This window comes from Pomacea canaliculata, linkage group LG6 (assembly GCF_003073045.1).
Source record: "Pomacea canaliculata isolate SZHN2017 linkage group LG6, ASM307304v1, whole genome shotgun sequence".
Taxonomy (NCBI): domain Eukaryota; kingdom Metazoa; phylum Mollusca; class Gastropoda; order Architaenioglossa; family Ampullariidae; genus Pomacea; species Pomacea canaliculata.
Genome location: NC_037595.1, coordinates 23,977,355 through 24,262,201, shown reverse-complemented (window position 1 = coordinate 24,262,201; position 284,847 = coordinate 23,977,355). Strand labels below are relative to the sequence as shown.

At 39.9% G+C, this 284,847-nt stretch overlaps 23 protein-coding genes, 6 long non-coding RNA genes and 1 pseudogene across 37 annotated transcripts in view; 15 read left to right on the top strand and 15 right to left on the bottom strand.

Moving 5' to 3' along the window:
- Positions 1-1,593: 1,593 nt before the first annotated feature.
- Positions 1,594-22,170, top strand: LOC112566380 (WAP four-disulfide core domain protein 2-like). 6 transcript variants are annotated; one of them, XM_025242544.1, is made up of 9 exons: positions 1,594-1,734; positions 3,453-3,509; positions 4,948-5,020; positions 5,246-5,431; positions 20,113-20,282; positions 20,666-20,729; positions 21,001-21,163; positions 21,465-21,549; positions 21,965-22,170. In XM_025242544.1, the coding sequence occupies exons 1-7, from the start codon at positions 1,705-1,707 to the stop codon at positions 21,111-21,113; spliced, it is 693 nt and encodes a 230-aa protein (XP_025098329.1). In that variant the 5' UTR covers positions 1,594-1,704; the 3' UTR covers positions 21,114-21,163; positions 21,465-21,549; positions 21,965-22,170. The 6 variants fall into 6 exon arrangements, with proteins under 6 accessions (XP_025098329.1, XP_025098328.1, XP_025098327.1 ...); XM_025242543.1 differs by lacking the exons at positions 20,113-20,282; positions 20,666-20,729; positions 21,001-21,163 and adding exons at positions 6,015-6,184; positions 6,546-6,609; positions 14,630-14,787 and having other exon boundaries at positions 1,601-1,734; XM_025242542.1 differs by lacking the exons at positions 20,113-20,282; positions 20,666-20,729; positions 21,001-21,163; positions 21,465-21,549; positions 21,965-22,170 and adding exons at positions 6,015-6,184; positions 6,546-6,609; positions 14,630-14,787; positions 15,099-15,183; positions 15,605-15,811 and having other exon boundaries at positions 1,602-1,734.
- Positions 17,392-19,588, top strand: LOC112566388. Its single transcript, XR_003099577.1, has 4 exons — positions 17,392-17,663; positions 18,599-18,655; positions 19,269-19,340; positions 19,577-19,588. It is a non-coding gene; the product is annotated as an uncharacterized LOC112566388 (long non-coding RNA).
- Positions 22,171-22,745: 575 nt separating the features above from the next.
- LOC112567014 lies at positions 22,746-25,804 on the top strand. The gene is made up of 5 exons (XM_025243446.1): positions 22,746-22,886; positions 24,130-24,183; positions 24,609-24,681; positions 25,078-25,269; positions 25,656-25,804. The coding sequence occupies exons 1-5, from the start codon at positions 22,857-22,859 to the stop codon at positions 25,658-25,660; spliced, it is 354 nt and encodes a 117-aa protein (XP_025099231.1). The 5' UTR covers positions 22,746-22,856; the 3' UTR covers positions 25,661-25,804.
- A 630-nt stretch (positions 25,805-26,434) lies between these two features.
- Positions 26,435-32,825, top strand: LOC112567013. Its single transcript, XR_003099722.1, has 9 exons — positions 26,435-26,477; positions 28,486-28,542; positions 28,972-29,044; positions 29,262-29,458; positions 29,815-29,982; positions 30,655-30,718; positions 30,968-31,131; positions 31,462-31,546; positions 32,365-32,825. It is a non-coding gene; the product is annotated as an uncharacterized LOC112567013 (long non-coding RNA).
- Positions 32,826-34,541: 1,716 nt separating this feature from the next.
- On the top strand, positions 34,542-41,961 carry LOC112567011 (WAP four-disulfide core domain protein 2-like). Of its 2 annotated transcripts, none has more exons than XM_025243444.1 (9): positions 34,542-34,691; positions 36,458-36,514; positions 36,980-37,052; positions 37,887-38,072; positions 38,434-38,609; positions 39,856-39,919; positions 40,163-40,331; positions 40,867-40,951; positions 41,328-41,961. In XM_025243444.1, the coding sequence occupies exons 1-8, from the start codon at positions 34,662-34,664 to the stop codon at positions 40,874-40,876; spliced, it is 765 nt and encodes a 254-aa protein (XP_025099229.1). In that variant the 5' UTR covers positions 34,542-34,661; the 3' UTR covers positions 40,877-40,951; positions 41,328-41,961. The 2 variants fall into 2 exon arrangements, with proteins under 2 accessions (XP_025099229.1, XP_025099230.1); XM_025243445.1 differs by lacking the exon at positions 34,542-34,691 and adding an exon at positions 35,723-35,821.
- Positions 41,962-55,312: 13,351 nt separating this feature from the next.
- LOC112566969 (polycystic kidney disease protein 1-like 2) lies at positions 55,313-62,113 on the top strand. Its single transcript, XM_025243401.1, is given in 14 exon segments — positions 55,313-55,607; positions 55,756-55,923; positions 56,065-56,222; positions 56,434-57,087; positions 57,345-57,606; positions 58,104-58,347; positions 58,916-59,104; positions 59,603-59,867; positions 59,869-59,905; positions 60,048-60,155; positions 60,477-60,878; positions 61,102-61,251; positions 61,446-61,508; positions 62,087-62,113. Coding segments are annotated over 14 exon segments (2,958 nt in total). The 5' UTR covers positions 55,313-55,376.
- Positions 62,114-76,536: 14,423 nt separating this feature from the next.
- On the top strand, positions 76,537-78,745 carry LOC112567199. The gene is made up of 2 exons (XM_025243801.1): positions 76,537-78,069; positions 78,540-78,745. The coding sequence occupies exons 1-2, from the start codon at positions 77,508-77,510 to the stop codon at positions 78,614-78,616; spliced, it is 639 nt and encodes a 212-aa protein (XP_025099586.1). The 5' UTR covers positions 76,537-77,507; the 3' UTR covers positions 78,617-78,745.
- A 206-nt stretch (positions 78,746-78,951) lies between these two features.
- LOC112566968 lies at positions 78,952-85,858 on the top strand. Its single transcript, XM_025243399.1, has 13 exons — positions 78,952-79,033; positions 79,271-79,455; positions 79,867-80,043; positions 80,482-80,655; positions 80,783-80,907; positions 81,990-82,130; positions 82,479-82,532; positions 83,027-83,119; positions 83,351-83,488; positions 83,972-84,074; positions 84,441-84,613; positions 84,991-85,232; positions 85,729-85,858. The coding sequence occupies exons 2-12, from the start codon at positions 79,290-79,292 to the stop codon at positions 85,135-85,137; spliced, it is 1,491 nt and encodes a 496-aa protein (XP_025099184.1). The 5' UTR covers positions 78,952-79,033; positions 79,271-79,289; the 3' UTR covers positions 85,138-85,232; positions 85,729-85,858.
- A 72-nt stretch (positions 85,859-85,930) lies between these two features.
- Positions 85,931-100,776, top strand: LOC112567198 (polycystic kidney disease protein 1-like 2). Its single transcript, XM_025243799.1, has 20 exons — positions 85,931-86,061; positions 87,141-87,199; positions 87,468-87,560; positions 87,910-88,001; positions 88,336-88,566; positions 88,844-89,011; positions 89,705-89,862; positions 90,064-90,359; positions 90,880-91,072; positions 91,474-91,735; positions 91,875-92,001; positions 93,390-93,631; positions 94,432-94,606; positions 94,874-95,141; positions 96,800-97,127; positions 97,540-97,647; positions 98,365-98,767; positions 99,288-99,437; positions 99,731-99,795; positions 100,206-100,776. The coding sequence occupies exons 1-20, from the start codon at positions 86,009-86,011 to the stop codon at positions 100,269-100,271; spliced, it is 3,537 nt and encodes a 1,178-aa protein (XP_025099584.1). The 5' UTR covers positions 85,931-86,008; the 3' UTR covers positions 100,272-100,776.
- A 1,763-nt stretch (positions 100,777-102,539) lies between these two features.
- On the top strand, positions 102,540-104,833 carry LOC112566543. The gene is made up of 4 exons (XR_003099627.1): positions 102,540-102,680; positions 103,178-103,231; positions 103,758-103,848; positions 104,648-104,833. It is a non-coding gene; the product is annotated as an uncharacterized LOC112566543 (long non-coding RNA).
- Positions 104,834-107,140: 2,307 nt separating this feature from the next.
- Positions 107,141-109,901, top strand: LOC112566967 (apolipoprotein D-like). Its single transcript, XM_025243398.1, has 6 exons — positions 107,141-107,492; positions 108,258-108,394; positions 108,587-108,600; positions 108,645-108,700; positions 109,172-109,268; positions 109,472-109,901. The coding sequence occupies exons 1-6, from the start codon at positions 107,358-107,360 to the stop codon at positions 109,600-109,602; spliced, it is 570 nt and encodes a 189-aa protein (XP_025099183.1). The 5' UTR covers positions 107,141-107,357; the 3' UTR covers positions 109,603-109,901.
- Positions 109,902-110,226: 325 nt separating this feature from the next.
- On the bottom strand, positions 110,227-117,548 carry LOC112567256 (annotated as a pseudogene).
- Positions 117,549-119,617: 2,069 nt separating this feature from the next.
- LOC112567114 lies at positions 119,618-122,217 on the top strand. Its single transcript, XR_003099749.1, has 3 exons — positions 119,618-119,741; positions 120,275-120,396; positions 121,750-122,217. It is a non-coding gene; the product is annotated as an uncharacterized LOC112567114 (long non-coding RNA).
- Positions 122,218-125,857: 3,640 nt separating this feature from the next.
- Positions 125,858-129,963, top strand: LOC112566667. 2 transcript variants are annotated; one of them, XR_003099673.1, is made up of 4 exons: positions 125,858-125,887; positions 127,476-127,612; positions 128,544-128,665; positions 129,556-129,963. It is a non-coding gene; the product is annotated as an uncharacterized LOC112566667 (long non-coding RNA). The 2 variants fall into 2 exon arrangements; XR_003099672.1 differs by lacking the exon at positions 125,858-125,887 and having other exon boundaries at positions 127,408-127,612.
- Positions 129,964-130,497: 534 nt separating this feature from the next.
- Positions 130,498-137,428, bottom strand: LOC112565884 (calponin homology domain-containing protein DDB_G0272472-like). Its single transcript, XM_025241741.1, has 4 exons — positions 137,394-137,428; positions 132,586-136,286; positions 132,313-132,411; positions 130,498-131,900 (listed from the first exon to the last, which is right to left on the bottom strand). The coding sequence occupies exon 2, from the start codon at positions 135,959-135,961 to the stop codon at positions 133,082-133,084; it is 2,880 nt and encodes a 959-aa protein (XP_025097526.1). The 5' UTR covers positions 135,962-136,286; positions 137,394-137,428; the 3' UTR covers positions 130,498-131,900; positions 132,313-132,411; positions 132,586-133,081.
- Positions 137,429-139,426: 1,998 nt separating this feature from the next.
- Positions 139,427-156,816, bottom strand: LOC112565885 (BTB/POZ domain-containing protein KCTD20-like). Of its 2 annotated transcripts, none has more exons than XM_025241742.1 (10): positions 156,749-156,816; positions 152,129-152,330; positions 147,732-148,154; positions 147,293-147,395; positions 146,993-147,113; positions 146,455-146,552; positions 146,117-146,216; positions 145,773-145,883; positions 145,335-145,388; positions 139,427-144,054 (listed from the first exon to the last, which is right to left on the bottom strand). In XM_025241742.1, the coding sequence occupies exons 2-10, from the start codon at positions 152,251-152,253 to the stop codon at positions 143,792-143,794; spliced, it is 1,398 nt and encodes a 465-aa protein (XP_025097527.1). In that variant the 5' UTR covers positions 152,254-152,330; positions 156,749-156,816; the 3' UTR covers positions 139,427-143,791. The 2 variants fall into 2 exon arrangements, with proteins under 2 accessions (XP_025097527.1, XP_025097528.1); XM_025241743.1 differs by lacking the exon at positions 156,749-156,816 and adding an exon at positions 152,752-154,111.
- Positions 156,817-157,518: 702 nt separating this feature from the next.
- On the top strand, positions 157,519-161,227 carry LOC112566260 (soma ferritin-like). Its single transcript, XM_025242316.1, has 4 exons — positions 157,519-157,793; positions 159,713-159,859; positions 160,397-160,522; positions 160,802-161,227. The coding sequence occupies exons 1-4, from the start codon at positions 157,689-157,691 to the stop codon at positions 160,940-160,942; spliced, it is 519 nt and encodes a 172-aa protein (XP_025098101.1). The 5' UTR covers positions 157,519-157,688; the 3' UTR covers positions 160,943-161,227.
- A 169-nt stretch (positions 161,228-161,396) lies between these two features.
- On the bottom strand, positions 161,397-189,198 carry LOC112566966 (polycystic kidney disease protein 1-like 2). The gene is given in 36 exon segments (XM_025243397.1): positions 161,397-163,646; positions 164,131-164,195; positions 164,467-164,617; positions 165,934-166,335; positions 166,808-166,915; positions 167,374-167,701; positions 168,225-168,337; positions 168,340-168,491; positions 169,127-169,301; positions 170,212-170,453; positions 170,672-170,798; positions 171,035-171,297; positions 171,409-171,416; positions 171,710-171,908; positions 173,122-173,417; positions 173,901-174,058; positions 174,434-174,601; positions 174,971-175,201; positions 175,578-175,669; positions 175,988-176,080; positions 176,356-176,414; positions 176,779-177,113; positions 177,244-177,489; positions 177,857-178,029; positions 179,815-179,917; positions 180,785-180,922; positions 181,095-181,187; positions 181,607-181,660; positions 182,240-182,379; positions 182,610-182,726; positions 182,930-183,103; positions 183,459-183,662; positions 184,328-184,503; positions 184,752-184,834; positions 185,049-185,305; positions 186,979-189,198. Coding segments are annotated over 36 exon segments (7,749 nt in total). The 5' UTR covers positions 188,999-189,198; the 3' UTR covers positions 161,397-163,640.
- Positions 189,199-191,507: 2,309 nt separating this feature from the next.
- LOC112566259 lies at positions 191,508-196,012 on the bottom strand. The gene is made up of 5 exons (XM_025242315.1): positions 195,745-196,012; positions 194,395-194,528; positions 193,558-193,688; positions 192,686-192,997; positions 191,508-192,340 (listed from the first exon to the last, which is right to left on the bottom strand). The coding sequence occupies exons 1-4, from the start codon at positions 195,788-195,790 to the stop codon at positions 192,727-192,729; spliced, it is 582 nt and encodes a 193-aa protein (XP_025098100.1). The 5' UTR covers positions 195,791-196,012; the 3' UTR covers positions 191,508-192,340; positions 192,686-192,726.
- A 1,900-nt stretch (positions 196,013-197,912) lies between these two features.
- On the bottom strand, positions 197,913-208,551 carry LOC112566255 (polycystic kidney disease 2-like 2 protein). The gene is made up of 12 exons (XM_025242312.1): positions 208,284-208,551; positions 207,613-207,874; positions 207,251-207,377; positions 206,733-206,974; positions 205,681-205,855; positions 204,620-204,887; positions 203,919-204,246; positions 203,465-203,572; positions 201,471-201,872; positions 200,874-201,024; positions 200,484-200,556; positions 197,913-200,023 (listed from the first exon to the last, which is right to left on the bottom strand). Exons 1-12 carry the CDS (start codon positions 208,529-208,531, stop codon positions 200,008-200,010), a joined length of 2,400 nt encoding a protein of 799 aa, XP_025098097.1. The 5' UTR covers positions 208,532-208,551; the 3' UTR covers positions 197,913-200,007.
- A 3,987-nt stretch (positions 208,552-212,538) lies between these two features.
- LOC112566262 lies at positions 212,539-213,918 on the top strand. The gene is made up of 3 exons (XR_003099543.1): positions 212,539-212,680; positions 213,247-213,314; positions 213,734-213,918. It is a non-coding gene; the product is annotated as an uncharacterized LOC112566262 (long non-coding RNA).
- Positions 213,919-214,223: 305 nt separating this feature from the next.
- On the bottom strand, positions 214,224-219,153 carry LOC112566965. The gene is made up of 8 exons (XM_025243396.1): positions 219,060-219,153; positions 217,734-217,906; positions 217,073-217,318; positions 216,086-216,420; positions 215,641-215,699; positions 215,274-215,366; positions 214,805-214,896; positions 214,224-214,457 (listed from the first exon to the last, which is right to left on the bottom strand). The coding sequence occupies exons 1-8, from the start codon at positions 219,136-219,138 to the stop codon at positions 214,224-214,226; spliced, it is 1,311 nt and encodes a 436-aa protein (XP_025099181.1). The 5' UTR covers positions 219,139-219,153.
- A 388-nt stretch (positions 219,154-219,541) lies between these two features.
- LOC112566258 lies at positions 219,542-224,284 on the bottom strand. Its single transcript, XM_025242314.1, has 9 exons — positions 223,933-224,284; positions 223,468-223,652; positions 221,976-222,152; positions 221,688-221,861; positions 221,398-221,522; positions 220,953-221,093; positions 220,676-220,729; positions 220,065-220,157; positions 219,542-219,900 (listed from the first exon to the last, which is right to left on the bottom strand). Exons 1-9 carry the CDS (start codon positions 224,001-224,003, stop codon positions 219,751-219,753), a joined length of 1,170 nt encoding a protein of 389 aa, XP_025098099.1. The 5' UTR covers positions 224,004-224,284; the 3' UTR covers positions 219,542-219,750.
- Positions 224,285-233,253: 8,969 nt separating this feature from the next.
- LOC112566964 lies at positions 233,254-241,525 on the bottom strand. Its single transcript, XM_025243395.1, has 4 exons — positions 240,949-241,525; positions 236,479-237,325; positions 234,540-235,385; positions 233,254-233,442 (listed from the first exon to the last, which is right to left on the bottom strand). Exons 2-4 carry the CDS (start codon positions 237,307-237,309, stop codon positions 233,254-233,256), a joined length of 1,866 nt encoding a protein of 621 aa, XP_025099180.1. The 5' UTR covers positions 237,310-237,325; positions 240,949-241,525.
- On the bottom strand, positions 240,922-249,166 carry LOC112566963. The gene is made up of 5 exons (XM_025243394.1): positions 249,149-249,166; positions 244,383-244,538; positions 243,003-243,133; positions 242,107-242,401; positions 240,922-241,794 (listed from the first exon to the last, which is right to left on the bottom strand). Exons 1-5 carry the CDS (start codon positions 249,164-249,166, stop codon positions 240,922-240,924), a joined length of 1,473 nt encoding a protein of 490 aa, XP_025099179.1.
- Positions 248,595-261,299, bottom strand: LOC112566261 (polycystic kidney disease protein 1-like 2). The gene is given in 15 exon segments (XM_025242317.1): positions 248,595-251,292; positions 251,798-251,862; positions 252,160-252,310; positions 253,375-253,776; positions 254,536-254,643; positions 255,111-255,227; positions 255,229-255,439; positions 256,256-256,523; positions 257,269-257,443; positions 258,027-258,268; positions 258,479-258,599; positions 258,835-259,096; positions 259,630-259,822; positions 260,241-260,535; positions 260,934-261,299. Coding segments are annotated over 14 exon segments (2,643 nt in total). The 5' UTR covers positions 260,515-260,535; positions 260,934-261,299; the 3' UTR covers positions 248,595-251,238.
- Positions 261,300-262,034: 735 nt separating this feature from the next.
- On the bottom strand, positions 262,035-267,714 carry LOC112566256. The gene is made up of 11 exons (XM_025242313.1): positions 267,670-267,714; positions 267,042-267,134; positions 266,735-266,872; positions 265,998-266,100; positions 265,467-265,639; positions 265,040-265,285; positions 264,159-264,493; positions 263,756-263,814; positions 263,381-263,473; positions 262,830-262,921; positions 262,035-262,212 (listed from the first exon to the last, which is right to left on the bottom strand). Exons 1-11 carry the CDS (start codon positions 267,688-267,690, stop codon positions 262,084-262,086), a joined length of 1,482 nt encoding a protein of 493 aa, XP_025098098.1. The 5' UTR covers positions 267,691-267,714; the 3' UTR covers positions 262,035-262,083.
- Positions 267,715-268,066: 352 nt separating this feature from the next.
- On the bottom strand, positions 268,067-272,851 carry LOC112566962. Its single transcript, XM_025243393.1, has 9 exons — positions 272,648-272,851; positions 271,734-272,460; positions 270,848-271,104; positions 270,603-270,685; positions 270,123-270,307; positions 269,460-269,636; positions 268,967-269,140; positions 268,661-268,785; positions 268,067-268,273 (listed from the first exon to the last, which is right to left on the bottom strand). The coding sequence occupies exons 1-9, from the start codon at positions 272,849-272,851 to the stop codon at positions 268,067-268,069; spliced, it is 2,139 nt and encodes a 712-aa protein (XP_025099178.1).
- Positions 272,852-273,428: 577 nt separating this feature from the next.
- On the bottom strand, positions 273,429-278,394 carry LOC112567372. Its single transcript, XM_025244071.1, has 5 exons — positions 278,273-278,394; positions 276,790-276,920; positions 275,466-275,814; positions 274,330-275,175; positions 273,429-273,966 (listed from the first exon to the last, which is right to left on the bottom strand). The coding sequence occupies exons 1-5, from the start codon at positions 278,351-278,353 to the stop codon at positions 273,442-273,444; spliced, it is 1,932 nt and encodes a 643-aa protein (XP_025099856.1). The 5' UTR covers positions 278,354-278,394; the 3' UTR covers positions 273,429-273,441.
- Positions 278,395-282,702: 4,308 nt separating this feature from the next.
- LOC112566863 (helicase with zinc finger domain 2-like) overlaps positions 282,703-284,847 on the bottom strand; it is an 11,151-nt gene continuing 9,006 nt past the window's right edge. The window contains exons 9-11 of the mRNA XM_025243268.1: positions 284,678-284,847; positions 284,239-284,406; positions 282,703-283,926 (exon numbers count right to left, since the gene is read on the bottom strand). The exon at positions 284,678-284,847 is cut by the window's right edge and continues 2 nt beyond it. Of these exons, the coding sequence (XP_025099053.1) occupies positions 283,544-283,926; positions 284,239-284,406; positions 284,678-284,847 (721 nt within the window). The 3' untranslated portion in view covers positions 282,703-283,543. The remainder of the gene's footprint in view (positions 283,927-284,238; positions 284,407-284,677) is intronic.

Here is a 284,847-nt window from a genome sequence, read left to right as displayed (position 1 = left end):
AGGCAATATAAACCACTTATCAAGTGTCTATGGTGCTCCAATGTTTTTTCTGAAAGTGTTCACCAGTGTTGCATCTGTATCTGCAAACGCTATTAATATAACAGTTATTTCCGACCAAAGCAGACTATTACAATAACACGGGTAGCTAGTCCCTTCTGTAAGACGACTTTATACTGCTACCAATACTCTACATCTAAGGCTACCTTTATTGCTAGCTACAGTACATATATGTCTACCTACACTACTACCTATACAGCTGTATACCTACGATGTATACCTATGCAACTACCTATACGACTATGTCTAGAGGAATACAATATCTAACTACATCTTTATAAAATGAGACAGACAGTGACGAAATATCTATTTTCGCAAAACTTCACATACACACACACACACAGATCACACACACACACCCCTACATATCCACACACATACACCACGCACGCAGAAGAGCACTATTTTATGGTGCATACGTTTACACAGCAATAAGTTGTCGCATTTATTATTCATAGTAAAAGACCAGACAGGTCCTGCAAGAGGCAAATATAGTTATTTAGTGTAGGAAAAAAAAAAACAAGTTAATGTCAAGACAAATTCGTGAGTGTTGGTGTGCATGTGACCGTTTGTGACAGAAACTGGCCAGTAAACTGGAGTCAAACAATACAGAACTATAATTTAGACATCGCAGCGGACAGAGGAATCCACAACAAAAAAAAAAAAAAAACCAAAACCATGGCGACAACGTCTACCCACAAACACTCACATACACACACACGAGCACATTTATGGCAGCAAGGCAAGATAAAGATCTTCTCATATAAGCCACTACTAAATAAATTACTTTCCCTGCACTGAAAAAATTAAAATGTCAACAACATCTGTGCGTACACGACGACCTTTAACCCTTTGTTGTTCATCTTTGTTGAATTCTCAGAACGCCGAACTCCACTGCTTTAATGTTTTCTGCCTTAAATATATTTTGCTTTAAATGAGATTTTTTGCAATATAAATCAAGTCTCTTTTTTACTTTCTTCATTTTGAGAAGAAAATATGTAACATTGCCAAACAGTATATCTCAGATGTTTTATCGTGGAGTAAAAAAACGTTTGCACTTCATTTCATGCTTACATCGCACGGTTCGTATTCAAGTCTGACAGCGGAAATTTATTTTTTACAAACAAAATCATGAGGGGACTTTCCGTACAATGTTTTGTACTTCTTAGAAAGTAAAGAGCACGGGGTATTCAAAGTTTTATGGCCGTACTCAAGTGAATTAACGTTCCTTAGGTTCAAACTGTGGAAGATGAAATTCACCTCTGTTCTTTTTATCTACCATTACGTAATCGGAGTCTGTAATAGCAAGTATGTTAGTCACTATTCTTCTGAGGACAGTGAAGGGTCGGGGACCATTGAAATGAAGGGTAGGGAACAAGTGACGAGACGCGGCCGATGACAACAGAAGAAAGCCTAACTTATGTGCACAAACGTCTACGCATGCGCAGCCCTTGTGATGCTTACCGCAGTCAAACCTAGTAACCTGACATAGTCTGCTTTAATGTCTACTCAAACACGTGACCTGCTGACGTAAAGACAACCGGATCCGACATCTGCTGCCCGGATCTCCCCTGCACGTAAATAAGGTCCGCCATCGGGAGTGCACACAGCAAACGTCAGACGTCACACGTTACAGGCGGCATCAGCATGAGAGTAGTCGTCCTTCTGGCTGTGGCGGTGAGTACTCGCAAGCAACGAAAACCACTACTTCTACTACTACTAGTAGTAGTAATAATAAGAAGAAGTAATGGGAATTTATCAATTTATTCATTCTCCTCAGTCTGTAAGTTTAAAGTGGGTGTAGGTTCTTTGGATGAAATCATGCGAGCAAGTGCAAGCTCCTTGTCTCCATGATTACAAAGCGCTGTCAAATACCTGGGATGTTGCTTGATGCTGGTTGGTTGGTTGGTCGGTTTTCATATAATAATTATAGTTTCAGTATATTTTCTCATTTGCTAGAGCATTTAGCCATTTATATAATCCAAGTCAGGATATCATAAGAGCGTTTGGATTCTTTCTTCGCAGGCTATAATACCCTTAGTTGCCTTGGAGGTTTTTTTGGTTGATTTTAATTATAATTGTTGTTGATTGAGTACATTTTAAAATTATTTTAGATAAACCAATACCAGAGTTTTGTTTAGTCTAACATCATATTTTCTCATTGATTTTGATTTATTAATTATAAATTATTAATGATAAGACAAACAGCCTCACTATAAAAATGTGATATACATTGTATTTGTACATTAATAACTTTATTTCCTAGTTTTATTATGTCCTTTAAGTTTATTGGTTCTGCCATCAGTTCTTTTGAAAGTATTTTATTTCTGGATGAATTCATTTTCGCAATGATTGTGGTGTAACATCGAAATTATGTACACGGGTGTACCAAGCACCTCAGAGCACAAATTGTAAGAACAGAGTACACTTTATTTGTGTTTCTACTACTTTTTAAAGGCTGCTGTAGAGATAGGACTGGTGGCTGGTAGGTACTCTGTGTTTGAGAGGATTTCATGGGATGACATGTTTTGCACTGTGCCATAGATAGGGTTGCTAGTAAAATGTCTTCATAAAAGTTTCAGCATATGGGCCGTGACCCTAGTATTATCGACCACGGCCATTATTTTATTTATTACAGCAGCAGTATTGACTATATGGATGTAGGCACCTTAAACAGCTGTTATGGTTTCATCCAGTGCAAACAGATTGTGAGTCATACGTTTCCTTCGACGCAAATGTTGACGTGAAGGACAATGAGCATGGGCCATCCAAAATGTAAAAAAATAAAAAATAAAATGTTTGAAAGCTACAAAGAGCTGTATTTAATTTTTAAACAGCTTAACTTAAAGAACGAGATGTAAATTTATTTTCAATTATTGGGTAACACTTGGTGTAAGCTATTACTTCCCCACATTTGGGTGAGTATTGCTCATCCGTTCTCGAAAGACACGCCTACAGATATAGCGAAAATAATCATAATCATGCAAATATCATGGAAAACAATCACATTCGTCAAGTCACGTTTTTGCAAAAATCAGTCTATTTAAAATATTTGACAAATGAGCCCTGCCCTGAGGTCTTCACAATGCAAACATACATCACAACGCTTACCTGTATGTTACTACTATATTACTGCTCACCCATTAATAACATGTGTTTGAATTCATGTCAGAATTGGATCAATCTATGGAAACATTTTTAGTTTTGTAACTAAAGTTGATAGATATATAAAAGTGTGAAATTGAGGAACATTTTGTCAGGGTCAATGTATGATGTCGAAATGATTACAGGTAACCACAATACACATCAGGAGGCTAGTCGGGAATCCAGAAGGTGAACACAGATTGAGTTATCCCTTTCGTTTTAATTTTAATTCTCTTTGATTTTAATTTCAGGTGACCATGACATATGCACAGGTCCCTGGGACATACAGAATCATATGTGCATCAACAGTATGTGTATCTTTGAAGAATCTTGCTCTATGTACGCTGTAGCTGTATGTGTGTAGCTGTATGTGTGTAGCTGTGTGTGTAGCTGTGTGTAGCTGTATGTGTGTAGCTGTATGTGTGTAGCTGTGTGTGTGTAGCTGTGTGTAGCTGTATGTGTGTAGCTGTATGTGTGTAGCTGTGTGTGTGTAGCTGTGTGTAGCTGTATGTGTGTAGCTGTATGTGTGTAGCTGTATGTGTGTAGATGTATGTGTGTAGATGTATGTGTGTAGCTGTATGTGTGTAGCTGTATGTGTGTAGATGTATGTGTGTAGCTGTATGTGTGTAGCTGTATGTGTGTAGATGTATGTGTGTAGCTGTATGTGTGTAGATGTATGTGGATAGATGTATGTGTGTAGCTGTATGTGTGTAGCTGTATGTGTGTAGATGTATGTGTGTAGCTGTATGTGTGTAGAGGTATGTGTGTAGATGTATGTGTGTAGATATATGTGTGTAGCTGTATGTGTGTAGCTGTATGTGTGTAGATGCATGTGTGTAGCTGTATGTGTGTAGCTGTGTGTGTAGCTGTGTAGCTGTGTGGCTATGTGTGTAGCTGTGTATGTGTGTAGCTGTGTGTGTAGCTGTGTTGTAGCTGTATGTGTGTAGCTGTGTGTGTAGCTGTGTGTGTGTAGCTGTGTGTAGCTGTATGTGTGTAGCTGTATGTGTGTAGCTGTATGTGTGTAGATGTATGTGTGTAGATGTATGTGTGTAGCTGTATGTGTGTAGCTGTATGTGTGTAGATGTATGTGTGTAGCTGTATGTGTGTAGCTGTATGTGTGTAGCTGTATGTGTGTAGATGTATGTGTGTATCTGTATGTGTGAAGGCGCACTTTGTCCCAATACTTTTTATATTGCTGCCTATCAGTTTATTGCATTAATTTTTCTGTTTAAAATTCCCCTTGAAAAAAGTGCAATACGAAGGAATTCAAATTTCTTAGAAGAATATACCTCCCTAAAATGATTAGCTTTGGAAGAGCAAACGGTATGCGATCAGAAGTAAAAAGACAAACAACAAACAAACAAACAAACAAACAAATAAACAAACAAACAAACAAACATACTATCAAGCCACGCTCGTAAGATTAGTTTTTAATTTGAGATTCATGAGATTATGTTAGCGTGGAGTCATTTAATAAATATTTTCTGTCAAAAAGTTTGATAAAAATATTTTATTGTCTTCTAAAAGCGAGTTTATTGCAATTGAAATTGCTTAGTATTCCATAGAAAGTTGATGGAGCAAGAGATAGCAAGATATACATGACAACGACTGGATGATAAGGAAGAGAATCTGAGTCTGATTTTGAAATTTTATTAATCACTGTAGCACATTAATTTCTCAATAATATAATTTAAAACAGTTTAAAATAGTAGTGAAGGCGACTGACTCCATGTTTTCTATCGACAGGATTGTTGGGGATACTCCGTATGTCGTAAAGTGCTGAACACAACTTCCGGCGAAGTCGTTCCCATATGTTTTGGTAAAGCATGACTGTAGTTTCAATTACTGTTTCAACAATTGCGAAAAAATAATTTTGAGGACTAACTCTGAATATACTGTACAGAAAGCTCTCTAGTTATGGATCTGTTTCACAAAGCTGTACTTAATGTAACAGATCATCAACAGCTCAGTTTGTTTAACTGTCTTGTTTTCTTATTTGAAAGGAAGAACATTAAATGAATTATAATTTTTTTTCTGATCGTAGACCCCATGCGCTATCCACCAACGGGCAACGAGCAAGTATGTAGCGACGGTCAGCCATTGTGGGTCATCACGGGCACGGGAGACTACTCTCAGGCGTCGTGCGGGCGAGTGGTCAACAAGACCACGTGTCCCAGCAACTACAGGTGTGTCACTTCACCTGTCGACGTATACGATGTGTGCTGCCCCAGTAAGTTCTGCTGATTAAACCTTTAACGAGTATTGAGTTATGCCCCTTTTTATAAAAAAAAATCTTACGATGATGACGACGATGACGCTGAAGATGATGATAAAAGTAGATTTTATAGAGCATTTTCCTATTTTACGGTAATATGATTTAGAAAAACGAGGTAAACTACTAAGAATAATCAGAGAAGACCTTTTGAACTCAAGAAGAGCCCTAAGTTTTGCTTCCAAAAAAGTTGCTTGGTAAAGCTCTCAGGATGCTGTCGACAATATGTCAAGAAAGGGATTTATTTTTTATTTTTTTTTTGTTAAGCTGTTTTTGAATCATAAGCTTACTTTAGAAAGAAAACTTTTACAAATTATCTTTCACCTGTATGGTAGGATTCGTAGATGAAGCAATGGAGCGGGGTACTTTCTAGTCAGCAGGCTTTGTTATACTTTAAGACGCCATCATTTTACTTTTTCTGTTGGTGTATGTTTGTAATCCTACTCAAATACGATTGTGTAAAGTATTATTCTTTATCTCTCAGAAATTCATGAAAAGAACGATATTTTTAATACATTAGAGATACTTCTTTTATCGTCAGATTCTGACAAGATTGGTGAGTGTCCAGAGACGCAACCTGGCGAGGTCGGAGTCTGCGCAGACTTGTGTCAGTCAGACACAAACTGTCCACGTGACCTCAAGTGCTGCCCAAACGCTTGTGGTGCTCACACCTGCCAGACACCTGTACACAGTCTTACCTGTGAACACACTGTAAGGCGGTTCTTGCTAGCAGAAACATACTAAGTCCCTCAATTAGAACTTGCTAAACTAAATAACAAAGAGTAAAATAGAGTATGGGATTCTAATAATTCTAAATGTAAATGGAGTTAATATTGCTGAGTGAAGTATGTATTCAAGACTTTGACAGCCTTCACTTCTGTGCTGAAACACCAGAGGCTAGAGGACAACTTCTAGCAAATCGCTTTGAATGCACGTCAATACATGTTACTGTGTTTGTATATATTTCTATTGATTTAATTGGTGAATAGACATAAATAAAAATACTACCTTTTAAATAGAGATGTTAAAAATGACAGATATATTAAAGAATAAAAACTTGTTGTCGTTGCAGGAATGCGGTTTTGGCTATGTTTGTCAAATGACCCCGAAGGGACCACAGTGTTTCTATGCAATACGTAAATAACTTTTCTGCATATACAGTTCGCATCACAAATGATAAGAATTACAGTCAAATCTCGCTACTGCGCCACCTACCAGGACCGAGCAAAAGTGGTATAGTAGCGAGATTTGACTGTTAATAAAAAATAAAGAAATGAAATGAAAGAAAAAGTCTTTAACGACTCTTCGTAAGGTCCACGCCGACCAATCATAATCTCTGTAGTCGGCACGGCTCCCACCTTGATTGACTGTAGTCGCCGTGGTTACGCCTCGCCATCTTGTCTGACGTCAAAAGCAATTGAATGACGTCAAATAATCCACGTGGAGATTGCGTCGGCATTCGCGTGAATGCTCTCCCCTGTTGTCACAGCTCAGACCTATGACCTGAGACAAGAAACAACTAGAAACAAGAAACAACATCCGCTTTGTATCGCGAATAGTTAGAAGACTATGAAGACTATCCCCCATTTCTTAGCTTAGCTTTTTTCTTGCAAAGTTAATGCTCTTCGCTGGATTATTAAAAAGGAGGGTCCTAAACCATAATGTTCTTTAAAATGGACAAGAAAACGCTTAAATGAAAAAGCTTTCTTAAACTTTTCTGTAGACGGTCTCTAGCCTTAATTAATAAATGCGCGCACAAGATGCGTAAAGATTTATGAAAACAGGTTCCATGTATCCATGGTCATGTCCACTGGATTGACAACAGGTGACGGAAAGTGTCCGGACTTGTCCGCGTCAAGGCATCGCTTTTCTTGCTCCTCCTGTCTTTCTGATCTGGACTGCCCTGACTTCCAGAAATGTTGCCCTGGGAGACACTGTAGACAGTGCGTGCCTCCAGAACCGAGCGTGACGTGCGCAAATATTGTAAGTACTCCCTGTGTGACGTCACGCTGTGACCTGCAGGGTCACTGTAGCACGTTTGTAGAACAAAGCACTTGCAGGAATAAATTTGTGAGATTAGGTCTCCTGCTGCTGATAATAATAATGAAATAATAATGACTGTTCCTGTTAATCCAGTCGTGCCCTAGGGGACAAAGGTGCGTCATGAAAAAAGTCATCTGCGCCAAAGCTCCGTGCTTCCCTGTTCCGACTTGTGTCTAGAGTAAGTCACTAACCTCTCACGTGTAGAGAAAGTAATGGATGAATGGGTTTTATTATTAGTGTGGGCAGATGATTTGCACATTAGACCTAACTTCATAGGTCTGGGAGGATGAAGTGCCTTCCACGGGAAACTTAGTCGTTGGACACACGATCGTCATGTGATGATAGAATGATGTCCATTACTGGGAAATGAATTCTTTAAAGACCTGCATGACTTTCATAAATTTTTAATCCATATCTAAATTTATTTTAATCCAGGATACCTACACCCCCAAGAGGTAAAAATAAATCTGCTTCAGAAAGTATCAATGACAAGACAATCAAAGAAGTGTCAGCTATTCTAATGGTTTTTACAGGGTTGGAATCTACATTTCCGAGACATTGGATCATTTGTAGAAACTAATACAGATAATATTCCATTGTTTCAGGATGGTGTCAAGATTACCGAATTCCTTACTATTCAGCTGCTTGTACTGACTTCATCTCACGGATGGAATGAAGAATATTTTTAGTCTCTTAAGTTTTTATTGCTGGGGATTGTGTGGCATCACAAACTTTATTACAATATAATATTGTCGTGATGTCAGCACACATATTATTTCCCTATTAAAGAAATGCATTTACCATGTGTTGATCAGTCTGTATGTTATGTGACTGCTTTCTTTTTTCAAACTTTTCTCAATATTGATATGAATGCATGGGGAAGTCTAACTGCTGACTGAATGATGGACAATAATATATTTGGGGTCCTAGTAAACAGATGAGCTAAAAGCCTTCCAATCCGTGCAAACTTACTATTTTGTATATAATGGAGTATAGGTAAGTCAAATTTTTACTTAGTTGTGCAAGTCTTTAAAGTAAGAAAGTAAATCTCGTGATATAAACACATAAGCACATATATGACAGCAAGGCAAGATAAAGATCTTCTCATATAAGCCACTGCTAAAATAAATTACTTTCTCTGCACTGAAAATACTTAAAATGTCAACAACATCTGTGCGTACACGACGACGTTTAACCCTTCGTTGTTCATCTTTGTTGAATTCGAGGAAAACGATTTTATACCATCTTCTCAGAACGCCGAACTCCACTGCTTTAATGTTTTCTGACTTAACGAGACGCGGCCAATGACAGAACAGAAGAAAGCCAACCTGATGTGGAGAAACGTCTACGCATGCGCAGCCCTTGTGCTGCTTACCGCAGGCAAACCTAGGAAGCTGACGTAGTCTGCTTTAATGTTTATACACGCACGTGACCTGCTGACGTAAAGACAACCTGATCCGACATCTGCTGCGTGGATCTCCCCTGCAAGTAGATAAGGTCCGCCATCGGGAGTGCAAACAACAAACGTCAGACAAGCGGCGAACGTCACACGTCACACGTTACCGGCGGCATCAACATGAGAATACTCGTCCTTCTGGCGTTGGCGGTGAGTACTCGCAAGCAACGAAAACTACTACTTCTACTACTACTTACTACTACTAGTAGTAATAATAAGAAGAAGCAATGGGAATTTATAAATGTATTCATTCTCCTCAGTCTGTAAGTTTAAAGCGGGTGAAGGTCCTTTGGATGAAATCATGCGAGCAAGTGCAAGCTCCTTGTCTCCATGGTTACAAAGCGCTGTCAAATACCTGGGATGTTGCTTGACGTTGGTTGGTTGGTGGTTGGTTTTCACATAATAATTATATTTTCAGTATATTTTCTTATTTGCTATTTTAGCCCTTTATATATTCCAAGTCAGGATATCATAAGAGCGTTTGGATTCTTTCTTATCAGGCTATAATACCATTAGTGGTCTTGGAGGTTTTTTTTGTTGATTTTAATTATAATTGCTGTTGATTGAGTACATTTTAAAATTGTTTTAGATAAGCCAATACATGAGTTTTATTTATTCTAATATCATATTTTCTCATAAATTTTGAGTAATTAATTATAAATTATTAATGATAAGACAAACAGCCTCACTATAAAAATGTGATATACATTGTATTTGTACATTAGTTACTTTACTTCCAAGTTTTATTCTGTCTTTTAAGTTTATTGGTTCTGCCATCAGTTGCTTTGAAACTATTTTATTTCTCGATGAATTCATTTTCGCAATAATTGTGGTGTAACATCGCAATTATGTGCACTTGTGTACCAAGCACCTCAGAGCACAAATTTCAGCCACTGTAAGAACAGAGTACACTTTATTTGTGAGTGTTTTTACTACTTCTTAAACGCTGCTGTAGAGATAGGACTGATGGCTGGTAATGTGATGACATGTTTTGCTCTGTGCAGTGGATAGGGTTGCTAGTAAATGTCTTCATAAAAGTTTCAGCACTTGACCCCGTGACCCTAGTATTATCGACCACGGCCATTATTTTATTTATTACAGCAGCAGTATTGACTATTTGCTTGTAAGCACCTTAAACAGCTGTTGTGGTTTCATCCAGTGCAAACAGATTGTGAGTCATACGTTTTCTTCGACGCAAAGGGTGACGCGAAGGACAATGAGCATGGGCCATCCAAATTACAGCAAAAAAAAAATAAAAAGCTTCAAAGCTACACAGAGCTGCATTTAATTTTTTTAGCTTAAAGAACTAGTGAGATGTAAATTTATTTTCAATTATTGGGTAAAGCTTGGTGTAAGATATTATTTCCCCACATTTGGGTGAGTATTGCTCATCCGTTCTCGAAAGACACGCCTACAAATATCACGGAAAACAATCACACTCGTCACATCACGTTTGTACAAAAATATATTTTTAACAGATATGACAAGTGGACTCTGCCCTGAGGTCTTCACAATGCAAACATACACCACAACGCTTACCTGTATGTTACTACTATTTTACTGCTAGCCCATTAATAACATGTGTTTGCATTCCTGTCAGTATTGGATCAATCTATGGAAACATTTATATTTTTTTAAATAAACTTTTTATACAAAAAAAATTAAAAAAAAAATCAAAATCAAAACAGACTTTATTGTCTGTCGAGGAGACCCAGGACAGAAATTTGTCTTCGCTCACAAGGACAGGCATACATACTCATACAGACACTTAACACACAGTTAGGAGTAAAAGTTAGGAGTAAAAAAGTGTAGACTGCACCAGTCCATCAAAGCAGTTAATGTTTATCCTAACAACAAACCTTAAATACATAAATATAAAAGCGTGAGAATAAGGAACATTTTGTCAGGGTCAATGTGTGATGTCGAAATGACTACAGGTGACCACAATACACATCAGGAGGCTAGTCAAGCATCCAGAATGTGAACACAGATTGAGTTATCCCTTCCGTTTTAATTTAAAAAAAATTCCCTTTGATTTTAATTTCAGGTGACCATGACATATGCACAGGGCCGTATGACACACATCGTCAAATGTTTTCGAGGAGTAAGTGTATCTTTAAAAAATCTTGCTATGTGCACGCTGTAGATATGTGTGTAGCTGTATGTGTGTAGCTGTGTGTGTGTAGCTGTATGTGTGTAGCTGTAAGTGTGTAGCTGTGTGTGTAGCCGTATGTGTGTAGCTGTAAGTGTGTAGCTGTATGTGTGTAGCTGTAAGTGTGTAGATGTGTGTGTAGATGTATGTGTGTAGATGTAAGTGTGTAGATGTGTGTAGCTGTAAGTGTGTAGCTGTATGTGTGTAGCTGTATGTGTGTAGATGTATGTGTGTAGCTGTATGTGTGTAGCTGTATGTGTTAAGGTGCGCTTTCTCCCAATACTTTTTATATCGCTGCCTATCAATTAATGTGATTAATTTTTCTGTTTTACATCCCCCTTGAAAAAAGCGCAATACGAAGAAATTAAATTTTTTTAGAAGAATATACCTCCCTAAAATGATTAGCTTCGGACATGCAGAGTGTAAGTGATCAGAGGTAAAAAAAAATATAAACAAGCCAATATAAGCAATAAACAAGCAAACACACAATCAAGCCACGCTCGTAAGATTGGTTTTTAAATTTAGATTCATGAGCTTATGTTAGCGTGGTGTCATTTCACAAATATTTTATGTAAAACAATTTAATAAAAGTATTTTATTGTCTTCTAAAAACGAGTATATTGGAATTTAAATTGCTTTGGATTCCATAGAAATTTGATCGAGAAAGAGATAGTAGGATAGACATGACAACGACAGGATGATAAGAGAGAATCTGAGTCTGATTTTAATTCGATTTTGAAAATTTATTAATTAAGATACCACATTAATATCTGAATAATATAATTTAAAACAGTTTAAAATAGTAGTGAAGGGACTGACTCCACGTTTTCTTTCGACAGACTTGTACGGGCTTCAACGTTTGTCGTCAAGTGCTGAACACAACTTCCGGCGAAGTCGTTCCCATTTGTCTAAGTAAAGCATGACTGAAGTTTCATTTACTGTTTCAACAATTGTGAAAAATTAATTTTGAGGACTAACTCTAAATACACTGTACAGAAAGCTCTCTAGTTATGAATCTGTTTCACAAAGCTGTATTTAATGTGACAGATCATCAACAGCTCAGTTTGCTTAACTGTCTTGTTTTGTTATTTGAAAGGAAGCACATTAAAACGAATTATAATCTCTTTTATGATCGTAGGCTACGTAAACAATCTACTAATACGCCACGAGCGAGGATGTAGCGACGGTCATCCATTGTGGGTTTTGACGGGCTGGGGAGACTACTCTCAGGCGTCCTGCGGGCAAGTGTTCAACTCAATCACGTGTCCCAGCAAGTACAAGTGTGTCACAGTAGTCCCCTCCTACGCTGTGTGCTGCCCCAGTAAGTTCTGCTGATTAAACCTTTAACGATTATTGAATTATGGCCCTTTTCAAGAAAATCTGAAGATGATGACAACGATGACGCTGAAGATGATGATAAAAGTAGATTTTATAGAGCTTTTTCCTATTTTCCGGTAATTTGATTGAGAAAAACGAGGTAAACTACTCAGAATAATCAGAGAAGACCTTTTGAACTCAAGAAGAGCCCAACGTTTTTTTTTTTTTTGCATCCCATAAAAGGATGCTTTGCAAAGCTCTCAGGATGCTGTCGACAGTATGTCAAGAAAGGGAGTAATTTTTTTGTTAAAGTGTCTTTGAATAAAATGCTAACTTTTTAACCAAAAAGCTGCTAAAAGTTATATTAGTTCTATTTCATCTGTATGGTAGGATGCGTAGATGAAGCAATGGAGCGGGGTACTTTCTAGTCAGCAGGGTTTGTTATACTTTAAGACGCCATCATTTTACTTTTTCTGTTCGTGTATTTTTTTTTTTTTTTTTGTAATCCTACTCACATACGATTGTGTAAAGCAGTGATGCCCAACCTTTTTCGGCCTGCAGGCCATAAACATTTCCGAGATGCGTGTCACGGGCCGCTTCACCGCAAAAATACAAAAAAAGAAAAAAAAAATTAGAGCAGATACCCTTTTTATTAGAAACAAGTTGTTCTTACCATTAATTATGTAGTAATTAATGGGATATTTGAAGTTGTTTTCCCGAAACCAACTTCTGAATGTCCGGCTGCATAGTAGAGACATCTAGTCGGAGAACTGAACCGAAATGTTCGTCCATCGAAAAAAAGATTGAGAGACGCCACTACGTAGGGATAAATACTTCTTCTTCCCTTTTCCACCCCCTTTTTTTAGGTCTTTTTTATTACTAACATGCCGATTTCCTGCACTGTGGGCAGAAGTTTCGCGGGCCGGATAACACCGCGTCGCGGGCGGGATATGGCCCGCGGGCCGTAGGTTGGGCATCCCTGGTGTAAAGTATTATTCTTTATCTCTCACAAATTTATGAAAAGAACGATATTTTTAATACATTAGAGCCATTTCTTTTATCGTCAGGTTTTGACAAGATTGGTGAGTGTCCAGAGCCGCAACCTGGCAACGTCGGAGTCTGCGCAGACCAGTGTCAGGATGACAAACAATGTCCAAGTGACCTCAAGTGCTGCAAAAACCCTTGTAGTGCTCACACCTGCCAGACACCTGTACACAGTGTTCACTGTGAAAACACTGTAAGGCGTTTGTTGCTAGCAGAAACATACTAAGTCCCTCAATTAGAACAAGCTAAAATAAATAACAAAGAGTAGCTAATCATTCTAAATGTAAATGAAGTATGTATTCAAGACTTTGACAGCCTTCACTTCTGTGCTGAAACACCAGAGGCTAGAGGACAACTTCTAGCAAAACACGTCAATACCTGTTAATGTGTTTGTATATATTTCTATTGATTAAATTGGTGAATAGACATAAATAAAAATACGACCTTTTAAATAGAGATGTTAGAAATGACGATATTTATAAAAGGTATTAATGAATGAAATTTGTCTTTGCAGACATGCGGTGTTTGGCTATGTTTGTCAACAGACCCCGAGGGGACAGGAGTGTGTTTATGCAATACGTAAATAACTTTTCTGCATATAGAGTGCGCATCACAAATGATAAGAATTAAATAAACAATAAAGAAATGAAATCTCATAATCATACCGTGTAGTCGGCACGGCTCCCACCTTGATTGACTGCAGTCGCCGTGGTTACGCCTCGCCATCTTGTCTGACGTCAAAACCCATTGAATGACGTCAAATAATCCACGTGGAGATTGCGTCGGCATTCGCGTGAATGCTCTCCCCTGTTGTCACAGCTCAGACCTATGGCCTGAGACAACAAACAACTAGAAACAAGAAACATTCGCTTTGTATCGCGAATAGTTACACTTTCTCCAGAAGACTATCCCCCATTTCTCAGCTTAGCTTTGTCTTGCACAGTTAATGCTCTTCGCTGGATTATTTAAAAGGAGGGTTCTTTAAAAACCACAATGTTCTTTAAAATGGACAAGAAAACGCTTAAATGAAAAGGCTTTCTTAAACTTTTCTGTAGACGGTCTCTAGCCTTAATTAATAAATGCGTAAAGAGTTATGGAAACAGTTTCCATGTATCCATGATCATGTCCGTTGGATTGACAACAGGTGACGGAAAGTGCCCGGACTTGTCCGCGTCAAAGCTTAACTTATCTTGCTCTTCCTGTCGTTCTGACCTGGACTGCCCTGAATTCCAGAAATGTTGCCCTGGGAGACACTGTAGACAGTGCGTGCCTCCAGAACCGAGCGTGACGTGCGCGAATATTGTAAGTACTCCCTGTGTGACGTCACGCTGTGACCTGCAGGGTCACTGTCGCACGTTTGTAGAACAAAGCACTTGCAGTGTACTGTCCGAACAGATAGTTACTACGTATGAGCTATATTAATATACACTTACTGCCACTTTCTAATTTAAAATTAAAGTCAAACATAGTTTTATTGTCTTGCTCCTGTTTACCATTTGTCTCTGTTTATGTATTTCAATTGTCACGGATTTTACAGGAATAAATTTGCGAGATTAAGTCTCCTGCTGCTGATAATAATAATGAAATAATAATGATTGTTCCTGTTAATCCAGTCGTGCCCTAAGGGACAAAGGTGTGTCATGAAAGAAGTCATCTGCGCCAAAGCTCCGTGCTTCCCTCTTCCGACTTGTGTCTAGAGTAAGTCACTAACCACTCACGTGTAGAGAAAGTAGTGGATGAATGGGTTTTATTATTAGTGTGGACAGATGATTTGCACATGAGGCCTAACTTCATAGGTCTGGGAGGATGAAGTGCCTTCCACGGGAAACTTAGTCCTTGTGCACACGATCGTCATATGATGATAGAATGATGTGCATTACTGGGAAATGAATTCTTTAAAGACCTGCATGACTTTCATTATTTTTTAATCCATATCTAAATTTATTTTAATCCACGATACCCACACCCCCAAGAGGTAAAAATAAATCTGCTTTAGCAAGTATCAATGTCAAGACAATCAAAGAAGTGTCAGATATTTTAATGGGTTTTACAGGGTTGGAGTCTACTTTTCCTAGACAATGAATCATTCGTATATACAGATAATATTCCATTGTTTCAGGATGGTGTCAAGATTACCGAATTCCTTACTATTCAGCTGCTGCAGTCTGCTTGTACTGACTGCATCTCACGGAAGGAATAAAGAATATTTGTAGTCTCTAAGTTTTTATTGCTGGGGATTGTGGGACATCACAAACTTTATTATAATATAATATTGCTGTGATGTCAACACACAGATTATTTCCCTAATAAAGAAATGCATTTACCATGTGTTGATGATCTGTATTTATGTGACTGCTTTCCTTTTTCAAACTTTTCTCAATATTAACATGAATGCACGGGGAAGTCTAACTGCTGACTGAATGATGGACAATAATATATTTGGGGTCTTAGTAAACAGATGAGCTAAAAGCCTTCCAATCCGTGCAAACTTACTATTTTGTATATAGTTGAGTATACAGGTAAGTCTAATTTTTATTTAGTTCTGTAAGTCTTGAAAGTAAGAAAGTAAATCTCGTGATATAAACATAAAGAAACAAGCTAAATATAAAACAAAATAAAGAAATTAAGTTTGCTTTGGGGAACCAGACATTAGTATTTGAACAGACCTGTCTGGATAGAGATATGTCAGATACGGAATGAATAGTTTATTCTTTTGCCATAAAGAGGATTTATTTCAAAACATAATGATCGTCTCTGTCTCAATCCATCATTAAACTTTAACATTAATTTTAATTATACTTTTCTTTAGCATCATAATAATGATCATCATAGCATGATAATTAACTAAATGATGTAGTAACTCTTAGTTGTATCATCTGAAACGAGTGCTTATTAAAACCAATGGTTGCACGATACATATATATATAGAGAGAGAGGGAGAGATATTAACTATTAATTGTATCATTTTAAACAAATGCTTAAAGTCATGAAACTCTGTACAGCTTAAATTTGAAAAGGATCACTTTTCCTGAAAGAACAGCCACTGATCGTCATGTTGTCTCATCAATTTAAAACAGCTTCATTACAGCAGTCAGACAAGTGGCTGGTCTCACGGCCGGTCTGGCCTGACTAATCTAGAGACAATTTAAACATGGTAAGATGCTAAGTTAATATATATATATAGTTACATAATAAGTTCTAGGTAAAAATTATGAGAAAGCAGAAAAAAATAGCAGAGTGAAGAATTGAGCAACTGAAACAATCTTTTAAATCAACAACCTCTTTACTCTCTTGTTGGTATGTGGTTTTAGCTGTAATTAATAATTACAGTTATCCATGGATGTGACTACAGGATTGACAACAGGTGACGGAAATGCCCGCGTTTGCCTGATATGTGGTTGAATTTATATATCATTTGTTGTCGTATTTATTATTCATAGTAAAAAAATCAGACAGGTCCTGCAAGAGGCAGATATAGTTATTTAGTGAAGGAAAAAAAACGAGATAAAGTCAAGACAAATGCGTGAGTGTTTGGTGTGCATGTGACCGTTTATGACAGAACTTGGCCAGTAAACTGGAGTCAAACAATACAGAACTATAATTTAGACATCGCAAAAAAACAAAACCATGGCGACAACGTCCACCCACAAACACTCACACACACACACATGAGCACATTTATAGCAGCAAGGCACGATAGAGATCTTCTCATAAAAGTCACTACTAAATAAATTACATTCCCTGCACTGAAAAAAGTAAAAATGTCAACATCTGTGCACACGACGACGTTTAACCATTTGTTGATTCATCTTTGTTGAATTCGAGGAAAACGATTTTATACCATCTTCTCAGAACTCCACTGCTTTAATGTTTTCTGCCTCAACGAGACGCGGCCAATGACAGAACAGAAGAAAGCCTTCCTGATGTGGAGAAACGTCTACGCATGCGCAGCCTTAGTGCTGCTTACCGCAGGCAAACCTAGGAAGCTGACGTAGTCTGCTTTAATGTCTATACACACACGTGACCTGCTGACGTAAAGACAACCGGATCCGACATCTGCTGCCCGGATCTTCCCCTGCAGGTAAATAAGGTCCGCCATCGGGAGTGCAAACAAACGTCAGACGTCACACGTTACCTGCGGCATCAACATGAGAGTAGTTGTCCTTCTGGCTGTGGCGGTGAGTACTCGCAAGCAACGAAAAATACCACTTCTACTACTACTTACTACTACTAGTAGTAGTAGTAATAATAATAAGAAGAAGCAATGGGAATTTATAAATGTATTCATTCTCCTCAGTCGGTAGGTGTAACGCGGGTGTAGGTTTTTGGACGAAATCATGCGAGCAAGCTATTATTTTATTTATTACAGCAGCAGTATTGACTATATGGTTGTAAGCACCTTAAACAGCTGTTATGGTTTCATCCAGTGCAAACAGATTGTGAGTCATACGTTTACTTCGACGCAAAAGTTGACGTGAAGGACAATGAACATGGGCCATCCAAACTATAACAAAATACAAATAAAAAAGTTTCCAAAGGCATCACAGAGCTGTATTTAATTTTTTAAACAGCTTCGGACTTAAAGAACTAGCGAGATGTCAATTTATTTTCAATTATTGGGTAAAGCTTGGTAAAAGAGATTACTTCCCCAAATCTTGGTGAGCATGGTTCATCCATTCTCGAAAGACACGCCTACAAATATCACGGAAAACAATCACACTCGTCACGTCACGTTTGTACAAAAATATATCTATTTAAGAGATATGACAAGTGGACCCTGCCCTGAGGTCTTTACAATGCAAACATACATCACAACGCTTACCTGTATGTTACTACTATTTTACTGCTAGTCCATTAATAACATGTGTTTGCATTCCTGTCAGTATTGGATCAATCTATGGAAACAGTTATATTTTTTAAAAAAACTTTTTATATATAAATATAAAAGCGTGAGATTGAGGAACATTTTGTCAGGGTCAATGTGTGATGTCAAAATGACTACAGGTGTGACCAAATACACATCAGGAGGCTAGTCGGGAATCCAGAAGTTGAACACAGATTAAGTTATCCCTTTCGTTTTAGTTAAAAAAATTCTCTTGGGTTTTAATTTCAGGTGACCATGACATATGCACAGGTCCCTGGGACATACAGAATCACATGTGCCTCAACTGTACGTGTGTCTTTGAAAAATCTTGCTCTATGTACGCTGTAGCTGTATGTATGTAGATATATGTGTTGATGTATGTGGATAGATGCATGTTTGAAGGCGCTTTATCCTAATACTTTTTATATCAATACCTATTACTTTATGTGATTAATTTTTCTGTTTTATATTCCCCTTGAAAAATGCGCAATACGAAGAGATTAATTTTTTTAGAAGAATATACCTCCCTAAAATGATTAGCATTTGGACAAACAAAGTGTAAGTGATCAGAGGTAAAAACACAAACAAACACAAATCAAGCCACGCTCGTAAGATTATTTTTTAAATTGAGATTCACGAGCTTATGTTAGCGTGACATTTCATAAACAATTTCTGTCAAAAAGTTTGATAAAAATATTTTATTGTCTTCTAAAAACTAGTACATTGGAATTTAAATTGCTGTGTCATAGAAAGTTGATCGAGCAAGAGATAGTACGATAGACATGACAACGACTGGACTGACTTTAATCTGATTTTGAAAATTTATTAATCAAGATAACACATTAATATCTCAATAATATAATTTAAAACAGTTTCAAATAGTAGTGAAAGCGACTGACTCCACGTTTTCTATCGACAGACTTGTCTGGTAAACTCCATTTGTCGTGAAGTGCTGAACACAACTTCGGCGAAATCGTTCCCCTGTGTTTTGGTAAAGCATGACTGAAGTTTCAATTACTGCTTGAACAATTGTGTAAAATTGAAAAATTAATTTTGAGGACTAACTCTGAATACACTGTACAGAAAACACTCTAGTTATGGATGTGTTTCACAAAGTTGTATTTAATGTAACAGATCATCAACAGCTCAGTTTGCTTAACTGTTTGTTTTGTTATTTGAAAGGAAGCACATTAAACAAATTATATACAATCTTTCTTATGATCGTAGACCCCATGCGCTATCCACCAACAGGCAACGAGCGAGTATGTAGCGACGGTCAGCCATTGTGGGTCATCACGGGCACGGGAGACTACTCTCAGGCGTCGTGCTGGCGAGTGGTCAACAGAACCACGTGTCCCAGCAACTACAGGTGTGTCACTTCACCTGTCGACTCCTACGCTGTGTGCTGCCCCAGTAAGTTCTGCTGATTAAACCTTTAACGAGTATTGAGTTATGCCCCTTTTTAAGAAAAATCTTACGATGATGACGACGATGACGCTGAAGCTGATGATAAAAGTAGATTTTATAGAGCATTTTTTTTTTAAAGTGTCTTTGAATAAAATGCTAACTTTTAACCAAAAAGCTGCTAAAAATTATATTAGTTCTATTTCATCTGTATGGTAGGATTTGTAGATGAAGCAATGGAGCGGGGTACTTTCTAGTCAGCAGAGTTTGTCATTTTACTTTTTCTGTTCGTGTATGTTTGTAATCTTATGAAAATAACCATACTTATAATACATTAGAGCCATTTCTTTTATCGTCAGGTTCTGACAAGATTGGTGAGTGTCCAGAGCCGCAACCGGGCAACGTCGGAGTCTGCGCAGACATGTGTCAGGAGGACACAAACTGTCCAGGTGACCTCAAGTGCTGCCAGAACCCTTGTGGTGCTCACACCTGCCAGACACCTGTACACAGTCTTACCTGTGAAAACACTGTAAGGTGGTTCTTGCTAACAGAAGCATACTAAGTCCCTCAATTAGAACTTGCTAAATTAGAACTTGCTAAATAAGAACTAAATAACAGGTAAAATAGAGTATGAGATACTAATCATTCTAAATGTAAATGGAGTTAATATTGTTGAGTGAAGTATGTATTCAAGACTTTGACAGCCTTCACTTCTGTGCTGAAACATTAGAGGCGAGAGGACAACTTTTAGCTTTGAACACACATCAATACATGTTAATGTGTTTGTATATATTTCTATTGACTTAACTGGTGAATAGACATAAATAAACATACGACCTTTTTCAATAGAGATGTTAGAAATGACGATATTTCAAAAAGGTATTAAAGATTAAAAACTTGTTGTCGTTGCAGGAATGCGGTTATGGCTATGTTTGTCAACTGACCCCGAAGGGACCGCAGTGTGTCTATGCAATACGTAAATAACTTTTCTGCATATAGAGTTCGCATCACAAATGATAAGAATTAAATAAAAAATAAAGAAATGAAATGAATGAGAAAGTCTTTAGAGCTGTGATTAAAATTCTTTGTTGCTGTCTGCAAGTGCGTTACCAATGTATGAGGAGTGGTGTTAGTGACCGTGTTTCACGTGCCGCTAGTACAGTGGAGTGTCTGTCCACAAACACAGACTTCCACTGAAAGCCTCTCAAATCGCACTGAATGTCTGTCGTCTCCTGGATTGACAACAGGTGACGGAAAGTGCCCGGATTGGTCCGCGTCAAAGCCTCGCTTACCTTGCTCTACCTGTCGTTCTGACTGGACTGCCCTGACTTCCAGAAATGTTGCCCTGGGAGACGGTTGAACTGTAGACAGTGCGTGCATCCAGAACCGAGCGTGACGTGCGCGAATATTGTAAGTACTCCTTGTGTGACGTCACGCTGTGACCTGCAGGGTCACTGTCGCACGTTTGTAGAACAAAGCACTTGCAGTGTACTGTCCGAACAGATAGTTACTACGTATGAACTATATTAATATACACTTACTGCCACTTTCTAATTTAAAAGTAAAGTCAAACATAGTTTTCTCCTGTTTACCATTTGTGTCTATTTATGTATTAATTTTTCACGGATTTCACAAGAAAAAATTTGTGAGATTATGTCTCCTGCTGCTGATAATAATTATAAAATAATAATGATTGTTCCTGTTAATCCAGTCGTGCCCTAAGGGACAAAGGTGCGTCATGAAAAAAGTCATCTGCGCCAAAGCTCCGTGCTTCCCTGTTCCGACTTGTGTCTAGAGTAAGTCACTAACCACTCACGTGTAGAGAAGTAATGGATGAATGGGTTTTATTATTAGTGTTGACAATGATTTGGACATCATACCTAACTTCATAGGTCTGGGAGGACGAAGTGTCTTCCACGGGAGTCTTAGCCTTTCGAAACACTATCGTCCCAGTGATGCTACAACGATGTCCATTACTGGAAATAAGTTCTTTAAAGAACTTCATAACTTTCACTATTTTTAATTAATATCTCAATTTATTTTAATACTGGATTAAAAAGAAAGTAAAAGTAAATCTGCTTAGCAAGTATCAATGTCAAGACAATCAAAGTGTCAGCTATTTTAATGGTTTTTACAGGGTTGGAGTCTACATTTCCTAGACTTTGAATCATTCGTGTAGAAACTAATACAGATAATATTCCATTGTTTCAGGATGGTGTCAAGATGACCGAATTCCTTACTATTCAGCTGCTGCAGTCTGCTTGTACTGACTTCATCTCAAGGATGGAATAAAGAATATTTTTAGTCTCTAAGATTTTATTGCTGGGGATTGTGGGACATCACAAATTTATTACAATATAATATTGTCGTGATGTCAACACAGATTATTTCCCTATTAAAGAAATGCATTTACCATGTGTTGATGAGTCTGTATGTTATGTGAATGATGTTCGTTTTTCAAACTTTTCTCAATATTAACATGAATGAATGGTGGAAGTCTAACTGCTGACTGAATGATGGACAATGATACATCTGGGGTCCTAGTAAACAGATGAGCTAAAAGCCTTCTAATCCGTGCAAACTTACTATTTTTGTATATAGTTGAGTATACAAGTAAGTCAAATTTTTATTTAGTTGTGAAAGTCTTTAAAGTAAGGAAGTAAATCTTCAAAGTTTACTTTTGAAAAGTTTTCGCTTTTCCTGAAAGAACAGTCACCGATCGTCATTTTGTCAAAAGTGTTTCAGTTCACACACACTAAATCAAGTTTAGTGTGATTTTCAGAGTAAACATAACAGACCAGAATGTCGCCCTACAGTATGCTGGATGTTTAGAGGTCAGATAATAAAGACTGACAGGAAATGAAAAACAAACACGAGATTGATAAAGCGGAAACATTCCGGGACAGACGGATACATGTACACCTTTCGCGTCATCCACATTTTCAGCTAACGGACTGCTTTTCCATAAATCAACTTCAGTCTACTGCGCATGCGTGACCTTTCCCGCGGGTCGCCACTGCCTTATAAATACAGACTGGAGCTCAGTGTTCAGTAACATCTGGCAGTGTGAACTTGTGTAACATTCAGTGTAGACGAGGTCGTCATGGGTTTGGTGTTCCTTGTCGCTGTGCTGGTGAGTACACTTCTAGTTACTTTTATGTTTGAAAGACACTACTACTTGTGAGGGACTGCACTTGTAAAATACTATATTGCTATAACTTATCATCTTGGGATTTTCATGTCGAAGATGGTGGAGACGACGGTGACAATGTCTCATCAATTTAAAGCAGCTTCATTACAGCAGTCAGACAAGTGGCTGGTCTCACGGCCGGTCCTGGCCTGACTCATCTAGAGAAAAATTTGACGAAGGCTAACAAAACTTCTGCATGACATTATTATATATATTTAATTTGTCACATCGTCGAACATTCGTTCATATTTGCATTCTTAGAGAAGACCTTAAGGCATATATGTGTGTAAGCAAAAATTTAGAAGCCGCTTTCTTTTGATGATTCTTCGAGTGGTGGTTCGCGGTAATGTAGCCTTAGAGGTAAAGTACTAGGATATTTGAGTTATTTACAACATATGTTTCAGTCTTGACTGTTTCAGATTGCTGTTTTTTTAAAACTTAACTCACCAATAAGTTTTTAAGCTTCTTACTTTAAAAGCACTGTGTAACCAATACCTCGGTAATTTTTGGCGATTGGCTTTGAATGATAACAAAGTGGGTTAGTGGGGTAGTCTGCCCCCAAACTGATATTTCTACTTCGCGTGTGTACGTGTGCGTTTGTGTGTGTGTGTGTGGGGGTACTTAAAAAGCAATAATAATGTCCTGTGTCATGAATCGAGGCCACGGTTCTGACTTTTATTGTAGGCACATGTTTTTATTAGTTCTGAGTCAATATGAACGGTATATGATTGTTAACAGAGAAATTGCGTTTTCAGCAGCTGGTGGTTGAATTTTCTCATGAACAAAACCTGTGTTGTTAGTGTCTTGCCACAGAATTATGGGGTTTGACGACAGTGGCTTATGTATTAGGGAGACTAGTAGTTAGGAGTCTTGAAATGGTCAGAGCTCTGTTTGTGACATTCAGATAACAAGATTCCTTATCTCTTATGACCCTATACCAGTAGAAACAGGACAATGTTTCACCAATGTCATTTTAAATGGATCTTTACACTCATACACGATTCCGGGACGTAGGTGATTAGATAAAAAAAATTAGTATAGTTCCTCTCTAAAAGAAATCTCAAGCGTAGTCAACCCAAATAACTGTTTGAAGTATGCTGACGAACAAAGAAAACACGTTCAGTGAATTTTGCTCTAGAAAATATCAGCTAAGCACATAATTTATTATAATTCTTTTATCTTTCAGGTGACGGTGTCATACCTGCCATCCTCTACCCGAGCAGCCACCTGTGCTGCAACAGTATGTAATATAAATTGTATTTCCCCACCTCGTGCTATGTTGGCATGTGTGGTATGCGTGTTGTATGCTATCAGGGTAAGCCATTAATTCCGAGAAGATTAATAGTTCTTTGCCCTCGCATGGACACTTCCCTTGCCTCAAGCTTCTTATAACTACTACCATCCGTCATTCCAAGACCTGCAGCAAAGCACTCGCGTGGTCCTAAAGTGTGATATACGAAAATCAAATAATTTTATACATAATACTGGATTTTCATTCAAAGATACATTGTTTAATGTCGACATAATTTTAGACAATATTAGGTACATATATCTGGTTTATTGTAAATATCATAACTAGTTGTAATATAAGTTATGATAACTTTTAATTGTTCAATGTAGACTTACGTGTATTGCGCTCCAAAGAAATATTTTCGCTGTCAACAGCTTTGTATGGCCAACTCCATTTGTCGAGAAATTCTGGATAGAAGTACAGGTGTCATTTCTGCACGCTGCCTTGGTAAAAACATTTAATATTTTGGATTTATATGCTTGTCAGACTAGAGCTGATATTTGCTATGGTTTACTATATTATAGAAAAGAAATTTCTAAAGTTGTGTTGAATTATTGTTAATTCTCTTGTATAATATACAAGGTGTCAGAAAAAAAACATTCTTTTAAGGTATAGTCGAAGAGGCTAGTCGTTATTAATAATTTATTTATTTTCATAATGACTGACCTAACTCTCGCCGAAAGACATTCTTTCCAATTGGAACTCCTTCAATATCATTGCTGAACCTCGTGATGTCTTCTTAAGGGACTGGTCACAGTTAGAGGGAGAGAGAGAGATGTAGACAATGCTATTAACCTTTATTAGTATTGAGTTTGATCATTTTCTTCTTGTTGCATTTCGTAGACCCAAAGTTCTATCCTCTGAGCGGACATGACCAGATATGCACTGATGGTCAGCCATTGTGGATTGTCACCAACAACAGAGGCTACGCGGAGGCTGCGTGTGGACGAGTGGTTGACAGAACCACGTGTCCAAGTGGATACACGTGTGTCATCGCACCCAACGACGCCTACTCCCTGTGCTGTCCGAGTTTTAGTTAGTGAATTTCACAATTACTCATATTTAACATTTCACTTTAATAAATATCAAAACACTTACAACGCTGTTTAGTATCATTATTGTCGGCTCTGTGTATGATTTTATCTCTACGTTTGCGTGGAGGTAGTCCATGACGATCAACAATATATTTTTTTAGTTTACAGTCACTCTGTGTTATAATAATAATTTAATGTGTAACAATTTCTTTGTAGCAGTGTGTTGTAACACCTTATCGCTAAAACTTACTGAACTAAGTGTGTTTTAACTATTTTAAACTGATACAAATGGATTTCGTCTACATTTTTAGGCATTTTCAGGAGGGGTTAGTATAAAATAGTATAATCTAGTAAAAAATATTTCAAGTCATGTTTGACTGTTTGCAGGATGATCTTCAGTTGATGAAGCGGCGATTAACGACACCTAGCAAGTAGTCAGTCTGCTTTGCCGATGCCTGATGATGGACAGTGTGTAATTCTTCTGTAAACTAAAGCTAACTGAAAAAATAAAATAAACAATTTTTTCAGCCGCTGAATGCATCCCTGTGTTTTTGTTTTCAGCGAATACTGTAATAACTGCTCGGAGTTTTTACATGTGTTGTTCGATTGAATGGGTGAAATATAGCTGGCAGCTGAACGAAAGATAATTTTTCTGATGTTTATTGAGAGATGAAGAGCGTGGAGTGTGTATCAGTTATGTTGAAAAACCTAAACGACCTGTGAAAAGAATCCAAAAAGGACTGTACAGAGTTTCAGTGTTTTCACATTAATTTTTTCAGTTGTTGCCCACTAGAGCAGTGTTAGTGTGTTTTAGTGTCAACAACAGACCAGAGTGTCCCCCTACAATATAGTGGATGTTCAGATGTCAGATAATGAACACTGGCAGGAAAGAAGAGAACAACTACACGATTGATACACGGGAACATCCGGGACAGACGGAGACAGTGTTTGCGTCAGTTCAATGTTTCCGTTGAAGCGCTAACTGGCTGTTTTCCATAAGTCAACCAGTCTACTACGCATGCGCGACCTTTCCCGCGGGTTGCCACGGACTAGTAAATACAGACTGGAGCTCAGTGTTCACACAAACCCAGTAACTCAGTAACATCTGGCAGTGTGAATTTGTGTAACACTCAGTGTAGAGTAACTCAGTAACATCTGGCAGTTTGAGACGAGGTCGTCATGGGCTTGGTGTTCCTTGTCGCTGTGGTGGTGAGTACACACTTCGGGTAGTTACTTTCAGCAGATATTTTAAGAGACGACATTTTGAAACGACTACACTTGAAAGAACTTTACAACCGTAAAATATTAAAGATGCTTGGCATGTTGAAGGTAATTAAGACGAACTGTCAATACCTGATTAATTTAGAGTAACTGAATGACATGGACTTTGAGTTAGCTATCAGGGAAAAATGCTAGTTCTCCAGGACCAGTATGGACAAACGCTTGACCAGGTCCTGCATAGCTTCTACAGGACAGTATCCAAAAATAATAACCAAATATATAATATATATTCTTTCATTTTTGTATTATAAAGGATGACTTTGTAGTCATACATAGTCATACATTTGTAAGCATACATAGACAAGACAGCTTTGGTGATTCTTTGAGTGGTGGTTAGCAATATTGTCAGTCTTGGAGGTACAGTACTAGGAATGTTGAACTGTTCAGAACAGCACTTCTTTCTAAATCTGTTTCAAGTCCTAGTTTCGTGTAAACCTAACTGACACATAGCTTTTATGCTGCTGACTTAGGGGAACATTGTGCAACCACACACCACACACCTGGGTATTTGTGGCTCTTGAATCTGTGTGAGGAGAAAGTGGGTTAGTCCTTAACAAAACTGGTATTTCTACTGGTGTGTCATCGCGTGTGTGTCTATGTGTGTTTGTGGTTAGTGGGTTAGTCCTTCAAAAACTGATATTTCTACTTTGTGTGTGTGTGTGTGTGTGTGTGTGCGTGCGTCTTTGTGTTTTTCTTTCTAAAAAAAAAGCTAATAATAATGCTTTTATGTCGTCAACTAAGACCTTTGCGGGACGAACAGACTTGAATACCTGAGTGTACAGACCTGTAATCACAATTCGAATTCAACCGAGGCGCATTTTTTTCAGGGTAGTCATGAGTCAATAGGATCCGTGTGTGTTTAGTGTTGACAGAGAAGTCGCTCTGCAGCAGGCGTCTGTCATTTTTATGATGATAATTAGTATTGAATATATGCTAGCTGCTGCTGGCCACAAATTAATTTTATTTGGTTGACATCAGGTTATGTAAGAACGAGACCAGTACTAGGGCTGTTAAATAGCCTACTACACCTATGTTTGCACAATTCCGGTACAATTATTTTTCAGACCAGTCCGCAGTCAGTAGAATCAGCGAAGTTTCAGCGTTGATAGAAAAATTGTTTACTTTGCACCTGGCGGTTTTTCAATGATAATTATTGTTGTTGAATACATGTGCCAGCTGTTGCTTTCCACAAAATAATGGGATTTATGAAAGTAGGATACCAAAGGTAGGGTGAGGGTGGGTTGGGGGTTAAAATAGACTCTGACAGTTAAGTTCTGCTTGCGACATTTCAATATTTCACTCATGACTCAGTAAGAAAAGAGAGAAGGGAACACTTCACCCCTGTAAATGTTAAATAGACCATTTGTACAAAAGTTCGGGGTGTCGCTGAGCACCGAAAAATAATTCTCTGCCACCGTTGTATTTCCTGTTTAATTTTGCATAGTCCCACAGATTAATGATGATGACGATGATGATAATGATGAAAAGTGTGCAGTTAAGCTCTAAATCATGGTCATATATGATATTACACTCAACGGTTGATGTGAGTAGGTTATGAAGAAACAGAAAGATAGGTAGCAATGACAATATAAACATTAAAGAAATGGAAGTTAACAGACAGTAGCGAAGAATAGCTAAATATTTGTAAGCAAGGTGATAGCAGCAAGACAGAGCAATCAAAAGATATAGAGTGAGAAAGAGAGAATGTCAGTAAAATTAAACGGACTGTGTTTGTGAGTGGTTCACCGAGCCACTGCGCATTGCGTCAGGCGGCGTTCGCTTCACTTTGACCCACATCGGGAAACTACTTGTGTGTTGACACCAGCGTTCACACAGCAACAGGAGAAATGCTTATTAGAGTAAAGAACAAGTGATCATTTTCTACCCCAGTCTCAGCCCACCACACCTTGTCAGTGAACTTTTCTTGACCTGTCAGGTGACGCTGTCCCTGTCGCCAGCATGTTCCCAGAGAGCCAGCACCTGTGTGGCAACGGTATGTAAAATAATATTATTATCTTCTCGAATCCCTTTTATGTATGTATTAGTCTTTAAATAAAAATGATAAAGTAATTAATTTATATTTAGTGGTAAACCATTAACTATTTTTCTAGGGACTTTTCCCTTCCCTCGAACTTGCTACAGGTGTTCATCCAGCATCTTAACACTGTGGTAAACCTACAATCCACACATGAGAAACATTATACTTATCACAGGTTTAGCTCATTTGATGTTCTGATACACATTGCGTATACTTGACATAGTATGTGTAGGTAATATTTTAGATCATATTATGTACAGTCAAAGGTTTTTAGTTATCGTAAAGATAACATCCATTTGGAAGATAAGTGAGAATTAATTGTAAGTATTTGTTAATTTTTTGTGTGGAATGCGACCAACAGAAATACATTTTCATTGTCAACAGCTTTGTCAAAATAACACAGTATGTCGAGAAGTACTGGACAGAGCTAAGGGCATTGTAGTAGCACGGTGTCTCAGTAAGTACATTTGTGATTACTGCATTTATATTCTTTTATATTAGAGCTGACATCGTGCTTTAGTTTAAATAAAAAAATGAATTTAAAAGTCGTGTGTGCATTACTGTAAACTCTCTCGTATGACATGCAAAGTTTTAGAAAAAGATATTTTTTTAAAAATCTTGTGGAAGGGGGAGAGAATAAAAAAAATAATTAATGAATTGTCTTCTTTTCGTAGATCCAAATGTGTACCTTTCCGACCGGAAGGGATAAAATCTGCAGTGATGGTCAGGCCACTGTGGGTTTCCAATGACAACGGAGGATACTCAGAAGCTGCCTGCGGACGAGTGGTTGACAGAGTCACGTGCCCCAACAGCTACACGTGCGTCATTGCACCCGACGACACCTACTCTCTGTGCTGTCCAAGTCCTCGTCGTTAGTGAATTTAAATCGCAATTTCAGAAATACTGTTATTAAGGAGTTATGTTAACAAAGATTATGCCATATTTTATGATTTATGTTTACAGTGAAGCAAGAAAAACTTTTGCTTCTCTTTCACGAAGCTACTCAGCAAGACTCTAATGAGAAATATGTCTCTACATTACTAATTAAAAAGAGCCTGCTTAATTTTTTTTGGCCGAGATTCTTTTAATTTTCCTTCATAATTTTTTTCGTGGCAGTTGGGTTTTCTAATTCTGAATGCTGAAGGTCTAGCATACAAATATTTGACTCCACATCCTATGGGTACCTTATTGAGAAATCTTGTAACATAATCATGGGTTTACTTGCAGCTCTTGTCAAAAGTGGCGAGTGTCCCTTGGTGATTTCTATCACCGTCTTTAAGCCTTGCCCCAGCCTGTGTAAGGTGGACAGTGACTGCAAGGACGACCTCAAGTGTTGCAAGAACTCGTGTGGAGGCTTCGTGTCAGAAACCCGAGAAGGATGCCTGCAGATTCAGTGTACGTGTTCCTTTTTCTGAAATCATTTCATCAGTTTACTTTTTTTTTGTTCTTTGCTAGCTGTGTGGATAAACACTCACTGCAAAATTCAAACAATGCACTTTTTGCCATTAAACCTACACCAGAGGTATGTTATGTTATTTCAACTCCTGCTATGTTGTTGTATAACAAACCCAGATGATACTTTTCTTTTGTATCTTCATATACTTTACAATGTTTGTAGTACTTGTGACCGCATTTGTTCACTTATCTTATCATGTGCTAACGTTCGAAAAACCTTTTTGAGTATCATTATTTTCCGGCTCTGTGTAAGATTCCACCCGAGTTTTAATAAAGTTCATACTTAATGATTTTCACTGTAGGTTTGAGGTCATTGATTATTAAATATCCTTACTTATTCTTGCTACGTATTTTCAGTATATACAAGTTTTTTATGAATAAAATACATGATGGACCACAGTTTGCAGCCAGCGAAAATGCTTCATAGACTACATTTTGTTGTTATTAAAGATATAAAATAGAAATACAGAAGTTAGTAATGATCTATCATAGTGCTAGCACAGTAAAAAATTCCGAATACTGCTTCATGAGTTTTGTAATATTTCTTCTGGACAACAAGGTTTCTGTTTAACAAAATTAATGTGTTTTACTTGTTAATGTTTATCTGTGCAGAACTGCAAGCCAGGCTTTGTTTGCAATAAACAGTTGAAAGGTCATCCATGCGTCCCTGAAACAAGTAAAAACTTTTTGTCACATAAAATTTCTCCTTGTTTGTCACACATATACACCCTATCAGTATATGTAATTAAATTCAATTTACAATCATTAGTTCTAGATTATAAAATGACTTCTTTATAATTTTTTAATTCTAAATTTATTTCGCATTTTCTGTTATTACCTGTGTATTTACCACAAGAAGAAAGATGAAATAGATGAAAGCACTGTGTAAATCATGTCTAAGGCTTTCCGTGAAAACTGTTCACAGAAGAAGGAAAGTGCCCAGCGATAAAAATCAGTGAGAAAAACACAAAATGCCAGTCAAGCTGCCAGACAGATGGGGTTGCTCTGGTCACCTAAAATGTTGCTCTGCCAATAAATTCTGCAAAAGGTGTGATGAGCCAGAAGCAAGCCAAAACCTGTGAGAATAAGGTGGGTGACCTGAAAGATGCTGTGTGATACTGTTAGGATGCCTTTCACTGTTCATGAAGCTAAATCTTTAACGAAATAGTTCGTGTTGTTTGTTTACAATGATGTTATCTACTTTGAAACAAACATGTTTTACAAAGCTTACGCTCCATAGTGATAATGTGTTATAATATTAGTGTTTAAGAAAAGATTGTAACCAGTTTAAAAACAAACATGCTGCTGCTGCTGCTGCTGCTGCTGCTGCTGCTGCTGCTGCTGCTGATGATGATGATGATGATGATGATGATGATGATGATGATGACCACAACAAATACATTGTTCGTGTCCTTCCAGAAGTGTAATCCCGGAGAGAAGTGCATCATGCAGAAAGTGCAGTGCATCAAGGCTCCATGTTTCGACATTCCCACCTGTGTATAGAGTAAGTCAAAGTTCATGTTTGTCTAGAGAAGTATGGAAAAAACTTTTTTTATTGCACTGTGAATAATGTAATAATATAAAATGATTTCATTGCAAAAAGTAAATAAATGTGCCCACTTTTATAAAAATAAAATACTCATTAGGTCAACTTGTGATTTACAAAATTGTTTATAAAATTTCCACACTGACTACTCAAGATCGCATGTAAGGGAAGGAAAGCAAAGTCAATATTCCAGGATTTAAAGGGAGTTCAACATTTATACACAATCATTCCATGTTCACGGGCTCTTATACACGTATGAACACTAAAATATTTCTTGATTCTTTCTAACCATTAGATTATTGAATTAACATTTTCCTAGGACAATAGTAGTTTAAATGTGTCTTCTCTATTTAACAATAGTATAAAAACTGTGCTTATTATATCAAGCAACAATATTGAAACTTCTATAAAGTAGAAGTAATGTACAGGATTATCTTAAAATATTAATATAAAACATTAATATAAAAATGCTATTCAGAAATCAGTTTTGATTAAGTCTGGGTTTTTGTTTACCTTTTTCGAAAAAAAACCCCACAAATTTCTGTCGTCTTTCCACTGCTGAAACTACTTTTGAAGGAAGGAGACCTGTTCTCAGTCTTGTTTCTATGTAAGAGAGATAGAGGTTGTCCAGGAAGAACACGATTATTTTAATCCTGCACTCTGCTAAAATAGTTAAAAACATTTTAGAACACTGTTTGACCGGTTATAGAAAAAGTTCCATTGATTGTATGGAGATGATTGATGCAAGTAAAATAAAAGAGTTGTTTTTGTTACAGAAATGTTTCCAGTTTTGATGCTCATCACCAGACACACAGTTCAGTGTCTGTCCTGGCTACAACTTGCAATCATTTTGCTCTCTATGGACGAAGATATGAAATCCTTCAGTAGACTACAGCTCACTTGCAAAAAATATATTTTAGAGTCTGAACTTTTCTACTTTTGTGTTTAATGGGAGAACACGGCTTTACTATGTGACTTTTAGATATAGTGCTTTATAATTTTTTGGGGGATATATATACCGATAGAGAATGTTAAAAATAGTAAGATAGACAAGTTTTCTACCAATGTAAACAGTGGTTGCCATGAAAACGCTCAAAATTTGCCGCAAAAATACAAAATGGTCATTTTTTATTGCTAGATAAGCGTGTTAGAGTCTGAATAAACAATTGAGCAACTCGATAAATCTTGTAGAGAAAATGAAATAAAGGTCTTATCAGTAAAAACTTGTCATTTTATATTGCAAACGACACGTGCAACAACTGTACAACATTATTGTTTATTCATTTTTTTAAAAATGTGATTTCTATCTACCCTTCAGTCAAAAAAACAAAAACAAAAAAACAAACAAACAAACAAACAAAAAACAAAAAAAAAAAAAAGAGAAAATACTAAATAAGGAAAAGCAAAAGGTTACCAAAAAAGAAAACAAATAAGTAAAGTCAGAAACACAAGAAAAGCAGAAGAACGAACGAACATATAAATAAATGAACAGATAAAACAGTAAAAGACAAACCTCAACAACAAGACAAAACAAAACAATGAAACATAAAAGTTTGATTCAATGAAGCAGCTAACATGAACATAAATGCTGTCGATGTGATCTGCACGACTAAGCAGGCCTCAGGGTGACGATGACATGGCAAGATCTGTATCCTGAAACAGAAAATGGTTTCCGTTAACGACCTGAAATGACCCTGGCTCGAATCGAGCTCAAAAGATCCGCTTACTCACACGGCGTTAAAGACCCACCTGAGTGCTTTGCGTTTGTTTTATTAACCTACCTGTACATTTTAGCCTCCAAAACCCATCGTTAATTAATTATCCGCTAGCAAAGTATGCGATTCGCACCTGCGCAGCTAACAGTGTACTACGTCACGCTAACAGTGTACTACGTCACGCTAACAGTGTACTACGTCACGCTAACAGTGTACTACGTCACACTACAGAGAGATAAAATGACCGACCATGAAAATCGTGTACTTTGCTAGCGGATAATTAACTAACGGATGGGTTTTGGAGGCTGCAATTTAAATATTAATTTTATATCGCCTATATCTACCGATGTCTGACAAACGCAGACAACTCAGGTGAGTCTTTAAGGACACTTACCTGCTCCACTTACACGCTGTGGCTGTGGAAGTACAGTTTCATAATGGACATCTCGTGTGTGGGAAAGTCACAGTTCCCAGCATGCAACTGTCTCACTCCCTTTCCTTGACCCGTATTTTATAATCATGAGTCACATCCCCGCCATATAGGCAAGCCCATGACGCTTTACAAACAATGAAACACAAAGAGAGGGATACAAACAATATTTTCATATCCTCCCTGAGAGGTGGCAACTTGTTGATCTATTTGCTGCACCCAATGACCCATACATATACCCATTAATACACACCGATCTCTTCATAACGAAAAAAATCTATTGTTTTCACATTAATTTAAAGAATAATTGTCTAAACTTCACCTCACTTGACATTTAAGAAATATAAGCTTATCCTTATTAACTACAGATTTTTTTAACATGTTATTTCATAGGGCTGGTTATTTGTACGAGAGATCAGTAACTTCTACACGAAGCTGTTTGTGTTATCTATGCCTAAGACAACAATATCAAAGCTTCCACAGAAACTCTCTTGCATTATGTCTCATTATTACTCACATAAAAGCAGACAAATAAGTCAGACATAAGTCAGATAATAAACATAAACACACACAAAAGCATGACAACCTCTCCTAGAAGAAGGACATTAGCCTCGGGGCAATATGGAAATCTTGTGTTTCTTTGTTTTGTAATATTTCCTTCTCGGTGCCCTTAGGCTGTATGTTGTGCAGTCAGATAATGATAACACACGAGAAAGAAAGGAAAAATTGAACCAATGGGAACATCCAGGATATGTAACGGTTTATTGCTTCGCATTTTATTGGCTGTTAGCAATTGTTACGGTCACTGCGTGCAGGAGTGACTTTCCCTTAAAGGTAGAGTTACCGCTGGATGTCGCCCACTCCTCAACTCACTGCTTGACTCTGGGAACACAAGCTTCGAGCTCTCTTGTGAACACACATAGTCGACATGATTCTGCTCTTTCTTCTCTCTGTCTTGGTGAGTATATAAATATAAATTCCCACTTATCTCAAAGTTTTCCTATTTAAAAAAAATAGAATATATACTCGCAAAATAGAACTTGTGTGAAGGTTTCTTGAGACAAATGATCAGACTTTTTATGAAAAGAACGTCGTCTACAACAACAACAACAACAACAACAACAACAACAACAGTTAGTGTCTTCACTAAACGCTTGAGTGAGAGACTTTCTGTGACCACGAACATTTAGAAGTGGACAGTGTACTTGATGGACGTCCCTCACCCCGCCGTCTGTAAACACCATCAGGAGATCACTCATCGGGAGGCTGGTCATACCTCCACGTGGTTTGGCGACGGTTCGCAAGCCCATCCCATAAAACACTGACGGTCTTTAGAAGTTGTAGCCCGTGTCCTAAATACCAGTTGAACCACAGTTTGTTTAATGTATATGCTAAAGGCGTTGAGGTTCAGCTCTGACACCTTGTCTAACACCATTGCATATTAACGACACCGGTCGGTTACAATACAGGTAACAGAGAGGTGTTGAAATGATCATTTAGTATAAATGAGGATAATCAATATCAATGTTATTAAATTAACAAAACTAACTGAAGACAGTATTTAAGTTACAACCAAGTGAACTTATTAGTTTGATTCACAACTGCGAGGGTCGAATTTTCTTTCTTAATAAGTGTATAGTTTCCACATAAGCTATCTCGTGTGCGTTTCAAGTGTGTTTTGGACGTAGACTGGACATGAATACTACTAGAAGTTTGTGTTTTAAATTGTCCTGTCCAAAGTCGTTCATCAAGTATCCTGTACATTACCACCTGGTCTACCAAAGAGACAATCGTTTTGTCGTGTTGTGGAAAGAATGGCCCCGTATTTAAAGTGTCAGGTGATAAACCAATCGTAACACTGGCTGCTAGCAATAGATCAACCTTCTCCCGCCCTACCCTCTCCCCCACATGAAAGACTTTCCCCTCAGGGCTCAAGTTACCTCCCCATAAATAGTTACCTCCCCTATAAATACCATCCCCTATCCCGCTAACTCCACCACTCTGAGTTCGCATCTGGGAGCGAAAGCACCTGGGTGACTAGTCACACACGTGATCAACATGAGGCTGCTGGTTCTCTTCACTTCCCTGGTGAGTGTACTGCTCACTGTACTTGACTATAATGACGAACTGCTTTACTGGACATCATTTTTTTAAGCATGGACACCACCACAGTTTACGACTTTGACAAGATTAATGTGTAAGTACTCATATTTAGAGGTAGAGGTACTCGTGTGTATAGGTATTTACATTTTCATATCAGTAACCATCCTTACATAAATATTCTTATTGGTATTATGTGTAAATATTTTTGTGTGCAAGGATACTTGAAGTAAAAATTCTTGCTTGTACTTATTCTTTTTGTATCTGCATTCTTAATTGTAAGTGTCCTTTTGTGTAAATATTCTTACAGACAAGCATAACCGGTAAAAACTTGATTATACTTGAGGTTAGGAAGTATCAAAACTCTCAGTACTAGATACTGATGTCTTGGTTCTAACAAATATTTCTTTATCATCACATCTAAAACTTGAAGCAGTTCAGCCTAACTTTCCTTCCATTTCCCTTTAAACATATCGTGACCATGTTCAGCCCAAGAAATCGTTCTATCACCCTGACTTTTCAGAAGGAGCATTTATTTGACAACACGACCAGACATGAATTATCAAGAAGATTAAGTGAGTGGTCACAGCTTGTGAGGTTGATTTTGTCTTCACTTACTTTCAGGTGACAGTGACATATGTACAAGCTTCTTCACAATCTTTCAGCACCTGCGCTGTAACAGTATGCATACACAATTTATATATATATATAATCTCTTTCTTGTCTTTATTCTCTTTTATTATGTTCCCACTTGCATGTGTCTAAAGGTATGATACAAATATGAATTTTATCTGCAACATATCGGAACATTATTAAAATAATTCTGTTTAAAGTATTTAATTTAGCATTTAATACATTTGCTAACATTGAAGAGACAATTCAAATAGCAAATACCTATTTGTTTTACTTATTATAAAAATTAAGCACATTATTTTCAATGTATCCCAGCGCCTGGTCTGCAGTCTTCATAAACATGTATTGACATAAACTGTTTATAACATCAGCAGAAGTCAGATATTATAATATGCATTATGTCTACAATAGGTATTGAAGGTCTATAACGAGAAAACTGAGATCCTACCCAAATATATATAAATAAGTTAATTATAGAAAGTACTAAAGAAACCATATTTTCATTGCCGACAGCTCTGTGTGACGAACTCTGTCTGTCGTGAAGTACTGAACACAACTTCTGGTGTGATTTCTGCAGTATGTCTCGGTAAGAATGCATTGAGCAGGTGAAAAAAAAAACCACCTGTTAGAAATACACTTAGGTTTGTGCTCATTGTTTACTAAATTTTAGACGCTCATTAGAGAAAAACTTCGGTGCTTTTGTGCAAGTTGCTTAGTCACAATTAGTAGACTCTAGAAATGGGCTTACTAACGGTGTCTTTGATCGCCGAGAAAACGGAATATATACACACACACTCGCCTACACATATATGAAGCAAGTCTGCCTCAACAAATGACAAATGACCAACTTTATCAATAGCAATGGGCCATTCCATTATAAGTAGTGATTCTGGCCACTTTCAAAAAAGATACAGAAACAAGTGATACATAAAAGGGATGCCAAGTGGTGTATCACAGCAAAACACAAAAACATAATTTCACAACTAAAATCATCCACATTTTTAAGACACACCTACATCATACATCCATAGGCCCACACAGCTAAAGGAAATCAGTATTATTAAAAAAAATCAATCCACGCAATACTCACATAGAAATTATTCAAAACGTTTGGCAGGTCCTGGTTATTCCTGTCAGTAAATCCTGTTTTGTTTTAGTACAGTCCACTTTCTGCTTACAAGAGGTCATAAACTTTATTATCTGCCGGACATAGGAAGTTCACCGGCAGAGCAATTTTGTTTTCATAGTTTCTTTATTTTTCTTCTTATCGCTTTCCTCCCGTCCCTATTCACCGATATTTTTTTTAATGCCTCCAAGGAGAAGAGCAGAGACACTTTATATTCTGTCGTACAATTGTGAAATCTCTTACTACCAAGTTTTGTTATATATTACAACGGATTTCAATTTGTTTACTTCTTAGATCCTACTTTGTATCCGGTGTCGACACACGATAAGGTGTGCACTGATGGTCAGCCTCTATGGGTGGTCAGTCCCACGGGAGGTTACTCTCAGGCGGCGTGTGGGCGAGTGGTTGACAGAACCACGTGTCCTAACGGCTACAGGTGTGTCATCGCACCCAACGACGCCTACTCCCTGTGCTGCCCTGGTCAGTCCTGCCAATTAATTTAATCACTATTAACATTTCTGCATTAATATGGTAAAAAGTTTACTTTTAAAATGTTCTCTTGTATAACAAGCGGGTCTGTAACTTTGTAGATGTTTTCATCAGAGCACAGAGTAACTTTCAGCTGATACCTAATTATTCGTCAGAAGAAGTTACACAAGACACACATGAAATATCTGACACAAGACTAAATATAAAATACTTAATATAATGCAGTATACATTACAAATATCTATTATTTACCTGATACTTCTAGAGATGATGCGCAAATGTTTTGCCGAAAAAAAATTAAACAGCAAATTAATACCAACAGTTCTTTATAGGATGCTTGGTCTGTCTACAGCACCTGTAAAGAGTGGGCAGTGTCCAGTGCTGCCACCTGACAGCAGTGGAATCTGTGCCAGCAACTGTCAGTCAGACAGCGACTGTGATGATGACCTCAAGTGCTGCAGGAACCCTTGTGGCGCCCTCACCTGTCAGTCACCTGATGTCACCACTGCCGTCACCTGCGAGCTTGTTGTATGTTTCCTGTATTTAAACATCATCCATGTTAGTGAAGCGTATACTAAAATATTTATCTGATATTTTTTAAAGTACACACCCGCAATTTCGATAATTATTTACATGGTGTAAGTAGTAATAAATATAGGTTTTGCTATTTTGAAGTAAAATCAAATACAACATTGTAACTGTATGGTACACAGAATTCACAAATCAGGAAGTAAGTAAAAAGAAATTAAGAAAAAAATATTTATACAAAACATACAAACATACAGTGGCGGACAAAGACATATTTTATTACAATATACACTAGAATTTTCTCATTTTCGGTTCAGTCGAATCCATGTTGAATTTAGTAACCGGCAACCGACTTCAACATGGAGCTTGATCAACTGAACCCTTGCCTACTTTTGATCATAACGAAATAATTGATTGACTTTTTTCAGCTGTTGAAGGGAAGTAGTCCATGATTCCTGAAGGTTTTAGTAGTTACCCCCTTATATATTCATTTACTCACAGAGCGATGTGTTTTATGATGCTACCCCTACTTGCGAGCGTGTAGTAATCAGCGTTACTACCCGTTTGAGACGCGGTTTTTAACCGGTGGTAATCGTACCCCCGGGGTTATGCAGGGCTAAGCAGCGACATGAAAAAGCACGCGCTATTATGAAAATAGGAACTTTTATGCTCAAGATAGGGGTACCCGCGGATATACTTTCACCCTTTGAGGGTACAGTAACAAAACAGTGATAATCTGTCCATATGTTAGCTTCGAAGAACTATGCACAAATAAATACCATCCGTAGACTTCAAGACCATTATTGACATCCCATGCTCTGCTAACTTGTGAAAATTAAACTATTTTTTTTAACTGCAGACATCAGGGCCCTGCGATCAAACAAAGCACCATGGGAACAAAATAATATTTTTCTCCCCATAAAATATTCTCCCTAAAAATAGCAAATATTCACCTTACAGAAGAACGTAGTATAGGAATCAGCTATTTACCAAATAATTCTACGTTTAAAAGAAAGGGATCTTCTATACAACTTCAGACTTGTTTAAAGGTGAAGATAGTCTTTCTTCCTAAAAACAACAAAGATTAAAACATAATTATTGCTTAGTGACGCACTGTTCTAATCTGTTGGTACTTGATAAAATATTTAATTAAACCCATATAGAAAATGTTTTTATATGTGTCTTTTGGTTATAATGTTTAATATTACAAAACTTACAGTTTTGTCTATCATTTTTTTTTCCTCAGGACTGTCAACCTGACAAAATTTGCATAGACACTCCCACCGGACCGGAATGCGTATTTCCCAAAAGTAACTAACTTTTTCAACGATAGTGTACATGATGAGTGAAAGTCTAGTCGTAATTGAGTCAAAGTTCAAACAACTTTACACTGTATATAACTCATTTTTAAAACTCATTTTAAAATGATCAAGACATAATTCGATCTTGCATGTTTTAGGATTTAATAAGGTCTATGTCTTTAGCCAAGAGCTTGATAATTAAGGCTTGAGGAAAGTATCCACGTAATAATTTCTGGTTTTTCGTTGTAATAGGAGAAGGGAAATGTCCAGCTCCTCGTATCTCTGGAGGTTACCCAGGATGCCAGTCCAGATGTCACAAAGATGCGGACTGTCCTTTTTCCAGAAATGCTGCCCCGTCGGTCCATTTGCGTGCGGGAGAGAATGCAGGGACCCAGAACCAAGCAAAACCTGCAAAAATACTGTAAGTTAGCCAGTGATGTGTGACGATGATAATTTAGTAACTGACAGTGAAACACAATATTAAATAATCTTATATTATGTACTAAGTCGTGGGATCTTCCAGTGCATCCTGATTGTAGCTCTCTTTAGGACTGAAGGTGGCGTAGCCTGGACGTAGTCTAATGGTTGAGGTTAAGATCGGTTGGTTGGACTGCTGGCAGTTTTCTTTAAATTGAAAATTGCTTCTAACTAGCGATTATTTTAATGGAAGAGTGATTTAAAGTAACCCTAAAGTAATCAGTAATCATATGATAGCCCTGACCTACAGTTTACATCCAGAGAAAGGTACGTGTACTTCAACGCAAAATCCGAACCCAGGGTCTCATGATAACGGTAAAGGTTTTATTTCTTGTCTTTCAGACCCCTCTTCTATTTTAGGTTCAAACTTTAATATGGATGAAGGAAAGGTATCTGAGGCAACACATTGCTTTTTAATGTTCTGTGATGTAATTTTTATGTGGTTGATGTATTTATCATATTTTAACTTCACATTCCAGAAATGTCTAGCGGGACAGACGTGCATCATGGTTCAGCCCCAGTGCATCCGGGCTCCTTGTTTTCCTCAGCCCTTCTGCACTGACAGTAAGTCTAAGGAGAAAACTTGTAAACCCTTTTCATTTTTAGACAGTGGTAGAGGCTGCTTGGACAAGTCTGTCACTCGAGTTTTCTAAATGCTGCTCTGTAAATATGTAGAGCTGAAGTAAGATGCTCAGTATCTTATGTGAAGAACGAATTACATGTTTCTCTTGGACATGTCAAAAATGTCTTCTAGATGTTTACTATATTTATTTACAGCAATGGGTTTGCATTTGGTGGTAGGTCCAACAATGAGAAGACTTTTATTGTGATTCACAATATTTCTATGCTAGTTGTTACTCGCCCTCGACAAAGATCATCTAATCTGTAGTTTCTACTAACAGCTCGTGTAAAGTATTTCAGACCCATGGATCTCTTTCAGGAGAACTGACGTGTCCCATCTTTCCTGCTTACATCGATCCGAACTGTGTTTATCGTGACCAGTGCCGCAGCAACACCCAGTGTCCCAAGGGACAACTTTGCTGCTCAACGCCCTGCGGCCAGAGATGCTTGACCCCTCGCTAGGGGTCAGCAGATGACCAGCAGCATGAGGACGAGCATATGTCGGGCAAATGACACGAGCTACCAATGGTGTTTAGTTTTGACCGACGATGACAGTCAGCGTCAACACAGTCATCCGCTTTTTCATAAACAACCAAGGAAAAAAAAACAATTTACTGTATACATAAAAACCTGAAACAAACATAGGAGATGATGAACAAGACTTCAAAGTCTTTACCGTGCATAAAACTAACAGACACATTAACGGTTTAACATTAACATTTTCTTCATCAAATGCGTGTCGGACGGTAATATAAGATGCTGTCATTTATCATATAATGAAATAAATGTCCAGAAAGAAAGAAATCTTTTGTAGGGCTTTAGATATGTCTAAATGAGACAGCATTTGGTTTCCGGATGATGACCACAGGAACAAAAAACAAACTGTTTAGCTCCGCTTTATTCCTGTACTTTGTGTGTCTAGTACTAAAAGATTAAAACAGTCGTAAATGTTTTGATATGCCTCTTGGTTTCTGTTTCATCGAGTGCGGGACTGTTTTATCATTTTCTTTACATTAATGTTTGCCGGACATGGTTTGCATAGACACTCCAAACGGACCAACATGTGCGCCTCCAAGAAGTAAATGAAAGTGACTATACTTGACAAGATACTAAGAGAAAACTTTCGTTAATATTATTATGCTGGACTAATTACAATCTTTAGATAATGACTAAAGGACACTAACTTTACTGTAGAGTTATTCTTCTAGGGAAATATTCTCATACAGAAGTAGCTCCATTCAGTCACTTTACTTAAAAGTGGGGGAAATAACTCAGATAATAAGAGAAAAACGTCTCTAAACATAAAATTTTAATAAGAAGCCTGTCATATGAAACTATAAAATATAACATATCTTTCATGAATTGATTCTTCTCGTCCTTGGTAAACCTTTACCTAAAATAATAAACTGTTTTAAACAGGAATCTCTTTCTAAACGTGTTTCAGGTTGTCGCCTTGTGTTCAATAGAACCACAGTTAATTAATTTTTGATGTTTCTTCGAGTTCTTTTCAGCCATGCATGAGTGATTTTCAAGACTCGTTTGTTGTGTAAAGGTAATCAGGGATTTAGCAACCACATCTCAAAAAAACAAAACAGCAGGTCAGCTTCTGTGTCTCCTGACTGAGAGATATTAATAATGGATCATGTAGTTCACTGGAAGTGTGTCAGCTTTTAATGTAGAAAACGACAGAGGGTTACATTTTTAATTAAGCTCTTTTCGGAAACTTTGTTGCCCCAATACAAATGGTGTCCCCTGATGGCCTCAGTTGTGGACGACTTGTCTGTCTTTGCGTGTGTCACCTGCTGGATGAATAAACCTCACTGGTATTTCAGTCCTTTGTGATGCCAGTAACAGGTGTTCAGAATATAATGCTACAGCGTCTGCTCTTTAAACAAAAAAATCCTTTTTATTAGTTATTTTAGAAAGGGGGATGGAACGAAAGTCTTTGCTCATGAAATTGTGCCTAGACATTCAAATTATTGAAAACTAATTGAGAAAGTTCGCTTACTATTAGGCTAAAATTTCTTGGAGCTGTTCTATTTGCATTGTGTTTTCGATAAAGATTACTTTTAAAAAATAAGAAACTTAAAAACGATTGTTTTGTTTTAACAATCCAGCTCATAATTTCTCGCTTATAGAGAGTTCAAAACAATGCAACCAAACTAGTTTACATTTTCTGGGGCAAAAAAATGAAATAGCTGATTTTGCAATATAGCACTCCATATTTAAACTTTATTTAGACGCTTCGACTGAAGTTTAAAACAAATAAAAGTTATATACCGAATTCACTGGACAGAAAAAGGAAAGAGAGACGAAAAAAAGTTAAAAATCCTCGTAAAGCTGCTACTTCTTGGTGGGTGCCCATATCACATCATTGTTATTGACTCTGTTCAGTTTTGCCTCATGAAGACAAGGAAACAATCAAGAAAATAAACAGACTAGACGAAATATAAAGCTTAGACAAATTGAACTAGTATAGTAGATATTGAACAAAAGTCTTTAGCATACTTGAAACCAAAAATATGAACTGGAAAAAAAAAACCAACTGAAGTTGAAAACAATACTTGTTTTAACCTGTCAACAAGCTATTAAAATTTGATGTTGTGGTTATGTGCCAAACATGGTCCACTGCGCATCAATAGCTTTAGGAACACGAATAGGTCAGCAACTTAAAAGGCAATTACAACGACATCTACCGCCCTTGTAGGTCCTTTAAAACACTGTTAATAATGCATCCTTCCAGCTTAGTGAAAGTCCATAGCAAACTGGTACCTAAAGCCCCAAACACACAGACAATGGAGTCTGTAAATACAATGGAGTGTCCTACCTCTGCTTAACAACACCAGAGAGGTCAAAGAGGAAGACCTCACTAGTTGCGACAAACGTGGCACTCTAAAAATGTGGATGTCAATGTTTTGAAATACGGGTACATGACAAAGGGCAGCTGACAAAGGTTGGCAGTAGCTACACCTTCTGAAGTGGCAACAACCTAGAGGAACCATGGGGCATCACGAAGTCTGTCTCAGTAAACAAATAAAAAGCAAGCAGCCTTAAATACAACTTTAAACAGTTCATTCTTATTAGGCTCTCTACCACTGAATGCTGATGTCTTGAGTAAGACCAACATCTATTGATTGAGGATACGGTGCGTCTGCGCATGTGTGGAAGTGTCTGTTGGAATCTAGCCAATCAGAGGCCGGTATGGCGTCCGACACGCAATAGTCTCCCTGTCCTCTGGAGCAGGTGAAGATTGCAAGTCTGGCATTGCTTGGACTGTCTAGCCCTAAGCCAGACTGTTAGAGTAGAGAACCGTGTCTCCTGCTGGACTCCTACACAGAGGGCAAGAAAGTTTGATTGTTGGTTGATGTCATGCAGGACGCCAGAGTCTGCCACTGTGTCTGAAAGAACAGCAAGCTTGAAGACGAGCTGACGATGAGGACGATAATACTCTGCACGCTGCACTTACTTGGTACTTCGTCTTCGTGTTTTGTTTTAGTTCGTTTGTTTGTTTGTTTGTTTGTGTTTGATTTTTCATTTAATATTTAACAATTTTAGAAAGTAGCGAAACTTTATTTCAGATCGCAGTCCTTTTATTTCATTCTCTCTGTCTGTCTAGATATGAAACTTAATTTTTGACTAAATGTCTGTGTGTATGTGTGTGTGTGTTTGTGGAGCAGGGTTAAGAAAGTGTGTATCAGGTATTGAGGTGCTATTAAGTTTCAATGTCACCGTGGACAATGTTCGCCCTAATAAACCCCAAATATAAAACTTTTTCAGAGAACCGCGGACTCAAAATGATTAACATTCATCAATCTGTGGCCTTTACAGAGAAAAAAGTTTATTTAAATAATCAGATCATCATTTAGCTTTGTTAAAATATGTCTTTTTATTTATAAATTCAACAGTTTCTTTTTAATCTCCGTGTAATCATACACAGTTCTTTGGGGTCTAAGTCCGCGGGTCACTCGAGGTCAGGGGTCTATAGGGCTCACTGTGGACCCAGCTGAAGGCGATATGAGAGTCATCACTCCCACCACAAAACTGTCCATCACCTGTTTCTGGGATGCGCAGGTAAGACTGCCACAGCTTACTATCTTTACTGTAAGAATGCGTGTCAGTAATGCGCACACATGAAAAAAATTGAATGGCACCCTTGAGTTCCCAACACTAGCTGTGATACACGTGGAGAGGTAGACTTGACAACACACCGTTTGTTACCCGTTACAACTGATGCCATTCAGGAAAATTGTTTCCACAGGAAACCTCGAATGTCAGCGGGATGTTGGACACGAAGACTGCGCTGACACCAACTAGTCTGTCATTGGCGAGTGCAGCGTCTCAGGGAAAAGCCGTCTTCGACATCACAGGATCCACTCTGTCGCTTGGACAGTGCGTTGGCTTCCTTTTGCTCCTAGCGATCTTTCTTCCCACAGGTTTGATGATGATGATGATGATGATGATGATGATGATGATGATGATGATGAGATGATGATGATGATGATGATGATGATGATGAAAGTTCAAGAATGTTCTCTGCTGGTTGGAGATAGGTTACTACACATACAAGCTGAAAGTAAGAGAAACATTTTGATCTTGCTCCATACAGACACACAGTGATTTTGAGAGCATGGTACCTCACGCCGGCAGGAGGAACCCCAAAAAATCCTGTCTACGACACTGTGGAGGAGACCGTCTCTGTCATAGTATACAACGAAGAGCCAATCACAGATCTCCGTCTTGTCCACGCCAACGGATTTTACGACATGGTCGGCGACACCACAAAACTCACGGCCAACGCGACTACAGGGACCGCTATCACCGCAGACTGGCTCTTTGACAGCGACAGCTATATACAACAGGTTGTCTACTCTTTTAAAATAGAAAAAAAATTGTAAAAACTAATGAAAGCCAGAGAAAGCCATTTCTTGGTACACTTCTTTCTAAAGATATACAGAGCACATACTCAGACAGACGTTCATTTCCGTACACATGTAGCTCAGGTTAACCTTAATAAATATGAAAAAACAGACTGTCCAATAGTTTTTACAGATATGTCAAACACTAATAGTAATGTTTTCTGGTTCTTACGTTTATCCTCAGGTGAATAACGATGCCAGTCCCACGACCTTCACTTACCCACACGTCTGGAGAGATGCAGGTAATTTCCCCGTGTACCTCAACGTCTCCAACCGAGTCAGCGCCAGCAACACACAAACAAACGTCACAGTACTTCACCCCTCAACGGTTTTAGCTTTTCCACCGCCACCACCATCTTGCAGACCCTTGAGGAGCTGGTCCTGACGCTAGAAATGGCCTCTGACCTGAAGATCCCCATGGGTGATGTGACCTTTAACTTAACCTGGGGAGATGGTGCAGGACAGCTTGACGTTTTGAACATCACTGCTGGTCAGAGCCTCGTCTTCAGACACAACTACACTGTACAAGGTGACTGGAGCGGCAGCCTGGAGCTGGAATCAACGGTGCAAACCAAAGTCTTCTCATTCCCAGTAAGAGTCTGGGACAAGTTGAACGTTACCCTGAACATGTCGGCAAGAGCAGGTAAGCCAGGCGACAACTTCACCTTGTCCTTCCTCGATCCGCCAAGATCAGGCTTTCAGTTCGTCATCACCTGCAACGGTGATCACATGTTCAGCAACAACCAGTCGGAGTTGTATGCAAATTTCTCACCTCCCACCCCTCCCTACAGCGTTTCCTTCGAGAAGGTGGGAGTATACACCATCGACCTTTATGCCTTCAACCCTCTGTACACCTACAACACAAGTTATCTTCTCATCGTAGAAAACCCTATCGAACCTCAGCATCTCTCGATCCTTCCTGCGGAAATAATCATTCCGGTACCCGATGGCAGCATTAATCTTACAGCCGAAGCCGTAAACAAAACCTATGTGACGACCGCATTCTGCACCTGGGACTCGGGTCAAAACGATTCAACAGATGTGGTCTATCTGAAGCTCCCAGCAGACTTCCCTATAGGCAAGATGTACACCTTTGACTCTGCACGAACGTACACGGTATCTCTCCACTGCTGGAACAACATCTCAGATGCTTCCGTGAACTCCAATGTGACAACGAAGGCCTGGAACATGACTGACTTTAAACTGTCATACGAGAATATTCAGATTATGGACGGAATGATTCCTAAACAAGGGGTCCTGTTTACACTGTCCCTGCTCGACACGCACCGTCCTCCCTTAGGGCTCAACGCCGTCTTCATTTACGGTGACGGGACGAACCTCAGTCGAGAAATGCGAAACTGGACTCAAATTCACACTTATCCTTCGAGAAATGTCTACAACGGCACTTTGAACCTTAGACACCCAGTCAAAGGCAACATCAGTCTCAACTTACCCATGCGGGTGGGAGCCTTCCAGATCGCCGTGGAATCGTCTGGAGGCCTGGTGATGACCCACATCTTTCGCTTTAACGTTTCTGTTCCGAGAAACTTCACTGGAAATGCGACTGTGGATTTCGGAGACGGAAGCTCCACATGGACTTACCAGAAGGTAGGCACAGTGTGGATATTCTCCCACATCTATCAACGCGTAGGGTACTACCAGGCTTCCTTGACAGGTTATGGCCCAATAGTGTCCATTTACAACACTTCCACTCCATCATTCTCAGAGAAGGTCGAGTTTCCAGGAATACTGGAAGTGGAGGGATCGGTCGAAGACATGAATCTGCTGGTTGTACCAACAGAAATAACTCACCCACCAGCGAATGCTACCGCTTATATTTGGCTTGACCGCCCCCAGCATCGAGTAATGAACATGAACTGCTCGTTGGACTGGAATGAGATCATGGACGAGTATGTCAGGACCTGGACAGAGTCAATGGAGCCGTCTACTAACTTCATGCTCGGAAAAAGTTTTCAATACAACTACATCACACTGGGCTCCAAAGATGTGACACTGTCGTGTATGAACGCCTACTCCAGTAAAACTGTGACAAGAGAGGTTTTCGTGAACAACCAATGTTTCTCGCCAGACCCAATCTTCGACAGACAGTACAGCAAGCTGGCGAAGCCCATGACAGTTCTGAACTCTGTGAAGGTGAAGCTGATCACGCGCACGGTCATCAAGTGCACGGACATCAAACCCAGATTTACCTGGGCCATCAAGATCGTCAGAAACAGCTCGGTCATGGCCTTTGAGTACCCGGATCTGGACTACCTGACGTGGGAGCGTGGGCAGCTGGATCCCGACTTGTACCGGTTCAGTCTCAACATCTCCTTCGGGCGCGAGCATGACTTCTGTTGGCTGTCGGAGATGATATACGTCAGGGTGGAGAGGGCACCGCTAGTTGTTGACATCCAGGGCGGCAAGGTCAGGAAGACAGGTAAGTGGGCCTCACTAAAACATGTTTTCATCGGTCTTTTAGTGTGACAGAGATAACTGCGATGTTTTTCACCTGCCAGGAGATCCTCGCGTGATAGTGGACGCTAGGACAGGCTCCTATGACCCCATGAGAGGTTACGGCAACAACGAGGGGTTAGAGTTCACCTGGACCTGCAGGACCTACAACTCCACCAGCGTGCAAGAGCTACTCGCCCTGGACGTTACAGCTCTCTCTCTCTCCTCTGTTCCCTGCGACAGTATCTCCACTGAAATCGAGGCTGGAAGAAGACAACTTAACATCCCCGGCAGTGTGAAAACTTTGGGATTTATGTTTCAGGTAGAAATTTGGATTTATTTTGTATAAACTTAAGGCTTCTGCTTGTTTTATTTAACTGTCAGATTTTTGTCGTTTTTAATTTTGAAGGGGAAAATCGTCATAAACTATCAGGATATTGTGTGTCTTCATTAAGGTTGCTGTATCCTATGAGAGCTTGACATCCAACACCAGTGCGTATGTACAGTTCATCAAAGGCTCTCTCAGTATTGAAATCAAGTAAGAAGCAGTTTGTATTTATTGTCATTCTTGTTAGATGCACACTGTGAAGAGAAGTATTTCATACTAGTCCAGATTTTATAAGTACATGATTGCCCTCGTCCTTTTCTCACTGCTAATATAGTTGTGTGCTTGTGTGTGTGTTTATTCCTACACGCATACATACGTTCCTTTGTCATTATTTTATTATTAGTGATGACTAAAAAACTTGTATTAAAATTGTCCACTCGAAAATATGATAAACATGGGCAAAACTAAAACTTCATCTCGTTTCCAGCTGCATATTGAACTGTGGAATGAAAGCTGCAGTATCATCGAAGCTGGTTCTGTCTGTGACTTGCGATAGCTGCACACAAGAACAGATGGTGGATGCTGCATACGTGTGGAAGATGTTCAAAGTGAACACCACGACCAACGACAGCAAAGTCCGAAATCTTAGACACCAGCATTTTTGAAGCGAAAGGTAGGTTGAAAAAAAACAAGATGATGTGGCTGCTTTGTCCCGAGTGGTCAAGACCAGTGGATAGGAACAGAGAGGCCATATGCCATTTTGGAAGTATACATCGGTAGTTTAATGAGATATCATTTCACTGATGTGACTGACCCTGTGTCTGCAGACAGGTACAGTGGACGAGGGGCGATGATCACGGAGAATACGTTGGAAGGTTGTCAGACATACCGAGTGGAGGTTACCATGACACTGCCTGCTGATGGTTCAAACGGCTTTGCGGCATGGCAGTTCAGGACCAACTGTCCGCCATGGGGTGGCACCTGCACGGTAACACCTCTACAAGGTAAACGAACTTACAAGATTGTAAATAAATAATGAATATGTATTGTATTTAAATATCGTGCTCATACCCGAATAAGGGACCTTCTATAGAAATATTTCGCATTGTAAGCCCTCTTCTTCTGCTGTGCGATTAAATGTCCAAGTTCAAAGTGAACTTTACTGAAAGATTTATCCTTCTTTTGCTGTTAGGCCAGGTAATGACGGACTACTTCTCGATGTTTTGCGTGGGTTGGAAAGACGAGGGCGTGTCTGATGCCATCAACAGCACCCGGGATGTGAACCTACTCTTGGCGCCTCTCGTTTACAAGTTTCTGCTGAGAAGAAATGTCACGGTGTTCCCTATAGCTGAAGGAGGTGTGGAGAGGAAACTCTTATTTGCTTGTTTTCTTTATTGTTTTCGCTGATCAATCGCAGACAACAGAGAAATGCACTAATTGAAATGTCTGAATACAAGAAACATCTCCGGAAAACAAATTGATAAAGAACGGAATGTTTACTTGTTGCCAGGGGAGAGCAAAATGCCTCGAGTTATGCTACCGCTCATACCAGGGGGAGATGACTCTGAGTACGAGCTGGTGGCTCGAATATTTGATCCATGGAATGACTTCGTTGAGGTCTCCCAGCCAATCAACGTGAGTACCTTTGAACTGTGCAGTATATGTAATCCTCTACAAGTGTAACTAAGTAACAAGCATGATAGTGTAGCTTTGCCAGGTCCTGTTCAGTCTGGCCATTGCAGCTGATGAACATTTCTGTCCTGCCACCAACACTTCATGTTCTTCCAGGTACATGATGTTAAATCTCTTTGAAATGTTCCAGAAAATAGGATGGCCTTCGGATAGACCGAGAGAGAACAGAAGGATGACAGGAAATGGAGAATAGCAGGAAAAGGGACGATTAAATTAAAATGATGCATTAATGTGATTGTTTTCAGCTTTACTTCGACGACAACAATACAGATTTACAAGCCACTTTGACATTTTGGGATGGTCAAGCTTTCTACACGAATTCGTCATCTACCTTGACAAAGCAGATGAGAGGACTAACCATTGCCAGCTCTCTCATCTCTACATTCGTGAGTAACAGACGATAAACATTCTTAAAGAGCTTCCAATATCTTCCAACAAAATCACTGGAACGAGAGAAATTAAGACACATAGGTTACTTCTTAAGTTAAGCTGCAGATAAATATACATAATGAAGGCAAAAAAGGTTCTAAAACTAGGAACTTTCATCATGAAGGGGAGAGAAAGCAAAAAGATTTGTAGTATCACTATTATAAACTTACTTATAATGAAGCTTTTTGTAGAATGTTTCAGACAATCAGACGGAACTGGAGATCGCCCAGGAGAGTAGCTCGGGGGTAAGGTTGTTAATCCATTAATAATGATCTTCATTTCTGATCCCTGTTTTTACTGAACGTCCAACAGTCTATCATGCTTCAGATATTCTCAGTATTCTTGCAACATTAGGCAATGAATTTAATTACATATTCAATTAACTTTATGGAATTATTTTTATAAAATAAGTTGTATAGAAATTATATTGAAGATCATGTTTTTATAACCTCCCTAATAAAAGTGTGTACTTTTTCAGATTTTCGTGTAAAATGACATTTAATTCAACAGAGAGACTGAAAGAGAGAGCGTGTGAGTGTGAGAGTGAGATGCCATTCCACCCAAATCGGTCTTCTTTGTCTCCTTATATTGGTCTTATCTCTGTCTCCGGATTAGATGGTGGATGTTTGGCAGGCGCTCTTTTATATTATTACATCAAATGATTTTCTTTTCGGTAGACCAGCGAGAATGTGTTGAGCGCAGACTGGAAAGATGTTTGGTACGAACTCCAGAATCCTCCAAGCACTCCGAATAAAGACAATCTGACTTTGGTAAGATTGATGTTTTGTCAACAGATTTTCAACAACATATCACCTTTGTGTGTTTATAAGTGAATATGAGCTTGACTGAGTAAGGCATTACTTACATTCACACACGCATACGCACTCATAAAAGATTCTGGACTAACTGCCACTGCTACAGGTCAAGGACAAGTTCATTAACATGGTGTGGGTCCGCGGGGAGGATGCCAGGAACCTCTCTGGTCACGGACTGACGGCTCTGGCGGAGGGTCTGAGCATGATCCTCCTCAACCCCACCACAACCAGCCCCGACTCCGTGGTGAGTGTTTGAGATAAAGGTAGCACAATAAAATGCGTAGCGGTAGCAGTAGAAGCCAGCAAACTCTGAGTTCTCTAACTGATCATTTTTATCTATTCTACTTCGCCATTTTGCTTATTTTGACTATGTGCGTCAGCAGTGTCTTAACAGGATTCTTTTTTCTGCATTTGACCCGAAGAGTTTCGATACAATGAAAGTGGTTGTCCTGGGTTCAGATCTGGTCTCGAGCATGTTGTTCTTTCTCTCCATGTGGCATCGGTTTACAAGGCTGGCTGCTTTTTTTTTTTTATAAAGTTTGCCTCATCATTATCAGGCAGGTTAAAGGAGTAAAGTAAGCTTTGCTTTTTCATATCATATCCTAGACACTATAAGGTACCTATACTTCATTGACCCTGAAGCCTCTAGAGTCTAGATCATGATATCCTTTACATTTACATTTGTTCTCATTAACCCTCACTAACCCTCAGTTGTGGCCACTGCGAGTTTTATTTTGCCTTTTTTCCACAGGAAGCCACCGTAGAGCTGATAGAGATGGCTACGGAATCACTACAGACTTTGTATACCACCAAGCCTTACCCAATATTCGAGAACCTGAAAGAGTCTGTGTCCGGTAAGAGATTGAGGTTCAGTTATCTTTTTTTTCCAACAATTCTTCTAACTGAAACTGTCACTTGTAGTGCTAGAATGATATTAGAAAACGTTGAACTGTTTTCATTTATCTATTTCTGATTATTCTTCCCGATTCCACAATGATGCAAAATAAGTGTTTGTCTTGATATAAATCTTACAAAATTTAGCGGAGTTCAAAGGTCACAATTATTGAAATTTGAGTTGTCACACGGTATATATGTACACATTATAATGTAATGTCAGGTGATTATCAGAATCAAATATATGTATTGTAAATAGAGATAAGTCAATAAGTAATTCAGTGATCACTACTTAGCCAGTTACATTATTTCGTATTCTCCATCTTTGCTGAAAGGCTGGTGTGTATTATTCGTCAAGTTCCAAATATTTCAAGTTCAAAATGTTCATATAGACCATGGATGATGGATCATGAACACTTTTCCCGATTTAATGACTTGTTTATTGTTGTTGCTGTTGGAGACAGCCTTACTCCAGGATCTTTCTCATGTCCACAGCAATGGCGGCGCTACTGGATCGCCTCATCGCCGCCAGCGTCCCGTCATACAACATCGCAGATGGTCGTGGAATCGTCTTCAACTCCTCCGACATCAGCGAAGATGACACAAAATTTATCCAAGAGAGTTTGGGTATCGCCTCAGCTGAGAAAGATCACCAAAAGATAGAACTGGTAAGATTAGTAAGAGCTCCTAGTTCATAAAAGATGTTTAACAAAAGGTGTAGAATAATTCCGGCAAGATGGACATCGCAATGTAAACTACTAAGACTAGCTCGGCTTTGCCAAACGATGCAATCTGTGAATTGCTTGGAACTTAATGTAAAACTAGAAATTAAGACATTATCTGCCCCTTTAGATTAGGAGGGTCGTGCCGAGGTTGGAGGAGACACTACAAGTCATGCACAACTGCCTGCTGGCTGGAATGGTGGTCGGACAGAGCCCGGAGATGGTCGAGCGAGGCGGAGTGTCTTTGATGGCCACCAAGATGACAGGGAAATCTTTGAACTCCAGCACCGTTGTCGCTGACCCCAACACAGTCCACCTGGCCATCGGCAGCGGGGCTGGAACAGACAGCGACCCCAACGCGGAAGTCGAAGTCAAGGTAACCAATAACGAATAAAAAAAAATATTTTTAGACATTTATTTCATATCAGGAGAGTTTGTCTTTCAGTGAAACTGATACCCTTTCCCACATCATAATAATAGACGATCTTGTTACTCAAGCTAGATATTCGGGTTGTGTCCCTTTGCAGGCCACGGTGTACACCCAGAACCCGTATGCCTGGTCCAGCGATTCCTCTTCCTACAACATCACGTCGCCGGTCGTACGGGTGGATCTGCGAGACAACAACGGCACCCGAGCGCTGAGCACACTCAGCATGACGATCAAGAGAGGTGCCAAGGTCCCGCTACCTTCTCTCGGCTCCTTTCTCTCCAACGACACCCGCGGCGGCTTCGACAACTTGCTGTACCATCGCCTGTCAGTGCCCTCCCTTTACTCCACAGTGGTGACGTACATACAACTTCCACTTGAGATGGGGAACGTCGTAGCCTACTTCCGGTCTGGTAAAGCGCCCTCGCTGGACAGGTTTGAAGATCAGATACGAATTTTCTTGATGCAAGAATGCGTGGCTTTCATAAAGATGATGTAGACAACAGTTTTACACGTGATCGTTCAAGGTGTGAAAGTCGTCTATGATGGCAAGTAAACAAGTCATTTTCGTAAATCAAACAGTCAATAAACTGAAATTTCATTCTCTGCTTTTGCTCGTGTTCTCAGGTATGACTTTAAAATAAAAGGAAACCTCGTTCTCTCACCTGAAATTGAACTGGCGCAGTGTAAGTAGTCGACACGCTTTCTATTTATATACTTACTAACATATTTATTTATCAGTTAATTGTTCACATCTTTATTCATTTATTCATTTCTTCAATCATCTTTATATTTTTCCTTTCTTTTTTATATTTTTTATTGTAACATTTCTGGCAAAAGAGATCGATGTTGTAATTAGAAAAGTGTAAACAGCAAGACGCCATTGAAGAAAGAGATCTTGCAACTTCTTGTTTTTCCACAGCTGCCGACATAAATACAACAACTTTTAAGTTTGTTGTGCCCGCTAGCATCCTTAATGTTGGGGCAGCAGTGGTTGGTTTCTACGTATCTGAAAGTAAGTTGATTAGTACTGCAAATAATTCAATTTTGTACACACGCGCACACCTACACACAAACACACAAAAACTTACACATTTAGTAACTTAATTTACATTTCTACATTCTTATCAAATATAAAAAAGACAGGAAACTTCCACAAGTAACAATAAATTAATAAATTAATATTATTATTATTATTATATGAATAAATTAATATGCAAAAGTTCTAAGATAATGACAACAAATAATAATTCAGAAAATGTGAAAATACCTTTGTTTGTTTATTTCAGAGCATGATCTCTCCTTTTAATCAGATTTACTTCCGTGTTTTCAGGTAACACGACCTTTGCTTTACAAATACCTGTCTTTCACTGACAGCTGCTTTGTCTGGGACGAGACCAACGTGAAGTGGGTTCCAGCCTGCAAGGTGATCAATGCTCACGAGTTAGATAGGGCGAGTTGCAGGTGTGAACAGACTTAAAACTATTATAGACATTCTATTGTCCGTGCAGTCTAGCTCTAACAGTCACTCGGTTTAAATATGACTGCAAGCCACTGAGACTGGAAATACTGGGTTAGAAAAACAACGCATCGGGTTGCAGCAGTTCTACCCATCCGCTAGTATAAATAAATTCTTTACATAACGATAATAATTCATTGTAGATAATAAGTATGGGGTCGTGTGTCTGTAGATGTCCTCCGCTCCCACTGCTACCGAGACAGTGTGCACCTGTGATAATCCACCAGGTGTGGCCTTTGCCAGCGCTTTCATGGTGCCGCCCAACACTATCGACTTCAAGCTTGTTTTCTCCAAGTTTGACCCCAACAACGCCTCTGTGTACGGCACACTGATTGGTCTTCTGCTTGTCTGGGTGCTGGGCGTTGTGTGGGCCCGACGTCAGGATAAGAAAGACAAGGAAAAGGTAAATGTCTTGTAAATGTAGAAATTTCACGTCTTTCGTACGGTACATAGTGTGTGTGTGTGAGAGAGAGAGAGTCATTTGTTGTAAAACAAAAAATTATACTTATGTGGCGATTTATCTGTCATTTTTAAACATCCTCTCATGGCAGTGGTTAGTAAGTTTCCTAAAGGACAATGCAGTGGAAGAAGGTTACCTGTACCTGCTGACAGTCCACACAGGGTTAAAACGAGGCTCTGGCACTAAATCCAACGTTAGTTTCGTCCTCGGCGGCTCTCATGCGGACTCCGGCATCCGGGTCTTGTCGGATGGCAAACGGGTTAGAAGAGTTATTTCCTATACCAGTAACTTTTAGTTAATAGGAGCTCACTAGAGACTGCTTTTGTTTTTGCCTGCGATTCCTTCCCCTTTATTATTATTATTGTTGTTGTACTGCAATGGTCTACTCGTACCGTGACAGGCACTAGCAACTGGGAGTGTGATGAGGTACATCATGGCCACGGGGTCGTGTCTGGGACATCTAGACTACGTACGCATCTGGCACGACAACAGCGGCGGGTCTTGTGCCGGCTGGTTCCTGAGAAGAATGGATGTTGAAGACCTGCAGACGGGACAGAGGTCAGAGACAATCTTTTAACACAATAAAGATAGGGAGTAAAAGAATCTACTTAATTCTGTATCTTTCGAAGTCATTCAGAGAATGCAATTTTGTTCTGGTGAAAAGTTTCTATTTCTATTATTCGATTTAAAAAAGAATTTTTTCCTACTTCATCACCTTTGTTTCATACCTCTGTAAATTCATGAATATTCCCGCCATCTTGTTCTGTAGTATGCTGGATGAATATTTGTATGAGAGAACTCCGCTTGATCCTCATTCCATCAGCATAGTCTCCGTTATCCAGGTATTTGTTTGTATGCGAGCGATGGCTGGCCGTGGACAAGGACAACGGTGTTGTAGACCGTCTCGTTCCATTGGCTCAGCAGGACGAGATCATGTCCTTCGACAGGCTGTTCTCGGAGTACACCAAATCGGCATCACCGACACCCACCTGTGGCTCTCCTGCTTCATGCGTCCCGCGCCCAGCACCTTCACGCGCGTGCAGCGGGTGTCGTGTTGTCTAGTCCTGCTGCTGCTGACCATGATCACCAGCGCCATGTTCTACAAGGCTGAGGACAGTGAGACTGGAGCCAGCGCAAGTGAAAAACTTTTCTATTCTGTTTGTCCACATATAGACTTCCTTAATTTTCCTTCTTTAAAAAAACTGTTTTTCTCTCATCTTCACAGACTCAGAGGGCATGGAAGTGAAACTTGCTTTCCTGCGCTTCTCCGTGACAACCTTGTGGACGTCGTCAGTCTCCATCATCATCACCTCCATTCCTATCTTGATTTTTGTTCTTATCTTCCGCAATTACCGGCCCCTATCAGGGCCCAGGGCTCAAACCAAAAATGCCTAAAGGGGGAAGTCACTAAAGCAGCAGACATGTGAGTTACTTTCAATTTTATGCAAAAACACTTTAACAAATTGTTTTTCCTATAATTGCTTGAAAAAGGTGTAATTTTACAGGATGTGTTTTCTACTGATGAAAGAAAAAAGAAAAAAAGATGGAGTGATTTCTATCTTTACACAAAAAAAGCGCTAGGAAAGTAGAAGACATGAAAAACGAAAGAACAAAAGAATCATTGTATAACAACATTTTATACAAAACATTTTTATTCAGTGTTTGTATTTAATCTTCTAGGCGTGACACGCCTGACCTCAAAGAGAACACAGGCAAGTCGGAAGAGAGCCCGAAGGACTCTATGGGAATCAATCTGCAGACTAACCTGCTGCCCCACTACTGGTGCTACATCGGCTGGCTGCTCCTGATGGCGACTGCAGCGACCTGCGCCTTCTTCCTGGTGCTGTACAGCATGCAGTGGGGCATCACTACCTCCGAGGAATGGCTTGCCTCCTTCGTGTTTCTCTTCTTTGAGAGCATCTTTGTCATGGACCCTATCAAGGTAGACAGGCTTTTGAGCATGCGAAATCCCTCAGTCAATAAAATCTTTGTACAAAAAGGCAGAACAAAAGAATTTTTAATGGATTATTGATGAAAAATTCAGATGGCATTTTATTGTCCTTTGTATCAGGTGATGATTGTGGCTTGCCTGCTTGCCTTCTGCGCACAAAACCCATATAGTGCACAGTCGCAAGATGAAGATGCGAGGCTTTGAGCGTATGCAGGTGGAGACCACTACATTTAGCTCAAGGGAAACAAGTCAGTGAACGATTGTTTTTGCCTTATGGTCATTGTCATCTGATCTAGTCTTGCCGGCTACACCCTCTTACTTTGATCTTCTACCTAGAACATAATGAAACATTCACTGTACTTCTCACGATCTGGTTGTCTTGGCAACCAACACATACAGCTATACGGCTTTCTTCCACTGATGCACTCTTAATATTTTCTGATGAACTAGAACTTGATGTAATGCTGACTATTCGGTCTTACCCACAGATCGCATGGCTGCTCCCCCAGACCCGGTGCCAGCCAATGTTTTGGCAGAAGTCTCGCAAGCGGCGGTTACTGGAGCAAGAGTCTCAGCGGGTCTTCTACGACCTCCTCCTCCACAGCTTCTTCGTCTTCTGTGTCTTCTCTCTGTCGTACGGCAGCCGAGACTTACAATCTTTTTCCCAGAACAACCATCTAGACTACCTGTTGTACAACTCGCTTGGGTGGTGCCCCATTTCCCTTCGAAAGTGTAAGCTCCTTTTTGTTTTCGTGCCTTGACCTCGGTAAATGACAAAGGTCAGTCTCTCTGTTACAAAAATTGGTAGAGGATAGTAAATTGACCTCCCGATTCTTTCTATTGTCCAGATGCAGAGTGTGTAATATAAAATCCATAACAACAATTGAAAGCTACTTGTAAACAAATTAAACTCAGAATAGTGGAAGTAAAATCATTTGTCATCAGTGTAACCAGGTTCAGTTCCTCTGTAGATCACCAGGCGAGAAGAGGTGATGAGGTGGATGAAGGAGACGATGCTGCCCGTGTTGTTTCCTCGGAGAGACAGTCTGGGTAACAGCCTGCAACTACGTGAACGAGTCTTCACCTCTGACCCCAGCAGCTTCAGGGTTGGTCCCGTCCGGTCCGTCAGCTCAGGATGCCTTTGAGTGAGAGAACCGTCATCGAAATTCGATAAAAATTGTTTACAATTCTTGGCCACAATTTTGTTGTGCTGGAAAGAAAGAGAGGATGTAGCTAAGAAATATACACATATCTTTTTTTAAAGAAGCAAACAGTGCTTACTGATTGTCTATTGTAAAAGGGGAAAGAACCCGTATGGTCAAGGGCTACTCGTCCCTGCTCGGAAGGCGCCAGTATTGCCCCCCTTACAGCATGGGGCAGGAGGAGACGGAGATGTACTGTGTAGGGTGGAAACCACTGGCTTCTTGCTCCTACGAAGAAAGAAATACCAAGCTGAGCCGGGTCGCCTGGATGTACCAGAGCTTTGAAGGCATCTCCTCCCTGCCTGTATGGGGAACTTACTCCGTCTACAGCAGTGGCGGCTACGTTATGGACTTTTCCGTCAACTGGTAGGACATGTTCCTTTTCAAGTACAGCGACATATTTTTTGCTACTATTTTTTTTATATTTTTACTTTGACCATAAGCCATTCACTTCAACGGTTTTTTTGGTTACTACAGACAAGAAAATCAAGGATAGGTTAATAACAATAACAATATTAGTGAGGATGAAGATGATGATTGCCAAGGTTATTGTCTTGGCTGCTATTGTGATTGTTTTTACAAATCCTGATCAATGAATCTCTCATCGTGCCATCTTAGACAAAAGGCCATGCACATTTAATTTTTGAATGTGTTTACCTAAGATACACTGTTTTACATTTTTTAAATAAATTTATTAACAGTGACTGTTTTATTCGTCAATTTTTGGATAGGTGGTTTTATTTATTTATTTACCTCAGGGACGTGATATCGCTAACACTTACAAGAACTAGAAGAGAATATTTGGCTGGATGAACAGACGCGCGCCGTCTTCGTAGAGTTTTCGCTCTACAACCCCGACAGCAACCTGTTCTCCTACCTGCGACTCTCTGCTGAGTTCCCTGAGACTGGGGCATCATTCATAGGAAGGGAATTGAAAACATTCCACATCTACCAACACCTGCAAGCTAATGGGCTACTACATGTATATTGTCGAGATCATCACTGCTCTCGGTGTCCTCGTCTTCACCATCAGGATGGCAATCAAGATCAAACAACAAAAATTACTTTACTTCAGTAATTCCTGGCAGGTGGGAACTCCTGTACCTTTATTTAAGTTCACCTTAAAATATTAATAATAAGATTAACGTAAGAAACTGGCATACAGCCTTTTGTACAGATAGTAGCCTTTAGATTGCATGATAGAACTGACATATGTTATGCCATCCACAGATGCTGGACCTGTTCATCGTATTAATTTCCTACGGCGCCGTTGCCTTCTACGCCATCAAGACAGTAAGGTCCAACGACTCCATGGCTGCTTGGCGCGATAACCCTAAGGTAAACCCTAGGTACTTATCATGTACAATAACTTCTTACAATATCTGATCTCCGACATCACAAAAAGAGTTGTCACTGAAATATTGGACATTTTAAAATATAACAGTCATATTAATAGGTTTGATTTTTTCTTTTGAGACCAGAGTTGTCTTTCTAGTCTCAAGATTGTCAGTTATAAATTATTTTGTGTTTACGACTCGTTGACATATGAAAGAGACGCATTTGAAATGATGTGTCATCATTAAATTGTAGAATAAAGTAAGACACATACTTGGTTTTTATCAAGCTTTCCTTTGTCTCATTCCTTCTACTTCCACTCAGCAATACGTGGACTTCTACCAGACGGCCTTCTGGGACAACATGTACGGGTATTGGCTGGGCGCCGTCGTCTTCCTCACCACCATCCGCCTGCTGCGCATCCTGGGCTACAACCGACGACTGACGATGATCGCCGCTGTGCTGGCCAACTCCGGCCGGGACCTGTTCGGCTTTTCACTCGTCTTCGCCGTCGTCTTCACGGCCTACCTGACAGCAGGCTACATCGTCTTCGCCAGCACCTTGTCCGAGTTCCGCACTCCACTCGACTCGGCCTACGCCTTGTGCCAGATGCTGCTGGGCAGGAACGTGCTGGCCGCCTTCTCCGAGGACCTGGAGATGTTCGCCTGGATCTTCTTCATTTCCTATGTCATCCTGGTCTTCATGATCCTCATGACAATGTTCCAGGTGAGTCCTTTAGGCTATTCCTCTCTATTCTGGCTTTAAAACTCGGTGTAGCTCAAGGCAGAGAAAGATTCGTTGTGTACGCTCGCTAAATTTAACAATACTTCGTGTACAGCTACCTAAATTCTGTTTTAGTGGGAGTTAGGTTCGATGATCGGAGGCCGGAGGACATGAAAAAACTGTTTCAGAAATTTTTTCGTGGTATAAGACGGTGACCTGTGTGCAGGCGATCCTGTGTGGGACCAGCACGACTGTCCGTACAGATATAAGCACCATACCGGCTCCGTACGGACTGACCAACATGTTCGTCAAGGTCTCCCACATCATCGCAGATTTGCTCCCTGCCTGGCTTGTACAGGGAGACAGGTACTCTTCTGTTTATTGTTTACTTTTGCTCCAGTATGACGTGACATGTGTGTGTGTGTAAATTAGTAAGTTCATATCTGTGACCAAACTGTAAGAAAAACAATTTTAAACTATTTTACCCTTAAAATATGCCGCAAAAGTGTATTTGAAACAGATAGAACACACTTAAATCTAAAGGCATATACCACGGTCACGTGTCTGCAGGTGCGGTCGAAGGACATGCGCAGTCAGGAGGGAACACAACAGCAGGTTGATATGCAGCGTCAGGTGAGTCACTTTAATGACACTATTCTTTATCTGGTCTTCTTGTTCATATACATGAGCTCTCAAGCAAGTTTCATGTAGATTGAGCTATCATTATCAGTTTAAATTATTCTTCTACTCATTTAGTTATTTTTGTTAATTTGTGGAAAAGAGAAAAAAATCACACGTGGGTCAAACTGCCTCTAGCCTAGACATCTTCAAAGAGTTAATAAACTCTCTGTCAGTATCCGAAAACATACAAATGTGAACATGTAAGTCTCGAAATTCGACTGTTAGAAATGTTCCTCTTTCTTAACCCTTTGCTTTACATTTGTAAATGTTCTTACACTTTCCTTCTCTTTCTTATCTGACTAGACCCAAGAGCAACAGACCGCATAAAATGGACTTCCTTCAGTTCACAACCACACGATTAAGTTGAGGATTCAGACAAATCGGAGAGAAACTCAAATTAGATGTGAGATAATTTATTTCAAGAAAGCAAAAGTCTTCAAAAAAGGACACAAAACATTACTTCAACCTTTTATGACAGAATCTTGAGTTTTTGTACAACTTAATTGCGTGTCTTTTTAATTACTTTGCAGGCATTGTATATCTCGAAGGAACAATAAAGCAAATGTATTTCAGACCGTCGACTATTCCTTAACAACGGATTTTTATTAAAATTGTTTCCTTCACTATCTTGTACGTTTCTTGATAGTTTTCATGTTGTTGGACTCATTTTTTTTCTTAAACAAATTTGCGAATAAACGTGCGTGCACATCTCTTTTCGTCTCTATCTTCATCTCAAGATGATCATCAGCGTCAAAGCAGCTGATAGTTAGTTTTTTTGTGTCGAAGCTGATGCACAATCAGCTCGGTCCGGGTGGAGGGTAAAAACGCCGAAGTGGACAACAGTGCTCCCCACTTTCTGCAATAAATGTGATTGGAGTCTCTGTTTGCTGAGCAAAACAAACATTTGAAAGAAAAAATTGATACCAACCTGGTGTTGCTGGACAGAATAAACAGACTGAGGGGAGGGGTAAAATTTGAATGAGTTGTTAACATTTGATTCTCAAATCGTTCTTTCTAATGCTCCAGAAGGTACCCATCTTTCATTTTCTTTTAGACAAAGTGTACAAAAATGTTCAAGAATCTGCTAGCATTTGAACACACATCACTGACAACAAGAATGGAAAAAACAGAGAGAAATTGATTCGAGTATTGATTTGTATAAAGATTTTCAATAACATTAGAAGTACCTTCATCATGTATGACGACCGGACCTACCAAGTAGACACTGCTTTGCAGACAATCATCAAAACTAATATTGCAAGACATATTACATGTTATAGATTATTTTAAACAAATTAAACCTGAAACATCATAGAAAGCGAGAGTAGAAAACATTTGAAAGAAAATGTTTAGAATTACATTTTTATTTCCTAACTTTTTTCCCGAAACATTGCTATTTAAAGACCATTGCTGAACAGTTCCCTCTGTGTATCACTAACACGAGCAATCAAGTGGCTGAAGTGAGAGAAGGACACACGTAGCCATTGTCTGTCCTCTGAATGACACGTCATCAATAATACATTGTTCCAAGTTCACGAAGAGCCCGGAATACTGTTGCACCAAAGGACTGGGGTAACTCTACAGAACGGCCTGTAAAGATTATTAGAATTGTTCCTGTACGGATATTTGTTCAGGTTAGTTCTGTGTCAATAACCACATCCTTGCCTGCTTCCAGCAGCTTTTTTGTTTCCTTACAATTGAACGCTCGCGTGTTTCCTCTCCTCGCCACGGTCTCTGAGGGTGGGAGGCAATGAAATTAGTCAATGGTCCAGTAAAGGAATGTCAGGAAAGCGTGACTATGAAACGGAGCACCTCCTAATCGCCTGGAAAACAATCTTCAAAGGGTTCAGAACAATGCTGGTCTTAGTTTCCTCTGTAGAATGAGAGTAGACCGCGCTCCCCGCCCCCACCTATTTCTCCTCCTCCTTGAGCTTTACTGGGTGGAAGATGGATCACGCATTGATTACAAGGTTTGATCACCACACTGAGCCATCGATGTCTTCACGGCTTGCATCTTTATACATGTCCGAGTTACAAAGGTCTTACCTGCAGAATCGGATTCTTTGGTGCAACTCTCCTCTTATTGCCATGGATGAGACAGGAGAAAATTAACAGTCACATCCCACGCCTCACTGTTTGAAATTGTCTTTCTCTTTAGTTTATTTCTATACAGCAACATCAGTAACAGTAGGCACATTGCACTTCGGGTAACATCACGGCCAGATGTCACGAGGGTTACTGCATTGTTTGCGAAAATGTGGGCTTAAACCGTGTGCAAATATTTTACAATTCTGTTATATTCATAACTATAAACTTCAATTTATTGTGCTCAAAGGGTAACAGGGACATCGCAAACAAAACAGACACAATAAAAACATTAAAACAGCAGGAGAGTTAGTTGGAAGAGGACAGAGTGATAAAGAGACAATGGATGACAAAGTGACGATCAACAATTTTAGCCAACGACACAATTAAACGAGAATTCGATGTTGGACGCATAAACAAAATGTTCTGTATTTGTATTTGAACAAAGAATAAAATTATTTGACCAAGTCAGACACATCTGCACATTTGTAAAGAAACTACGGTCTCCTTTCAGTCAAGAAAGTTTCATTAGTTGTCTCATCGAAGAGAACTACAAAATACAATAAATATAATGTGTGTTTGCTGTGCCTGTGAATAGCAGTGTATGAACTACGTATAAGCTTACACAGTCTTGTGTAATATGGTTTTAATTAAAAATATTCCTCGGCAAATTCTATGCTATGAAGCTCGCTCCACAGAATATTTCTTCACGCGATACCGCAGGTCAGTGCGTTTGCTCGATCGTCTACCCAACCGCTGGTGGACAGTGGTTGTGTCTTTTGATAGACTTTTCCCTTGTTGTGTCATAAAGAGCAGTAAAGGGACTTAATTAAAGAACAGTAAATTATGAATTTCCGGCTTGCAAAAGTGAGGGGATGGAGCGATACTATTTTGAGTACAAAAGCATTATAGTTTCATGATGTCTTGATACAGATTGTATGCCCTTGACTGGCAATATACGATCCGTCCAGTATTTTGCCAGACAAGGGCATACAATCTGTCCATTCCATTAGCATGACATCCTAGCTGTCAGTGAGATTGTGTCGCATCCTGGAAGAGGAACAAAGTGTTTGCTGTGCTGGTTTAACCATTGTTGAGAACGCGGATGGTCTGTTGACCACACAACTGTATTTCATCATTTCATTATAGTCTACTTTCCTTGGTTTTAGCGTCTGAGACAGATCAGAATTGGAAGAAAATAAATTTTACATTTATAGAGACGATTAAAAAGAACAGAACATGATACCTTTCTCTTTTTTCCTCAGGGCTGTATAAGTGACGAGACAGAAGACAAATTCCTCTCCATCACTCAGTGTGCCCCAGCGGATCTCTCATTCTACGAAGCCAGAAAGAAAAAAGAAGAGAGAAAAATAATAAATAATTAAATTGACGTAACTTGTCATATCTGTGGTATGTTTTTTGCATACCAAAACATTCGCAAAAGGTAGAACAGACAACAGAAAAATTAAGTCACTCCCATGGTTCACATAGACTACATCAAAAGCCTTTCAACATACCCAAGCTGTATCAGACAGAGCTTAATTTTCACGCTAGATGTTATAACGAGACTTCAGGTTATCTTGAGTTTTGATGATAAACCTTAATGAATCATTGTAAGCATGCAGGTATGAATTTTTGGTGATTCTTCGGCCGATGCTTGATATATATATATATTCGATGTAACAGTCTAGATGAAGCAGTATCAAGATTTCTACATATTATTCTGCTGTGTGCACCATACATTAGCTGTTGATAAATTAAAAACAGACACAATTAATTTTGCTGGTTGGCTGTCTTTGATAGCATCACTCACTTGAAAAAAAAGCCATGGAGAACTTTCTTTCATTGAATTCAAAGAGAAATGAAAAATAAAATCAAATTGTTTCAGTAAAAGAAGCAGTTATTTAAAAATAAGATCGATGGTTTCTGTGGTAAAGGTCGTTTCGTTTGTTTCCAGTTAGTTTAGGTTGTATTGATTTGATGCCATGGTGCTTCGGAGCTTGTATGGAAGTGTTTGCTGGACATCCAGCCAATAGGACGCCAGCTGTGACGTCAGATCGCGATAGTCTACCGAGGACTGCCCGAAGGTTCTAGTCGTGAGCCAACTTCCTGAGGTACCGAGGTTCATCCCTTTGTCAAGTCTTATATAGGAAGGCGACGAGGTGGTGCACAACGGAAGAAATACTCTAAAGACGAGTTGACGATGCCGTCAACGACGATCTATAACACGCTTCACTTGCTTCGGTACTTTATCTTTTCATTTCACAGTTTCAAAGAATTTCCCTTTATATTTCCCATTTTTTATTCTCTGTTTTATATCTTTGTGTTGTAACAGTATTTTATCTTTGTATCTCCCTTCTGTGAAATCTTTCTGCTTTATCATTTTATTTTAAGGTATTTTTTATCCTAATATTTCATCGATTTGTTTTATCTTTGTATTTCAAATTTTTTTTATCTTTGTAATGTAAAACATTTTTTTATCTTTGTTTTTCAAATACCATGTGTTGTATTGAATTTTATCGTTGAGTTTCATAATATTTTATCTCTGTAGCTTACGAAATCAGAGCCTCATTAATGTATAGGTGCTGAAAAAATGCAAATTTTATTGTACAGAACGTGGTTACTCTTAACTCAATTCTCCTGCTCTTGTCATGCATATTAAATGTATTTATATCCTAAGAAGTCATGAGGTGTAAATAAACAAATGGCTGAGTGACTTGTCAGAAATGATTTTATCTCTGGTCTACAATGTGAGCTGGACACAGATGATGATTGCACACGGCCTGTCGCAGCCACTAGTTCTGCTCACATCACACGCCACCCGGATGAGACTGAATTTTGACTTCTGGATGTTGATGCCATGACTGTGAATGTCAATACTAGGTTACTGTCAGTAGACCACTACAATTCTCTTTAGAGTGGTTGCTTTGCCTTCTTTATGAGAGGTTACACACTGTTTATTTTCATCTGTTGTTTGAGATGAAGGTTCCTAAGAATTGGAAGTGGTTCACCTGCTCTATGAGCTCACCATTGATAACAAGAGGTTCTACTGGGCTTCCCTTCCTGTGGGTCAACCACTGTCTCCTTAGTCTTTGAGATATTTAACTGAACACTGTTGTTAATTGCCATTGGTCTTAAATCCACTTGTCCTTTGCTGCAACGGAACTCAGTTGAAACACTGTTGTAAATAAAGTCCCCCACCAACAGTACAAGGCATTCTGTAAGCTTTTACTAGATGTCAAAGTCCGTTGTGCTTCGATTGCTACTTGTCATACGTACCTTCGGGTGGATGTGCGTGCAATTATCACAAAGAGGACAAAGTCTCTCGGAAATGGAATGGTCACAATCGGCTGTTAGGAACAGGGGGTTGTTGCCCCTGTCTGTTGTTAGTCAGGGATTATTGTCCTTACCAGTATGAGAGTGTTTTTGTTGCGTCGTGGTTTCGCGTCAGAACCCGACGTCATTTTATGACGTATTTTAGAGGGACGTAGCGTGAAAATTATTTGGAAGAGGGCAGACGGCTGTGAGAAGTGAAGAGAGGCGGACTGAAAGTGTGGAGTGTCCGCTTTGGATCTTGTGTGTCGATCCCAGAGAATTTATTTGTAGTGTTCCCTTTGGATATTGTGTGTTGATCCCAGGGAATATATTCGTGGTGTTCGCTTTGGATCTTGTGTTTTGATCCCAGAGAATATATTCTTAGTCGTCGACTAGGTGTCTGCCAAGTCAGCACTTACTCCTATTAAGAACGGGAACGTGTGTGTGGTTTCCCCTAAAAGTTTTGTTTGTGGATATCATCCAAGTGTTGCCAAGACTGCGCAATTTCTGGACCAGGGAAAGGGAGGAATTTACCAGGACGTTTTATTTTTGGGTTGCACAGACGTTCTCTTCAGGCAGTGTGGAGTGAGTAACTAAGACTTTCACGAAATATTTAAAATATACGTCAACTTTGATTTACAGGCCGTGGCGTGAAGACCTACAGACTTTATATATATATAGTTCTCAGTATCGTGTGTGTGTGTGTGTGTGTTAAATGTTGACTGATATAAAAGTTTTGTTGCCCACGACAAATCTATGTGATTTATGAATGAAAGAACACGTAAGGGGACGTGTGCGTACAGTGAGTGCGAGTAGTGTGAAAGTGTGAATTGAACGCGTCCCTGACATCGGCAAGTCATAAATTTTGAAGTTACCTGACAATACGCGGACAAAACATTAAAGTCCATCACACTTGTTCTTGAAAGAAAGCTTGTGGAAACGATCGACACGATCCAGAGAAGCAAGGGGGTCGACGATCCGAATCGAATAGGTTGATATTTAGCCGTAACAAACAGAACACTTGACAGTTTCAAGTAGAAGGTATAGACTTTTTTTCATAACTGAAGACCGCACATTCAACATAAACATGGCAGGGAGTGGAGGTCGGCTAAGCAAGCCATCGAGCTTTTCTTTAGTACGATTGGTCATGCTCGGTGCTCACAAGGTGTGAATTGCATTCTGAGAGCTTTGTCAGGAGAAAAGACAAGATCTGACTGTTTTTGATTTTTTGCTACATGAATAGTTATTAAATATAACTTGCATAACAAGTAGCTAAAAGTGCTAGGTCAGTTTGCTTCAATCAAATTATATTTTATGTGATTTAAAAAACATGACAAGGCTCGAGACCTAGTTCTGGGCTAAAGTTTTATCAACTTTGTTTTAAAAAGCCTCATTTTGTGATAAATAGTAACTTACTAATGCAGATGATTTGTTTTGTAGAACATCGTTATCTAATTGTTTTATCCTGTACAGTACTAATATGCATGACAATTCCATAATTTTATTCTATAATTTTATTATCCCTCCAATTGATTATGTCTGATCTTTCAGTGCTTCTGGCTCTGAGGCAGAGGTCACTGGAGGTCAGTCTTCTATCGGGTTTATGGTGGACTCAAGTGAAGGCAGTCTGCGAGCAGTCACTCCCAACACCAACCTGTCAATCACCTGCTTTTGGGATACACAGGTAAGAATTTTTTAGCTGATTAAAAGAATCTTTGCTCCAAAAAAACATAGTTATACTTTGAAATGTTTCCGTAAACACATCAATCAGCCACAACATCCATACTTCTAGTATACACAGAGGAAGCTGCTAAGGATTTTTGTTTTAGAAAACCAGATTGTTTTAATTTTTTTGTTTTTCATTTTTGTTCTTAAAGATATGTCTCTCGATTTCGAAAAGCACCTTATTTGAAGAAAAATCGAGGTGAAAAGAAAACTGCGTGGGATAGACTTTATTGATATCACACAGTCACTGGCTCTTGATTTTCAGTCTTAAATGCGGTCTGCCAATCAGAAAGGAGAGGAAGATCTGTCGGCTGTACCCAAATGACTAAAAACGTTTTTACATTTTGTTAGAAATAGCTAGTGTCGTGCTGTTATAGGGAGTGCGAAAGGAGATAATTTATCTTCCTTTTCAAACTTTAAAGTTCAGTGGTTACGTCCCTTAGACTTTATGCTCGCGAGGTACGGGTAAACCCACAGTCATTGAACTTTTTACTGCAGGCTGTTTCACCGATACACAAACAGAAATGCAGACGGGAAATAGCATTCAGCTGTCCCTACTCACTTGCATCCACAGAAGCTTGCGTGCAAAATTCATAAATAAATAAATAAAATAAGCATAACATTATGTTTTGGGAGCTACACATCATTGCTGCCAAATAATGCACGGAATAAAACTTCTTTCCCACAGGAATTCGTGAATGTTAGCGGTGTGATGGATACCAGTACCACCCTGGTCCCACAGGCTGTGTCACAGGCCAACGGATCTGTTCGCGGATCAGCTGTCTTCATCATACAAGGCTTCAGTCTGCCGCTGGGAGAGTGTGTTGACATCTGAGTTTCTTCACCATACTGTTACTCACTACATCAGTTTATTTTTATTTACCTCATTTATTTATCAACCAGTTTGAGATTTGATAGAATCTTAATTTATGGCCTCAACAAATGCAATCAAGTTATTGCAGGATTGAGTTAATAAGGACGTGCTATATTCAATTTCTTCAATGTTTTCCCCTTCCAAGTTTATCCGATATTCAAATATTATCATGGTTTAGCTTGGTATGTGATTGTAAAACAGGTTGAGCTGTTTACCGGGAATCTGAAAAGTAATACACTTTGTTTATTTCTTTTTCAATATTTGTTTTTGTTTTACCAACTTAGGCACACAGTGAATTTGACGGCAAGATCGCTCACACCCGTTACAGTCACAAAGATTATCAACATTACAGTGCCAGCGATAACAGGTGAAAACTCGGTGGTGACGACTGCGATGAGCCTTAGTGAAACTGAAGAAACAAGTGAGTCAGCTACTGTGACAACTGTTGGTGCATCAGACGTATCAACATCGGAACCGTCTCTAACAACCGACACAGACCAAGCGGGGATAACTCTGTCGACAGTCATTTTGACAGACGAATCTCCAGCAGAAATGGCTGCCACGACCATCAGAGTGTCTACCAGAAAGTCGGTATTAACCACTTCAACAAAGAACCCATCAACGGAAATTGCAGTCACAGTAGAGAATGTCACTGAGACTGTCATGTATCCAATCGAAGAACCATATGCGTCACATTATACAACGAAGAGCCAATCACAGGACTCCGTCTGGACCACAGCAACAACTTTTACGACATCGTTAATGACACAACAAAATTAACGGCCAGCGTTGCTACAGGGACGGCGCTGACTGCGCAGTGGGTCTTTGAAGACAAAGTCTACATACAACAGGTTTTATTCTTTCGTTTCAAAATAAGGTTTCCTAAAGTAATTCCAACAAGTGGTATGTGTCGCTGTACATTATCATCTGAAAAGGCACACATACAAGAGGCACACACCCTCAAACATACATACGTGCACACACACAATCACTTCTCTGCTGTATATAGTAGGACATGACACAACATCAATCATGATCAGTGTATAACTAAGATCGGCTCAATTACAAATCTGAAATAAAGTGTATACCTAAGTACAAATATCAAACAAACGTCATCTACAAACAATAGCGAACGTGTTTTCTTTGTAATTATTGTCCTCAGGTACAAGAAATCAGTACCCTGGGCTTCACCTACCCTCACGTGGGAAATATCCAGGTACTTTCAATGTGTACCTCAACGTGTCCAACCGCGTCAGCGCCAGCTACGCACAAGCAAACGTAACCGTGATTCGTCCACTTAACGGTTTAAAATTTTCCGCCTCCGACACCATCTTGGAAACCCTTCAAGAGTTGGTCTTGACGCTGAACATGTCCCTGGACACGGAGGCGCCCATGGTTAAAGCGACCTTCAATCTAACCTGGGGAGATGGCGCAGAAGAGTGTGACCTCTTGAACTTAACTACAGGTCAGAACCTCACTTTCAGACACAGCTACAGTGTGCAGGGTGACAGGACAGGCAGCCTGGTGCTGGCCTCGCCGCTAGGACACAACATCTTTACATTTGCAGTAAAGGTCTGGGACAAGCTGAACGTAACACTGAACATATCGCCACCAGCCGCTCAACCAGGGGACAACTTCACCTTGACCTTTGTTAACCCGCCTAAAGCAGGCTTTCAGTACTTGATCACCTGGACCGGGAGATCTTTGTTCAGCAACGACCAGTCGGCGTTGTATGCACAGTTCTCGCCTCCTGACCCTCCCTACACTCTTTCTTTCCAGCAGGAGGGCGTATACGTCATCAACCTTCACGCCTTCAACCCTCTGTACTCGTACAACACAAGCTACACTGTCATCGTTGAGATTCCAGTCACCGGGCTTACTATTGCCCATGGCAACAATTTTTACGAAAGTGTGAACGACACCACCAAGTGTACGGCCAGAGTAGCTACAGGGACCTCGCTGACTGCACAGTGGGCTTTGGCAGCGAAGTCTACGTACAGCAGGTTAGCACCTTTGCTTCCACATTTTAAGTACAGTTAGTTTTTAGACGGAATTTTAACCATGTCACCATGAGGGAGGATTGCTAAAGAAATAAAAAAGTTCGACTGCAGAAACGAGAAAACAATGTTAAAATAAACATCGGCGTCCTAGCGACAACGAACTGCTTGGTGTTCGATTTTGTTTTATTGTAATTTCCCCTGCCCCTAGCGACAACACAGGAAATGTTTTGTTTTGTTGGGTGGACATTTGGATGTTCCCCGCGACGTCTTACTATCTATTGTATATTCGTAAGCGAGAGTTTTCTGTCTTCAACGACAGATAATGTTACACTTTTGTTTAGTACGACTGTCCCTAGCGATGACGAACTGACGGGGGATCAACCACTGAAAAGGAAAATATGTGTCCGCTTGTTTGATATTTTTCAGGAAAGTCAGCGAACTAAAATGTATGGACCTGCCAGACCAGTGATTATCTTTTTGTTGCATAAAATAGCAAATAAATTTCTCTCTCTCTCTCTCTCTCTCTCTCTCTCTCTCTCTCTCTCTCCTCTCCCTCTCCCTCTGTATGGAAAATACAAGTAAAAACTTCAACTTTTGCTTTTTAACTTGTATCTTCAGGTACCCGACGACATCAGTACCTTAGGCTTCACCTATCCTCATGTCTGGAAATATCCAGGTACTTTCGTGGTGTACCTCAACGTGTCTAACAGAGTCAGCGCCATCTACGCACAAGCAAACGTAACCGTGCTTCATCCGCTAAACCTCTTTAATTTTTCCACCTCCAACACCATCTTGGAGACCCTGGAGGAGCTGGTCCTGACACTGAGCATGACCTCGGACACAAAGGATCCATTGGGTAATGTGACCTCTTACTTGACCTGGGGAGATGGCGCAGCCGAGTTTAACGTCTTGAACGTCACTGCAGGTCAGACCACCGTTTACAGACACGTCTACGACATTCAAGGTGACAAGAGTGGATACCTGGAGCTGGTCTCACCAGTAGAAATAAAGATCTTTACATTCGCAGTGAAGGTCTGGGACAAGCTGAACGTAACACTGAACATATCGCCATCAGCCGCTAAGCCAGGGGACAGCTTCACCTTGACCTTTGTTAACCCGCCTAAAGCAGGCTTTCAGTACTTGATCACCTGGACCGGGGGTTCTCTGTTGAGCAACGACCAGTCGGCGTTATATGGTCAGTTCTCACCTCCTGACCCTCCTTACACTGTTTCCTTCCAGCAAGGAGGAGTGTACCAGATGTACCTTCACGCCTTTAACCCTATGTATTCGTTCAACACAAGCTACACTATTCACGTGGAAATTCCAGTCACAGGACTTACCATTGCCCATGACAACAGATTTTACGACATCGTGAACGACACCACCAAATTAACGGCTAGTGTTGCTACAGGGAGCGCGCTTATTGCCCAATGGGCCTTTGGCAGCGAAGTCTACGTACACCAGGTTATCTTCCTGATTTGTTCTCTTAAAATATATGATAAATATTATACGTAACTCCAACCTGTGGAAGATCTTTTGTATATTCCCGCCTTAATCATCCAAGAAGAAAAGAAGTCATACACGCTCTCAAATACACAGATACCCGTTTGCTCACGCGCTCACTCACACATATCCCCTTACACACATATATGCAAAGCTGCACATAAAGACAGCTGTATAATAAATAAATCTCAAAAGTCGTAATCCACATCAATATTAAACAGAGCTACGAAACAATAATCTGAAAAGATGTCGTATATAACCTGAAAATTTATAAACACGCTTTATTCAGATATAGTAGAAGATCTGTCTTTTTCACATTTATCCTCAGGTACCTGGCAATGTCAGTACTCTGGGCTTCGCCTATCCTCACGTTGGAAATATCCGGGTACTTTCATTGTGTACCTCAGCGTGTCCAACAGACTCAGCGCCAACATCGCTCAAGCAAATGTCACCGTCATTCATCCGCTAAACGGCTTTACCTTTTTCACTTCTAACACCATCTTGCAGAGCCAGGAGGAGCTGCTCCTAGCCCTGAGTATGGCTTCGACACGAAGGTGCCCATGGGTAATGTGACCTTTAACTTGACCTGGGGAGATGGTGCAGGTGAGTTTAATGTCTTACAAGTTACTCCTGGTCAGAATCTCAGCTTCAGACACAGCTACAGTGAACAGGGAGACATGAGCGGAAGCCTGCAGTTGGCCTCCCCGGTAGGACTCAAAGTCTTCACCTTCTCAGCAAAAATTTGGGACAAGTTGGGTGTAACATTGAACATATCGCCACTAGCCGGTAAACCAAATGACATCTTCACCTTGACCTTTGTTAATCCACCAAAAGAAGGCTTTCAGTACATTATAATCTGTGCTGGTGGTCCTGTATTCAGCAACGACCAGTCAGCACTATATGAAAACTTTTCTCCTCCCAACCCTCCCTACACCTTGTCCTTCAGCAGTGTGGGAGAATACGCCATCACACTGCATGCCTTCAACCTTATGTACTCGTTCAACACAAGCTACACTATCTATGTGGAGATTCCAGTCACAGGGCTAAGTATTGTCCATAGCAACAGATTTTACGACATTGTGAACGACACCACTAGGTTTACGGCTAGTGTTGCTACGGGAACCGCGCTGACTGCACACTGGGTCTTTGGCACTGACGTCTACCTACAACAGGTTAGCCCCTTGGATGCGGTTATTTATACATTAAATGTTTTTATATACCTGATATACCGTGCTATCTACATTATATGCAAAATTTTCTTCGTCTTTCCTTTTTATCCTTAGGTACCAGACAATAACAGTACTCTGGGCTTCTCCTACCCCCACGTCTGGAAAAATCCGGGTACTTATATTGTGCACCTCACCGTGTCCAATAGACTCAGCTCTAGCGTCACACAAGCAAACATTACTGTGCTTCACCCGCTCAACGGATTCACCCTTGCCGCCTCCAGCACCATCTTGCAGACCCTGGAGGAACTTGTTTTGACCCTGAGCATGGCCTCGGACATGAAGGTGCCCATGGGCAACGTCACCTTCAACTTGACCTGGGGAGATGGCACGGGACAGTTCAATGTCCTCACCATCACTCCAGGTAGTAATCTCATCTTCAGACATGCCTACAGCGTCCAGGGTGACAGGACCTGCAGCCTGGAGCTGGTCTCACCGATAGAAAACAAGGTCTTTACATTCGTATTACAGGTCTGGGACAAGCTGAACGTAAGATTGAACATCTCGCCACCAGCGGCTAAGCCAAGGGACAACTTCGCCTTGACCTTTGTCAACCCGCCGAAAGCAGGTTTTCAGTACGTCATCACTTGTAACGGTTCCACTTGGTTCAGCAACAATCAGTCGGCGTTGTATTCAGACTATTCACCTCCCAAGTTTCCCTACCTTTCCTTTGATACTGAGGGAGACTACGTCATCACACTCTACGCCTTCAACCTCATGTACTCGTTCAACACAAACTACACTATCTATGTGGACACTCCAGTATCAGGACTAAGTCTTGTCCATAGCAACAGATTTTACGACATTGTGAACGACACCACCAAACTTTCGGCCAGCGTTACCTCGGGGACCTATCTGACCGCACAGTGGGTCGTTGGCAACGACAGTTACACAAAACAGGTTGTCAACTTTACTCAGACATTTTAATCTGCATAACGAAATGTTTTGAACACTGTATTCAGTTATAGATACATTTATTGAGGTTTATATGCATTCACAAAATTTTGTATACATTTATACAGCTTTACATTCACATATACCGTTTTGTAGATATTTTCCAAATTTTTTTAGATGTAATTCCAACCAGTGGAAATTCTGATTGAACATTCTTTTATTTTCATGCACGCACGCACGCACGCACGCGCGCGCATTCACACACACACACACACACACAGACAGCTAATGCCAAAGCTACACATTTTATAACCTTTCTTAACCAAGTCACCAGAATAGATTTGTGTCCAACTTATCCTGTGACAGGGCTGAGCAATCCCCACCATCGGAAATTTTTTTTTAAATACTTTGTTTATTTTGTGAGGTAATACTGGGTGATACTTCTCCTTGCTTTTAAAAATATAGTCCTCAAAGGAAAGTTCCTCAAGATGAGTCTCTTTCGTACCAATTAATCAGATGATAGAATGTCGCCACTGTAAGACATAAGATATTGATAAGATGATATATTTCCCTTGATTGTCTTCGATAGCAAACCATAGTCAAATACTAAAATAGCAATATTTTGTTTTTTTACTCTTATCCTCAGATAAATAAAAAGAGCAAACCGCCGAGCTTCTTCTGCCCTCACGTCTGGAAATATCCAGGTACTTTCACTGTAAGCCTTAACGTATACAACAAACTCAGCTCCAGCACCACACAAGCAACCGTCATTGTGATTTATCCGCTCAACGGATTTAACTTTTCCGCTTCCAACACCATCGTGCAGACCCTGGAGGACCTGGTCCTGACCCTGACCATGGCCTCCGACACGAAGATGCCCATGGGTAATGTGACCTTTAACTTGACCTGGGGAGATGGTACAGAGTTTGGCGTCTTAGATGTCGCTGCAGGTAAGAGTGTCATCTTCAAACACTCCTACGGTGTCCAAGGTGACAGGAGCGGAAGCTTGGCGCTGACCTCACCAGTAGAAATAAAGGTCTTTACATTCACAGTAAAGATCTGGGACAAGCTGAACGTACGACTGAACATATCGCCAGCAGCGGGTAAACCAGGGGACAACTTCACCTTGACCTTTGTCAACCCGCCACATGCAGGCTTTCAGTACATCATCACCTGCAACGGCGTTGACATGTTCAGCAACAACCAGTCGGCGTTGTATGCTAACTTCGTGCCTCCAAACCCTCGCTACATTATTCATTTGGAAAATTTGGGAGTCTACCCGGTCGTGCTATGGGCCTTTAACCTTATGTACTCATTTGATACAAGTTACACTATTATTGTAGAGAATCCCCTCAGACCCGAAGACCTCATCATCTTTCCTGCACGGATGATCATCCCTATACCCGAGAACAACATTCTTTTTACATCCAACACCCTTAACAAGAGCTACTCTACGACCGCCTTCTGCTCACCTGGGATTTCGGTCAGAATGGTACAACAAGTCCTGTATATGTTCACCTTCCTGACGATTTACCTGATAACCAGATGTCCTCGTTTGATTCTGAAGGAACCTTTCCTGTGTCCTTTCACTGTTGGAATAATATTCCGAGGCCACTGTGATCTCAAATGTGACAGCAAGGAGCTGGAACATGAGTAACTTTATGCTGTATCATACGAGAACGTTCAGGTTATGAACGGGTATGTTCCTCAGTCGGCAGTCCTCTTCACCTTATCCTGCTAGACGTTCAATTTCCTCCCTCACATGTGAAAGTGAGCTTCGACTTTGGTGATGAAAGTCTCCCTAACACCACAGATTTGAAAAACTGGACTCATCTTTACATGTACCCGTACAGAAATGTCTATAACGGTACCCTAACCCTGTCGCACCCAGAGAAGGATAACATATCTTTGAGCTTAAAAATGCGGGTGGGAGCCTTTCAGCTGGCTGTGCAATCCTTAGGTGGCCTGGTGATCCAGAGCGTATTTCAGTTTAACGTTTCTGTTCCGATGAATTTTAGTGGCTTTGCGACTGTGGATTTTGGAGATGGAAGCTCTGCCTCGTATTACAGAAGGTGGACAATGTTTGGATATTCTACCACGTCTATCGAAGCGTAGGGTACTACCAGGCTAGTTTGAAAGGCGGCTACAGCTCTATAAATTCTGGAAACGTCTCTCCCTTTCGGGGCTTACAGAGAATGTTTCGTTTCCGGGAACGCTGGAGGTGGAAGGATCTGTGCAGTACATAAATCTCACTGTATTACCAAGCGAAGTAAACCATCCCCCAGGAAATGTCACAGCTTACGTTCGGCTGAATTCCCAGCACAGGATCATGCACATGAACTGCTCGCTTAACTGGGGCGAGATCATGGACGAGACTTTTATCACCTTGACCGGTCCGATGGAACCGTACACTGAGATCGTTTATCGATACACCTACATCACGCTGGGCTCCAAAGTCGTGTCGCTGGAATGTAGCAATGCCTACTCGCACAGCATCGTTCAGGTGGAGGTTTTTGTGAACAATGAATGTTTCTCGCCAGACCCCATCTTCGACCGACAGTACAGCAAGCGGGCAAAGCCCATGACAGTTCTGAACTCCGACCCGGCGAAACTTGTCACACGCACTGTCATCAACTGCACGGACATCAAACCCAGATTTACCTGGGCTATCAAGATCGTCAAAAACGACTCGGTGCTGGCCTTTGAAAACCCGAATATGGACTACCTGACGTGGGAGCGTGGGCAGCTGGATCCCGACTTGTACCGGTTCAGTCTCAACATCTCCTTCGGGCGCGAGCATGACTTCTGTTGGCTGTCGGAGATGATATACGTCAGGGTGGAGAGGGCACCGCTAGTTGTTGACATCCAGGGCGGCAAGGTCAGGAAGACAGGTAAGTGGGAAAGATTGCTGATGATAACTGCGCTTGAAATGTAATATTTGTCACTTCTGTGACTTGTATTCAGCAAATAGAATTATATGAATAATTAAAGGGAAATAATGATGATGATGATGATGATGATGATGAGGAGGAGGAGGAAAAAATAACATTAAAGTGGTAGATTTTATCGACAAACTATTCACAGAATTTAAACTACTCTATGCCATGGCACCGTTCTTATTGACGCAGAGACGGTATTCATTTTTCTTTAGCCGAATGCGACCAACTGATCTAGAAACTTACTTATAGGTGACCGATACCCTCTTACCGTTGTAAAAGATTATAAAAAACATTTAAATCATCCCTGCTTGAGTGGAATATACTCGTTCTCAGACACCATGACTACATCACAATGGCGCGACCAGTAAGTTTTAGAATCAGCACCTCTCGCCCTAACGTTCACTGTGCATGTCGGCTGACAGGTGATCCTCACGCCATAGTGGACGCTCGGACAGGTTCCTATGACCGCGTCATGGGTTACGGCAACAACGAGGCTTAGCGTTCACCTGGAGCTGCAGGGCCTACAACTCCACCAGCGTGCAAGAGTTACTCTCCTTGGAATCTGCTGCTCCCCATGGCTCGTCCATTGCATGTGACAGCATATCCACTGAAATCGAGGCTGGCAAAAGACAGCTTAACATCTCCGATAGTGTTAAAACTATTGGGTTTTTGTTTGAGGTTTGAAAATGCAATTATCGTGAGTCGTTAGTGATTGCTTGTTCTGTCCTCATCATTTTTGTGGTAGTTGTGAATCATAATTAATTTCGTTGTAAGTTATGACGTCATTAACTAAAAGATCATTGCTTGTGGTATTTGCTGTGTTTCACCGTGCAGGTCGTTGTGTCCTATGGTGAATCGTCCTCCAACGCCACTGCGTAGTACAGTTCATCCGGGGCTCTCTCAACGCAGAGATCAAGTAAGAAACAAATTAAGTGTTGCCAGATAACGTAGTTTGGTAAGGAATGTTTCCTATCCGAAAAAATTTAGAAATATGGGATGCAGCTCGCTGTCTTTTTCACTCACTAAAGCAAGTTCTCGTCGATAAATGTTGTATACATATTTATCCATATATTCGAATGTTTGCATACAGGAGAAATTACTGGGAGAAAAGTCTGTTTAATTAATGGATTTGTCCGCTCTGTCTTGTCCTCAGTTGCATTGTGAACTGTGGGATGAAGGTTGCAGTGTCATCCAAGTTGGTTCTGAATGTAACCTGCGATCGCTGTATACAAGTAGATGTATTGGCAGTCCAGTATCTTTGGAAGGTTTTCAAGGTTATCAATTCGACCAGCGGAACTAAAGTCGAGATCTCGGACATAATTATGTTTGAGAAGAAAGGTATTTAAAGCATTAGTTCAAATTAATGTTTGGTTATTTTTCTGGATAGACTGTATCATCCGACGAACCATAGCCATTAGTTGCCATTCTAATGTCTTTTTTCACACTTCTACAAAATATCATCGTCGACTTCTACAAGGAAACGATAACGCTTTTAGCCCGACAGCTACTGTCACCTAAACCATATGCAACTCGTTTTTTCCCTAAATAGCTAAAGAATTTCTGTGGACACACTATAAAAAATGAAAGTCAAGGGTTTGACATTTTGTTTTGCGTCTAGCCCTATACATACCGACCGTACCACATTTGTAACTTGCTCCAGACCTTTTTCGTGCTAGCAACCGTCAGTAGCTCTATATATAATTATCCATCGTTCGTTTGAGCTATTTTATTCTCTTTGCCGATGAGCAGACATAAGCAGTGGAAGAGGGGCGGTGATCAAGGAGAATGTGCTGGAAGGCTGTCAGACTTACCGGGTGGAGGTCAACGTGACACTGCTGGCTGACAACTCCAATGGCTTTGCCGCCAAGGAGTTCAGGACAAACTGTCCACCCTGGGGTGGCAACTGCACGGTATTTCCGCTTGAAGGTAATGGGGGCTAAGGTGAAGGCAGATAAGCGTTTTAAATGGTGTTCACATCAGAAAAAAAAACCCATCTTGCTGCCAGTCAAGAAATGGTCAAGTTACAAAGCCACAAACATAGCTGTCTTTTTACACTATGATATTTGGGGGGTTGAGACTAGATGGATATTCATATGAAAGATAAGATAATTTTGTATTCATATGTGGGCTGCAGTGGAATGGGTGATTTATTTAATTGTTCCTGCATAAAGTTCATATCTTATTAACTTTAACACTTGCGTTTGCGTCACTAACTCTGAAAATTGCTTTAGAGCGTATATTTATTTCTGACAACCCCCATCATTGTTAAAATAGTTAGCCTTAGCTATAAGACTTACCAGATCGTTCTTCAGGTAAAACTCAGGTGGCTTGGGTAGAACCGTTTTTCTCTTTCTTTCCCATCAGGCAATGTTATGATGGACTCTTTCTCGATGTGGTGCACTGGCTGGAAGGACGAGGGCTTTTCTGAGGACGCCAACACTACAAGTGATGTCAACGAAAAATCGCTACTTTTGGCGCCTTTGATTTACAAGTTTTTGCTGAGAAAAAATGACACCGTTTTCCCCATCGCTCAAGGAGGTGCAGTAGCTGAAAATCTTTTTTCATTTGGTGAATTATGACATATAATATGTGACAGACAAGCTTAAATGTTTTAACACAGAAATAATAAATGAACAAATAAATAAAAAGGTTTTTTTTTTGGCAGGGGAAAGCAAAATGCCTCGAGGAATGCTGCCAATTTTTAGTGGAGCAAATGATTCTGTGTACGAGCTGGTGGCTCGTATTTATGATCCATGGAATGACTTCGTTGAAGTTTCCCAGCCTATTAACGTGAGTGATTGTTTCATTGAAAAGTAAACTGTATAACATACTGTTTGGGGTTAGCCAGTAGTATTACACCTTCTAAAGATTAGCTAGTTTTTTCTGGATTTAAGTTGGCTTTCCATCGATGTGGGTTCAGACTAAAGATATAGGTGACCCGCCATGACGAAATGCGTCTTAACAAGTGCAGAATAGTTTCGTAGTAAAGGCCTCGAAAGGCGACTACGGTAAATTTTGTAAAGTTTGACTTTATTTTTAAAATGTATTTCTTGGTCATTAAACTAACAGGACAATACACGACAATGGTAAAATAAATGTTAGAAATTGTCTTAAAATATATTTTAATCGAGGTACCACACAGGGATTCGTTCCACATGATCATGAAATTCAAACGCTGTTTCGGTACCATCTCCCTGTCAGAACCCCATCGTATTATACCTTGCCAGAGAGCCCGAAGTCTGTACTTTCAATCTCACAGGCTGATTCAAATATTTAGTAATCAGAAGATTTTTCAGGATACATTTCTTCGTATCTTATTCCTTTTCATACCCCGTGGAGCATACGGTCGAAACAAAATAAACAAATTTAGTTGTTGATCTCGACGTTATCCAATAAGAGAATCAGATACTGAACTCTCCATGGTAACGAAAAGAAAGGCGCTGAGCGATTGGCTGGAGGGGACAAAACTCGTTCTTTCCGCCAGACATGTGCTGCGTAAGGCGATAGCATGGCGTGTACATCTGAGTGACGAAGCATTATTAGCTTTAAATCCGTAAAGTTAGTGGAACATTTTGTGCTTTGTATTGAAGGGGAAAGTATTTCTTCAGTGCTGAGGGAATTAACCGAGCAGCCCATGTGTCTGAACAAACACATGCACCAACTGGCATGAAATGTGTGCTTCTAGAAAAAAAATGTGTGTCACCTTAGTTCTCAAAGTTTTCTGGTATGTCAAGCACGCAGTTTGCTTTAATATTTTTGTTTTCTTCTTATTTTTTTCCACAGCAGTAGATAATTTTTTACTATTCTACTGTTTCTGAGTGTGTAAATTCTAATTAGAATGTTTGAAAAAACAAATATGTCGATTTTATCAGCTTTACTTCGACGATAGCAATGCAAGTTTACAAACTACTTTGACATTTTGGGATGGTCAAGCTTCCTACACTAACTGGTCATCGAACTTGGAAAAGAAAATGAAGAGCTTAACTATTGCAAGCTCTCTGATCTCTACATACGTAAGTGGCACTATATTCTTGTAAATCTACACGAATGAGTGGATTAATTTCCTCTTATCTCTACTTTTGAGAGCAACATACACTAAATGCTCAGACGCGAACCCACTTGCACAGGTAATTGCACACTACAGCCAAACAAACAAACACGCGTACACACACGCAAAGAAAGTACCAATTTATATGAGATATTTTAAAAGTTACATTTCAAGGTAACTGTACACAAATAAGGCAGGAAGTGGTTCTAAAGATTTAACTATGTAATTAGTAATGAAACTGTTGATAAAGAGGCCTTGCGAGTAAGTAAAAGCCTCCCATTCAGCTAATGAATGATGATTTGAAACTTTGTAGAATGCTTCAGACAATCAGACACAACTGCAAGCTGCTCAAGAAAGTAGTTCAGGAGTAAGTTTTAATACTTTTATATTATTACTCTCCAATAAGTGCCTTTACATATGATACAATCACTTGAATTTTTTCAATTGCATATCTCCTTTACGTGATTCACTATAATTCAGTTTCTTAATAATAATAATAAAGCGTAATTTATATAGTTCATACTAACGCTCGTAAGAAGCATGCTCTTAGAGCTTGAGACAAGAACCAGACATAGGCAACAAACGTAGCAACTGAAGGATGAACACCAGTACTAATAACTAATAAGAAACAAACTGTAGGAAACGGCAAAATTTCGAAAAAGAACAATATCACATGAAGTGTCGATATTCGAATTCTTATCGTACTTAACGTAAAAACATGCCAATTAGCAGCAATATTATATTATTGAGATAGTAATAATGGGAAAAGACACAGAGCAGAAGAATTCAGAGTATTTTTAAGAAACATGAAGTTCGGAATCCTACCTACAATTTGACGGATACATTGATACTTTTTTCCAGGACACAAATAATGTGGTCAATGCCGGCTGGACCGATATTTGGACTGAACTGCAGTATCCTTCAGGCACGCCTATCAAGGACAATCTAACGGCGGTAAGACTGCTAAAGATGATCGCACATTCGCAAAAACATGTCTCCTTTGCTAATTATGTATATGCAAATGTTTATGTCTAAGTGGGCGGGCGTTCTTAATTAACATTAATCCCAGACTTAATAATTCTCCCTCTTCCTAAATTTGACCACTAAATATTACAGCTTTCAACACTTGTTTCTATTTATTTGTGTGCACATGTGGTATTCCAGGCGGTCTTGGTGCCATTGCAGGTCACTGACAAGTTCATTAACATGGTGAGGTATCGCGGAGAGGACGCTAAGAACCTCTCTGGTCACGGACTGACGACCCTGGCGGAAGGTCTGAGCCTGATCCTCCTCAACCCCGCCACCACCAGCCCCGACTCCGTGGTAAGTCAATCTCTCTCTCTTCTCTTTCTCTCTCAGCGGGGTTGTGAACATTCTTCAGATTTCCATTATGACATCTGCGTGACCCATCCTGCCTCTCACCCAGTGGCGCCAGCAGTGCAATGTACTTTTCTTTTAAAACGTTCCGTTTAAATGTGAATTGATCGTGAGTTTTTCAATTCATGTTTTCCCCTTCTTTATGTGTAATTTCCAATGCTTTATTTTCTACTGCTGTCGAGTTAAATCAACTCTGCTCTCTAAACATGTACCTCAGCAAACATGGACAAGAACCTGTTTTACTAGGCAAGACTACACGTGGAAGGAGAGAGTTGAACCCTGTTCCTCAGAACCTGCTTTCGTCAACTGCTTGTAGTGTAGTAAGTAGTGTGCTGCCGTAAGACCCCATAAGTAGCGGAAAGTTTCATCTTTTTTGTTATCTGTCACATCCTTATGTATGAATTTAACTTATTGATTCGACTTTTGCAGAGAGCAGCCGTTGAGCTCATAGAGATGGCCACGGAGGCATTGCGAAGCTTGTATACCACGAAACCTTACCCAATAATCGAGAACCTCAAAGAATCTGTTTCCGGTAATCGACTAGGCATCAATCATCGTCATCAATATTCTTTTTGAGTCGAGAATTAATTATTATATTTTTAAGTCTGAAAATAACTTTAGGGGTCAGTGGCTTAGTCGATAACAATCGTTTTAAAAGGTTTTGGCTAGCGTCATCCTACAAATGTAAATAACATCAGCAAAACAGTTTTCTTTTAATGGATTCCTTGATTAATACCTTTTTCGGAAACTATGAAGTCGTTTAGTCTTTTAACTTGGTAATCTTGGCAATCGAAACGTGTGGCGATGCTATGTGACTCATGCACCTATGATGTTTGACGACCTGGCGAGACTCGTGGATCGTTGGCGTCTCTGACTACTGGATCTCTCTGTGCTACAGCAATGACGGCGCTACTGGATCGTCTCGTCGCTGCAAGCGTTCCGTCATATAACATCACAGATGGCAGTGGAATCGTCTTTAACTCCTCAGACGTCAGTCAAGACGACAAGATTTTTATCCAAGAGAGATTGAGTATCGCCTCGGCCGTAAAGGATCAGCAAAAGATAGACCTAGTAAGATAGGCTAGTAGTATAAAGGTTTAGTAAGATGAAGTATTCAGACATATTAACAGAGGTCTTGAATTACATAACTAGGAGTAGACAGGAATTATTTATATAAAATGTATTTATTTGTTTGACTGTCTGTTATGCATAGGGTCAACGCACCGAGCTTTTCTCACATGGAATGTCACAGCAAATTATTTAATATTACTATTAACGCGTAATGTAGTACACACAATAGTTCACTTGATACAACCTTCATAGTACTCACAAATACAAATAAAAACACATCGATGTAAGAAACATTATGAATGTTTTATGTTGACTGCATTATCATGCTCTCTAACTGGAAAACATGGCCAGCGGGTTCTGGGTTTTGTTGCGCTCAGATCAAGAACGTCTTGCCTAAGTTGGAGGAAACGCTACGCGCCATGTACGACTCTCTTCTCGCCGGAATGGTCGTGGATCAAGTACCAGAAACGATTGAAAGAGGTGGGATATCGTTAATGGCCAGCAAGATGACAGGCACGCCCTAAGCACCAGCACCATCGTCGCAGACCCTAAAACGGTTCTTCTGGAAATTAAAAGCGGCGACACAGCGAGCGACCCACACGCGGTGGTAGATGTCAAGGTAACAACAAATAAAGAGAAATAAACGATAAAGTAATGAGTGAGCTTTTGCGTGACAGCTGAACTTTACACAATGGCTGTCAAACTCTCACAATTGTTTATTATCGTAAATTGTGAGGGGATAGATATCATCTTTGAATGCATGCTTTAATCTCGATCTTTAATCTCATCTCGGCCACGTTTGTGTTCTCTACACGTGGCGCGTGTTCACAGGGTCTGCTGGTTGGCCGTGATGTCTATGTTCTCTACACGAGGCACATGTTCACAGGGTCTGCTGGTTGGCCTTATTATATAATAGTAGCTCACTTTTAAAGTCTAACTGCATGATCTAGAGTAGACAATGCCGTCTGCACTTTGTGGTGCAACGGTCCAGGATTCAGATCTCGTCTGAAGCAAGATGTTCTTTCTTTGCATGTGCCACCTGTGCTGCGTTGTTACGATATAGTCTTAGTTGCTGGTTTGGCGTAAAACACCAATTCCTTCCTCCCACCTTACAGGCCACGGTGTACACCCAGAACCCGTATGCCTGGTCAAGCGATTCCTCTTCATACAACATCACGTCGCCGGTCGTGCGGTGGATCTGCGAGACAGCAAAGGTACCCGAGCGCTGAGCACACTCAGCATGACGATCAAGAGAGGCGCCAGGGTCCCGCTACCTTCTCTCCGCTCCTTCTTCTCCAACGACACCCGCGGCGGCTTCGACAACTTGTTGTACCATCGCCTGTCAGTGCCCTCCCTTTACTCCACCGTTGTGGCGTACATACAAATTCCGCTTGAATGGGAATCGTCGTAGCCTACTTCCGGTCAGCTAATCCACCTGCACTGAACAGGTATGACTCATTGACTAGGTATGGACAGAAACGGGCTTACAGGAGTGAGGACATGTGACGTCAGACCTAACTGTCCCACTGTCAGTGTTGAAGTCATAATGCATACTGTTGAAAACAATGGAAAGGCCTATTGTATAGTCAATCACTGTTTTATGCTAAACACACAAAGAATAACATTGAATCAAAGCAATTATTTATTTATTAAATGAATCCCTATCAGCCATTTTAATTGAAACAAATCATTTTAACAACAAGACTTTGAGGTTGGACTGACATAACTCATTTTTTTTAATTTTGAAAAGTGATAGCAGTGAAAAAGAAAATTAAGATTATGTTGTCGACCTTTGGCCTGAATGCAGGCAAGGCACCAATGTCTCCTGGACTAAACCAATCCTCTTAATGTCCTTTGAGGAATTTCCTGCCACTCTTGATGAAGAATCTAGTACAGTTGATTAAAGCGCATAGAAGGCGGTATTAGATGTCGTCCCAGGCTTATAAAATTACTGGGATGTTGACAATGACCAGTGCTTGCACTTTGACTGCATGTTTCTACTATTCAATACTTCCTTGTCATATAGACATGTTGCAATTGCACGCATTTTTTTTTTTTTGTTAATTCAGTTACCTTTTTTGCTTAACTGGTGTACTAAGCACGCACAAGACACAACTGGACTGTCAGCAATTTAACGTTGACCTTTCAGTCATACAACAAATTTAGTAAAAGGAATTACTGTTGGTACAGACACAATTAATAGAAATGAAGAAATATGAAGGGTGATCTCTCCATTGCTTTAAGCAGAATGTGTCTGGTTCTGTTTTTGCTTTTGTTTTTTTGTGTACCACCTATACCCATTTTTAATCATTAAAAACAAAAACACACTATATAAACATTATCGATAAAAGTATGTACCTACTAATTAAGATGATCTCAAAACATGACTTGTAAGTGATTTCTAAAATAAACTACACATCAAACCATACCAAGCTTCATGTTGGTTTTAGTTAAGGAAGTAGTAATTGTAACACGTCTTATCCATGTATTCGTAACTTGCCTGCGCTGATGTTTATCCTTTTCGCAGCTATGACTTCACAGTGGAAGGGAAACTCATTCTATCTACAGAAAGTGAATTGGCGCTATGTAAGTAATCGATATAGTTTCAATAGTTTATTTATTGGGTTATTTCCAAACTTACTAACTGTTGGTGTTGTTTTCACAGATCCCACAAATAAATGTAGTATTTTCATTTCTAAGCAAAATGCAAGACGTTTTTCTTCAGTAATACCACCTGCTTTTTGTGTTTTATCTTCCTTCCTTCCTTCCTTCTTTTCTTTTCTTCTGTAAACGTTTTGACTTCTTGGAAGAGTGAGCACGGTAGCTAAGAATATCTTGCGACTTTTTTCAACAGCCTCCATTGAAAATTCGACAACTTTTAAATTTGTTGTGCCCGCTGGTGTCCTTAAAGTTGGGGCAGCCGTAGTTGGTTTCTACGTAGGTGAAGGTACGTTGGATGATACTGTGAATAACACTCACATATATATATATATACACACATATATACAAATAAAAATAAAGTCTCTTTCTTGTTACCTTACTGACGTAAATCCATTTAATGGAATATCAAATATTCAAAAAGAATTATGTCTATAATAACTATGTAATTCAAATTTAACAAAAACGATTCCTAGACCATTTTAAAAAAATCAATAAAGTACGAGAATAAAATTATTTATTTTAATAAAATCGCAAAATTACTTGCAGAAAACGTGAAGAAACCGGAATTTAATTTGCGTGTTCTTGGTTTCGGTGCACCCTGATATGATGTAAACAACCCAATCATTTATTTTCAGGTAATGAGACATTTGCCTACAAATACCTGTCATTTACTGACAGCTGTCATGTCTGGGATGAGAACAACCTCAAGTGGGTCCCAGCTTGCGAGGTGCACATTGTGTTACAAATCTGTTATTTTGAGGGGAAGTTTTTGTTAAAGAACCACCTTAAATGTTTGCGTTTTTGCAGATATGGGCGATATAAACCTAACCTGTAAATTTCAGCCTTCAAACTCGATCCATTAATTAATAGAAATAATATGTTTCTAACATTTCTATTTACTTTTGAAACTCACAGCTTTGTGTATTCCCTGTACAATCGTCTATAAAGTTTCCTCAAGAAAGTGGTTTCATCTGAATCGTTAAGCCGCTTAAATCATCCCTTCTGAAGCTGATTGGTCGTCTAATGGCGCTTGTAAAGAGAGGTTTTCTTTTGTCTCTCAGATGTCCTCAGCTTCTACGGCTACCGAGACAGTGTGCACCTGTGATAATCCACCAGGTGTCGCCTTTGCCAGCGCTTTCCTGGTGCCGCCCAATACTATCGACTTCAAGCTTGTTTTCTCCAAGTTTGACCCCAACAATGCCTCTGTATACGGCACACTGATTGGTCTTCTGCTTGTCTGGGTGCTGGGCGTTGTGTGGGCCCGACGGCAGGATAAGAAAGACAAAGAAAAGGTAAATGTCTTGTAAATGTAGGAATTTCACGGCCTTCGTGTATATATTGTTTGTGTGTGTGTTTATGTAACTGTATGTATCTGGGTGTTGTGATTTCTGAGTGTGCGTTTGTGTTTGTGCTTATATCTTTGTGTATGGGAGTGCATGTGTGTGACCATCTTTGTGCGTGGGTGTAATGGTTGTTGCGTGCCCTAATGTATATGTGTGTGAAAGAGAGATCTTATTCTACATTTCAGCCATTTTATATAGTGTTCTGTTTTTTTTTTCTGCCCGGTAGTGGCTGGTAGGTTACCTGAAGGACAATCTAGCGGGAGAGAACTACCTGTACCTGCTGACAGTCCACACAGGGTTAAAACGAGGCTCTGGCACTAAATCCAACGTCAGTTTCGTCCTCGGCGGCTCTCATGCGGACTCCGGCATCAGGGTCTTATCGGATGGCAAACGGGTTCGTAACAGGTTACAGAGGTCGATACCCTGTTGTATGTTTGACATAAGAGTGCAGACGACTTATACCTAAAACTGTAAACACTTGAGCCCGAAGATTATTTAGGGTTGGTCAACATGCATTTCGTAGAGATTTTCGCAGACCTGCCTCCATATTACTTCAGATTGTCTGTGGCAGTTAAAGACTTAGAACCCAGATGCTCGCGTGTGAGGTTTTTTTATGATTATTGAAGTAATCTTCCTATTGTTGCGGTCTATCCAGTGCTACAGTCACGCCTTATGAAATACGTGGTTAGTTACATGCGTAAGTGTTTAACCCTTTTGTGTAGACAAGCTCTTGATGTTAGGGTCTCATGAGGTATGAGCTTCCAAGCGCCAGTTAAAAGCGTCTTTCTATTGCCGCTATCACCGCTGTTGCCTCAGCACATTTTCGTGAGATAGAGACCCGCAAGAGACAGAGAACTGCTCTTGTTTACAAAACAATGTCTCTTCCCTTCAGTTGAGCGTAACTGGAAAACAACCTCAAGCTGATAGTTGAACGCCTTACTTTCTTCAAACAGCTAGCCTTTAGTTCATGTTTGCTGTTTCGTGCACGGCGCGTTGAGCTCGACTCCAATCAGGAAAATGCCTTCTATAGAATTATATATATCTTCCTCTTCGTCTTGTTCATCTTGTATTTCTTCTTCTTCCTCAGACACTAGAAACTGGGAGTGTGATGAGGTACATCATGACCACGGGGACGTGTCTGGGACATCTAGACTACTTACGCATCTGGCACGACAACAGCGGGGGGTACCAGGCTGGTTGGTTTCTGAACAGGCTGGATGTTGAAGACCTGAACACGGGTCAGAGGTCAGTAAACTATTAACAACAACACTTTCCATTTGACAGTCTACATTATAAAATCATGCAAAGCGGAACTGATCCCTCGCAGACGTTGCACAATGCATTGGAATGTTTGCTCAGCTTTCTTTCAGTTACTTGCTCATCGGCAAGGGATTGTTCCTTTATTATCTACAACCCATAAAAATAGCATACTATGCATTCTTCTAGGTACTTGTTCATCTGCGAGCGATGGCTGGCCGTGGACAAGGACAACGGTGTTGTAGACCGCCTCGTTCCACTGGCCCAGCAGGACGAGATCATGTCCTTCGACAGGCTGTTCTCGGAGTACACCAAGATCGGCATCACCGACACCCACCTGTGGCTCTCCTGCTTCATGCGTCCCGCGCCCAGCACCTTCACGCGTGTGCAGAGGGTCTCGTGTTGTCTAGTCCTGCTGCTTCTAACTATGATCACCAGCGCCATGTTCTACAAGACTGAAGACAGGGTGACCGGAACAAGCTTAAGTAAATAGCCTCTTCCCGTCCTTGTCAACCAAAAATACATTCAAGCAAAGCGCAAAAATAACAGCAAAGAACCAACTCAAACGTTCCTTTACTTAACATGCATTGGTAACTTTACAACTATTTAGTTAAGCCTAACCTTGTTTGTTTGTTCATTCATCATTTGACAATCGGGCAATAGTAAGCAGGTCTTACACAGGACGGCCAGTCCACTCTCCTTTGTGAGACACTTTTCCCTCTGGTCATCACATCGTGGATTGCCCCAGACCGGTTTATGCAGCTTGACTATTACATGCAAAAATTACCGGTGTCCTCTTCTTTAAAAGGTTGACACATGTGATAAACACTTTGTATTTCCGATGTAACAGTCTCAGCTGTCCGCAAAAAATAACATGAATCCTCCCTAGCGTGCCTCGCAGAGATTTGATCTCTTTCGAGTAGTTTTCATACCAGACAGATGTGATTTTAAAACTCCAACTTATTTTATATAAACAGGGTAGTATTTTTTTTTTATTTTACACAGATTCCGTGGGCATGGAAGTAAAAGTTGGTTTCCTACGCTTTTCCTTGACAACCTTGTGGACGTCGGCTGTATCTGTTGTCATCACTTCTGTACCCGTGACTATTTTTGTTCTCATCTTCCGCAATTATCGGCCCATGTCAGGGCCGAGAGCCAAGAAACAGCAAAAGGGAAAAGTTACCGAGCTAACCGATGTGTAGGTTCCACTACTTAAGTGCGACTACCCAAGTTTCAATTTTTTTTTTTTTTTTACTTTGTACGATTATGCTTTTTTACTTATTCTTATTTACATAAATGTCTGACTTGGCTTTGCTTATAAAACTAGGAATTTGAATCTCCCAAAAAATTTTCTATTTTTCCTTGAAAAAGGCTATTTCTTCATATGAACACTCACCAGTTGTTACCTTAAAATCAGTTTTTGGTTGCTTCAGTTTTTTGACATTTAATTTAACCAATCAGGGACACGTTCTAGTAGACTGCATTGACCGTGAGAACGATTGAACCTCTTGATCAAATCACTGTACAAAGCTGTGAAATATAAAATACTGTTAGAACACATGCCCCTAATAAGTATTCTGTTTGTAACTAATCTTCTAGGTGTGAAACCCCTGAACATAAAGAGAACACAAGCAAGTCGGAAGAGAGCCTGGAGGACTCTATGGGAATCAATCTTCAGACTAACCTACTGCCCCACTTCTGGTGCTACATCGGCTGGCTGCTCCTGATGGCGACTGCAGCGACCTGCGCCTTCTTCCTGGTGCTGTACAGCATGCAGTGGGGCATCAGTACTTCCGAGGAATGGCTTGCCTCCTTCGTGATCTCCTTCTTCGGGAGCATATTTGTCATGGACCCTATTAAGGTAGATACACTAATGGAATAATGCTGTTTGCGCAAACGTAGGATAAAAAGGACTTTGTAAACCAAACTTTCTTACCAACTCTGACTCTTTAACTAAATAACTGAATTCTGTGTCAGTTTAATTGTGCATGTTTGTACAGGTGATATTGCTGGCGTGTCTGCTAGCGTACTGCGTCCAAAACCCATACACAGAGCAGTCCCACAGTGAGGACGTGACTTTGGAGCAAGTGCAGATGAAAGTCGGCATGTTCAGTGCAAGTGCAATAGGTCAGTGATGACATCTTGGCTTCTGGTCATGCCAGCTAGAATATGAGTCTCTTCTTCTTTCCTCTGCTCGTTCTACTCATCGCCGTATGCTGTGACTTTCCTATCCACTTTGCATCTGCCATTACTTACAAACTTACTTTTGCCATCTTCACAGATTGTAATGTGTGTGCGCTACTCACTCTCTTAAAAACTAAGTAGGACAAACGTAGTCCCCTGCACATTCTTCCACAAAAAAAACATATTTTCTAAAGACTATCCTAAAAGTTTGTTGCTGCTAAGCCTGAGATAAATAACGAAACAACACACATCTACTACTACCCAAGGATCTAGGGAGTACAGCTGTCTGCCAAGCGAATGTGAACACATTGGCTGTGGCATATACATAAAATACATTAAAAGTCTTGTAATTAAGTACACAACATCTTACATAAACAATTGGGTTTGGCGCTCGGCTTGACCGTCCATACATCCGTTATATGAACTTAACTTTCCGATTGTGGTTAGGACTTGACCTAAGCGTTCTCCTGAGTGCCCACAAGCACGTATTTCCTCTGATTGACTCGACCTGAAAGTTGCCATTGGACACCGTTTAAGAGTGGTGGGGGTATACCAAAGTACGCGCAGGGTCGATGTCACCACTGAGCTCCCTAGGAATCGTAATTGTCGCATTCTTTATTTCATTGGATTATTGTTACCCCACTCAAGAGGTTTAGTGGCCTCACTCTAAGTGCATACAGACCATCCGACCACACTACTTACCTTCCAAATACTTCACTGGGTGTCACAGACGCTCACATGCCTGCACAGCACTCATGCAGTCGCCAGGACATTAGTGATAAGACGAATTGTTACAGTCCTAGATGCGTACAACTACACGAACATTATCTCAATGCATATACATTCGCTTCTTGGGGACGGGTGACCGCACTCTCTTTTTTCTGTACTGCCAATTCTTCAGGCATGGTTTGCATCTCCTCTTAGGATTAGTTGCTCCTAGGGTTGGTTACTCCTAGGGTCAAAACTACGACTTGTTTGAAGAAGCAGCCTACACTACCCCACACTTTGTGTCTTGGCAATCGCCTGGGAATTAAAGCGCTAGCCGGCTACGGTTAATTATACTGTCTCTCTATCCCCTTCTAGAATCTTCTCAACTACTTTATAACTCATTTAACACGTGCGGCTCGTCCTACCCACGCCGTACTGACCCATTTACTCTACTTTCATTCCATGTCATCCATTTGTGACACAGAGTACTACAGCCCATTGGGTTTTATTGACACGCTACTTACATTGTATACTTTTCGCTTCGGTGTCAAAACATACATCCCTGACACACTCCAACCGTGTGATGTAGTCTTGCCACTCTGCTGATCTGGTTTTGCCAACAGATCCCGCAGCTCTGCCTCCTGACCCGGTGCCACGCAAGGTTCTGGCAAAGTCCCGCAAGCGACAGCTGCACGAGCAAGAGTCACAGCGGGTCTTCTTCGACCTCCTGCTCTACAGCTTCTTCGTCTTCTCCGTCTATTCCCTGTCATACGGCAACCGGGATGAGAACACTTTCTCCCAGAACGACCACCTGGACAACCTGCTGTATCAGACATCGGGTGGCGCCCCTTTTCCCTTCGAAAACGTGAGTTGATCTTCGTCAGGAGACATGACTTCTCAAGGAGCACGGATCAGACTTTTCACTGAGAGCGGAAAGTGATGAAAAGTAGCGTGTGTGTTGGGGATCTGTTACATACAAAAGGTTATATAATTTGGAACATCGTGCGCGTGATGATAAGCGAGTGATAATGTGTTTGGTTGGGAGAACGCGTGTTTATTTGAAAGAAAAATAACTGAGATAACCAAACGCACAATAACACATTTCAAAGTTTTACAAACGACTGTAGTTCTGTGTCATGTGACGAAGAAAAGCACACCAAAGTCAAAAGTGTTGATCATCATGTTCAAAACCCCTCTAAAACGTTTGCTTTTCATTTTCTTCTTAAACCAGACAAAATAGTTGTATTACAGCAGAGAAACATGGTATCACAAATACTTCAACTGTATAAGGAAACTATGTCCAGATGGGTCATAAAAAAGAATAACAGACATTTGAGTTTGACATGCATCGCCGAAAATGAAAAAAAGGATTTCGTAAAAGTGGATATAGAATGACATATTATCAAAATGTCGTCTGGGCGAAAATTTTATTTTAAAATTATTGCAATTATTCCACTTACACACTTTGTGCAATAGTTCAGCGTTCAAGAAAGATAAACTATGTTTGTTTATTTTGATAACATTGTCCTATCTTACCTTCTTCAACGTGTCATGCCGAATTGATTTCAAAGTGGCCACTCCGAAAAATCACCCAGGATTGCGTAGGCCACAGTACTTTTCGCTGAGAATCCATATACTGTATTAACATCTGTAATTTCTGTTTAGATCACCAAACGAGAAGAGGTGATGAGGTGGATGAACGAGACGATGCTGCCCGTGTTATTTCCTAGGAGAGACAGCCTGGGTAACAGCCTGCAATTACGTGAACGAGTCTTCACCTCTGACCCCACCAGCTTCAGGGTTGGTCCTGTTCGGGTCCGTCAGCTCAGGATGCCTTTCAGTGAGTGAACCGTTTAACTGACATAATATTTTTGCTTCATGTATTTGAACTGTAACCTTATTGTTATCAAATCCATCTTCCGGCCCCATATTGTTAAGTCGTATGCTTCTCGTCTCTGTATTAGCTCTTGATATTATTCTAAAGGGAAATCAAGTCAATTAATACACGCCAACCTTCTGTATCCTTTTGCGATCCCGCGTTCAGTTCTTTTTCTTTTTTGAAAGAAATGATATTGATTGAGAAATTCTATTTTACTGTGTCCAAAAGTGGAAAGAACCAATGCAGTCGGAGGTTATTCGTCCCTGCTCGGAAAGCGCCGGTATTGCCCCCCTTACAGCATGGGGCAGGAGGAGACGGGGATGTACTGTGTACGGTGGAAACCACTGGCTTCTTGCTCCTACGAAGAAAGAAATACCAAGCTGAGCCGGGTCGCCTGGATGTACCAGAGCTTTGAAGGCATCTCCTCCCTGCCTGTATGGGGAACTTACTCCGTCTACAGCAGTGGCGGCTACGTTATGGACTTTTCCGTCAACTGGTAGGACATGTTCCTTTTCAGGTCCATAATATGGTCCATAATTAGTAAATTTTCTAAGTAGTAAATTCTGGTTAATTATTTGCTGACGCAATAAATATATTTATTTATGTCAGGAATTAGTAGACTGCGTCAAGGCATAGATACTTATGCACAGACAGTGACACGTGTTCATAAAACAAAATTTCCAGTGGGTTTCCCGTAATTAGTATTGAAAAAAGGTCCTGGTCTAATACTGACTTAATATATACTTTGTTTAGTTTCGTTGTTTCCTTTTTCTGCGTGTTAAATATTTACAACGTTATAATTAGAATAGAACATGCTGTATACCCCCATAAGATAATGATAAATGTCTCCAACAAGTAAACAAATAACTTTTAACACACAAATTCCCACTATGATTCACACTCCTAAAGCCTAAGTTCTAAGCCTTGTGGACCAAAGTCACAGTCATAATGACTTTTTCTTTTCCAAGCGTATAAAAATACACGTTTTTTTCCTCGGTACTCAGTCCGTAGGTTATTGCGCGGAGGAATTCGTTAACAAACAGGGTTACTTCCCCTTACATTGCGTATACGCCAGACGAGTATCCTTCCGCCCTGAATCTTACTCGCCGAAAGTAGTCCGCTGGGGAAACACCTTGTAACCTGATACTTGAACATTCCACACGAATATTCTAATAAGTCTTCGAATAAAAACGCCTGTAGTCTCCTGGCAGCTAGCGGGGCCGGTGGATTGACTGTGTGGGGAGAAAAGTCTTGTTACGAGATGATTCCTGGATCTACCGTTGATCTGCTCGGACGATTTCTGCGTCTCTTGCCAGCGTCAAGCGTGTCTCGATTGCATTAATTCTTATTCTTCCCACAACAATAATCCCTAACAAATTCATCTGTATTAGTTTTTATACTATTTCTTCTCGTTCGCTCTACACTCAACTGCCTAGATTTCACGCACCAGCCAACTACGTTTTCTCGATTCACCGATTTCTCCACACATTAAATCGTTGACTAACCCAAAAATAAAATATAGGAGTAGAACAAAGCAAGTAGTAAATAGTTTTTCGAATGTTACCTTTTGCTGGGCAAGGAATTAAGTCTTAAACGCTGACTTCTGAACTTCTTCTCTAAACATACATATCAGCTTCCTTCTGTTGTCATGTCAGCCTATGTCGTCTGCTTTCGTTTCTAGAGTGAACTCCCCTTGACCACCTTAACGACCTGCTCACATACGCACCTCAACTGCATTCCTGACAATTTATCTACTAATCCCTTTCACCTTCTTCCTTTGCTTGCAAGATTTAATTTTCTAAATCAAGTTTGTCCGAGTAACTTCTGTCTGAAATAAAAATGTTTTTAATGATAAAGTCATTGATGTAATTATGTCACGCTCTTACAGTTTCTTAAACTGATGCCCCATCCACAATTTAACAACTTGATTTGTTATTTTCCAACGTTGAAAGTATTTTGACATGCCCACTTACCTTTTGCGAGGGGGTCGTTTTACTCATTCAGTTATTTATTATATTCAATTATCAATTATTATGCGATAGAGCATGCTACTCAGGTGTGTGAGTATACGCTTTACAAATTTTGAATTTGTTATTATTATTTATAGAATAGTTTATTTATAAAATTGTTTGTTTATTTATTTCTTGACCATAGGGACGTGATATCTCTAACGTTGCAAGAACTAGAAGACAGGAACTGGCTGGATGAACAGACACGTGTCGTCTTCCTGGAGTTTTCCCTCTACAACCCCGATAGCAACTTTTTCTCGTACCTGCGACTTTCAGCCGAGTTCCCCGAGACTGGGGAAACCTTTCTGGGGAGAAAAGTACAGACTTTCCGCATCTACGAACACCTGCAGGCTATAGGTTTCTACATGTACATCTGTGAAATAATTGCTGCTATCGGTGTCATCATCTTTACCATCAAGATTGCACTCAGAATTAAACAGCAAAAGCTCGGTTTCTTCAATGAGTTCTGGCAGGTGAGTTCTTCTGTAAATTAATGCAGTTCATCAGTCAGTTTAATTCATTTGAAGTTTATCTGAATTAGTACGTAGTTAAAGAATTGTTGATATAATTTGTGTCATATGATGCATATTTTTTTTTAATTCTAGAAAGATTTTGCTTAAATAAAAGCCTCGAAAAGAACGCCACCTCACTCTGTACTGCTCTAGAATAATTTAATACTCTTACAGGTTATGTCTTGACTTTTACATAGAGATCGTTAATGGCTAGATGTTTGTTTTAGCCCGACAGTATTGGACAAAAGCTTGCCCAAGTTTGTAAAGATTTTAGACAACTATTTTTTAAAAACTTTGCCAAACGTTATCAAGCTTTCTCCAAACTTTTTTCTGGTTGAAAATGGCCTTGAGCAACACCTTCACTTTTACACAGGTGCTGGACCTCAGCATCGTACTGATATGCTATGTTGTTATGGCTTTCTACGCCATCAAGACGATGAAAGTTAATGAGTCCATGGCTGCCTGGCGAGATAACTCTAAGGTAATACGCCACGTGATAATAAGCGTTTGTATTATTTTGCTCAGATAATGTACTCAAAATACTTTTCTCATGATATAAATGACATTGAAGTACAACATTGCTTAAGAATCGGACAGTTATCACTAAAGCTCAACACTACTTGATACCTTGACAACGAGACATAATTATGTTTACAATCGCCAGCTGGACTGTTACGCTTATTCATATATGCACTCGTTAAACTCTTTCTTTCTCTTTCTCTCTCTCTCTCTCTTTCTATATCTATATATAAACATGAAAATATGTGTATGTGAACAATACGCGTTTCGACTTCTGGTGGTGAGCAATTGATACGCTCTCAGTAGAAACCGTAATTAAAATATTTGTTTTTAGTACATCGTTTAATCAATTGCCATGATATATTCTACACTTTATAACAAAATAGGCTGTTTGTTAGATAATTTTGTCCAGCTGTAAGCTCAATATTATTAAAGTATAAAAAGCTATGATGTTCGGTGGACTAGGTTTACGATCGGTTTCTCCGGACATTATTGTCGAGAAGCGGTTTCATTTTCATGAGCGCACGTGCATAAATAGAAAGAGGGTAAAAAGATTCACTTAAATTAGAGGCTTCTGGCAGTCCATGTGCTTTTTAACATACAAGCAATCACGAGATAAGCAGCTAAGAAAGATGAAAGGGACTTGCTAACTCGTCTCGTTCACCTTGTTTCCGCTCAGCAATACGTGGACTTCTACCAGACGGCCTTCTGGGACGACATGTATGGCTACTCTCTGGCCTCCGTCGTCTTCACCACCACCATCCGCCTGCTGCGCATCCTGGGCTACAACCGACGACTGACGATGATCGCCGCTGTGCTGGCCAACTCCAGCCGGGACCTGTTCGGCTTCTCGCTCGTCTTCGCCGTCGTCTTCATGGCCTACCTCTCAGCCGGCTACCTCGTCTTCGCCAGCACCTTGTCCGAGTTCCGCTCTCCGTGGGAGTCAGGTCTTCGCGTTGTACCAGATGCTGCTGGGCAGGAACGTGCTGACCGCCTTCTCCGAGGACTTAGAGATGTTTGCCTGGATCTTCTTCATTTCCTATGTCATCCTGGTCTTTATGATCCTCATGACAATGTTCCAGGTGAGTTTGCCATGTTCCGCCTACCCTTTTGTTTGTTGAATGTTTGCATGGGTTTACTGAAGGTGCGATCCTGTGTTGTAGAGGTAACGATCTCATTGTCTTTGTGGTGAGTTTCTATGGTTTTGGTTCAGATTTTGTCTCAGACCACAAGTACTTCTCTTTGGATTCGACACCTGTTCAGATGTCTGGTTGTCAGAGTTTTTTCTTCGTTTGATACCAGAAATAGTAATTAAAGAAGCCATCCAGGATATAAGAAGAACCTAAAATCAGTTTGAATGGAAACATAAAGCAAATTTATTCATTTTATCAGATAAAATCAAGAAAACTTCCCTACAATCTTTAGAACATTTGCAATAGATGTCTCGATAAGAAGTTTAAAATGAACACAATTTATTAATAATCTTTCGTGTATGGAGAGGCCAGCTGTCCTACTACCAGCTACTCCTGAGTGAAAATGAACACCATTTATTAGTGAATGTTTTGTGAACAAGGAGGCCAGCTGTCGTGTCTTACTTTGCAGGCGATCGTGTGTGGGTCCAGCACCATTGTCCGCTCAGAGGTCAGCAGCGTGCCGCCCCCCTATGGGCTGACCAACCTGTTCGTCAAGTTCTACCACACGTCATCGCCGACCTGCTCCCTGCCTGGCTTACACGTGGCAAAAGTGCAACAGGTACCTTTCTAGCTGACTCTTTTTTCTCTCCCCGCTCCCTTCAGACTTGTGAGCTTCCACGTAGTATGCATGCGCGTTCGTTGGTGCTCATGTTATGATTACGTTTATCTTTTTCTACTTGGAAAAAAGAGACACATAAACAAGATACGGAGATTTTACAAACATTACAAACCTGCTGAGGGTGTGTATAACGAGACTAGTAAGGAGTAAAAGTTTAAATTTAACTTCTTTAACTCTGACCCTTTTACAAATCTCGACAAGATGAGCACATTCAGCATGATCCGTGTCTGCAGGTCCCGCTGAAGCGCATGCTCATGCGCAGTCAGCAGGAAGTACACATCCACCTGGCGACAAGAAAGTGCGTTAAAGTATCCTGCTTGATTAGGTTCACCTGTGCACTTATTGTGCAAAATTTAAAAATATACCACTATTACATACATTTAATTTATTCATAAATATCTAACTTTTGGGATAATTTAGAACAGACCTGGGCAAGGCGGCCCGCGTGATGTAGATGTCTCTGAAACCCGCCCGCCAGTATATATATATTATATATACAGTATTGGGTAAAACTGAGTTAACTATATTAGTCCGGCCCTCTAAAACCATCCCAATTTTTCATGCGGCCCCTTGGGAAAATTAATTGCCCACCCCTGATTTAGAATATCAACTCTCTCTTATCACACAATTACCACGCGTGCGTACGCACACACAGAGAAAGGGAGGGGGAATTTCTTAACACATTACCTTTGCTTTCTATTTGTCCAGATGAGAAACCATCCGAGTTCGAAAAAGGACCACTCTTTCCGTCGACAGACATACGAGTCTTACTAGCAGAGGAGGAAGACTACAAGAGGATGCATGAGGGGCTGGTGAGGTTTGTCACGCAAACAACAAAGAGTTGCTCTTAAGATCAGCTTTCTAAAGTTTCCTTGCCAGCTTTCAGACTGAATTTTTTGGTGAAACCATTCATATCATACCTACATATTTCGCATCTTTGGGGAGACCATCGACAATACCTTGAAGACTGATTTTCGTCAGCATTTGAATCTGCTCGTGCGCTTTTCTGCTGTGTGATAAACTACATCCTCCTGCTGTGTCTTCGGTTAAACCCTAGTCTGATGAATTCCTTTTAGTTTTGAAAAGCTGCTTTTGACCGTCTGAATGTAAAGCACCTAAGATACTTTTCTTCCTTCTTACTGAATGTCAAGAGGATTTATGCTCATTACATTGGAAAATTATTCTGCATTTTTCTGTAGTTGCTGTATTCGCTTTTATAATCTCTGTGCAATTTTTCATATTTCTCGCTTCTAAAATCATGTTTTAAAATAGGAAATGAGAAGCCTTAGGTTCAAACAATAGAATGTTTTTATTATGTCGTTTTTTTTTTAACCCTTTTTTGGAAAATATTTTATTGGTAGATTGAAAACTTAACTTTGACTGGAGATAACTTTTCACCTATCTCCACACTTGCCTTCTTTAGCTACCAAAAAACTGACGTGTGCCCGGTAAAAACGGCTTGAGATAAATTAATTGCTAGATTTTTAAAAACGTATCTGTGATATTAACCGGTTATTTTGATCCATACAAGTAAATTTAGAAAATATTTTCAGTCTATTTTCATCTAATAAACAGTTGATCTGTTATGTTCTTTGTTAATGTATATTTTTTTGAGCGCGCGCGTGTATACATAAGTAGGAGCATGTGTGTATGTGTTTAGGCGCGTGTATGTAGGTGTTTTGTGCATACGCGTGTGTTCGAGAAAGTGTGTTGTGTGTGCGCGAACACTCGCTTGAAAAATAAGAAAGAAGCGAATAAATTAAAGATGAATTAAAAGCAAGGAGCAAGAAATGTCATCGTCATCATTGTCACAGTCGTCGTAATATGCTAACCGTCTTCATCCGCTCATCATCGTCGTCTTAATCATTATGTCATCATCTTAGTATTTCACGCCAATTCTATTTATTATGTCTCATCTCCCTCTATTCACTCAAACTAAACCAGCCTTAAAATCCTCGTGAAAGTTCGTGTCGGAGCGTAGGTCAGAAGTTTATTTTTGTGCGACAACACTGTCCAGGAAACCTCTGAGTGTGATTCTCTTTGTTGCTCGTTAATGACTGCGATCTGGTGATTCTTTTGGGGAGCAAAGCACAGACACTTACGAAAGACAAAGACTGATACTCTGTAGAGGTGTCTGAACAGGATGTTAAATAATAGGATGAGGTCGAGAAACAGCGCGCACTTGAATGACGATGGATAGAGATTAAGTTTGCCTCTTTTTTGTGTTAGGGTTCCCATTCCAAAGCAGGACAAGGAAGAGTAATGACAAAGACAGTAAACTACGGTTTAATATTTGACTGGCTGACATGTACCGAGATCGCCCCGGATGTAATACATAACGAGAATAACGCATGCAATCGCGTGTCACTCCCGTTCCTCCATTTTTTTTTCTTTCTCGAATCTTAAACATATTTAAAGGTTTTTTTATAGTGCGTTTTATCAGCTGACTGTTTTGAATGCCACTTCCCAAAAGCTGAAGTAATCGTCAACTTAAAATATCCTTAATTTTCGATGATCTGACATTAATCAGAAAGAATTCGAAAGCATGTAGAAGATGGTGGATTGACATCAACTCCTTCACATCAGCAGCTCTACCTTGGACTAAAGTCGCCATGACAATGAAAGAAGTGGATCATATATTTTTGAAATAAAATGTTACTCTTTTATAACCTATTAAAATGCACATTGATTAACATTACTAACATTGATCGGAAGAAATTATTCCAAGGGAGGTAATGTTCAGGCCGGCACCCCCTCATGTGAGGCAAAGATCTCGAACACAACCAGAACCCGCCAGGTGCTAAATATAATTTATTGCAGCATCGCTAAAGAAACAAGGTTGCTGTAAGCTTTCGTTAACCCAGATCACCGAAGCGTGGTTCTTGCTACTTGTTTAATGTCCTCCTCATACCTTAGCAACTGTTTTTAAACGGTTGGGAGCGTAAGCAACAGGCGTAACCGTTTCCTTATTGCGGTGTGGATTTCGGCTTTTATTAACTTAAAATATGCGTGACGCAAATCGTATGTGACAGTTAATTTATATGTTCTTTATATATTCTTCTTGTTCGGTATAAAGAGGATACAAACGGTTTCACAGAATCAGGTCTTTGCTTTGACTTTGCTTATCTACACATCTAAAGGAAGATCATGAAGATACAGGCTCTTGTGTTAGTGCTGGCTCTGGTAAGTACTGAAGATAAAAATCATACACTCTACACCTATGTATGTACAATGCTTGCAAAGTCATCATTTATAACAGAACATTGCGTGTTTGTGTGAGAGAGAGATAGTGCGAAAGAGTGAGCCATCAATGACATACCAAGCTATGGCTCATAGTCGAGATTTTACAGTACTTATATGCAGGTATACACATAATACTCTTAAATCACTGTTCTTCACTATCAATGAGCATGTCGAAATCCAGAAAATACCATCGCAAGTGATTTGTGAAAATGTTTTAGCTTTTTTAAAAACTGCTTGCTCATGTTCCTAAATAATCGTGTTGGCGAAAAGGATATGGCCCAAAAAAGATGATGATGAGGAGGAGGAGGAGGAGGAGGAGGATTGATGATGATTGATTGATGATGATGATTGATATTGGTTGATTGATTGATGATTGGTGATTGATTGATGATAATGATGATGATGATGCCTTCACTTTAACCAGCTTATTTGTGCAGGTGTTGTGCTGTGAATCAAGCATCGTGCCCACAGACAACCCTTGCCTTAAGAAGGTATGTTTCTGGTAATTCGCAACCCGTTGCAACATTGTGGAAAACAATACGTAGTTTGTGTATCTCTTTAGCCACCCACCCCATCTCTCTTTCTTCCAGGCCCTCCACCCGCATTTCATCTTTCCCTCTTCCTCTTTCTCTCCATTTGTTTTATTTTTCTGTACATTTTTTTGCTACTTATTTGAAAGACAGAATACATAAAGTTTAGTCGCGTGCGATTGGGCTGATAAAAATTAATATGAAAAAGGAACATCATTCAAATAATTTACATATGCACACGCGTGCTCTTCACAGATGCTGTCTCGGGGCTACAAGCAGACATTAACAAGCACAGATTTATACAACAAATATACCTTGATCTCTTCACACACACACCAAAAAAAAAAAAAAAAAAGAAGGAAAGCATTTTAATTGGTGAAAATCTGTAAAATTATTTTTTGTAAGGCGTCTGTAGATTGAAGGCGACATTTGTATGTTTTTTTTTAAACTTGTTAACTCCCTGCTAATAATCTTTTTCTTCTTTCAGACTTGTCGCCATGGGAAAACATGCATTTTGGTTTCCGTTGAGTGCTTATACCCACCATGCCCCCAGATTGCTAAATGTGTTAAACCTCATCGTAAGTTTTAGTAATACCCAGTCTCCTTTTGTAAGTAAAACCTACAACAGTCAAACCTGGTCATGCTGTTCGCTGTTTCATCTGTTTCTTTGATGGTTCGCTCGTTTGTTCGTTCGAATTATTGTTGTTGTTGCGAATTTTTTAACTTTTAAAAATAAAACTGACATTGTCAGACTATTATCAAACGTTTAATTTGATTAATTAATTCAATTTTTTAAAGCTTTTAAGTTGACCTTGATGTCAAAATTAAGGAACTGTCCTCAAGTCAGAACTTAAAAAAATAAAGACTAAAGACAATAACTATAATCGAAAATTTGACATAAAGACGTGCTTTAGCACATGAATTTTGTTTTTGGCTATTCCAAACTCTTCTTGCCATTATCCATTTAAATTATATTCGGTTCGAACAATTTTTCATTCTCAATGATGAAAAAACATTGAACATTGTAACTCATTTTAAATAAGTCATCGTCACTGCTTGTTTGATCATGTGTGAAAACATTAAAGAGAGCAGAAACTCTTCATCAGTCTCTTCATAGTTAGCATAGTTATTAAATTCATAAGGTGTCAAATAAACATCTTCTTCAATCTTTGATAAAAGATTAAATAACAACATTTTAAGAGCACGCATAAATTTGAAACTTATGAAATAGCATATTTTGTATTATATCGTGATAACAACTTTAAAGTTAATTTACTTCTGAAAATTTGATCATTTTTGCTATATTCATAGTTCTTATTTCAGTTTTTAGAAATGTGACTGTCAATTGCTAACTGGTTGCATTTTATCTCGTTGCAGAAAAGGGATAATTTTTTTAAGAGCTGAAGCAGGTTCATCACGTGACCTTCGTTCCGGGACGACTGACTGTGAAATCGCTATTCAAAATGAGCTGCAATAAAATTCACTCAAAGTTTTAAAAAATTCAATGCATTTATTGTAATTAGCTAATAAACACTTAGAGGATCCAATAAATGTTATGGCGAATACGAGTCGTTGGTCGAATATGTTGGTTGTCATGGAGCTTTGTTATTAGAATGTAACTTCGTCAGACCTCACTTTTCTCACGGATAGCATGCTTAACTGAGTGTTGTCATACATTACTAAGCCTCTTGTTGCCAGCATGTTTAATGTATCAAATGCTCAAAGCGGGTTATATGACAAATGTAAGGGAGACAACCATAGCCTCCCATACTTATCGCAATGCTAACACAAAAGTTAAAGCAACAAAAAACATGTGTCAGCAAAATACAAAACAATTTGCAGAATCCTCAAACAAAATTTACTCGCTTTTTAACAGAATATTTAATAAATTCTCAACTCGGGTTGTAGCCAGGAAACATAAAAAGTTTTTTATTGCGATGGCGATCCCTACTGTACTCACTGTGAAAATCGTAAATTATGATCTGGAAGCATATAATTATGATAACTGTTTAATATTTCATTGTGGTATGAACTTGTAGGGTGCTGTTAGTTATTAGTTTTAGCTGTTCGTCTGTAAGGAGAAAAAGACTGATATTTGCCAAGTGACTTTGCAAGAGTAAAACAGTAACTGTACGTGTTATGGTTACCACTGCTTATTCGACAAATAACAATAACACAGGACCAGAGCTGGGCTACGCGTCGTCCCAGGCGAAAGACAAGTCAAAACCTTCTCCATAATGCTAAAATGTCAGCAATTATAAAACATTCAACAATTAGAAGAAGAAAAGAAAGAATGCATTTCTTTGCCAAGCGACTTTGCACGAGGAACATGTTTAATGATGGCCGTCACTCACTCGACAAACTCCAACATATCAACACGCTCAGATGATTCTATGTACACTATTATATGTGCCCTATTACATTACACTCGAAAAACAAAAATGAAACTCAACAGAAAATGAAATTTCTTGATCTTGCAGCCACACATTCGGCGCAAACTCCTTTGCAGTGATGACGCGTTATTTATTTGTTTGGCGTACCCCCTCTCTCTCTCTCTGTAAGTCTCAGCTGTCGACACACATTGAAGAAGAGCACAATGACACAAAGAGACACAACACCTTATTAGAAGACATAGTTATTTTAGAAGCGCTACACTTAAAATGGTGGTATGCGTTATTAAATTAAGTATTCAGTCCATCTATAAAAAAAAAAAGCCAATCGGTCCTTTAAATTACCCAGTGTGGCCATTGGGAAAGTTTAAAAGTTGAAAGTTCGTAGTGTAAGGTCAGTCCGTTCACATGTACTGTGAGTGGGGGCAAGTAAGCTTTGCTGAGCGTGGAAGCGTGTCGATCTGGCATGGTTAAGGCCCTTAATCTTACCTTCACGAATGGTTGGCAATTTGTTTAACATGACAGTTACATGAAATCTTTGCAAAAGTTGCTCATTCATCCATACTTTTCCACGTTATGCTCGACTTTAAGGTCGGTCCACACTACTCTGAGGGAATAAAAGGCACTGAAGCTACAACACTATCACATTAGTATCAGGTCTCGCTAATTAATTAATTTTAAACACATTTGACCCACAGAGACTGTTATTAGAGCTTTGTTTATCTACATCCTCGCTGTTAACGCTGTTATTGAGCCAAATTGACTTTGTATCGTGGAGTATCTCACAGCAATCAACTTGTTTTCCTGCCTTGACCTCCTTTCGGGTCAGCAATAGGCTTACCGAGAGGTCAGAGGTCGTTTGATGCCTTCGGATAAAGCATTGAATGGATGTATCTTGAACTATGAACTATGTTGAGCTATGGCGTTTTCTTGTGGTAGGCCGGTAGGGGAGTGGTGTGAACGGGCTGATTCAGCAATGAGACAAGAACAGCAGTGTCGTCTTCCTAATGTCGGACTCATCCCGCCACAAGGGACATTCTAATGACAACACCCTGGGGTGTCCAGGCACTCACATACATAATGTCACAGAGACACATCATTGCATACATGATATATATATATCTGCACACACACACACACCCCTTCACACATATTTTTGACAAGTTATTTTTTTTTTTTTACCACTAATGCAGTTGCCTGCCATACCACTACCTGTCGATTCGTATTGGAACTGTTTGAGGTCTCTCAGTGCGACCACCACTAGAACTCTTCTGTAATGATGGCAGTAAAGGTTGGTCCCTACTTGCCTCGTAAGCACTGCGCTCTGTCTATATTAACTTTCTCACATCCAGTACAAAGTCCCCTGTACAGTCTGTCAACAAAAGCCTTCAACAGCCCCGTTAGGTCTGACACTTCACACCATCAACTTGCTCGTTTTCGCGCATCCTGACAAGGTTCTTTAACACCTGGGGGGAGGTGAGGATGGGAGGTGGATGGTTGCAGCCAGGCCTCAACATCCGAGGTGCAGAGAGCAAACTCCGCGCCTCTTGGTGTCCTCACAATAAAGGTTTCCCGTGAGTCATCATCGCAAGTAGTTGCACTGGTGCAAGTGCAGGCTTTTCATTGAGTCACTTGTGGACCTGTCGACAAGACGCAGCGCCACCACACTGTGAGTTAAGGAGTAGCAGACTTGGGATATGGCGACAATGGTGGTGTGGTTGTGGTCGATGCTGCTGGTGTCCTACGCCGTGCAGGAGTCAAGGGGAAGTAGCGTCATTGGCTTCGGGGCATGTCCTCAACCTCCCGTTCAGCAAAATTTCGACGTCAATCAGGTGAGCTTGTTTATTTTGATACGATATGGAATTAGTATTATCGCAAATATGCTGAAAGTAATAATAGCAGGTCTCTCTTTCTCTGTTCAGAATCCACCTTCATCCCACCTCTCCCCATCAATCAGTGGAGCCTGTTCTGAACAAACCAAAAAAAAGTTGTTAACTCTCTTCTGTTCAAGTAGTGTCGGAACACAACGACAAATCACAATACCAATAGTGTCTGGATCACAGGGGTGGGCTGGGTGTGAGTGAAACTAAAACACGTTAGAACTACATGTTCTTTAATAATGAGATACACATATTTTTACATTCCAAACCAAACAGCACCCACAGCATGAGGACACTGATCCAAGCTGCACTTCCACAAAACGAATGAATAGCTTCACTCCTTTTCTTAGCCCCTATTCAGAAATTGTAGGTCACATACTTGGCGTGAGTCAAAAGGCAAGTGTATACTCTACTTACATCTGGGTTTGGCCTTCTTTTCAGACACCAGTCGCTCACCAAGCATGAAGCCATGCTTTGGGTTATTTATTCACAAACATTTCCCAAACACTAGTCACACACCCTATAATTAACCTACAGTTCAGAAGGTCCTTAATGCTGGTCCCTATTATGCATCAACAAAAGCAAAAAAGTCAACTGTAGTGAAACTGATTCCGCATCCTTTAATTACTGGGAACATGATCTTAGGCTTTCTGCTCTAATTTGTGCTAGTACACTATTCTAATTTATGTTGATACACTGCTCTAATCTGTTCCTCAGTACACCGGTGTGTGGTATGAGTACAAGCGGTTCCCGGTGCCGTACGAGTTCCTCGTGACATGCGCAGAAGCCAGATACGACGTGCTAAACGCTTCGGCAATTTCCGTGACCAACACGGGAATCCGTGACATCACCATGTATGTATAAACCTACATTTAATTTACATTCAATTTCTGTTCCTTAACATCTAGCAAATATTTTACTACAAGAAAAGGAATGAGAAAAAAATAATCAGACAGTTAAAGAATTTGTTCTATTATTTTCAATCTTTATGGGATTCAACAAAGAATGGGTCAAACATGGGAGTTACTTGTCTTGTTTCTTATCAGTGCAGGCACACTTTGTATCGCAATAAAACTCAAGCAAATGGTGTAGCGACCATTCCAGACCCGTCGGTGCCAGCCAAACTTGTGGTCACTTTGGTGGACAGCGTATGCCCCGGTGTAAGTATGATCCTCCTCCAGACACAGGGAACCATACAAGCTCCCTTCCAACATCAGAATTCAAAATACTTACATTCCACCCTCGCTTAACACCAGGGTACAGTCAAACCCTTGGAAATTAACTCAAAAAGCGATTAAGCAATAAAATTTCTTGAAGGTCTTACGAATGCTGAGAGAGCTATGGTTATTTAAATTATGCTTGAAATGTAGTGAATTCCTCTACTTATACATTAAATGGCTGTTAGACTCTTCTGGAACATTTGGGCTGTCTACGCACTGTTTGATGAGAATCTTGAGGTCGAAAAAGAAAATCAAGTTAATGAAAGGTTAAAGATGTTCAATTGAGTTTATTAAAATCGATGACACCATTATTGGAACTTGTTTATCAACTTTATATTTTGTGTGTAGGTATGCATGCATATATGTGTATTATTATTTTTTTATAATTCTCTGTTTTGTTTTCTTCCGCAGATTGCTAGGGGAAACTACTGGGTTTTGGATACGGACTACGCGACCTTCTCGCTTGTCTACTCTTGCTTCTCGATTATTCCAGACTTCCTGCACTACGGTACAGTTTACAAACTTACATTAAACAGTAATTATCGTACTTATAGAGATATAGAAAGATAAAGAAACAGACGGACAGAGAGACAGATGAATGGTCTACGCGGTCTACTACGCGTGTTTACTTTGTTTTGCTTTTTAATAGTTTTCTGTTTACTGCATTTATTTGCTGAATATTTATTTACCGTTCGTGATCGTTGTGCACAGATTCGGCATGGATCCTGACACGTGACCGAGGAGTTGCTCCTGGCAACATCGATGCTTTATACCGCCTGCTCACAAACACAACATCGATCCCGCAACTTCTTTACAAACCAAAACAACTGCGACGCCACTAACCTTGGAATCCTTTCCAATGTTCTTACTCGCTAAGGAGACCAGATACGGCCCCTAAAGGTCCAAACCTTCGTTTATTCCGGCCTCCCCTCGGGTATGAAGAAAATACCCATTTATATTCCTCACTGAACACCCATGTACTTTCCTTTCAGTGGCAGGCGAAGTCTGGCTGGTACTGTATAGTGTTACATGTTTATACAGGTGTATGGTAAAACAAGAATTACAATCTTCAAAAAGAGTTGTCTTCTGTAAACAGACTTCTTCATATTAATGCTAATAAAATTTTCTCCCTGACGTGTCACAGTTGTGTCTTTCTTTCTTCCTTCGTTGAGCACTCTTTAGAATTTTGTCCTTTGGGTAAGCGCAATAAAAAAATTTACAAAACACACACATATATATATATACAGAGAGAGAAAGAAACGCACGCGCGTGCGCACACACACACATGCACAAAAGTCACACACACGCATCAGGAGGCGTGCACTCTACCGAATAAAACTCTGTCTTACACCAACACATACACGCGCCTTCAGTACGAGTGAAATACTGATGGATGTCCGTGGATGCGACGAGAGACTGAGATGTAAACATACGTATGTTTACACAAACTTTCTAGAAACGGAAAGTATCGCAATAATACTAACATTTATTATCATGCTCTAACTAGAATTTAGTTCTATGACACCTAATATCTGCCGAGATATTTCGAGCCAACAATTTCGAACTCATCGACGATGACATTTCCTGATGCCTTTGTCGTCTGAAAAGGCTGCTGTCCTCCAACGTATAAATCCATCATTCCTGCAATATTAATAAGTACAGCGAAATTAGTGATGAAGGTGTAGTCAATGTTGATAAGACAAAGTGATGTTAAGCAACAGTTAATATTGTTAATACTAGTTTTACTTTTCTTTCATAACCTTGCTAATTTTTCAGTCCAAGATTTCTGACTCATAGTTCAGATGTGAACTCCATGAAAGAGCGATGTCATCAGGTGGAGGCAGGACAAACCGACTCGTGTGTTCAGCAGGCTGTCTACTATACACCAAAGAAGATAAACAGAGAACATGACTCGCATTCCAGTGACAGATAAGACAACAATTTTCAGATTAACAAAGGTCAAAAGAAATTGAAGCTGATTGTGGTATGCCCCTGTCAACAAGATGGAGGAGCACCACATTCCAGACACAGTGACAGACACCTCAAAGTCCAGAAATAAGAGCAGCTCAGCAGAGACAAAAAGAGAGGTAACCCACGTCAGCTGGTTCGACAAAGGGACATCACTTTCCGCTAATACCGATAATTTTGTTTTTTTTATCACTGGCAGTGTAGTAAGCATTGATAAACCAGAGAGGGGTCATAGCAGTGATGAGGCATTGTGGTGTCAATACTGATGATGATAGAAGACATTCGCGGCTAACTCCAGGCCCCAAGTCTGTTAAGCATTCAAAAGCCTGAGTCCCGTGCTACTTTCTCGGGGTCTGTGGAAAGTAGACAAACAAACCTCGGAAACAGTAGCTACCCCCACTCAGAGAGCCCCAGGTTTTGGGAGAAACATTCAAGTTGTATCACCCTGTGAGATGCGCCAGCCATCATCGTGCCACAGCGCCATGTCTCGGGCGGCCACCTGGAACTTGACCACGAGGCTCTGTTGTCCAGCTTTCATGGAGATTCTGTCAAACCACACCAGCTGCCTTATGGGTGCTATGTCCTCGAAATTTCTCCATCCGATGTACACTTGAACAACCTGCACATCCGGTGAATCTCAAGAAAAAAATATCAATTCTATTCTATCAAAATCTTTAGAAATCACAAACTTCAATTATTCGTTCTGCAGTTAATGTGAAAAAATCCTTTTAAAAAAATGTATCGCTTTAAAGCCACAATTTATTTTTTAAATTTTTTTTTTTTTGATAATAAACGGTACGTATTTGAAGTAATGTATATGCTTCCTGGGTATTTGGTGAGTATTAAATGCATGAAGAACTTTATAATAGAATCGGAAGATCGCCTTCCTCGGGTTGGAAGCGAGCTCAATGGGCCATGGAAAACACAAAAAACAAACAAACAGACAAAAACAAAAACAAAAAAACAAAACAAATTAAACAGGCAGTTGACCATACGACAAAAGAAAGCAACATAAGAGCAAGTTTCTCTCGGACAGAACTGACTTCCGGATACCCACCTCGTCCGCGTCGTAGCCGCCGACATTATCGATGTAAACTTGTCCCAGGAGAGGTTGTCCGGCATGTACAAACGTTGTGTGCATCACAGCCTTGTAGTGGAAGGAGCTGTAGGACAGCCCGTACCCGAAAGGGTACAAAACCTCACCATGGGAGTAACGGTAGGTCCTCCCATCCATGGAGTAGTTCACCATCTCCGGTATCTTTAAACACAATCAACTGTCTGTCAGTTTTATTGAAAGGGGTTCAATAATTTATTTATTAGCCAAGAACCGCTGTGTCTATCAAGCAAAGCATTCTGTAGACAAGGGCAAGACCACAGTGGTCTTTCCTTGAGTTTGTATATTCATAAAGTGTTTTAGAGTTCTTGGCCTTAGCCATATCTTTACCAAGGAACTCTGTCCCTGACACACAATTATTTGTTTCTGCAAGTAGAAGCAGTCCGTGGCACAGAATGATCTCGACTTTACCTGAGAGGCCAGTAAAGGCCAGGTGAAGGGCAGTCTCCCAGCAGGCACCGCGCCCGGGACGTCGTTGAGGAGCACGTGCAGAATGGCGTCACCAGCCGCCTGCGCGGGGAAGAAGCACTCCAAGATGGCGGAGACCCGAGGACTGCGGTCAGCTAGCGTGATGTTGAGAGGTCCGGCGTTGATGAGCAGGAGAATGATGGGGGCTGATGGCGGGGCTGGGGGGAAAGGACAAGCAAGAGAGTTAACCTTTGCCCTCTTCTGTACAGTTGTGGTGTGTGTTGTGTCCATCTCTCACCTCTCTTCGCTCCTTCCAACCTGTGCTCTCTATTCATCTCATGCTCAGTCTGTCTGCAGATGGCGCACGTTTCATGCATGCACGCGTACCACGCTCACTCACACACAAAATGCGAGAAGCCAAAGAAAGTAAAATCTAGAGAAATGTCAAAGACTGAGAGCAGGAAAATAATAAAATGGCACTAAAATATAGTTCATTGTCAGAGCCTGTGGGCCTTTGTCAGCATCCCAATTTGACTTTCTTTTCTTTATTTATTCTCCATCTGTCTTCGTTCACAATACCGTTAGCGATGACATCAGAAAGAAGATCGCCCTGAAGACCCGGCAGCTCAATGTTAGGGCGATCGTTACCCTCGGATTCAATACTTGGACCTGTAAAACCCAAAACGGAAGCAGCACTTCTTGATGTTTTTTGCATAGAAAGAAATTATAGTTAACAGTTGCTTATCAAAGTTATGGTTTGGAAAAAAGAGCTATTTATTATCACACACTTTGTGTGCTGAAAGTTGAATATGAATCATTTCATCCATATTCAATTAAAGAAAGAAAATAATTCACAATACAGAGAAATGAAAACATCAAAAGCTTAAACAAACAAAGCAGAGATCTCTGAGGGACACCCTTCGAAACATTGAAGTAAAGCATTACTATATTATATACTATTTACAAGAGTACACCTTCACACTTTAATGTTCTTGGTTATATGACCTACAGAAAATTCCGAGAGCTAAGGAAAAAATTTTTTACCCTCTTTATTATTTCAAATAAAATGTTCTAAAATTTCTTTTTTACTTATTTTATTTTTTACCTGTTCCCAAGACAACGAAGACCATCTCAGCACCTGGAGACAGCGTTCAGCACGCTTGCCTTGTCGTAACCTGCACACCTGGTGCTGTCACAACCCGGGGCGAACTGCACTGAGGTGGCCAGTGGCCGCAGTCCATCCAGGGGGGTGGTCACGAATTGAGGATCAGGAACTGGATTGTAGTCTCCAAACTGCTCTGTCACATTGTCTGCCATCGGGCCCACAACCTTGGAGACAACAAAGACCTTTACTGACTCAACAACATTTGCAGTTACATTTTTTCCTTAATGGAAATCTCGAAGAATAAATTTATTTTTGACTTCAATTACCGTCAAATTTCCATAACTTTTAAAATAAATGCTTTTTATTTTGTATTAATATCACCAGTTAATTGTTAATACACATTGATTGTAACAACAAAACAATCTGTACAACAACTCATGTCCAGCAAAGCCAGCAATAACGGAATCAGAGTATTGCAATATTGTAATCATTAATTATCTATTTTTCATGCTTACTGCAATAATTCCTAGTTTTGGAGAGGATATGGGCAGGACTCCGTCATTCTTCAGAAGGACGAACGATTTCATAGCAGCCTCCACAGCCAGAGCTCTGTGGGCAGACGTCTCCACGTCTTGTGAGGTCAGGTTAGCGTAGGGGTTCATTTCCGGTGGGTCGAACTCTCCCAGCCTCATTCTGGTGTAGAAGAGTGGAGCTACTCTTTCTCTGACTGTATCCTCGCTTAGTTTACCCTGGTTGACAGCGTCAACTAAAAAAAAATAATAATCATCATTATAAGAATCATCAGCATCATCACTACTCACTAGCTCACTGAATTTTAAAAATCAGCGTTTTATTACCTACTGAAAACATGAAAGCCATCGTTGCAGCGGTAAACAAAAGTAAGAGACTTTCAACAAGCGTATTCAGTGTTTAGTTAGCCATTGAACAAAACAAAGTTCTAAAGACCTCGTCTTCTCCCAAAACCTAGAGAGCTCACCCAGAGAATAGAAGACAGGTTCGCTGAACTGATGGCCAGGAAGCTCCAAGTTGACGCCAGACTTGACGGAAACAGCGACCGTGTCGACGGTGTTGTTGAGGAACTTGTGGGCTGTGATGATCTGCTCGATGGCCCCTTCGTCGCTGACTACGTAGCCCGTGAAGTTCCACTCGTCCCTCAGAATCGCAGTCAACAGTTCAGGGTTGGCGCAGGCCGGGATGCCGTTGATCCTAACCGATGCACATTTGTTTGGTATAAGTTGACGATGTTTGTTTGATGTCAATAAATGTTTGTGTGGGATCATTTGATCCATGTTTGTTTGACCTTGTTTGTTTGTTTTGGGGTCCAGTTGACTTTACTTGTTCGGAGTCAATTTCTTTACTTGATGCCATTTGCCAAGTTTAGTGTAAGTTTTAAAAAAAAAATACATTACTTATATTTTTATCTAATGCTTGAAGAAAGAAGGAAGGAATCACGAGAAGGATAAAGCTAAGATAAAGGAAACATTCGCACATTTCACACACACACAAAATGTTTAAGGTATAAATAAACACAATCTAAAAAGGTCGTACAAGTCAATTCAGATGACTTTTTCTTGGATGTGACGACGGCCTAACCTGCTGTGAAAGGGGAATTACCTGTTGTTGCTGAAAATTACCTGTTGTAGCTGGAAATTACCTATTGTAGCTGGAAATTACCTGTTGTAGCTGCACATGACGCTGAAGGTGCCGGCCTCAACACAGACGCGGAAGGCAGGTAGAAAGGTCATGCGCCAGTCTCGGTCTGACACCTGAATAAAGACATTTTCCCGCGGAATCGAAGTCATTCTCGAAAGACAAACAACGTGTCATTAATCATAAAAGAGTCTAACTATAAGACAACAAGAGAATTGCTGAGGTCAACTTTATCTCAAAGTCTGCTTACTATGGCATTGAAGCTGGCCCTACTGACTGGAATGTTCTCTGGGCCGCCATGGACATCGAAGTGCTTGCATCCGCCACTCGCTCGGACGTAACGCTCGTTGTCGCCCTGCAGACCCCGGATGTAGTTGGCCGCGAACACTCCGCTCAGGTACGGGTCCTCACCATACGTCTCCTGCAAACATTTTAGGATGAATGGCAATTACAGCTTACACTTTATGTAATAATGTCAGGTACCAGCCCAACATGTCACCAAGGTAGAAACAAAGATTCTGTATCAGTCTCCCGTGGAACTCGCAGATTACATGCGTGTCTTTTTAATTTATTAATGTTTTAGTAACAGCTTATTGTAATAATTATTATATATTATGTTCATAATAATTTATCAAAACTTTATTATGATATATTTATTAATTTTTAAAATAATAGTTTATCGATTAGGTTATTATTGTTCAGATAAAAATCTACAAGAAAGTTCAAAGATATAAAAGTGTCAAACGATTTATCACTTGAAGACCTCAAAGTTGTTCAACTGTAGGTTTATCGTTTTATTTACATAGTCTTGTGTAGTTTTATTTATTTATTGCTTTAAACTAAAGGACGACATGCCAGACCTGATTGCGCCCCCATCTCGGGTCCCGCATGATGTTGATCACGGGAGAGAAGCAGCTCGCCCCAGTGTGTGCAGAGTAGTTTCCCTGCTTGACGAAGTCGTTGTGTTTCCCGCGCACTTCTACTGACGCAGCTTCCGCCACTCGGAAGATGAGGTCAGTGCTGCAAAGAAGGTCGAGGAATGTGCAACACGATGGGAGCAAGCTGGTACATAGCAATCGTTAAAACGAACTCTATTTTCATGAATAAATACACATTCCTGACACTGACATCTGTAAGGTCCAGTGTACATCCACAGCATGGTTGTGTGTTCATGTGCACATCAGGTCTTGGAGGCGGTGAACATTAAAAAGGACATCCACAAAGAGAAAGAAAAGCAGAAAGGCAGTGAAGTTGGGTAAGAATGGTGGGAGCGAAAAATTTCATTTCGGCATTTCAAGGATTATTGTTGGCATAAAATTTGTACTCCAAGACTTCTGACAACATGACCTGTAAGCCACTTTGGTGTTAGATTACGAGGTGTAAACAGGTATAGCTGTTAGCTGATCTCTTTTGTGCAGACTTTCATTGTTCTTTATCTTTGTTAGGTACTCAATAAATTTTGTCTAGCGTTCTCTTGCATCGTCTACATTATCTATTTATGCAGAAATCAGTTTAAGGGTCGTCGGTAGAACATACTAATAGTTTTGTAATCACTTCAAAAAAAATTCTCAGTCTGAAGGACTGTGAGAAAAAAAAACAGATGAACTGCTCCCTGATACCAAGAGGACCTAACTTCTGCTTGAAAGAAAAACATGTAAATAAAACATGTAGCAACTGAACCTGAAAGATGCGGCCAGTCCGATGCTCTGGGGAAATGCTGTTGCAAAACCTGGAGCTTTGGCATCTCCCCTCAGACATTCTGTGTCCCAGTTGTACGGCTGGATGCCAAGTCGAGGTATAGCGGGGACTGGACCAACTGAAGGTTACATATATAAGGTATCATAAGAATATATATATATAAACACATGCATTCTCACTCTCGTAGCTCACGTGACAAGCTTTAGCCCCGGTTTCGCAGTGGTGATGCGGCCTCTGGCACTGGTTATTTCACTCTGGACATGTAATAGCTCACCTGGTTTGCTTATCTGGATCGAACAAAGATCAACTACACATGTTCCTTACCCGAAGTTTACTAAGTACAATGTTTAGGTCAAGGTTCTGACCTTATCAGTTTTAGGACAACAGTTATCTAAGGCCGAGCAGTGTGGCACCGTTTGTTGTTTAAATGTCAAGTGAAAATTCCTGCACCACTTCTGTCTATTTTATTTTCAAACAACGATAAAGTATTTATTTGAGTTACGATAGATAAATGAAAGATAGACAGACACTCACAGACACTGCCGCCGTACGCCATCTGGTCTCGAATCTCCTCCACAGTCAGACGCTGGACGAGGTCTGCCACCCGCTCATTCCAGGGTAGGGACACGTTGCGAAACGGATAGTCTGAAATGTTGGTGCTTTCCTGTCCTTCAACAAGATTTCTGAAGCCAAACAACAAGAGGACAAGATGTAGGCAATAGTGAGATCTGTTCAACATCTTCCTCGATGTCCGACCGTGACAGAGCAACTTTCTGATGCCAGCCGGGTGAGCACACAGTACAGCTGTGCCTATATCAGCAGAAAATAGTTTACTTATACTTCTGAGCATGAGATAAAACTGTAAATGGTACACCAGATGTCAAGGTCTGACCGGTCACCTGACAGTCAAAATGCGGGTTTTTCGCCCACACCCACGAACATGAAGGCATGATGCACGTGAGGTACTGCTATGTGTGTACACATCAACGATTTATTGTTGTATAAAGATATGTCTTGCTTTTGGTGTGTATTAGCTAAAACCCATTGCAAGTGTTTAGAATTAGTATTGTTTGTGTTTCTATTTTATTTCTTTCTATTTATTCTTCCTCCGTGTATACTCAATGCAGAAACTTGATAAGCGGGCTAGTTTACAAAGTCAGATATGTCCCTTTATTTGTATGTATTTAAAAAAAATGGGCGTTTGCAATTTTTTTGTTTATTTTCTTATTTATATTTTAAATAGTTTAGCTATTTATATTTTAAATAGTTTATTATACTTATTTATATTTATATTTTAAATACTTTGAACCATAGAGCCTGTTAGTTTGTATCTGTCCTTGAGGGATGTAATAATAATAATAATCATAATCATCATCATAACAATCATAATCATAATAAATGTAAAATTTGTAAAGCTCATACTCACACTCCTAAGGACCATGCTCTCGGCGAGCGACACGCCCACAGAATTTCCATGTTTGTTTGTCTCATGGTAAAGGACAGCAGCTGCTGTTTGCAAAAATTATTTCACACGCCTTGCCACAAAGAGTGGTTGGGAAGAAGTGAAAAATGAAAAAAAGGAATAAAAGTTCAGATCTTTGAGATAAAAAGAAAAATAGAGGCTTCCGCACGCTTAAGCGGATTTTGCAATCACGAAACTGGAATATCTGTCCTTTTTGGCAACATCAATTTGTGTGTTGGAAAATAAGTGTGGATCATCGTTTTTAAAAATAAGGAAACACCTCAGATAGACACCTGTTGATTCCACTAAATGTGCGCACTGAAGTGAGACTGGCTTGGAAGAAGGCATCCTCCCCCTCTGGACCCTCCATGCACGCAAGCCGACCATCAATGAATATTCATCAGCACTTCATTGGCTGATCCCACTCGAGTTTTAAATGTAAAAGTCGCGTTTTGTGAATATTTTAAAGAAGGAAAAAAGTGCTTTAAAGTTTAATTGCGACAGAGAAATGTCTTGGTGTTGAGTGCCTCTAATAGCCCATGGTCATCAAACTCGTTATGTTGTTGGTGGTGTTGTCAGCGCTGGCGTGTTTGTGTGCTTGCTTGCATGTAAAACATATCCTGGTTAAGCACCTGTGAGTGCGACCTGTAATGTTCAAAACTCTCGTGAGCAAAAATTGTTTTTCTTTTTCAGACTTCGGGAAAGAAATCTGTAATTGATTTCAATATCTTCATTTGACAATAGTTTTACACTCAGGGTTAGCATTTACCCCCAACGACGGCAATGTGAATACGATTGAAATGTGATGTTCATTCTAAACTAGATGTACTGCAGTCTCGTGAAATCACTCATCCGGTACATTATCACAAACCTCAAAACCACTTTAGGAGAAGTGCCTTCGCGAAACTGCTGCAAGAAGAATAATTTTAAAAATCGAAAACTTCTCTTCCTAACGCGTTTGTCATCTTTAAATACAAATATATAATCTACTCTCTCGCAAATAATGCATATTATCCGTAACTAAACATATTATTACGGAATAATAAATAAACAAGTTCTCCCATAACAATTGTTGTTTTTTTTTAAATAACCAATATTTATTTGCCGGCACTGCTAGTAGGGATGTAAAAAGAGTTCTCAAAGCTAAATAAGGACAGTGACAAATGCTGCAATGGTCTTGGAAATAAAAGGAACAAATCCGTCGGCTTGAGGACGAGCAGATAAGTACGAACACTTGTTTTCTTGAATGCTCCTGCGAAAAAAAGTTTTAAAGTTTTAAATGTGATGGGAAAGCTTCTGAAGTTTGCGAAATGTCTGAAATGCATTTTTTCGTTGTTACTTTTTTTTTTTTTTCAAAAAGGAAAATGCTGTTCTTGCCTGTCTGGTAAAAACCGTAATTAGCCAATGGCGTTATCGCAGGCTCCGCTGTCACGTGGGTGTGTATCCCCGCTGACTCAGCTGTTGAGCACGCCCACCGTGCAGAACCAGTCAAATAGTCGCCGCCATCAGGTGGACAGCCACACTGTGCATCGGGACCTGGCCTGCAGAACGCTTTGTAAGTAACTTATTTCCTCCACTTCAATTTTCCCAAGTGTCTTGCTTTTGTTCCTGTATTTTGTTAGAGATTCGATATTTTATTACTAGTTTTCACAGCCCACATTTTCAATAATGATTTAAGAAATGTTGGTCGCAAACACTTAGCCTTTTGTGCAGTGCTTTTAAATAATGAGCAGGAGAGTCTTTCTAACATTTATACAATTTTTGTTTTTCGTGGTTGTTTTGTTTTGCTTTGTTCTACTTGTTTACCGTTTGAATCAGTCATCAATAATTTCGATTAATAAAATATGAATATTACACACATTATGCTAGTTAAGAGTAAAACAATTAAACAGTAAAGAGTAAAGCCTAAAGCATTGTAAAATTAATAAAATCCTGCGTTGTTAAACAATAAAACTATAGTTTCATCAAAATATCGGGATTTTATTTACTTGAGTTTAACTTAATGTTTTTGGTCCTTCATGGGTCAGAAAACTACATTTCGAAGTAAGCAAAGCTTAACACGACTGCTTTCGCTGTTGTTTTTCTCAGTGTCTTTGGAAAGACATCAAAGGAAAACGATGATGTATCTGCGATACTCAGCCCTCCTCGCCATGATGTGCATCACCATGACGACCTCAACATTCATGCGAGCTGTGCGATTCGAGCCTCCAGTTAGTAACAATGTTTTTCAATTTGGAAGAAATTGCTAATTTTCAAGAGTCCAACAGAATTATACTGACTGCTAGTACGTGTGCATGTGTCCAGGCGTGTGCATGCGTGTGAGTGCACTTGTTCTTATATATTACTATACATATAACTCCTTTTAAAATTTAAAATAATAAATAAGATGTTAATTTTTTTTTAATCCAACAATCATTTCAAGGGAGTTAATTTAAAAGATTGAAGTAATTTTAATAATTTATAAAAGTTTAACAGACTAGATACATAAAAGTAAGGAGAATACAAATAAAATTGGAAGTTTTGCTGCAGTCTGTAAAGCACACAGGCAACTCCTTTTGTGTTCGAACCCCTTTGGCCAAAACAAGCTGTCTTCAAGAGAAAACTATTTGAAAAGTTCAGTGGTGATTAGTGTATACTAGAAAACTTGTGTCACATTCAGACTCTCTTGAAAGAAAGTATAAAAAGAAATAGAGGGAAAGAATGAGACCGACAGAAAAAAAAGAAATTTGTATTGTCAGTATAAAATGATGAAGAAGTAATTACTCAAACCAGACGCTTAAAAAATGTACACCATCGCATTTACTTAATCAAGTTTGCATTTCACGAGCATTTGTGATTTTTTTCTGTTCTTAAAAGGTTTTCAGACAGTTTATAAATGGATTAGCTCGTTCAGTTTCTACTTTTGTAGGAATACAATTCTCTGGGTTTTTCTTCTTTTTGTCCGTTCAATCTTGCAAGCGCTGAACAAACTTTTTGGCATTTTACAGGACAACGGTTAAACGAAGATGAAAGAAGAAGATTAAAGAAGTAATTCATCTTAGCATCTTTACAGCATTGCCTGTCTCAGTCTGTTACTGTAAGCTTTTCTACAAGTTAGGTAAACGATAGATGGGGTTGAACGTGGAGAACAGACCTATTTATTTCCAATATTCGTACCTAGTTTATCTCCTAGCCTTACCCCTTAAAGCCCGTTTCGGAAAAACATAAAGGTTTGCAAAACCAAACATTTACACAAATTAAGGAGAAAAAGTGGCAAAAGAAGTGAATGCTTCAATAAAAACTATCATTGTAAAGTAGAAATAAAAAGAATATACCTTTTTACAAAGTAAGAACTGAGCAAGTCTGACTGTTGACCATTGTCGTATCAACGCAAGTCCAGAGTTAAAGACAAACTTGTTACGAAAAAGATTCGATGTACTCCTGTCCAGATATGAGTTCAGTTAGTTGTGTTGGTTCTGTTACCGTGTCGTTGCAATACCTTCCTCAACGTGCTCTCGTGTAAAATATTTTTTCCCTTAATGAAGACTTTGCTTCTCCAGTTTGATGTTATTGGATGTCCACAGGTCTGCATCAACTACATGAGGAGTTGCGTGCCTGGAATGGACACCTGTTGTAGTGGCATGTCTTGCCTCAACCTGGCCAGAGGCTTCTGTCTCCATGCTTTTGAGACCTGCGTCTGCCAGTATCCCTACGAGGTCGACCTGGGCTGAGCATCTCGACCACAGGCAGCTTCACAAAGCTACAGTGATGTAGATATCCGTAAAGCCAAGCTAAGCCATCTGCACAGAAAAGGTTTTGTGCTACTATATCTCGAAGACTTTCTTTGTTTTGGTTTTTGATTTTTATTTTTTTGTATTGTAAAACTCTTGGAGCCGTGGTCCCTTCTGCGTTGTTCGTGTCTTCAGAAAAATGGTTGGTAGCGGTACTCACATGCTGTGTTAATAAACTGTCTGGTTGTTGACAAATAAGTGGGTCTTTTATTTACCAACATGCATGTCTTAGTGTACATGTGTAAGTGTATGCGTATAAGAAGTGCGTGCACGTGATTGGATGCGCGTGGGCACATGTATGTGAGTGTAGATGTAAACGTCAGTGTGTATATGTGTGTGTGTGTGTGTGTGTTGGGGGGGTTCATGTACATGTGTGTTTATCTTAATCACAGTATGGCGACGCCCGCGGACACAACAGTACTTTGCTTCATTTTCATACTTGTGTATGCGTAGGTATATGAGAATGTGTGTGAGAGAGAGAGAGAGAGAAAGAGAGACACAATAACGCTTCTATCGAAATGGAGTTTCGGGTTAGACGGACAGACTTTTGTACAGACAAAATAAAAGACTTTTACACTAGGAGTTTTTCGGTTCTCTGAATTAAATAACCCTCTCCCTTAACAAAACACAAAGATAATTATTTGTCGCTTCGAATTTCTCTTTAATCAGCAAGCATTCGAGAAGCTGGTTGAAAGAAAACTTAACTCACAACACATCTCATAAACTGTGTAGGTGAGATCATGTGGCATTTCCAACAAAAAATTAGAATCAAATACCACATGTGATTGCCAAAAAAAAAAACAAAACAAAACAAAAAAACAAAGAAACTTTAGTGTAATATCCATAACAATTTTGCCCTATCAAAACAAATTTCAAACAAAAGTATCACACCTAACCTGAACAAACTAAAGATCTAGTGCGGTACAGTAATGACTGTTAAAAAGCAAGATACTTTTTTTCCAAAATATGCGCAAATGACCCTCATCTGTTCTTAAATACACGCCGAAAACATTACTATGAGCAAATTGAGTTAAGACATCACGTGACATTTGTACACAAGTATGCTAATTATCTTATGGTCTCAGCTCTCCCAATCAATGGAGGGGCACGTGTTCATGTACAGTCGTGATGTCTGTGTTGCTGAGCTCTTTCTGTCAACGACTCACATCTGGGAAAACACCATCTTGCTTCAAATTTTACTCGTTAGAAAAAAAAACAACAAACGCTGCACCCGACTATTCTTAAGGAAGGTCCAGGCACCCACAGCCCAGGGATGGTGCACTGCTGTAACCAGGGCTTCTGCTAAGGCTAAATTCTTTGGGGTCCCAGGGACCCCTTCTTCAGATTTTTAAGGGGTTCCTGTTCTTCGCCCAAATTTGAAGGGGACCCCATTGACGAAAATTGAAGGGGTCCACCGAACTTTTAATGCGTACTGTACGCAATATTTTGCGTAAGCAGAAGCCCTGTGTAACCATTGTAGTGTCTTAATTTGTAACTGTGCGTAAATGAATATATACATACGGGAGGCAACACTGGAATCTTAAGGACTTGTTCCTTCATCGATTACCTCCCTTACAAGGCTCAACGTGGAAGTGCTGAGGCCAGTCCTGCACAGCAACAGCGGGCTTTGAGTGGAAGCACTGACAAGTGAAAAATACGGGAAAGAGAAAGAAGAAAATGGGACTGAAGGAGATACAGCGAGTTTGTTTTGAGAAATGTTTTTCGTTTAGTATGTGTGCGCAAGCGAGTGAGCTCCTGTTTCTTATAGAACCGAAAATTTCTTTTCAGCAATGTGTCTTTTAAAGAACATTACATTGTTTATATAATAAACTCCCATAACAGAAATTTTACATCATTGCTGAGGCAAAATATTGAGATACTCAACGAAGGAAACAAAAATGACCAAAGACGAAATTCGCTTCATAGCTTCGTAACTATGTTAGTCTAATTTAATGGGTGACATTTACTACAGGAGATGAATGAAGATAAATTAGTGACAAAATGTCAAAATGGCTACCAGTTTGCTCTGATGCCCAGTCCGTAGGTTTCAATAGCTTCCACCTCCATTTCAAACAAAACTTTCATGTTTTCATGAATAACTTTCTTGCATAATACTCTGAAAATAAAGGAAAGGTTATTAGAAAAAGTTTACTTGATTATGGTAAATAATAACTTGTCTTTCTAAAATTTAAAAAAATCATGATATGGCAAATATTTGTAATCTCAGATGCGATGACTGACATAACCAGCCAATTCCGTGTCTATAATTAATGAGTATATACATGTAAAAACATTTATTCAACCAAGTATTTATTCATAGACGCTCGTACACGCACAACCATACACACAAACACATGTGCGTTCTGGTGCTTACACACACGAAGTAGATGGAGACAGAAAGAATAAGAGGGTGGATGTTGCGCCAGCACACGATGACAAATCACGAGCTAGAGGTCTCCAGTCTCGTTCACCTTGAACACAAATGTAGGTCGTAACGGTTTCTGTGTGTTTATGACTGTTCTTGCTTCCTTTACTATGAAGTACATACTTACAAAGGCACCAACGCATGCACACACACACACCTATGTTATCTCTTCTTGCTTTGAGCTTGCATGTTTGTTTGCTCCAGGGGCGTATAACATTTTTTTTTCCTCCAAGGGCCATTTTAATATTTATAACATCATTGACGGGCCGCACAAAATTGTTTACTTAGAATCGGCTTGCTCTACAGTCTACTTGGTCAAGCTAGTGTTATAACACTTGAAATGTTTACAATCCCAGCCTGCCTGGCATTGCTCACCTTTGAGTCATCATCAAACCATTTTTTGTGACAAAGAAAATATAGCAGTTAAAAAAAGGTAGAAAGAAACAATTGTTTGGTGCCAGTAAAATATGTTTAGAATGTGGTAGCTCCCCTAATAAAGAGAGAGAGTACAATCACAAATCCAACTAATGCACATTTGTCTATATCTATTATTTTTTTTTTCTTTACATTAATGTCGGAAATAGTCTTTAGATAAAAAAATCGTCTCTAATAAAAGATGTGAGAAGACAAATGCATCTGAAAGTTAAAGTCATTTCAGGTAGTTCACGGAGGTAAGATGTTTTCTGAAGCTAGACTGCAGATTCAAAGAGAAAGGTTGCCAGGTGGAACGGGTCAAAGTGTGTTAGTCCTTTTGCCACGTGTACACTCCCAGTCTACCTGGCACTAACGGTCCCATGAGTCACTGCACGTGTCGCATGCCCGATGTCTGGGATAATACAACCGTCATTGCATGGTCTGCACATGAAAATAAAAATGAAAATTTTATTCACTCTGTATAGCATTTGCACAGTAAAACAAGCTGTGCGGTGGACAACAAATCACATGCGTATGACAATGATGTCTTGGCAAAACAACATTTTACTGTGCAGATGCTATACAGCACAGTACAAACATTTATATGTCCACATGTTCTCAACATACCGATACGGTCATTCCGTCCTGGACTGCGGGACACGCGATGACTCAAGTATTAAAAATTTAGTTGTCTCAAATAAAATTTCCTAACTGCCATAAACTTCTCAAACGATTAAAGGTTTTATTGCTAAATTTTAAATCAGCCGCCATCTGGAAAAAAAGTCGTTGATATTTTAAGCGATATCAATAGATGGTGTTTGTTATAGAAGTGGCACTTTGAACTATTGCTGTAAAGACAGCTGGTACCATCGAAGATAATTAACAGGATGCTTCTATTGCGGGATACCCAGCACTTGGTTAGGCTCAGCATTATCAGACCTTGCCTATGGACTGCCATTAATAGACTGGGAGTCAGAAATAATGGATAACACACACACACACACACACACACACACACACACACACGTTCTCTTTATCTCTCTCTCTTCATACGCACACCAACTTCTTAAACGTGGACAACAGAAGACCACGGTGAGAATTAAGTTGCTTGAATTCCTGTCCTTTCTTTTTCTTTTGAAAATCCGTTATTGAGACAGGCGGTACAACTGAAGATAGGAACTATTTTTTTGTCTCTCTCTCTCCCTCCCTCTCTCTCTCTCTCGTTTAAACTACTGCTATGGAGGTAACCAGCACTATTCAAGATGGGAACGACTATCTTTCTATCTCTCTCCCTCTTTCTTCCGTGCTAAGCGAACCTCCGCTTCACTCTTTGCCAGCTCTGAAACTTGTTGTGGGGCTAGTCTACAACTTGTAAACACTATGAAGGGCTGCATAAAGTTTATTGCGACTGGCAAAGTCACTCAAGGCCTAAAACTGATGACAGGTAAAGGTAAAATAAATGAGGGCCCAACACAAGCAACACGATGTTTACCTACAAGTTACATTAGAGAGCATCCTGAGTAACGTCTCTGTAGCGTAATGAACGATTGAAAGTTAGGGAGTTCAAAACTTGTGGTTGTTTTATTTTTGGTGTTTTGCTTTCGGATGTTTTCGTTCTCTAATATGTGGGAAAGGGGGGACTATATATATAGGCAGATATAAGTATGTGTGTGTCAGGGGTATTAAAAAAAAATATATATATAAGCAGATGTGTGTGTGTGTGTGTATGTATGTGGTGGGGTTTACATATATCTGTACATAAGCAGATATGAGACTGTGTGTAGTGGGATTATGTATAAATATGCTCATATGAGTGAGTAGCTTTTAGTGTCAAGGGTTTTTAGATAAATATATATGTGCAGATATGAGAATGTGTGTAAGGAAGGTTACATGTATATATATATAAAAGCAGAGATGAGTGTATGTGCGGGGGGAGTTACATATATACAAGCAGATATAAGGCTGGGTGTGGGTTTGGGTGTGGGTGGTTACACATGTATACATAAGCAGATGTGTGTGTGTGGGGGGGATTATATATATATATGTGTGTGTGAATATGAGTAGGTGTGTGTGAGGGGCATTGCATATATATATATATGTAAATATGAGTAGATGTGTAAGGAGCATTATATATATATTTATAGGCAGACATGAGTAAGAATATATGTGTACATGTATCTGTGTTTAGGTAAGAATGAAAGAGAGGGCAAAATATCACCTCCAAAACTTTTTGGTTGTTTACATGTGTTTATATGCTTTGAATTATTTGATTACATATTTTGCTATCTAATTTGCATTAATTAAGGGGATAGAAGAAAGAAAGAACAAGCGAGTGAGGCACGAAATTACCTTCTAATGTATTAACTGTTACCAACTGACCAGTAAAGAGGTGTGTGTGTGTGTATAAGGGAGATTGCATATAAGGTTTACAGTCATGCATGTGAATACATGTATATTTTTATATCTCAATATCCCGAAAAGGGTGAAAAAATTAAGTTTTTAAAATCAGAAGAAAATGATGACACTTTGAAAAAACATGAAAAAGTTTTAGGTGCTAAGGGACAGCTACCTAGGTGACGTTTGCGAAATGTCTGACATGCATTTTTTCGTTTTGGTTTTTTTTTTTTTTTTGTCCTTGCCTGTCGTGTAAAAACCGCAATTAGCCAATGGCGTTACTCAGGCTCCGCTGTCACGTGGGTGTGTATCCCCGCTGACTCAGCTGTTGAGCACGCCCACCGTGCAGAACCAGTCAAATAGTCGCCGCCATCAGGTGGACAGCCACACTGTGCATCGGGACCTGACCTGGAGAACGCCTTTGTAAGTATTATATTTCCTCTACTTGAATTTTCCCAATCTCCCAATGATTCAAGTGTCTTTCTTTTCTTCCTGTATTTTCTTAGAGATTAGATATTTGTTACTAGTTTTCACAGCCCACATTTTCAATAATGATTTAAATGTTGTGTCGCAAACACTTATCCTTTTGCGTAGTGCTTTGAAATAATGAACGGGAGAGTCTTTCTAACATTTATACAATTTTTTTTCTTGGTTGTTTTGTTTTGCTTTGTTCTAATTGTTTGCCATTTAAATCAGTCATCAATAATTTCGATTCATAAAATTCAACTAATATGAAAATTACACACATTATGCTAGTTAAGAGTAAAACAATTAGACAGTAAAGAGTAAAGCCTAAAACCTTGTAGAAATTGTTAAAATCCTGCATGGTTAAACAATCGGGATATTATTTACTTGAGTTTAACTTAATGTTGTAATGATAATCCGCAGACTCTACTGCTTGCATAGTTATAACCGTAACTTGATTTTCCCTTTAACAAGTAGAAGGTTGTATAGTGAGACATGTGTGTTGACTTTCCTAAAACATGTAAAAGAGGGTCTTGTATTTACCCAGTGTCTTCTCTTATACCAGTCAATTATTTTTTTACAATGCCAATGACCAACTTTATTAACCGCAGATCACAATTTCTACTCGAAAAGTGTACTCAGATACAAAACAGTAAACCAGACAATAAGCAAGACAAGTGATAATTACAAGACAAAGATCGGGAGAAAATAAGGATAATGTTGTACATCATAGAAAACATGTTTCAAGTAGCGCCTCTAATAATTGGATTTAAATACATTTTCTTGTATATTTTATCTTATGTTTTGGTCCTACATGGGTCACAAAACAGTTAACTTCATTTCCAAGTACGCAAAGCTTAAGATTGCCTTCACTGTTTGTTTTTCTCAGAACCTTTGGAAAGACATCAAAGGAAAACGACGATGTATCTTCGATACTCAGCCCTCCTCGCCATGATGTGCATCACAATGACGACCTCAACAGTCATACGAGCTGTGCCATCCGAACGTTCAGTTAGTAACAATGTTTTTTTTTTCCATTTGTTTGGAAGAAATTGCTAATTTTCAAGAGTCCAACAGAATTGTACTCACTGCTTGTACGTGTGTATGTGTCCAGGAGTATGTATGCGTTTGAGTGCACTTGTTCGTATATACGTTATATATAAATCATTTTTAATTTAAAATAGTAAATTACATGTTGATTTTTTATCAACTAACAATCTTTTCAAGTGTATTAATTTCAAAGATCGAAGTTATTTTAATAATTCATAAAAGTTTAAAAGACTAAATAAAAGTTAGGAAAATACAAATAAAATTTGAAGTTTTGCTGCACTCCTTTTGCGTTCTAACCCTCATTGGCTGAAAGAAGCTGTAGTAATTCATCTGAGCATCTTTACAGCATTGCGTGTCTCAGTCTGTTACTGTCAGCTTTTCTACAAGTTAGGTACATGATAGATGGGGTTGGACGTGGAGAACAGACCTATTTACTATATTCGAAGCTAGTTTATCTCTTAGCCTTAGCCCCTTAAAGCCCCATTCCAAATAACATAACATTTGTAAAACCAAACATTTACATAAAATATTGAGAAAAAAAAAATAAGTGGCAAAAGAAGTGAAAGCTTAAATAAAAATTATTGTAAAGTAGAAATAAAAAGAATATACCTTTTTTAAAAAGTGAGAAAGAACTGAGCAAGTCTGACTGTTGACCAATGTCGTATCAACGCAATTCCAGAGTTAAAGACAATATTTTTACAAAAAAGATTCAATGAGTTCAGTTAGTTGTGTCGGTTCTGCTAATGTCACCTTTTCGTTGCAATACCTTCCTCAACGTGCTCTCGTGTAAAATATTTTTTACCTTAATGAAGACTTTGCTTCTCCAGTTTGATGTTACTGGATGTTCACAGGCCTGCGTCGGATACCGGAGGAATTGTCAGCCTGAAATCTGCTGTGGTGGCCTGAGATGCTTAACTGCGTCCAAAGATCCCTGCACCCTAACCATCTATAACTCCTTTGCCAGTAGGACTACGACGTCGACCAGTACTGAGCATCTCGACTACAGGCAGCTTCACAAAGCGGAAGTGATGTAGATATCCGTAAAGCCAAGCTAAACCATCTGCACAGAAAAGTTTTTTGTGACTAAATCTCGAAGACTTTCTTTGCTTTTGTTTTTTTTTTTTAATCGTAAAACTCTTGGAGTCTATGTCCCTTCTGTCAGTTTGTGCAAGTCTATAAAAGATACTTGTTCGTGTCTTCAGAAAAATGGTTTGTAGCGATGCTCACATGCTGTGTTAATAAATTTTCTGGTTTGTTGACAAATGAGTTAGTCTTTTATTTCCCAACAGACTAACTCTTTTCTATGAATGTCTTCGTGTACGTGTATATGTGTATGTGTATCTGTATGTGTATGTGTATGTGTATGTGTATGTGTATGTGTATGTATATGTGTATGTGTATGTGTATGTGTATGCGTATAAGAACGTGTGTACTCTGATGCGCGTGGGCACATGTATGTGCTTGTACATGTAAACGTCTGTCTGTATGTGTGTGTGTGTTTTCGTGTACGTATTTGTTCATCTTTATCACAGTATGGGGACTCCCGCGGACACAACAGTACTTTGTTTCATTTTCATATTTGCATGTGTATGCGTAGGTATATGAGAATGTGTTTTGAGAGAGAGAGAGAGAGAGAAAGAGAGACAACAATGCTTTTCTCGAAATTGAGTTTAGGGTTAGACAGACGGACTTTTGTACAGACAAATAAAGACTTTTACACTAGGAGTTTTTCGATTTCTTTAAATTAATGAACCCTCTCTCTTAACAAAAACACAAAGATAATTATTTGTCGCTTCAAATTTCATTTTAATCAGCAAACACTTGAGATGCTGGTTGAAAGACATCTTAACCCACAACACTTCTCATAAACTGTCGAGCTGAGATCATGTGGCTTTTCCTAGAACAAATTAGAATCAACTACCACAAGTAATTGCCATAAAAAAAAACTTAAGTGTAATACCCATAACAATTTTGCCCTATCATCCAGGTCTCAAAACAAATTTCAAACAAAAGTATCATACCCTACCTGAACAAACTAAAGATCTAGTGGGGTACAGTAATGACCGTTAAAGTGCAAGATACTAATTTTCCATAATTTGAGCTCAAAACACGCTTAAGATACACGCATAAAATATTACTATGAGCAAATTGAGTTAAGAAATCACGTGACATGTATACACAAGTATGCTAATTATCTTATGGTCTCAGTTCTCCCAATCAATGGAGGGGCACGTGTTCATGTACAGTCGTGACGTCAGTGTTGCTGAGCTCTTTCTGTCAACGACTCACATCTGGGAAAACACCATCTTGCTTCAAACTTTCCTCGTTAGAAAAAAAAACGCTGCACCCTACTAAGCCTTTAAATTGTCTATTCTCATTGTAAAGTTGGGTATCCACCGTTGATTACTACCACGACGACAATAAACACCAGCAGCAGTCACTGAATCAGGGTTAGGTCAAAAGCAGTCACGTGCATGTCATGTCGCCATTGAAAGCTTTTTTTTGAAGTGTTTCCTTCACATGAAGTCCGGTTATTTCCACGGGTGATATCCGCGGATAGATTAAAAATAATCAAATTAGCAAATTCTGTTGAGTCACAGCCTGAAATGCAAAAATCAGACTCGATCAGCAAGACAAAGATTGTTTTTCCATGTTCCTCGTGTATAGCCTGTATTTTCAGATAAAGTAGAACAAACAGAGAAAAAGTAGTATCTATCATCAATCCTCCTCATTTTTCCTGATATCTACATACAAGAGAATTTTGTCCACGTATTCTATATCACTAATAGAATGAATTTCAGACTGGTTACTTCACAGTTTTTGTTTCCTTACAGATTATTGTTAATCTGTTTCGAAGCAGCTGTCTAAATAAGTATCTTCAATGTCGGAGCTTTCCCTGTCCACCTTCTTCTCTAGCTGTGCTACACTTATCTCAAAATAAACAGTTTCATATGAACGGTTGAGGAATTCCAATGTCTCTTTACATTGTATTATCGGTATCAATGATTTGTTCCCAGCGGATTGCAGCTATTTGCCAGTTTGTGGAGGTGATGTTGAGGAAGTCGGGATGATGCCTTTCATCATGTGAACCTCGTGGGGTCGACTCCCACCTCAGCCGACTTTGAATGACTTGGACCCAACAAATGTAATGGCGCCGGCCATTGCTGCACAGATGGTGGAAGTGCTGAGGCCAGTCCTGCAAACAAACAGTAGACAGCAGTGACAAGGGAAAAATAAAGGGCAGGAGAAAGAAGAAAGTGGGACTGAAGGAGATGCAGGGATCTTGTTTTGAGAAATATTTTCGTTTAGTATGTGTGTGTGTGTGTGTGTGTGTGTGCGCGCGAGCGCTTGTTTTCATAGAACCAAAAATTCTTTTTCAGCAGCATGTCTTATAAAGTACATTACATTGTTTATATTATAAACTCCCATAACAGAAATTTTACATCATCACTGAGACAAAAGATTGAGATACTCAACGAAGGAGACAAAAATCACTAAAGACAGAATTCGCTTCACAGTCTTAGGCTACGTTCGTGTGATTTAATGAGTGACCTTTACTTCGGGAGATGAATGAAGATAAATTAGTGACAAAATGTCAAAATGGCTACCAGTGTGTTTTGATGCCCAGTCCGTAGGTTTCAGTAGCTTCCGCCTCCATTCCGAACAAAGCTTTCATGTTTTCAGGAATAACTCTCTTGCATAATAATCTGAAAATAAAGAAAACTGTAATTAGAAAAGTTTACTTTATTAAGGTCAATAACAACTTGTCTTTCTAAAATTTGAAAAAAATGATATGGTAAGTACTTTTAATCTATTGAGTACATACGTGCAAACTCACCAAAGCACACATACATTCTCTCTGCTTGCTTTCTTGTACTCACCTGAAGTAGCTGCCGTTGTTTGTTGTGTCGTTGTTAGAGTTGCTGACCTCTGCTCCTTGCCTCGCCTTCTCCTCCTCGGCATGGTCAGCGAGCTCGGCGACACTCTCGTTCAGAGAAGACACTGCAGTGTTTACCTCCCTTTGATTCTCGTTCCTTCGGCTGTCTTCTGAATGCGATGAAAGGCGACTGTCAGTTTCAGTGCGGCGATTGTCAGTGTCAGTATGGTGTCTCTCAGTTCCAGTGTGGCGACTGTCAGTTCCAGTGTGGCGTCTATTTGTTTCAGTGCGGCGATTGTCAGTGTCAGTATGGTGTCTCTCAGTTTCAGTGCGGCGACTGTTAGTTCCAGTCTGACGTCTGTCAGTGTCAGTGCGGCGACTGTTTGTTTCAGTGCGGCGACTGCGGCGACTGTCAGTGTCAGTCCGGCGACTGTTTGTTTCAGTGCGGCGTCTGTCAGTGTCAGTGCGGCGACTGTCGGCTGCTCGGAGAGAATCAGTTTTCACACTCGGAAACTGTCAGATTCAATACTAAATCGGCGGACACCACTTTCAACATCACGTCTCTGTGATCTCCCCTTGCCGTCACGTGGGACGACGTGCGCCTCAACGTCCTGTACGTAGACGCTTAAATTACGTCGACGAGAGTCAGTGTCCAAACTACGTCTCCTTAGGTCTCGGTCGCGGGGACCATTATTCAGACTACGTCGACTACGCTCAGAGTCAGACTGACTTCTGTGGAAATTAGCTGCTGACGTGAATTGCAGACCGTAATCATCAGCAAAATGGCGGCGGCGTGAATGCATTTCACTCTCTCGCGATCTTGTGTCACGTCGACTAGAGTGTGCTATGGTTAGTATACGAGCGCCATATTGAATGTTAGATCGACCGGATGCAGTTGTTGTGCTGGGAAGGATGGAGTCGATTTCAGACTGACGTTTGCGGAGGTCGTATCTACCTCCCTCAGAACCCCTTTCACTACCAAGTCGAACTAACTGACTTTCAATGTGAGGTCGTCGGAATTCATTTTCAGTGTCACGTGTACGGGAAGCAGTTTCAACATGGCGCCGCGGAGTGTCACGCTGATGTCTTCGGGAACCGGCCTCAGCACGACGACCTGCAACATTCTGTCTTTGAAAGTCAACGGCGTTAAATCGACTACGGGAGTAAAGACTGCTTCGACGGAAGTTGGCGTCTGAGCTTTGCGGTTGGAATTCAGTTGCAGCATTACGTCGATGTGAATAGCTACCGCCATTACGTCGACGTGAGTCTTCTTGAACATTCTGCCGATGAGAGGCGACATCAATAATCTGTCTGTGAAGGCCAATATCAGTAATCTGTCGAAAGGTGTTACTTTCACCACTAAAAAGTCTGGAGTTAGCTTCAACACTACGTCGACTTGATTCAGCTTCAACAGTACGTCGACGTGATTCAGCTTCAACACTCCGTCGACGTGATTCAGCTTCAACACTACGTCGACTTGATTCAGCTTCAACACTATGTCGACTTGATTCAGCTTCAACACTACGTCGACTTGATTCAGCTTCAACACTATGTCGACGTGATTCAGCTTCAACAGTCCGTTGACGTGATTCAGCTTCAACACTACGTCGACTTGATTCAGCTTCAACACTACGTCGACTTGATTCAGCTTCAACACTAACTCGACGTGATTCAGTTTCTCCAGTACGTCGACGTGATTCAGCTTCAACACTACGTCGACGTGATTCAGTTTCTCCAGTACGTCGACGTGATTCAGCTTCAACACTACGTCGACTTGATTCAGCTTCAACACTACGTCGACGTGATTCAGCTTCAACATTCCGTCGACTTGATTCAGCTTCAACACCACTTCGACGTGATTCAGCTAATCCAGTACGTCGACTTGATTCAGCTTCACTGGCAAGTCGCGAGGTATCGGCTTTTACACTACGTCGACGTGAGTCAGCTTCAACAGTACGTCGACGTGATTGAGCTTCACTTGCGGGTCGCAGAGTATCAGCTTCAACGCTACGTTGACTCGATTCCTCTAGTGCAATGCGACTTCGAGAGTTACCTTCATTACTGACTGCATGGGAATCATCCTCGACCCTACGTCGACTTGATTCAGAATTAAACCTACGTCGCCCGGAGTCAGCTGCAACATTTTGTCGGTGAACGTCAGAAACCCGCCTATAGGAGTCATTTTCACCACTCCGGACGTCAGCATCAATGCTACGGGCACGTGACTCACCACCATCATTACATCGGCGTGATTCAGCTTCGTTGCTCCCGGCACGGGAATCTCTATCTCGATGTAATTCAGTTTCACCTCTACGTCGCTGGACGTCAGCTTCTAAACTACGTTGACGTGACTCAGCCTCAACAGTACGTCGTCGGGATTCAATACTACTCGCACGGAAATCCGCTTCAACGTTACGCCGACGGGAATCAACGCTACGTCGTGATTCCGACTCAGCGCTGTGATGCTGGGAGACAGTTTCAACAGTTTTGTCATCAAGGCGACGCGAATTACCGTCATCTCTACGTCGCCGGGCGTCAGCTTCAACATTTTGTCGGTGAGAGTCGACATCAACAGAACGTCTATAAGAGTCAGATTCGTCACTGACACGACGTTGAACACCAAGTCGACGTGAATCAGTTTCAACGATTTGTCGCCGGGAGTCACCTTCGATTCTAGATGGACGGAAGTTCGCCTCTAGTCTACGTCGACGTGATTCAGCCTCAATACTACGTTGCCGGGAATCAGCTTCAGCATTAACTGGACGAGAATCGGCTTCAACGGCATGTCGACGTGACTTTGCTTCTACCCTTTGACCTCGGGAGCCAGCTTGAGTTCTACCTGGACGGAAATCCTCTTCAGCGCCATGTCGATGTGTTTCAGTCTTAACACCAGGTGGAAGGAAATCTGAAATGGAGTTACTTACCCTTGAATCATCTTCAAACCTGTTTCTACGAAAGGTAGTTTCCAGATTGGTTTGTCGGGACTTGGTCTCAACATTACGTCGGCGAAGCTCGTTTTCAACACTACGTTGACTGGAGTCAGGTAGACTACGGCTTCTGTCAAAGCCAGCGACGTTTCTACGTCCTTCAGGGACAGCTGCAACGTGACAAAAGTACGTGGTGTCGTCAGAACACCGCATCTCAGCTTCTGACGACCTCTTTGTTCTGACTTCATTAAGGTCACTTGTCCGTCGTCGAAGTCGCTTGATGTCATTCTTCTGGAAGTTTGATCGCGAACTACGTTTCGGAGACACGATACCGTGAGACGGGACGTCAACATCACGTTTCTTGTCAGTCGTCGATCTTTCCCTTGACGACGATTCTTCTGAGGTTCTGATGCGTCCTGCTTTTCTCTCATTTCTTACGCGTTCCACGGACATCAAAGAAGGTTTTCTCTGCTGGAATATCCATTCATCGTTGCTGTGTCCTGCTCCAATTGGTCCACCCTGGTCCTGTCGGTTTGTCTAAATCGGTCCACTGTGCGTGCGTCCAGGTCCGGTGACGTGCGAAAGCGATGGCGGAGCTCCGTCAGGCCTGGCTTTGAAGGAGAAATGTAAGGAGTGATGGAAGCCATGTTGATTCTCGCGGTCTCACTGATCATGTGATCTGCACGAGATCCCTGGAGCAACAGCAGGCAGCAGGCCACCAGCAGGAAGAAAACTGTTGTATGACGCATGGCTTTGTGAGGGAAAACAGCGAGAATCTCTGAAATCACAGACAGGATTGGGGCTGATAGTGTTATCGTGTAAAACTGATGCACAACTGTTTGAACATATCAATGATCATAATACATAGTAGAATAAAATTGTTATTATTGAAATATAATAATGATAATAACAATAAGGACACAGCATGCAAGTTATTCAGGCCGAAATCCAGACGTGCGTGCGCGCTCTCTCACACACACTGTTTTTAATTAGAAAAATCTTGGAAGAAATTAGAGGGAAATCTCAGTTAGGTTTTGGACACTTCATTGTTGCTGAAATAAACTCAAATATATTTTACAGCTACGGTAGTTCAAGCAAATAATTTCTTCTCCATTTTTTCCCCTATAGTAATTAAACACTGCGAAAGAATAAATAAAATATTACATTATTATCCTGTGAACTGTTAGTTGCTGAATAATGTGTACTAATGAGGATTATTTCTAACAATTTTACGGATATTTTGTTGCTGTAAGATTCAGCTAAAAAAAGTTTGAGCTAATCTTCATTCTCCTGAGTGTTTGGTATGAAAAATTAACTGATAAACATTAATCATTCTTGACTCAGGTATGACACATTAAAAATCGGAAATTAAATTCAAGATTTCAAAAGAACTAAGACATATATGCCAAACATTTCATTTAAACATGTATTATCCTTTGATAATGGTTTCAGCTGGTTACTAAAGTGTAACAATGTATTATTCCTTCTGCTTTTTAATAGCAAGAGATGCTGTGTACCTGCCATTATGAACTGATAAAATAATTTATCAGAATAGTACATATTCCCCTGTACACTCAGAAATATATCTATGAAAACTGGGTAGCATCACGCATATTTCTATTGTTTTGTCTGTTTGCCTTTGATAAATTTAAGCGAGACTAATGACAGTTTTGAAAATTGAAACATTAGTTACAGTGCTAACGGTAGAATGTAGCTACTGCAATGAATATTGCATTATGGGAATATAAAATATACTTAATTCCCTTGAATCGGAAGGGGTTTAAATGTCGTTATTTAAATAACTACAAAGTATTGCGGTACAAGGTACAAACAAAAGACAAGGAATATTCTAGAAAGTCACTCAGAAAGACTATTCAACACTCACCGTATCGCAGCAGTCCAGCAGACTCTCTGTTCTTGAGACTCTTCGTGCGAGGTGGACGAGGGTCGAACCTTATATACAGCACATCACTGCCGACTCAATTTCCGAGGGCGCTATTTTGGGAATTTTCTTGCGTCGTTCTTTTAATTCATATGTCACCTAAAACTGGCAAGGGTCCGCGCTCGTTAAGTGAGAAGATTACACCAAAATTGCCAGGCAGGGGAGCGGCACTCGTCCGACAAGAGGGTAAACAGTCACCTTCCTGTCCAAGGTGTCCTGAAAGACCTAATCGCATTTAAGGAGGGAGCGAGGTCTTTCAAGACTGGCTGCCGAATTTTGTAGGTTCGTTGAAAAAGTAGCGCTTGATGGAGTCCCTACACCCAATGATTAGTTACTGCTCAAGCGAGAAATGAAGGAGGCGAGATTTCACGAGACGTGATACAAGACCGATTGATTTCCTTCTCATCCATCTCCAGCCTCTCCCTCCCTTTCTCCTTCACATCCTCTGCGCAGGATCCTCTGCATCATCTGGAAGGCTTATTTGCCTTTGAAGTTTATGGATACTTATAGAATATAGAACAAAGTGAGAATTTTATTTACTGACATAAAGTATGAATTGAACTTATGAAACCCATTCCAAGAACTATAAAAACTAGCTTCAGCCACTTTTCTGTTTTGTCTTCGGAAATCGACTTAAAACATTTGTAAGAAACTTTCTGAGTATTGTTGCACAAAGTCACATGATATGCGAGTCAGCGACGATTAAACTGACGATAACAGAATGAAAACGCTGCTGGAAGTGATTCAGGGTGTATGGATATCATTTCTCACGGGTAATGTGGCGCATGGGTGCCTATGTCCGAGCGAGAAGCAATACATTCCTAGCGTAGATTATGCTGTCAAATTTGCCACCTCACTACATTTTAGTGATCAAAGTCCGACAAGGCATTAACACAAGACACTATAAGAGAGAGATGGGGGATGGAGAGATAGAGCATCGTATCTAGTCTGCACGAGCAGCCGAGAAGTATTCCTGCAGACCTGAAATGCTTCACTAGCTACAACAATTGAGGTACTTCTAAAGGGTCCACGGGGCCAAACAAGGTCCATACATCTCGTGGAGAAATGTTGTTAGGTCTAAGTTGTTACAGCCATGCGAACGAGCACGTACACGCATGCATACACACGCAAGACAAGTAACTCGAGAAAGTTTCGTCCTCCTCTCTTCCCCCCCCCCCCGCCCCTACTCTTATAAATTAATCTTCTGGGAGCTCAACCTAAAATCTAGCTCCTTTCTAGAATGCATTAAGCTAATTTTTTTATTTTCAGTCTGCATGTTGACAAGAAACCTGTTATCAGAGGTCAAAGTTGTCACATCATGATTTACACAGATATGCCTTATTAACACTGGTCCCAGTTCTCTCACTGGCCAAGGTTTTTATAACCCAAGCATATTCGTGTGGTGATGTTTGTTGGTGTGTACAAACATCTGTGTATGCATGTGATGTTTGTGTGTATAAACACGTGGGCATGTGGCGATGTTTGTATGTGTGTATATCTGTGAGCATGTGGTGGTTTGTTGAACATGTGGGCAAGTCTGGTGATTTTTGTATTAATATTTTGTATTAATGTATGTGATGTTTGTGTGTACAAACACCTGTGTGTAGGTGTGCATGAACATCTGTGTGAGCATTTGTGTGGTGATGTTTGCTAGTATGAACATCTGTGGGAATGTGTCAGAAAGAATTGACTGTCTCCAGATGCAGCTTACTGGAGTCACAAGCAGTCACTCTGTCCTGCAGGTGGCAACACTGATTGCAGGAAACAATAACAGCAGCGTTGGTGGCATCACTGAAAGTGTCTGTTCTTTTTTTGTTACAATAAACACCTTTTACAGTAAATCAAATATATGGTGAGAAACTCCAATTGACATTTTCACTTTGCCTAGACATCCATTTACATTATCTTCTATCATGCAACAATCCACACGTCCAAACACTGCTCATGTACAACAGACTGTAACAACAGACCAACAGTGTCATTTTCTGGTTGATTTATTTTCAAACAATAAGCTGATTACAAAGATGTGTCACGTAACCACAGAGCTGGTCACTGAAATTCTTCACTTCATACACTTCAAAGTGTTAAAGTGACCGATGCAACTGATTTACAAAGTATAGCCATCTCATTCTCATAACCCTGATCAACCAGCCTAGAATCTCTTTGTGCCTGCTAAAGCAGTTTGAGACATCTGTAAAATACAACCTTCATGAAATAAAAAATAATTATGAATCATAACATTTCACTCATCACATTATCAAACAGCCATAAAAAAACACAGCACTTGTGATTACTGTATAAAATTAAATAAAGCTTGAGACTATTATATTGCAAACTCATAAAAGAGAGAAAAAGAGGGATACCAGAGGGATTGGGTCATCTTTCTGTACAAATTACAAAGTTATCAAAACAAAACCAACAGATTTTCAATAACCACAGCAACCAACAGGACATCAACACAATGCATCCACAGCCATAACTTGTCCAAATCTCACTTTTGAACTGAAGAGTTCCGTCTTCAAATGTTAACTTTGCAACATAACTTTAGAAAACCAGCTACTGACAAACACTAGCAAATAGGCCAGCTTATGATAACATAATTTTGCACCATCCCCATAGAAATCCTTTGTATCCTATTAACCTAAGGTTACATCATAACTTTTCTTTTGGAGTTGTAAAGTATGCGTTTAATAGCCTTCAAATACCTCTAATATAAGAAAAATTCTGGTCTTCATTTCACAGAAAGCTTAAGTGATCAGGGAGCAAGTTTCATTCACTCTTTGCATTATCGACCTGTAATAGAGGTTGGCTGAAGCTGCACCGTTTCTTTAGAATATTTAGGCAGCTATTTAGCTTTATTACACAATAAAAGAGAGCACTGCCCAATAAAGATACAAGAGAACATTTTGACCACTCTGGCTTGGGGCATCAGCTGTCATCAACATGCAACCTTCAGACACTGCCCATTATTACCACTGCAGTAAATACCTTGGGTGCAGTGTGTTAAACAATGGACAATGTTTTACTTACAAGCAGGTATTCATAAAAAGCTGAGCAATTGCATTCAGCAGTTCCAAGTCACAAAATTTGCTTAACCAAACTGCTTTTGCTTCAAAGCTCTTTTTCTGCCTAGCAAAAACTGAAATAAAACTGCTCAAAACAAATCACAAGGGAGATAAAAAAAACAAAAAAGCATGATTAAACTAATTAAAAGACCCGCATCACTGTCTAATTAAGAAACTTCCAAGTTTCACCACAATGATCCAACATGTTAGAGCTGTATGAGTACATATAGAAAGTGTTTATACCTTTCTACTCTATTGCAAACTGGAGTCATTATCCCCGTTTCATTATTGACTCTCCAAAGAGTTCAAATAAGCAATAATCTGGATGAAAAAAAAAAATGTGAAAAATAATGCTGTTTCATGTTTTTTAAATTTCTTTAGCAAATGTTTGCTTCGTCATCTTTCAAATTACGACAGAACACTTGACAGCCATGGTACACAGAAAGTGCACCATGTTAATCTCAAAGCAATCAAAGGAGAAACTAAAAAAAAAAAAAAAAAAAAATTCAAAAAGCTAGAACATGACTTCTAATGTGAAAAAGATTGTTATTCAACAAGAAATTTAAGACTTACAAAGCAATTTTTATATTTGCACAAAACTTGTTATAATCTCAAAATTATGTCTAAAAACTATTCAAATTTCTCATTTTTTAGCTGCGATGTTTGATGCTTCCCCCCCCACCCAAGTTTTGAACATTTTGTTGTTTTTCCTCCTTTAGCACTGTGGTATTGAAAGCTATGATATTGTAAAAATGATTATGTCCTATCAATGCACTCAAAACAATCCAAGCAATATGGAAAATCACACCAACACATATCACAAAATCATCTTGAAAGATGTTTAAAGCACGGTGGAATGAGACTGACTGCCTGACATTTTTTTCTCCCCGATACATGAAGCAGCAGAACCTGTTTTATCAGCCATACTTTTCACTTTGTTTACGTCACATTTTAGGCACACAAACTTGGATTTAAATTAGTATACTTTCTATAAAAAAAAAGGTTGGTTTATTTCAGTATATGCTTTCCACACACACATGCAAAATAATAAGAGGAGGTGAACTCTTCAAATCTGTACATGGCACAATTTTATACTGTTGCATTACAAATCGCTCCACCAAATAAACGTTCACATGATAAGCAAATCTACTCTAGGAATTCCCAGAATACATTTACAAATCTAGACCAATCTCTTATATACCTGTCATGCATCTACTTCATAATCTCATAAATATCACTAACTACCATGTTCAAATTGTGACTAAAAAGTTGTTTTTTGGATGCTCAACTGTTTCAATAAAAATTGGACTCTGTTCTTAGAAATGGGTTGACAAACTCATGTACCCTCAAATGGACTCATTTCCTTCAACTTAGTACCATGAACACTATTTTTAATTAAGACCACATCACACTGCTTTTGTGGTCAAAGATTACCTCTCTTTAATGATTAGCACTATATCCTCAGTCGTCTCCCACGGTGGACTGCATGTCTCTTGTACAATTGACTCTTGAGACTGTTTAATGGCCAATTCTAGTCAGTCCATGATTTATGCTAAACATGCTGATAACTGATAGTTCGAAACCTCTTATTGCCGGCACTATTTTGCCATGACTAGGTACTGCTGATTTCTTGCAAACACCAGTGATTCTTCAACTTTGATACAGTTAAAGAGCTTAAAAGACCAAAAAAAAAAAAAATAAAAAAAATACAGAAATCAAATTGATTTTAAAAAATTGTTGGCCCTCCTCATGTTGATACTACAGCAAACAAGACATTTTATTACTAAGGAATTTATTGACTGGGACGTTTTGTCAGCAGCCATGAAGCATCTGTAATCCAGTTCACTACCCATAGCAACCACTACTAATTAATGATTGCTTTACTCTTTCTATGTTACCTGCGATTTCCGTTATGTTTTGCTAAGTGTAAAGCCACTGTTATTTACCAATAACAAATTGAATGAAATATAAACTTTTAAAGATATTTCTGTTTTCATAGCTAAGCATGCCATAAATTGCATGTTATAAATATACTTCACAAAAATAATGTGCTATTTAATTTTAATATTTACTTGAATGGCTGAATTTGAGAAATTCTTTCAAAAACATTGACATGAATCATGCTTTATTAGTTTTAAAAAAAAACAACTGATGACATACTAACTCAAGCAATAACTTGTGTTCTACTTTAAAATGTAATCTATTTGTAATGCCAGTATGTTTATATAACTTACACACAAAAATTTGTCACACCAGGTGACCATAGCCTAACACTGTATCTGACAAATTTTATCTACTTATGTTAATACAAGGTATGAGAGAGAGAGGAAGAAAACCCCCTCAAACAAGCGAACAATTTACCATTGCAAAGAAAAATCTGTTTATGCTTTCATGCACAATACATTAAGCATACCCGACACAGGCATTCAGTAAGATTTTTCCATTTAGGCATCACAGAAATAAGGTTAAAATAAAAACATCAATATGAAATCCACTTTTAGAAGGAACCTTAGAGTGGTCCAAGCAAAAGCTGTGTATTGCATGAGTTCTGGATTTGTTTGACTATGAAAAGAAAAACAAAACTTCAGCACACACCCATCTGCTTTGGCAACACCCACATGCTGCCAACAGTAACAGTCCAGCACTGGTGATGTGAATATGGCATATTCCCCACCTCTATGACAACATCTGATGAGGTCATGCATTTCGAACACACACTGCTGGCAAGATCTGGAGGTAAGTTTAGCAGACTATCATCCGACGAACAAAGCCGTCAGTCCAAGGCACTACAAGTGCAGCAAATCTGCAAAATTTCTTTTCCATTTACCACCAGGAATCATCTGGAATAAGCTTTTAACAGGCAGTTCTCTTGCATGAAGCCAACAAATCACACCACATATAACCTTGATGCACGAGGCAGTTTCTGTTTTAAGAACTTTTCACTGAAGCAGAAATTGAAATTCAACTGTGGCAGACAAATGGGAGGGGTAAGGAGCTGTGTGGGAAGTCTGATGACTATTGTGAAAACAAAGGTTTGTTTTATTTGCCAAAGCTGCTGTTAAGGGAAGGAAAATGTCTCACGTTGGTCAAAATATAAGGGCAGAGGGAGGTAACAAAGAAAATAGGTGGAGATGAAGGCCACATGTTTGCAAAACTTTAAACAGGATGCCGCAGATTAACAAGTGGGTGAGATTAAGGGACTGACTTAGTATTAGCAGGACTGACTGGCAGATACGGCTAATGCCGCATATTTCCAGAGAAGACACCAGCACTGACTTAATCCACATCAGGTGGCAACTGAACTTCTGGGTATGGCTCTGATGGCGATGGTTGAGGTGGTATGACGTTGATAGTACCATCTTGAGCCTGCTCCACAATTGGCTGCGGGTGGTCAACATGGGTGGCCCCAGGATCCCCTGCTGTGTTCAGATTAGTGATAGACTTGCTGCGAACACACTGAAAATCAACATGCCTACTCTTGGCCTCTTCTTTTTCCCAAGACATGCGAAGAAACGGCCTCTGGACATAGTTGTATATCACTGTTCAAGAGTAGAAAGAACAGAAGCACATTACTATTGTCATGTAAGATATAGAATACTCCCGGCTTAAAAATTACCACTGAAAAGCAATTTTTTTCTTTGAAACAAGTTACCAAACATGAATGGTTTTCATCAACACGGTGTAATAAATTTAACTCAGAACGACAGACAAAGATGCTAAAATATTAAGATCAGAAGCATCCTCTAAAAATTAAAACCAATATTTCAATTACAGTGATAAAATACCATACAAACAGTACACAAATTGTTGAGTGACAAACAGTGACTTTAATCAACATTGACATTCAAAAATACAATTATTCCAAAAACAAAATAATAGATTATATACCAAAACCCATGGGAATTTTATAACCAGAAAATCATTTTAGTATAAATTAAAAACTTCTTGATAATTCAAGAGGTTTTAAAGAAATAACCAATTAAAAAATGCTACCAATGAATTTGGTAAAGGAAAACTTTTATTTTCAACGATTAATTTCAGCCAATATAAGTTCACACAATATCCTTAAGTTTATCCATTTCTTAACATTTTTTAACTGCCACAGCAAAAGCCTATCTTAAGATTTTTGTAGTTTGCTATGCAGTTGCTGCATTTTCAGCTAGTGAAAATTTCTTTCCACTAAGATTCTTTTCACTCATAAATAAGACGATATTCTTCAAACTTTGCATCAATCACTGCTGAGTTGAAACAAATAAAATTTCTGCCACTCTGCTAATGATTGAAGCGCTTAGAGCTAGAGATGCAAACCAATTGTATCACATTATTTCCAATGTTTAACTAAACACAACAAATAAGAAAAAAGCATGACTGATTTGCCAAAAGGTGACCCTGAAAACTTAAAAATATTTAAAGCTTAGGCCTTTAGTTCATGTAAGAAGCTAGTGGGGAGAATGCTGATTCCAACACTACAGGTGTTGGGCTTTGCACAATTACCATTAATACCCAAGTCTTTAAAAAAAAAAAAAAAAAAAAAATCCATTTTTGGTATGAGGCTTGGGTAGACATGAAAATTAGATTTATTTACCATCTAAGCACTGTTTTCCAAGTGAACATTCTGCATAAGCCATCGAAGTATCTAAATTTGATGTTATCTAAAATTTAACAGGTCACCCCAGACAATGCAACTTTCTGAAACGGCTGCTCATCTTACACTGTGCACTCAAACATCCGGAGTGTTTCTTTTCCCGCCTGCTTCAAAGAACTGTAACAAATTATACAGATCATTCTAATAAAGGTCATAATGATCATTTTTAGTTACCTTCAGCTCTGCCCCCTGGACGCCTTTTGATTTTTTCTTTGTATGTAGGATAGCCTGAAAAACACAAAAGAAAAATGTTCAGATTTCTCCTTTGCAGAATTTAGTCCTTGCTGTAATTTTATCCCACTTGAGAAATCAACAAAGAATACATTTCAGCTTATTCCATTAACTCTTAGAAGTACAGAAGCTACTAAAAGGACAGATTATCAGCTATGCATTTTGAACTTAACTTTAATGAGTTACTGGAGACAATACATATCATTTCTAGATTCTTTTTGAAACTCTTACCATTTTTTTTTAAATCAGTGATATTCAAAGATTTTGTCAGCATTTCAAAGCACAGATTTATAGTGAAAAAAGGAATAGAGTAACATTAACCAGTATATAGAAAACAGGTGCCTCAGATACCAGAGGAAGAAGCACCTGTTGTTTAGTTACCTTCTATTCCTAGGCGGATTTTTTTCAAGCCTCTTTCCTTCAACACCTGCTTGGCCACATTGCGGTTTTCAATGTAACGGCAGAATCGGTTCATACATGTGCTGTTGATTACTGCCAATATTTTTAAAAAAAACAACATAAAAGTTTGGATTTTTTTCCAAAGCCTTAAGTACAACACCTACTTGATAGGAAAATGGTTAAAAGAAAACTACTCGGAGTATACTTATATCTAAAAAGTCTAAAAAGACATAAGTGTAACAGTAGCAATCAATAATAGGTAAGAAAAGGGGGAAGAAGCAACTCTTTTGATAAAATCATCAGCACACTTAAAAAGGAACACTTACTCTGAGTGTACTCTTCCCCCATCTGAGGAGGATACTCTTCATCCCATTCCAGCACATCATCGTCCATAAGCACTACTATGTGACACTCTCTGTCGCCACGCTGCCAATTGAAAAATGTCAATAATATGGTGCAATATTTTTGCCAGACCAGGTTATACGTGTTAAAATCATAATAACAGAATAGCAGTTACTTTTACGTATAGAATAGGACTTGAAAATTATGCCATACCATCAACACGTGCTAGCTCAATAGGAAAGGCAAAAACATCATAGCAGTCTTTAAAAAGATTTTTTAAAAAAGCTTTGGTGACAACAGCGACATAATAAGTGGTGCTTACGTTAGCAGACTTCACCATAAGCGGTAAAATAAGCTCTTCAAGATATTCTTCAAACTGCTGGCGTGCACCATCATTAGACAATTCATGTAGGAGGCCCCCTGAAACAAACAAAAAATAAATCTCTTGCACAATGATGATGACGTTGATGTCAGCGATGTAATGCGCAACATCACAGGATACTCAACATATAATTCAGAATTTTTAAATAACAAAATATACATAACAAAATAGATGCCATGGCCAAACGAAGGCAGGCAATGAAGCAATGTGTAATGAATCAAAAAGCATATCAAATTATAGCATAATGACTGCAACATCATTACCATCGCAGAAAGGAAAAACAAAACCTCTCCAAAAAACAAGCATATTCGATAAATCTGCTGCCAATAAAGAATACACTTTGTAAAAGTAAACATGTTATGCCAATAAAATTATCATCCAACCTTCAAATACACCATCATTGTTAAAAGTAAAATAAAAACATATTATAAAATAATAGCGCAGAATATCTTTTTAAAAGATAACTGAGGTGTCTTACTGAGATTTTGGCACTTGATGGTTTCAGCATTGAATGGAATGAGCAGATAGTCACAGGCCTCCCTCAGCTCCTGAACTGGAACGCATGGAGGACAGAATACTTTGCCAGATTTGTAGAAGTCCTAAGCAGGAAAAAAAAACAAAAAACCCAAAGCCTGAAGTCAGCATTGCACGACACTAGAAAACAAAGTTGTAGGTTTTTCTATATTAGCACTGATTAAGCAATAACAATACTGCTACAAAAACAGACAAAACCCATATCACACCAAAGCCAACAGAAAAAAAGCAACTCTTCACATACCAAAATGGCCCTAAAAATTGTGGCTGAGATCCCTTCAGCAACTTCATATTCACCCCGTTCATTGGGTCTTGTGAAGTTGTTTTCAAGTGATGAAGTGAACATTCTGTGACCATTAGACAGCAAAAATATATTGAATTTCCTTTAAGGAGTTACTGTCACATTGATCTTTAACAAAATAAATAAGACACTCAATCACCTGACACATTTCTAACATTGTTAAAAGTCATTAATAAAAGATCCTATTTTCTTACAACAACTCAACATCTTGTTTAATGATATTCCTGAAAAAGCAATATAAATTCTTTTGGGGTGAGAATTAAAAAAAAAGGCATTTTTCCTGCCATCATTATAAAACAACCAACACACTGTCAGATATTCAACACTGTATATTATTTAGTTAACAGAAACCTGGTATGATGCATGACACCTGACTACCCACCTGCCAAGCATGGTCTCAGGATGGGGCTTGAACAGCTCAGCATCTACGATAAATCGAGTGTCATCTACAACCAGGGTCAGCTTCCCAGAGCTTGTTGGCCGGGGACTGGAACAAAAGATTGGTTCGATCCACTCCACAGCCTTGCAGTGATCACCCCGGCAGCCGGCATGACCTGATATATTGCTGGTATAATAATGAGGTTGCGGCAACACCAGGTTGTGTGGCCTGTAGACCCCTGTTTGCTTGTTTTCGACATCTCGAAAATTAGACGTCATTGCAGCAGCTCGCGCTATGGCAGCAGCAACAGAGGGACTGGTGCTACGAGGCTCAGGCCCACAATCCTCATTACTACTGGTGTTGTCCAGGCTCATAGACCTTGTGCGGTTCACTAGGCACGGTTTGGACCGAGGTGGATCAATGGAGCTATAGACAAGCAGCATAAAGAATGATGATCACTAGACACTTTCTTCAGATTTCAAATGTTATGTTTAAGGTGATATTATTTAAATTGACATAGTTTTTTTTTTAAATAAATAATCTAAAATCCAGATGCAAATAATAGCAACAATGATTATTTTATAGAAGCATTTGAGGAATCAAACGAATGTCTTCTTTTAAAGGGATACTAAAGGGTAGTGATAAGGCTGTGGCGACGGTCAAACGTTTCAAAACTATATTTAGTTACTATTACAGAGCACGAGAGCGATACAGGAGAAATAAAGGATTCGTTTCTCACTTAATTACCACTTATTAGCACTATGTCGGTTGCCGATGTTCATAAAAAATCGAAAAAAAATCCAGTGAAATCGACCCTTGTGTCCTTCCGCCGAGTAGCTACGATAGCTTTTCCCGAGATGAGTCAAGCAGACGAGTCTTTTGTGACGTCACAAACGACAGGAAGTGTCTGTGGTCATTGCTAGGATAGTGATCGGTGGTGTTCTCTTAGTTAGATTTGTGATCTCCAAAGTCATTAACTATCGAGATGGCCATGAATAATGTTCAATTTTACCAATTTGAACCACTTGCATCAGCTCACAATCGACTGCACATCCTCGGAGGACGAGGAAATGTTGCAGCAGTCGAAGCACAAAGCAGGTACGTAGGACCAGAGATCTGTAGGGACAGATCTCTGGTAGGACTATAGAAGTAAGTCATACTGTGTGCACGGGAACAGAAAGTGAAAGCATGCTTTACCTTCAAGCACTTTAAATAAACATAATGCACTCAAACTCTTTACACTGGGCATTGTTGTTGACGAATTCACTTCGTAGTGTACTTAAAAACTAAAATTACATTTGGTATGCTAATTATTTCCTCACAAACACCAGGATATTCACATTGTATATGATAATTTGGGTTTTAAGTGAACTTTCCTAAGGATAGTTTAAAAAAAATTAAATAGTTTGAATATCTGTATTTAAATATTTTTGAAACAGACTTTTAATATAATACTACTTTGCAGCCTTTTTTGGGGGATATAGTTTGAATAATTACACTAATGACTTACTTTATAACAACGATGGATAGAATTCAAGCAGAAACGTTTGCTTTATATGTTATTATGCCTGTGCTTTTAACTTATATGTTTGTTGTTCTAAATGTGTATTTACATAGATTCATTTATCACAGTTTCAGACTGGTGCATTTGTTGAGCATTGTGAGGAATGGCCACAACAATGTTGAAGCATAAAAAAAATGTAGAGTAAAAGCTTAAAAGTGAATTGTCGAGAAAATGTCCCTATACATCATGAAAATTGTTACATTTATCCAAATCCAGTTACTGGACACACTTCATATCAGATGCATAAAATACTTTCATGTATCTGACATGAATTGTAAAATAAAATCTTCCCTTTGTTAACATTAATTTCTTTTATCTGTTCAAACTCAGGTATGGGACACACTTTATCTTTATGTCCAAAACAAATCTTGCATGCATCTGCATTTTTATTTTACAAACATCATTTTTGAAATACTTGGTGCTGAATTTACCTTTCATTCTTTATTTTCTTACAAACTAATAATAATGCAAGGAAAACTGTGTGAGAACTGATTTCTTTCTTTCACATAATATACAGACATGTGGCTTAATCTTTTATTTCCTCAAGTTCCACTGCATGTGAATTTTTCATTTGATTGCTCTGTAAGCATTTAAAACAGTTTCAACAATGTATTTTTCATAATTTTCTTAATTCTTGCACAGTTATGGATTCCAATAAACCAAGTGGAATTTGAGACACATGTGTGTTGTGTACTTGTCAAAGGTTGAACATTTAGGAAGCCTAAAGAGTGTGGCTGTTGATGTCCAGTAGAATAATGATGGCCACAGGAGCTGTCTTCATATGGTTATAAATTGATTTGACTTCTATGTGACACTCATCTATAGTTGTGATAGAGGGGTTGCTACACTGCCTGCAGACACTCAGCAGCTCCTCCAACTTCTTTTCGTGAATGATAAATTTTTTTCCAGGAAGGGATTGTTGCCCAGTTCATCTTTCTGAGAATTCCTAGAGACAAATATCGAGACTAAAATCATAGTTAAAACCATAAATCATTTTATATGCTAAATATCAGCTTAAATTCTTGTGCTAGCATGTTTCTGATATAAACTATCAAGTACTGACTGTTAGTAACTGCAATATAAACTTTGTTTACTGGTGCTCCTTGACTGCTGAATTATTCCACTCTGAGGTGTCATTTTCATTTTCTGACTCCCATATCAATATCAGGATCACACCTAGCAGACATTTATAGACACAATTTCTTTCTTTTTCATTTCATTATGAAAAAAATTTATCCACATAAAAAATTTTTACAAAGCCATATAAAATTATTTTTTATCTAAGTGTTTTAAAACTGCACATATTTTTGGCCTTGAATATCCTTATAAGAAGAAAATATTCTGGCACAGTTTGTGGAATTCATGCCAATTTTAGATAAAAGAGATGTGTAATAGAGAAAAGAACTACAAAGTGGCCATTACCTTTCAGGATTGGAGCTGAGATCTGGGTCTGGACCTCTTATTTAAGCACAGTTGAACTGTTTGTTGTGACTGACTTGTTATAGTCTGAACATTACAGTTTTATAAGTAATCATTCCACAAAACATTAAAACAATAATAAAAACATGTATGATTATACCATGTGATCAAGCTATTATTATTTTTAATTCTTTACAGTATCCAACATAAAACACAATCATTAATATTACTCTAATTTTCAAATGTTGAAATATCAATTCTAACTTCCGCAGTGTACTGCACATAGATTTCACTACTATTGTTGATAAGCTCATTATGTAGGAAATACCTTTCACATGAATTTTATTGTTTTTAGATTTCATAAACAAATAGGCTGTCTTTTCAAAAATATGAACTTAAAAATATTTAATTTCATAAAAAGCAAACAATGATTTTAAAAAATAATGTAACAAGTGTCAGGATTCCAACAATCATTTCTTTTACACTTGCAGTTTGATGCTGACATTTTTCATTTATTATGCATGTACTATGAATTTTTACCTATTGAAACCCGCTTATTATAAGTACCACATAACACGTTTATTGTTTTATAGATATATACAGTCTTTGATATATGTATATTGTAATGCTATCTACCAATAATAATGAATAGTGCATTTTGTAAACACAGTAACAGTACATAGCACTGACACTGACCTGTTTATGCTGTAGTCGTTTGGCAAGTGAAACTCGTCTGTCAGATAGATCCTTCATTCTTTTTCGAGAAATTTCATTGTGTTTGAAAAATGGTCGGAATTGCATCTGGCAGAAGCTGTGCCTTGAAGGCCAAATCTAACTGTTCGGACATTTCGGGTCCGCGGCTAGTAAAGCACTGATCGTCAACAAAATGCTTGCACACAACACTCCCACTCTCTGGGCTCCCAAACGTGTGGCATCGAGCCTTGTTATTGTATGACACACTCTTTTTGTAAGGCTCGATCTGTCTTTCGGAAAATGATGACGATGTCGAATCTTTTCCCATTTTTTCGTGGCAATCGGGTGCAGGCATGGTTCGGTCTCACATGTAAGCAATCCTACTCAAACGTCATAAGGTCACGTGACCGAGAACGAGAGTTCGTCGAAGCAGACGAAAGAGTCCGTGTAATTTCTCTTCTTAAACGCAACATTCTACTACAAACCTTCAACTTTTTTCACATGAACAGACATGAAAATAGACGAGATTCAAATTGATCCTACTATTTACGAGTTTCTAAGCAGTTTAATTTTCCCTTTAGTATCCCTTTAATAATTAACTAATAGTAAGATATATAAAAGTTAAGATGCAGCATAATTTAAAACTAAAACTAATTTAAGAAACCACACACATTCACTTAACACACAGCAGTCGAGTGAATGCTATAACTATAAATGATCATACCTTGTTCTCTTGATGCAAGTTTTCCTGGAATGGTGGTCCTCCGTCTCTGAATATTCTTCTGTGTCACTACTATAGTGATCGTATTCTCTTCTATCCCTAATACGATTGTGACGCCTATGGGCCATTCCACAAACCAGCCAGAGACACTCGCGCTGTCTCTTAGCCAGCCCAGGACTATGTCATGTAGTACCCTGCTATGCTCCTGCATAATAGATATCTTCAATTACTAATGGTTATAAAATGTAAATGAAAATTGGTATGAACTGTAAACATGAAAGCTTGTATCATCCAAGTGTGTCTAGGTAAACATTAGTCTGCTGTTGCATGGTACAAGGGACTTAAGCATGAATCTCTCAAAGAAAACTGCCTTAGACTTCAGGATGAACAAAAATATGCAGCCACCAATACTATTCATGGTGACATCATGACAGTTGATGCTATATAATAAACACAGTGATAATAAAGTTGATTTATTTAGCACTTAGCCTCAACATCAAAGGCAGGCTTACGTGCTGTACAAAAAATAAAAACTACACATAGATGGCCTCAAAGGCAAAGTGTGGACTGTAAGCCCTGTTAATGTAGCTACTGATGTTGAAATAGGATAAATACCATCAGCATACATGCAATCCACAGCCTTGCTGAACCTTCACAGCAGATGCCAGTCACAGATATAGAGGTCAAAGGTTATAATTCTTTAAGGATGAAGGGAGGTCTCGTAAAATTGCTCCAGGTGCACAGATGATGTAGACACAAGGATTAAGAACCACACACAGGTTTGCAGAAATCCATCACCGACCTTTTTTGGGTTGTCAGGGAGTGAGGTATTGGAGACCTTACTTTCCTTGGGGCCAACTTTACAGAAGAGCAGTACCCATATCCTCTCCCTCTCTACCTTACCTTCCCCAGCCCTCTTTGGCATCAGGTACCCAATCCTGCCTGCTGGGTCAATGATGGGGGAGAATGGTTAGCCAAGTGGATAGAGCACTGGCACCCAAACTAAGAGGTGATCTGGTTAGATATCCATGTAGCGCAATACACTTCCCCCAGTCAACCTAGCTGGCAGAAATGGGTACTTGACTCCAAAGAGGGTTGGGGAACATAAAGAAGCAGGGGAGAGATCGGCACCTCCCTCACTTAAAGCTGGCCCCAAGAGGTATCTAACACCTCATTCCCCAACAACATGAAAATGCAGGCACTATCTTTATCAGTTAACTAAAATGGGATGTTAATATATGGGATATAACTGTCAGTCAGGGTTAACGATGTACCAACATGTACAAATTTGCTGACAAGTAGTTTGTAAATTTATTAGCTGCCAATCCACATGCCATCCAGTCTATACATCAGGAAAATTGATGGACAATAATATGCAACCTGTCTTATTATGCTAGTCTTCACTATTAAAGGTTTGGTGAGTTTGCTGTTGTGGATAACTATGCAGGATAAGTCTTCGTACAACCCCTGGGTAATGTTTGTGAGCTTAGGAGGAATTAGTTGTTCATCTGCCTCTATATGTTGTCCCTATCTACACTGTTGAAGGCCTTCTCAGAATCCACAAAAGTTATATAAATGGAGGATTACCATTCGATAGATTGCTCAATGATATGGACAGTGGCGATGTGGTCAGTACATGATTTATACTGGTGAAGCCCTGCTTGTTCTGGTCTCAGTCTTTTGTCTATTACCTCCTTCAGTCTCTCTAGTATTACCTTTCTCAGAACTTTGCTGGGAATGTGTAACAGCATGCACCTGCTCCACACCTGTTCAACTGAACAATCCCGTGGTATCGAGGTCTAGCTCAACGGGCACGGTCCCGTGGGACACAGCGAATGACCGTGGCCCAGTCCAGCTCTGTAGCGCTGACCTCATTTAAGTAAAGCGAAGGCGACCATCAAAAGACTGCTCGGTGCTAACCAATGCGAGGCCCACGCAAATAATCATGATACCAATAACATGTTTCTTATATACAGTCAAATCTCGCTACTATGCCACCTACCGGGACCGAGCAAAAGTGGCATAGTAGCGAGAGTGGCATAATACAGAGGGTTCGTAAAAACGGCTTTATTTGCTCAAGTTACCCGTCAGTCCAAAGCTCTCAAGAATAGTCGGCTGGCGCTAGCTGTCTCCTCCCATTCTCCCCCTCACCTCTTCATCCTCCACCCCTCCCAACCATATCTGCACACCTGCATCCTGTCGCTAGTCGACCCCCTCCCGCTCTCCCTCTGTCACGTGACTGTCACCCGGCCAGCGACCTACCCCCATCGTCACCCTCCACCCTCCCTGTGTGCGTGCTAGGTTCCATCCACCTAACTGCGATGTCCCACACTACCATAGAGTATAATAATCGAGCACTGTGCGGAATTTCACAACTTGTGCCTTTTAACAATCACACAAAAGTGGCATAGTAGCGAGAGTAGGGGGTGGCATAGTAAATTTTTTTTTACATTGAATTTATAGTCGGGACCGAGCAAAAGTGGCATAATACCGAGAGTGGCATAGTAGCGGGGTGGCATAGTAGAGAGATTTGACTGTATTGTATTTTATTGTCTTTATAAGTGCTTCTATATACAATATGTTTTGGGGATTTTTTGGTTGGGTTTTTTTTTACGATCAGTCAGATGAGATACCTCAGATGAGATAGTCAAACCAGTTGTACAACAGCTAAATAGCGTCTTTTCATTAAATTTTATAACTTGATAAAGTCATAGAATGTGAGAGCATGGTGGTCTTGCATGAGATCAGCGCTACTGAGCTGGACTGGGCCGCAGTCATAGGCTGCGTCCCGCCTGTTGAGCTAGACGTCGATACCATGGGATCGCTCAGTTGAACAGGCATGGAGCAGGTGCAGCATGATCTCCCACCAGTTGTTACACTGGGACAGGTCTCTTTTCATTGGTAACTAATTTCCAGTCTGTTGGGACAAACTCTTGTTACCAGGAGGAAATGTAGTATCATTGCTGTTGTTGCTAGGTCTGTCTTGAGTGCCTCTAGGGGTATGTCTGATGTCATAGACTGAATTATGTGTAAGAATGCTCAAGACAACACTTTCAACATCCAGAGGACCTTCACCAAACAGCTAGAGGATCTGAACTTTTTAACAGCAGTATGACCTGTTGTGGGATGTGTGGGACTGAGTAAGTGTGTTGTGTGGTAGTATGGGAATGTTGAAGTATTTTATGCCCCTGACGTGGACACATGTATTTCCGCTGAGGATTATAATAAACTTGTCTTGTCTTGAACTTTGCAGATGACATTAGTCTCCTATCTCATCAGGAACATGCACAAACCATACTGAGTAGACTATCGGAGGAAAAGGAAAAGACTGGCCTAAAAGTCAACATAAAGAAGACTGAAGTGATGAGAATAACAAGCAGGAACTCCCACTCCAACTTGAAAGAGGCCAAAACAGACTTGGAAAAGATCAGTTAAGAGCAAGGCAACGGATGCTGGAACTACATGGGTCTGGTGGAGGGGTGTTATTGCAACCCTTTGCTCGAGGAATAGCAAGGACTAAGCTAAAGCACATGCCACCCACTTCACTGGAGATACCGAGTTGATCTTCATTGACCAATGTAGCTTACCTCATGTTACTGTTGTTTTTATAGTAATTTATAACTGTATGTTTCTCAACTGCTTTCTAGTCAGTGAGCAAACCAATATTGCCCTCATGAAAAAAAAAAACCCTGTTTAGTTGAGGCATAAAGGTAAAATAACTATGACTGTCAACATTGTTTGAAGTCTCTAAAACTTTTATTCCTCTACTTACTTGTAACACAGCCCAAAAGATAAAAAAAGGAAAACATTTATGAACTGCTACCTACATTATCAGAATGGGGTTAGCGTTTCAGTTAGGTTTAAGGTTAACCTTTATAGCACGATACGATGAGCAACAATCATGGCTTTACCAGGGAAACAGGGAAGGCAATTTTTATTATCTTTATTGGAAAGTTCAAGCTTTTTCCCTTCCAAAAATATAAAGGCTCCTTGGTCTAATGTTTGCCCAAGAGCAGTAATGATAAATACAAACATCACCCACTGTGGTCTTCAAGGTCTTTATTGACATTGTCTTTGTAATACTTATACTTATGTGCAGAGCTATAAGGGTTAAGGTTAGGATTTTTGTCAGTGACATAGTAGTAAGTCATAGTGTCCATAACAACATGCGTCAATGTAGAGTAGACTCTCCTAAAGTTGTTCCAATGAAGTGAATTTTGTTTTGTTTTACAGATGTATGAGGAAACAAAGCATGTTTTAAAATTTAACTAAAATAGGTGAAGGCCCTTTTGGTTTGAAACACACTCACCAACCTTCTACACACAAACACACGTACCCATCAAAACAGAAACAATGAAGGGTGTGTACAGATTAAATATTCAGACAAGAATCTGGCACTAGCGATATGTGGGACTTAACGGAGAAGTCCGAGGAGCAGCAAGATAGACAACTACGTAATATTGTCACTCAACTGACATGTCTAACATTCTTGAAAATGTCTACTCAAGAGAAAAATACATTAAAGACAAATACTTTAATACCAAATATTATTTCTGATACTTATTTTAGCTATAAAATATATAAAAGAATGGCAATGAACCATGAAATAACAACATTTAGTACCTCTAATGTGGTGGTAGCACACGTACGTGCCACACCGTGTCTTCCATTACTGTCTGGTACGCTTCATTAACAATGCATGATGGGAACTAATGGAAATTCTCATATCAACCTTAAAATTAATAATAATAGATAACATCCTTTTGTTAAATAAAATTACCTTAATTTATGCCACATTTGTAATTGCGTCATAATACTATGATAAACTTTATAATAAATGCCAAAGGTCAATGAGGTTCTATTAAGGTTTAAAAAGTACAATGAAATTTTCTACTTTATGTTAAAGTGATTTTTAAATTTCAAATAAGATATTCTGTTTCTTTTATGTGCATATTACAAAAAATATCAAACTGCTCTAATACTACCATAATATGAGGTGGTAGAATCTATATAATTATATACATCGATCGAACGTCTACAAAAAGTCTTTAATCTTCGTAAAGACTCGAACAGACAGTGCATGGTTTGTGATCCTGACATTGACTTTGCCCATAACGTGCAGGGACCCAGCTGGTGCCTTCTTTTCCTTTGTTGCCCAATCCTCTATATTCTAGACCTAAATTTTTATGTTACTATATGTGTTTCTACTGCAATTACTTAAAAGGCATATAGTTTGTTATATATATATATATTTAAATATTGGTTTTTATCTTCAGATATATATATAAAGTCAGAGCTAGAACATGGGTTGCGAGGCCAATCTTGGTAAAATAAAAATAAAGCCTTTACAGAACCTCAACAGCCTTGACCTGTCCAGTGACGTTGTAGTAACCTATAAAATGTTGCTCTGGGATGAAAGCGAGGTAGTGTGTTGTCTTGCTGCGTCAGGGAACGTACGGACGAGTGCACTCTCTAAGTTCACGTATAATCGCTGTCGTGTGTCATAGCTGCGAGTCTCTAATACATTACATTTCGTGCTGATTCTCCATACCCTTAGAACAAGATGGCTGTGAGTCAGTGTCGTCAGAACTACCATGCTGAATGCGAGGCAGGCATCAACCGCCAGATCAACATGGAGCTTCACGCTAGTTACTGCTATCAGTCCATGGTTAGTGTCTTTAGACGATTAATTGATACTTATTAGAGACAATTCAGGTACATGTTTTTGTCAAATGTTTGCAGAATTATTTGGTTCTGTGCAAATACCAAAAGCAGCAAGCAACGAACATCTTAATTTTTTTTTTCCCCTTGGTGTGTGGTTATATACGTCGTGCACGTGTGACCTTGACCTTGTTCTGCTTTCCATGGAAAGCATGCAGCACGTTTCTCCTGTCATATGCATAGCTGTCAAACTTTATATTGCTACGTTTCTACTTTATGCTGGATATCACTCAAATGAACTTCTCCATTTATAGTCATCATGAGAATACACGAAACTACAAATGAAACTGAGAATTATTTATGGTCTTCCTGTGATGGTAAAAACTACCCTCCGAACAAATAATCAGCTGACATTGGGGAGTCAAGCAGTCAACCTAATGTGCCACTCTAGAACTGGTCAGAGCTTTAAATTAGTGTGACATCACAAGCCCTGGGCGTTATGAACACCACTATTGAAAAGAACAAAAATGAGGCTTGTGCAATGTAAATGTCATTTGACTCTTTTTCATAGCTCCACCTTGTATTGCTAGTGTGGTGTAGGCAATGCAAAGGTGCCTACTTGTATGAATGTTCTATATTTTTTACCAGTTTTTTTTTAAACTATTTTTTATATTGTTGTATACTCTCCACATCTCAGTTTCATTTTGTTCATTCCACATCCTGCTTTTCTCCTTTTTTTTTCCAATGGGTTGTTTGCACATTTGTAATACAACCATACTACCCAAGAGAGTTACCGAGAGACTTTCATCAATAACTGAATTTTTCATGTGGATACAGGCTGCATACAAAATGCTACAAACAAACCAATAGTTCATGCTAGACATGCGCATCACCAAACCAATGACACCGTGAGAAAAACATGAACTAAGTGCAGGTGTGAAAATTTGAGGATTAAGCAGTCGTCTTGAATATGCTAGAAAGTTTCAAAAAAAGATTTTCAGAAGTTTTAGATTTTAAGACTTTGGACATAGACACAGTTCAAAGAGGAATGTAAAGAGAATTCTAAACAGTGGGGCCTGTGTGGGAAAAGGCGTGTGCGCTTCATTTTGCAAACTAATGTATGGCACGGAGACAGATTGAGAAGACCGATGGAAAAGATCGACAGGTGGTAGTAGATCAGCTCAGACAGATGTGCAGGGACAAGGATTTGGGACAGAATACGGATAATAGTACCGTGGAATGTGGATTGTTTCTAGAAAGAGTGAGCATGTCTGCGAATGCACCCTCTTCTGGAACCTAGCCATGCCTATTACAGCAGTTTTCATTTAGACATGGTATTTTTTCAACCTAACCTAGAAACAGCTTGAAAGGAGTGCTGCTGAAGTAGTTCTCAAATCTCGATATTATTTGAGGCTGCTGTGTTTCAGATAAATGGTTGCTAATTGTCCTACAGCACCATCACATAGCAAATATTTCCATTTGTATGAAGGTTAACCGTGAAACTATTTTGCAGTAACACCATGGTTGTCAATGCCCTTGCTCATTTAGTTTTGGAAACTTGGTAGTTAGCATTGAATCACCAATATAATAGTTCAGGGTCAGCCCAACCAACCTGTAAGTGTTTTTGTCCTATCAAAGTAGTCATTTATCCATTTCAAAGAAGCAATCTTTGTCATGCTTAGTTAAATAGGTCTCAGTGTGCATAAACTCAAAATTGGTGGTACTTGCATAGTGGCAAAAATTAGAAACCACTATGTCTTTTAAAGTAATGTACTGTAAAACTGCCTAAAAGTCAACTGCTTTTCAGTGTTTCAAATATTGTATGATTCCTGCACTTAATTATCAAATATTTTGCTGTTACTTGTATATATGTGAGCATTCCTTTTTCTAACATTAGATAATATAACTTATTTTAAAATGTTTTAGGCATTCTACTTTGATCGAGATGATGTTGCTCTGCCAGGATTTTCCAAGTTCTTCAGTGAAAACTCCAAAGAAGAGCGTGAACATGCAGAGAAACTGATGAAGTTTCAGAACAAGCGTGGTGGTCGTATAGTTTTGCAGGATATCAAGGTAATTGGTTAAACCATCATGATGACAAATGATATCATTTGTAAATTTTATTTAGAAAGTATTCTTATAAATAGTTTGACTTGTTAATAATCTTTGCTCTAAAATTACAAGCTCTGTTCCATACACCATATTTGAGTATTCAAAGCCATTTTCACTCCAGTTGAGGTGGTAGAAAAGATTTATTTTGTCTAAATAGTATTCCTTTCACAATGCTAGTGCTTTTTCACACCCTTTCCTTTTGCTATATCAGGTTACCCTCAGTTCCTGTTCTTATTTGGTTCCTCTTTTCACTTTCTATATTTGAATTTATTTTTTATTAGTGCTGTTGTTATTTTTTTATAGTTCATGTTATTTGTTTGTTTTCCTGTCCATGTTTCGTTCTTGTTCTTAGGCACTGAGAGCATACTCCTTAGAAGTGTGACTCTGTGCTTTACACATTTTGCATTTATAATTATTATTATGTGAAAAAAATTGTTGGAGAACATATTGTTTAAGATCCAGACAATGCCCTTAAATGTTTTATTTTTAATTTTGCAGAAGCCTGACCGTGATGAGTGGGGTACAGGACTGGATGCTATGCAGGTGGCACTTTCACTGGAGAAGAGTGTCAATCAGTCACTTCTGGATCTGCATGAATTGGCTGCAAGCCACAGTGATGGTCAGGTAATAGCATTTGCTTAAGTTCAGATTTTTAATGTTGCATGTTATTAAAGACAGTTTTTTTTTTTTAAAGATTTTGAGGAAGCAGAAAGTAGAAAAAGATTAATTATCTGGGATGAACAAACCTGAGCCTGTACAGTATTTACATCATAATTGGTTATGCTGAAAAAACTATTTTAATGCTTGAAAATGTTGGTTGCTAAAACAGAAGGCAACTTGTGAGTGAAAGCTTATCAAAATATTGTGCTAGACATTACTGATAAACCTCTGAAACGTTTTCAGATGACAGACTTTCTGGAAGGAGAGTTCCTTCAGGAACAGGTCAAGGCCATAAAGGAATTGGGAGACCACATCACCAACCTCAAGCGTGTGGGCTCGGGCCTGGGAGAGTACATGTATGACAAGGAGAGCCTCAGTGACTAGGAAGCCTGTCATGTTCTCAAAATCGTGTGGATGCTGGAGCCACCATCTTTTATTAGTTGCTTTTTGCAGCAATAGCTCTGCAGCACAAGCAAGATTTGATCTCCTGAAAAGGAGATAGAACTTAGGAAAATTATTTTTTTAGATACACTTTTAATATGTCTCCACATCAAACTTTAGATTTTCGTTTTAATTGCTTAGGGTGGACTGAAGCACACACATTTAAGAAAAAAGGAGGAAGTCTCTATTACTAAATGGAAGTGTGGAAATAAAGAACAAAAATGTTTCTGTAAGGTGTGTTTCATGTAAAGGTGTGTCTCATGTAAAGATGAGTGTTTAACATTTAAGGGTCATTCTGCAGGCCTGGTTACTTGTACAATTTCCACGTATTTAGCTCAGTCTTGGTGTGACAAACACAGGTTGTGATTGTCCGGTTGTACAAATAGGATTTTTAAAAAAAATTTGATGGTCATTAGATTTTGCTTTTGCATTTTAAGAGAGAATACCAGAAAATTTGATTGGTTTAAGCCAGTAGTGTAGTCAGTAAATATTCTTTTATCAGTTTGATGATTTTAGCAACTTTTTGTCAGGTGAAAGCAAGTGCATCACAAGACCATCACTGTACTACAAAATAAATTTATAAAACTATCAATTCTGATACTACACTATAATGGGTGAGTTAGAGGTTAAAACAGAAGCTAATCTTTTACCTTCTGTTGATAGTAATAATTCTTATTATTAATAATGCACATTTATATGGTGACTTTCTCTAGCACCATCTAGATACAGGGATTTTTTTCTCAAGGAAGTTCTGCACATTCAAGGACCTTGAGTTAGCAGTCAACATGCAGTGCTTCAAACAGTTCAACTGGTGACAGTCTTAGCTGGAGTTGTATTGTACTTGGTGTAGCATACTTTTCATGGATATGCACAATTTAATTTTTGGTATGCACAGTTTTATTTTTACTTCTTATGGAGTGCTGGTGTGGATAAACACACCTGTTTTTAACTTGTTCATGTGACAAGGACAATGTTAGGGCTCTGGTTAGGTTTTTAATTTGCCAGATTGAGCAGAGAGAATCATGAGTTTGTTAAAATCCAGGTTTGGTAGTTGGCAACCGTGTTGGTTGCTCACACATGCTTGCTAAAAGAAAAACAAGCTTAGTTACATCCTCAGCTCCCGCACAAACCCATGAGGCTTCCAAAAATTTTGAGAAATTGAGGCAGCTTCTGCAGAATAATGAGTAGAAATTGGTGTAAAGTGTCCTGATGCATGAAGACTGTGACCGTAGTAATTACGATAGCTATATGTCTTCCTCCCCTTTCATTTATTGCTCATACATTTCTCAAACTTGCACATATGCATACACAGAAAAGGATGAAAAATATTGTTTACTAGACCAAGATACATATATAAACCAACCAGGGTGCATAATAGCTACAAAGTAATGTGTAAGGAAAAGGCTGCTGCCAAATAACATGAATTTTTTTTTTTAAGTAAGAAAATCAGTGTTTCGAAAATTGTCAATTGCATTAAATACGATATATCTTGGACATCAAGTGTTTAAAGTACAGGTGAATGTGCTTGCTGCATGTCCAGCACACAAACCATTTTCCTACAGGGTGCAGTGATTTTAAGTAGGACTAAACATTTTGTGTTCAGTGATGTGATTGACATGCTTCATAGAATTCTATAACCCGATCTTTAAAAATAGTCTTTTGCAATACTATAACAACACAAAAGAGAGAATGTAGTTAAATGCAACACAATCTAAAAAACAGTAACACCTCCAGTTCATTTCTGTATCCCATATTTCATTATTTTATTTAAATCATGTAGTGATTATGAAGGAAACATTCACTATTAAAATAAGACAAATGATTAATATTATAATTCAGTTATATTTATGACTTAATAATATAAGAAAGAAAAACTTAAAGGAGCTCATAGACAAGTTGTTTAAACCCTTCCAGCTGGAAGTTTATATTGCTGAATTTGGTGACATCTTCACAACCTGCTTTTGCTGAAGCGAAAGTTCTAGTGGCCAAAAACCTTGTTCCTATTCGCCCCCAGTGGAGCATAGGGCTGCAACCACTACCCGCCATTGGACCCGGTTCTATTCGTCCCTTTCCAGTTGGGACATGCCAAGAACATTGCTATATAGTTATGTTTTTAACTTGTGGCTGCTCATTTCCATTTTCAATGCATAATGAATTTGGAGGCAAGAAACATGAAAAATCATTTGATGAAAAAAGCAAGCATAATACTAAATTCAGTAATCATTCTGAATATCCAGTGAGCACAAACTATCGTTACATTTAGTAAGGAAGAAGAAATTAACTTTAAGGCAACATTGTAAAAGGTCAAAATGCTAGAACAAAGTCAAAACATTCATGGATATACACATTGACATAGCAGGAGGCTATAACTATGATGTCACAAGAGGAAGTAGAAATACTTCAAAAAATCCATCTTCCAGGAAATTTTTATGGTCTCAGAAATATTCGAGATGTTTATGTCATGTGAAGTAAACTGGCTGAAACAAAACTTACTTTTCAAAAAGCTGAACTTGGGGCAAACTCTTGTAGTTTGCCTAGTGAAATCTCGCCAATCTCAGTCATATCATCTTTAGATTATTTCACCAAACATGGCTCATGTTTGTTGACGAGAAAAGTGGCTCCTTTTTGTACTCAGATGCTCTCATGCCTAGATGAAAGAGTCGAAAAGGAATACGTAGGAACGCTGAGAAGTCTCTTTTTCTGTGTGTGTGCATGCGCAAATACATGCATGGTGGGGATAACCTTATTTTAAGTTATGACAAAAGTTACATCTGCAAATAAATATGATTTTAATAGTTATAGGTTTTTTCCTATTGACAGCTTATTTTTCATGTTTGCATCTCACTGCTCAGTAGCCTGCACTTTATCTGCAGTATGTCTCACTTGCTCTAAGACCTTTATGCTGACGTTACTGACTGAATAACATTTACGGGTAGTATTTCTATGAAAAGATTGGTCTGGACAAAAAGAACTGAAGAAAAAAAACATAAAAACAGTAATTAATAAAAAAAACCCAAAGGAATGATAAAAAAACGAAACAGATGCAGCGAAGATGATGAAGAGGATTCTTAGGAAATATCACATTGTTAAGTGCACAGGTCTACCTGATCAAGCAGAAAACGGTGACTCACCTGTAGTTTCCTGTCGCCAAGTGAGGATGTGCTTCCTTCTGATTGCGCATGCACTTTAGCGAGACCTGCAGACATGATCTGAATGTGTTCATGTTGAGAGATTTTAGGTCAAAGTTACATGCAAAATTTAGTGTACATCCTCGGCAAGTTTGAAGTGACCGTGAATCATCTGTGGTGTTTTGTTGGTTTTTTTTTTTTTACTTTCTCTTTTGAAGTAGAAAAGCAAGAACAAATTAATAATAAACGCTCGTGCGTCCACAATCTTTCATGAAGGCTGCAAATACAGACGCGTACTAGTCGCATGCCTGGAGAGAAAAGAGTCAGCCAGAAGAGTACCTGTAGCACTTTTGCCACGTGTAAGCCAGGCAGGGAGCAGGTCGGCGATGACGGTATGGTAGAACTTGACGAACAGGTTGGTCAGCCCATAGGGGGGCGGCACGCTGCTGACCTCTGAGCGGACAATGGTGCTAGACCCACACACGATCGCCTGCAAAGTAAGACAAGAGTTGACCACGACAGCTGGCCTCCTCATAGACAAACCATTCAATAGCACTGCATGCCCTTCAAATACCATATGACCATTATTGCATCAACATTATAACACGTTCTTATCTAGTACGAGACATATAGCTTTAGTGAGACACAGATCAATGTGAAAAATTCTAAACATAATTTTTTAAGGACAAGAACGAAACATGGACAGCATACGAGGGACAGGAAAACAAATAGCATATACGCTACATAACAGAAGAAACAACCGTACTAAACAAAGAATAAAATGAAATACAAAAAACACAAAGAGGAACCAAATAACAAGAACAAGAGCTGAGAGTAACATGATATCGCAAAAGGAAGGGTGTGAAAAAGACTAACATGACGAAAAAGGTTGTTAAGAGTAATTTTGGAGCAGGACGAGATGTTTGATTATTAACAAGCACAGTCTGCGTCCTATCAGTGAGATAGGAGTTGAACCACGCTAGTGCAGGTCCAGAAATCTCGTGTGTAGTTTATGTACCAGCAAGTGTTTGCCTAGTTAAGTAACCGGTAACATTTATTTTTGGCTGCTTATATCAGTATTTTAGAAAACGAACAATAGGAATAGCAATGTATCATGGATAACTAACCTGCTAAACAACAGATTTAAAGTTTTGAAAAACTTAGAAGAGAGAAAACTGCAGGGCTATTTATCTGCTCTATGCTCTATCAGGTTATGTAGACACTATATTCTAACAATGAAAGTAGCACCTACTCTACATTGTGCCAAAGATTTTAGAGAAAGATTTAGTTGACATTGATTTTGTTGAAAGACTGTATACATAAACTTGTTGAATATTTCCATTAACTTATTTTAGCTGTTAATGCATATCCTCTGTAGTTGTATTAACCGCTATGGTAACCCCGCGTCTTGTTCCACCCATGGCGGTGCGTGATGCACTCGGCCCCGTGTGAGACAAAGATGTGAACCTCGTGTCATTGCCAAACGACTTCAGCAATCATCTTTATTCCTTTAACATCTTATGACGACGCACAGCTTCTCCCTCTTTCTTAACAATGTCAAATGTTAATTGACTATTTTCTGCGGTTAATCAGAGGGTAAAAACCGACGGACAGCCACAACCACGAGAACAAGTGTCACATTCTGAGCGAAAAAAAAAAGCTCTGAAAACAAGATTTGAACCCAGGATGATAGAAAACTCACCGCAATGGTGACAGATCGTTACCTCTACAACACAGGATCTTCCCTTCACTAAGTCCATATGTACGCCATGAAAGCAAAGGGTAGACGGAACTTGGCGGGCTCACCTGGAACATTGTCATCAGGATCATGAAGACCAGGATGACGTAGGAAATGAAGTAGACCCAGGCGAACAGCGCCAGGTCCTCCGAAAAGGCTGCCAGCACGTTCCTGCCCAGCAGCAGCTGGTACAACGCGAAGACCGACTCCCACGGCGAGCGAAACTCGGACAAGGTGCTGGCGAAGACGAGGTAGCCTGCTGAGAGGTAGGCCACGAAGACGATGGCGAAGACGAGCGAGAAGCCGAACAGGTCCCGGCCGGAGTTGGCCAGCACAGCGGCGATCATCGTCAGTCGTCGGTTGTAGCCCAGGATGCGAAGCAGGCGGATGGTGGTGATGAAGACGACGGCGGCCAGCGAGTATCCATACATGTCATCCCAGAAGGCCGTCTGGTAGAAGTCCACGTATTGCTGAGCGAAAACAACGTGAACGAGATGAGTTAGCAATTCTTTTTTTTTCTTTCCTTGTTACTAACATTGAGATTCATCCTATCCTAAAACAGAGCTGATGAGCACCCAGTAGCCTCTAATGTGATTTTTTTTCATTTTCTTTCGTTTTGAGTATTACTATCTCTCTCTCTCATGCACATGAAAACATAAACAGCCTATAGCTGGTTGTATCGTTTTTGATCGTGAACGTTATGTTTCATGTGCACCATCATTTTAGTTCTATTCATATTGTGTGTTGTGTGTCCGTGTGTGTGACATGTCTGCATGAATCTGCGTGCACTCTCTGCTGACAGTTGACACGGTATTTTTGCTGTCATGACTTTAACGACACCTTAATGACCTTTATTAGTATCAAAGCGATTTCAATGAATTTTGAGAAGGAAGTATTATCTTAAAAGATTATTTACATGCTGATGATCACGTGGCGTTTTACCTTAGGGTTATCCCGCCAGGCAGCCATGGACTCGTTAACTTTCATTGTCTTGATGGCGTAGAAAGCCACAGTAACATAACATATCATTACGACGCCAACGTCCAACACCTGTACGGAGGTAATGCTGTTATGTATTTTTCTTAATGGGAATGATATAGACGAATATTTTACCAAGCTTTTACATAATAGTTGTAGTAAAAGTCGCACCAAATTCGGTCAACTATCGTTCACATTTCTCGGATTAAGAAGATCCTTTAGTCACTGTATTAATATTTTCTAAACAAAAGTCAGCAGACAGGATATATCAACAGACACAAGTATTAAATTATTCTACAGCAGGACGAGGTGAAGTAATATTTTCTCCAGGCCTTTAATTACGATGGAAGTGAAAGAGTGACATATTCAAAACAATGGTTAAATTAAATCTTAAAACATATCTACACATTAAAATTTGTTATGAATAATGATTGAATTACGAAGTTGGAATCGCTACATTTTTTTAATGAACGTGTAGTTAAACTCAAGTAAAATTTATGTTAACTTTTTCAGTCTACAGATCAACTCGCCTGCCACAAGTCCTTGAAGAAACCGAGCTTTTGCTGTTTGATCTTGAGGGCAGTCTTGATGGTCAAGATGACGACACCGATAGCAGCGATGATTTTGCAGATGTACATGTAGAAACCTATAGCCTGCAGGTTTTCGTAGATGCGGAAGGTATGTATTTCTCTTCCCAGGAAGGTGTCCCCTGTCTCGGGGAACTCAGCAGAGAGTCGCAGGTACGAGAACAGGTTGCTGTCAGGGTTGTGGAGTGAAAACTCTACGAAGACGGCGCGTGTCTGTTCATCCAGCCAAATCTTCTCTTCTAGTTCTTGTAACATTAGACTTATCACGTCCCTGTGGTTAATAAAATAAATAAATCATAAATTTATAAATTAAATTAATTCAGATATAATTATGTAAAACTTCTCATTCCGGCATACAAAAATTGATGTCAGATACTTTCAGTGTTATAAATAATGAAACTTCTAACTCCTGGATATGGAATTAGTTACATGAAAAAAAATCATGACATCGTTGTCGTCTGAAACATTTCACTTAAGACAGAAGTTACTCGAAGAAATATGGTACAGGAAAACTAAATTGCTTAAGCGAACGAATGTAGGTCAAAAGCAAACAAACGGTCTAAAGACTCTAAACAAACATTTATTGCGTCAGCAAACGAAGAACTAACAGAGGTGCCAGTATACTAAAATGGATCGGGAAAGGAATAAGTCACACCGATTTCAACGAGCGAGTTAGGCCGAAGGAAACAAACAGCGGTGAAGAAATATATTTACTGTGTCTACAAACGATTAACGAACAGAGGCGTCAGATTAGAAAAATTACTAATACGTATCGGCAAAGGAACATGTCCTACCAGTTGACGGAAAAGTCCATAACGTAGCCGCCACTGCTGTAGACGGAGTAAGTTCCCCATACAGGCAGGGAGGAGAGACCTTCAAAGCTCTGGTACATCCAGGCGGCCCGGCTCAGCTTGGTTTTCTTTCTTCGTAGGAGCAAGAAGCCAGTGGTTTCCACCCTACACAGTACATCCCCGTCTCCTCCTGCCCCATGCTGTAAGGGGGGCAATATTGGCGCTTTCCGAGCAGGGCAGAATAACCTACGACTGAACTGGTTCTTTCCACTTTGGGACAAAAACAGTAAAATAAATTTGATCTCTCACTCTCTCTCCCATTCACTCGCTCTTACCTCAAAGCTTTTTTTTTTTCAAAAACTAAACTTTATTCAGGTTTGTTGTGACTCAAACATTTAGGGCAGGATACGCGGCATTTTGGGACCTTGAGACTATGGGTCCCGTAATTCGGTTGTACCTTAAGCCGCATAATGAGAAACTACAGGAGATACGAGTGGATGTATATTTTTAGAGCTTTAAAGACAAAGCTACAACCAACGGTTGCTTCAGTACGTATCAAACTACAGCCGTCTGAAATAAGGGTACATGTAGCAGTATATATTTATCAGAGCCATGCCACCAACGTGACACACTAGCACACAATGACCCGGCGAAGGAATGGCTGGACTCTACAGTGAGTAGGAACACAACAGTGAGACAAGTCAGTGAGGAAAACTCACAATGGCAAAGGATGGCATGGAAACAGAAGTAAACATCACATGACACAAATGATATAGCACCACGTGACAACAGACAAACAGACGTCATGACGCACACCACACGAGGTAGCAATATGATGACGTTGAAATGCATGACGCAACAACACGATGACAGTTAAAGAGATGACGTAGTAACGGTTCTCTCACTCAAAGGCATCCTGAGCTGACGGACCCGGACGGGACCAACCCTGAAGCTGCTGGGGTCAGAGGTGAAGACTCGTTCACGTAGTTGTAGGCTGTTACCCAGACTGTCTCTCAGAGGAAACAACACGGGCAGCATCGTCTCATTCATCCACCTCATCACCTCTTCTCGCTTGGTGATCTAAAGAGCATTACACACGGTTATACTGCGTGCTTGCTTTATTTTATTTCCCTACCTAATTCTAATGTTTGTGTCTTCTGAATGAACTCGATTTATTTTGTCTTGTGATTCTTTGTGACAAGAAGTTCTCGCCTGCGAAGTAGTAGGTTTATTGTTTTGACTGGCCAGTTGGAAATTGAGACACACGATGACGAATGAAACAAACAAGCAAACACAAAAAGCAGAAAATGTTCTGAAAACTGCTTAACATCAATTATTTTTCCTTTAGGTTGGACTGTGTAGGGACTGTGTGTAAAATTAGAGCAAATAAAATGGCTGTAAGATGATATTTTAATAAAACAATCTTTTGTATTCACCTGTAAGACTTTTTTTTCCATTTTTGGAAAAGGAATGTAAATCTTCCTTTTTTTGTTAATGTTTCCTTATTTGACGATATTGGCCTAGTTTCATTGTACTGCTTAAGTATTTGTGATACTATGTTCCTGTAGGGGGAGTTGTGCGGATTGCAACAAAATAAAAAACTAAATAAATAAAATAAAAATAAATGTACTAAAAAAGCTGGATAAGATTGTTAATTCTACTCAATTTTAGTGATTCGAGTTTTTTCTTCGCCACATTACGCAGAAATAAAGTCGTCTGTCAAACTTTCAAAAGTGCTTTTCTGGTATTGTAATCTCATTTATTTTTAACACGCACATTTATTTACAACCCCAGCCCCACTACACACCCACAGACTATATGTCACTCGCTTATTATTGCACACATGGTCATACATGTCACATAGCCTCATATTAACAGATCACCAGCGCACAAACTACTATGCTCTATGACTTTCGTCTACCAATAAAAGAGAAAGAGTGTTATCTTCTGTTCCTAGGGAAGTGATGCCCCCTGACAAAAGTCAACTCACTTTATCGAAGTGAAAATTGGCATCACACGTCGACGTATACAGCAGACTATCAAGGTGGCCATTTTGGTAGAACGCGTTTTCGTCACGATTGCCGTACGACAAGGAAAAGACGCAGAAGACGAAGACGATATAAAGGAGGAGGTCGAAGAAGACGAGCTGTGATTCTTGTTCTTGTAAGCGACGCTTGCGGGACTGTGCCAGAACATTGCTTGGCGGGGGGTCAGGTGGCAGAGCTGCGGGATCTGTTGGCAAGACGAGATCAGGAAGTAGAGTGGTGTAACGTGTACACATCACAATCTGGCATGAACGAATAGCAAGTATAAATTGTGGCAGATAAAGGAAAAACTGCAGAACGCTATCAATGGAAAGAGCAGACAAGAGAAGATGGGACGTGTAAATAGCATCATGTTCTAGCTGACAAGACCACACCAGATACAGAAGGCAAGAACTCGCCACTGACCTACAGCCCGAGCGCTGAACATGCTGACCTCCGCCTGCACTCGCTCCAAGGTCACGTCCTCACTGTGAGGCTGCTCTGTGTATGGGTTATGGATGCAGTAGGCTAGCAGACACGCCAGCAATATCACCTGTACAAACACGCACAATTAAACTGACATAAACATGAAGCATCCATTGATTAAAAATATTTTACTTCGACTGATTCTGCTAAGATTTTACTGTTTAATGAATCAGCGCTTTATAGCACATTCCTCGTTATTGAAAAGAGTGTTTGATTCCATACTATTTATTTTTGTGTACACTCTGAAAGAAGCAGTTAAATCCTAGGTTTGTGCAGACAGCATTATTATAGTAATGTGTCTACCTTGATAGGGTCCATGACAAAGATGCTCTCGAAGAAGGAGATCACGAAGGAGGCAAGCCATTCCTCGGAGGTAGTGATGCCCCACTGCATGCTGTACAGCACCAGGAAGAAGGCGCAGGTCGCTGCAGTCGCCAACAGGAGCAGCCAGCCGATGTAGCACCAGTAGTGGGGCAGTAGGTTAGTCTGCAGATTGATTCCCATAGAGTCCTTCGGGCTCTCTTCCGACTTGCCTGTGTTCTCTTTGAGGTCAGGTGTTTTTGGCACTGAAAGATTAATTCAAAAACAATGAATAAAACTGTTCCCTTTCACATGTTGGTTACTAACAGACTGTGCGTATCTGTTCTGATGATATTCTTTCTGTTTCCAAGCCTTACGAGATTGTCTGGCTTAACAGCCTAATCGTTCTCACAGATCAATAGAAATTTAATATTTTAAAACATTTGTCACGAAACAAAAATATGTTCTTGACATTAACAATCATATTCTTTATTTTTAAGCCTTATCTCTAAAGAAGTAATGAAAGCTTATCGAGATTTTAAAGTGCTTCTCTAAACATATGTGATTATATCTTGTTAGATAAATTTTGGTATTTAAATTTAAAAAAATTAAAAAGAGAAGTTATTATAAAACACTTTTTAAAACCTAGGTCTGTCTCTATTAGGTAGTGCAACCTACATATCAGTTAGTTCAGTGAGTTCCTTCTTTAGATATTTCTTGGTTCCAGCCCTGGGCCCTGTCAGGGGCCGATAATTGCGGAAGATAAGAACGAAAATCATCATGGGGACAGAAGTGATGACGATGGACACAGACGACGTCCACAAGGTTGTCAAGGAGAAGCGCAGAAAAGCAACTTTCACTTCCATGCCCACGGAATCTGAGTAGATAGTGAAAAGTAATACTTTCCGATCTTTTCGGATACACTAATGTGTGGTTTTAAATTACATCTGTTTTGTATGTTAGCTACATGAAAGAAACTGAAATAAAATCCCTCAGACGAAGACCTGGGACGATTTATTTTCGCTTTTTGGGAGACAGCTGGGATCGTAATATCGGAAATAATAGGTCTGTCGGAAAAGTAATGGCACTGCTGAGGGACTATGGAAGGGCTGCGAGGTGTTTTTAGGGTGGGGCCTTGGAGGGCTGAGGGACTATGGAAGGGCTGCGAGGTGTTTTTAGGGTGGGGCTTTGAAGGGCTGAGGGAGTTATTTCTCCCAAACCCGCAAGGGGCCGATGCACTTTAGGCTCCCATAATACGGCGGGCTGGGAGTGTAACTTCCCTTAACGGCCCCATTTCTCAGCCCGAAACGGGCCCGTTCGGGGCCGATGAACTCTTGCAGGCTGGGTGGTGACACAAACAGTTTATTTTAATTCGAAACATCAAATTACATGGTTTTTCCTTGAAAGTCAATTGCACTTTTGCATTCTTCTTTGCTACGCTTCTATGCACTGCTGGAAGGATATGCCACTTAGCTCAGACTTTACGGTCAGCTTGATGGCCTCTACTTCTTCAAAACGGGTCTCCTTTCCGATCCCATTGAGCTTGGGGAAAATAAAAATGTCACATTGAGCAAAATCAGGTCACTAGGAAGGTTGTTCTAGGTCAGTGATATTCTTTTTGACCATTAGCTGCTGGATGCTCAGGGCCTTGTGAGCATGTGCGTTGTCATGGTGAAGCAACCGCGATTTGTCCTTTGGCAACTGTCGTGAAGCAGTGCATAGAAACATGGCAGAGAATGATAGAAAAGGGCATTAGACTAGAGGGGGAGTACTTTTCAGACAAACCTTGTAAGTTTAATCACTCGTATTATCTTTAGATCCAGGAGATTTAGCCTGGTAGTGAGTGCTCTAACAAAAGGTTTTGTAACCTTGTAATTGTTAAATTAAACCTGGTACGACTGGCTTGTAAATAAACATAATCTTGCCCACATTAATTACCAGTGAAAAGAAGTCATCCTGTAGTTTACAAGCTACCAATGCATATTTTATACAGGAAAAAAAATTTTACTAAGTGTTTTGCTGTTATTGTTTGTCTCCTACGTTCAAACATTGCACAATTTCTTGTGGACAAACAAGGTAAAGGTATTCACTTGAGCTGTCTCCAGTCTCACTGTCTTCAGTCTTGTAGAACATGGCGCTGGTGATCATGGTTAACAGCAGCAGGACCAGACAACACGACACCCGCTGCACGCGCGTGAAGGTGCTGGGCGCGGGACGCAGGAAGCAGGAGAGCCACAGGTGGGTGTCGGTGATGCCGATCTTCATGTACTCCGAGAACAGCCTGTCGAAAGACATGATCTCGTCCTGCTGGGCCAGCGGAACAAGACGGTCTACAACGCCGTTGTTCTTGTCCACAGCCAGCCATCGCTTGCAGATGAACAGGTACCTGAAAGATACAAAGCAGGCATTTTAATGCTCTGTGAAATGTTTAATTACGCCCTATGCTCCACTGGGGGGATTAGGAACAAGAACTGTTTAATGGAGATCTGAATTACTTAAAACTAGGTAATATGATTTAGAAAACGGACTTCCATCATCAAAGTAGAGTTGTACCCATGTGAGCTGCACTCAGGCTAACAAATATATTTATTAATTAAGGAAATGTTTTATTTCTGGTGATCAGGAAGACTTAAGATTCATGGTTCCTTATTATGTCACCATGTAAGGGCATTGAGGTATTAAAAATATATCCATATACATGCACACACATCTCTATCTTCTAAGGCAGGGGTGGGCAATTATTTTTCCCAAGGGGCCGCAAGAGAAATTGAGATGGTTTTAGAGGGCCGGACAAATATACTTAATTCAGTTTTACCCAATACTGTACAGATAGTATGTTCATCCAGATTGTTGCTAATAGTTCTCTAACCTCTGACCCATCTGCAAGTCTTCAACATCCAGCCTGTTCAGAAACCAACCGGCCTGGTACCCGCCGCTGTTGTCGTGCCAGATGCGTAAGTAGTCTAGATGTCCCAGACACGAGTCCGTTGCCATGATGTATCTCATCACACTGCCAGTTTCTAATGCCTGTGACAGTACAGTTAAACCATCATCATCGTCATCGTCATCCGGGTCGTCGTCGTTATTGTTGTCGTTGTCATAATCATCGCCATCATTATCGTCAAACTAGTATTAACATCGACAACCTGTCAAACGAGTAACTGCATTAGTGTAGTAAATTTTCTGAAGGGTATAAGGATGCACACCTGTTAGCTGCCTCCAGTTTAATATTAATGCACTATACGTGCATTTGCTGTTAAAGAAATAACGGATATTGTTTCCAATCGAAAGATGCAGTTTACTGAGCACTTGCTCAGCGTGCGAGACTTTAGTCACTCCTTTATGTGAACATTGAATTTAACAATTAAAAAAATGTTTTACTTTGTGACCTCTACTACGAACCCGTTTGCCATCCGATAAGACCCGGATGCCGGAGTCCGCATGAGAGCCTCCGAGGACGAAACTGACGTTGGATTTAGTGCCAGAGCCTCGTTTTAACCCTGTGTGGACTGTCAGCAGGTACAGGTAGTTCTCTCCCACTAGATTGTCCTTCAGGTAACCTACCAGCCACTGTCAGACAGATGTAGAAAATGACTGAAATATAAAACGTAATCGCTCTCTCTCTCACTCTCTTTCTCTCATATATATATATATACAAGCGCGAGATGATTACAATATGTTGTTTCACTAAACATCAAAAATCATCATAGGCTTTCTAAGAGTTTAGTTATGAAAGAGTGTCAGCTTGAGGTGTTCGTTAAGTGGATGTTGGTGGGGAGATTTTGGTGTTATTGAAGGATAATAAAAATATTACTACACATTGAAATGCGCAGATCTACATAAGCAACATGTGCAGACGTGCACACACAAACTCACGCACGCTTTAAACTATGTACCCGTGCGAAAGTCGTGAAAATCCTACATTTACAAAACATTTACCTTTTCTTTGTCTTTCTTATCCTGACGTCGGGCCCACACAACGCCCAGCACCCAGACAAGCAGAAGACCAATCAGTGTGCCGTATACCGAGGCGTTGTTGGGGTCAAATTTGGAGAAAACAAGCTTGAAGTCGATAGTATTGGGCGGCACCATGAAAGCGCTGGCAAAGGCCACACCTGGTGGATTATCACAGGTGCACACTGTCTCGGTAGCAGTCGAAGCAGAGGACATCTGTGAGACAAAGAAAACCTCGCTTTACAAGCGTCATTAGATGATCTCTCAGCTCTAGAGGGATTTTCAAAAGTAAAGAGGAATAATACTTTACTTTTGCGTTCTTGTGGTCAGTTGATTGTACTTGTACTGATTTCATAAAGTGTCATTATGTTATTGCTGTTCTTTTATATTTTGATAAATATCTAGCGATAGAGACGTGAGAAGTAAGTTTTACATGCTAAATATCAATTCTGAATTCTTAATTATTATAAAATCATTTTATTTAAACATTTTCCTAACGTCTTTACCTATAGAAAAATTAAAAGGTCATATGTTAATTGATTTGCGCTAAAAATTAAAATCTTTATCGTGGTTCATAACACAATGTGAACACCTTGCAGGCTGGAACCCACTTGTGGTTGTTCTCGTCCCAAACATGACAGCTGTCAGTAAACGACAGATATTTGTAGGCAAAGGTCTCATTACCTAAAAACAGAGAAATGATCGGGTTATTTATATTCATTGTGCACCGAAAATCCTATGCACTTACATGATTTTCTGTATTTTTTTCAAGGTTTCTTCACAAAAATCTTTGTGTTCATAATCATATAAGCATTAATCTTTCAAGTTTTTAAAAATGAATTGTGCAAATCTCGAAGCAAACTGTTGGCCACAAATCTTTTATCATCCCATACGTCATTCCGAAGACAACACGGCTGCATACTTGTCAGCGCGAGCGTATGCGTGTGGGTGTACGTGTGCGTATGTGTTGTTCTGCATTTTCTACAGTATCATCCAACTTACATTCAGCTACGTGGAAACCAACCAAAGCTACGCCAACCTTAAGGACACCAGCGGGCACAAGAAATTTAAACGTTGTCGTATTTTCGTCAGAGGCTGTTAAAAAGAAGCCAAATATGTTACAAGATATTTTTTACTGTCTTGCCCAAAATTGTTAGACATACCTACAAAAACACACACAAAAAAAAGAAATATGAAGGGAAAAGGAGAATGTCCAGCAAGTTCTGCATAACTATAAAATACATGAAAATAAACATCAAAAATCAGACATATGCCCGTGTGATATCTTCTTAATCCGCTCAACACCAACATGACGAAAATGTTAGAAAAAACCCAATGAAGAAATTAACGAAACTATTTTGAATACTTACAGACCGCCAATTCCATTTCAGTAGATCGAACGAGTTCCCCTTGTATATTGAAGTTATGCCTGGAAACAGGGTATAGCTTTATTGATAATACTTTCCGCAATTATTAATATCTGAATGGTTCAAAAATAGAACTTCTCGGAAATTTGTGTAACAAACTTAAAGAAAAAAGCTGACAAAGCATTTTATTTTAACAATAACCTACAGGTTGTGAGATCATCTTAATGTTATGAGCATAAATTTCTTGACAATGTTTATATTGAGATTTTAATTTTGTTTATATTGGTTATGATATTATAAACATGATATTACTAAGACCAAAAAAAAAACCAACAGCAATATTATGGCACCAAAGTGCCTATTGTGGCACCATAAGGGCTCTGCTGTCGATAACCCTCTCTTTATAAAACCCGTCTTTGTCTATACCTTTCTAGGGATGGCGCATTGCCAGACCGGAAGTAGGCTACGACGTTCCCCATCTCAAGCGGAAGTTGTATGTACGTCACCACAGTGGAGTGAAGAGAGGGCACTGAAAGGCGATGGTACAGCAAGTTATCGGGGCCGCCGCGGGTGTCGTTGGAAAGAAAGGAGTCGAGAGAAGGTAGCGGGACCTTGGCACCTCTCTTGATCGTCATGCTGAGTGTGCTCAGTTCTCGGGTACCGTTGTTGTCTCGCAGATCCACCCGTACGACCGGTGATGTGATGTTGTAGGAAGAGGAATCGCTCGACCAGGCATACGGGTTCTGGGTGTACACCGTGGCCTGCAAAGTGATATAACTCAATATGGTTCAGAAGCTTTAAGGTGTAGCAGAGCCCACATATAAATTTACATTTAGACTTTATCTTTTAGAACCAAATAAAACTCATTAGTCACGTTAATTTGTAGGTTACCTTGACTACTACCTCCGAGTTTGGGTCACTCGCTGTGTCACCGCCACTTTTAATATTTAGAACGACCGCTTTGGGGTCGGCGACGATGGTGGTGGTGTTTAGGGCGTGTTCTGTCATCTTGCTGGCCATTAACGATAAGCCGCCTCGTTCGACCATTTCTGGGACTTGACTGACGACCATTCCAACAAGAAGGGATTCGTACATGAGGTGTAGTGTTTCCTCCAACTTAGGCAAGACTTTCTTGATCTGAGGGCACCAAAACCCAGAGCCCGTTAGCCATGTTTTGTAGTCAGGAGAGTATGTGTATGTCGTCAATGTAAATCACTTATCATGTGTTAATTTCACAAATATTTTGAAAAATGTTGCTGTGCTTTCTTTGTATTTGTGTAAAGATAGGAGCTAATAAACTAACACATTTATCATATTATGCATTTACTCACCTATTCATTACATATTCACAAAATAATCTATCCCTTTGTTTATATTGCTAGGTGTGTCTTAGAAAGTGTGTCAAAGTAGTTATATTTTACGAAGTCTGTCCTCCTTCTTTTACCTACTAGACCTTCGTTACAAGGTCTATCTTGTTAAGTGCATGTTATTAGACCTATCTTACTAGGTCTATCTTGTGCTGATCTTTCTCGGCTGAGAGAATACCAAGACTGGTTTGGATAAAATTCTCGTCATCTTTGCTGATGTCGGAGGAGTTGAAGACGATTCCACGACCATCTGCTATGTGATATGATGGAACACTGGCGGCAATGACGCGATCCAGTAGCGCCGTCATAGCTGTGAACGTTAGAAAAATCCACAAATCACACCAAATCATCAAAGACATCCACCACCCACGGGTCATGCTAAATCGTAACAAATCAAATTTTAAAAACATAAAACAGTCATGGGTTACATCAAATCATCAAAAGTATCCATAAGTCAATAGTAGACAAAGTAACATTAATTTTAAACAAGGAATGCTTAATTTTGGTTTACATGTGATAGAAACCTCTTCTTGATGACAAAGACGCACAAGCGAATCCATTACAAGTGACTTCATGCTCAATGCTTCTACCGACGTTCTATTCGAATTAACAGTGATAACGCTAATCAGCTCATTTTCAAACCATTTTGATTCACTCATCTAGTGTTCCTTAGAAGTAAGACGAAACTTTCAATGAAGAGTGTAATGAGTTGTAGTGGGTCTCGTGAATGAGTAGTGTTTCGCGCCTTACGTCTTTGATCGTGTCAATTGGATGACGTCAATCTCAAGAAAAAAAGACGTCATGGGGAGGCAGTTAAACATGTCTGCGTAAAGCCGCAAACAGAAGACCGGTCGGAACTGTCTGTAAACAACGAAAGAATAACATTCTGGTTCTGACATCCGATGGACGAGCTGTGTTGTTGACGTCTTTGTACAGCTGCCAAAACAGTGTGCTTTCTCCGGACGTCCACATTTCCGACCGCTGTCCATCATCAGCTGCATTCACTCTCCGTCATCGTAACTACATCTAAAGGTCAAACGTCTCCATTGTTCATCTTATCTACAACGGAAGATAAACAGCCTCCACCTTCGTACGTCCATCTCTGTCTGAGGGGACTCGTCAAGGTGTGTCTTTGTAATTCGTCGCACGCATGGTAAACTTCAATCACTTATTTCATGAGACTGCAAATCTGTATTTTCGGCCTACATTCAGTCCTTATGGCAACGCCACTGGGACACTCTGGGCCAAAACAAGTTATATGCCACCCTTCCCTGCCTTTCCGACCGCTTACCTTCTTGCCGCCCTACGAGACGGGAGGCGGTAGTTCTTACAAGATTAAAGACAGGACACACCTATGCCATGCAAGGACACCTCTTACGAGGTGAACCGCCACCTGTTAGTCCCTTGTGTAGGGAAACTTTTACTGTTCTACACTTTTTGATTATCTGTCCGAAGCTTCAGACTATTCGTTGTCAATTTTTTACAGAAAAATCTTTATTTTCCTTATTTAGGTCCGTCCTATAGGCGGCAATCTTTTCCTTTTTAAAGAGAATAGGGCTCTATCATGAAATTAAAATTTTTTATATCCTGATAGTTCTGTTTTGTTTTTGGTGTGATGGTAACCTTTTTGGGCTTCAACACCCCTTTTAATGCTTTCCCACCCTATTTTACATTCTGGTTACTTATTCTGTTGGCCTGTTTATAAGAATTAGGAAGTTTTTATTCCAAAACCTTTAAAGTTACAAGTACTTTTTGCCGTGATATAGCTATAGTTGCTAGCACGGCATAAAACACAAACAAACAACAACAAAGCACGCATGCAGAGGTAGGTGTGTGTAGCACGTTTTACAAAATGTTATATAAAACGCTGCAGCTGTATGGCATCATGACATACCGAGTTTCTACCTCCCTCGCCTTATAATATTTACGTAAAAAATGTGCAGTTATGCTGTATATGTTAATCTAACAAAGAAAAATCTCGAAATAACTTACCAATTATGATTCGTTAAAGCCATTTCATATTAACAAATGACAGACTATTATTCCAAATCATGAAGTAATTATGGAAAACTACGAGTGAGTCTTAACCAATTACCGGAAATAGATTCCTTTAGGTTCTCGAAGATTGGGTAAGGCTTCGTGGTATATAAGGTCTTAAGTGATTCAGTGGCCATCTCTATCAGCTGTATGGTGGCTGCCTGCGAAATAAAAAATTGGAATAATGAATACAATACAATACAATACAATACAATACAATACAATACAATACAATACAATACAATACAACTTTATTAATCCGCAAGGGCAATTACAGGTATGATGACACGCCAGCACACTAGAGGGAAGATTATGTAAGAAATTAAAGGGAATAGATTCTGGCGACACACACACACATGTGCACACACACCCACTCATATAGTAACACAGCAACAGGAGGTTCAGTGGGCACCCCGCACAAGGTCACCTCAGGCTGACACATCATCACAGCTAGTGGAATTAAAGAAGTAAGTACATACAAATGACTGAAAGGTGAAAGATGCCACCACCTTTTGGGTTGCGAACTACTTATTGTCTTACCATGTCTAGCATGCATAGCACAGAACCAAAAGAGCTCAGCCTTCTCCTTTCACCCGTAGCCCTCTACAATGGATCAGGTACTGGTACACATTTGTTGAACTAGCAGGGAACACTTGAGTGGCAAAATCGTAAGAGCCTCACTTTGGGTCACTTATGCTTCGAAGGCTAAAATTTCCTGTTTCTTTTATAAATACTTCTGAGAACAAACAATAACAGTCTTTCGAGATAAAATAGGGAAGAAAGTAAATAAAGTTGTCAACATTTTTTTCATTAATTCTGCAACAGCTGATAGTTTAAGGACAAACAAGCTAGGCTTTAGATGTTTTACGGTAAGAAGTGCTTTGATTAGTCAGGTATAAGTCAAGAGACCACGATTTGGAGTTCAGTGTGCCATCGTGGTATGTATAGTCATTGATGCTTCGCTCCAGAAGTCTGTAGCTGGAACGACCACCCAGTGTGATAATTGTGAGCGAGAGTCAAGCACTCACCACAGAGTCGGGGCTGGTGGTGGCGGGATTGAAAAGGATCATGCTCAGTCCTTCCGCTAGGGCCGTCAGTCCGTGGCCAGAGAGGTTCCTGGCATCCTCTCCGCGGATCCGCACCATGTTAATGAACTTGTCCGTTTCCTGCAACAGTGATAGACATGTATGTAGATATGTATGCCTCCGTAAGTTTATGAAATGATGACTGTTGGGGTCGATGACTTGCGTACAAACATATGCACACAAACATAGAGACTTAAAAAAAAGCAAAGGTTAGATATTGTCCAGGGTGTGATAGGATGCTGAGCAGTTTTACCGCGGTCAGATTGTCTCTGATGGGAGTGCTTGAAGGATGCTGGAGTTCGGTCCAAATATCGTTCCAGCCAGCATTGACCACATGATTTATGTTCTGCGGACATAATTACAACCTATTCGTTAATGTTGTGGGATTTTAGATTAATATTCTCAAAAATACTCAGCGGTTATTTCCTTATTTTCTTTTAGTATATTTTATGTAGTTTAAAATGGTACTTCAAGTGCTTTCAAATAAAGTGTGAGGAATATGACATCGAAACCTCATTGATTTTGTTATTTCACTAAACTTATATACGATATGTAAAATATGGTGGGTAGAATGGATGTCAAAAAAAAAAAACAATAGTAAATGATAGACATGACTTCTCTATTTTACACTTAACTGGACCTTCCTGCCACAAAGTCGGAATAATAAAAGTATAATCCTTAAGAGAGAATATTAAGTGACTATACTACATGTATGTATTGTGAAACAAAAACATAGGAATATTATATACGCATCAGCAAACTTACCTCTGAGCTACTTTTCTGGGCCATCTGCAGTTCCGTCTGATTGTCTGAAACATTCTAATAAGTTACCTGTCATAAGCACCAACAGCCCCTGTTCCAGACTTCATTCCGCAAACTTCATACTTTATATCTTTTTGCATTACTTGTGTACAATTATTTTTAAATCAATTTTAAAAATTTATCATCTGAATAGGCACTCCTCGTGTACATGAGTAAGCGGATTTATGTGTGTGCGTGCAAACTTATGCGTACATGCGTGCGTACGTACGTTTGTGTGTGAAAGAGAGAGAGAGAGTAGTGCGCAGAGGTATATATATACTGGTCTCAGAATATCAAATATAATAATATGATGGTTGGGTAACTGGATGCGTAATTAATTTGTTTGTCCGTCGTTTCTTTTCTATGTTCCGTTGGTGTGTTCATTTAATTGTTTGTGTTTATTTTCCTGTGTTTGTTTGTGTACTTGTTTAGTCTCCGATTAGGTGCGCTTAACAAATGTTAATCCTGTTTTTGGATTTGGTTTCGTGATAGTGGGGAAACAGTAAGGATTCGTGACTGCTAAGTAGATAGAAGAGAGTAGAAAGAAGAGAACATTCACTCACGCAAGCAGAGGTTATAGAAAGTACAGTCACTTACAAACGTAGCGATCAGAGAGCTGGCGATAGTAAGACTTTTCATCTGCTTTTCCAAGTTCGATGACCAGTTAGTGTACGAAGACTGACCATCCAAAATAGCAGAGTCTTTTCTAAACTTGAACTGCTCTCGTCGATGTAAAGCTGAAACAAACCATTCATTGTCCATTTTGTAAAAGAAATTAATGCCTTTGTCTTAAGTCCTAAATCAAGCATCGTCACCCATCACTGTATATCTGCTTTCGGTAGACCCCACAACGCTGCAAAAACAATCTTTGAAAGGTCAGTTAAGGAGATGCTGCAGGACTAACTGACCACAAAGAGTACTTTGCAAAATTTACCTTTCATTCATGAAAACACTCACGTTTATAGGCTGGGAACTTCAACGAAGTCATTCCATGGATCATAAATACGAGCCACCAGCTCATACTCAGAATCATTTGTTGTTCCAGGAAAGAGTGGCAACATTACTCGAGGCATTTTGCTCTCCCCTGCCAGAAATTAAATATTTATTTATTTACTTCATCGTTTATTTATTGCTTTTTTTGCTTTTTTGTACCATTAACGTTTTATATAAGTTTCAATCAATTTTTTTCCATAAATCGATAAAAACGCAGCAGGAGAACATTTGTGTATAATGTATTTTAGTTATTTGCTATTAATTGAGAAAAGAAAACGTTTTAATTTACTGCACCTCCTTGAGCGATGGGGAAAACGGTGTCATTTCTTCTCAGCTGAAACTTGTAAATCAAAGGCGCCAAAAGTAGCGATTCTTTGTTGCCATCACTTGTACTGTTTTCGTCCTCAGAAAAACCCTCGTCCTTCCAGCCAGTGCACCACATCGAGAAAGAGTCCATCATAACATTCCCTGAAAGAAAAGAAAGAGAAAATTTGTTTTTCTAAAACTAGTTGAGATTGATTGTTTATTCTTATTTTGATTTAGAAAGAAAAATATTGAATGCAATAACCAGAGTTGGTCGTGCAAACGAGTGTGATTAAGGCATGGACTTTCTGCAGGATCAAAAATATATTATACATTCCACCTCAACATACAATCAGTTTCTTTTAGGTCTATAAATACTCTTAATTTGTACAGCCAACATCTAAAAATATACAATATGCGTTACCTGGTTCTTGATCAACCCTTGACCTAGAAAACAACGTAGTTTCACTGATGTTACTACCAGGAGAGCGTTCATTTGCATTCACCTAAATCCGCTTACCTTGTAGTGGGGTCACCGTGCAGTTGCCTCCCCAGGGCGGACAGTTTGTCCTGAACTCTCTGGCAGCAAAACCAGTGGAGTGATCATCCAGCAGTGTCACGTTGACCTCCACTCGGTACGTCTGACCACCTTCCAGAGCATTATCCTGGATCACCACCCCTCGTTCACCGCTTGTGCCTGCGGGCGTGATGGTCAATGATGATGCTAAATGAAATGAGTTTGTCGCGTGTTACAACTTCTTATCTAGAGTCCAGAGTGTAGGAAGTAGGTGGCGGTAGCACGTCAAGTCCCCCACACCATCCACGTGGTAGGGAGGGGCTAGTTGATCCTTATTGAGGGCCATACGTAATGAACGGCTAATGCGGTGGGCGTGTAAAGGAAGACAACGAAAAATACGGGAGGTATTTTTAGTTGGTAGCAGACGATGTACCGTCCGGTCGAATAGCATAAAGGAGTAGAGCAAAACAGGGAGCAGGGAAATTACGTCCGAACCAAAAAGGACATTTATGATGGAAGCTATCCAAGAAAAAGCCCCTTTAGCATGCAGACGGTTAGACCCGAAACGACTTGCAGGACCCATGACTTACCACGACCATTACAACAAAGACCCTCTGAAATATGTCTTTGATTATAGTTGCTTATAGCTTGCAGCGTCCATTACTATTAGAAAAAGACTTGTGGCTATTTGTTATGTGGTATAGCTCTACCGGACAAAAATTGTATTAAATCAAAATATTCACAGAATATGTTTATGAGGATACTGAGTACAGTGTCAGAAAAGTGGAATCTAATCAGACAGCCAACCGCCTTTAGTCGTCAGCTAATAAGGTCTACACAGAAAAGTACCTGTGCCTCCTGTTTTTACATACCTGTCTTCTCAAAAATGTTAGTGTCCGAGATTTCGACTTTCCTTCCGTTGGTCGAATTGTCGACCTTAAAAATCTTCCACACTGTGGCACTGGGTTCCTCTGTGCAGCGATCGCAGGTTACAAAGAGAATCAGCTTTGATGACACTGCAACTTTCATCCCACAGTTCACAATGCAGCTGAGAACAAGACAGAGCGGACAGATTATTCAACTGTCACAAACTTGTACAGTTTTTTTTTTCTCCACGTAATTTCCCATGTTGACAAATATTTATGTGAGGATCAGCTAACGGATGGACACATGTGTGATTGAGAGTGTGTGTTTGTGAGTGAACAAAAGAGTGAACTGCAAGAGGTATCTCTGAACATTGTCCTCTGTACAAAGTCTGCGACACAAGGCAGCTACAACACTCAAACGGCGTCTTACACGATCTCGGCGTTGAGAGAGCCCCGGATGAACTGTACGTACGCAGTGGCGTTGGATGCCAATCCACCGTAGGATACAGCAACCTGTAAGATGAAACAAAACTCTCAAGCAAATAGGTCACGCAATGACCTTTTGGTTAATGACGTCATTAACTTAGAAACAATCATGAAGCGCAGTTACCACAAGAGTGATGACGTCATTAACTTCAAACAGTTAGTCACGATATACAGTTACCATAAGAATGATGACACAAAGTAATCGACAAATGACGACGCGGAGTACACCACACATTCAAACCTCGAACAGAAATCCCATAGACTGAACGTCATCGGAGATGTTAAGTTGTCTCTTGCCAGCCTCGATTTCAGTGGATATGCTGTCACATGGAATGGACAAGCCTGAGGGAGCAGCCGATTCCAAGGAGAGTAACTCTTGCACGCTGGTGGAGTTGTAGGCCCTGCAGCTCCAGGTGAACGCTAAGCCATTGTTGTTGCCGTAGCCCATGACGCGGTCATAGGAACCTGTCCGAGCGTCCACTATGGCGTGACGATCACCTGTCAGCCGACATGTACAATGAACGTTAGGGCGAGAGGAAATGATTCTAAAACATCGCAGCACTGTTAACGTAATGGATATACCATTCAGCTATATTGGTTTCTCACAGCCATGATTATGCACGTATGCTGCAGTATAGTACATAGTTTATATTAATCCAAAGATGCATGGGAATCGGTCATCAAATTATGTTTATAAATCATCTGTTTTCTTTCATACCCGAAGTTTTTAAGTTTTAACTCAGACTTTCGGAGCATGGCTGAAAATGTTTGGTTCATTTAGTAAGAAAGTGCTTCCACCTTGCGGGGATTTTGCACTGTGGGGAGAGGGAGGGGGAGGAAACCGGAGTACCCGTAGAAAACCCCCGACGCCCAGCCCCCGCGAACAGGTGTCACATGCAGAGTGTCCCGAGACGAGAACTGAACCGTGAGGCACTCACTGCAGTGGTGAGAAGTGAGCGTTTTAACCCCTACACTACCAGGCACCCCTGAATGAAAAACGTGCCACACTTTAAAGCATTTTAAAGACCAGCCTGAATGGTTTGCATGTGTTTTTTTTTTTTCAGATATCAGAAGAAATTAAAAAAAACTGTAAGTGTCAGCCTCCAACACCCATCCGTTAATTAATTATCCGCTGCTATTCGAACTTGCGATCAACGAGCACTGTCACAGTGTACTACGTCAAGCTAGTGCACCATTCACACCATTGCCTGCAGTCAACACCAATCAGAGAGAGAGAATGTTCGGATTATTCTGACGCTGACAGTCTGCATTTCTTGTGGTTCAGAACATCTGCTACTTGAGCACGAGAAATTATTTCAACGTCTGAATAGTCAAAACTGTCGCTCATTTTTCCCCCTCTCTCTCTAATTGGTGTTGACTGCTAAAACAAGGGTGGGGGAAAAAGACGGCTTAATTGTTAAGTTTTACTATTTCATACTTTTTTTTATTAACTTTGTTAATTTTATTAAAAAATAATTTGTCAACTATGACTTATCGTGAAAAGTCGGCAGTCCGTAACATTTTAACACAGACAAAGAATAATAATCGCAAATAACGTGATGGACGTGTCTGATGTAGTCATGAGAAAGCTTCGAGGGCGGCCTTCAGCAAAGAAAAATCTGGCGGCAACATGTGACTCAGTTTCATTAATCTTTTTGTTTCAACATCGTCTGATCACCGTCAACCAGGGTTGTGATAGAGCAGGGACATAAATGTATTGTCGGTGGAGGTTGGACGTGGGCTTTGCTTGTTTATGCCCTCCCTCCCCCCACCCCCTTTTACACCCACACACCCACACTACCATCCCCGCAAACAGTCCGATCCTGTCGTGAGTTCAGTTGTTCAGTTTCTGCTGGGCTGTGTTGATTACATCAAGATATGTGTGCAAAGAGATGACGAAAGAGCGTTTGCTTTACCGCTTCGGAAACGGGCCATATTTTGAAGGCTCTTGAGCGAAAACGCGGTAGGTAAACACTATTATTTACGCATTTATATCACATTAACACAATTTATAACACAAACCACACATGTTCGTCTAACTTCATCGTTCCTAGAATGTTAGTAGTTCATATAGGTTGTGAATGCAAGTCACAGAACTGACGTTACAAACATGAAAATCGTAGCAGTAATCTTCCCCGCCACAAACAAACCTCTTTACAACGGCCACTCACCTGTCTTCCTGACCTTGCCGCCCTGGATGTCAACAACTAGCGGTGCCCTCTCCACCCTGACGTATATCATCTCCGACAGCCAACAGAAGTCATGCTCGCGCCCGAAGGAGATGTTGAGACTGAACCGGTACAAGTCGGGCTCCAGCTGCCCACGCTCCCACGTCAGGTAATCCAGATCCGGGTACTTATAGGCCAGCATCGAGTCGTTATTGACGATCTTGATAGCCCAGGTAAAGTTGGGTTTGATGTCCGTGCACTTGATGACTGTGCGTGTGACAAGTTTCGCCGGCTCGGAGTTCAGAACTATCATGGGCTTCGCCTGCTTGCTGTACTGTCTGTCGAAGATTGGGTCTGGCGAGAAACAGTCATTGTTCACGAAAACCTCCACCTGAGCGATGTTGTGTGAGTAGGCATTGCTACATTCCAGCGTCACGACTTTGGAGCCCAGCGTAATGTAGTTGTATTGATAAGTGACTACAGTGTTCGACTCCATTGGACCGGTCAAGGTGATAAAAGTCTCATCCATGATCTCGTTCCAATTAAACGTACAGTTCAAGTGCATGATCCTGTGAGGGGAGTACAGCCATACAAGAGCGGTGACATTTCCTGGAGGATGGTGTATTACCCTTGGAAATACCTCTAGAGTTAAGTCTTTCACCGATCCCTCAACCTCCAGCGTTCCAGGAAACGTCACGTTCTCTGTAAATGTCGGACTGGAGGTGTTGGACACTACTGGGCCATAACCTGTCAAGGAAGCCTGGTAGTATCCTACACGTTGATAGATGTGGGAGAATATCCAAACAGTGTCCACCTTTTCGCACTTTGAGGTAAAACTTCCGTCTCCAAAATACACAGTCGCACTGCCGCTAAAATTCCTTGGAACAGAAACGTTAAATCGGAATGTGTCGGACATCACCAAGCCACCAAGAGATTCCCCGACCAGCTGGAATGTGCCAACCCGCATATTTAAGTTTAAATAAATGTTGCCCTTGTCTGGATGCGACAGCATCAGTGTGCCATTGTAGACGTTTCTAGAAGGGTAGGTGTGACTCCGATCCCAGTTTTGAAAATCTATATTTTGAATTGGACTTCCGTCGCCAAAGTCAAAGACCGCTTTCAGCCCTAAGGGAGGACGCTGGGTGTCTAACAGTGATAAGCTAAAAATGACGGCTGCTTGAGGAACCTGTCCGTCAATAATTTGAACGTTTTTGTAGGATAGAATAAAGTTAGTCATGTTCCAGTTCCTCGTCGTTACATTTGAAAACTCAGTCACTTGTGATATGTTGTTCCAGCAATGAAAGGACACCAAGTAGGTTCTTGCAGAATAAAACGTGTGCAACTTTTCCACAGGAAAGCTTTCAGAAATGTTCATATATACGGGACTTGTCGTATCATTGTGATCAAAGTCCCAGATACAGAAGGCGGTCGTAAGGTTTATGGTTGTTACTGTAAAAGTAATGTTGCCGTCAGGAACAGGTATTATAGTCTGCGCAGGAAGGAGAGTCAGGTCGTCAGGCCTGAGGGGATTCTCCACAATGATAGTGTAGCTTGTGTTAAACGAGTACAGGGGGTTGAATGTGTAAAGGTTGATGACGTATACTCCCAAATTTTTGAAGGAGACGGTGTAGGGAGGGACGGGAGGAGAAAAGTTTGCATACAATGCCGACTGGTTGTTACTGAATAAATGCCCACCGCTGCAGTTTATAATGTACTGAAAACCTACATTTGGTGGGTTGACAAAGGTCAAGGTGAAGCTGTCTCCTCGCTTACCAGCTGTTGGCGATATGTTCAATGTTACGTTTAACTTGTTCCACACCATTACTGCAAAGGGGAAAGCCTTGTTATCTGACGGCGAGACCAGCTCTAGGCTGCCGGTCTTGTTACCCTGTACGACGTACGTGTGTCTGAAGACGAGGCTATCACCTGCACTGATGTTGAGGATATTAAACTCTGCTGCACCATCTCCCCACGTCAAGTTAAAGGTGATTTTTCCCATGGGCTCCTTCGTGTCGGAGGCCATGGTTAGCCTCAAAACCAGTTCTTCCAGCGTCTGCAAGATGGTGTCGGAGGTGAAAAGCGTAAATCCGTTGAGCGGGTGAAAAACTGTGACGTTTGCTTGTGTGTAGTTAGCGCTGATTCGGTTGGACACGTTGAGGTACACGAGGAAAGCACCTGGATTTTTCCAGACGTGAGGGTAGGTAAAACCCAGCGTATTGGCGTTGTTGGGTACCTGAGGACAAACATGAAAAAAAATTCGCCGTTGTTTGTATCTGTTATGCATATTTTATAATGTTAAGGAATTTTAATTCATAATTGTATTATAGATTGGCTAAATACTGGATTGGATTTGGAATGCAGCGGGTCCTGCAAGCGACTATGTTTTTAGCAGTAGTCCTGACACGCATATCTAGACCATCATTTAGTTTTTACTTTCTGGGGTCAGCAATCGATTGATAAGTGATTAGTTTGACAGAAGGTGCTTTAGAGTTGTCAGTAATCTAAAAGTTTGACATGTGAGCTTGTCAAGCTCAGTTCATGTCGGATATTTTATTTTTTGATTTTTACTTTTTTTGTAATAGAGATAAAGTGTGTGCGTGCGTTCGTGTATGTCTTAACTACCAACTCTACAAGTTTTAATAAGATAATGTTAGGGTTTAATTTTAGGGTTTATGCTAGGGATAGGATTTATTCTGGGGCAATGTTTTGGTTTGGGCTTAGGTGAAGAATTTTCGTAGTTACAACGATATAACATTGTAAACGTTTGGTTGAAGTCAAGGGTTGGTGGCTATCGCTCGATTCGACCATTTACCGATTTCACTACGCATGAGGCGATTCATCCACAGCCCTGAGTCGACTCGGCTTCAGCCATAGTCGATTTGACCACTCGTCTCAGTCGATTTAGTGACCAAGTGCAGAAGTTAGTATTTAGTTTATTGCACATTCATTGCTAGTTGTATGCATACAAAGCGAAGCGACGTTTTTCTATTCAAATTAGTCATGTGATATACGTAGGTCAGCCGCCATTGTTATCAAATAAGTAGACGCGTTGTTCGTATAAAAAAGGCGCATGGATACCTGTGTACGAGCGACAAAGAATGCATTCCTTATATTTAGTTTACACAATTGCAGAGCAAGCAGCATATCACAATGTGGGGATGCTTGCTACAACTTCGCATGGATTTAAAAATTACATAACAGTTTACCGTTTGATAGACAAGCCTCACGTGGAGGTTGTGGAGACTTGCTTAGATGAATTACACGCTTTTAAATAGGTAGGACAACATACTAGGAAATGATCAGTAAAATCATGTTAAACCAAATCTTTTAGAGAGGCAAACTAATATAAGTGGCAATAAGCCATCAAGCAAGAACACCGGCGCTCGATGAAGCCCACGGAATAGCACCTGAAGCCAGAGGACAGGTGTGAACGTCTGCTTCCGCAGAGTCGCCCCCACTGAGGCAGACATGTCCCAGGTGGCCTCCGTCGTGGCTAGCTCTACTGAGGGACAGACTAACTTATCGAAAAAAAAGTCCTCCTCCAGTCTCCATCCCCAGTCACGAGCACAGAACTTTCAAATTTAACAATGGAAAAACGTGCAGGTATTTATGAGAAAAAAACTATGTTTAAACTATAGCATAAAGCCTTAAAATGTGAAGATACCGCATGAAAAAAGCGTGATTTACTATCGTTTTTTTTCTGTGTCTCTGCGTACGAGCACGCACACACAGAACAAGATGCACAATGCATTGACCAGGGACGAAACATAAAGCCACACACAAATTCATATATTTCGTAGCCAAATCGTTGGAAAGATGAGGGTTTGGTCAAAATGGACTACAGGCAGAAGTCAAATCGATTTGGCGCTTTGGTCGTCGTTACATCGACTTAATGCTGTCGTAAAAGTAACTTGTGTTTGGTCAAATCGGTAAATAGTCAATTCGTTCGGCCCCGTAGGAAACAGACAGCTGTACTTTGCTATGCACAAAGAATATTGTTTCTGTAGATCAGTGGTCTCAAACTCATATTAGCATGTGGGCCGCAGTGGAAAGTAACAGCCAGTCAGCGGGCCGCACCACAAAAAGGAAATGTTTTTTCATTAAATTTTACGAACACTACTGTCACTGCAGTTAAATGCTAAAATAAAGTTTTTATAATTATTAATTACATTTAGTGTAGTTTATTACATGCACAGGCAGTTTAGTTTATTAAAATAAGTTGACGTTGTCTCTGTCACTAATAACGGAGGTAATTTTCACTGCGGGAGTTAATCACCAAGCACAACATACATATACACCGCGGACGTGGCCGAGGGCCGCACAAAAATGTTTCGCGGGCCGCATTCGGCCCGCGGGCCGCGTGTTTGAGACCCCTGCTGTAGATCATGTGTGTGTGTGTGTGTAAACAGAAGAAGACCGTGCCATCTTTTCTGTATGCCTTTACAATGGTCAAAATGTGCTTCCACTTGTTGGAATCACTAATAACACCCTAAGTTAAAAAACTAAATCAAAAAGCTAACCTGCTGTATGTACACTTTGTCGTCAAAGATCCACTGTTCAGTCAGCGCCGTCCCTGTAGCAAAGGTGGCCGTTAGCTTGGTGGTGTCGTTCACCTTGTCGTAAAATCTGTTGCCATGGGACAGTTGCAGTCCTGTGAGTGGAATTTCCACATAGACAGTGTAGCTTGTGTTGACTGAGTAAAAAAGGTTAAAGGCGTTAAGGCTGATGACGTATACTCCTACATTTTCGAAGGAGACGTTGTAGGTAGGGACGGGTGGTGAAACGTTTGCATACAGCGCTGACTGGTTGTTGCTGAATAAAAGGTCGCCGTTAGAAGTTATAATGTACTGAAAACCTACATTTGGTGGGTTGACAAAGGTCAAGGTGAAGTTGTCACCTGGCTTACCAGCTGCTGGCGATATCTTCAGTGTTACGTTTAACTTGTTCCACACCTTTACTTCGAAGTTGAAAGCCTTCTTATCTGAAGGGAGACCAGCTCTAGACTGCCGTTCCTGTCACCCTGTACGACGTACGTGTGTCTGAAGACGAGGCTATCACCTGCACTGATGTTGAGGATATTAAACTCTGCTGCACCATCTCCCCACGTCAAGTTAAAGGTGATTTTTCCCATGGGCTCCTTCGTGTCGGAGGCCATGGTTAGCCTCAGAACCAGTTCTTCCAGCGTCTGCAAGATGGTGTCGGAGGTGAAAAGCGTAAATCCGTTGAGCGGATGAAAAACTGTGACGTTTGCTTGTGTGTAGTTAGCGCTGACTCGGTTGGACACGTTTAGGTACACAGTGTAAGTACCTGGATTTGTCCAGACATTTGGGTAGGTGAAACCCAGTTTAACGACATTGTCAGGTTCCTGAGAATAGACGTTAGAAAAAGAAGTCCGTTAACGTTTGTATGGGACCGATATTTTTACGTGTTTAGACTTAAAATTACATAAGATGTTTTCTGTAGCTTAGTTAAATACCTTTTTAATGTGCAAAGTGCAGCGGATCTTAGAATACACATCAGTATTTTGTTTCTGAGTGCGCTGCTGTACAAATGTATATGTATGTTTGTCTTCTTGTGCATGTGTGCGAGCACGTGATTGTATGCGCATGTGTCTTTTCGTTCGCATGTCTTTAACAACAGAATGTACATAAGGATCCTCAGAATTCCTTCTTAAAATCGCATTCAAAAATGGCGGGTCAAGGAGGATTACCTGTTGTACGTAGACTTGGTCGCCAAAGACCCACTGTACTGTCAGCGCGCTCCCTGTAGCACTCTGGCTGTAAATTTTGTTGTCTCGTTTACATTGTCGTAAAAGCTGTTGCTATGGTCCAGACGGAGACCTGTGATTGGCTCTTCGTTGTATACTGTGACGTTTACAGTCTCTTTGATGAGATACATCGCAGTCGTTGTGACGTACGTATTTGTTGAACTGGTTGTTCTGGTTGTGGTTTGTGCTGCACTGACTGTTGTAACAGTCGCTGTAAGGTGCGTGAGACATCTTGCTGTCAAATTTACAATGTGTCTGTTAAAAAAAAAGTAAATTCCTGGTAATTAGATAAATGACGATCCCTCCCTTGTTTTCAGCGAAGAGATCGCCTATGCGCTAAAACCGTTTCCCATTCAAACATGAAAGCAACTAAATCAATGATAACACATTGAAATTTAATAACCACAGGCTGCGACTGCGAAGGTAAGTTCTCCATAAACCTTTTCAGGTCGTTGCGGAGAGAGGTGTTTGAGACCTCACTTTTCTCGGTGCAAGCTCTACGTGAGGGCGGTGCACATCTCTCCCTCACTGCCTTAACTTTCGTGACCCTCTATAAAGTCAGATACCTGTTCCCGCTAGCTGGTACTCGGGTATAGAACCTGTTCGCCTCTTACTTCGGACCCCAACGCTCTAACCGCTCGGCTATCCGCTCACCCAAATATGTCCTTACTAATTCGATCATTTTAGATCTTGATGGCAGTGTTTGCTGAATTTAGAATTAAGTATTATAATAAAATTAATCGGAAAAGAGAGATAAACTGACTTGTAGCAAATAAAAGCGTGGTTAAAAAGAAATTTAAAAAACCCCAACGCACTCTCCCAGCGGCAGACTGATGCCTTGTATGATGAAGACAACTGATCCGTGAGTCGATCCGTTGGCCTGTGACACAGATAGTGGGACCAGGATGGTGTTGGTGTCCACGACGGCGCTGACATTCACGAGTTCCTGTGGGAGAAGATTTTTGTGAGTGCGTTATTTGACAGTCATCTTTTGCTCCTTATCGCTGAGCATACACTCATATTCTTGGTTATTTGCATGTCTGTGGGTTAAGGTGTGCTACGTGAGTGCGTGTACAGGTAAATATAAGTCCACGCATGCATGTTAGTAGAAACAGCTTAGTGAAAGATAGATGGTTGTGACTTTAATACCCAACGGCTGTAATGAATAAGAGACATAGCCTTGCATTCAAAGATTTATCAAGTGCTATCCTTTTTGCTTAGGCAAGTGGAATGACACTTTTGTTTATAACACAAAGTTGAAGTTTAGAGACTTGAGTGCAGAAAATAACATTTCTTGTCATGTTTCATTAAAAGAAATAATTTTATATGAAACATTTAAGATCCAGGGATGATAATGTGACATTTATCCAAAGAAACCTTAGGAGCAGTTTTTCGCTTCACACTATTTTCTTTCTAAAACGACTTTCTCTAGAGTGTAACATGTCTAAGGAAAAAAAAAAGAAAACGATAAAAATAACACAAAACGAGCTGGGTTTGTTTTAAAATTCTTTAGGACCAAAACTTATATGCGCCTCCCCAAAGCAGATGCATAACAGTACGGTGTTGGACTGACTGTCGTGCTTACAAACAACACTCTAAAGTACAACAAACTCTCTTAGCAAAAATTCTTGAGTTAGCTGTAACAGTTTTACCTGCGTATCCCAGAAGCAGGTGATTGACAGGTTGGTATTGGGCGTGACTACTCGCAGACTGCCTTCACTTGGGTCCACCCTAAACCCGATAGAAGACTGACCTCGAGTGACCCCTGGCCTCAGAGCCAGAAGGACTGCAAGTGCAGACGTAATCAACTTGCCGAGATAATAATAACAGTGAATTAAATAAAAATGTCATGCATGTTATAAATATATAGGGTTAAACTACTACAGAATGATGTGCCAAGTCGCCTTCTTTAGCAAGAAGCTATCTATCCCGGACTGAGGCTCTTAATAAAAAGTACGTTTATAAAACTGAATCACAAAGCTCAGTTTTCACTTTTCACCCTGATCTTATGATTAAATCATCTAAAAGAACAACTGAATCAAGCAATAGCTTTGTTATGAGTTACGTTTTGTAATTTTTATTTCTCAAAAAGGTGCATCACAGTTTGTCAAATTGTCACATTTAACTACAAACATTATATAATGAAAAAAAATCCCTTGATTTTGAGTACATAAAAGATGCTAAATTATTGCATTTTCGTTTCGTGGCATTTATTTTTTTTTTTTGTGCACCAAAACGTTTCCATACGTAAGTTCAGAATGAGGTTTATGCACGGAAAACAATTTATTTCCATGCAACTTATGCACAACACACATGTAAACACTAGAGCGAGGTAACAGCGCTCTGCTGCGCAGGTGCGGACACCTGCACCACACTTTGTTTAAAGATTGTTTAAAGATGCAGAGGCGAACTTTGCAGCCGAGATGTTTCATGTGTAACAGTTAGTTTCTCGAGATACTTTCTGGTAATGAGAGATCATTTCTGGTGTCTGTCTCTTCAAGACAGTCGTAGATATAGCGAGCGATGTGACTGAAAATTCTTGAACGTAGAAGCCACTAGACAGTTGAAGATGTCTTTAGCCTTCTTCTTGCCTCTACTGCTCTCAATATTTTTAGTAAAGAACCACATTCTGAATTTTAACTATTCCAAGCTACATTTAGTACTGACCCCTATGACTTAATCTCTCTTTTACTAATAAGTGTCTGTGTAGAGTTTCTCTGTGTGTGAGAGAGACAGAAAGAGAAAAAGATAAAAAGAGTGAGAGGAACAAATTAAAGAAGACTATTGAAGTTAATATTCTCCAAGAAATTTTCGATTTTTAGTTAGACTATAACATTGGTGAGTAACGCGACGACCTGGAATAAAATTTCCATCGCTCAGTAAAAACATTACAATACTAAAGTACTGATCACGTGAAATACAAACTAATATATCTATAAGTATAAAAAATAAAAACCGTAAAATGCAGAGATGAAATACAGTGAAATACAAAGATAAAATACCGAACAAGTGAAGTGTGCACAATAACATCGTTGGCGACATCGTCATCTTGACTTCAAACTGCTTCTTCGTAAGAAGTAGTAGGTGTGACCGCCATCACCCAGTCAAACAGCCTCGTTGTCGTGCTTTGCTGTGTAAGACCGCACACGGTGTACAAACGTTTGTAGTTAGACAAAGTGGCTCACTGATACAAACTCCGGGCAGTGCAATGTTAGCCTGATCCAGAGGCGAAGGGAGGATATCACTATTGGACTCCAAAGCTGGCCTTTGATTGGCTAGATTTCTGACAAAGACTTTTAAGTCCACAGAGCACGAGGACATCCAATCAATATAACCTAAATCAAAGCACGACATAAAAGTCACTTACCACAGATGCCATCAATTCAGTTTGAAAATAAACGTTTTATTTCTAGTTGAGTAAAAAAAAAAAAAAACTGATTCTCGTTTCGATTGTAGATGAAACTTTTCATTAATTCAGTTAAAAAACACTGAAGTGTATTTATTTTGATAAGGAATGTTGTACGGTACATCAAAACATAAAATAGAATTTTCCGTAAATTTTTTATTTATTTATTTTTTTATTATTATTATTTTTTTTTTTTTTGGTCATTCGAGACTGGTACAGTATCGGCCATGTTTGCATGCTGACAATATCTCGTTTGGAGTTTATTTTCAAGTTACAGGTACTTCCACCTAATGCAATATCCTAATTACTTACTTTACAAATAAAAGATGCGAGAATTATAAGAATGCAGTGGAGCCTAAAATTACGTAGATGACTATAAACCTAAACCCTCAAATTCCCAATATAACGGTGAGACCATTCCAATCACAGTGGGTAATGGAAATTGGGGGTGGGGGAAGTGGCCTAGCAAGAACTAGTCTTAGACCAACCGGCGTGGAACGTCGGGGTGCCACTGTCTCCACTGAAATGCCCCAAATGTCTAATGGAGGATTCACAACATACGCTCTTGTGTAAGAAGGGACTTTGTCCAACAGGCAAACTCCTGGTCAGGCAAAGGGCAGATTTTTAACTTTTCACTCTGTGACTATTTTATTTGTGTAGCTGTACGCTAAAAGTAGGAGAATGAGGTAAAGGTCAACCCTTGACTTTCTCAGGGAGTAAGGAAGTGAGGTGTCAGAGACCTCACTTTTCTTACTATTTCCCATCTCCCCTCCCTCGCTGCCTTACCTTCCCCAGCTGTTATTGAAGTCATTCGCATTAGGCCGACAGCGCTGTAACCACTCGGCAATGCACCCTTCCGAGAAGAGCAAGGGCTTTGCTGCAAAAGAATTCTCACGTGATGACATTATCTGTGTTCATAGTTTCACAAACAACTGTGCAGTCCAGCCCCAAGGACAGATGGCACTTAATATCCTGCTCTGTTCTCTACAAGCTCATCGAGTAACTCACCTCCATGAAAGCTCATTTTTTTTTCAATATTTATGATCTGTGTCGAACGGCTTCTAGAGTAAACTTAAAACAAGGACAACACACGTATAATACTGATTTCGTGATAGATGCTTTTCAGGGTGTGGCGTTCAACGTTTGCAAAAATCTAGGTACTTCTAACAGAATCTCCTAGTTGGCTTGCTTTTGCGATAAGCCGTAAAATTAATTCATTGTCGTGTAAATACGATATTTTCAGCCAGTTAGCCATGCACAAAATACCTGTTACAACGAGTGTCACAGCACAGTAAACAATAAACGTCTAAGGTTTCCTACATCAAAACGCCATCCATGCGTGAGTTTTGCTTACAATTGGTGTCGAGTGTCAGACATTTCTGTGTGCCCGTGTTTCTCTCAGCCATGAGACGCACCGTGAATCGAAAGGCAGGTCACAGCAGACGACATTTGGCGTCAGATTCAAGGCTATTTTTATCCGGTTCACGGGGAAAGGTCGAGGCCTCTTTTCGCTGACTGCAGCAATGCTTGATGTCATGTCAGTGCTACGTCACGCGTCGTCTGCTTGAAAGGATTGTAAAGGTAACATAAAACTGCTTCGAATCTCGTAGTTGCGGATCGCCCCCGGGCCCCGGCGTCGCGGGATGCACGCTCACAACCGCTCACACACCCAATCGTTCGACAGCCAGAGGCGGGACATAAAGTACCTATCGAACCTTTGATGAACGTAGACAACAACAGAGACGAAATGAACGGTACAAATAAGAAGTTTAATCACATGTAGATTAAAAAACTGAAAAAAATGATGAATGGGTAAATACACATATGCGTGTACACACACACACGCAAGGAAACGGAACTACCTCATGCACAAATAATGCCAGACCAGTAATGTCTTGTTTCCAGCACAAACTCTCACAACGCAAATTTAGATAGCGAGGCAGCTTCTGCGGAAGAACAAACAAAAAATGGTGTAAGGTGTCGTAATGCATCACGACAGTGATCACTGCGACGACAACGATGATGATGATGATGATGATGATGATTATTATTATTATTAATAATAATGTATATTGTCTTCCTCCTCGTTCATGCGTTCTTTGATTTATTTTATTTCTCAAACGTGTGTATATGAACATATACAAAGACAATGTGTACAGATAATGATAAAAAAATGATAGCTTATTAGATCAATATACGATGTACATCTACAAACCGACCAAACAGCCACACAAAATTTGTTAAGGAAAACGATTGCTGTTAAACAACACAGTTTTTTTTAAATGTAATAAAACATTTAAAAAATTGTCAATCGCATTACACAGTTGTTACATGATCCGTCCTGGAAATCAAGTATCCAAGAGAGAGGTGAAGGTAATGAAGCTTGTGAAATGTTCTCGTGTTGACTTCAAACCAACGCACTAACCACAAGTTTATGGAACTAATAAACACATTAAAAGCCTTGCATTTTATATATGCTTAGACACATGAGTGTGAAGCTTTCTAAAATTGTGTAACATGATATTTAAAAAGTCTTTGCAATTCTGCAATAATAAATAGAGACTATAATATGCAATACAATATCAAAACAGTCTACCTTCCCTCCAGTGTACTTGTCTCTCCCATATTTCATTGTTATTATCTTGTAATGATTGAAAGAAACATTCGCATTTAAAGTAAGATACAAGTTTAATATTTTAATTCAATTATATTTATGACAAAAATATAAGAAAGCAAAACTTAAGAAAGAGCTCATCGCCAGCTTGTTTAAACCCATTTAGCAGAAAACCGCATTTTATATTGCTGAATTTGGTGATTTCTGCACAACCTGCTTTTGTTGGAGTGACTTTTCATAGCCAAGAACATTACTATGTAATTATATTTTTGTCAAACTTGTGACTGCTTTTCGTTCTTCAATGTTTTATTTAGAAGCAAGAAACATGAAAAATCGCATGTAGATTATTAAAAGCAAATACAGGAATAAATTCAGCAGTTATGCCGAATTACTAATTAACACAAACCATCAATACATTTCGTAAAGAGAAAAGAAAAACCAAAACAACATTGAAGACAGTCAAATGTGATTTCTTGTAAAAATACTAAAAGGAAGTAAAACCATGCATGGAAATAACCCAGGGGTGAGCAAAGGTTTCTTTTTGTGGGCCGGACTTAAAATTTGAAGCTCTGCGGCGGGCAGGTGATCTACCAAAATCCCAGGCCAGGTAACTTCACAACAAACCAAGCGATAATGGAATGGACAACAAATGAGGACATAAAGGCGTTCACTTACAAAATATTTTGTGTAAAGTGAAAATATTTAAATTTCCTCACAATAAAAAATTTAAACTAGCCTTTATTTTGAAGACAGCCGCCCCCGATGCTCTCTAACGACTCCATCAGACATGTCAGCCGTGTTATTTGTTATTTTTGTACTTTGTATTAGAATGTCACAGACTGCCGATTTCTAACGCTGTTGTACTTGATAAATTTCAATCAACTTAAGCTCACCTGAATAAAAAAAAAAAAAAGGCAAACAAGTGCACTTCCCATTTTGGCAAAGGGGGCGCACTCTGCCCACTCCTGATAAGACCGATGACAAGGCAGGAGGATACAACGATGACATAGCTAGAGAATGTAGAGATACTTTTTAAAAAAATTCAACTTCAAGGAAATTTTGAAAATTATGAACAGATAACGGTAAATGTCTGAAAGAAAATTCCTTAGCTTTCAAACGGTTGAACTGAACCTTTTGTTTCTTGCGTAATGAAATCCCGCCAGTCTCTCTCATAGCATCTTTTGGATTACATCCTGAAAAACATGCCTTAAGTCTGTCGACAGGAAGAGTTTCCCCTTTTCGTACTCAGGTGTTTAGGCGCCTGGATGAAAGAATCCAGAAAGAATACGTAAGAACGCTGAAAAGTCTGTCTGTGTGTGTGTGCGTGCGTGAATGTAAGTGTCGTAGGGAATAAAATAAACGTCTTTAATTTTTATGTTGTTGATAGTTATTAGTTTATGACATTTTTATGCTTACCTCTCCCTCTGCTCAATAGCCTGCACTTTACCTCCAGATTGTCTCCCCTGCTTTAAAACTTTTATGCTGACATTACTGACTAAAAACCTTTTACAAGCAACAATCCTATAAAAAGATGGGTTCGTACAAAAAGAAACTGATAAAAAAAAGGGAAGAAGAGAAAGAGCGTTAAAAAGACGGATGGGAATGATAGAAGAAGGAAAGGAAGATGCAGTTGAAACGGTTAAGATCTACAGGAGATACTACACATTAAAGTGCTATTAAGTGCATAGGTCTACCTGGTTAAGCTGAAAACGGTAACTCACCTTAAGTTTCCTGTTAGGGTGTGGGGATCTTCGGATGTGCTTCCTGTTGATTGCGCGTGCACTTTAGCGAGACCTGGAGACATCATCACGCTGAATGTGTTCATGTAGTCGAGAGATTTGAGGTAAAAGTTAAAGAAGCTCTGGTCGTGCCTAGTCTACTCTTTTTTTTTTTTTCTTCGTGCACATTCTCGGCAATTTCCAAATGATTGTGCCATGTATTACTGCATCATTTCTCTGTGCATTGTCTATTTTTTTTTATTTTCTTTTTCGAATCAGCAAAATAACAACAATATAATAAACGCTCCGGCGCTGGAGCTCTTTCATAGAAACCATAAATACGAAGGCGTACTAGTCACGTGCCTGGAGAGAAAGAGTCAGCCAGAGTTGTACCTGTTGCACTTTTGCCACGTGTAAGCCAGGCAGGGAGCAGGTCGGCGATGACGGTGTGGTAGAACTTGACGAACAGGTTGGTCAGCCCATAGGGGGGCGGCACGCTGCTGACCTCTGAGCGGACAATGGTGCTGGACCCACACACGATCGCCTGCAAAGTGAGACATGACAGTTGGCCTCCTCATATACAGACCCTTCAATAATACTGCATGCTCTTCAAATTCCAAATGGCCATTATTGCAGTAAGATTACAACACTTCTTTATTTGTTATTAGACATAGCTTTAGTGAGAAACGACTTTAGCGATCATCTTTATCCCTTTAAAATCTTATGACGACTCGCAGCTTCTCTCTTTAGTAAAGCTACATTCACAATGTCAAATGTTAATTGACTATTTTTAGGGCTAAAAACCGCTGACGGCCAGCAGTGTCACATTCAGAGAAAAGAGCAGGTGCTCTGACACAAGATCTGAACCCAAGGTGATATAAAAACCGCAATAGTTACAGATTGTTACCTCTACAACACAGGATCTTCCCTTCACTAAGTCCATATGTACGTCACGAAAGCAAGAGGGTAGACGAAGCTTGGCGGGCTCACCTGGAACATTGTCATGAGGATCATGAAGACCAGGATGACGTAGGAAATGAAGTAGACCCAGGCGAACAACGCCAGTTCGTCCGAGAAGACGGCCAGCACGTTCCTGCCCAGCAGCAGCTGGTACAACGCGAAAGCCGACTCCCACGGCGAGCGGAACTCGGACAAGGTGCTGGCGAAGACGAGGTAGCCTGCTGAGAGGTAGGCCACGAAGATGATGGCGAAAACGAGCGAGAAGCCGAACAGGTCCCGGCCGGAGTTGGCCAGCACGGCGGCGATCATCGTCAGTCGTCGGTTGTAGCCCAGGATGCGCAGCAGGCGGATGGTGGTGATGAAGACGACGGCGGCCAGCGAGTATCCATACATGTTGTCCCAGAAGACCGTCTGGTAAAAGTCTACGTATTGCTGAGCGGAAACAACGTGATCGTGACGAGTTAGCAATTCATTCTTTTTTTTTCCTTGTTACTAATCTCGTAATTAATCCGATAGTAAAACAGAAGGACGAGCAGCTAGCATTCTTTAATAAGATTTTTTTTTCATTTTCTTTCTCAATATTATTCTCTATCACACACACACACACACTTGTATGCACGTGCACACGTGAAGGTAAAATTCTTATTTGAGTTGATTTTCGACAGACCCATCGTAAGCTGAAAATACTTAAGTCAAAAATGCATTTAAAACACCCGACCTGACGAACACATAAGTTTGCATTACACATTAGACTTACATTAGTATACAGGTGTTCAAAATCATCTAACGCAAAACCTATTTTTGTTAACGAAATGTAATTTATTGAACAATACACTAAAAGATTCAAATTTGAAGTATGAGTCGGTATAGTTTTTGTACCATTGTTACCATTGTTTTTGTACCATTGTCGTTGACGCTATACAGATATACCCGCGCAGTATTGTTTTAGTTATATTCATTTTTGTTTTTGTGCATCAGTGTGATACGTCTGCATGATTGAGTCTGCTTCACTCTCTGTTGTCAGTTGACAAAGCGTCTTTCTTGTCATGGCTATTAAAGTATCTTTATGACCTCTGTTAGTATCAAAGTGATTTTCTAGATTAATGACTTAAAAATTTTGAGAAATAAGTTTTTACTTCTCGAGGAGCATAGGGCAGCAACAACACCTCTCTAGCGGACCCGTTTCTGGGCAGCCCCCTTCAGTTGGGCTCATGTGGTTCCCATATCGTTTGACTCGCTCTTTACTGTTATTTTTCAAGTTTGCTTTGGTCTCTCAACTCTCCTCTTCCCCTAAGGGTTCAAGTGCCTGCTTGGCAATGGTGTCAGCTGGTTTGCGCAGGGTGTGCCCTATCCAGCCCCATTTGCGCTTTCTGGTATCTTTTCTATTGACATTCTGGTTGGTTCTTTTCCACAAGCTGCTGTTGGAGATTTTGTCAGGCCATCTTATTCCCAGAATATGGCGTAGGCATCGGTTGATAAAGGTCTGGAGCTTGTTGTTGATGGTGTTTGTCAGTTTCCAGGTTTCAGAACCATACAGTTGTACTGCCTTCACATTGGTGTTGAAGAAGAGGGTCTTACTGCGGAAGGATAATGCTTGGGAGTTCCAGATAGGGCGAAGGCTGTTGAAAGCATGCCTGGCCTTGTTCCGGTTTTTGTCCGCTCCACCGTCCTTGTTGACAATGCTCCTCAGATAAGTGAAGCGGTCTGTGTCCAAGATGTTCTCTAATTTAAGTTGGGTTCGTAGTTACTATTTGTTGATTCTTATCACTTCGGTCTTCTTTCTGTTGACCTTTAAGACAATCTTCTCTACTTCGTCTGCTAGCTTGTTCAGTTTGTTTTCTGCGTGCTGATGCATATGAAATAAGAGACTAATGTCATCTGCAAAGTCCAGGTCCTCTAGGTGTTTGGTGAAGGTCCACTGGATATTGATGTTGTTGTCTTGCGCATAATCCAATCTATAAGAAATAAGTATTACATGGATTTTCAAACTTCATTGACACTTTGATGATCACATGGCGTATTACCTTAGGATTATCCCGCCAGACAGCCATGGACTCGTTAACTTTCATCATCTTGATGGCGTAGAAAGCCATGGTAACATAGCATATCATTACGATGCCAAGGTCCAACACCTGTGCAGAGGTAATGCTTTATGTAAGACCATTTTTCTTCATGGAAAAGATATAGAAAATCCTTTAGTCACTTTATCAACGATTTTAAGTCGACAAACCAGCTGTACCAATAGGCAAAAGTATTATATTATTCTACACCGGTGCTAGGCGAAATATCATTCTTTTTTCCAGGTCTTTAATTATGATATAGGTGAAAACTGAAATATTGAAAACAATTTTTTATATTAAATCTTAAAATAAATATATATGTTGTATATATATAGTTATGAATAATGTTTGAATTAAGAAGTTGCAATCGCTACATTTAAAATTTATGTTAACTTTATCAGTCTACAAATCAACTCACCTGCCAGAAGTCATGGAAGAAACCGAGCTTTTGCTGTTTGATCTTGAGGGCAATCTTGATGGTGAAGATGATGACGCCGATAGCAGCGATAATTTTGCAGATGTACATGTAGAAACCTATAACCTGCAGGTGTTCGTAGATGCGGAAGGTCTGTATTTCTCTTCCCAGGTAGATGTCACCTGTCTCGGGGAACTCAGCAGAGAGTCGCAGGTACGAGAACAGGTTGCTGTCAGGGTTGTAGAGGGAAAACTCTACAAAGACGGCGCGTGTCTGTTCATCCAGCCAAATCTTCTCTTCTAGTTCTTGTAACATTAGACTTATCACGTCCCTGTAGTTAATAAAATAAATAAAAAAATAAATAATACATTAATAAATAAAACAGATTATTTCAGATATAATTAGATAAAACTTCTCTTTCCAGAATACATAAATTGATGCCAAATGCTTTCAGTCTTAACAAATGATCAAGCTCGTAACTCTTCGATATGAAAAGAGATTAACAACATCGGTGATCGGCATCGTTGACGTCCGAACATTTCACTTAAGTAGAAGTTACTCGAATAAATTTTATTCATGAAAATTTAATTGCTTAAGTCAACGGTGAACAAACGGTCGTAAAGAAATACATTTATTGCATCAGCAAATCAAGAACCCAACAGATTAGAAAAAATACTCATATGTATAGGAAAAAGATGTCCTACCAGTTGACGGAAAAGTCCATAACGTAGCCGCCACTGCTGTAGACGGAGTAAGTTCCCCATACAGGCAGGGAGGAGATGCCTTCAAAGCTCTGGTACATCCAGGCGGCCCGGCTCAGCTTGGTATTTCTTTCTTCGTAGGAGCAAGAAGCCAGTGGTTTCCACCCTACACAGTACATCCCCGTCTCCTCCTGCCCCATGCTGTAAGGGGGGCAATACTGGCGCCTTCCGAGCAGGGACAAATAGCTTCCGACTGTACTGGTTCTTTCCACTTTTGAACATAGTAAAATACATTTGATCTCCCGCTCTCTCCCATTCATTCACTCTTACTTCAAAAGCTATCTGATTTCTTTTTTCAATAAAATAGTACTTTATCCAGGTTTGTGGTTAAATAAACATTTAGTGCGAGATAAGTGACTTTTGGGGACCTTGAGACAATGGGCCCCGTACATTGGTTATACCTATACCACACAACAAGAAACTACAGGAGATACGAGTGGATGTATACTTTCAGAGCTTTAAGGATATTTACCGTCTGCCGTCGTAAGTTTAATATGACCAGTACGCAACAAAAGAATTTACTGCAATTTGCTAAGTACTGTTAAAACAGTTTTTATTGTATTTATTGTCACTAATATCCTACTCTATAGACCCGTGTGTGAGTTTGAACTTTCTGAGTATACTACGACTAACAGCTAGGTCAGCACGTATCAAACTACAGCCGTCTCAGATAAGGATAGCAGTATATTTGCAGTAGCCATGCCATCAACGGGAGAAAGTACTACATAATGACACGGCGCCACAATGACTGGACTCTACAGTAAGTAGGGACATATTGAGATGTCAACGGAAAAACTCAGAATGACGTTATGCAAATTCGAGTCAACTGAAGGCACGAAAACACGAGTAAGCATCACATGACACAATGATGCAGCACGACGTGATAACTATCTTTAAAATATTCGTGACACGCACCACACGAGATAGCAATATGATGACGTGAAAAGGCATGACGCAACAACACGATGACAATTAAAGAGATGACGTAGTAACGGTTCTCTCACTGAAAGGCATCCTGAGCTGACGGACCCGGACGGGACCAACCCTGAAGCTGCTGGGGTCAGAGGTGAAGACTCGTTCACGTAGTTGCAGGCTGTTACCCAGACTGTCTCTCCGAGGAAACAACACGGGCAGCATCGTCTCATTCATCCACCTCATCACCTCTTCTCGCTTGGTGATCTAAAGAGCATTACAGACTGTTATACTGCGTGCTTGATTTATTTTATTTCCGTGCCTAATTCTCATGTTTGTGTATAAACTTGACGTATTTTGTCTTGTGATTCTTTGTGACCAGAAGTTCTCGCCTGCGAGGTTTACCTTTTTTGACTGGACGGTTGGAAATTGTGACACACGTTGACGAATGAAAAAGATATTTAAAACAACAGCGGAAAATGTTATGAAAACGGCTTAATCATGGATTATCTTATTTGAAGACTGGACTACGTAGGAATGCAAATAAAGTTAATGTGAGACCGTGGTTTGATAAAATGTTTTTCTTTATTCCTTGTAAGAAATTTTATTTTCATTTTTCGAAAAGGCATGTAAAACCTGCCCTTTTTTTGTTTATTAGTCGATATTGGCCTAGTTTCATTAGACTGTTGAAGTATTTGTGATACTGTGTTTCAAAAGGGTTAGTTGTTCAGATTGCGAAAGAAATAAAAATAAATAAACAAAAGTCAAATTAAATGTATTAGGACTCTGGATAAGACGGCTAATCCTACCGACTTTTATTGTTTGGTGTGCGTTTCTTCGCCTCATGACGCAGAAAAAAATGTCGCCTGTCAAACTTTCAAGTGTTTTTTCCAGTGTAATTTTAATGTCATTTATTTCTCTTCCAACCACGCACACAGTCCTCCACAGTCACCCCCCTCTAAACACACACACACACTTTCTGTAACTCGCTCATTATTGCACACACGGTCTTGCATATCACACAGCCTCGCATATGTAACAGATCACCAGTGCACTCACTACTATGCTCTATGACTTTCGTCTACCAATAAAAGAGAAAGAGTATTCCTAGGAAAGTGATGCCCCCTGACAAAAGTCAACTCACATTAGCGAAGGGAAAATGGGCATCACCCGTCGACGTATACAGCAGACTATCAAGGTGGCCGTTTTGGTAGAACGCGTCTTCGTCACGGTTGCCGTACGACAAAGAAAAGACGCAGAAGACAAAGACGATATAAAGGAGGAGGTCGAAGAAGACCCGCTGTGATTCTTGTTCTTGTAAGCGACGCTTGCGGGACTGTGCCAGAACATTGCGTGGCGGGGGGTCAGGTGGCAGAGCTGCGGGGTCTGTTGGCAAGACAAGATCAGGAGAGTAGAGTGGTGTAACGTGTACACATCACAATCTGGCAAAACCGTATAAAAAGAATGAGTCAAGGCAGATGAAGGTAAGAAATCTATGACTGGCAGAAGCAGACGAAAGAAGATGGGGCTTACAAATAAAGGAAAAAACTGCAGAACGCTATCAATGGCAAGAGCAGACAAGAGAAGATGGGACTTGCAAATAGCATCATGTTCTAGTTGGCAAGACCAGACCAGATACAGAGGCAAGAACTCGCCACTGACCTACAGCCCGAGCGCTGAACATGCTGACCTCCGCCTGCACTCGCTCCAAGGTCACGTCCTCACTGTGAGGCTGCTCTGTGTATGGGTTATGGATGCAGTAGGCTAGCAGACACGCCAGCAATATCACCTGTACAAACACGCACAATTAAACTGACATAAAATGAAGCATCCATTTATTAAAAATATTTTCCTTTGATTGATTTTGCAATGATTTCACAGTTTAATGAATCAGCGCTTTATAGCACATTCCTCGTTGTCGATAAGAGTGTTTGATTCCATACTATTTATTTTTGTGTACACTCTGAAAGAATCAGTTACATCCTATGTTTGTGCAGACAGCAGTATTCTGTTAGTGTGACTACCTTGATAGGGTCCATGACAAAGATGCTTTCGAAGAAGGAAATGACGAAGGAGGCAAGCCATTCCTCGGAGGTAGTGATGCCCCACTGCATGCTGTACAGCACCAGGAAGAAGGCGCAGGTCGCTGCGGTCGCCATCAGGAGCAGCCAGCCGATGTAGCACCAGTAGTGGGGCAGTAGGTTAGTCTGCAGATTGGTTCCCACAGAGTCCTTCGGGCTCTCTTCCGACTTGCCTGTGTTCTCTTTGAGGTCAGGTGTTTTGGCACTGAAAGATTAATTCAAAACAATGAATAAAACTGTTCCCTATACATGTTGGTTACTTACAGACTGTGCGTATCTGTTCTGATGATATTCTTTCTGTTTTCACGCCTTACGAGATTGTGTGGCTGAACGGCCTAATCGTTCTCACAGATCAAGAGAAATTTAATAATTTAAAGACTTTGTCATGGAATAGAAATATGTTCTTGGCATTAAGATTCATATACTTTACTTTTAAGCCTTATCTCTAAAGAAGTAATGAAAACTTATCGAGATTTTAAAGTGCTTCTCTAAACAGATGTTATTACATCTTGTTAAATAAATTATGGCTAAATAAATAAAAAAAATTAAAAAGAGAAGTTGCTAAAATATACTTTTAAAACATAGGTCTGTTGCTATTAGGTAGTGCAACCTACATATTAGCTATTTTAGTAAGTTCCTCCTTTAGATATTTCTTGGTTCCAGCCCTGGGCCCTGGCAGGGCCGATAATTGCGGAAGATAAGAACGAAAATCATCATGGGGACAGAAGTGATGACGATGGACACAGACGACGTCCACAAGGTTGTCAAGGAGAAGCGCAGAAAACCAACTTTCACCTCCATGCCCACGGAATCTGTGATGATAATGAAAAATAATACTTTCCGACGTTTCCTGAAAGGACATATTAAAGTGTGGTTTTAAATTACATCTGTTTGATATACTATCTATCTATTCCTCTTCGTGCATCAGGTTGCACATAAGGCCTCAACCAGAGTCCGCCACCGATGTCGATCGGCTGAAACCCGCTCTAGGTGACCCCATGTCCAGCCCTTTCCCTTCATCTCCCTTTCCACTGTTCTTCTCCAAGTTTCCTTTGGGCGGCCTCGTTTTCTTCGGCCGTCTGGAGTCCATCGTAGGGCGACTCTGGAAAGGTCTGCTGTCTGCTGGCGGAGCACATGTCCAATCCATCGCCAACGCCTTCGTTGAACCTGCGTGGTGATGGACTCGGTTTCAGTTCTTCGGTGGAGTTCTTCGTTGGTGATGGTGTTTTGGCCAAAAGATGTTAAGTATGCGCCTGAGGCATCTGTTTTGGAAGACGTCAAGCTTGTTACTGATGGTTTTGGTCATCTTCCAAGATTCTGATCCGTAAAGGAGGGTGCTGATCACATTTGACTTGAAGATTCTCAGTTTGATCTTCTGGCTGATGTTTTTTGCCTTCCATGTGCTCCTGAGTGAGGCGAAGGCCTGGCTGGCTTTCGCCAGTCGGCTCGAATCTCCACCTCCGCATCCCCGGTGTCTGACATTTTGGACCCAAGATAGGAGAAACTGTCAACTTCCTCAATCTCTTCTCCATTTAGTTTGATGCTGTCTTGGACTCTGGCGTTCACTCTCATACTTTTCGTTTTCTTTGTGCTGACCTTCAAGCCAAGGTTTCCAGCTGTTTCTGAGAAGGCCTTTGTTTTTTCCTGCATGTCTTGGTGGCGGTGTGACAGCAGAGCAATGTCATCAGCAAAGTCTAAGTCTTCCAGTGTTGTTGTTGCTGTCATAGTCATGGTCCATCTGATCCCTCTCCTCTCACTGTCGGTGGAAGTCTTCATGATCCAGTCCATGGCCAAGATGAAGAGGAACGGCGACAGAATGCAGCCCTGCTTCACCCCGGTACTGACGTTGAAGGGGTCTGTGAGCTCCGTGTCACAGACAACCTGGGATTTGAAATCGCTGTACAGCATTGCAATGACCTGAACAAGTTTTGCAGGGACTCCGTAATGCCTCAGGATCTTCCATAAGGACTCGCGGTGGATGCTGTCAAAAGCCTTCTCCAGGTCGATGAAATTGATGTACAGCGGTGTGTTCCATTCGTTGCTCTGCTCCAGAATCTGTCGCAGAATGAAGATGTGTTCGGAGCAGGATCGCCCAGGCGAAAATCCTGCTTGCTGTGGTCGGAGGTCTTTCTCAAGAGTTGCCGTCAGTCTTGACAAAACAATCTTGCTGAAGACCTTGCTGGTGAGGGAAAGAAGTTATGCCCTCCAATTATTGCAGTCTCCAAGATCTCCTTTCTTGGGTAACTTGAAGATGAGCCCTGTCTTCCACGCAACAGGGACCTGCCCTGATTCCCAAATTTGCCTGAAGATTTCAGTCAGCTTGGGAGCTGTCACATTCACATCTGCTTTCAACATCTCTGCTGTTATTCCATCTGCCCCTGGTGCTTTGCCGCTCTTCATTGTCTTGACTGCTTTTGTCACTTCTTCCAGGTTTGGTGGGTCTGTGCAGATGTCAAGGTCTATAGCTGCTGGCTGGATGTCTGCAAGCTGAGGGGGATCTGGTCTGTTCAGAACCGACTCAAAATGTTCCCTCCAGCGCTGTAGTTTTCCTGCCTCTCCCTCGATGACATTACCGTTCACGTCTTTCACTGGCACATCACTGTTCTTAAACCCGTTGTTTAGCTGTTTGTTTATCTTGTACAGTGTCTTCAGGTCATTTTTACTTGCTGCATTTTCTGCTTCATCTGCCAGTTTCTCTATATGGTCTCTTTTGTCGGTTCTTGCCATCCTCTTTACCTCTTTGTTTAGTTTTGCATATCTTTGTCTGAGTTGTTCCTTCAGGCGTTCAGATCTCGTGCTGTTGATTCTTTGTTTGACTGACTTTCTCTCTTCTATCTTCTTCCATGTCTCTTCTCTGATCCACTGTTCTTCTTTTCCGTTGGAAGCCCAGTATTTTCTCTCCTGATTCCTGTAAGACTCGATTGAAGTCATCTAAGGTCATTTCTTGTTGGTCTCCTAGTGCTGAACCTGTTCTTTACTTCCATAGCAAAGGCCCTTTCGGTGGCTAGATTTTTAGTTTGCCGGAGTCCACTCTCTGCTGACGTGCCTGTTTCCTCGTGATCGACGCAGCTTCAGAGAAACTGTGGCTATCACAAGAGTGTGGTCACTGGCAACGTCTGCTCCTCTGTAGGCTCTAACATCTTGAAGTGAGCTCCTCCATTTTCGGTTGATGATGACATGGTCTATCTGGTTCCTTGTGATCCCATCTGGTGATGTCCATGTTGCCTTGTGGATGTCTTTGTGTGGGAAGAGTGTGCCTCCAATCAGTAGGTTGTTTTCTTCACAAAAATCTGCCAGTCTCTCTCCGTTGTTATTGATGGTTCCGATTCCATGTTTGCCCATGACATGCTCCCTGCAGGTGTTGTCACTTCCCACCTTGGCATTGAGATCGCCGATGATGAGCAACATGTCGTGGGCTGGAACGCTTTCTGAGGCTGCCTGGAGCTGATCATAAAAAGCATCCTTGTCTTCTGCCTCAGAGTCATTTGTTGGTGCATAGCAAGCTAGCACTGTCAGCTTGGTGTACTTTGAATGGAATCTTGCTCTCAAAAGCCTGGGTCCATAAGGCTTCCATTCCAGCAGTGCCTTTTCCGTTTCTTGTTGAGGAGTAGAGCTACTCCTTCAGAGTGCTGAGCGTCTGATCTTCCTGAGAACAAGATGGTATGTCCTGACGCTAGTCTCCTCTTTCCCGTGCCGGTCCATCTGACCTCACTGACTCCCAGGATGTCCAAGTTGTAGTTGTCAAACTCCTTGACTAATTGGAGCATCCTGCCAGTCTGGTACAAGGTCTGGACGTTCCAGCACCCCACCCTCAACTTTTGCCTCGGCTTCAGTAAATCCGCTGTCGGGGCGCCAGCTTCCTTTCGGCTTGGCTGTCGTCCGTCATTAGTCCAGTCTCCTGGTGTGCTTCATTACCTTCGCCATCTGTGACGAGTTCTCTGGTTTTAGTTTCTGTAACATGATTTTTTTTACATGGTGGGGTTGTTAGCCCTACCACAACCTATTTTACCTCTAGGTGAGGTGTCCACCTTAGTCGCCTCTTACGACATGCCTGGCTGGATGGCAGGGACCCTATTCTTACAATGCTTGCTAGGCAAGCATACCCCGGGGTCCCACAGGGGGTTTGATATACTAGCTACATGAAAAGAATTGGAATAAAATCTCTCAGTGGAACACCTGGGACGACACATTTCCCTTTATTTTCTGGGGCGGCTGCTGTCATTATATCGAAAATGCAGGTCGGTCTGAAAGATAACGGGACTGGTGTCACAAACAATTTGATTTAATTCTAAACAAAAAACTATATGATTTCCCCTGGAAAGTAATCCTCCTCGGGTCTAATGCACTTTTCCATCCTTCTATGCTTTTATCCACTGCTGGAGGGATTCTTCTAGGACGCCACTTAGCTCCGTCGTTACAGCCAGCTTTATGGTCTTCACATCTTCAAAAAGGGCCCTCTTTGTGATCCCCTTGATCTTAGGGGAAACAAAAAATTCACACTGAGCAAGATAAGGTCATTAGGAAGGTTGTTCCAGGTCGGCGATATTTTTCTTAGTCATGAGCTGCCGGATGCTCAGGGCCTTGTGAGCATGTGCGTTCTCGTGGTAAAGCAGCCACGATTTGTCCTGTCATAACTTTCGTGCTCGTGCAGCTACATTAAACGTGGTACGACTGGCTTGTCATTAAAACTAGTCTTCCCCACATCAATGACCAGTGAAAAGAAGTCATCGTGTAATTGAAAGGCTACCAATGCATATTTTATACAGGAACAACAAATTATACTGCTTTGCTGCTATTTTATTTCTTTCTACTACGTGCAAACATTGCACAATTTCTTGTGGATAACAAGGTAAAGATATTCACTTGAGCTGTCTCCTGTCTCACTGTCCTCAGCTTTGTAGAACATTGCGCTGGTGATCATGGTTAACAGCAGCAGGACGAGACAACACGAGACCCGCTGCACACGCGTGAAGGTGCTGGGTTCGGGACGCATAAAGCAGGAGAGCCACAGGTGGGTGTCGGTGATGCCGATCTTGGTGTACTCCGAGAACAGCCTATCGAAGGACATGATCTCGTCCTGTTGGGCCAGCGGAACGAATCGGTCTACAACGCCGTTATCCTTGTCCACAGCCAGCCATCGCTCGCAGATAAACAAGTACCTGATAGATGCAAAGCAGGCATTTTAATGTTCTGTGAAATGTAAAATGACTCTTAAAACTATGGAAAATGATTTAGAAAAACAGACTTCCGTCAGCAAATGAGTTGTACCCAGTTATGTCCACAACTAGATCGGTCTCATATGTATCATCATAGAAAAAAGAAAATGTTTTAAATAATGCATTGGATAACAGATAGAAGGAACTGATCGACAGATACAACTGAATAAATAAATGACTAATGACTAATGACTAATGACTAATGCATGAATGGAAAGAAATGGAAAACAAACTGAATAAAAAAGGAGAACTACATAACAATCAAATTGACAAAGAATGCTTAAACATAAAAATCGTTTACAGATTTTACAATGTAAGCAAATTGTTGCTAACAGTTCTCTGACCTCTGGCCTATCTGCAGGTCTTCAACATCCAGCCTGCTCAGGAACCAACTGGCCTGGTACCCGCCGCTGTTGTCGTGCCAGATGCGTAGTAGTCTAGATGTCCCAGACACGATCCTGTGGCCATGATGTACCTCATCACACTGCCAGTTTCTAGTGTCTGTCACAAAACGAGTAGATCATCATCATCATCATCATCATCATATCATCATCATCATCATCATCATCATCATCATCATCAATCAATCAATCAATCAATCAATCAATCAATCATCATCATCATCATCCATCCATCCATCCATCATTATCCATCCATCATCCATCCATCATCCATCAATCATTAGGATGCACCGCTGTTCACTGACTTGCGTTTAACATTTGCTGAGGAAATATCGAATAAAGTTTCCAATCGAAAGATACATTTTACTAGGCTCCTGCTCAGCGTGTGAGGCTGTTGTCAGTCCTTTGTGTAAATATTAAATTTAACTCTTTAAACAATGTTTACAGTTTGTGACCATTATTACGAACCCGTTTGCTATCCGATAAGACCCGGATGCCGGAGTCCGCATGAGAGCCTCCGAGGACGAAACTAACGTTGGATTTTGTGCCAGAGCCTCGTTTTAACCCTGTGTGGACTGTCAGCAGGTACAGGTAGTTCTCTCCCACTAGATTGTCCTTCAGGTAACCTACCAGCCACTGTCAGGCAGATATTAAAAAACGATCTTAATATAAATCGAAACATCTCCCTCCCTCTTATCTATACGCGTGCGTGCACACAGAAATCATTAAAATATTCTGTTTCATTAAATATCAGAAATCATCATACGCTTTGTAAGTGGTTATTTATCAAAGAGTTGATACTCTGAAATGTTCGTCAAGTGGATGCTGATGGAGAGACTTTACATAAGCAACATACGCAGAAGTGAACACAAACTCGCACGCGCATTTAACTATGTACCCGTGCGAGAGTCGTGAAAATCCTACATTTACAAGACATTTACCTTTTCCTTGTCTTTTTATCCTGACGTCGGGCCCACACAACGCCCAGCACCCAGACAAGCAGAAGACCAATCAGTGTGCCGTATACCGACGCGTTGTTGGGGTCAAACTTGGAGAAAACAAGCTTGAAGTCGATAGTATTGGGCGGCACCATGAAAGCGCTGGCAAAGGCCACACCTGGTGGATTATCACAGGTGCACACTGTCTCGGTAGCAGTGGAGGCAGAGGACATCTGTGAGACAAAGGAAACCTCCCTTTACAGGCTCCATTAGCCGATCTCTCATCTCTAGAGGGATTTTCAGAAATAAACATAATTTTTTTCTTTTGTGTTCGTGTGGTCAATTGATTGTACCTGTACTGATTTCACCTTGTGTTAAAATTTTATTGTTGTCCTATATTTTGCTAAATATCTGGCGATAGACACGTGACACGTGCGTTTTACATGCTAAATATCAATTTTGCCCTTTAATCACTTTTAAATCATTTTATTTAAATATTTTCTTAAAGTCTTCATTTACCAGAAATAAAAGTTCATAAAAATTCATATCTTTATCATGGTTCGTAAAAAAAATTACACACCTTGCAGGCTGGAACCCACTTGAGGTTGTACTCGTCCCAAACATGACAGCTGTCAGTAAACGACAGGTATTTGTAGGCAAAGGTCTCATTACCTGAAAACATTCAATGTGCGCCGAAACTCTGAACACCTATATAATTTTCTTGTTTCCTGTATTGTTTCAAGATTTCTTAGCAAGGATCTAAGAGCTCATAATTATATAAACATTTACCTTGTCTTTAGTTTTCAAGTAGTCTCTTTTAATGCTTTTCCTAATTGTATGATCTAGGTCCGATTGTTAAATTTAAATTTATTCTCATATTATGGGAATATAACTCTCTGCCTTTTGTATAACCATTGGCCTATATATATATATAGTGTAAATTAATGTGAAATGTAGAATCCTGTCCCTTCACCTTGCCAGATTGATGGGGCTAATCTGTTTGTGTGTGTGTGTGTGTACTGCATTGTTTACAGTATAATTCAACTTACATTCAGCTACGTGGAAACCAACCAAGGCTGCTCCCACCTTAAGGACACCAGGGGGCACAACAAATTTAAACGTTGTCGTATTTTCGTCTGAGGCTGTTGAAAAGAAGCTAAATATGTTAAATATGCCTTGCCCACTCTTTCAATTAGAAAAATGTTAGAGACATAGCTACCAGAAAAAGATAAAATGAAAATAATATGAAGGAAAAAAAGAGAAGTTCCAGCACGTTATGCCTAACGATAAAATACATGAAGCTAAACATAAAACAATCAGACACAGGCCCATGTGTTATTTTTTTAATCCGCTCACCACGGAAATGTTGAAAATAACCCAAAGAACAAATTAACGAAACTATGGGTGATTACTTACAGACCGCCAATTCCCCTTCAGTAGATCGAACGAGTTTCCCTTGTACATTGAAGTCATGCCTGGAAACAAGGTATACCTTTATTGATAACACTTGCCTCAATTATTAGAATCTGACCTGTTGAATAGCAGAAATCACTCCGAGCAACTGCATAAAATTTTGTGTGCTTGTTTTAGTGAAAGCTGATGTTAATAAAACCAAAGAAAAAGGCCGACAATGTATTTTATTTTAACAGTCACTAACAGATTATGTTGTGAGATCATCCTAATGTTGATATTCATACCTTTATTGACGAATTTGATATAGAGGTGCGAATTTTGTTTATCTTGGTTAAAAAAACACGATATTGCGAAGACAGAAAATATTTTAGCATCAAAGTGTATTGTGGGATCATTAGGGCTCTGATGTCAAACACCCTCGCTTTTATAAAACCGTCTCTGTCCTGACCTGTCCAGTGAGGGCGCTTTACCAGACCGGAAGTAGGCTACGACGTTCCCCATCTCAAGTGGAAGTTGTATGTACGTCACCACGGTGGAGTGAAGGGAGGGCACTGACAGGCGATGGTACAGCAAGTTGTCGAAGCCATCGCGGGTGTCGTTGGAGAAGAAGGAGCCGAGAGAAGGTAGCGGGACCTTGGCGCCTCTCTTGATCGTCATGCTGAGTGTGCTCAGCTCTCGGGTACCGTTGTTGTCTCGCAGATCCACCCGCACGACCGGCGACGTGATGTTGTAGGAAGAGGAATCGCTTGACGAGGCATACGGGTTCTGGGTGTACACCGTGGCCTGTCGCGGGTAATATGACCAAGATCTCGAGTTACAGTATAAAAATGAGTTATCATCATATGACAAACCTATTTCGAGCGAGTTTGACATATGATGAATATATTATTGCTTTGTAAAGTTTACTGGTTCAGCTTGAAGAAGTGAAATGTGCTGTAAAAATCGTATATCTTTAGGTAGGGTTTGTGTGTGTGTGTATGTGTGTGAGTGCGTGTTCGTGTGTTTATCTGTGTGTGAGTAAATGGGAGATAGTTTTTGGTGGCTTACATTAGCTACTAAGGCTATATAACGGCTAAGCAGCAGCCCCAGACCACACTATAATTAAAGATCGTTAAATTTTCAGCTGTTCTTTATTCTTTGAAATATTTTAGATCAGGATAAGTAACAAACCTAGGCTAAGCACCAATAAACTAAGAAGACCAATGAAATAAGAAATGAAAGCTAATGAACCACCGATAAGAAAGATGATAGAGCATGGCTCAGAAGCGAAATGGCGTAGCAGAGCCCACACATACATTTTATCTTTTTTTTTTTTTTTTTGAGAACCACATAAAAAAAACTTTAAAAGCCATTGAGTATATGTCAGCAGTCACGCAAAATTCAATCGTCAAGTTAAAACATTTTTATTCATTATTTATAATTATTTGTAGGTTACCTTGATTACCACCTCCGAGTTTGGGTCACTTGCTGTGTCACCGCCACTTTTAATATTTAGAACGACCGTTTTGGGGTCGGCGATGATGGTGGTGGTGTTGAGGTCGTGTCCTGTCATCTTGCTGGCCATTAACGATAACCCGCCTCGTTCTACCATTTCTGGGACTTGACTGACGACCATTCCCGCGAGAAGAGAGTCGTACATGGCGTTTAGCGTTTCCTCCAACTTAGGCAGGACTTTCCTGATCTGAGGGCAACAAAACCCAGAGTCCGTTGGCCATGTTTTGTAGTTAGGAGAGTATGTGTTTGTTGTCACTATGAAATACTTATCGTGTGTTAATTTCACAAATAATATTTTGAAAACGTTTCGACGTTGATGTGTTATCTTTGAATTTGTGTGCAAGATAGGAGCAAAAAAGTAATATCGGTATTACATTACACATTTTATAGCGCACTTACCTACGTGGTGACAAACCTTATCTATTCATAGCGTATTTACAAAATAAATTTTTTATTGAATGATTAGTTGTATCCCTAGGTTTATATTGCTAGCTGTTTCTTTGAAAGTGCATCAAAGTAATCCTATCTTTCTATGCCTTACTTATTTTACCTACTAGACCTATGTGTGTCTTGCTAAGTGCTTGTTATTAGACCTATCTTACTAGGTCTATTTTCTGCTGATCTTTCTCAGTCGAGAGAATACCCAGACTGGTTTTGATAAAATTCTCGTCATCCTTGCTGATGTCGGAAGAGTTGAAGACGATTCCACGACCATCTGCTATGTGATATGATGGAACACTGGCGGCAATGATGCGATCCAGTAGCGCCGTCATAGCTGTGAATGTTAGAAAAATCCAGATGCCATGTCAATTCGTCAAAGGCATCCACGATCTAGTGGTCATGCCAAGTGGTCAAAAGTAAGAAATCAAAGTCTTAAAATATCTAACAGTCACGAGTTCCTTAAAACCATCAAAAGTATTCACAAGGCAAGTCAATTCTAGACAAATTAAAAGTAATGTCAACAAGGTATGCTTAATTCTTGTTTACATGTGATAAAGACTCTCTCGTGACGACAAAGATGCACAAGCGAGTCTATTGAATAAAAAAAAAATGCTTATTTTTATTACATGATCAATATTATTACCGAAGTTTTACCCGAATTTGCAGTGAAAACGATACTCAGCTCATTTTCAAATAATTCTGATCAACTCATCTACTGTTCCTTACCAATAAACTACACAGGTTGAATGAAGAGTGTAATGAGTTGGTGTTGGTCTCGTGTTGTCTCGTGTCTGAATGGTGTCTCGCGTCTTCCGTCTATGTGTGCGTCATTTTGACGACGTCATTTTCAAGAAAAATAGACGTCATGAGAGGCAATTAAACATGTCTGCGTGAAGCCGCAAACAGAAGACCGGTCGGAAAATATGTGAACAACGAAAGAATAGCATTCTGGTTCTAACATCCGATGGACGAGCTGTGTTGTTGACATCTTTGTACAGCTGCCAAAACAGTGTACTTTCTCCGGACGTCCACATTTCTGACCGCTGTCCATCATCAGCTGCATTCACTCTCCGTCTCTGTAACTACATCTAAAAGTCAAACGTCTCCATTGTTCATCTTATCTACAACTGAAGATAAACAGCCTTCACCTTCTTACGTCCATCTCTGTCTGAGGGGACTCGTCAAGGTGTGTCTTTGTAATTAGTCGCACGCATGCGGAGGTATGTATGTAGCACGTTGAATAAGTGTTATATAAAAAGTTGCAGCGATACGTCATAACATACTGAGTTTCTACCTCCCTCGCCTTATAATATTTATGCAAAATATGTGCAGTTGTGCCGTATTTGTTAATCTAACTTAGGAAAATCTTGAAACAACTAACTGACCTCAGTTTTGCTTCGTTAAGAGTAGATAAAGAATTACAAATGTCCATTATTCCAAATCAGGAAGTAATTATGGAAAACTACGAGTAAGCTCTAACCGATTACCGGAAACAGATTCCTTTAGGTTCTCGAAGATTGGGTAAGGCTTCGTGGTATACAAGGTCTTAAGTGATTCAGTGGCCATTTCTATCAGTTGTATGGTGGCTTCCTGCAAAATAAAAATTGGAATAATGAATTCCTACAGCCGACTGAAAGGTGAAAGATGCCACCACCTTTGGGGCAGCAAACTACACTTGTTTTACCAAGTCTAGTATGCATAGCACGGAAACAAAAGATCTCAGTCTTCACCTTTCACCCGTAGCCCTCTACTATAGATCGGGTACTTGTACACATTTGCTGAATGAGCAGGGAAGACTTGAGTGACAGAATCGTCAAAGCCTCACTTTGGGTTACTTACACTTCGAAGGCGAAAATTTCCTTTTTCCTGTCTCTTCTATAAATACATATGAGAACAACTATAACAGTCTTTAAACATGAAATAGCGAAGAACATAAATGAAATTGTCAATTTTCTTTTCTTTTTCAATTCTGCAAAGGCTGAATGCCTAAGGACAAACAAGTTCGACTCTATTACGACAAGAAGAGCTTTGATTAGTCAGGTGTAAACCAGGGTACTTCAGACAAAATTACGTCATTCAAAGGTCAGTGTGCCATCATGATATGTACAGTCACTGATGTTGCGCACCGGACGGCTGTGGTTGGAATGATCACTCAGGTGTGATAATTGTGAGCAAGAGTCAAGCACTCACCACAGAGTCGCGGCTGGTGGTGGTGGGATTGAAAAGGATCATGCTCAGACCCTCGGCTAGGGCCGTCAGTCCGTGGCCAGAGAGGTTCTTGGCATCCTCCCCGCGGATCCACACCATGTTAATGAACTTGTCCGTTTCCTGCAAACGGTGGCAGACATGTATGTAGATAGTATGCGTCTATGAGTGTGTGAAATAATGACTGTCACAATCGCTGACTTGCGTAATAAATATATGCAGATATATGTAGTTAAAAGGAGCAAAGGTTAGATGTTGTTGAGGGCGAGCATGCTGAGCAGTCTTACCGCGGTCAGATTGTCTCTGATGGGAGTGCTTGAAGGATGCTGGAGTTCGGTCCAAACATCGTTCCAGCCAGCATTGACCACCTGCTTTATGTTCTGCTGACATAATTACTACATATTGGTAAAGGGTAAATGTTGTGGTATTTTAGATTACCGGTAATCTCGGTCTATTAAGCGCACCTCTATATAAGCGTCACCCATTAAATGTTTAAAAAAAATCTCTACGTTTTCACAAAGAAGCCACACTGGTTTATAAGTCACAATCTACAACATGAAACCTACATCGTAGGCTTTTCGTCTTGTTTTCGGCATGATGAGGGTGTGTGATTCAGCAACTGATATGAATGCTTGAATTTTAAAATTATTTTTAAAATGGGAACAGTTAACACTGTCACAACGTGAACAGTTAACACTTTAGATCATCGAAAAATTAATCGGAATCTCAAAAATCCACAAACATGCCATCCTGCTGTTTGAGCCACAGGGTTTACAGCTGGGGAAGAAAAGTCGCAGCTTATAGTCCAAAATTTACGGTAATATTGACAAAAAAGCGACCTATGAGCATATATGAGAAGGAAATACATGTAATATTATATCCAGATTAAAAAACTCACCCCTGAGCTACTTTCTTGGACCATCTGTAATTCCGTCTGATTGTCTGAAACATTCTAATAAGTTACCCCTCATAAGCACCCATAGCCCCTGTTTCAGACTTCATCGCACAAACTCTATGCTTTATAATATTCTTTTGCATGATTTATGTACAATTATCTTGAAACCAGCATAAAAAATTATCATCTGATTAGGCACTCTTTGTATACACGAGTAAGTAAGTGGAGAGAAGATATCATTCACACGCAAGCAGAGGTCATAGAAAGTACAGGCACTCACATGTGCAGCGATCAGAGAGCTGGCGATAGTAAGACTTTTCATCTGCTTTTCCAAGTTCGATGACCAGTTAGTGTACGAAGACTGACCATCCCAAAACAGCAGAGTCTTTTCTAAACTTGAACTGCTCTCGTCGACGTAAAGCTGAGATAAACCATTTATTTGTTTCATAAATAAAAATCTTTCTGAAATTGTATATCTCACTTTCCCTTCCTCTTTTTTTAAATCTCTTTCCTTTTTCGCCGTTTTTCCATTTTGTTAAACATTTCTGAAGTCCTGTAATCAAGCATCATCACCCATTACTATATATCTGCTTTTGGCAGACCCCACAACAATGGAAAAACGACTAAAGCAGTAAAAGGTCAGTAAACTCTAAGGGATGTTGCAGGACTGAGTGACCACAAAGAGTTCGTTCTAAAATTTACTTTTTATTCATGAAAACACTCACGTTGATAGGCTGGGAAACTTCAACGAAGTCATTCCATGGATCATAAATACGAGCTACCAGCTCATACTCAGAATCATTTGTTCCTTGAAGGAGTGGTAACATGACCCGAGGCATTTTGCTCTCCCCTGCCATAAATTAACATTATTTATTAACGTACCAGAAAAAGTTAAGATTTCAGTTTGTTTTCCATAAATCGATAAAATAAACGCAGCATGAGAAATTTGATCTCTGATGTCTTTTAGTTCTTTGCAATTACTTTGGGGAAAGAAAAAAGTTTTTATTTACTGCACCTCCTTGAGCTATGGGGAAAACCGTGTTATTTCTTCTCAGCTGAAACTTGTAAATTAAAGGTGCCAAAAGTAGCGATTTTTCGTCGCCATCACTTGTACTGTTTGCGTCCTCAGAAAAGCCCTCGTCCTTCCAGCCAATGCACCACATCGAGAATGAGTCCTTCATAACATCGCCTGAAAAAAATGCTTTACTAAAGCCAGCTGAGTTTGACAGTCTATTTTATTTAGAGTTAGGAGGTAATGTATTTAATACAATAATCAGAGTTGTTTTCACCTAAATCCGCTTACCTTGTAGTGGGGTTACCGTGCAATTGCCTCCCCATGGCGGACAGTTTGTCCTGAACTCTCTGGCGGCAAAGCCATTGGAGTGATCAGCCAGCAGTGTCACGTTGACCTCCACCCGGTAAGTCTGACCACCTTCCAGCGCATTCTCCTTGATCACTGCCCCTCGTCCACTGCTTGTGCCTGCGGACGTTTGTTTTTTGTGATCAGCAGGCAGGTGAAGATGACAAGCGCATGAATTTCATTAGGGCAAGATGTAAAGACAAATAATTATTGTATATTATATTCTATCTTGCTTTTTTCTCGAATATTTCACTGTTAAAAGAGGAAAATACTGGAGGCTGGAGTCGGGAGGTAATTTAAGTTGGTAGCAGACGATGTACCGTTGGGTCGAATTTCACAAAGGGGTAGAGGAAAACAAGGAGCAGGATAAGTACGTCCGAACTGTGGAAAGAACTCTGCAAGACATTTATGACCGTGTCTACGGTTTTCTTGCAGGCCTTTGCTTTTTCGTTTTTATGCTTTCTTATGCTGACTACTACTCTGTGGCTGGATGGCCTGCTGTGGCTTCTTCGGACGACAATCTTCACTGTGTTGAGACGGTGGAATTCATCATCAGTTGCAGTCGCTTCCACACCCTACTGCGCTTGCAGAGAAGCGTTACCCAAGACAAACTGTAATCGTGCGGGACTTACGAAAACGTCAAAGAGGGGCTTAGCTAAGTGCCGCCATGTTTATCTTTTATTAGCTCTGTAGGCGTCAGTCTATGCCAACACTCGTCGGGCCTTTTTATGGTACGTATTTTTTTGGTACGCTCATTGGTCCATTGAACGGAGCAACAGTTGGGGGTGGGGTAGGAGTTAGGGAGAGGGTAAGTTGGAGGAAGCGCCTAGTGGAGGGTGTCAAGTGTTTTTCTTGATTATTGATTAATTAAAATTTTTGTTTGTATTGTCAACATGTCTATGTCCTTTTGTCCACTGAAGATCGGTTGGCATTGTTGGGATCAATCGAATGAACGTTGTGTTTGTTGAACGCGAGCGTCCTTGTACTGTGTGTTCGAGAAAGCCCTAAAGCGACGACACAGTGAGACAATCTTTTGCTATACAACAAACAATGAATAATCACTTATAGATATACTAACGGATTTGAGTACAAGACATGTTATAATTGAAGCAATCCATAAAAATATATTTCGGTCGGCTTGCAGGTTAGACTCGAAACGACTTGCAGGGTTACGACCATTACAACAAATTATTTTTAACATTATATATATACACTTTGATGAGAGTGTGCAAGGGATGTCTTTAAGTATATGTATAAGTATAAGTGCCAATTGTTTTAGGCTATTCTGAATCGTTTTCTTCCAATAATATGTGGATGACAAAGTTGCGTCTAATCAGTAAACTTTGCCCCTACAGCCAACAGCTTTTATTCGCCAGCTAACACAGTCTACCCAGACAAATACCCACACCAACGCTTTTCCTCCTGTGCTACATACCTGTCTTCTCAAAAATGTTAGCGTCCGAGATTTCAACTCTCCTTCCGTCGGTCGAGTTTTCGACCTTTAAGATCTTCCACACGTATATGACTGTCGCACTGGGTTCTTGTGTGCAGCGATCGCAGGTTACATTGAGAACCAGCTTGGATGATACAGCAACCTTCATCCCACAGTTCAGAATGCACCTAAGGACGAGACAGAGCATACAGATTATTTGACTGTCACACACCTTTTTCCGAGTAATCTCCAATGCATGAAAATATTTACAGCCTTGTTTTCTTCACGTGGTTTCACATATATGCAAACATTAATAAACAGATCAGCTATAAGACCATTGGATAGACACATCCACGTGTAAATGAGTGTGTGCGTTCGCGAGTGAAAAATATATCGCTGAAACTGAAAATAGTCATCTGTACAATGTCTACGACACAAGGCAGCTACAACACTCAAACTGCTTCTTACACGATCTCGGCGTTGAGAGAGCCCCGGATGAACTGTACGTACGCACAGTGCGTTGGATGTTGAAACATCATAAGATACAGCAACCTGTAAGATGAATCCAAACTCTCAAGCAAATGCGTCACGCAATGAACTTTTGGTTAAAAAGGTCATTAACTAAAAATTAGTTAATCCTGACGCAATGTTACCTCAAGAATGATGACGTCATTAACTTCAAACAGTTAGTCATGATACACAGTTACCACAAGAATGATGACGACACAAAATGGTCCTCCAATGACGATGCGTGATACACCACATATTCAAACCTCGAACAGAAATCCCATAGACTGAACGTCATCGGAGATGTTAAGTTGTCTCTTGCCAGCCTCGATTCAGTGATATGCTGTCACATTGATGGACGACGAGCCTAGGAAGGCAGCCGATTCCAAGGAGAGTAAAACTCTTGCACGCTGGTGGAGTTGTAGGCCCTGCAGCTCCAGGTGAACGCTAAGCCCTCGTTGTTGCCGTAACCCATGATGCGGTCATAGGAACCTGTCCGAGCGTCCACTATGGCGTGAGGATCACCTGTCAGCCGACATGCACAGTGAACGTAATGGAGAGAGGTACTGATTTTAAAAGATTCCACCACTAATAACGAACACACCGTTCAACTATAGTTGTCATTGTGTCTAACATATGCTGCAATATCGTAATAACTAATTATACTAATAAGACAGTGAAATGGAGACAGCTACCAAGTTTAGTTTAGGGTTTCTAGATGATCTGCTTTGGTTCATTCCCGAAGCTTCCGAGTTGTTAAGTCAGACACTTGGTTATATGTATGCTGTGGAAAAACGTGTAGTGTTCACACCTCTAACAACATTTTATATATAAACATGTTATGTCTTTTAGATCAGCGTGTAAGGCCAAAGTGTGACAGCCATTGACAGGGGTTCGCGTGAACTATCCGTCTTTCAGTCCCGTCAACCACAGTGCGAAGTACTTTTGCTTTTACGTTTTTTTTTATTTTTTCCCAAGTTAATGTGATGGAAAATTTATTTATCAAATACAGCAGCGTTAGAGATCGGCACAGTCAAATTCTAACACAAAGTACTAAAATAACAAAAAAACGCAACGGGCGTGTCTGATGGAGTCGCAAGGCAGCCTTCAAGCTAGAGGCTGGAGGCAACATGTCACGAAGCATGACTATTCGTTTTGTTTCTGATCACCGTATAGGGGCGTTGTGTTATTGGTAAAGGTAGGAAGTAGACTTTGCAGGTTTAAATTTGACCGCCCGCAAACAGTCTGATCCTAGTCATACATGTTCCGTTTTTCAGCTTCTGCTTGTACAAATTGTTGCAATTTTCGTGCAGTTCTCGTTAGTACTTTACACACTCAATGTATAAATGAATATTAGAAACCGTGCTGAGTCGTTTGTTTAAGCCACGTTGAATTTTGTAAAAATGATAATGATTCTCCTCCTACTACACTATCTCTTCCTTATCATCATCTTCATCGTCGTTTTACCTTTAATCGTTCTTGGATTACTAGTATTTTATTTACTTTGTTTGATGCAAGTCAGTTAATTGACGCTCAAAACATGGAGATCCTAAAAGTAGTCGTCTTCTCAGCCTTCTTGTGTCTACTTACCTGTCTTCCTGACCTTGCCACCCTGGATTTCAACAACTAGCGGTGCCCTCTCCACCCTGACGTATACTCATCTCCGACAGCGCAACAGAAAGTCCATGATATGCTCACGCCCCAGTACAAAGATTTTGAATGTGTGAGACTGAACCGGAATACAAAGCTCGGCTCCAAGGCCTTGCCACGCTCCCACGTCAGGGTAATCCGATCCGGGTAACCATACATTAAGACATAGCAGCACCGTTTCCTTAGAACGAAACCATATAAAACTCCAGTAAATAATTCTATGGGTTGCCCTTCTGGATCTTGATACGTGCGTCCTAAGTTATTCGTCACGGCTCGAGAGTATACTCTCAGTGCTGTCGTCTGCATTGAGTTTGAATCAGTCTTGGTCGAGCTGGTCCTGCGAAGATTGCTGTCTGGCGGGAAACTCACTTATTTTCATCGACAAATCCAATCCACCTGCCAACGATGTGTGTTAGATTAAAGGATGTCTCTACGTACAAGCATTGCTATACAATAATCCAAGAACAGCTGCGACTTTGCACCGCCCAATCAGATTAGTTTGACATACATAGATCACAATACACCATTCTGCACTCACACCGTGACACCATGCGCGGGAATCAACACTATCCCCAATCAACTAACCTTAAATAGAACATACTACTTCTGTCCATGAAATCATCCTATCCAATTCTTAGAAATACAGTCTACAACAAGCATGCAAAATATAGCTAACCAACTACAACTACGAGCAGTTCAAGTACACACACGAACACAAACACACCAACGAGCAACATGATATACATCATTACAACTGATTAAAGGACTGAAGATTTATAACATCACTGATATCCATTACCTCTAAAGTTAATGCGTCTTTCACTCCTCACCTCCAAGCCCCGAAGAAACTCCACGTCTTATCAATATATTTGTAAACACCAAGGTATTGTGCTTGCGGACAACTACTCGTTCCAACTTAATCCTATCAAGAGCAAGCTGTAAATACCTACACGTTATCCCAGTGTAGGGCAAAAATCAAATTGTCCACCTTATTTCAACACTCTGAGTAAATATACTTCCAAGTCTCCACAAATAGAGCGTCGCCACTACCTAGTAAAAATCCTTGACATGAAACGTTATCGAAAATTGAGCGATTTAAAGTAATAATCCCAAGGGCCTGTTCAAAACTTATCCCCCATAACAACCAGAGATATAACACGAGACCAGCTGAACGCCTCAACCCCCGTCGAGTAGTTATAAATGGCCAATAGAAGTCTCTTGCACCTATTTCTATGATTTCAAATATCAGAATCACCGATGAGGTACCATTTATAGACTCTATTCCGAAGAATGATTAGTTTAGAGATCTCTATAGATCTCCATTATTCAAAATCATATTTTACATAATATACTTAACTGTCAGCCGAGAAATGAGAAAACTAGCATGTCAGCCATAATGGAGAAACGGCGCTAGACTCTATACTATCATTGACACCATCGATAAAATATGCTACTCGCATGCGTAGCAGCAACCTACCAGTACAAATTCTATTGAGAGCGTTTCACCTAGACCACTACACGATAATTATGAGAAAATAATCTTGCATGTTCCTAACTTCTATTCGTCGTTTACCAAGTTTGAACGACTGTCACACCATCGGATATTATGTATCACAGCAATGAAAGGAACAACCGGTAGTTCTTGCAGAATGAAAAAACGTGTGCCACTTACGTTTTCGATATGTACCCAAACCGAAGATCAGCCGCGAGAACTATATCTCACAAAGAGAAATAAATACCGTGAACGATTATCTCTGCAATCCTTGATCAACATCCAATGTACACCAATTGTCGCAGCTCTCTACGACTATCTATTATGATTCAGCGCAGCATCATTTGAAGAGCTGTACCTACGAATTTGAACGCTATATGGCCAACATCTGGAGCACAAAGCGAGTATATAGTCAGCGATGCGGACAGCAGGATGTCACCTTATAAATCATTCAAACGATGAGCCAGACGATTAGATGAGTGCATAGCATCGATCAATAATCATGCAAGCATCAGTTGTCGAGTGTAGAATAACCACTCAGTGTTTGCAAGACACACTTACGTCATACATGTGTAAGTCAGATGAGGTACCCGGCTACACCAAAGTATCCTCAGAGAGCTAGATCAGCAGCCTAAGGTGAGTGAACGGAGTAGAGAAAACATGCTTAAGCCCATATCAATAGCGCTGAACTGGTTGTGCATGAATAAAGTGTCCGCAAACCAACTGACAGTTTATAAGATATATTGAACAGAAACCTACAGTTAGATCTAACATGGCTACTAAATTGCGTACAAGCCGCTCTCCTTTGGCTTTCAGCCATGAGACCACTGGCGATATATGTTCAACGTTACGTTATTAAATTAAACTGTTTCCAACACTCATTACTGCGAGGAAACCTTGTTTCCTAACGGTGAGACAGCTCTAGGCTGCCTGGTCTTGTTACCTTGTACGACGTACGTGTGTGAAGGACGAGGCTGGATAAACCTGCCAATGATGGTTAAGAATATTACAAATTCTGACTCGCTGTTCCAACCATCCTCCACGGTCAATTTAAATTGTAGACTATTTCATGAGGACATCCTTCGTGCTCCAAAGCCAAATGTCACGCGTGTAGCGAACCACTGCCAACCATGTCATGCCACATACAACAGTTCAGCGCTGTATGCAACTTATGTCTACGTGCCACGTCCTCCGTTTTACAACCATTGCTTAACCAGAATTTACAAGGAATAATTAGAAGTATTCGTCCAATAGCTGAGACCCTTTTACGCCTTACATCGTTTACTCAATTCTAGACACCAAGCTAGCGTATTTCTTATATTGAAGTATTCACCATCCAAGACGTCGCAAGACCGGATCCGCCCAAAAGGAAACCTAAGAACACATTTAGCGAGCAAAGAAAAATCAAACGATGAACACCCACCAAGCTAACGCGCACCTTGCTAACCCGACAGCGCTGCTGTTCACAGATGCTTGCACGATCTTGATGACGATTACCACTTAGTTCTATCTGGACTTGACATCGCTATCATATCAGGCAAGAAAATCTGTAGTTAACAGCATTATCTCATTTCTACAGAGGAATACTGACTTAAATGTTTTTTAGTCGATATAGACAAACTAGCAACTGGTGTTAGTAGGGATCTATAACGTCCTTCGGCTAATATCGATTGTGAAGGTATTCTGTAGTATATACCTCAAAAAAATATCTACCTTAATATCTCATTCCTTTCTTCTCATTTCTCAGAAAAGCATAGATATTCTATTGTTATACGCATATGCGAGTTCTCAAAAAGCATGGATTCTTGACATTTATTATAAAATATGTGATAGCACTTGGCAATATGTCGTTATATTCTTCTTTTGTCATGTCTTATATTGCATCACCAAATCTAAAAACCTTCACACACAATATAAGGATCTCTTTATTTACAAATATCTCATATATTTGCGACATCGGTAGAGTACAAAAAAAATCCTAAGTAGATATCATAATTGAATTATATCTGAAACTTCTTGCTCCTCCTTTTCATTGTTCATCACCAACCTTGATAAAAAAAAATATGAGTATTATATTTGCTAATAATTCAAAGTCATCATACTATTTTCAGATATATAAGTGTGTTGTTTTTGTTTTATTTATTAGAAAGCGCATTTGGGTATAGAATAAAGAGAGAGAGAGAAGAAGTATGGTGCCTTTTATAAATTATTGCCTTTGACGAGCGCGAATGAAATATTACCTTTCTGTTAATGATTCTAAAATTAATATTTAAACCAATCAGAAAGCTATAACATAAACCCCCCGTAATGTTACCACATTGTCCGCCAAAAAAGGCCACCCCACATGTGCAGTCAGCGCACTTAAAAAGGAAATTAATAACAAATCTTTAGCAAAGCCCCCTCCCTTGTACACAACGAACCCTGGCCTTAGCATTACGGTTAAAGTCATCATAATCACTTTGTCGCCCTAAAATATGTATACCTCCATAGCGCAGATGCAACTCCTCCTAGAGTGCCCCAATTTCCACATAGACAGATCCAATGTAGCTTGTATGACCTGAGAAAAGGAGTTACCGAACCCGAAATTCAAAAGCGTCCAGCGTTCAGGCTAGGATACGTATCATCCTACATTTTAGAAAAACAGTAGGAGGACGAGTGTAAAAGTTGTGTACAAAAACGCCGACGTTGTTGTTGAATAAAATCCATACACACACACTCAGTACCCCCAAACATAGCAGAGATTGAAACGCAGACCTAAAATGTATTCTATGATAAAAACCTACATTTATGGGCCTAAACGTTTTATCCAAAATCATGGCAAGATCAACCAAAAAAGGTAAAATGAAACAGCCGCCGTTATTACTTCCCCCGCATTTTTAGCAGACCTAGATCACGTTGAACTTAGCAGCTGCTGTCCATATGTTCACGATGCTTTTACGTCCCTAACTTGGTCGTATACCACATCCTTCCTACTTCGACAATTGCTACGAGTATATGACATCTTTTTCCTAATTCTATATCTTTTTTCACGATCAAGGCCATCTTAGTAACCGTCTGCCCAACAGTGGGTCTTGTTCATCTCGCTCGTTAGTACTGTGAAACAGTTTATCAGCGCGCATACCGTCTCGATTATAAACACACACAAGGACTCAGTCACCCATGCTTCTACATAACAACCACGCAACACGAACCCAAACCTACACGAAAATCAAAGTAAAATCAAATAGCATCTCGAAAGTCAAGAGTCGAATACCAAAAACTACTCTCCTGGACTTGCCCACACACAAAACATGTCTTGTCCCCACATCAAGATTAACACAATTTTCAGTGAAACAGTCTACTATTACCCCATGAGTCTTCAGAGCTACCATTCTTAACGAATAATGCTCGTCAACTACATCCTATTTCTGGTCAGCGTATAAAGAACCAGCTTCTCGCACAGAGTGCATGTAAAAAAAGATTAGTGTTCGGAAAAAGGAGGATATAAGGTTAAGAATCATCACACTGTCTTGACCAAAGGGTGTAAGCTTACGAAAAAAATAACGACATCCTCTCTACGCGCTTCCCCCTAATAGTTCGGTGATACGCTCAACTCTTATTATCACCGGACCGTTGAGACGTTAGAAGGTACAACTATATAGAGTTTATCTGATAACACCGTCCATATATTTCCCAGTTCGTGAATCGAAAGAGAGTTAAAAAATCTTCTCTATGTGTACTGCGACCGCTGTCGTCACCTTAGAGACATACGCTTCTTGACGGTGCCCACCATGCGTCCACCCCACGAAAATCACAGTCCACATGGGTGGTTTGAACCAGCTCTCACGTATGAGAAAATACGCCTTCATTCACTTTCTTCTTAGTCTGCACTGTCCAATCGATGTTAACGAACACCACCAATAAACTTCAACACCACACACCCTTGAAAACCTTAATGTACACCGCCAACTCATCTTGAACCATGAACTTTAAGAAACCTTAGAAATTCTATTTACGGCGGCTAAATAAACTGGATTAGACTTGGAAAGTAGCGTGCGAGGATGGTTTTTTTTTCTAGTAGCTTTGGCAAGCATTGTAGACCTATAATTAATTTTTACTTTTTCCTCAGCAATAAAACACATTATTAGAAACAGATTAGTAAGTGACTACTTTTATTAAAGTTTCTTGAAAGACTTCGGATAATGTAACTGTTTGAAATGTGAATTTGTCAAGTTTAGTGCAGGTCGGAGAGTTTTTCTCGCTTGATTGGTGTTTTGATTTTAACTTTGATCTTTTCGTGTAAGGTTTGGGTTCGTGTGCGTGTGTATGTATACCTGCGTGTGTGTTTGTGTTTAAATGGTGGTTGGTAAAATTTACATACACAGACACACACACCAGCTGTTTGCAGACGTAATGGATTCGAAAAGAAAATTGGAAAGGTGCAAACCGTTGCATTGTTGGATGTTATACCAGAAAGCAAGATGTTGCGACTTAGTAATCATATCGAGTGTTCTGTCCCTTCGACTAACACGCTGAGAAGATCGGCCTCCTGATATTGGTCTGATGTGACTGCCTCATTGGAAACGTAAGAACCTCACGTTTAGCATGCACTCGCTGCGGCCGTCTCTCCTCTTCTTTTGTAGCTACAACGTAATCCCAGTATTGTGAAAGGGAAATGTTGCCATCGTTGGCGAGCCTCCCCGTGCTTAACCGCTTCGCAGCAAACATGATCTGCAGTGATAAACTGAAAGAGACGAATCACCAGTTGCAGTCTGTGAAATATCTCTTAAATTCATAAGAAAACTATATTCTATATATTATTAGCATTCTGATCTCACAACCCCTATGTGGTTGGTCGTTACTGTTAATCTGCATATCGTCTTTTACATGCCGAAACACCATATCCACATTGCTGGACATTGAGTCTGTTTCAGTGAGTGGCTTTACTAAGATATGAATTAAAATTTCAACTTTATATATAGTAGTAGTATTGGCAATACAAGACAATACAATATATAGTGACGATGTTGTTAGACGATAAAATTGTCGATTAAACACAAATGCGCTTTCTATAATCAACTACAAAACATTTTACTGATAATGTTACTTTTGATTTTGCAATTAACTATTTTTTATCAAGGTTGTAGCAATAGAAAAGTTTAATTAATCAATTACTCACTTAGGAAATTTCTTTACGTTTACCCAGATTTGCCATTTTGAAATCGGAAACAAAAGTCCTTCATTGTTAAGGTTTATTACGATTAGTGACTGCAATAATAAGACATGAAAAGAAAAAAATTAGTGCCACATATACAATAAATGAAAGTCCATGCTCGAATCCTAAAGTACACAAAAGAATCTTGTTTCTGAGAAAGAGAAAAAGAGAGATGGTGTCTTCTTTTACGTATGCTTTTACCGAACTTATGTCCTTCCACTAGTTGTAATATCGACTAAAACTAACATTTAAAAACCTGAATCAAGAAGCTAACCCACTGTGTCTTTCATCAAAGATCCACTGTGTGCAGTCACGCGCCTGTCCCTGTAGCAAAAGGTGGCCGTTAGCTTGGTGGTGTCGTTCACTGTCGTAAAATCTTTACTATGCGTCAGTTGCAGTCCTGTGAGTGGAATTTCCACATAGACAGTGTAGCTTGTGTGATTGAGTAAAGAGGGTTAAAGTGCGTTCAGCTGATGACGTATTCTCCACTTTTGAAGGAACGGTGTAGGGGAGGGAATCGGGAGGTGTGAAAAGATGTTTGCATACAGCGCTGACTGTGTTGCTGAATAAATGTCCACCGCTGCAGTTTATAAATGTATGAAAACCTACAATTGGTGGGTTGACAAAGTCAGGGTAAAGTTGTCACCTGGCTTAGCAGCTGCTGCGGCAGATATGTTCAGTGTACGTTTAACTTGTTTCCACACCTTTACTTCGAAGTTGAAAGACTTGTTATCTAATGTTATGTGAGACCAAGGTCTCCTAGACAGCCGGTCTTGCGTCACGCACTGTACGACGTACGTGTGTCTGAAGACGAGCTATCACCTGCACTGATGTTGAGGATATTAACTCGCTGCACCATCTCCCCACGTCAAGTTTAAAAAAAGGTGACATTTCCCATGGCTCCCTTGTGTCCAATGCCATGGTAACAACGTTAGGACCAGCTCCTCTAATGTCTGCAGATGGTGTCGGAGGTGGAAAAGGTAAATCCGTTAAAATCGGCTGAAGTACTGTGACTTTTCCTGTGTGTAGTTCCCGCTGACTCGGTTGGGTACCACTTGAGGTACACGATGAAAGTACCCGTATTTTCCCATACGTGAGGGTAGGTAAAACCCAATGAACTGACGTTGTCGGGCACCTGAGGAGAAACGTGCAAAACAAAAGTGCGTCATTTCTTGTATCCCACATTTATTTGAACATTTCAGAAACTTAAGAAATTCTATTCATGGTAGCTAAATACTGGATTGGATTTGAAATGTACTGGGTACGGCATTCAAGGATTTTTTTTTTCAGTAGTTCTGACAAGCATTGCAAATTATCAAATAAATGTTATTATTCTGATCAATAGTAAAACGCATTATTTTAGATATATAAGTATCTCGATAGTTTTATTAAAGCTGCTATAAGTTAAAGATGGAATTGTTTAAAATGTAAATTTTTCAGGTTTAATGTCGGAGAGTATTTTCGCTAGATTTGTGTTTTCATTTTAGCTTTAATCTTTTTATGTAATGTTTGGGTTTGTGTTCGTGTGTGTATGCCTGCGTGTGTGTTGTTGTTTTTATGTGTGTGTGTTTACAACTAGTTAAATGGACTGATGTTCATAAGGTAGTGTTGGGATCAGGTTTTTCATTGGTGTTACGGTTGGGGAGTGGTTTTTGTTAGTCTTAATTCTGATTAAGGTGAAAGGTTTTCTTTTATTAGAATGTTCGAGAACTTTAAACGTTAGGTTGATGTCAAAAATAGGTGGTCAGCAATAGCATTAACTTGTTGGAGCATGCACAGAACAATCTAGTGACAGTGTCTTGGAATGCATATAATCTCATCACGGACCTTCATTATAGAATAAGTTACTTCATTTTGCAATTAATTTTTTTTTATCAAGGTCGTAATTAAAGAAAGTTTAATTAATTAATTACTCACTTCTGAATTTTCTTTTATCTTAGTCAGATTCGCCATTTTGAAATCGGAAACAAAAGTAAAAGCCCTTCTTTGTTAGGATTTGTTACCATTAGTGACTGCTATAATCATGCAAAAAGGAAATAAGTGAGAGACACATGCACAAAAAGAAATGAAGGTTCGTGCTCGCATCTTAGAGTACACAAAAATGACTTGTTTCTGAAAAATAGACAGAAATGGTGCCTTATCGTACGTATGCTTTTACCGAGCTTATGTCCTTCCACTAGTTGTAATACCCACAAAAACTAATATTTAAAAACCTGAATCAAGAAAGCTAACCTGCTGTATGTAGTCTTTGTCATCAAAGATCCACTGTGCAGTCAGCGCCGTCCCTGTAGCAAAGGTGGCCGTTAGCTTGGTGGTGTCGTTCACTTTGTCGTAAAATCTGTTACTATGCGCCAGTTGCAGTCCTGTGAGTGGAATTTCCACATAGACAGTGTAGCTTGTGTTGACTGAGTAAAGAGGGTTAAAGGCGTTCAGGCTAATGACGTATTCTCCTACATTTTCAAAGGAAACGGTGTAGGTTGGAATGGGAGAAGAAAAGTTTGCATACAGCGCTGACTGGTTGTTGCTGAATAAATGTCCACCGCTGCAGTTTATTATGTATTGAAAACCTACAATTGGTGGGTTGACAAAGGTCAGGGTAAAGTTGTCACCTGGCTTAGCAGCTGCTGGCGATATGTTCAGTGTTACGTTTAACTTGTTCCACACATTTATTTCAAAGTTGAAGGCCTTGTTGTCTGACGGCGAGACTAGCTCTAGGATGCCGGTCTTGTCACCCTGTACGACGTACGTGTGTCTGAAGACGAGGCTATCACCTGCACTGATGTTGAGGATATTAAACTCTGCTGCACCATCTCCCCACGTCAAGTTAAAGGTGACATTTCCCATGGGCTCCCTTGTGTCCAATGCCATGGTCAGCGTTAGGATTAGCTCCTCCAATGTCTGCAAGATGGTGTCGGAGGTGGAAAAGGTAAATCCGTTAATCGGATGTAGTACTATGACGTTTTCCTGTGTGTAGTTCGCGCTGACTCGGTTGGACACGTTGAGGTACACGATGAAAGTACCCGTATTTTCCCATACGTGAGGGTAGGTAAAACCCAATGAACTGACGTTGTCGGGCACCTGAGGAGAAACGTGCAAAACAAAAGTACGTCATTTCTTGTATCCCACATTTGTTTGAATTTTTCAAAAATTCTATTTAAGGTTGCGAAATACTGGATTGGATTTGGAATGTACTGGGTACGGCATGCAAGGATTTTTTTTTAGTAGTTCTGACAAGCATTGCAGATTATCAATTAAATGTTATTATTCTGATCAACAATAAAACGCATTACATTTACTATTAATATATAAGTATTAGTAAAGCTTCTACAACGTAATCGAGAGATAGAATTGTGTAAAATGTAGATTTTTCTGGTGTAGTTCATGTCGGAGAGTTTGTTCGCTTGATTTGTGTTTTGATTTTAGCTTTAATCTTTTTATGTAATGTTTGGGTTTGTGTTCGTGTGTGTATGAATGCGTGTGTGTTTGTGTTTGTGTGTGTGTGTGTTTAAAACTAGTTAAATGGACTGATGTTCATAAGGTAGTGTTGGGATCAGGTTTTTCATTGGTGTTACGTTTGGGGAGTGGTTTTTGTTAGTTATAATTCTGATTAAGGTAAAAGGTTTTCTTTTGTCAGAATGATCGAGAATTTTAAACGTTAGGTTGATGTCAAAAATAGGTGGTCAGCAATAGCATTAACTTGTTGGAGCATGCATAGAACAATCTAGTGACAGTGTCTTAGAATGCATATAATCTTCACGGACCTTCACTATAGGATAAGTTACTTCATTTTGCAATTAATCTTTTTTTATCTAGGTTGTAATTGAAGAAGAGTTTAATTAATTAATTAATTACTCACTTCTGAATTTTCTTTTATCTTTGTCAGATTCGCCATTTTGAAAACGGAAACAAAAGTAAAAGCCCTTCTTTGATAGGATTTCTTACGATTAGCGACTGTCATAATCATGCAAAAAGGAAATAAGTGAGAGACACATGTACAAAGAGAAATTAAGGTTCGTGTTCGCATCTTAGAGTGCAGAAAAATGTCTTGTTCCTGAAGGAGAGACTGAGATGGTGCCATATCTTACGTATGCTTTTACCGAAATTATGTCCTTCCACTAGTTGTAATATCGACTAAAACTAATATTTAAAAACCTGAATCAAGAAAGCTAACCTGCTGTATGTAGACTTTGTCGTCAAAGACCCACTGTGCAGTCAGCGCCGTCCCTGTAGCAAAAGTGGCCGTTAGCTTGGTGGTGTCGTTCACTTTGTCGTAAAATCTGTTACTATGCGTCAGTTGCAGTCCTGTGAGTGGAATTTCCACATAGACAGTGTAGCTTGTGTTGATTGAGTAAAGAGGGTTAAAGGCGTTCAGGCTGATGACGTATACTCCTACATTTTTGAAGGAAACGGTGTAGGTTGGAACGGGAGAAGAAAAATTTGCATACAGCGCTGACTGGTTGTTGCTGAATAAATGCCCACCGCTGCAGTTTATAATGTATTGAAAACCTACAATTGGTGGGTTAGCAAATGTCAGGGTAAAGTTGTCACCTGGCTTTCCAGCTGCTGGCGATATGTTCAGTGTTACGTTTAACTTGTTCCACACATTTATTTCAAAGTTGAAGGCCTTGTTGTCTGACGGCGAGACCAGCTCTAGGCTGCCGGTCTTGTCACCTTGTACGATGTACGTATGTCTGAAGACGAGGCTATCACCTGCACTGATGTTGAGGATATCAAACTCTGCTGCACCATCTCCCCACGTCAAGTTAAAGGTGACATTTCCCATGGGCTCCTTTGTGTCCAAGGCCATGGTCAGCGTTAGGACCAGCTCCTCCAATGTCTGCAAGATGGTGTTCGGAGGTGGAAAAGGTAAATCCGTTAAGCGGGTGAAGTACTGTGACGTTTTCCTGTGTGTAGTTAGCGCTGACTCGGTTGGACACGTTGAGGTACACGATGAAAGTACCCGTATTTTCCCAGACGTGAGGGTAAGTGAAAGCCGATGCATATGCGGTGTCGGGCACCTGAGTACAAACATGCAAAAAATAAGTCCACCATTCTTTGTATTTATTATTTCTTATGCAGTTTTTATAATGTTAGGGAATTTTATTCAAAGTTGTACTATAGATCAGCTTAAATATTATAATAGATTTTGAATGTAGTGGGTCCTGTAAATGGCTCTGTTTATCCAGTAGTTCAAACACGCATACCTAGACCATTATTTAATTTTTACTTTCTGGTGACAGCGATTAAAACGGATAATTTCGATTAGATTGAAAGAAGCCTACTTTGACTAAAGTGGCTATAGAGTTGTCAGTAATCTAACAGTTTGACATGTGAGCTTTTCAGGCTTAGTTCATGTCGGACCCTTTATTGTTTGATTATAACTTTGTTTTTGTAAGGAAGAGATTGTGTGTGCGTGCGCGCGCGCATGTTCGTTGGTGTATATTTTAACTATTCAACGCTTCAAGTGTTAAAAAGATAATGTTTGGGCTTAAGGTTAGGGTTTATGCTAGGGATACAATATTTTCTGGTTTGGGCTTAAGTGAAGTTTTGTTTTTTCTTTTTTTGAGAATGATATAACATTTAAAACGTTTGGTTAAAGTTAAGGCTTGGTGGCTGCCGCTTGATTCGACCATGTACCGATTTGACCAAGCGCGAGGCGATTCATCCACAGCCCTGAGTTGGTCCGGCTTCAGCCATAGTAGATTGTACCATTTACCTCATTCGATTCAGTTACCAACTACAGAAGTTACTATTGTTTAATTACACATGTTTTGCTAGTGGTATGAATTCAAAACGAAACGACATTTTTATGCAAATTAGTCATGTGATATACATAGGTCAGCCGCTATTATTATCGAATGAAAAACAGGTGTTTTCGAACAAAATAGGCGCATGGATTCCTGTGTATGAGCGACAAAGAATGCATTCTTTATATTGAATTTAGGCAAGAGCAGAGCAAGCGGCATGGAACAGGGTTTGCCTGCTTACTACAGCTTCGAATGGATTTAAAAAATACATAGGATATTTATTGTTTGACAGACGAGCCGCATGTGGAGATTGTAGAGACTTGCTTAGATGGCTTAGAGAGTTTTATATAGGTAGGACAACACATTATGAAATATCAGAAAAATAAGGCTAAGCCAAATCTTTTAGAGATTTGCATAAATGGGTGAAAAACAATCAAGCAAGAATACCGGCGCTCGATGAAACCACCTTAATAGCGCCTGCCGCCAGAGGACAGGTGTGAACGTTGACTTCCACAGAGTCACCCCCATTGAGACATGGCCACAGACGTACCTAACGCTATTGAGGTACAGACTTACCTATCGCGAGAGAAATAGTGCGCCTCCTACACCATACCCCCGCCACCTGCACAGAACTTTCAACTTCAACAATCGAAAAGCATGCAGGTATTCACGAGAAAGTACTCATGTTTTAAATAAAAGCAGAATATAATATTATATATTGACTTAGATCCACTTTTGTTTTATCTCTGTCTTTGCGCGCGCGAGCGTACACACACAGAGAAAGAGAATAAGATGTACGATGCGTTGACAATGGACGAAAAATTAAAGTACGTAAAAATTCACTTATTTTGTTGCCAAATCGTCGTAAAGATGATGGATCGCTCAAAATGGAGTACAGCCAGTAGTCAAATTGATCTGGAGCTTTGGTCTTGGTTAAATCGAAGTGAAATTAACTCGTGCCGTGGTCGAATCGGTAAATAATCAAATCGTTCGGAGTCAGAGTGTACAGGACAAGGGAAGTTCACTCTAGCGAAAATAGACTAGGCAGACGATATTGGCTGACATGACAGTTGAAGGAAGCTGGCGTATGCGTTACGAGAAGCCTAGAAGTCAGCGTTTAAAAAGTAATTCCTTGCCTAGCAAAGGAAACGTTTGTGAACCTTTTCGCTACATTAAAAAAATATTTCTATTTTTTATTTTTGGCATTATCGACTATGTAATGTAGGGTGAAATCAACAAATTGATAATACGTAGTAGCACAAGTGAATATGACAAGTTGAGTTCAAAAGGAAAGAGAAGGAAATATTATGGATAGAGATTAATAGAGATGAGTTTGCTAGAATTACTTAGGGAGCGAATAAAAAATTACTGCGGCAGACGTGCAGGTCGTCGGCGAAAGAGACTTGAATCGTCTAATCTCTGAGCAGATCAATCGCAGATCAAGGCGTCCTCTCTTAACGACGATGGTTCCCTTAAGTCAGCTTATTCCGCCGGCCTTTATTGTCAGCGGTGACTATACGAGCTAGTAACTGCACGTTCCTCGAATAGATTAGTGTGGAATCCCCAAGTAGCGGGTGCAAAAGTGTTTCTCAACAGACTACCTTCGACGAGTACGGGTGAGAGTGAAGAATACTCCTTCGAGTGTAACAACACAACGTAAGGGGAAGTAACCCTCGATCATGGAAGAATTTAACCCCACGTATTTAACCACAAAACTGTGAGTCACTTGCAGAGTATAAAATGCAATAACATACGGACAGAATTCCGATAGCGAGAAACTTATAAGCTTATATGATTGGAAAGAGATGAAGACATTTTAGTTGTAACTTTCGTTCACATGGCCTAGATTAGAACTTGAGTGGTGGGAGAGGATCATATTGGGAATATTTATGTTTTAAGGCAGGGATGCACAACCTACGGCCCGCGGGCCATATCCGGCCCGCGACGAGGTGCCATCCGGCCCGCGAAACTTCTGCCCACTGTGCAGGAAATCGGCATGTTAGTAATAAAAGAAGACCTTAAAAAAACGAAAAAAAAAAGAGAAGAAGTATTCATCCCCACGTAGGGGCGTTTCCCAATCTTTTTTTTCGATGGACGAACATTTCTATTCAGTGCTCCGACTTGGTGTCTCTACGATGAGGCCGGACATTCAGAAGTTGGTTTCGGGAAAACAACTTCAAATATCCCACTAATCACTACATAATTAATGGTAAGTACAACTTGTTTCTAATAAAAAATTGTATCTGCTCTATTTTTTTTTTCCTTTTTGTATTTTTGCGGTGAAGTGGCCCGCGACACGGCTGTCCGAAATGGATATGGCCCGCGACACGGCTGTCCGAAATGGATATGGCCCGCAGGCCGACAAAGGTTGGGCATCACTGTTTTAAGGCATTAAATCCCTTGTAGAGGGGAATCATCATTATATAATATCATTATATATATATATGTGGTTAATAGCACGTTTTGTTCTAACTGTGTGCAGTAAAGATTGACAAGCAAAAAAGGAAACAAGGAAACTATAGAGGAAACAGAGGAGAAAAAAATAGCATTAAGGCAGTATTAGTCGAGACTTACACATTTTAATACAATTCCAGAAAACCCATTGGCAGATGTTTGTTGTATGTAGAAAATAACTCATATCAGTGTCTGTGCTTTAGTCATTTGAACCAGGGTGCTGGGTTCTGAGAAATGTTTGTAAAAAAAATAGGAAGTTGCATCCTGAAGTATACAAAAATGTATTGTGTAGGTACTTCTGTGCTATGTTTGTGCATAAAAGAGAGTGACCGTGCCATCTTTTCTGTATGCCTTTAATACGGGCGATGGTCAGAATGTCCCTTCACTAATTGGAATAACCAGTAAAACTATATTTAGAAAGCTGTATCAAGAAAGCTAACCTGTTGTACGTAGACTTTGTCGTCAAAGATCCACTGTGCAGTCAGCGCAGTCCCTGTAGCAAACGTGGCCGTTAATTTGGTGGTGTCGTTCACTTTGTCGTAAAATCTGTTGCCATGGGTCAGTTGCAGTCCTGTGAGTGGAATTTCCACATAGACAGTGTAGCTTGTGTTGACTGAGTAAAGAGGGTTAAAGGCGTAAAAGCTGATGACGTATTCTCCTACATTTTCGAAGGAGACGGTGTAGGGAGGGACGGGAGGAGAAAAGTTTGCATACAGCGCTGACTGGTTGTTGCTGAATAAATGCCTACCACTGCAGTTTATTATGTATTGAAAACCTACATTTGGTGGGTTGACAAAGGTCAGGGTAAAGTTGTCACGTGGCTTAGCAGCTGCTGGCGATATGTTCAGTGTTACATTTAACTTGTTCCATACCTTTACTGCAAAGATGAAAGCCTTGTTATCTAATGGTGAGACCAGCTCTAGGCTACCGGTCTTGTCACCCTGTACTTCGTACGTGTGTCTGACGATGAGGCTATGACCTGCATTGATGTTGAGGATATCAAACTCTGTTGCGCCATCTCCCCACGTCACATTAAATGTAACATTGCCCATGGGCTCCTTCGTATCCGAGGCCATGGTGAGAGTCAGGACTAGCTCTTCAAGGGTCTGCAAAATGGTGTCGGAGGTGAAAAGATTAAAACCGTTAATTCGGTGAAACACAGTGACGTTTGCTTGTGCGTTGCTGGTGCTGACTCTGTTGGATACATTTAGGTACACAGTGAATGTACCTGTATTTTTCCAGACGTTTGGGTACGTGAAGTCCAACGAACTGACATTGTCAGGTACCTGAGCATAAACATTAGAAACGTAAGTCATTTAACGTGTGCATCTGACCTAGATTTTGACCCTAAGATTTTTTTCTATTTTCTCTAGTTTCGGTAAATACCAATATACGTACAAGTGCAGCTGGTCTTAGGACATACATCAGGACTTTGTCTCCGACCGTGCTGCTGTACATGTGTATGTGTGCCTGCGCGCGCGCAATTGTAAGCGCATGTGTTCGTTTTATTTTTGTTTTTTAAAGGGTTAATGTACATGGGGATCCTCAGAATTACTTCTGAAAACCGTATTCAAAAATACCGGGTCAAGAAGGATTACCTGTTGTACGTAGACTTGGTCATCAAAGACCCACTGTACTGTCAGCGCTCTCCCTGTAGCTACGCTGGCAGTTAATTTTGTTGTGTCGTTCACCACATCGTAAAAGCTGTTGCTATGGTCCAGGCGGAGACCTGTGATTGGCTCTTCGTTGTATACTGTAAGGTATATGGACTCTTCTATTGGAAACATCACAGTCTCTGTGACGTAGTCATCTGTTGAACTAATTGTTGTAGTTTCTGCTGCACTGGCTGTTGTAAGGGGCGTGAGACATCTTGCTGTTAAATTTACAAGGTGTCTGTTTGTGAAAAAAGAAGCAAAGTTCTGGTATTAAATAAATGACGATCCCTCCCTTGTTTTCGACGAAAAGATCACCTATGTGCTAAAACCGTTTCCCATTCAAACATAAAGGCAACTAAATCAAGATAATACCTGGAAACTTAATAGCCAGAGGCTACGACTGTGAAAGAAGCCGGAAACAATAAGGTAAAGGTCACCCATAACCTTTTCAGGTCGTTTGGGAGGGTAGTTTAGTGTGTAGGACCTCATTTTTCTCGGTGCAGGCTCTACGTGCACATCTTTCCCTCACTGCCTTACCTTTCGTGATTCTCTTTAAAGTGAGATACCTATTCGCACTAGCTGGTACGACTGGGGTAAGTTTGCTGCGGTACTCGGGTATCGAACCTGCTCTTCTCTTGCTTCGGACACTAGCGCTCTAACCACTCGGCTATCCGCTTACCCAAACGCTTTGTCTTTTCGATTAAAATTCGATAATTTTAGAACTTGATGACAGTGTTTGGTTAAGTTACAATTTAGCTTTGTAATAAAATTGATCGGATATATAATAAAGAGATTTGTAGCAAGTAAAGGAGTGGTATAAAAACTAAAACCTAACGCACTCTCCCAGCGGCAGACTGATGCCTTGTATGATGAAGACAACTGATCCGCGAGTCGATCTGTTGGCCTGTGACACAGATAGTGGGACCAGGATGGTGTTGGTGTCCACGACACCGCTGACATTCACAAATTCCTGTGGGACAAGATTTTTGTGAGTGCGTTATTTGACAGTCATGTTTTGCGCCTTATCGGTGAGCATACACTCATATTTTCGGTTCTTTGCAAGGAAACGTCTGTGGGTTCAAGACAAACTTTAATGGTTTGTATTTTTTCGCAGATATCGGTAGATATAGGTGATATAAATCAAACCTATAAATTTCAGCCTCCAAAACTCATCCGTTAATCAATTATCTAATAGCAAAGCAAGCGATTTGCACCTGCGATCAACGAGCGCCTGTAACGGTGTACTACGTCACACTAGTTGCCATCAGTCAATACCAAACAGGGAGACAATGAGCTACAGTTTGAATTATTAGGACATTGAAAGTCTTTATTTTTCTTGCTAGAGTAGTAGTTTTTCAAAACCACGAGAAATGCAGACTTTCAATGTTGGAATAATCCGAACTGTAGCTCATTCTCTCTCTGATTTGTGTTGACAGCTGGCAACCTTGAGAATGGTGCAATAGCGTGACGCAGTACACTGTTGACGTAGTACACTGGCTGATTGCAGGTGCGAATAATTAATTAACGGATAGGTTTTGGAGCTGAAATTTGCAACTTAGGTTTATGTCGCCTATATCTACCGATAACGGAAGAAAAAACAAATCACTCCTGCTGGTCTTTAAGGTGTTCCGCGTGAGTGCGTGCACATGTATGTCCACGCATGCGTGTTAGTAGGTGTGTCTGCAAAACTGTCTAGTGAAAGATTAATGGTTGTGATTTTTTTCAATACCCAACGACCATAATGACTAAGATACATGAACTTAAAAACAGAGATTCGACAACTGCTCTCCTTGTTGCAAAGGAAATGGAACGACGCTTTCGCTTATAACACAAAGCTCAATAAGTTTAAGACATTTGAGTACAGAAAATAAATTTACTTGTCACGTTTCCCTGTTAGAACACATTAATACGAAGCATTAACAAGCCAGGGATGATAATGTGATATCAATGTAAAAAAATCTTGGCAGCAGTTTTTCGCTTAACCACTATTTTTCCTTATATAATAACCTTCTCAGAATGAATTCGTATAGAGTGGAAAATGTCTAAGAAAAAAAAAATCGATTAAACAACACAAATCATTAAAAATATTCCTTAGCAGCTAGTCTTATCTGTGCATTCCAAAAATAGGGAAATGACAGTACGGTGTTGGACTGAATGTTATGCTTACAAACAACATTCTAAAGTACAGCAAACTCTTTTAGCAAAGATTCTTTAGTTACCTCCGTGTCCCAGAAACAGGTGATTGACAGGTTTGTGTTGGGAGTGACAACTCGCAGACTGCCTTCACTTGGGTCCACCCTAAACCCTATAGAAGACTGACCTCGCGTGACCCCTGGCCTCAGAGCCAGAAGGACTGCAAGTGCAGACGTAATCAACTTGCCGAGATAATCACAGTGAATTCATAAAAATATCAAGAGTATTATAACTGTGAAAGATAAAACTATTAAATAATGATGATGTACTAAATCACCTTCATAAGCAAGATGCTATCTATCCCGGACTGAGGCTCTTAAAGACCAACCTGAAGGATTTTACGTATTTTTCAGACATCGGTAGATATAGACGTATAAAACTAATGTAAATGTCAGCCTCCAAAACCGATCCAATAATTATCCACTTTGATTCATATCTGCGATCAACGAGCACCGTAATAGTGTACTACGTCACGCTAGTGCACCATTCACAAGGTTGCCAGCTGTCAACACCAATCAGAGAGAGAGAATGGTGCTCGTTGATCGCAGGTGTGAATCGCGTACTTTGCTAGCGGATAATTAATTAAAGGATCGGTTTTAGTGGCTGTAATTTATAGGTTCGGTTTACATTGGCTATATTTACCGATAAATGCAAAAACCGCAAACCATTCAAGTGGGTCTTTAAAAGAAAGTGCGTTTATAATAAAACTGAATCACAGAGCTTAGTCTTTACTTTTTCATTCTTGTCTTATGGTTAAATCAAAGAACAATTGAATCAAGTAGCATGTTGTTAAGTTTTGTAATTATTCTGCACAGCACACATGTAATGCCTATAAAAGGAGGTGAGGAAACAATTTATTATCTGTATATATTATCAGATATACATTAAAGATCACATTATCAAAGCATTTGAGGGGGGGGGGTCAGATTGTCACAGTCCTTTAGTTCTTTGTCTCACACGGCAGCATAACACTAGAGCGAAGTAGAAGTGCTCTCCTGAATTCTGCACCACACGTTTATGATAAGCGTTTCAGAAGCAAACTTTCCAGCCTAGATGCTTCAGAGGGTGCACTTATATATAAATATTTACCAAGTATGCCTGCATCTGACAATCGTAAGATATTGATTTCTGTAACATCAGAAAAATTAGAAATAACGATTTTAGTAGTTTAGGGCTCCATGTTACTGGAGATATTTAAAGATAATGAGGTAATGAGAGATCATTTTTGGTATTCGTATCTGCATTGATGGAATTGTAGATTTTGGATTACAGAGAGAACTCTCCAATGTGACTGTAATAAATACTTGAACTCGGAAGCCACAAGACAGTTGACAATGTCTCTCAAGCTTTTATCCCTGCGGGTCTCAGTATGTTTAGGAGATAAACTCATTCTGAATGTGCTAAACTTGTGGAATTATTCCAAACTGCGTTTAGTATTGAGTAGGGTTTCTCTATCTGCGCGTGTGTGCGCTCGCGCGCGCGTGTGTGTGTGAGAAAGAGAAAAAACAGAAACAGATCAACAAATTATAGAAGACTACTAAACTTCATATTCACCAGGAGATTCTTTGATTTTTAGTTAGACTATCAACAAACATTGATAAGTATCAGAACAATCTGAAATAAAATTACCATTGTTCATTAACAACATTACAATATTAAAGTACTGATACTGTAAAATACAAACAATCGTAAAATAATAAAATAAATACAGTAAAAAGGCAATGATGAAAGAACGTGAAATACAAACATTTAAAAAAAAACTTGAAATATAAAGATAAAATACCGAGCAAGTGAAGTGTGCACAATAACATCGTTGGCGACATCGTCAACTCGACTTCAAACTGCTTCCTCCTAAGACGTAGTAGGTGTGACCTCCATCATCCAGTCAAACAGCCTCGTTGTCGTGCTTTGCTGTGTAAGACCGCACACGGGGGACAAACGTTTGTAGTTAGACAAAGTGGCTCACTGATACAAACTCCGGGCAGTGCAATGTTAGCCTGATCCAGAGGCGAAGGAAGAATATCCCTCGCGGATTTCAAAGCTGGCCTTTGATTGGCTAGATTTCTGACAAAGACTTTTAAGTCCACAGAGCACGATGACATCCAATCAATATAACCTAAATTACAGATAAAAAGCCTCTTACCACAGAGGCCATCGATTCAGTTTTGAAATAATAACTTCATTTCTATTTGACTAAAGAAAACTGATTCTCGTATTGATTGCAGGTTTTCTTTCTCATTAATCCAGTTAAAAAAAACACTGAAGTGTATTTACTTTGGATAAGCAATGACCTCTGGTAAAACAAAAGAGATTTTTCAGTTTTATTTGTATCTATTTTTGATTGGTCATTCGAGGTTGGTCCAGTGCTGGTCATGTTTACATGCTGGCAAGATCTAGTTTAGAGTTTATTGTCAAAATGCAGGTACTTCCACGTAGTACAATTTCTGTTACTTTACTAATTAAAGGTGGGAGAGATATAAAAATAAGGTTAAGCCTAAAATTAAGTAGATGACTATATACCTAAACCCTCAGAGATCTCACTTTTCTTACTTTTGCCCATCTCTTCTCCATCGCTGCCTTACCTTCCCCAACTCTTATTGAAATCATTCGCATTAGGCCAACAGCGCTGTAACCACTCGGGTATGCACCCCTCCGAGAAGAGCAAGGGCTTTGCGGCAAAACAATTCTCACGTGATGACATTATTTGTGTTCATAGTTCCACAAACAACAATGCAGTCCAGCCCCAAGGACAGACGGCACTCAATATCCTGGTTTGTTCTCTACAAGCTCATCGCGTCTGTAGCCTCCATGAATAGAAAGCTCGATATTTGAAATTATGATCTGTGTCGGGCTGCTTCTAGAGTAAACGTAAAACAAGGACAACACTATAATACTGGCTTTCGTGATAAATGGTTTTCCGGGTGAGGAGTTCAATGTTTGTCAAAATGAAAGTACGTCTACCTAATTCCTAGTCTGCTTGCTTTTGTGGTAAGCTATAGAATTATTCATTGTGTATAATTCAATATTTTCAGCCAGTTAACCATGCACAAAATACTTTCTACAATGAGTGTCACAATACAACAAGCAATAAACGCATAATGTTTTCTACATCAAAACGCCATCGTCTTGAATACATTTGGTTCAATATAAAGTGCAAGGGTTATAAAAATGAAGCGATGCCTAAAATTACTTAGATTACTTAGATTAGCAGAACAAGGGAAGGATACTTCCTTACTGAAATGCTACAAATGTCTAATGCTGGATTTGCGTTGAGGCGACCTCGGCCAGCAGGTGAGGTGGGCCAGGAAAGGGAAGATCATGATAGTCTGTGACTATCCTGTTTGTGAGGTTGTATGTTAGAAGCAGCATGGCTAATGTTTTGAGGAGAGCGAGGTAAAGTAAAAGGCCGTTCTATGACCTTTTTCATCTCAGGGAGTTCGGTGTTTTCTTGAAGTCTCTTTACATGAGGGAAGTGCATGGCCATCTCCACTCCCTTACTGTGTTATCTTTGAAGACAGGTAAAGCTGGATTGACTGATAAAAGTGAGCTTCGCTACACGGGTATCGAACCGGCACGCCTCTAAATTCGAACGCGAATACTCTAACCGCTCTGCTATCTGCTCCTCTGAGGAGAATAAGGGCTTTCCTCCAAAAGAATTTTCCTCTCATGGCTGGACAGTTTCAAAAACAGCGCAGTAGAGTTCCAAGGACAAAGGGCACTCAATATCCTTTTTTGTTCTTCTGTTTTGTTCTTTACGTTGCCCCTCATCACGATGAATAAAATCTTAATTTACTGGAATTACGATATGTAGAATGCATACAAAAAGAAGGACAGCACACGTATAATACTAATTTATGTGATAAATTCTTTTCCGGGTGTGATGTGAAAACAGTAACGCACAGCTATTAAAGCTATCAATGCCCACTGTACACGGAACTCAAACTGCCCTACCCAGAAAGTTCCTTGTTGAACAATGCTAATGTATAAAGATCTCGACATTCATCAGCCTGTTGTAAAAATCCTTTCAAACCTCTAGAAATGCTGTAAAACTAATTTATATTCACTTGCTCAACTGATTTATTTAGGATTCTGAAGCATTTTACTTGTAAAGAGATCCATTTATATCTCTTGAAATTTGATTTCCAGGCAAAACTAATTTATATTCTCTTGTTCGGCTGATTATTTTATATGCCACTCTAACGCACTTTATTTATAACCGTCTTTCTCTCCGTAGCTGTTACCTGCCAGAACTGGAGAAAGCCCATGCGTCAATGCCTCTCATAGGAGGGAGGGGAGCATGATACAAGTTGTCAGAACCACCATACTCAGGACAGACAGACTAGAGCACTGGCACTGACATGCGTTCTTTCATGCAACAGAAAACAAACATCTACCAGTGGACGTCCCACTTGTATAATGAAAGGGCCCAATAGAATATTTTTCTCTTTTTTTCTAAGCCAGGTACTTAATGTATATATTACTGTAAATGTTTACAATCAAGCACTGTATCGTAAGCATCACAACCACTAGAAAGCTTCATGCGGCGTTGAAAACACACACACACACAAAAAAAAAACGTAAATACATAAACACATGAACTCGATATCTATCTATATATGCATGTATACTTTCTCAAACTCTCTTCACACTCTCTCGATTCACAGTTTTCTCAATCCTTGTTCACCTTTGGTGACAGTGTATAAGGTTTGGTTTCTTCAAAACGGGGTTAGTCCAACCACTGATGACGGGTTTGGGCCCGTTAATTTGCCTTCAAAAACTATAAACTACTTACAGTCAAGATGTCCGTCATCCGGCCTTTCCATACGAGGGTAGCGTTCCTTGTCTCTGTGTTACAAACTACACTTCGCTGTTAGACTGCTCAAAACAAACTCACGAAAAAAACTATTAAAGAAGTCATTTTGTTGATCTGGGAGTAGCGGTGACTACGCAGCTTCCTTCTCAATATTCTCTGAAACACGGATGGTCCCCGGATGACAGCTTTAGTTCCGCCTGTAGAGCTAGGTCCCGCGGAAACTGTGCCTGGGTTAGAACCGTTTTAATATTTCGGCGCGGACCCTCTGTCGACTGCAATGTAGATGGAAGGATGATTCGCCTTTTTTCTTCTTTGGAGCTTGTCTAGGCCTGTCGCTCCTCTGTTCTTCTTCCCCCAGTTAGTTCCTGCTCGTTTTACTCAAACTAGACCTCCATCATAATATTCGTTTGACATTCACATTTGAGGTTTTGTACAATTTACTATCCTGATTTCAAATATGAAAAAGATTTTGCTCTTGGATTACCAGAACACCTTCCTATTTCCACAAGAAATAAACTTCAGTCAGAATGATCTTTTATTTTTGCTTTACCGCGTGACTAGAAATGAAAACCGGTGAATGTATTGTTTATAATTATTGTTTGACAGTGAAAATATTATCAGGAACTGATCTTTTCTTGCAGTTCTTAACTATAGAATTTTAGACAAAAAAGGAATAATTTAGTTTAAAATACACGATGGTTGTTTGGACGTGCTCGCTAAAAGAAATTTCAGACCAGTAATGTCCTCGTTTATAACACAAACTCTCACAAGGAAATTATAGAAAGAGAGACAGCTTCTGCGGAAGAATAAACAGAAATTGGTGTAAAGTATCGTGATGACACGAAGATGGTGATCATGGCGATTATTATAATTTTTTTGTCTTCCTCCTCTTTCATTTGTTTTTTTTTTATATTTATTTTTCATATATTCCTCAAACAGTTACATATCCACACATACACAGATAATGTGTATAGATAATGACAAAAACATGAACGTTTACTAGATCAATATACGACGTGCATGTACAAACCGTTCAGGCTGCATAACAGCCACACAATAAGAAATTATTGCTGTTAAGCAACACAAAATAGTTTTTAGTATGATAAAACGTTTTAAAAATTGTCAATCACATTACATAATTGTAACATAATCTGTACTGGGCATCAAGTGTTTAAGGGAATTAATTATTTGAAAAGTCTTTACAATACTTTAACACAAAAGAAAACGTTATAATATGCAATACAATGTAAAAACAGTTACCCCTCCCTCCAGTGTACTTATCCCTCCCATATTTCATTTTTCCTTACATTGTAATGGTTATGAAGCAAATATTTATTTTTAAAGTAAGATAGTGTTTAGTATTTAATTCAATTATATTTATGACTTAAAAATATAAGAAAGTAAAACATTACGAAAGAACTTATTGCCAACTTGTTTAAACATATGTAGCTGAAAATTCATTTTATATTTGTTTAATTTGGTGGCTTTGCCCAACCTGCTTTCGCTGAAGTGAAACTTTTAATGGCCAAAAACATTATATTGTGACCACTTATTTCGTTTTTCAATGCATTATGATAGACATAGAGGAAAGAAAAATGAAAAATTGCACATGTAGATAATAAAAAGCACATATAAGAATAAATTTAGTAATTATGCAAAATTTACAATTACCACAAACCATCATTACATTTAGTAAAAAGGAAGAAGCTAACTTAAAGCAACACAGAAAGACGGTCAAATGTAACTTCTTGTAAAAATACTAAATCGAAGTCAAAACATGCATGGACTTAACAGATGCAAACCGGGAGAATAGAACGGTGACGTAGGGAGAGGATGTAGAAATAATTTAACAAAGTCCATCTTTAATAAATTTTTGATAGTTTAAGGTATATTTTTCCTCGACGTATCTTGAATATTTTCGTGTCATGTGCAGCAAAAAATAAATGTCTGAAAAAAATTCCGTATTTTTTTACACGTGAACTGTAGGAAAAGTATTTGTTCTTTTCACAATAAAATCCCGCAAGTCTCTCTCCCATCATCTTTCAAGATTACCTCCTCAAGACCATGACTTAAGTCTGTTCACGGTAAGAGTTGTCTCCTTTAGTACTTGGGTCCTTTTGCACCTGGATGAAAGAATCCAGAAAAAAATATGTAATAACGCTGAAAAGTGAGTGTGTGTGTGTGTGTGTGCATGCGCTCGCGCACCCTGGGAATACTCCTATTTTAAGTTATGCCAGAAAAAAAGATATCTGAGAATAAAATAAACTACTGTTAATTGTTATACGTTTTTCGAGTATCGGTTGAGAGTTTATTCTGACATTTTCATGTTCACTTCTCTCTCTACTCAATAACCTACACTTTATCTCCAGATTGTCTCACTTGCTCTAAGACCTTTATTCTGACATTATTAACTAAAAACATGTTAATCCTATGAAAAGGTGAGTTTTTACAAAAAGAAACTGATAAAAAAAAAATCAAGGAAAATAGCAAGAGTGCTAAAAAAAGGGAAAGGAATTATAGAAGAAGCAAAGGAACATGCAGTTGAAACGGTGAAGATTTACAGTAGATACATGGTTAAGCGCTCTTAGAGCACTGCTCTACCTGATCAAGCAGAAATCTGTGACTCACCTGTAGTTTCCTGTCACCAAGTGAGTGTGTGCTTCCTGCTGATTGCACATGCACTTTAGTGAGACCTGCAGACATGATCATGCTGAATGTGCTCATATTGTCGAGAGATTTGAGGTCAAAGTTAAAGAAGCTAAGTGCAAAATCTTGTACGTGGATAGTCTTAATTCGTGCACATTGTCGGCAGTCTTTAAATGATTGGTCTGTGTTTTGTGTTATGTTTCTCTGTGTATTGTTTACCTTTCATTTTTTTCGGATTAGAAAAATTATAAACAATCGCGCGCCGGTGCTAATTTATGGACACCTTAAACACGCTAAGTACTCGTCACGTGCCTGGAGCCAAAAAGGGTCAGCTATAAGAGTACCTGTAGCACTTCTGTCACGTGTAAGCCAGGCAGGGAGCAGGTCGGCGATGACGGTGTGGTAGAATTTGATGAACAGGTTGGTCAGCCCATAGGGGGGCGGCACGCTGCTGACCTCTGAGCGGACAATGGTGCTGGACCCACACACGATCGCCTGCAAAGTGAGACACGACAGCTGGCCTCTCATATACAAACCTTTCACTAATAGCGCATGTTCGTTAATTTCCATGAACATTATGGCACCAAAATTATAAAACGTGCTCATTATCTGGTCTTAGACATAGTGTTAGTGAGACACAGATCAATGGGAAAAGTCCTAAACATAATCTCGCTAATCATTTGTCGAAAACATTTCATGCAGTCTATAAATAAAATGTTTAAATGTGTTTTAGTGGAAACTGAAAAAGCGTATTGACAAAACATATTTACTTTTCCTTCGATGACTATTTCTATGTAAGAATAAATGTGCATATGATCATAGGTCCAAGATAAAAATAGAGGGACTAATGTATTTTGGTTAAAACAGGTATAGCTAAATTAAGTTGTCATAGAGTTATAATATAATATTCAGCATTAATTTCCATTACTAGTTGTAGGAAGTTGTACCAACAAGTACGTAAACCGGTCATCATTATTATTTGCTTAGTTATTTGCTTGTGCCAGTACTTTATAATACAAACAATAAGAACATAAATATAAGTTATCATAGAAAACTAACTCGTAACAAATAGATTCCGACTAAATTGTTAAATAATAAGATACCTTTTAAATGTAAGGCTATTTATCTGCTTTGTGCTTCTAGTCGTAGAGCCTATATATCTAAGGCTTATAGTAGTACCTACTGTACATGTGCTAAGGATTTCAGGGAAAGATTTTGCTGACATTTATTTTATTGAAAGATTGTATGCATACACTTTATTCATACTTCCATTCACACTAACTTAAAATTTAGATGCATATCCTCTGTGGTCATATTGTATTGACTATTTTCAGCGGTTAATCAGAGGAAAAAAAAAACACTTACGGCAACTCTGAGAACAGGTGTGGCATTTATTGAAAAGTACATGTGGCTTTGAAACAAGATCTGAACCCAGGACGATAGAAAACACATCGCAATAGTAACATAAGATAGTTACCTCTACAATACACGATCGCCCCTTCACTGTTTCTATATGTACGTTTGGAAAGAAAGAGAATAGATCAAACTTGGCGGCTCACCTGGAACATCGTCATCAGGATCATGAAGACCAGGATGACGTAGGAAATGAAGTAGACCCAGGCGAACAGCGCCAGGTCCTCCGAGAAGGCGGCCAGCACGTTCCTGCCCAGCAGCAGCTGGAACAACGCGTGTGCCGACTCCCATGGCGAGCAGAACTCGGACAAGGTGCTGGCAAAAACGATGTAGCCGGCTGAGAGATAGGCCACGAAAACGACAGCGAAGACGAGTGAGAAGCCGAACAGGTCCCGGCCGGAGTTTGCCAGCACAGCGGCGATCATCGTCAGTCGTCGGTTATAGCCCAGGATGCGCAGCAGGCGGATGGTGGTGATGAAGACGACGGCGGCCAGCGAGTAGCCATACATGTTGTCCCAGAAGGCCGTCTGGTAAAAGTCCACGTATTTCTGAGCGAAAACAACGTAAACGAGAAGAGTTAGCAAGTCATTCTTTTTCTTCCTTATTACTAATATTGTGATTCATCCTATCCTAAAACAGAGCTAATGATCAGCTAGTACCCTACAATGTGAATTTTCTCAAGTACACTTTTTTAAATAGTTTCTCTCTCTCTCTCTCTCTCTCTCTCTCTCTCTCTCTCTCTCTCTCTCTCTCTCTCTCTCACACACACACACACTTTTGCATGCACGAAGGTATAGTTTCTTAGTTTCTTATCGACTTACTGTAGCGTTAAATTTTGACAGACCCTTCGCAAGTTGAAAATGTATTTAACAAACATAACCTAAGGAGCATAACAGTTTACATTAAACGTGCTTAAAAGACTTACATTAGCCTACAGGTGGTCAACATAATCTAACGCAAAGCTTGCTTTTGTTAACAAAGTGTAATTTATTGAAATATACATTAAACAATTTTAAATTCTAAGTTTAAATTCGTATCGTTTTTGGTTGTGGACACACGCGCACTATCTCTTAGTTATATTTATATTGTGTGTTTTTGCGACACTGTGATAATTATTGTTAAGTCTCAATCAGTCTTTGCTGGCAGTTCACACAGTGTTTTATTGTCATGGCGGTGATGACACCTAATGACCTCTGTCAGTATTAAAGCGATTTCCTAGTTCAAAGACTTTGAAATTAAATATCTATATACATTGCTGTGTCTTAAAAAGTTATTTACACACTGATGATTACGTGGCGTATTATTACCTTAGGGTTATCCCGCCAGGCAGCCATGGACTCGTTAACTTTCATGGTCTTGATGGCGTAGAAAGTCACAGTAACATAGCATATAATTACAGTGCCAAGGTCCAATACCTGTGCGAAGGACATTCAGCTACGTAAGTTCATTTTTCTTCAAAGAAAAACTTATAGACGAATGTTTGAGTCAGTTGTATCATGACAGATGTACAAACTATCGTTCACATTTTTCAGATTAGGAATATCCTTTATTCACTACATCAACGATTTATAGATAAAGTTAACCATTTAATTATTCTGCAGCGGTACGAGGTGAAGTAACATTTTTTATTTCAGGCCTTTACTTAGGAAGCAGGTGAATTGTGGAATATTCAAAACAACGCAATGTTATAATTGAAAAAAATATATTGAAAACTGATATCAATAAATCTTGCATTACGTGTTTGGAATCGTTATATTTCAATAGGGGGTGTAAATAACTATTACAATTTTTTTGCTTAGTCCTTATTACTCCTCGAGGAGCATAGGGCCGCGAAACTATTACAATTATTAATAAAAATTTATTTTAAAAAAAACAAACTCGCCTGCCAGAAGTCCTTGAAGAAACCGAGCTTTTGCTGTTTGATCTTGAGGGCAATCTTGACGGTGAAGATTATGATGCCGGCAGCAGCGATAATTTCGCAGATGTACATGTAAAAGCCTATAGCCTGCATGTGTTCGTAGATGCGGAAGACTTGTACTTCCGATCCCCAGGAAGGTGTCGCCAGTCTCAGGGAACTCGGCTAGAAGTCGCAGGTACGAGAAAAGGTTGCTGTCGGGGTTGTAGAGGGAAAACTCAACGAAGACGGCGCGTGTCTGTTCATCCAGCCACTTATTTTCTTCTAATTCTTGTAACGTTAGGTTTATCACGTCCCTGCATTGAATGAATCATTAAACAACGAAAGAAAGAATGAATTAAAAGTCGCGGATCGCCCCCAACGTCGCCAGATGTACACTAGCAACCGGTCACACAGCAGGCATGAACTCACACCCACTCGCTCAGCGGGTCACAACGTACCTGTCGAACACGTTATGAACCTAGACTTCAACAAAGACGAAATGAATGGTAGAAATAATCACGTTAACCACATGTAGAAAAATGAAAAAAGGGTAAAAACATATATATATATATACGTTCAAGAAAGTAGGGACTACCCCACCTCTAATTAAGCAGTAAAGAGAGACGTTAATAAGGGAGATAATAGAAAAAAAACCGCACACACTGCATTCGGCACAGTACTGTAAGAGTTCTTCCCCCTGAGGGCTTCAGGCCTGACGTTAGGTCTAGCACACTTTGTACGCTGTTGACGCTGTCTCCTTCTATTTTTGTGGTCTTGTGCGACGCTGTTGCGCTGACCACCACTCCACTGCCCTTCCGACGTGCACAGGGACCCTTTGCTGGTCCACAGTCCGAACTGCCTCGTTGACCAAACGTCACACGTAGGACAGGACGACGAAGGCGACGGAACAAAGATAAGAAGGGAGGACGAAACGTAGAACAGTCGAGACAGGGGCGAAAGAGGAACAGAAGAATGAGATGATGAAATTAAAAGAAATCTTGACACGACAACACAAGAACAAGGACAAGATCGACAAGATGCAAAAAATATGAGAAGAAGTTGAGAAGAATAAGATAAAAATGATAATGAAAAGACCACGTCAGTTTACTCGGCAAAGGAACATGTCCTACCAGTTGACGGAAAAGTCCATAACGTAGCCGCCACTGCTGTAGACGGAGTAAGTTCCCCATACAGGCAGGGAGGAGATGCCTTCAAAGCTCTGGTACATCCAGGAGGCCCGGCTCAGCTTGGTATTTCTTTCTTCGTAGGAGCAAGAAGCCAGTGGTTTCCACCCTACACAGTACATCCCCGTCTCCTCCTGCCCCATGCTGTAAGGGGGGCAATACCGGCGCTTTCCGAGCAGGGACGAATAACCTCCGACAGTTCTGGTTCTTTCCACTTTTGGACACAGTAAAATGAATTTAATTTGTCTGTCCCATTCACTCGCTTTTACAACATTTCTTTTTTGTCATCGAAGAAAAAACTTTATTCATGTTTGTTGTGACTTTTTAGCGTGAGATAAGTGACTGTTTGGGACCTTGAGACTATGGGTCCCGTACATTCGGTTATACCTTCTACCACACAACAAGAAACTACAGGAAATACGGGTGGATGCATGCTTTCAGAGCTTTATCGGTAATTACCGTGTGCCTTAGTAAGTTGTATATGAACAGTTCGCACCAAGAGAATTTACTGCAAATTAATAAGTAAAATTTAAAAAAAGTGTAATTGTTATTATCGCCAATCTAATTTTACTTTACAGTCTCGTTTGTCGGTTTCAACGTTCTGAATATACTACGACCAACGGTTGCTTCAGCACGTATCAAACTACTGTCTCAAATAAGGATAGCAGATTATTTATCATAGTCATGCCACCAACGTGAGACAGTAGCACACAATGACACGGCGACAGAATGGCTGGACTGTCCAAGTAGGGACATAGTCAACGAGGAAAACTCACAATCACCTCACGAGGCAACGGATGGCATGGAAACAAAAGTAAACATCACATGACACAATGATGTAGCACCACGAGATAACAGACATCATGACACGCACCACACGAGGTAAATATGATGACGTGGAAATGCATGACGCAACAACACGATGACAGTTAAAGAGATGACGTAGTAACAGTTCTCACTGAAAGGCATCCTGAGCTGACGGACTCGGACGGGACCAACCCTGAAGCTGGTGGGGTCAGAGGTGAAGACTCGTTCACGTAGTTGCAAGCTGTTACCCAGACTGTCTCTCCGGGGAAACAACACGGGCAGCATCGTCTCCTTCATCCACCTCATCACCTCTTCTCGCTTGGTGATCTAAAGAGGCATTACACACGGTTATACAACGCTTTATTTTATTTCACTGCCTAATTCTGATGTTTGTATTTTTTGAATCTACTCGATTTATTTTGTTTTCTTATTCTTTGTGAAAAGAAGATCTAAACTGCGAGTCCTTGAGGGATATTGTTTTACTGGCCAGTTGGGAATTATGACACACGTTGACAAATGAAATAAAAGACTTAAAAAACAGCAGAAAAATGTTCTGAAAACTCCAGCAGCATGGATTATTTTCTATCAAGGTTGGATACGTAGTGACTGTAGGTAAAATTAGTGTACATAAATAAAAGCAGGTTTGACTGCGTTTGCCGAAAATGGAAACAAGATTTTTTTTAACTAGTGGATATTATACAACGTCATATCAAAACATCCTCTAGGCCAACATTTTTTTATTTCTTAATTTCTAGACTGGGCCTACTTTTATTGTACTGTTAAAGTATTTGTGAGACATTGTTTTTATAAAGTAATCTGTGTGGATTGTAAAAAACTAGTAAATATTAACCTTCGGATAAGATGACTAATCAACTAACTTCTATATGTCGACTTATAAAATTCAACTCACGCTTTGGAATGGAAAAGGAGCGTCACCCGACGATTGAAACAGCAGACTATCCAGATGGTCGTTCTGGAAAAACGCGTTGACGTCCCGTTTGCCGTACGACAAGGAGTAGACGCAGAAGACGAAAAAGATATGGAAGAGGAGGTCAAAGAAGACTCGCTGTGACTTTTCTTCGTGTAACCGTCGCTTGCGGGACTGTGCCAGAACCTTGCGGGGCACCGGGTCAGGTGGTAGGGCTGTAGAATCTGTTGGCAAGACCAGATCAGCAAAGTAGAGTGGTGTAACGTGTACATAGTGAAATTTAGCAAAAACGGATAAAGAAATGGATCGTGGCATATGAAGGTAAGAACGCAATGACTAGCAGCAGCTGACGAGAGAAGAAGAGACTTGCAAATAGCATTACGTTCTAGTTGGCAAAACCAGACCAGATACAGAAGCCAAAACTTGTCACTGACCCCGAGCGTTGAATTTGCTGACCTCCACCTGCAAAGGCTCCAAGATCACGTGCTCACTGTCAGACTTGTTAGCGTATGGGTTTTGTACGCAGTACGCTAGCAGACACGCCAGCAATATCACCTGATAAACGCACAATTAAGCTGACAAGAAAAGGATCCGAATATTAACTTAAAGATTATTTTTCTTTGACTAATTCTGCAAAGTTTTTATTTTTTGAGTAAACAGCGTTTTAGAGCATATTCCTTGTAAGCGGTAAGAGTGTTTGATTTCATACTATTTATTTTTGCATACAATCTGAGTGAATCAGTTAAATCCTATGTTTGTGCAGACAGCATTATTCTAGTAGTGTGACTACCTTGATAGGGTCCATGACAAAGATGCTCTCGAAGAAGGAGATCACAAAGGAGGTAAGCCATTCCTCGGAGGTAGTGATGCCCCACTGCATGCTGTACAGCACCAGGAAGAAGGCGCAGGTCGCTGCAGTCGCCACCAGGAGCAGCCAGCCGATGTAGCACCAGTAGTGGGGCAGTAGGTTACTCTGCAGATTGGTTCCCACAGAGTCCTTCTGGCTCTCTTCCGACTTGCCTGTGTTCTCTTTGAGTTCAGGCTTCTCGTCCCTGAAAGATTAATTAAGAACACTGAATGAAAATGTTCTGCATAGAACACCCTTTAGCACGTTGTTCACTTTTAGACTGGGCATATATGTTTTTATTGTTTGAGTGTTTCCAAGTTTTAGGAGGTTGTCTATTCAAACTGTTCAATCGTTCTCACATTCAACATAGATAAGCAGAACATCTCAACGCCTTCTCATTTTTCTTTCACGCGTTCTTTAGCGAAATTAAAAGAACTAGAATAACCAGAAACTTATTATAAATGAGTTATCATCGAGTGTACTGATCAGTAGAATTTTGAAATATTAAAGTCTTTATCCCAAAACAAAAACTTTTTCTTGAGAGATTCATATTGTTTAATCTCGTAGCCTTATCATTAACTAGTACTTAAAGTTCATCGACATGTTAAAGTTCTTCTATAAATATATGTTATCATATCTGATCATATTTTTGGCGAAAAATGATTTAAAGTACTTGTGTAAAAGTTATTGCAAAATACTTTTAAAACATGTCAGTGGATTTGAGATAGTGCAACCTACACATTGGTTAATTCAGGGGGTTTCCCCTTCAGATGTTTTTTTGTTCTTGGCCCAGGCAAAGGCCGATAATTGCGGAAGATGAGGACGAAAATCATCATGGGGACAGAAGTGATGACGATGGACACAGACGACGTCCACAAGGTTGTCAAGGAGAAGCGCAGAAAACCAACTTTCACTTCCATGCCCAAGGAATCTGCGTAGATAATAAAAAAAAATGCTCTCCGATTTTTCCTGTTTTGGATAAAATAAACTGGAGTTTTAAAATTTCATCTGTCTCATATCCTAGCTACATAACAGAAATCGGTATAAAATTACTGTGAAAGGCACCTGGGCTGATTTTTTTCCCTTTTCTGGTTACAGCTGCAGTCATTATATCGGAAATATGATTAGTTATACGAGCCTGGGACCAAGGAGGTCTAGCACGGTGGTTAGTGCTTTACACAGAATCCAGCTTGTCTGAGGTTGGTAGTTAGAACGAACACCAGCGTAAATAAGTCATCATGCATATTATATACAGGAACAACAATTAAGTGTTTTGCTGTTATTGTTGTTTTTCACCTACGCGCATACATCACGAAATTTATTAAGGTTAAGGTTGAAAAAGTATTCACTTGCACTTTCTCCAGTCTCACTGTCCTCAGCCTTGTAGAACATGGCACTGGTGATCATGGTCAGCAGCAGCAGGACCAGACAACACGAGACCCGCTGCACACGCGTGAAGGTGCTGGGCGCGGGACGCATGAAGCAGGAGAGCCACAGGTGGGTGCGGTGATGCCGATCTTGGTGTACTCCGAGAACAGCCTGTCGAAGGACATGATCTCGTCCTGCTGGGCCAGTGGAACGACGCGGTCTACAACGCCGTTGTCCTTGTCCACAGCCAGCCATCGCTCGCACATAAACAAGTACCTACAAGAATGCATTCAGGCTATATTTATATATTGAGGATACAATTTTAATGCTCTTTGAAATGTTCAATAGAGGAAACATTGTTTGCAAAAAACGGACTTGTGTCGGCAAACGAGAGTTGCACCTATGTAAGCTGCACTAGGGCAAACGTAGCATATTTACACTGGGCGATGGAAGAGGACGTCTTAAATAGAGAAAGGTTCTATGATGATGTACCCTACTGAATGAATGTGAGCGAATTAAACGAAGAACAATTTGAAATAACTCTGCCTAAGATGCTATTTCGCACAGATCTATCCAAGGAATAGGCTTATGGAAAGCGTTCCCAAATTCACTGCACCAGGCTGAAAAATTTAGATTTTATACTTTGAAGAAATTTTTGCTAATAGTTCTCTGACCTCTGACCCGATTGCAGATCTTCAACATCCAGCCTGCTCAGGAACCAGCCGGCCTGGTACCCGCCGCTGTTGTCGTGCCAGATACGTACGTAGTCTAGATGTCCCAGACACGACACAGCAGTCATAATATACTTCATCACACTGCCAGTTTCTAGTGTCTGTCAAGTACAATGATATTATCGTCATCAATCATCATCAATCATCCATCAATTATCATCATCGTCATCATCATCTTCATCATCTTAGCATTCTTGTCTTACGTTAACCATAAACAGCTCATTAACCTTTGTAACTTCTACTACAAACCCGTTTGCCATCCGACAAGACCCGGATGCCGGAGTCCGCATGTGAGCCGCCGAGGACGAAACTGACGCTGGATTTAGTGCCAGAGCCTCGTTTTAGCCCTGTGTGGACTGTCAGCAGGTACAGGTAGTTCTCTCCCACTAGATTGTCCTTCAGGTAACCTACCAGCCACTACCGGGAAAATACCAGAAATGACTAAAATTTATAACGGAATCTCTCTCTCTCTCGCTCTCTCTCTCTCTCACACACACACATTCTCTCTTATTTCTCTCCTTCTCTCAACTAGAATGAAGTATTATAGACTACCCAGTAAAGCATATTCTGTAATATTTAGATGGCAGAAACAAAATTAAATTGGGTATCTATTATTAGAATGAAACTTTTTTCGCCTTTGATTTAGTTTTGCCTGGATAAAGAGTTAAAAGAAAGAAAGAAAAATTAAAATATCCATATTAACAGTAGTGACAGATTCTCCTTTTACTAACACACAGCATGTTAAAAAGTGTTAAAAATTTATCAATAAATTGAGACTTTCATTTTCTGAGCATTATGGTAAAATTTAGAATAGGCGTTTTAAGTATTGCTGTTTATTAGTTTCAACATAAACAACACAACTTAATGTGCCCATTATCTGCCTTGTTCTCCCTCACTCTCTATCTCTCTCATATACATATATACACACGCGCGCGAGCACACAGAAATTATAAAATATACTGTTTCATCATCATCACCACAGACATTTACCTTTTCCTTGTCTTTCTTATCCTGACGTCGGGCCCACACAACGCCCAGCACCCAGACAAGCAGAAGACCAATCAGTGTGCCGTATACCGAGGCGTTGTTGGGGTCAAACTTTGGAGAAAACAAGCTTGAAGTCGATAGTGTTGGGCGGCACCATGAAGGCGCTGGCAAAGGCCACGCCTGGTGGATTATCACAGGTGCACACTGTCTCGGTAGCAGTGGAAGCTGAGGACATCTGTGAGACAAAGATAACCTCGATCAAAAAACTATTAGATGATCTAGAGAAGTGGACACAAGGTGCTAGCTGCACAACACATCTTTAAATGTAACTAGTTAATCAGTTTTCTAGAAACACAGCACAATTTTGGAACCTTTTAAAACTAGAATTATTGTAAATAAAATAAAAGCATTTGAGGAGGAATTTTGGTACTGTCAGCATAATGTTTCGTATTCGCGTTTTTTAAGAACAGTTTTACATTTTTTGAACATGTTGTACAACTAGCCTCAGGAGTTATTATATCTTCTTGGACGAACAACTGATGTAAGAGTTGAAACAGTGTCAGTGTATTCACTTCGTGACTTTCAAAAATAAACAGAAATTATATGATAGTATAATTTGTGTTTGTGTGGTCAACTGGTTGTACCTGTATTAATTAACCTGTATTGTAGTCGTTAAACGTAGTCTAAATGTTTGATATCAATTTTACTCTTGTAATGATTATAAAATACTTTTATTTACATTTTTTCATGTCTCCACTTATTAGAACTTTAAAAGTAATGTGTCGATTGATTTATTATTTGTTGCGCTAAAAATTAAAATCCTTATCGTGGTTCATAACACAATGTGCACACCTTGCAGGCTGGAACCCACTTGTGGTTGTTCTCGTCCCAAACATGACAGCTGTCAGTAAACGACAGGTATTTGTAGGCAAAGGTCTCATTACCTGAAAACATAGGAATGATCGTGTTATTTCTATCAGGGTGCACCGATATCCTGTAATTTTTCTTTTCCTGGTATTTTTCAAGCTTTTTTCAAGAGAATCTTCGCGTTTAAAATCGTAGAAATAACATTAATCTTGAATTTAGTTCTCATAATTGTCTATTTTCCTGCTAGTCCTTATTGAATACACTTGGTGCGATTTTAAAAGTTTACATTTATTCACCTGTACATGTATGTAATGTTAAATAATTTAAAATATAGTGAAATCCCTTCTCCCTGCCTGCTTTCGGATCATGTACATCCTCAAAATACCTACGAATGATTTGATGTATTGATAAGAAAACTATTTTTGATTATTAATTATACTGATTTATCACAGATTGATAATGATCATGTACATTATACTCTGAACTCAAAGCTGTAGAACTGTAACTCCTCGACATCTTTGTATCATCGAACTTACTTTCAGCTACGTAGAAACCAACCATGCCTGCCCCAACCTTCAGCACACCAGCGGGCACAAGAAATTTAAACGTTGTCGTATTGTCGTCTGAGGCTGTTCAAAATAATTTGCAAGATATCATTCTTCACTTCTTTGCCCTATCTTTCATGGAGAACAAAGATAGAAATATAGCTGGAATGAAGGAAGAGAAGAAAGAAAGTTAAATATATAAAGGAAACAAGGTGAACGTCCAGCACCTTCTGCATGACGATAAAATACATTACCTTAAATCATCACAAATAAGACATAGATCTGAGCGATATCTGAATCCCCTCACCACCAACAGCACGGAGATGACCCAATGAGTGAACTACAAAAACTATGTCGACTACTTACACAGTTCCAATTCACTTTCGGTAGATTGAAGGTGTTCCCCTTCTGTTTTATAGTCGTGCCTGCAAACAAGTACAAATTCGGCACAGACAGGTTATGGCTTCGTTGATAATACTTGCGGCAGTTAGAACTTTCTGAACTGTTGAATAGCGGAGAACTCACTCCATGGAACTTCATATAGTTTTTAGGAATTATTAAATAAAAGCTTTTCATTATTTTAATGTTTCTTTACAAATGATGTTTTTATATTGTTGGGTGCTTCTTGATTTTGGCTTTTAAAAAGTTCGCATTACTGCTATAAAAAAATCAGAAAACAGAATTATTGTAATATCAAAGCTCGTATTGTGGGACCATAAGGTATCTGATGTAGAACATCTTCATGTTTATAAAATTCCTCTGTCCAAACCTGTACAGCGAGGGCGCTTTACCAGACCGGAAGTAGGCTACAACGTTCCCCATCTCAAGCGGAAGTTGTATGTACGTCACCACGGTGGAGTAAAGGGAGGGCACTGACAGGCGATGGTACAGCAAGTTGTCGAAACCGCCGCGGGTGTCGTTGGAGAGGAAGGAGCCGAGAGAAGGTAGCGGGACCTTGGCGCCTCTCTTGATCGTCATGCTGAGTGTGCTCAGCACTCGGGTACCGTTGTTGTCTTGCAGATCCACCCGCACGACCGGCGACGTGATGTTGTAGGAAGAGGAATCGCTGGACCAGGCATACGGGTTCTGGGTGTACACCGTGGCCTGCAACGTGATATGATCCAAATCTATGAGTTTTATTTTAAGGATAATTCAAGTGGGTCATATTGTGAATTGGTGCTTTACCATTATCTACTAGGGCTATTTTATGGCCAAGCAGTCGGCCCTGTCAATTGTTGCTATGTAGAGAAAGAACAGCGGTCTGAGATAAGCTTTGAACCCATGACTACCGAATACCGCTGTAATTTTTTTAACCGGACCGCTTTATCATTGAAAATATTTTAAATTACAGCTGCTCTTAATGGTAACAAGAAATAGTTGCGTTGTGTTAAAACCAAGCTAAGAACCAATCAACAGAGAAGACCAACGAAATAAGTAATGAAACAGCTAAATGCAGACATGCATGCACAGATAGGAAAGATGATTCAGGTTGGTTCAGAAGGCAATAGGCCCAGCAGAACCCACACATAAGTTTTACCTTTAATTTTGAACAAAACAAAATAATAACTGTAACAGCCATTGTGTCAAGGCCATCTGTCTCGCACAACTCACACATCACTTTCAGAATTTTTCTAATTATTTGTCGGTTACCTTGACTACTACCTCCGAGTTTGGGTCGCTCGCTTTGTCGCCGTCGCTTTTTATTTCCAGAAGAACTGTCTTGGGGTCGGCGACGATGGTGCTGTTGTTGAGGTCGTTTCCTGTCATCTTGCTGGCCATTAACGATATCCCGCCTCGTTCGACCGTTTCTGGGACTTGACTGACGACCATTCCGGCGAGAAGAGAGTCGTACATAGCGTGTAGTGTTTCCTCCAACTTAGGCAGGACTTTCTTGATCTGAGAGCAACAAAACCCTGAGTCCCTTGGCCATGTTTTGTAGTGAAGAGAGTATCCCTTGGTTTATATGGCTAAGCTTATCTATACAGTCCTATTTTACTCTCTGTCTTGCATAGATTACCTACTAGACCTATGTTAACAGGTCTGTCTTGCTAAGTGCATGTTATTTTACCTATCTTACCAGTTTTATTTTCTCCTGATCCTTTATAGCTGAGACAATACCCAAACTTTCTTGGATAAAATTTTTGTCATCTTCGCTGATGTCGGAGGAGTTGAAGACGATCCCACGACCATCTGCTATGTGATATGATGGAACACTGGCGGCAATGATGCGATCCAGTAGCGCCGTCATAGCTGTGAACGTTAGAAAAATCCAGAAGTCGTAAAAGACAACAAAGTCGTGAAAAGCAACAAGTAAAGTTCAAACAAATCTAAGATTCACGAGTCAAATCAAATCATCAAAAGTATCATCTATCCACAAGGCGAGACGATGTTAGACAATAATGGTGACCTCTAGGGTCCTGAGTTCTACTAAAATCGCCTTCTAAGATTTATGCAAAAAATGCAGTTAAGGTTTACACTTACCCCCTAAAATAAGAATATCTAGAAATAAATTGCTTACATTTATGTATGCTTTTTTCTAGAATTACAAACTATTATTTCAGATCAGGAAAGAAATATGGAAAATTATGACTAAGCCCTAATTAATTACCGGAAATAGATTCCTTTAGATTCTCGAATATTGGATAAGGTTTCGTGGTATACATGGTCCTCAAAGATTCCGTGGCCATTTCTATCACCTCTATGGTTGATTCCTGAAAACATGGATTAATAAGACAAATTCACACAGAAAAGTAGCCAAAAATTGAAAGGTGAAAGATCCCACCATCTTTTGTGCTGAAAACTAAAAATGTTTTTACCCATGTAAACAAATGAGCTCAACCTGTCACCTCTAGCTTTCTTTGATTGTATTTAATTATAGTGGGTCTTATATTGTGTGCGTAATTTAATAAGAGAAAAAAAAGTGACAGAATCATTATTGTGAGGTAAGTCCCATTCTCATGAAGGTGAATGGTTAAGTGAGATTAAACACAAATCACAAGTGATTATGAGCCAAAGGAGCTAACAGATGATGTGCGGTGAAGAAACTTTAGCTGAGAAATTTGATTTAATTAAATTCCAATTAGAGTTGGGGAGTGTGACTAATGACATTAAATTATAGATATGTTGAGTGTACTTTGTTATGCACTATAATGAATGATTCATTATAAGGGAATATCTCAGATTTGTATAGCAGATTTCGTACATCTGTGCATCTTTGTTCCTTTATCTCTCAGTCTCTGCATGTGGCAGTGCCTTCACCTCCTCTTCGCATCCTAAATATTGCCCTAGGTGTGACAATCATAAGCGACCTTTTCATTAACACTGGAATGAGAGTCAAGCACTTACCAGGGAGTCGGGGCTGGTGGTGGCGGGGTTGAGGAGGATCATGCTCAGACCCTCCGCCAGGGCCGTCAGTCCGTGACCAGAGAGGTTCTTGGCGTCCTCCCCACGGATCCGAACCATGCTAATGAAATAGTCCGTGACCTGTAGCAGTGGTAGACATTTATGTAGATACGTACGTGTCTATGAGTGTATTCAATGACTGTCGCACTCACCGACATGCGTACATAAACATATGCACACAAATATATACAGTTATAAAGAGCAAAGGTTAGATGTTGTTGAGGGTGTGGGAGTAAATTACCAGTCTTACCGCGGTCAGATTGTCTTTCATGGGAGAGCTTGAAGGATGCTGGAGTTCGGTCCAAATATTGCTCCAGCCAGTATTGACCACATGCTTTGTGTTCTGCGGACATAATTACTAGCAACTGTTCAATGCTGCGGGATTTAACATTCATATTCAGAAAAATATTCACTGGAGTTTTTACTTATTATTTCGGTATATGCTTCATGTAGATTAACTATAATCTAGTGCTTTAACATTAAATGTGAAGAAAACTAGGATATCGACATCGCATTTCGTTTCGTTCTTTTACTAAATTCATATGATATATGTCGACACATTGGATAATATGGTCGTCAAGAAAGTTCAACTGAAATACAGCTAGTAAATGACAAGGCTTCTTTTTTTAACCATAGACAAGATCGTGCTGCCACAAAGTCTGAATATTAAAAGTAATTCTTAAGAAACTTTCTACCACTCATGGACAACACACACACACACACACTGAGTGAATAACAGCTGACTGGTAGTAGAAAAACTGTTATATTTAATAAAATAAACAAAAATGCGACAAGATAAAGATGAATAAAATTGTAGGTGATTACATTATATATATATTATGTTGAAAATAGATTATGGGCTATTATAACAAACTTACCCCCGAGCTTTTTTGGGCCATCTGCAATTCCGTCTGATTGTCTGAAGCATTCTAATAAGTTACAAGTCATAAGCACCATTAGCCCCGTTTCGTGATTTCCTACCATAACTTGATATTTCAAAATATATTACTGCATTATTTTTGTACAATTATCTTGAAATTAACTTTGAAAGTTATTCTCTTAATAAGCATTCTTTGTATCCATGAGTAAGCGTTGAGCAGAGATGTGTATATTGCTCTCGGAATATCAATAGAATAAGTTGGTTATTGACTGTTTGATTACATTTTTCGTTCATCTGTCTTTTGATTTATCTGTTTTTATTTGCTCGTTTCTTTGCTTGAGTGTTTTGTGTGCTTGTTTAGTTTCTGTGGTATTCTCAACGCTTGATAATTTTTTTTAGATGTTGTTCCGCCAGTGTAACGACCAGAGACCAGAGAGGTCAGAGAAAGTAGAGCCACTCACGAATGTAGAGATCAAAGAGCTCGCGATAGTAAGACTTTTCATCTGCTTTTCCAAGTTCGATGACCGGTTAGTGTAGGAAACCTGGCCATACCAAAATTCCAGAGTATTTTCTAAACTTGAACTGCTGTCATTGGCGTAAAGCTGAAAAAAGAGTCATTTGTTTCATAAATTGAAATTTTTCTTCTCACTCTCCATTCCTCTTTTTTAACCTGTGTATTTTTTGTAATCTCATCTTTTTATAGACCAGCTGTGCCCTCCTCCCACGTCCGCCAACGGATTCGATATATTTTTGTCTTAACTGCAGTGCCACCGGACCCCATTTTCATTAAATATTATTAAAATTGCATCTGCTCTTAATGTAATCAACAATCATCGTCCATCACTGTGCCTATGATTTTGGTAGACCCAGTAACTCTGCAAAAATAGCTCATCCTTTAAAAAGTCATTTAACTATAACAGATTTTGCAGGAATGGGTGATCACAAAGAGTACATCGTAAAATTTACTTTTCATTGATAAAATCTCTCACCTTGATAGGCTGGGAAACTTCAATGAAGTCATTCCATGGATCATAAATACGAGCCACCAGCTCATGCTCAGAGTTATTTGGTCCCGGAATATATGGTAACATTATTCGAGGCATTTTGCTCTCCCCTGCCAACAAAATACTTATTATTCTTGTATTTATAGTTTGTATAGTTTTTGTTTGACAATAATTTTAGATCGATTTTCCCTAAATTTTACATCAACCAACAAAATCGCAGCATTCAAAACATGATCTGGTTGTTTGCTGTCAATGAAAAAGAAAAGAAACCGAAGTTTTCATTGACTGCACCTCCTTGAGCGATAGGAAAAATCGTGTTATATCGTCTCAGCAGAAACTTGTAAATCAAAGGCGCCAAAAGTAACGATTCTTCGTCTCCATCACTTGTACTGTTGGCGTCCTCAGAAAAGCCCTCGTCCTTCCAGCCAGTGCATGCCATCGAGAAGGAATCCGTCATAACATTGCCTGATGGGAAAGAAAATGATAGAGGATTTTACTAAAGCTGAGTTTTAAAGTGAGTTTGACCTAAAAAAAAAACTTCATTCAGTTTTATTATAATGAAGCTTAAATGATGACGACGGTTAAGTCAGAAAAAAATGTATTTAATGGAATTATAAGGGCTATGACACAAAGTAAATGCATCACCATCTCTGAATCAGCACAGTAAACATCTACAAAATACACACTTCGTGCGTTACTTGGTTCTTGATCAACCCTTGACCTAGAGTACCCCGTTAGTAAAACCATTGCGAATATTCATTTCTGTTCACCTAAATCCACTTACCTTGTAGTGGAGTTACCGTGCAGTTGCCTCCCCATGGCGGACAGTTTGTCCTGAACTCTCTGGCGGCAAAGCCATTGGAGTGATCATCCAGCAGTGTCACGTTAACCTCCACCCGGTACGTCTGACCACCTTCCAGCGCATTCTCCTTGATCACCGCCCCTCGTCCAATGCTTGTGTCTGCAGAAGTCATGGTTATTAAGGATGTTTAATAAAAGATTTCCCCATTCAAATGCAACAAACGATAAATAATCTCTTATAGACCTATTAACGGCTGTGAGATACAATGATTAGAGCAATCCACGAAATAGTCCAGTCGGCATGTAAAAGGTTAGAAATGAGGCGATTTGCATTACCCATGACTTCTAAGGACCATTACATCAAAGGCCATATATAATATAATGTCTTTGATTATAGTGTGCAAATTCCTTAATTATGTAGTTAGGAAAAAGACGTGTTGCAATTTGTTTTGGGCCAGAGTGATACCGGGCAAGAATTTGTATTGTTTTCTTCGCAGAATATGTTTATGATGATATTTAATAGTGTGAAATAATGGCGTCTAATAAGTAAGCTTTCTGCTGGCAATCAACTTCTTTTATTCGTCATCTGACACGGTCTCCCCAGAAAAGTACCTTTACACAAATGTTACATCCTGTTTTTACGTACCTGTCTTCTCAAAAATGTTAGTGTCCGAGATTTCAACTTTAGTTCCGTTGGTTGAATTGTCGACCTTAAAGATCTTCCATACGTATATGACTGTCGCACTGGGTTCTTGTGTGCAACGATCGCAGGTTACATTGAGAACCAACTTAGATGATACTGCAACCTTCATCCCACAGTTCAGAATGCATCTAAGGACAAGACAGAGCGGACAGATTATTTGACTGTTACAGATCTCCGTTGTTTTTTTTTTTTGTTTTATTTTCGTCCCAACGTCATTTTCCATGTATTTAAACATTTATGTGCCGATCAGTTAATGGATCAATTGATTGACACATACACATGTGAATGAGTGTGGGTTCGTAAGTGATGAAAAGAGTGAACTGCAAGAGATATATAACGCTGAAAATGTTTGCATACAAAATAGTCCTCTTGTACAATGTCTTTGCGACACAAGGCAACTACAAAACTCAAACTGCTTCTTACACGATCTCGGTGTTGAGAGAGCCCCGGATGAACTGTACATGCGCAGTGGCGTTGGATGTCAAGTCATCATAGGATACAGCAACCTGTACGATGAAGCACAACTCTCAAATACGTCACGCAATGACCTTTTGTTTAATGACGTCATTAACTACGAACAGTTAGTTATGATACACAGTTATAACAAGAATGATGACGACACAAAATGGTCCTCCAATGACGATGCGTGATACACCACATATTCAAACCTCGAACAGAAATCCCATAGACTGAACGTCATCGGAGATGTTAAGTTGTCTCTTGCCAGCCTCGATTTCAGTGGATATTCTGTCACATGGAACGGACGAGCCTGGGGAAGCAGCCGATTCCAAGGAGAGTAACTCTTGCACGCTGGTGGAGTTGTAGGTCCTGCAGCTCCAGGTGAACGCTAAGCCCTCGTTGTTGCCGTAGCCCATGATGCGGTCGTAGGAACCTGTCCGAGCGTCCACTATGGCGTGAGGATCACCTGTCAGCCGACATGTACAGTGAACGTTAGGGCGAGAGGTACTGATTCTAAAACATCCCACCACTGATAATGCTGGCGGCCCGGTGGCGCAATGGTTAGCGCTGTTAGCGCCTGTCACCAATACAGTGAAGGTCGGGCATGCTGTTCTTTCTCTGCACGTGGCATCTGTTTACAGGGCTGGCCGCCCTCCGCCAAGGACGGTCCCAAGCCCGGCTGTTAGCTGAAGTCGATGTAATATTTAGCAACATTGTACACTAATTTGACTGTGAATGGGAATCAGCCCCCAGGCATCAGCGTGTCTGATGGAGTCCTGATGGAGCTTTGCGGAGGCAGCCTTCAAAAGGAGAGGCTGGCGGCAACATGTCACGCAGCATCACTAATCGTTTTCTTTCTGATCACCGTTTACGGGTGTTTTGGTAGTGTGGGGACACAAATGCGTTATCGGTAAAGGTCGGAAGTGGGCTTTGCGATGTTTATTTTTTTTATCATCACCTTCCATAAATGTTTCTATATTGCTAGTGCTTTATTAACTTTGTTTGATGCAAGTCTCAGAACTAAAAATCTAAAAATGAAAATTTATCAGTAATCTTTTTTACAGCCCCTGGCGAGCTTCCTTACAACACACTCACCTGTCTTCCTGGTGCCACCCTGGATGTCAGCAACTAACGGTGCCCTCTCCACCCTGACGTATATCATCTCCGACAGCCAACAGAAGTCATGCTCGCGCCCGAAGGAGATGTTGAGACTAAACCGGTACAAGTCGGGCTCAAGCTGCCCACGCTCCCACGTCAGGTAATCAAGATGTGGGTACTCAAAGGGCAGTATCGAATCGTTTTTGACGACCTTGATGGCCCAGGTAAAGTTGGGTTTGATATCCGTGCACTTGATGACAGTGCGTGTGACGAGTTTCGCCGGCTCGGAGTTCAGCACTGTCATGGGCTTCGCCTGCTTGCTGTACTGTCTGTCGAAGATGGGGTCTGGCGAAAAACACTGATTTGTAACGAAAACCTCCACCTGAACGATGCTGTGCGAGTAGGCATTGCTACATTCCAACGTCACGACTTTGGAGCCCAGCGTGATGTAGTTGTATCGATAAACGACTACAGCATTCGATTCCATCGGACCGGTAAAGGTGATAAAAGTCTCGTCCATGATCTCGTCCCAATTAAACGTACAGTTCATGTGCATGATCCTTTGTGAAGACTTTAGTCGAACATAAGCAGTGACATTTCCTGGAGGATGGGGTATTTCACCTGGTTTTACCTCTAGTGTTAAGTCTCTGACCGATCCCTCCACTTCCAGTGTTGCAGGAAACATCACGTGCTCTGTAAATGCCGGACTGGAAGGTGTTGGACACTATTGGGCCATAACCTGTCAAGGAAGCCTGGTAGTATCCTACACGTTGATAGATGTGGGAGAATATCCAAACAGTGTCCACCTTTTCACACTCTGAGGAAAAACTTCCGTCTCCAAAATACACAGTCGCACTGCCGGTAAAATTCCTCGGAACAGAAACGTTAAATCGAAATGTGTGGGACATCACCAGACCACCAAGAGATTCTACGACCAGCTGGAATGTGCCAACCCGCACGTCTAACCTGAAGGTGATGTTGCCTTTATCTGGGTGCGACAGTATCAGTGTGCCATTGTAGACGTCTCTATAAGGGTAGTTGTGAATGTGAACCCATTTTTCAAAATCTATATTTTGAATTGGACTGGCGTCGCCAAATTCGAAGACCACTTTCATTTCTAAGGGAGGACGTTGGATGTCAAGCAGGGATAAAGTAAAAAAGACTGCTCCTTGAGGAACCTGTCCATCCATTCCCTGAACGTTTTCGTAGGAGAGAATAAAGTTACTCATTTTCCAGTTCCTCGTCGTTACCCTTGAAACGACAGTCACCTCGGATATGTTGTTCCAGCAATGAAAGGACACCGAGTAGGTTCTTGCAGAATGAAACGTGTGCTTCTTTTCTACAGGAAAACTTCCAGGAATGTTCAAATATACGGGACTTGTCGTATCATTCTGATCAAAGTCCCAGATACAAAAGGCGGTCGTGAGGTTTATTATGTCCATAGCTTTGACTGTAAAAGTAATGTTACCATCGGGAACAGGTATTATAGTCTGCGCAGGAAGTAGAGTCAGGTCGTCAGGTCTCATAGGGTTCTCCACAATGATAGTGTAGCTTGTGAGAAACGAGTACAGGGGGTTGAATGAGTGAAGGTTGATGACGTATATCCCTACCTTTTCGAAGGAAACAGTGTAGGGAGGGACGAGAGGCGAAAAGTTTGCATACAACGCCGACTGGTTGTTGCTGAATAACTGACCACCGCTACAGTTTATAATGTATTGAAACCTACAATTGGTGGGTTTACGAAGGTCAGGTTGAAGATGTCTCCTGGCTTACCAGCTGTTGCCGATATGTTTAATGTTACGTTTAACTTGTTCCAGACATATACTGGGAACGTGAAAACCTTGTTGTCTACCTGTGAGACCAACTCTAGGCTGCCGTTCCTGTCACCCTGTACGCTGTATGTGTGTCTTAATACGAGATTCTGACCAGGAGTGACGTTCAAGACATTAAACACTTCTGGGCCATCCCCCCAAGTCAAGTTGAAGGTCACATTACCCATAGATATCTTCGTGTCAGAGGCCATGGTCAGCATCAAGACCAGCTCCTCCTGTGTTTGCAAGATGGTGTCGGAGGTAGAAAAGGTAAATCCGTTAAGGGTATAAAACACGGTGACTTTTGCTTTTGTGTAGTTGTAGCTGACTCTGTTGGACACGTTGAGGTACACTGTGAAAGTACCTGAATTTTTCCAAACGTGGGGATAGGTAAAGTCCAGTATGCTGACGTCAGATACCTGAAGATAAATGTCAAAAATAGAACGGCTATTATATCCGAAGATGACGTATACTTAACAATCTTCAGAGAGTTAGCGACCTAATTTTTATATTTATACTTTCGCTTGATTTAATACTTATTTATATTGTTTTGAATTGGAATTGATGGAGTTTCTGCTAAACACATCCAGGTTTTGTGTCTGTATGCGGACCTTTGCATATATGCTTGGTTTTTATATGTTCAGACATGTTTGTATTCTGTGTTGGGAAGCATGTATGCCTTTCTTCTGGCGGCATAAACTAGGAAAATATAACAAGATATTTGACTAGATAGGATTTTTTTCAAAATACCACATTTAAAAATCTTGATCCAGTGATATAACCTGTTGAATGTAGAGTTCCGTGCCAAAGACCCATTGTGCAGTCAGCGAGGTTCCTGTAGCAACGCTGGCCGTTAGTTTGGTTGTGTCGTTCACGATGTCGTAAAAGCTGTTACTATGGGCCAGACTGATTCCTGTCACCGGAATTTCAACGAAGATAATGTAACTCGTGTCGAAAGAGTACATAAGATTAAAGGCGTGAAGTTCGATGATGTATTCTCCTTCCTTTTCGAAGGAAAAGGTGTAGGGAGGGACGGGAGGCGAAAAGTTTGCATACAGAGCCGACTGATTATTGCTGAATAACTGACCACCGCTACAGTTTATAATGTATTGAAAACCTACAATTGGTGGGTTGACAAAGGTCAGGTTGAAGATGTCTCCTGGCTTACCAGCTGTTGCCGATATGTTTAATGTTACGTTCAACTTGTTCCAGACATATACTGGGAACGTGAAAACCTTGTTGTCTACCTGTGAGACAAGCTCTAGGCTGCCGTTCCTGTCACCCTGTACGCTGTATGTGTGTCTAAATACGAGATTCTGACCAGGAGTGACGTTCAAGACATTAAACACTTCTGGGCCATCCCCCCAGATCAAGTTGAAGGTCACATTACCCATAGGCATCTTCGTATCAGAGGCCATTGTCAGCGTCAAGACCAGCTCCTCCTGTGTTTGCAAGATGGTGTCGGAGGTAGAAAAGGTAAATCCGTTAAGAGGATAAAACACGGTGACTTTTGCTTTTGTGTAGTCGTCGCTGACTCTGTTGGACACGTTGAGGTACACTGTGAAAGTACCTGGATTTTTCCAAACGTGAGGATAGGTAAAGCCCAACGTCTTCACGCTGTCGGATACCTGGGGAAAAGAAAGAGAAGTCTGCGCTATTTGTTTTGGACCTATAGTTTATAATTTAGATAAATAGTTTAAGACTTTTTTGTAGTTATGTACTTTAGCTCTGATAAATATCTGTTTAAAATGACACTGCATCACAGTTATGGTTCTGTGTGCACGACGGTAGATGTGTGTGTGTGTGCGCGTGCAAACCTTCTTGTCTGTATATTTTTTAATGTTGCAATGTACAGTTGTATCTTCTGCAGGTTGAAATTACGTCCAAAAATTTTAAAAGCCGAATCAAGAAGTATAACCTGTTGTATGTAGACTTCATTGTCAAAGGCCCACTGTACAGTCAGCTCTGTCCCTGTAGCAACGCTGGCAGTTAATTTTGTTGTGTTGTTTACAACATCGTAAAAGCTGTTGCTATGGTCCAGACGGAGTCCTTTGATTGACTCTTCGTTGTATACTGTGACGCATATGGTCTCTTCGATCGGATACATGACAGTCTCTGTGACGTACTCCTCTTCTGAACTGATTGTTATTGTGGTTTGTGTGGAATCTTCATCTATTCCATAGGTCTCTGGCACTGTCGTCTCTCTTAACGTTTTCTTTGTGACTGTAACGGGCGTCAGACATGTTGCTGTCAGATTTACAACGTGTCTGGTGAAAAAAAAGCAAATGTAGTTGCTAATGAAATAAATGATGATTCATTCCCTTACGGTTCTCGACTAAAACCATTTCCCGATTCAAACGAGAAAGCAACTAAATCGAAGATTCGAGATTCTTCATTAATCTGTCACCCTCTAAGGGTTATTAATATATTTAAGAAAAATTTACATATTTACATATTCTCACACATTCCTGTACAACATTTTTTACTCCCACGCACCAACACAAACAACCACTCTTTTATATATATATATCACTGATCGGTTTATAACAGCAAATACATGTATATTAAAACGAATTTTTTTTATCAGTGATTCATTCTTTCCTTCTTCTAGCCCTTTAATGTATATCTACGTATGTAATCAAATATTTCAAAGCATATTAACACATGAAAACAATGGGCTGCCATCATGTGATGTATCTATCTTTCTTATCAAAGTCGCAGATGCATTCACATACTCATTTCCTCATATATATATATAATTTTTCTATCAAGCGCACGCACACATTAATTTTTCTATGTCACTTCCTTAGTAATAACTTTACAAATAAAGCCAATATAATGAAAGTTTTTCTTTATTGTTTGAAGTTACGAATGAATGGAACTTAAAGTCATTTGGATTGGGAGGATAGTAACATGACAAATTGTTTTTGCGTTTACCAGCAATTTTTGTTTTTACAATTAAATAGAAAACTAAATTGATCCCCTACATCCTTAGCGTTACAACGTATGTAAAGCCTTTCATTTCTAGTTTGCCTATATTTTATTCACTGGTAACTGAATAACTACATGGAAATAAATTAGACACAGCATCATCTTCTAACTAATTTGGTCCTGAGAGACCTTGTTGATAGTGTTTATACTGGTTAAAATTTAACATCGTAATAAATCTTGAACTAATAAATAAAAAAAGAAAATAACTTGTAACATGTAACAGCCTGGTAAAGAGATAAAAGGAAACCCACTGTCCCAGAGGCAGATTAAAGCCCTGTATGATGAAGACAACTGATCCTGGAGTCAATCCTTGGGCCTGTGACAGAGACTGTGGGACCAGGGGGATGCTGGTGTCCACCACACCACCGACACTCACAAATTCCTGTGGGAAATGATTTTATTGATGTATGTTATTTGACAACAATGGTGTTACTTCCTGAGCATACAGTATATCTTCGGTTTTTTGCTAGGAAGCATGTGTCGGTTAGAGTGTGTCACATGGATGCGTGTTCAGGTAAATTTTTGTCCATGCATGCATCTTTGTGTGTCTGCGAAACAGACTGGTGAAAGTTTAATGGTTTTGACTTCTTCACTACCTAGCGAGCATAATGACTAATGTCCAAAACTGTAACATAAGGCAACCACCAGTCTGAATGACACTTTCATTAAGAACACTAAAAGGCAGTAAGTGTTAGATGTTTGAATACAGAAAATAACTTTTCTTGGTCACTTCTATTGGTAGAATGTATTTTATAGAAACATTTAAACGTTAGGGATGATATTATGATGCGTAAAGAAACCTTCTCAGCGGTTTTCGCATCACACTATTTTTCCTTCAATGGTGTCTGTCACGGACGCCGACTCTCTCGAGCAACATACACACAACGTCCGTACGCGTTCTTTCACACACAAAACAAGGATTGCCTGAACTGTCCACAAGATGTTAATAAGTAGCTAAATAGCTCAGATTTCAACAAACTTCAAGACACATATGAATAATTAATAATCGGCCTCAACATATTCTATCGGCGAAACACAGTTATCGGTACATACAATGTTTACAATCCGGGGCCTTCCCCGATCACTTACACTATAATAACTCTTAATCTTAATTTTTTATCCTAGCCTCCACTCTTCATCTCAATTCTTATCATGTAGTTAATAATCGCACCAGCAGTCATTTAGTACTTTACTCACAGTTCTGTCGTCCACACACAGTTCCAGTTACATTTTCTTGCCTGCGCGAAACCCACGGTACACACGGTACACAGTGTCTACACACTGCTGGGCGCTTCACCGAAGGCGACAAGATTAGATCTAGACGAATCCTCGATCAAAAGGGCGCTACCTACCACAATTGTCCCGTACACAGAGGAGAAAAGAAACCTTATCTAGGCAAGGAATCACTTCTAGGCGTTCTAGCATCTACTCTCAAATTAACACTCACACAACATCATTCCACTCTCATGTCCGCCAATGCCGTCTGCTCCTCTCTCAATGTCGCTAGAGTGATCTCCCTTTCCTCGCTGACGCTCATCAATGCATGTTATTTACCATTGTAATTTACAAACAGAGAAGGGATTAAACTAACTTTAAAAATGGAGGCACGGACTGATCCGTGACAGTCTCAAAATGATCTCGTCTTCATAGCACAGATATCATTGGGAAAAAAATGTGCTTACAAACAGCTTTCTAAAATACAACAAACTCTTTTAGCAAAGATTCTTTAGTTACCTGCGTATCCCAGAAGCAAGTGATTGACAGGTGGGTATTGGGAGTGACTACTCGCAGACTGCCTTCATTTGGGTCCACCATAAATCCGATAGAAGACTGACCTCGAGTGACCCCTGGCCTCAGAGCCAGAAGGACTGCAAGTGCAGACGTAATAAACTTGCCGGGATAATAATAACAACAGTCATGAATTCAAATACAAAATGTCAAGAGTATTATAACTGTGCAGAGTAAAATTATTACATAATCATATGCTAAATCAAATCACCTTTATTACTATCTAACCCTCTTAATAAAAGGTAAATTTATAAAACTTCAGAATTCTGTATGTGCTTTCCACCCTTGTCTTTTGGCTGAATCACTCTAAAGAGAAACGGAATCAATACAAGCATTTGCTATATGAGCTAAGTTTTGTAATTATTCTTCTCATTCATTACGCAGACGCAAGAACAATGTGTTTGTAAATATTGTCATTTAAACTACAAAGATTATTCAATGAAGCAAAAAGGTGTTTCCTTCATTTTGAGTACAAACAAGACACGATGTTAAATTATAGCATTTGTTCAAGCTACCTGGCCTTTTCTTGATATTTTTTATGCATTAAAAAGAAAATATAGGTCAATGAAGGATCAGGTTTATGAACGGAAAATGATAAATTTCAATGACGATTATGTTGAAAACCTTAATAGATACATTATAGATAACATTATCGAAGCTTTTTTGAGGGGGTGGGAGTGGGGTGGTTTAAATCGTCACAGTTCTTTACTTCTTTGCATCTGTCATACGGCAGCAATAACACTAGATCGAGGTGCAATTCTGTACTATAAGCTGAGATGGTTAATGTTCTTGGAGATGTAAACGTCTGACAAAAATCGTAGTAGTGGTAAGGAATGTCTTAATTTTTTTGGAAATAATATATAACTAATATAGTTGGATAATACATAATTACATTTTTCCTCTTACACTTATTAACACAAGTAATATTATAATTTTTGTGCCATAGGGAAAATCAGGAAAGAGGATTTAATAATGTAGGATTCGAAAAGTTACTGGAAATTTAATGTGATTTTGAGATATCTGCTGGTAATGAGATAGCGAAAAAAGTCAGATTATAATGATGTTACTGTCTGATGTCATGTGAGAATTCTTGAACGCAGAAGCCACTAGACAGTTGACAATGTCTCTCAAGCTTCCTCCAGCCGCTGCTGCTCTCAATATGTTTAGGAAGAACCTCATTCTGAATGGGCTAAACTTGTATAACTATTCCAAATTGCATTCAGTAATAAACCACATAGGTTTCATATCTCCTTTTTTCTTCACAAACAAAGAAATAGATGTCTGTGCATTTTTTATCTATGTGTGTGCGTAAGAGAGAGAGAGAGGGCAGAGAGAAAGAGATAGTTGAACGAATTAAAGAAGACGACTCAAGTTCATATTCGGCAGGATACTGTCATAACATTTTTGATTTTCAGTAAGAAGATTGAATAAGAACACAATTTGATGTGCAACACTACCTGGAATAAAATTTCCATCGCTCATTAGCAACATTACAATACTCAAGTGCAGATACTGTGAAACACAAACTATTGAGAAGTATAAAACTAAATAAAGTAAAATGGAAAGATGAAATATTGTAAAAAAAAAGATAAAAAAGAATCAAATATAAAGGTAAAATACCGAGCAAGTGAAGCGTGCACAATAACATCGCTTGGCGACATCGTCAACTCGACTTCAGACTGCTTCCTCCTAAGACGTAGTAGGTGTGACCGCCATCATCCCAGTCAAACAGCCTCGTTGTCGTGCTTTGCTGTGTAAGACCGCACACGGGGGACAAACGTTTGTAGTTAGACAAAGTGGCTCACTGATACAAACTCCGGGCAGTGCAATGTTAGCCTGATCCAGAGGCGAAGGGAGAATATCCCTCTCGGACTCCAAAGCTGGCCTTTGATTGGCTAGATTTCTGACGAAGACTTTTAAGTCCACAGAGCACGAGGACATCAATCAATACAACCTAAATTAAACAAGACGAAAGAAAGCCACTTACACGATACAGTTTTAAAATTCAAATTCCCGAACTAGCTCATTCCTGCCACCTTTGAGCAGCGACAATGGGACGTTATCCTTCCCTGGGCACTTTATTCCCTTCAGTCTGCGAATTAACCTTCTCGACCTCGTACCGTCCCGTTGGCGATTGTTCCGAACATCATCCAAGGAGACCAGGAGCCATCACACACATACTCAAACAAAGAGGGTCCTTCATCTTTCAGTGTAACAAGAACGACAGACTGACATCCCCACTATCAAACCCTGTGCCTATAAGCCTTTGTGCTTACACGATTGATTAAAAACTGCACTTGTTTCTACCTATTAAACACAAAGAGTTTTGATATGAATCATTCAGCAGGTAAAAACGCAATACAAAGGACTAGAAAATGGAAAGATGTGATCAATCAAAATCCATTAAAACGAAGGACTCAGGTTGATACTATATACTTGTTCCTTTGAATACGTGTGTGCTTTTCTGTATGCATCAATCAACCAGTCAATCAATCTATCTTTAATGTCTGTGTAAGGGGTAAAGAACAAGGCTGCTTTTTTCTGGCTCGCCAACAACTTTTAGAAATTTAAATTGACAATGTAAGCGCGCGCGCACACATACACACACAAAGTTTGCCCTTGGAATATTCTAAACTGAAGGTACGATTCTCACGGCTGTAACATCACATTGTACTTCATACACTATTCAGCAGGCACAACAGAAACAACAGTTTTGTTTAACAACTTCCTTTGTATTTTCCTTTTAGCTACAGTGAGTGAAGCTGTCACGGCTGGGAAGACAAAACGTTTCTTTATAAATGTTCAGGAAAAAATATTGTCTTACTGCATAAAATATTTATAGTTTTATAGTTTTGATAATTTTATTAGTTTTCTTTTTAATGAGGAGCGTCAAATGTATTTGCAAACTGTGGCGAGACACATAGAAATGGCAAAAGTGTCATTGTAACATGTCAGTGATGTAGACATTTGGCAGATGACGAACAATTAACAAGTCTCTGCTTTACACGAAGTAAGATTTGCTATATGTGAGAAAACACATGCACACTTTTTATATAACATTATTTAATATTTAAGAAAACACACCACTCTGCGACTAGTTTTTTTTTTAAAATTTCTGATTATGTATGTTTGGCAACAACTTATTGATTAGATCTTGTCTTTATTATGACCCAAATCGCACAGGCAGGAAATTTCTCTGCCTTTTTAAAAAGCATATATATATTATATAATGTCTATTATAATATTGTTTATTGCGATATCTTATCGAACAGTCACAGACAGTGTGAGGATGTAAAGTGTAGGGAGAAAATTTACAATACAACACAGTCTTGCCGCAACATTGTTTCTTTCGTTTCTTATGCGTTCTCTGGACCATGCCTTCGATCTTTCCTTTGGTGATGAAGAAGACTGTTATTGCTAGGTTCTTCTTGGTGCCCAAAGTTTATCTTCCAGTGTGGCTCATTCAGGCCGCAGTTCTGTCCACGTCTGTTTTCCGGGGTAAAGCCTGTTATTTAACCTCACTTCTAACTTTCCTTGGCTCTTACTTTAATAACTAGTATTGCTGTTACCAACTTATGAAAAGCGTGAAAGTGGGTGCTGCATCCGGAAAGAAACACATCCAACCCGAAAAGGAATCTGAAATGAGGGTCATGCGACCCTGGTTGTAGTGGAGACAAAAACTACATTTCCAGACGGCATTACCATCATGGAGTGTCCCCCTTCTGTTTTTGCTTTCTAGAATTCATACATACTAGGAACCAATACCATCTCAAACTGTATCGATAATATCTCATTTATTAGTCTCATCTCGGTATATCAGCTGGTACAAAAATGCAATGAATATAGATTAGCAAGCATGTACATTGTGCTTGAGTGTTAATGGGTATAAAAAAAAGTTATGGCACTGCTTGTGCCAAGTACATACTGGAATATGAGACATTTCACGCAGGTTACATTTGAAGTTTATTGATAAAAAACAATTTCAGAAATGTTTGGGGTGTAAAGAGAAAGTATACCGTAGTGCTTTTACTTTTTTGCTGCAAGTATCCGACGAAAATATATGACCTCAAGGCAGATAGGTCAGATTATAAACATGTCGAGTGTATGCCTCATAGTATCAAAAATACAATTACAACTTAGCGACAATACTACAAATTTCACACTATAACCTCAGAAATTACTCCATAGACAGAGACATCATTTAAGTCCTAAAAATATAAGGTCACATTCTTAAATTGTTGCATAGAAAACTCAAGCAAGTTTTTGAAACAAATAATTAAAGAAATTGGCTAATGTAAAACTTGCATTAACTTCTTACTCTTCAAAATTTCTTACCCTCACTAGTAACTAATGTGGCTGTTTTCTTACCTATCTAGTACCAAAACTGTAACTATCAACACATGTTCAACATGTGGAAAACATATATAACGAAATAAGTAATATATAGAGTATGATGAGAGTGATGTCCCTTCGTCTTCCGGCTGGAGTGGAGTAGTCTTCCTGTTCTTTTTCTTTTGTTTCGTGTAGTGCCTTTGGGTTTTCATCATGTTTGGTGTCTGCTGAAATCACCTGAATACTGTTAATCAGTGCTTTTAACTGCGTTTGCTTCCAATTATTCTGGGCTGTTTCCCGAGTGTGTACGAAATTGTTGTTTTCTTCATCGTCTAACGGTCTCAAACGCCATATCGACGTGTGTTTATACTTCTCTGTAAAACGCTTTGAGCGAACCGCTAATGGTGAGATGAAGCGCTTTATAAATTCATATATTAATTTAATTAATTATTATTATTTCAGATTTGTCCCTCTCTTGCAAATTTGTGATTATAAATGTACTAAAAGAATGGAGTGACATACATAGTAATATAAAAATATGGTAAAAGATTTAAAACATTCTGCAAAAAAAAAAAAGAAATAGAACCATAAAAAAATAACACTTTATAAAACTATAAATATATCTTAATACAAAATCCTCATCATATTTTTATAAATTGTAAATCTATCTTAATAATAATAATACTGTTGTGTAGTCATGTTTTAACTAGTTTACTTGGCATGTGTGTAAAATACAGCCTTGTGGTTTAAAGCTGGGGTTTTGGTTAGGATTTTGGTGTATGGATTTTCTTTGGAACAATGCCTGAGCAAAGCAAACACTCTGCTGAGATCAAGGTTTGATTATCGCCAACACTTTTTGCAAACTTTGCAGCAATAATACAGTTGTCAGCGTTTGATATTCAGGCTCACCCGCTCACACACTTTTTTTAAGAGCAGACAACTTAGAAATGGTATGAACATGCGCACACCCATTATGCATATACACAGAAAACTTGGAGCAAACATTGAGGAAACCGGAGTATCTAGACAGTCAGCTCTGTAAGCAGATGGCACATACGGAGAGAATTCCAAGCGGAGATAGGAACATACGACACCCGAATCTGTCATGGTGACAGGGGCTTTAACCACTGCGTCAACAACCGTTTCCATGATAAAAGTTCCAACACGAGGGTAAGGGAATTCTTCGCCTCTTCTCACGCACCTCATTTTCTCATACCGTTCAATGAGGCGACCCCAGAACTGGTCACATTTTAGCAGCTCTTTGTTTCCTGAAAAACACGTAAACTTTTCATCCTTGATGTGTAGGCTTTTGTGAGACTGTCAATATATCTTTATTTCTGTTTCTTGTGTGTCTGTGTGTCTGTCTGTGTGTGTGTGTCTGTCTGTCTGTCTGTGCATTCGGATATCCATATTTAGCCAAACTTATGAAAGTAAAAGTAAAAACATTTCAACAAAGTAAAGGGAAAATGCATAGCAGCATTATAAATTTTATTTGTATAATAACTGATCAGATGGAATGGTACAAAATATCCTCATGGAAAGTAGCGGACAGACAATTTGTCCGGAAAAACTTTCCTCACCTACGATGATGAGGCCACGACGGGCACGTGTGAGGGCAACGTTGATCTGATTCTTGTCCGTGATGAACCCCATGTTCTGGATGCACCAACCGTGTGTAGGTCTCTGCTCTAGTTGATGTGCTGGCAATGAGCGAACAGTGCTCAGAATCACATAGTCCCATTCGCCTCCTGAGAGAACATACGTGGGAAAATTCAACCCAGAAAAAATATATATACCACTGCTAAGAAATAAATAAGAATCACTAAAGGAATGCACTGCTCCTTATAGGTAAACAAACCATTATAGCCCTACGTTGCTACAAATTTTTGGTTTGCCAACATTTTACAAGTTAGAAAAGGTTAAGATGTCCGAAAAAGCGAATTAAACATGTGTAACATTTATAAGATTTAGTGCCTAATAAAACAGGTCGAGGAGAATTAACTTATTTCGTTATGTTACCTTGACTGGAGACGACCGTACTGATCTGATTCCTGTTCGGATCGTATTGGTCATCGCAAAGCTTCTTCAGCTCGTTCTCGATGAGGCTCCGTTGGGCGTTGTACTGTGTCAGTATTTTTATAGTTTTGATGTCAACGCCATGTTCAGTGTTCAAGAACTTAAAGATGTCT

Coding starts and splice junctions, on each gene's coding strand:
- LOC112566380 (XM_025242543.1), top strand. CDS start 1,705: ATGAGAGTAGTCGTCCTTCTGGCTGTGGCG. Junction 3,510..4,947: donor GAATCATATGTGCATCAACA/GTATGTGTATCT, acceptor TTCTATCGACAG/GATTGTTGGGGATACTCCGT. Junction 6,185..6,545: donor GTCTTACCTGTGAACACACT/GTAAGGCGGTTC, acceptor TTGTCGTTGCAG/GAATGCGGTTTTGGCTATGT.
- LOC112567014 (XM_025243446.1), top strand. CDS start 22,857: ATGGGTTTGGTGTTCCTTGTCGCTGTGCTG. Junction 24,184..24,608: donor CAGCCACCTGTGCTGCAACA/GTATGTAATATA, acceptor CGCTGTCAACAG/CTTTGTATGGCCAACTCCAT. Junction 24,682..25,077: donor CATTTCTGCACGCTGCCTTG/GTAAAAACATTT, acceptor TGCATTTCGTAG/ACCCAAAGTTCTATCCTCTG.
- LOC112567011 (XM_025243444.1), top strand. CDS start 34,662: ATGATTCTGCTCTTTCTTCTCTCTGTCTTG. Junction 34,692..36,457: donor TCTTTCTTCTCTCTGTCTTG/GTGAGTATATAA, acceptor ACTTACTTTCAG/GTGACAGTGACATATGTACA. Junction 37,053..37,886: donor GATTTCTGCAGTATGTCTCG/GTAAGAATGCAT, acceptor TTTACTTCTTAG/ATCCTACTTTGTATCCGGTG.
- LOC112567199 (XM_025243801.1), top strand. CDS start 77,508: ATGCACATGAACTGCTCGCTTAACTGGGGCGAGATCATGGACGAGACT. Junction 78,070..78,539: donor CGGCAAGGTCAGGAAGACAG/GTAAGTGGGAAA, acceptor GTCGGCTGACAG/GTGATCCTCACGCCATAGTG.
- LOC112566968 (XM_025243399.1), top strand. CDS start 79,290: ATGAAGGTTGCAGTGTCATCCAAGTTGGTTCTGAATGTAACCTGCGAT. Junction 82,533..83,026: donor CTCAAGAAAGTAGTTCAGGA/GTAAGTTTTAAT, acceptor ACTTTTTTCCAG/GACACAAATAATGTGGTCAA. Junction 83,120..83,350: donor TCAAGGACAATCTAACGGCG/GTAAGACTGCTA, acceptor GTGCCATTGCAG/GTCACTGACAAGTTCATTAA.
- LOC112567198 (XM_025243799.1), top strand. CDS start 86,009: ATGGGAATCGTCGTAGCCTACTTCCGGTCAGCTAATCCACCTGCACTG. Junction 91,073..91,473: donor GTTACCGAGCTAACCGATGT/GTAGGTTCCACT, acceptor CTAATCTTCTAG/GTGTGAAACCCCTGAACATA. Junction 99,796..100,205: donor ATCCACCTGGCGACAAGAAA/GTGCGTTAAAGT, acceptor CTATTTGTCCAG/ATGAGAAACCATCCGAGTTC.
- LOC112566967 (XM_025243398.1), top strand. CDS start 107,358: ATGGCGACAATGGTGGTGTGGTTGTGGTCGATGCTGCTGGTGTCCTAC. Junction 107,493..108,257: donor AAAATTTCGACGTCAATCAG/GTGAGCTTGTTT, acceptor TCTGTTCCTCAG/TACACCGGTGTGTGGTATGA. Junction 108,701..109,171: donor TGGACAGCGTATGCCCCGGT/GTAAGTATGATC, acceptor TTTCTTCCGCAG/ATTGCTAGGGGAAACTACTG.
- LOC112565884 (XM_025241741.1), bottom strand. CDS start 135,961: ATGTCCGTGGAACGCGTAAGAAATGAGAGAAAAGCAGGACGCATCAGA.
- LOC112565885 (XM_025241742.1), bottom strand. CDS start 152,253: ATGGCCCATAGGCGTCACAATCGTATTAGGGATAGAAGAGAATACGAT. Junction 145,884..146,116: donor GGGGGAAGAGTACACTCAGA/GTAAGTGTTCCT, acceptor AAATATTGGCAG/TAATCAACAGCACATGTATG. Junction 145,389..145,772: donor AATCCGCCTAGGAATAGAAG/GTAACTAAACAA, acceptor TGTGTTTTTCAG/GCTATCCTACATACAAAGAA.
- LOC112566260 (XM_025242316.1), top strand. CDS start 157,689: ATGGCTGTGAGTCAGTGTCGTCAGAACTACCATGCTGAATGCGAGGCA. Junction 157,794..159,712: donor GTTACTGCTATCAGTCCATG/GTTAGTGTCTTT, acceptor AAAATGTTTTAG/GCATTCTACTTTGATCGAGA. Junction 159,860..160,396: donor TAGTTTTGCAGGATATCAAG/GTAATTGGTTAA, acceptor TTAATTTTGCAG/AAGCCTGACCGTGATGAGTG.
- LOC112566259 (XM_025242315.1), bottom strand. CDS start 195,790: ATGACGATGTCGCCAACGATGTTATTGTGCACACTTCACTTGTTCG. Junction 194,529..195,744: donor GTGCACACTTCACTTGTTCG/GTATTTTATCTT, acceptor CTGCACTTGCAG/TCCTTCTGGCTCTGAGGCCA. Junction 193,689..194,394: donor CCTGCTTCTGGGATACGCAG/GTAAAACTGTTA, acceptor CTTCTCCCACAG/GAACTCGTGAATGTCAGCGC.
- LOC112566255 (XM_025242312.1), bottom strand. CDS start 208,531: ATGTCCTTTCAGGAAACGTCGGAAAGTATTATTTTTCATTATCATCAC. Junction 207,875..208,283: donor CTTACTAAAATAGCTAATAT/GTAGGTTGCACT, acceptor TTAATCTTTCAG/TGCCAAAACACCTGACCTCA. Junction 204,888..205,680: donor TCAGCTCAGGATGCCTTTCA/GTGAGAGAACCG, acceptor TATGTTCAAAAG/TGGAAAGAACCAGTACAGTC.
- LOC112566965 (XM_025243396.1), bottom strand. CDS start 219,138: ATGGCCACTGAATCACTTAAGACCTTGTATACCACGAAGCCTTACCCA. Junction 217,907..219,059: donor CCTAAAGGAATCTGTTTCCG/GTAATCGGTTAG, acceptor TAACATTCACAG/CTATGACGGCGCTACTGGAT. Junction 217,319..217,733: donor ATCAGCAGAAAATAGACCTA/GTAAGATAGGTC, acceptor TGTTGCCCTCAG/ATCAGGAAAGTCCTGCCTAA.
- LOC112566258 (XM_025242314.1), bottom strand. CDS start 224,003: ATGATGTTTCAACATCCAACGCACTGTGCGTACGTACAGTTCATCCGG. Junction 222,153..223,467: donor TAACATTTTTGAGAAGACAG/GTATGTAGCACA, acceptor AAACGTCCGCAG/GCACAAGCAGTGGACGAGGG. Junction 221,862..221,975: donor CACGGTAACCCCACTACAAG/GTAAGCGGATTT, acceptor CATTTTTTTCAG/GCGATGTTATGAAGGACTCA.
- LOC112566964 (XM_025243395.1), bottom strand. CDS start 237,309: ATGCATCGGCTTTCACTTACCCTCACGTCTGGGAAAATACGGGTACTT. Junction 235,386..236,478: donor ACAAAGTCTACATACAGCAG/GTTAGCTTTCTT, acceptor GTTTCTCCTCAG/GTGCCCGACAACGTCAGTTC. Junction 233,443..234,539: donor ACAAAGACTACATACAGCAG/GTTAGCTTTCTT, acceptor GTTTCTCCTCAG/GTGCCCGACAACGTCAGTTC.
- LOC112566963 (XM_025243394.1), bottom strand. Junction 242,402..243,002: donor ATCAGTCTGCCGCTGGGAGA/GTGCGTTAGGTT, acceptor TTTCACAAACAG/ACACCTTGTAAATTTAACAG. Junction 241,795..242,106: donor ACCAAGTCTACGTACAACAG/GTAATCCTTCTT, acceptor GTTTATGCTCAG/GTACCTGACAATGTCAGTTC.
- LOC112566256 (XM_025242313.1), bottom strand. CDS start 267,690: ATGGCCCAAAAAAGCTCGGGG. Junction 264,494..265,039: donor ACTCGGAGGTAGTAGTCAAG/GTAACCGACAAA, acceptor ATCACGTTGCAG/GCCACGGTGTACACCCAGAA. Junction 263,474..263,755: donor CGAAAGTGAATTGGAACTGT/GTAAGTAGTCGA, acceptor TATTTTGAACAG/CCTCAGACGACAATACGACA.
- LOC112566962 (XM_025243393.1), bottom strand. CDS start 272,851: ATGAAAGTGGTCTTCGAATTTGGCGACGCCAGTCCAATTCAAAATATA. Junction 270,686..270,847: donor CTATGGGATTTCTGTTCGAG/GTTTGAATATGT, acceptor TTCATCGTACAG/GTTGCTGTATCCTATGATGA. Junction 268,786..268,966: donor TTTTCCTATCGCTCAAGGAG/GTGCAGTCAATG, acceptor TTTTGTTGGCAG/GGGAGAGCAAAATGCCTCGA.
- LOC112567372 (XM_025244071.1), bottom strand. CDS start 278,353: ATGGTGGACCCAAATGAAGGCAGTCTGCGAGTAGTCACTCCCAATACC. Junction 275,176..275,465: donor ATGAAGTCTACATACAACAG/GTTATACTTCTT, acceptor TCTTTTCCCCAG/GTATCCGACAGCGTGAAGAC. Junction 273,967..274,329: donor CGGAACTCTACATTCAACAG/GTTATATCACTG, acceptor ATTTATCTTCAG/GTATCTGACGTCAGCATACT.